This window comes from Xiphophorus hellerii, chromosome 1, assembly GCF_003331165.1.
Source record: "Xiphophorus hellerii strain 12219 chromosome 1, Xiphophorus_hellerii-4.1, whole genome shotgun sequence".
In the NCBI taxonomy this organism is placed as follows: domain Eukaryota; kingdom Metazoa; phylum Chordata; class Actinopteri; order Cyprinodontiformes; family Poeciliidae; genus Xiphophorus; species Xiphophorus hellerii.
Genome location: NC_045672.1, coordinates 18,631,938 through 18,920,295, shown reverse-complemented (window position 1 = coordinate 18,920,295; position 288,358 = coordinate 18,631,938). Strand labels below are relative to the sequence as shown.

The 288,358-nt window shown below is 39.3% G+C and overlaps 8 protein-coding genes, 3 long non-coding RNA genes and 1 other non-coding gene across 16 annotated transcripts; 4 read left to right on the top strand and 8 right to left on the bottom strand.

The window, feature by feature from the left end:
- Window positions 1-128,789: 128,789 nt before the first annotated feature.
- dhx35 (DEAH-box helicase 35) lies at window positions 128,790-140,365 on the bottom strand. Its single transcript, XM_032575956.1, has 21 exons — window positions 140,290-140,365; window positions 139,772-139,899; window positions 139,579-139,671; window positions 139,281-139,358; window positions 139,053-139,157; window positions 138,914-138,975; window positions 138,006-138,075; window positions 136,126-136,185; window positions 135,555-135,667; window positions 135,376-135,472; window positions 135,067-135,225; window positions 133,316-133,526; window positions 133,093-133,217; window positions 132,926-132,980; window positions 132,630-132,820; window positions 132,455-132,532; window positions 132,188-132,317; window positions 131,985-132,066; window positions 131,824-131,895; window positions 130,358-130,469; window positions 128,790-130,263 (listed from the first exon to the last, which is right to left on the bottom strand). Exons 1-21 carry the CDS (start codon window positions 140,327-140,329, stop codon window positions 130,225-130,227), a joined length of 2,100 nt encoding a protein of 699 aa, XP_032431847.1. The 5' UTR covers window positions 140,330-140,365; the 3' UTR covers window positions 128,790-130,224.
- An 878-nt stretch (window positions 140,366-141,243) lies between these two features.
- rab5if (RAB5 interacting factor) lies at window positions 141,244-145,140 on the bottom strand. Its single transcript, XM_032575944.1, has 4 exons — window positions 144,835-145,140; window positions 143,306-143,409; window positions 143,072-143,201; window positions 141,244-142,832 (listed from the first exon to the last, which is right to left on the bottom strand). Exons 1-4 carry the CDS (start codon window positions 144,940-144,942, stop codon window positions 142,791-142,793), a joined length of 384 nt encoding a protein of 127 aa, XP_032431835.1. The 5' UTR covers window positions 144,943-145,140; the 3' UTR covers window positions 141,244-142,790.
- Window positions 145,141-146,257: 1,117 nt separating this feature from the next.
- LOC116719666 (uncharacterized) lies at window positions 146,258-149,045 on the bottom strand. Its single transcript, XR_004339241.1, has 2 exons — window positions 148,463-149,045; window positions 146,258-147,466 (listed from the first exon to the last, which is right to left on the bottom strand). It is a non-coding gene; the product is annotated as an uncharacterized LOC116719666 (long non-coding RNA).
- Window positions 149,046-166,441: 17,396 nt separating this feature from the next.
- Window positions 166,442-182,437, top strand: zhx3b (zinc fingers and homeoboxes 3b). 2 transcript variants are annotated; one of them, XM_032575924.1, is made up of 8 exons: window positions 166,442-166,865; window positions 174,045-174,953; window positions 175,030-175,128; window positions 176,039-177,562; window positions 178,493-178,771; window positions 178,910-179,224; window positions 181,121-181,379; window positions 181,769-182,437. In XM_032575924.1, the coding sequence occupies exons 2-8, from the start codon at window positions 174,207-174,209 to the stop codon at window positions 181,789-181,791; spliced, it is 3,246 nt and encodes a 1,081-aa protein (XP_032431815.1). In that variant the 5' UTR covers window positions 166,442-166,865; window positions 174,045-174,206; the 3' UTR covers window positions 181,792-182,437. The 2 variants fall into 2 exon arrangements, with proteins under 2 accessions (XP_032431815.1, XP_032431806.1); XM_032575915.1 differs by having other exon boundaries at window positions 166,444-166,865; window positions 178,493-179,224.
- Window positions 182,438-183,540: 1,103 nt separating this feature from the next.
- Window positions 183,541-223,722, bottom strand: plcg1 (phospholipase C, gamma 1). The gene is made up of 33 exons (XM_032575901.1): window positions 223,432-223,722; window positions 221,119-221,403; window positions 209,693-209,842; window positions 209,460-209,553; window positions 209,331-209,378; window positions 206,522-206,606; window positions 206,301-206,384; window positions 205,932-205,954; window positions 205,773-205,845; window positions 205,576-205,677; window positions 203,176-203,294; window positions 202,598-202,683; window positions 202,328-202,448; window positions 201,947-202,115; window positions 201,316-201,438; window positions 200,985-201,086; window positions 199,302-199,489; window positions 198,262-198,462; window positions 197,922-198,041; window positions 196,955-197,135; window positions 196,773-196,850; window positions 196,594-196,697; window positions 196,355-196,448; window positions 196,164-196,233; window positions 193,967-194,127; window positions 193,671-193,767; window positions 193,352-193,576; window positions 193,087-193,235; window positions 191,552-191,666; window positions 190,208-190,369; window positions 190,025-190,113; window positions 186,745-187,001; window positions 183,541-186,663 (listed from the first exon to the last, which is right to left on the bottom strand). Exons 2-33 carry the CDS (start codon window positions 221,330-221,332, stop codon window positions 186,627-186,629), a joined length of 3,921 nt encoding a protein of 1,306 aa, XP_032431792.1. The 5' UTR covers window positions 221,333-221,403; window positions 223,432-223,722; the 3' UTR covers window positions 183,541-186,626.
- Window positions 208,530-212,462, top strand: LOC116728118 (uncharacterized). Its single transcript, XR_004340949.1, has 3 exons — window positions 208,530-209,119; window positions 209,311-209,312; window positions 212,449-212,462. It is a non-coding gene; the product is annotated as an uncharacterized LOC116728118 (long non-coding RNA).
- A 1,467-nt stretch (window positions 223,723-225,189) lies between the features above and the next one.
- top1b (DNA topoisomerase Ib) lies at window positions 225,190-236,157 on the bottom strand. Its single transcript, XM_032575888.1, has 21 exons — window positions 236,001-236,157; window positions 235,679-235,703; window positions 234,214-234,310; window positions 233,739-233,865; window positions 232,783-232,838; window positions 232,533-232,643; window positions 232,335-232,425; window positions 232,173-232,258; window positions 231,950-232,065; window positions 231,756-231,877; window positions 231,553-231,675; window positions 231,284-231,471; window positions 229,677-229,821; window positions 229,432-229,575; window positions 229,169-229,354; window positions 228,875-228,943; window positions 228,651-228,765; window positions 228,435-228,562; window positions 228,222-228,316; window positions 227,871-228,020; window positions 225,190-226,283 (listed from the first exon to the last, which is right to left on the bottom strand). Exons 1-21 carry the CDS (start codon window positions 236,031-236,033, stop codon window positions 226,181-226,183), a joined length of 2,310 nt encoding a protein of 769 aa, XP_032431779.1. The 5' UTR covers window positions 236,034-236,157; the 3' UTR covers window positions 225,190-226,180.
- A 1,013-nt stretch (window positions 236,158-237,170) lies between these two features.
- ncoa6 (nuclear receptor coactivator 6) lies at window positions 237,171-258,940 on the bottom strand. Of its 2 annotated transcripts, none has more exons than XM_032575820.1 (17): window positions 258,809-258,940; window positions 248,450-248,787; window positions 247,874-248,029; window positions 247,656-247,778; window positions 247,141-247,269; window positions 246,243-247,052; window positions 245,978-246,100; window positions 243,826-245,095; window positions 243,624-243,742; window positions 242,955-243,460; window positions 242,637-242,867; window positions 239,538-242,514; window positions 238,582-238,632; window positions 238,444-238,474; window positions 238,025-238,066; window positions 237,660-237,793; window positions 237,171-237,556 (listed from the first exon to the last, which is right to left on the bottom strand). In XM_032575820.1, the coding sequence occupies exons 2-17, from the start codon at window positions 248,745-248,747 to the stop codon at window positions 237,510-237,512; spliced, it is 7,047 nt and encodes a 2,348-aa protein (XP_032431711.1). In that variant the 5' UTR covers window positions 248,748-248,787; window positions 258,809-258,940; the 3' UTR covers window positions 237,171-237,509. The 2 variants fall into 2 exon arrangements, with proteins under 2 accessions (XP_032431711.1, XP_032431721.1); XM_032575830.1 differs by having other exon boundaries at window positions 242,637-242,864.
- A 543-nt stretch (window positions 258,941-259,483) lies between these two features.
- Window positions 259,484-269,339, bottom strand: ggt7 (gamma-glutamyltransferase 7). The gene is made up of 18 exons (XM_032575842.1): window positions 269,103-269,339; window positions 268,755-268,919; window positions 268,269-268,432; window positions 267,902-268,161; window positions 267,496-267,722; window positions 267,161-267,312; window positions 266,441-266,558; window positions 266,277-266,344; window positions 265,991-266,064; window positions 265,626-265,819; window positions 264,346-264,433; window positions 263,888-264,015; window positions 263,681-263,769; window positions 263,440-263,592; window positions 263,243-263,357; window positions 263,011-263,148; window positions 262,826-262,925; window positions 259,484-261,572 (listed from the first exon to the last, which is right to left on the bottom strand). Exons 4-18 carry the CDS (start codon window positions 268,119-268,121, stop codon window positions 261,400-261,402), a joined length of 2,037 nt encoding a protein of 678 aa, XP_032431733.1. The 5' UTR covers window positions 268,122-268,161; window positions 268,269-268,432; window positions 268,755-268,919; window positions 269,103-269,339; the 3' UTR covers window positions 259,484-261,399.
- Window positions 268,831-269,473, top strand: LOC116728095 (uncharacterized). Its single transcript, XR_004340943.1, has 2 exons — window positions 268,831-268,940; window positions 269,045-269,473. It is a non-coding gene; the product is annotated as an uncharacterized LOC116728095 (long non-coding RNA).
- Window positions 269,474-270,230: 757 nt separating this feature from the next.
- tp53inp2b (tumor protein p53 inducible nuclear protein 2b) lies at window positions 270,231-281,275 on the bottom strand. 3 transcript variants are annotated; one of them, XM_032575862.1, is made up of 5 exons: window positions 280,974-281,274; window positions 276,980-277,351; window positions 274,761-275,075; window positions 274,505-274,661; window positions 270,231-274,414 (listed from the first exon to the last, which is right to left on the bottom strand). In XM_032575862.1, the coding sequence occupies exons 2-5, from the start codon at window positions 277,101-277,103 to the stop codon at window positions 274,138-274,140; spliced, it is 873 nt and encodes a 290-aa protein (XP_032431753.1). In that variant the 5' UTR covers window positions 277,104-277,351; window positions 280,974-281,274; the 3' UTR covers window positions 270,231-274,137. The 3 variants fall into 3 exon arrangements, with proteins under 3 accessions (XP_032431753.1, XP_032431743.1, XP_032431760.1); XM_032575852.1 differs by having other exon boundaries at window positions 274,505-275,075; window positions 280,974-281,275; XM_032575869.1 differs by lacking the exon at window positions 274,761-275,075 and having other exon boundaries at window positions 280,974-281,271.
- A 5,350-nt stretch (window positions 281,276-286,625) lies between these two features.
- On the top strand, window positions 286,626-286,697 carry trnaa-ugc (transfer RNA alanine (anticodon UGC)). Its single transcript has one exon. It is a non-coding gene; the product is annotated as a tRNA-Ala (tRNA).
- The last annotated feature ends 1,661 nt before the right edge of the window (window positions 286,698-288,358 follow it).

Here is a 288,358-nt window from a genome sequence, read left to right as displayed (position 1 = left end):
AGACCGATGCAATTGTCTTTGGTTCTCATAACACAATTCATGCTCAGACACACACCCTCGTCCATCTACGAGAAGCAGAGACAAAGACACACTGTGGGACCAGCAAAAACTCTATGAACATGCACAATATACATATAATCTACAAATGAAAAGCATTGATAAACATCGAGAAACAGAACTGACAAGTCTCTGAGTAATGGTAACATGTTTTCCTCTGAGACTTGTCCCATCAAACAGGTAGTGCCAAAACTAGAAGACGCATTTGAGCTTATTTTATAATGACTTCTGATATTTTCTTGGCGGTCACCAGGTATCGTTTTGTCATCACAATCATAGGTTACTGGACTGGATCAGAATCAAGAACATTAAGTGATTGCCTGGGTATTGTGAAATGTATTCCTCGAGAGGTTTTTGTTGTGAGACTGGCAGACCTTTCCTGTTACATAGGCTGGGGTGAAATAAGGGGCAGATATTATAAGATTATTTTCTTCTTTCTGCTACCTTTCATTTCATTTTTTTAAATTATTTTATTTTCCTTGTATTAAAATTTTTTTTTTATTTGTATTGAATGAAATGAATAAAAAAAAAAAATAAAATAAAATCCCAGTGAATGTCAAGATGCTAATTTTCTGAGGCGATTGTTTTCTAAAATCTTTCCAAGGTTTCTGAGAACAGCACTTCTGGAAAATTTCTCCAAGGTTTCTGAGAAAACCATTCTGTTGTTCGAAAAAAAAATAAATCTTTATTTTATTATGTAAAATGCAAAAGACTGTAAGCATAAAAAATATAAAGACATACAGTATGGCGTTATACTGTGAGGTTGGTCCCTGACTGTCTGGCCAAGATATAGATTTACATATATCCTGTATCGCTCACTATAGAGAAGGATAGAGAAACAATATGTTATTACCCATAATACATTTTTTATTATATGGAAGGGAAAATATGACACAACAGCAATTTTCTGTTTGTTATCCTTGAATTTCACCCATCAGCAGCCACCAACAGGTGGTACTTCCAATATCCCAACACAAATGCTGAGTGTGACACACATCCACATATCACACATGCATCATTTTTTCAAAGAAAAACAGCAAAAAGAGGACATGTGTATTTAAGAGCCAGGCTGGGTTTTTGAGATGATTGTCTGAACTGTATAATACCTTGCAAAAGTATATATGCCATAAACTAAAATTTATTTTACCAGTATTTTTATGTGGTATACCAATACAAAGCAGAGCATAATTGTAATCAAAAAGAAAAAGGTGAAATGGTTGTAGAATCTAACAGATGAAAATCTGAAAAATGTGGCACAGATTTAAATTCAGGCTCTCGGAATCAATGCCTTGTAGAACCATGTTTCTCTGCAAGTGCAGCTGCAGTTTTTTTAGTCATTTCTCTACCAGCTTTACACATCTATAGAGGAAAGTTTTTACCCACTCTTCGCAAAATCGCTTAAGTCTAACTGAGAGTGGATTGTCTGTATACCATCAGTTCTGACGAACTTCACTGTTCCTGCATGGTGTGCTGCCATCTTTCAAGGAATGGATGGTGTGTTCAGAGTCGGCATTGGATTTGCCTTTTTGCACATGTACTAAAAGGTTCCAATTTTTCTGTGGCTCCTACTTGGCTTGTGGCAAACTGAAAATTAGATTACTTTCAACAATGGTTTAATTCTCACCATTCATGGAGTTCACCCTGCAGCTCCTCCAGACCATGGGCCTCTTAGCTGCTTCTCTTATCAATAATCTTCCCTGGTCTGTCTGTGTGGTTAGGTTGACAAACTTGCCTTGGTAATTTTACAGTTGTGCCATTCATTTTTTTTTCCATTTTACGGAGATATATTGAGATCAATGAGATGTTCAAAGCTTAAGATACCTTCAAACATCTGCTCAAATTTATCCTTGACTGCTGAGTTGAGGCTTGGTTGCACTGAATTTTATTTAGGGGTATCATAACAAACAGGAAGCTGAATGGAAATGCATAACGCATGTTTCAGATTTTGTTTTTGTAGAAAATGGTTTAAACTTACATCATTGAATGAATTAATTCAATTCAGTTAAAAGTTTTCAGCAGGTGTAACATCTAAAACATACAGTGCAGCAATTCCAGAGGATTAGGACAGAGTTGATTTGAGGTCCATTTGTCTTAATGTATGAAGTTGAGAGAAAGTTCTGCTATCTAGACAACATAATGATGAGTAGAGAATTTGGCTGCAACACTATATTATCCGAACAAGGGGCGAGATTTAAGAAGACTGCTTCCTGAGAAAATGCTGGTGGTGGCCAGAACTCTCTTTTTAGCTTTGATGTTTGTGTTTTTATTATGTCAACTACCCCAAAGCAAATTCTAGAAATCTGTCAGTCTTTTTATTTAAGTCTTTTAATCATGTCATCACTGGGAAAAAAGGGATGTAATAGTGGCAGTAAAACAAAAGAAAAACACCTGAGCAAAGATGAGCCACAGATTGTCATAAGAGGGCAAAGTCTTTGAGAAAACTAAGGCAGTACACAAGGGGCATCAGTGGCCAAGAGGAATGAAAAGGGGGAATAAGGTAGACGGATAGGAGGAGAAGGTAGACGAAGGAAGGCTGGGAGTGCCACGTCGTTCTTAATCTAGTTTGTCTGTCGTAATCGTGTCAATGTCACTCTCAATCAGGCAACCACAACTAGGGCTATACAACTTCAGCTTGATTGGCCCAAACCTTGTCTTTAAAATGACCTCTAAGGGAAGGATGTGCATGCATCGCAAGAGGCACAAAGAGACTGGGGGGAGAGGAAAGGAAGAGAGACGGGTGTGTGTTATTAAAGGGAGGACAGTCTTCTAGAGACAATATGAGAAAGAGGGAGAGAGAGGGAGCTCAAATTAACTTTAAACCTGTTACTCCCCCACCAGTCTGTCAATTTCACTTTGGTCACTTTCTTTGTTCTGAGTTTTCAGTGTGACAGTATTGATTGCCCTCTCTTATTACACAAGAGAATACAGATATATCTGTGTGACTGACTGCTGTACAGGTGCTTTTATAAAGTTCAGCCATATTCCTGCCAACATTCAAGGCAGGCTTTGTCCTCAAGGCACTATGATAGAGACTATTATTTTACAAAGTTATGAATGTGCTTGGTTGTTTTCAGTGTTATGTTAACTTCTACTATGGTTACACGGACGCAAATACTGTGGTCATAAACAGGATGCAGTAAGCAAAATTTCAATGTGTCATCAAATGAAGTTCCCTAAAAACATGTGACTGTGCAAACAAACCTCAGAAATCACTGGTTATGAAATAACCAGGCTGAAATACAGCCGTTTACCTAATATTCTCTTATTCATGTTGCAAATATTGAAGAACACTGATATATTTTTTTATTTGTAGTGCAAAAAAACTTTTGTTTTAAATAAGATTTTCATTATAAAACCATTACTGAGTAACTAATGTGTCTTTCATTATGTAGGTGCATGTCAATGAATTAGGATATAATTGAAATGGTCATTTATTTCAGTAATTTAACTTGAAATTTTGAACTCATTGTGTGGATTCATAACACAGAAAGGGCTGCATTTCAAGCCTTTCTTTCTGTTAGTTTAGACTATTATGACTGAGGGCTAATTAAAACCAATATTCTCTTTTAGATTATTTTTTTCCAAATACGTACATTCTCTAAATTTTGGACGATGTTCTGCATAACTAAGATACACAAGTCTTTTTTCTGAATTTGAACAAAACGTTCTTTGAAAAAGGTAAATCAGTTAAAAGCATAATATTTGGTCCATTCTTCTTTATAGGTTTACGGATTATACGTCTAACATAAGGAATGGAAATAGCAGTTCTGGTCTGGAGTATGTTTGTTTTATAGTGCTGAAATCAGTATTAAAGCACTTCAGCTCGTTTTATGGCTGTGGAGTGACTTTCAAAGAATCTTTAAAATTAAAGGCTGCATTCATGTTTTTTATTGTTTGTGGAGAAACTGGGTTATAATTTGCATTGGTCTGTGAGTGGAAAGATTTAGTATCAGTGCTTGTATACCCTATTATCAGTATGATTCATCCTTATAAAGTTGATCTGCAACTGATGCACCAGAAAATGAAACTCAGAAAGGTAGTTTAAATTCTCAGCTAGACATTCAATTGTATTTTACTACATTTGTGCATGTGGCTTTGTTTTTTGTCACACAGTGACAAAGGAAGAGGACTTGTTTGAAGCCATCATTGGTTTAGCACATTGGCAGTCAAACATTACTACACTGTCATAAAGGCTAGAAGCTATTTGCTGCGCAATAAATAGAAACAACTCACTTGGAAACAAATAAATTTTGACTCCTTGTTTTCTGCCGACATTTTTTTCTACAAATACTTAACTTACAATCATCTTAGAGTAAATCTAATCTATCTAGATCAAAATAGTTTATTTCCTTTGTAACATCCACTGGACACATACCTATGAAAGCAAATTAAAGACAAGTGCTTTAAGTGCTAGAATTAAATTGATTACAGCATATAGAACTTTTTACAAAAAAGGCCAAAAATTCCATGACTGAATGACTTTTGCACAAATGTTGATTACAGTGGATAAATTTATTAGCAAAGACCAGAAGAAAACTGGAGATCCAATTTGTCAAATGAGTTTTTCCGCCATGCCCAAGAAGTAATTGAGCCTGCTAAGAGATTGTCAAATTCTCTACTCTAATTACAAGACGAGCACCTCCAGTGTTTATGTTTTTTAATATTTGTGAAGAAATTTTGTTTTTCTTATATGTTATTTGCCATCAATAAGGAGTGGGATTTGCTCTCTACTCTGCTTGTCTTAAAAAAATTGAAACTGGAAAAGATGAAAACAAAAGAAATGGGTCGAATTAATGCTAGATTATAAGGAATTCAAGCCAATTTATTGCAATACAGACATGCATTTAAAGTTTGAGTCAATCAAATATCAATATGTGAATAACAAAGCATTTGACTAACAAGACTAACACTTTGTCATTTTAAGGCACATTTATCTAAATTTATTTGTTTCTCAGAAGTAAACTTATGTATTACATTGAACTCTTACTAGCAGAAGAATCATTCTGGGTGCAGAGGAATAAAAAAAAAACCTAAACAATAAAACAGATGGGAACCAAACACTTGTTCTCATGGTAATTGGCAAATTAATACATTTATTGGACTCTCTGACAGAGAAGTATCATGTGATGCTATAGAGATACCACCTCTGCCCTGGAGTCCAGTGGAGATATTTAGACCACTGCATTCCATGCAAGTTGCATCACACATTGTAATGTCAGTTTTGTATGCAGAGGTAGCCATAAAAATCATTTCATTAAGTTCTCTACTGTTCTTTAGCTAATCTGAAGGCTACAGAAATTTAGGAGGCCTCTGGCTACTCACTCTCTAGTCAGCTACTAACTTGCACATCTCATGTACTGTCCTCCTATTATTTTTATGGTTTATCGCTGCATGACTGAGTTCCAGTTGCTCCAAGCTTTCACTTTGTTTTAATACCATTTACAAATGTTTAATATATTAATAAGGATTTTTTAACTGGTGGTCAAATGACATTGTGAAATGTTTTGATTGTTGTTTTTTTTCTGGGAGTTTAAAAACAGAACATTTAATAAATGGAATGCCTGTTTCATAGCATTCTGGAAAACCAATAACTGTGATATAGTAAACTCAAGGGTACACACTGTGAACATCCCTGTCTTCAAAGAAAAGCTCTTGATTGATTTAAGCAGATCTCAGGACTGTGTAGGCAAACATATCTTCCTTAGATACTACATAGGCAAAAATAAAAGCTTAAGGCTTGTGAGAATCAGAAAGGCAAAAAACTTTTTTTAGGCATGCAGCCAGGTTGGCAAATCACTGATCAGGCAACTGGTCCAAGTAAACCTCCAACTGGCCCTCAGCCACCAGGCAATCCTTATTGTTGAACTCTGCAACTGCGCTCTCTGTTGTGGCCTACTGCTGCATAACATATGGTCCTTGGCTTTTCATCTCTCCAGGGAGGAAACACCCACACAAACACATGCAAAAAATCGTTTGCACACTACACAGAGAGAGAGGGACATGAAAATGCAGAAAGAGACACCAAAATAGTAACTAAATACACAAAACTCACATGCTAGTGAAAGAAACATTACAGAATGACCAAAACAAGTAAACCCCAAGTGACAGGCCAAATGAATAAAACATGGAAACAGGGCAACCCCTCTTTGTTGAGCACCATCACTCAGAGAAATTATGCACCAGGATATAATCCCAGGAGGCAGCTGCAGAAAGGTGGGGTTGAACGATGACCAGCTTCAGATTTGGTCGAGTTTTGTGTCTGATGTGAGGCTGTACTGTTTTGACCAGGGTTGAAGGACAAAGAACAAGAGTTGTAATCTTTCATTCGCCTCTGCTGGTTAAGTTCATATTCAAATATTTCATGCACTGAATTATCAGAATGAACATATTTATATATGGATGCACATTTTAAATATCCCGACAACAAAACTGCATAAAACTTTAAAACAGATCACCAGGACACATGCAGAGAAGCACTAACACGAACAAAACCTTGCATACGGGCACAGGCAGAGTCATAGCCACGCTCAATTCCACTTTGCCTTAAATCAAGGCTCAGCCAGGCCAATGCACCAATCTATACTGCTCTGGGTGAATTAACGTTAGTAATAAGATATCATGGCTCTGATTGATCCTCTATTTCCATGTCCACACTATAAAATGACCCAAGCACAGCCACAGCACACCATCACTCTAATGCTGCATTGATTCCACTCTGAAGTTGGGCCGCAGATGAGGGTATGTATGAAAGTGGGCATGCAGGTACAGAGGAGTGCAGAAAAGGTTCAGATATGGAGCTGTGCTGTTGTCATATAGGCATACTTTAGATGGATGTTAATATTAAAAAGACAATTTCTACATTTTGTTGGCTTCACTGTGTCTAAATCAGAGCCAGAAAGCAATTTAATTATCAAATTGAAGAACTTTAGTTGTGTTTCATTGAATTCAGTTTATGATAAGATATTGCATAGCAGCATTAATGAATGCTGCTATGCAATATGTATAGCTTTTTCCTGCCACAAAGAGGCAAAAAAGAAAAAAAAGAAAAATAATAATAATAATGATTACTTGGAAAAGTATCCATAATCCTTGAAGGTCTTCGTGGTAATTTATGACATTACTATAAACCTCAGTATTTTGGATTGGGATTTTATGTGAAACAAACACACATGTGAAACTGAATAAAAATAATAGATGGTGTTCACTCTTAAGAATGCTCTTGTTCCGTGCATTTGTTTTCACAGTCTTTCAATTCAAAATGCAGCGCAACCAAGTACTTTCAGAAATTAAATAAATAGTAAACAGTCGAGGAGTATGTCATTTAATTTAAGCTCATTATAAATGTAATTGTTCTGTGAAGGCCTCAGAAGATTCCTCGAGAACAATATGGAACAAATAGCATTGAACATACCAAATAACACCATAGATGTCAGAGGCCAGGTTGTGTAAAGAGCATGGCACAAAATAGCCTGGTAAAAATCAGCCCCTTGTCCTATGCTATTTGCTTCGTAAAAAGGTTATGGGCTCTCGGTTGTTGTTTCTCTCTGATCACAACCTCATTTCTATTTATTCAAAGAGTCCATGAACGCAGCAAGGCAGCAAGAGCAAATTGCTCTCACTCTCTGTTTAGTGTGCATTCTTACCAGTTGGAGGCGGTAACTCTTCTGATTGATCCAATTTCAGCCGAAATCTGGTGACAGCGTCCTCCTCTTCTGCTTTTTGAATCTACATCATGTTTTTCTTCTATTAGACCGAATCCAATGCTGACTGTCACTGGAATTTTGTATATCTTTATTATCACAACTTTCTGATTGAGAAAACATGCATAAACAACCAAGTGGAATAATTTAATGTTTTATTTTTCACACTGACCATTAATGGGACTTATAATCTTATTGGAAAACAAAGCAAGTAGCTCAAAGGAAAAATGAAGACCCCCAAATGACCCATTTTATTTTATTCAAGCTTTATTGTGCTGGCAGATTCACCGGATACAGTCACACGCCATCTTCGATGACAAACAAGAATTCATTGAAAACATGTGGGGTTCCTGCAGGGAATCTTATTATTCCAGGAAACTAGAAGTCATAGTCAGAACTTTGGTTAAAATTTTAAATTTAAGTTGATTACCTAACCCACCAGAGGGACAGTCAGAGTCACATCAGCCTCCATGGAACAACAACGCTGTCAAGCTTGTCTGGATACAGCGAAGCTTTAATAAAAAAAAAACCCTCTCACACACAGATGTACATGGGGACTCATCCAAACTCAAGCTTGCCTGTCTGAATTAAAAGCTGGACAACATCCCACGGTCATTAAAACCAGATTGCTTTGAAGACACAGACACCACGCAAACACATGGGATCTAACACGCACACGCACACACACACCCCGACAGACACGTGCAAAACGCACCTACTGCATCAGGGCAAACAGTTTGTTTCCACTGTATAGTCTCGCTGTCTGTTCACAAAGGAACACAGATTATCATATGCTGAACTGGCTGCAGTAAGCGTTCAGGAAAAAACAAACCAATTGGCAGATGTGACAGACAGAGATACATAAAGACAGACACAAACACAGACACAAACACTCGCATGGCAGCAAACATGAAGTGAGTAATGTGATATAATATCAAACAGGTGAAAAACTGAATCATGAGTGGTGGGAACAGTGCTGTATAAGCAACTCCATTGGCCAGACAAAGCCTAAGAGAAACTCACCAAAAAATTCTGCCTATAGCTACAGACAATAGCAGACAGAACAAAAGCCATCACCATGTTCACATTAGTGAGCCAACAGGACTATTTTTACATTTTACTGAGTCACAAAGAGTCTTCTCACAGCAGCGTGTCACTTTTCTCATATCAAAGCTGCATTTATAGCAGACAAAGCTTTGAAAGTGGGCCATGGCTCATAAAATGCCTTTATGTTCCTCCCCGGTACACTAAAAAAAACCCAGAAACAATGCATTTTAAGTCTGCAAATGGGCAAGTGTGTGTTTGGGTGTGCATATATGTGAGTGTGTTGGCGATCAAATTATAATTGTGTAGCGAGTGTGAGCATCATGTGTATTTGTTTACTCTGCGTCTGTGCACCCGTGCATGTGTGGATACACCCCACTTCCCCCACAGTGTTTAGATTTGAGTAGGTGTTGTTGATTTAATTCTCTCGACTGACATTGTTCTTTTCCGATCTTTTTAATGGCTGACAGAATGTGCAGCTTTAACACTCGGCTAACAACCCTGGCTTCCTGAATCGCGTGTAACCTAATCACCAACACCATCTGTTAATTATGTTAATACAAAAATGCTTTGGCTGTTGTTCACATCCATTCTCTGAATTAGCACCCCACCTCCCCAATGAGCACCCTTCTATTTCTCATGTCCAATTCTTTCCATCATTTTTTGGGCTTCTGTTTTCTTTTATTTCAAATCTTGTTGTCATTATCCTTTCTAATTCTATCTCCCCACTTTCCCGATTTGCGGTTTGTGTTTTTTTTTTTCCATTCCTGCTAATCCTTAACATCCTAGCTTTGTTCCTTATTCTAGTTACCAACCTCTTTCTGAATGGTTTTGTCTTTTTTCCAACTCTCACATGTACAGAAAGTGTCAAAAATCTCAAACTCTTTATTCCTCCTCCTCACAATCCCTTTGCTTATACCCCTCAGCTTGCTATCCCCTGTGGAACTGAGTCAGAGGCTAAGCTGCTTGGAAATCCCTTGAGGGATTGTCTGAATTCAACTTATTTTGAGTGATATCGATCCACTCTTCTTCTTAATTGTTATTCGCAATGCTAATCTGTATTTATAAATCTAAGTTTCTATTGATCTGTTGCAAACATAATAAACTTTGTCTTGCATTCATGCATAAAATAAGCATTATTGTAATGCAGAGAAAACATCATTTAATAGTCATATATAGCACTGGTCATTATATTAACCCAATCGAACAGCAATCCCAGCAAAGCACATTCCCCAGGGAGGACATGTTCGAGCCGAGGGATGAAGTGGGCACTATGCCCAGAAGAAACAATGCTCACAGAGGCAAAAAGATCAGAGTTAAGAAGAAATGGAAACTACGGAATACAAAGTCAAATAAAGTGGTAAAGGAATGTTTATCACATCCTTATGAGTGGCATGGCTCAAAGGATTTGAAGTGATAGAAATATATGTGGGTGTAAAAGTTTTTATGCGATTTTTATATGAAAAAGACAAAAGTTTACAGAATTATAAGTTTGTCTGCAGTGCATTGCCTTAAACTCTGAAAGACATACAATTTTTTTTCCTAAATTAACCTTTTATCAAATACACTGGACAATATGTCAATAATATATTGATATTGTTGCATTATTAAATTCATAAATTATTTCACAATTTCCAAAGTAAAACATCAAACTTGTCACTCCATCTATTCTCTTCAGATTACCCCAGATCATATCAGGAGGCAATGCAATTTTATTTTGTCCTTTTTTGGCTCCGTCTGAGGGATCCCAACACTTGTTGAGGACAAAATGCATATACAGCCCCTGTCCTATAAAAAGGCCTCTTCAGTTGCTTTCTTAGGATCATCATGTACTTGATGACAAAGAATCTACACCAGAATACTTGAGGACAAAATACCATAAATGCTGGAATGTCTTTGCTTGAAGCAAAGACTGATCCTCAAATCAAAAGAAGCCATTCATCTTCTTTTCACAGTTGACAACCACGGCCTCAGCCAACTCTCATCCGGTCTGCTTCTGGAAATCGCTGCAGTCATGGTCTGAAGGTGCCAACATCTTCAGCAAAAAGCAAAGATTAGGTCTAAATGTTCCCAAATCCAACACCATTCTCCGCAAATGAGGAGATCCAGTTAATGAACACGATAAGCAGCATTGGTGACAAGGAACAGGCATAGCAGACTCTGTTCATACAAGGAGCAGCAATGACCAAGTCTCCAAAACACACAAAGATAATTCTTTTGAATTCCCATGAGACCCTGAGCAATTCTGCAAGGGTGAAGATTTGATAAACAGTTCCACAGCCAAGATGAAATCCACATAACTCCTGAATCTCAGAACTGGTAAGAACCTCTCTTCTATCTTCCCTTTGTAATTTTCCTCAGGGAAGGGGAGAATGATTACAAGGCCTTCATTGGATTATTTTCATCCATTTTTAGTGCCCCGCATTTGGGAGCTCTGCCTCCTCCAAGACGAGAAGGTGGAAGATAAAGTCCTTCCTACTCCCATCGCCTAACAACATCCTCAGTCCAAGTCTGCATTCTCTTCCTGCAAACCAACAATAGTCTGAGATGATCCTTGATTCAATTTCCTAAGTTAGCCAGTGCTTTTCCATGGCTTGCTTCAAATTCCTCCCTTACCAGATTTTTCACTTACGAAACCATATAGTCAGAAAACTAATACAAATATTTCATTCAGCATATTCAAAGACTGAAATAAGTTAGAAAATGCATTGCCAATGTATTTTTAATTGAAGGACAACGTGAAGTAGCAAATCAAAGAAATATATCTGAGTCTGTAAGGTATGATAAATGATACATGTTCAATACAGTTTTTCCATAAAACATTTAATGATATTTAAGTTATAAGTTACTGTATGACTCTGACAAAGACTTTAATTTTCTTTACTTGGTCTAATCATTCCAAAAAGGACTTTCTACTCTATGAAAAGTTTTATAAAAGTTTGTACAACAATCTTGGTGTTTTGAATAAACCTGTTCCTCATTTAACTTTGGTGTCACATGCCCGGTGTATAGTAGTTAAACATAAATATATAAAACTTTAGATGGAAAGGAAAGATAAAATAAACAGAATGTATACATATGTCTATCCAATGTTTCTTTCTAAAAGGACAGATTAGAATAGTGCAAACATGCCTACATCAGGTGTGTATTGTGTACATCAGAGACACAGCCCAGATGAAGAAAATGCCTCTGTGGCAGCTAGTTTTTGCAAAGTGCTCTGTAACAGTGACCTGAAAAAATGTCAAAGAAGTTTGTGTCCAGGATATGTGGTGTCTGCAGAATTTTTAACTACCCTTTTCCTGACCTTTGGTCTGTACAAGTTCTGGATGGCTGGGAAGGTCAGCCCTGATAATCCTCTCTGTAGACCTAATTCATCATTGCAGTTTGGACCCGTCCTGTTTTGTAGATAAGCCAAACTCCACAGTGATGGACCAACAAAGGAACAATTGTAGTGGTTATGGATGTGTGCAAGTGGTGGAGAGTGGTTCTCATCTGTCTTGAGCGAGAAAGCTCCAGGTGGCTCTGACTACACTAGTGGTCCACATTCTTTCTGTATCCATACTCATTACTGTCCTGGATCAATCCCATGACTGTGGTGTCATCTACAATCCTCGGATGTTTCACAGATGGGTCTGCTGAGATGCAGTCATTTGTATAGAGAGAGAAATTAAGTGAGGAGAGAACATCTCCCTGAGGGACACTAATACTGATTCTTGTGCAGTAGTCTGGATTATTGGTGTTCAAGGCCGAGCAGAAGTCTCCAAACAGGATCCTGTAGGTCTGTAAATAGTCTAGATGGTGCAGGATGAAGCGTAGCCCCAACCAAACTGCAGCATCTCTTGACCTGTTCAGGAGTGGGACTGTGATGTCCCTCAACTGTTTCAACACCAGTCGCTTAAAGGATTTTTTTACTACAGAGGTCAGGGCAACAGGACCAATCCTTTAATCCCACAATTGGGGAATGGGTTGCCTGTGAAGTACTGGAAGCAGGGGAACCTTACACAGTTCCAAAGATTTGAAAATCTCAGTGAAGATGGGGGACAACTGGCCAACACAACTTCTAATGAAGAAGGAAGAAACGCTATCAGTGTGATGGTGTTTCCGTTGATGGCGTCAGGTCCCAAGAGCTTCCCTGATCTTCTGTCGCTCAAAGAGCCTATTTAGATCTCCGTCTGAGAGCTTTAGTGCAGGCAAGGAGTCAGAAAGGAGAGAGTATAGAGTTCTGTTGGTTGGGGTTCTAGGTAGTACATTAGTGTAAGAGGGAAGTATGAATGACTATTTTTCAAACCTGCAAAAGCAGCTGTTGAGACCATCAGTCATTCATGGGTCAGCACAGTGTGAGGGGATATTGGCACCTGGCTAAACAAGGGGAGGGAGTATATAATCCCTACGCTTCTCAGGTCTGGAACCAAAGCCTAAAATGCCTGAAATCTGCTGAAACTGGTGACCATTTTAAATCAGTATTGAAAATATTCCAGTTTACTGCAGTTTATTCATAAATGCTTAAGATCATATCCATTGTTCTACAATTTGTTAGTTTATTTGCTTAAACCTTGACAGTTATTTTATGTAATTATGTCTCATGTTATTATGTGATTGTTCATCCTGATTTAAAATGATTCAGAGAACGGCTGTAGTCACTTGAGACCAAACTTGAGTTATTTGGCAAATTATCAAGTCATGCTTGGATCATGTTGACCCATGCTTGGAGGATTGCTAGGTATCTTTTGTCAAAAATCCAGTATTTTTTTGTGTGTGTTTTAATGTAGAACTAATTTGCCAAGGGACATACGTCATTTGTTAAATTGCTCAATTCAGATCAGCTAACACTAGAAAAAAAAGGAAGTAACAGTCACAACAATCCAGTAAAAAAAATCTCACACCGGTATTCCAGCTGTAATGAAACATTGATACCCCTACTGTCAATATTTGGTTTGCAGTCGCAGATCCAGTCTTGCTAAAAAAAATTTTAAAAAACACACACACCATGAATCATTTCTATTGTTTTCACACACCCACATATACAATCAGTCACCACTCAAATGCACTTGCAAACCACATATGCAAACACTTACCATCACACACCATGCTGCCCTGTCCTCCTTTAGCTGGAAAGAGAGGCCACAGTTTGGGTGCAGCCCAGAGTTTGTGACACTGAAAAGTGAATGGTATTTATTTAGAGTGCCGTGCAGCGAGAGATTCATAGTGGGGGGTCAGACTATTGATACTGACATGGGAGAAAGTTAAATCTGCATCTTGACTGTGCTTTTGCACCTCCAGCATTCTCTATGTCCTTTATTATTAACACTAAAGTGCTTCCTTTGCACAGCACAAGCATGACCTTGTTGCATCACTGTTTAATATATCCTGGAGGCAATGAAAAGCAGCTCAACACAGGAGTTTGATCCTTGTGCTCCTCTCTCGGGAGCGAGGTGAGAAAGGGTTGGGTTAAGAAAGGGACGGCTCCCAAAAACAGCTGCTGGCCTGCTGGATGCCGCAGTTGGTCCTCTGGGCGTCAAAAAGCAGGTAGGAGATTGGCTGAGAGGGGACTGAGGTTGTGCCCAGACGAAGAGACTCTCGAGGAGGCAGAGTCACCTTCACAACTGGTTCTCCATCTGTCTTCGACTCTTGTCCTGACTGTCTTTACTTACAGGTGAATTTATATAAAACAGTGGTGCCCAAAGTCGGTCCTCGAGGGCCGGCATCCTGCATGTTTTAGTCCTCTCCCTGGTTTAATGCACCTGGATCCAATGATGGCTCGTTAGAAGGCCTAAGAAGTACACTGGCATGCTGAAAAGGTTGTTACGACCACCAAAGGAGGAAGGATATCCAAAGTCTCGAGGACCGACTTTGGATAGACTGTGCATAGTAATTATAAGTTCTAACTAGTAGTACTTGACATAAAAATGTACATTTTAGAGATGATTCCAGTAGCGGTAGAATCTTCATGGCATGGTCTTGAAGCCATGGTGTAAAAGTGACCTCTGGCAAGTACAAACAACACAGTAGGGTAATGGCTGTTTTCAAAGTGAAGGAAAATTGTCCAAGTTATGAAGGTCCAAGCCCCATAGAGAAGGTCCTTTGTAAAAAAAAATATATATATATATCTAAACACTAAGTTATTCTCATGTATGTATTGTTTTCTTTTGTTTTTGATTCTCCAAATCCATATGACAGACACAACTGACAACATTAGGAGATTAGAGACCAACTCATCATATCTCTTATTGGTGTAGTGTCTGATTTCATACCTCCATTGTGTCTGACTGGTTTTTTTTTAAGCTCCCTTATTTTTGTCTGTACAGTTTACTTAAACATGGGTCTTAAGTAAAGATGTCACAAAGGTTAGATTCAAAATCATACAATTCCTTTAGTGTTGGACAAGTTGTTGATGTACAAGAAGATGTTGATGAAACACTTCGTTTTTTCACTGAGCGGAAATACTATAGACAGCATGGAGACTTTTAAAACAGAAGGATATATGATAACTTGTGGCTCATGCGGCTTTGGAAACAGTAGTTACCCTTGTTAGAGGTGAACATATGTTACAGGTAGTCTGGAAAGCTGAAGAGAGTTGGCAGAAATAGTGTGTGAAATCTGCTGCCAGGGTGAGAGCACTAGTGCCAAGGTGAAACCTGAGTGGGCCATACAGCTGAGCTTTGCAGCTCAACATGTTCAATGTTAGCAAAATTATTATAAAGTGGTGGAAAACATCTGCAAATAAATTGGAAAAAAATCCCTAAGTATGAATGAGACTGACCTGAGTAATTCACTACAGCAGTGTTGCTGGAAAAAAGATTAAATAAATAAAAAGCAGATTCACTTAGAGTTTCACAGTAATTCTCCGTTGTGTAACAAAATATCTATTAAGCTATAAATATCCATCAAGCTGTGTTCACAGAGGGGGCTAATGTGGACCATGATGAGTGTGAGTATGTGTGATGTGGCTAGATGGCAGCTGTAGTTCCTATTTGGGTGTGGGTGGTTGCATGTGGATGTGTGTAGGTTTTCATGTCTGTATGATAAATGGCGGCTAGATATTGGGTTAAGAGGCAGGGCAGCCCAGATGGACTTGTGTTCTGTGCCCATTTAGAAACACATTGCCTTACAGATAAACAGGCCATCTTACTTGGGATTACACCAAGAGCACATTCTAAACGTCACAGTATTCAGTCTCATTTTCACTCACAGTATACCCAGTAAATCCAAAAAAGTTCAGTTTTTTTTTTGAAAAACAAACTAACCAATGGAAATTACCTGTCACTGCCTACTTTTCAAATACTTTCTATGTCCTCACCTGCTTTTCCCACCCTTAATTTCATCCCATTTCCCCTTTGCGTGTTGCCCTGAATGAGTGGCTTTACTGGAAGGGTAATTTTCTCCATCTTTTTACCTCTTTTGGCTGATTGTGGGGTGAGGTAGTGCGTGGATGTGGGTGGTTGGGGGTGATGGAGATTTTTTTAAAAGGCAGAGCTGAGGGGTGTCTTCTGACTACCACATCCTCCTTCCTGATCCAGGAAAACATGCACAATTCCAGGACTCCAACACCCCCACATCCCACCCCATCCCCCAAACTCCCCACACCCACCCAGCCTGCCAGCCTCATCCTCAGCCAGGGACTTTCCAGAACTGCCCAGCCCATCAACAGAGAGCAATAGTCAGCCCTGGTCAGACCTCTGAGTTGTGTGGCTCAAAGCATCATACTGTGAAACAGTGGGGCTAAGTCAGGTGGCCATATGATCAAATAATTTTACTCTTTAATCATGTTTATCAAAGAAATTCAACTTCACCCACAACTGTATGTGAGTCAACAAATAATCACACAATGCACCACCTAGACAGATCAAAAGTGCTTTTTGAATCTGTTCTCTCATAAAACTCCTTCAAACATTGGATGCAGTTCAGCAGGTATAATCACAGATTTCCAGCGCAGCATGTGAAACCTATTATTCTTGATCATCTTATTAATAAACATTGTAAATCAAAATAACACATATGACTTTCTTCATCCTGTATTTTGGGAGGTCTGCTCACACAGCTGAAAAAAAGCATCTTTAGTGGCAAAATACAGAAAGGAACAAAAGAGGTGTGCATTTTTTCAGCATGCAGTGCGACCGGTCAAGTTGAATCAAATTGATGTAGTTCTATTAACTGCAGGAAGGCGAGGATTCTAGATGTGTTTGCTGGCAAAAACAACTTTGATAAGTACACATTTCTAACTTGTAATTTCAAGAGACTGAAACAGGAAAATATGTAAAAAAGATCAAGATTTCAGAGAAGTAGGTCCAATTTAAAGTACTGTCCACGCCTTTCTCCTGCTGCTAATTCATGCTACGCTAAACACATGACCTTTATTTAAAGGTCATGTGTTTGTAAAATGTTCAACAACTGAACTTGCATATCAAAAGTTGCTAATTAAAAAAAGAAATTGCAATTTCATATCTTTGATATATTTTAAGAGTGAACTCACTGATACAATAAGAAAAAAAATCTATGTCAAAAATTTTACAAAATAGAAAAAAGAAATAAATAAGTAAAAAAAATGGAAAGAACAAGTAGCGTGGAGATTTCTTTAAAAGGAATAAACTACACTAAAAAAAATCAACAAAAACATCACATTTAGGACTAGCAGTAACTTTTTTAACCTTTAAATTATAACACTTTATTGGACCCACCACACATAAACCGCCCTGTTATATATCATCAGATGCTGAAAAAAGCTTCATGGGAAAGTACCTATTTCTTAAGAGAGCTGTGACTAAAATGAAGTTGGCCACAATGTAAACAATTGTCAAAACGATGACTGACCATTTCCTTTTATAACTCTTTGTCCACTCATCCTGGTAGTGCTAATTCTCATTCCTTACATCTTCCTAAAATAAGCGAAATCAGTTCGTCTGAAAATAGCAACGCTTAGCCCAAACAAAACTCCTCTGACCATGGGCTTTCCGCTCAGGAGCAGGTGAAGGGGGTTGGCCTGCATTTCCCAGCCCTGAAAAGGGGGCCTGAGGCTTGGGGAGGATGTGGAGGCAGCCTCCCTTGCAATGCTTCAACCGAACAAGGACATTAGGGAGAATTTGTTTAGAGTTAAAAGTTTAGAACACTCAGCCTCCAAGGAGCAAAAACACATCAAACTTATCTATGAAGTTCCCAAAACAGACAGAAAAACACCTGACAATCAGACAAACTAGATGAACATCCAAAACCTGTTGGAGCACAGCAAGAACACTGAGTATTTATTAAAGACCAGAGCGATTTCACCACTGTGTGAGGAGATAATGTAGGGGAAAACTGCACACACTGTGTGATCCCAGCAGTTCCAGTAGTGTGTGGCAGGACGGAGAGGAGGTCAGCATGATAGCAGCATCCAGGAAGAACTCGACCAGAGAAACCACAAAGAAGGACATGATCTGCAAACAACACACACCCAATACTGAATATGAGCTTCGAGTGAGTCAGTAATCTGCACACACAGACACCTTGCTTCTTTCCCCCACTGTCTCACACACATACACACAAGCTACATTATACAATTGACTATGAAAGGACATCAGGCTCATAACTCTGTTCCCTTGGGGCAGAAGAGACCCAGTCACTGTCAGCCGAAAAACAAAACAAAGAGATGGAAAAACAGAGCAAAATAAAGGCAGAAAAGGAGACAGGCTCTGTGTGATTAGAATAAACGGCAGAGAGATGAAGGGAAGCTGGGACAGAGGCTGCTGCCTCTGCTTTAATATAGTGGGGAAATCTTCCCCTTTTCTTGCATGACTGAGAGGTCAACAGGTTTGGGTGATTTTCTAATATTCAGCAGCCTGCGGTTATTGTGTTGTGGCGGCTTGTGTATGTGCTTATATGTGCTTTATGTGAGTATGAGCCTTTGTGCTGTCTGGACATGAAGTCTACAGTGCAGGGTGATGGCAAGAGGGTATTGTAACAGGGAAACAGAAGAAGATACAGACTAGGAGGCACTCGTTTGTGTTGAAAAGATAGAAAGAGAAGACAGATAACAGAGAAAGAGAACAAGACTTTGTCTGCTCATGCAACTACAACAACTGCCCCTCTAGAGATCAAGCTCGCCAGCCAAATACTTTCTATGACAAGCCTACATAAATCACTACTAATTTTAGGATTCAATACATAGTCCAATGACTGGTTTCCTCCATGGTTTACCTATAATATATTGAATTAACATATTCAGACATGCTGGGCTTTCAGAGGAGACAATCCGAAGTTGGAACTGGAACTAAAACTACAAAAAAGGAATTTGTCTTACAGCCATTGTTATGATCGCCACATAAAATATTAAACCCAGTCAAATGAGCATAACAGCCAATAATATTGACCTCTGTCACGTTTTACAGCCACTACCATTCAACTTATGCAGCAGTAAGACAAAGATTTAAAGCCTCCAACTAGATATTATCCAATTTTAAATCAATGTAACAGGTTATGGACAAGGGTCCTCTATGGTGACCTCTGGTTGTTTGAAAGTTACTGATTGACTCTCTCTGCATTGTGTGGTCACACAGAAAAGAATGGCTTCTACTTACTGGAGATTTTACACCATCACTTGGAGAAAAATTAGACAGGGCAAAAACCTTAACCAAAGCACTGGTATATTTCATATTTAAGGATTTTATGACGCTATGTGTCATTATGAAGGCTGTAGGATTTTTAAATGTTTAAAATAAACCACCTCAGCATAAAATATGTTTCTTCCCAACAACACTTCAGCAACTCAGTCATTTACAGAACCTTACAAATAGACACAAACTGCCTTTGTGCTAAACTACGAATAAATAATACTAATTATTTATATTGTGAGCTAGTTTTAAAAAAAGACAGGTTTGAGGGTGTGGGGAGGGGGGTTATTATTTTGCTAAGTGAATACAAATATTTTATCATCAACAATTATTCCCTACATCACTACATTATACTCTGATATGCTAAAGAACAGTAAATATGGATTATCTAATGCTCACTGTGGTCTTTATGGATTGGTGAACATTTTTGAAAAGCCAAACTGAAAACCAAGACCTCAAAACTGTAGACCACACCTAGGTTATGGATCTTGGGTACTGTTTCACCTCCAGTGCTAATATCAATTAAACTAAACTATAAAACTAAAGAGTCCCAAGGGCTCATTCTTAATTTACAACAGCTCTGATTAAACATTTCAAGTAGATTCTGAAATAGTAGTATTGATTTCTTTCTGCCATAAAAGGATTGGATATAAAGGTGCTATTAAAAGAGTTTATAGTAATTAATATTACTTTCAGAACCAACAAAAGATCCTACTTTGGTTAAGCTATATATTAAGTACTTTGGCTAATTTATAGCTGGAGTTATTCTTAATGTCACATCTCAGACTTGGCTGGAGGCATCAGGTGTGTCAGAACCAGGTCTGGATTGCTTACGTTTGTAGATGTTTACACAAACATTCCGGTTTCTGGTTCTAAGAAAGCTCCGAGTGTTGAGGTCAAGTCAGTCCATTTAAATTTTAAACACATACACATGAAACACAATGTATGTGTGTACTTGTGGGCTGATGAAGGCACCACAACAAAAAGAGCAAAGCCTTAGATCTCAGTAACTGAAATGGCTTAACTAGAGTGTGTGATTCAGCGACTTGTGTCTGCATGTGTGCATCTGTGTGCCCTTAATGTACTTTTAGGACAGATACACAAACAGTGGGCAGCCATATGTTCCCATTATGAGGATAATGAGGAACATGTCTAAGGGGTTGAGATGGTGAGATCAACAAACCAGAGAGGGAGCATATTACCAAGTTATGTGTAAGTACTGGGGGGGAGTTGTCATTACTCAAACACCAAACCAGAACAAACTGAACATATATCTCATAACCCCAGAGAGCATCCAGTTTCACTTACTTCAGCTTGGATTCACATAAAAAAAAGACCTAGAGCTTTTTGTCAGCCTGTGACTTATCTCAGTGTTAGAGACCAAAAAATGATATCAGGATTTACCATTATTGAACAAAAGACTCATCACAGAATAGTATTTTAAGGAAAAAAAATGAAATAAAGTGGTTATAGATCATCTATGAAATAAATCAAATCTCGCATTGCATTACGTCATCTTTCCTCTGAATAACTTTAGAGTAAGTTATTCAGATGTTCTGCCAAGATGATTAACAAGCTGCAAGAACTCCAAAACCAACAGTGCAACATCAGATTGAAGTCAATGTTCTTGAAGTTCTGAGACAAAGGACAGACAACTCTGTTCTTGAGGAAAATGTTTAGACTAGACATTGACTGACAGTCTGTAACAACTTTTTTCTTCAGGATTGTCCTGTATTCACCTCCAAAAAACTTCTCATCAACTCTGATGCTGCTTCACTGCCCCTCAACAAGAAAAGCATCAATACAGCTTTATGTTGTACTCACCATGCTTCACAATAGATATGGGGCATTCAGAAGGATGTGCAGAGTTAGTTTTCTACTATACGTAGTATTTTGCGTATATGCCTAAAATTTAAAGTTGAATGTCGGATTGTTTAACTAATGGCTATCCCATCAGGGGAAATATGGAATGCTCTATAAATCATGGTAGATGTTTTGTCTACACACTGAAAAATAAAGTTTGTTTATGGAAACGGCCACAGAAAAGGAAAAATTTGGAGTGATGTAATGTGTCCCTACCCACATATAGTGGTAAATAAAACAAAAACCCATCAATACACACACTCCTCCCCATTTCTCCACCTTTACCAGCTTTGTCCCTGTTTCTTGTCTCTCAATATGTGTCAACACAAGCACTCTAACAGCAGTGTTTATGAGAGAGGATTACAACATTACTACCACAGCTCTTGCACTTGTTTACTGGTATGTGCACTCGGAAAGACCCCACAAAAGAGAATAACAAAAGCAACATTTATCTTAGGTTACGTCACTTGAATATAATTAGTTATACAAAAGCAGCATGCAAAGCTACAAATGTCTTTTAGGGACAGTGAAAGTAAAATTAAGATGTACTCATTGAGAGCAGCAAGTGCAGATGTGAAGGTTTCAGCTGTGGTCACATGAAACGGCTCCAGAACTGGTCATGAACCAGGAACGCCAGCTCAGCTACTCACTGCAACACTCACCTGTTGACTCACGCCAATGATATCATTGTGTCTTTTTTAGTAACATTGAATGGGACACTGGTGTTCAAAAGAGTAAAAACAGGGAACAGAGGGACAGGGAGTCAGATGAACATTAGGTCATCGCCTGTAGGTCCATGGGGACACGGCACGTAGCTGGGTCGGCAGATCTCACACCTGCATGAGGCATAGTGCTGAGTAGGACTGATGATTCCATCATGGTCCCTGAGAAAGAAACTCATTGGCATGGAGAGCCCAGGCTTTGTGGAGTAGGAGCAACATCAAAGACCAGAGAAAAGAGAGGAGAAGAGCGGTGGAGAGTGTGTAACTGTGCACATGAACAGAGAATACATCTGCATATGAGTAAGCCAATACAGTACGCTGTGCAACCAAGACAGAATGGGGTGTACGCATGTGTGCAAAGATCATAAGCAGAACTAAGTGCTGCTGAGTCAGATATATCTGTTCATTTCCTCAGCAAGCCCTGTGAGCAGCACTGATGTGGTCACACCAAGCTGGTATGGCCCAAACCAAGCCAAACCATACAAAATGAGAGGAGAAAAAAAACAACATGCAGCTCACCAGCTGCCTCCCGCCAACTCACACGAGCTTGCATGAGTCTGTCGCTCCAATCAAAGCTCCCACTTAGGGGAAGGCGGCCGTTTTCCAGGCAGAGCCACAGCCCAGTCCAGGAAGCCGCTCTCTGCACCTGGATTAAAATACAAGGGTCAACAAGAATTTATGGTTACAATTACAACTAAATACTGGCAAGCAGACAGTGAGTCTGTATCTACCTTCCCCATCGTGTGCATTGAAATTAAAAAAACACTGCTTTTCAAAAGACAAGGATGAGTCCAAGATGGATACTGTAAACACAACATGAGTAAATGCTTAGTGGTCCCACAAGTGCATGTGACTGTTCTTAATGAATCACCTTTTTTAGGGTTGAAACCTTGTCTTAAACTGATGATTCACATTTGTTTTTGAATCGGGAAGGAGCTGCAAGTGTTGCATTTTAAAGCAAAAACAACCACATGTTTCTAATTTCAACCAAAGAGTTTTATCCAGCTGCTGTCTTTAAACTACACCCCCACATTCTCATTTTGCCCAAATAATTAACTCCCACACTTACACCCACACAGGACTTATAAAACACTGAACACTGCTTTATCTAGCATTCTGCACAAAATGTTTACATTTGTTGTGTTTTCCTATTGCTTTAAAGCAGTGGTTCCCAAACATTTTCTTCTGGGCCCCCCTATGGATTACAATAAAATTCCCCCCCAAAAAAGAAAAAAAAAATTCAAATGGGCACACACATCGTTCAACCAGACATAAACCTATACACATATTTTGTTTTCAAACTCCACTGAAGTTTATTTCACACTTCAGGTTGCAACAAAACACACTACAAACCACCCCTACAGTGAAACACTGTTGTGTAACTTTTTTTTTATTCTATACTGTAGAATAGTATTCTTTGCTGTCAGTGTTATTTCAAACATATTTCTTTTTTTTATTATTTGTAACAATATTCAACTTTGCTATCATCCATACATTTTAAAACGGCCTCTGTGCAAAATGGGGTTAAAACATAAATAGCTCCCTGAGAGTTTTGTTTTTTTTCTCAATTCATCGCGCCCCCCCAGGGAGCGCGCCCCACACTTTGGGAACCACTGCTTTAAAGCATCAGGAGTTTGTCACTGCGTTATGCATGTATAGCCAGATATATTCTCATACACGTGTGCTTGACTTTACATAACTTTGCTTCCAGTCAAAAAGTCACAATATAATACAAATATCTTGCTACCTGTTAGTTTCCCTGGCAAGCCACAGAACCTCCATAGCAACCAAACTCAACAAATGGAAAAAGAAGTGGTTCTGCGAGCTAGTTTGTGTTAAAGTGTGTTTACCTGGATATGTCTTTCCATGAAAATACACTAAACTAAAAAAAAATAAATAAAAAACACACATTACATCGCCAAAAGTTTTTGAAATGCCTGCCTTTGCACACATGGACACACTTTAATGACATCTCATTCCTAATACAAAGACTCTAATATGGAGTTGGCACATCCATTGCTGCTATAACAGCTTCAGCTGCACAGGGAAAGCTGCTCACTGGGTTTAGGAGTGTGTTTATGGGGATATTTTACAGATTTTACAGGACTGGTCCAATATTTTTTGTTGGTACTCTAGCAAATAATGTTTGGACAGTGACACTGGTATTCCAACAGGTTCTAGTAGCACAATAGGCGTGTACACTGAAGTGCCAAAGTTGTTTCTACATATTCTGACCAATTCCCTTTTGTCCATGATGACCATTTGAGTCAAATGTGTGAAACATGGGCATGACTGGGTCTTTAAGTAGTACAATTAACCCAAACTCATTTTAAAATTAGTTTTCTCTCCTCACAGTGGAAGATGGTTGTTTACAGTGCAGGCAATTTTGGGTAAGTGCCACCGCTTCAAACTGGCACATTACATACATCAAACATTAAAGATTGGGTAATATTTAAAACTTCTATAGAGTCCGCGCCTCCAGCAAGCAATCGATTCCAAATAGCCAGGAGCCCAGAGCTTCTGTGTGAAGCAAAGTGTAGAACAAGGGCCAGGATTTTACCAGGCTATCTCCTTTTGAAGCGTCCCCAAATTCTTGAACTGATTTTGCTTAGCAATCCTTTCAAGGTTGTGGCTATTCCCATTGTTGATGCAGCTTTTACCTTCCACTTAACTTTCTATGAATTTGCTTATAGACAGCAATTTGAACAAGCATCTTCTTACTAATGGCCTTTTATGAATTTCCCTCTTTGGGTGGAGAGTCAATTACTGCCTTCTTGACATCTGACAGGTCAACAGTCTTCCCCAAGATTATGTCTTATTTATCCAGGCTAAGAGACCATGTAGAGGCCCAGGAAACATTTGTCAGTGTTTTGAGTTAATAAGCTAATTAGCAGGTGAGATGTAAATAAGCACAGATTCTCCATACTGTCCTCAATTATATCTCACCATATTTTCTTTTTCCATCTACTTGTTCATGATTAAAGACTAAATCCTGACAATTCTCACTGTTGTCCCACTCTTTCTCCCCTTCTGTCTCGCTTTCTCTAATTGCCTCTTTTACCCTCAAGGTTGCCCCTGTCCTACATCATTCTGGATTCCACAGCTCTGTACAGATCACTGAAAATTTACGGGCAGAGGATAAGTATCAGATTCTACACCCATCCACTACGCTTTAAAGCCAGGGGGCCACTTTTCCTTGATGGCAGATTCCCTGTGGAACAACAGAAACCTCTGAATTGAGTATATTAATCCTAGTGGAAAAGAAAGCTTGAACTAAGACACTCACAGATTTTTATGAAATTCTTTAGGGACCAATGTGTATTACACTGCGACCAATTTTCAGTTGTGAGCTAAAAACAGTGTAGAAGACTACCAGAAATAATTATCCTAGTATGGCTTGTAATATTTAAGACACAAAAGGCTAAAAAATGGTGCTGTTTGCCCATTAGTGTGAAAAAAAAAATTAAAAAATAAAAAGACCTTTGTAGGACACCTACATTTACACCAAGATGAAATGACGAAGTTTTTTGCACTATTTACTAATTTGATGATTTCTGAAAAGTCCGTTGGTTGGATCAACAGGCACACTGGACTTTTCAGATGTTTCACTTTGTAAAAATTAAAAATTCCCCAGCACAAACAAAATATTTGAGGATGTGTTTATGCACACAAAAAATTAGGCCATGCATCCCCAACTAGAGGGTCTTTAAATGTGTACAGCCACTGACACACCCTCTTTCCATACCTTTCATTTTAGAGGCAGGTCTTTCCAGCATCAAGCAAAACATCATCATTAATTACATATGTGCCACGGATGTGAGTACCTGGGTTTTTATTTTGTCTTTGTGCTCGTGGTAGAGCGATGGAGCACACCTCAGTGTGATCCTTAATAAGTGCCCTCAGTGTACGATACAAATTTCTACAAGGTGGAGATAAATACACAGCGGTCCCCGCCTTCCCTCCACATACCACGTTGGTTCTTTCTTTCTCCTGTCCTCCTACACATACTGGCTCTTTCATGTGCAAAGCAGATGGAGTCAATTGACATGCTAATGAGACAACGGCTGCTTCACAGCAGTTCTGCAGCCACAACACCGTACATTCAGATGCATACAGTGGCTTGAATATCCTATGCTCTTTTGACTAGGTCCTCCTCACAAATACACATGCACACACCCTTACATGGCCTTTATTAAACAAAAAGCGTGTTTCTTCAAAGCCATTTACAGGACTTTAAAAAATTATGCAATAATGTTTGATTGTATGCTTATTGTACAGATTCCACTGAGAAAAGCGTCCATATATATAGAAAAGTACACATTGATAAGAGTTCCCCTATGTGCATGATTACAGTATGAATGCCATTTCTGAATTTCACCTTTCATATTTTCATAAGATATAGCCATACTGATTTCTAAAATGTGGATAGCTGAATTTGATTATTAATGAAGGAATATTTTGAAATGGGTTTTATTGTTTGGTTTCCTCCATTTATATGGGTCACGTTCAAAAGCAACAGTCCAAGATCTTAACATCTCATGGAGAACTGTTCAATCCTTCGTTTAGCCTAAGGTGCTTGGTGGCTTTTATTTTACTGAGGTAAAAATTTAAGAAATATCTTAGGCTTCCAGAAATTATTAAAATTTCTCCAAAATTATTTCTAAAAGTAACTCTTGGTCTTAGGATTTTTTTGAAAATAGGAGTCATGTCTTTAACAGAAATGTCCTGTGGGGATGCATTTCTTCAACAGGGATAGAGAAGCTGGTCAGGGTTGAAGGAGGGGGAATGAATACTGGGAAACCCTTATATTTCTGTTTATTGACACTTAGCATACAATCTGAATGAGCTTCAGTCAGGACTGGGCCTAGCTTTACAAAACCGGACAACAATGTTCAGATTTCTATAAACCTTTGGAAACCAATAACCCCAAAAATAAATGCAAGTTTATAGATGTAATGTGACAAACTAAAGTAAGTTCAAGGTATGTGAATACTATTGAGAAGATCTGTGAGTGTTTTGGACAGTGGTGTTTTAATTTCATTTATTCATTCATAAAAATAAATCTGAGATAAACTCATTCCTAACTGTCTACCTATTTGCTAATGTGACTGCAGCAGATCAGCGTTTTCTGCATCTCAGTTTGTTCAGGCCAACATGTTCAGTTCCCATCAAATTAATGGAAAGAAGTGAACATCTGAAAGAGGCTTTACAGTTATAGAGCAAGCTGCATCGGTTTGGCATAAGCCAGAGATGCAGCCCTCTGTGATTCTATGTGGCCCTCATATACTGTATTTCATCTGTCCTCTCCCACTGCTGCATTCAGTTTAGTCTCACTGTTCCATGTTGGTTCTTTTCCTTTATTATTGTTCAGAGCTTTCAGGGAATTATCTTTTCAGAACAAGTTCAAATGTTTAAACTCATAACCATGTCAAAGTTTGCTTTTTTTTCATAGTAATGGGTCTGTTATACTAGATCCTTCTGGGAAATGCTTATCACATCAGTGGTGTTCCCTTCATTTTCTGTGGACAGAACTGTGTTATCAGCCTAAAGATGAAGGGAGGATTCCTGATAGTTGAGCTAACTGTGGCTAAGAGCATATGGAATACATATAACTCTTTACCTTCACATAGCGTTTTGGACTTGTTACTGATAAAAGTCTGGATGGTTCTTTTTATCTTTGCTCTGGAGAAAGAACACATTGTTCCTTTCTTTGAAAAGTGTTGTGGGAATGTCCATTCCAAATATCTTTGAACTAATCCATTTAATGCCTCCTTAAACCATGTTTACAAAACACTTCCATTTAAAAAAAAATGGCATCACTTTAAGAGCCATTTGTGAATAAAACTAAATATTATAGGGCTTGACACACATTTTAAAACTAATCCTTTGTCAATGTGGTTGTGTCTCCGTGGATGTTTGATAGCTAATGACAGTGTGTGTGGACATTTCTGTTTTGTTATATGCATATTCTTCTTCCAAACATCTTGATAAACTCTAGATCCCTTGTTTGCTAATATCTGCCTCTATTCCACACGTTTTATCGAAACAAGATTCTCAAGTAAATACCTCATTCAAAACCCCAGATATGGGTTTGAACATAAGAGTGGTACCATTATGAAGTTTTTGTAGATTATGTCATATTTTTTCTAGAATGTTGCAAACATATTGCAAATATACATTTGGAATTCAAAACCTGTTTGCTAATATATTCACATGTGTCATGAGTTCACATTTTGCCTTTTATAAACTTTTTGAACAACTTTTTTCTGAAGTGGATATCTTTGCAGAAATGTAGCCCAACATGCAAATGGTCTCATAAAAACGTAGAAATGAGGATTGATTAAAATTTGGATTTCTTCTAAATGACTTCTCCTTGCCAATGTAGACATCGTATGATTTTTGCAATATTTAGACCTACCATAGCCATTCTTAATCCTTGAGCCTTATGCCAATATTTATGATAGGCCTATATGACAATTTACACCACCCTGCCTAACAGGAGTTGTTTCATAGTTTCTTCTGCACCATATAGATCATGAGGCCTACAACATTGTAAAATAATTGCCCCATGAGATTTTTTGTTCTGTTTTTTTACTGAAATTACTATTTCAATCAAGTGTTCATACTGAAATTACTATTTCAATCAAGTGTTCAAGACTTTATAATACATATATTCCTTTTGCAAACGGACAACATACATTTAAGCACTAAATTATTTATACTGTTGGAATATTTAGTATAATAGTTTTTTCATTCCATCAAGAAGGTTTTTCTGATAAAAATGAGTGTGACTGCTATTAAAAGGTAAAAAAAAATATTCAAAATTAAGTTCATGGAAAAAAATAATTTACTTGTTTTTAGACAAAATATTTAAAAAATGATATGCTGAAAATTATTTTTAAAAAATTTATAATTAGGGGAAATGCCTCATGACAGCAATCATTGCAGCTGGCAGGATTTTTTAATGTTTCATTGATATTTTGACAATTTATGTTAAGTTATGGGCTTCTTTTAAGTTGGAAGGCTTTCTTCTCATTACTCTAATAATTAGCTCCTTCCATAAATTCTCGAATAAATTCAATTCGGGACTTTTATCTCCAGTTGGAAGAAATATTATGGTAAAATTAATGATTACAGTAAACCTAAATCTGCCAGGAGAATGGATAATTTTGGGATCAACTGTTTTTGAGAAAACTAAATGCAGAGGACGATCAGCATGTTTATATCTTTGTGAGGATGACACAGACTTGAGTAAGGATTTCAGAAAAGAGACCCACAGCGGAGTCTGTGTCTTGAACAGGACATGTTATGGCTACGTTACCGAGTGAGTGAACTGAGGAGCACTTGGGGCCAGATTAACAGGTGACATTTACGAGGGTCTGAGTGTGTGTGTGATGCTGGCAGGGTGGGGACCTGAGTGATTTAGAGTTCCTATCAGCAGACAGGAGTCAACTACTCCCACTACTCCCCACACGAAAAGGGCAGGCTTTATGGCCTGATCCTGATATATGCCCTTCCACGTAGCAACTTTTATTTAGGAGGCCCCTGTTGAACTGCCATCTTCTCTGGCTCACTATTTATGAACTTATTAAAAGACTGATTTGGTGTTATTCACTGGTTGGGTAAATTTTACTGACAATGTAATGAACAGACTAAACCTGACTTGTTTCCATAGCTCTTTCTTAGGTTTTTAGTTTAATTTGTTTTGTTGATTTGAAATTTTAACTGCATAACAGAAAATCAAATTATAGGTTTTAATGACTATTATACAAACTACATGATAGTATATAGAAAACTATCTACAGTTTCTGCTCTGATCCAAATCAGATAATATAGTAAGGGTTATTTGAATAGTTGCTCAAAAGTTCTACCGACCATGGGATTGGTAGAACTTTTTAGGAAGTGTAGCTGGTAGCAAGGTTTGAAGCCTGCCTGGGTTCTTTCTGCATAAAGTTTGCATGTTCTTCTCATGTAATCTAAAGGTACTCCAGCTTCCACACACAGTCCAAAAAATTGTTGTTTTTTTTGGACTATGCAAAAGAATTGTTAGGGGTAATTCTAAATTATCCTTCAGTATGAATATATGGTTGGTTGTCCTACTGGCGACCTGACCAGAGTGTGTACCCTGTCTCCTGCCTAATGATCACTGAAGATGTTCACCCTCACAAGGATAGGATGGCATGGACAATGAACAGATCTTTATTTATATTTAAAAGCTATTTAATATTAAAGTTTCTGTTTCTCCCACAAAAATTAGCCAATCATGGAAACAGTGTGTGAATGTAATCTAAAGTGCCTTGGGGTCATCTGGACCTAAATACGCAGTTCTTTGGTGATTGTTATTATATGTAACACACAAGAATAATAGTTATATATTCTTGTCTCCTCATACCCTTTGGCATATAGATATTTACCTTAGGCTGAATATTGTTTTTATATGCTGCACCCAACCCAAAGCAGCTGTAAAACTTGATCACAGGACTGTTGTTTTTGTTGAATTTTAAAGTTAGAATGATCTTCCCCAGCCTTAGTCTGATTTTTTGCTTGTTTGTTTGTTTTTGATGCATAGAAATTATATGATGGCCACCAGAGATGAGTAGTAACTTATTGCCTTCATTCAGTTATATATACTTGAGCAACTTTTTTGGAAAAAATTAACTTTTAGTAGTTTTACAGCACTGTACTTTTAATATTGCTTGAGTAATATTATGATGAACTATTGTTACTCTTATTTGAGTAACATTTCTGGATTAATTATAGTTTTTTAACATTACAAAATAGTACTTTTTCTGCACTTATAGGTTTTTTTTTTTTCATTTTAGTCTTTAAAATGCTAGAATTTGCTAATAGCATCTGGTTGATGGTGTCATTTTAAAATATTGCATCAGATGGTGACCAGTTACTCAATACCTTAGAAGCCTTTTTACTAAATACTTTTTATTCTTACTGGAAGGATTTCTTGGAAAGTTTCTTTTTACTTTTACTTGAGTAAAATATTTTGAAGTAGTACTCTTCTTATTTGAGTAAAATTTTTCACGCCACAACCCCAAAGCTGTGGCTTTGTTTAGCTGCTCTCTCAACGTCATAATCATGACTACCAGCGTTATCAGTCAGCAAAGTTTTACTGCCAATGCAACAACATCACAGATTAACTACAGGTCATAAACTTTGTGAGAGTACAGCTGAGTGACTAGATGAGTCCAATGATTCAAACAAGTGTATTTCTGACTAACACAGGATCAATCGCATGTAAATGTCTGAGTTCAGAGTGGAGAATATTTCAGTACAGGGAAAACGTCAGGCAGAAATGTGCTGAGATTCTTTAAAACTACCTCATCCTATGCATTAAATAAAGGCTACTATGGAAAAATATAAACAAATTGTGCAAACTACTAACACTCTTTAAAGCAGACGTGGTTTTAACAAGACAAGTAGAAATTTGGTTTTCCAATCCTTTATACTGGCGATAAACAATGTGTGTACACATGGTGAGCTCAACATATTGTGTGGGTCAAAAGTAAACAAAGAGCACTTTGAAACTTTCAAGTCCAAATTGATCTTATAATAAATTTAATTCATGCCTGTAGCACTTTTTATTAGTATCTGGAGTACAAATGAACACAAATACATATCGAGTGGATAGACAATAAAATGTGCCTGTTGTGTTTTAGCATGCTGTGTCCCTTAACTAACTCGTCATGTCTAAAGACATACACCCCTAGTAAAAAAGTTAATTCCACCTCTCTGTCTGTTACACACAGAAGAGCACTACAACATATACACAAAAGTACTTGATTATGGTACTTTCAGAAATTGCAGCAGTTTACAGCAATCGCATTACAGGTACTCAGAGTTATGGAATATGGTGATAATATTCTAATAGTCCCAGTAAGAATAGGCCTGGGGCTGACAAAGTGGTTCAGATCATATAAATTTCAGTGTACAGATGTATGTTTGTTTATTTTTTCAATTCCATTTATGTGTATAGTATCGTTTCACAGCCAAAGTTCTTGGAGAATGGCACAAAAGAAATCCCACATCTAGGCAATCCAATTCAGTTCAGGTTTAATATATTACATCTAAAAATCTATATAATTCAATAAAGTAAATTTCTATTAAGTGATTTTATTTCAATGCTACATTATTTTATGAAATAATATTTCTCTATAATTCAAACTACCTAGTCTCAGTTTCAGGTGCATGGGAGATGAGTGGGGAGATAAGTTCTTTCTGCATTGCTGACTTCCAGAATATCTAGGTGTCAACTTCAGGGCATGTGACTATAGCTGACGGTGCCCATTACATCACTGAAGGATGGCATCCAATGATTCCTAACTGGGCTAAACCACAATTAGTTCATCTGGAAGTAGAATGCTTTTATTTGGGAGCATAATTTCAGATCCCTAAGGTAACTTTGCTTAACCAATCACTTTGCATCTAATCTTCAGCTCGTCTTACCTTTAATAAAAAAAAACTCTCACCAAAAAAGTGCCCTTTTGGTGACAGGTACAGAGTACAATAGTTTAAACATAGAAATAAAACAAGCATACAGCAACACTCCAAGTCACATCTCTACGCTCCCTTTCACAAAACCTTTTCAAAACGTGCATTGTACACTTTTTGCCACCTAGATGTGATTTATGTAACGACCAAGGAAGCGTGGGGGAGGTTAATGTTGACACACCGCTGTTAGACCTCTAAGCTGCCAACCAAGGGGGTCGTAGAGCCAAAATGGTTCCAGTGTCTAAAAGTAAGCTGGCATGGTGAGACCAGTGAGCCATAAGACTTAAAATTGTAAAAAAAAAAATAAAATAAAAAAAACAGCAAAAAGTACAGTTTCTAACAGGTAAAGAAGTACATGTAGATTGTTTTCCAAACTGCAAAAAACAACCTGTATTTGAATCAATCAATGTTTTTGAATGACTAACAAGAATATTGTGACACTAAGTCCTTCCTTTACCAAGGAGGATAAGGGGTAAAGGTCAGATAAGCATTTTTGTTTAGTGTTGCAGATTAACAGAATAAAGTTACATACCAGGACTCCTAAGGTGAACAAAATACTGAAAAACAGAGGGTTCATCTCATGTCATAAAATAGAACAACAAATTCAATAAGCGAATTAGACTTAATATGAATCCATTTTAAAGTTAGTGCAAATTATTATAATTGCTTTTGTCTGTAATAGCTTTGGATTCTGTATAACCAAAGCAAAGTTGCATCCGCATGATCATCACCAAGTCAAACTTGGTCCTGGTTTGGGTTGGACTCTGTCAGCATGGTTTCATCACCAGTCCTGTTCTAAAGGTGCAGTTCTGCAGAAGATGGTGTCTGGTTTGGGAATCTTAAGTGAATCAGCTTTGCTTTTTGGAGATGTTGTAGTTCTGATTGCATTTTCTCACAATGCAAAAGTGAGTACCTTTAATCCTGAGGCCAAGGATTTTTAAAAAGAAAAAGTTGATGGAGGTCAATGTCTTGGGTAACAGGTAATGGTACAGGTACAATGGAGCAGAGGATAGCCAAAAACCAAATCTTTCCATTTGTCAGAGACATTCACCTATGGTCGAGAAATGGACACTGTGGATGAGATGCAAGACACAAGCTACTTCAATTAGCTTCCTCCATAGGATGGCTGAGCTCAGCCTTAGATATAGGACAAGGAGCTTGAAGGATAGCTGCTGCTCATCCATATCAAAAGGAGGCAGGTGAGATGTTTGGGGCATCTGCTCAAGATGCCTCTTGGGCAGCTCCTTTTAGAATACTTCTGAACACCTCATTATGAAGAGACACCAGGTCAGACCCAGCACATAATTGAGTGACTGACTTGCATTAGGATTCTCCAGGGACATAGATGTCAATGGATGGAGGCAGAAGCACAGCTCTTTTCTCTAGTGATAAATATATATTACTGTGATATCACAGTGATACTATAAATATACTGAAGAAGTCAATAAAAAATTGTTTTGTACGTGTAAAAAAAGTCTCTTCCTAGACAACAGCAGCAAAACTTCTCCAGTCTGAGCTGATAAGTTTAGCATTTGCCTGGGAAAATGCCATTTTCATCTCCCTGGGGCGCTGTGAGAACTCAGAGCCACTCCAAACCATACAAACTGGATATTGTAAACGCTGGCAGTCATGATCATGGGTGTGTGTACGGCGGTATTTCTGAATGTTCACGTGATTCTCTGAGGGGCGGAGGTCAGTGTTTTTACAGTATTAGGTGTGCAGACTTTAATCTTGCCTCACTTAAACTCTCAGACTTTTGCCTTCAAATGAAAACAGAAAATAAGAAAGGTAACCTGTGAATTCAATTGAGGCCCATTCCTTAAATCTATCTCTAGTATGTTATTTCATAATGTAAACATCAATGTGTACAATTGTACAGTGAGCAGCACGAGACTCAAGGGACTTACAGTAGAGTACTGGGCAGTAGGGCCACAGGAGAGTAAATCAAGCCAGAACAAACAGAAAATCTTCTTTGCTGGTGAGAAATGTAAGATTTTGAGATTTGTGTTCACAGCCATGGTGCACAGGTTGTGCAGGCTGTGTGTCTGGTACTGTAAGGCTTGATAAAGATTAGGCTGAGAGGGCCAACAGTATCTAGCCACCCCCACACGGGAAATGGAGTTTTTTGCAGACTGAGAATCAAAACATAAAAATGGTAAAATCCCAAATTGTCATGTAAAAATGTTGTTGGAGACCTAAATGCAGAGATGAGGTAGGGAACCTCATGATGAACTCCACTTTAATGATGACCACAACTAAAGAATTGTGAATATGACACCAGTGAATAAATGAAAAGATGAAGAACAGATATGGGATGGTATCAAACAAAAACACTGAGGAAAAGTGCAGAGTAAGCCTAGGAACGCAGAAAACCGGAACTCTAGAATATCAAAGAATGGAACAAATTCACAAAATAACAATCAGTAAAATAAACTCAAAATCCAAAAGACTGACAAAAGTGTACCTTGACTATCAGAGTTCATAGAATGTATAGTGAAAGTATCATTATACCACAAAATACTTACAAAACTAGATGAATTCATTTACTAATTAGGCAACATCTGAAATCAGTTCATTGCACTAAAATTTATGGGTCCAACAGTAAGGGGACTAAATACGGCAGTCCCATTTTGATAACCATCCATTACTTTCCATCTACTTAAAAATTAGGTGCAACTTTGTGTTGGTTTATTACACAGATTTAGAGTAAAATACATGAATGTTTGTGAAGTAAAATCACTAAACTTTCTCATCTGTCAGAAAAATTTAAGTGAGTGATGAACATTTATAACTTTGCCAGCTGTATACACATCTTATTACCATTGAGTTCATTCTCAGACATGTTTGCATTAGTACGACTCTCCTAAGTGGAAAAAATAACATCCATCTTAAATCATTAACTTGTGTAACTAGAGTATGATTTCAGGAGTCACCAGTGGAGGTAAGGGGAAAAACATTTTGACATTTTAAAAAGGAAACAGACTCTGAATCAAACTGGGGGAAAAAAATTACAAAAAAACAAGCTCAAAAAACAATCTCTTTATACTTTTTCTCGGAGTACATTTGCATTATTTAAAATTTTAAAACATTGAATTAAAAAAAATATAAAATATTTATGGCAGATTAGAATTAAGCAGTCTTGCCCAGTGGCCACCTCTGACCTGGGGTCAATAATCTCAGTAGATACTTCTACCTTTCTGCAGAATTTTGACTTGTTCTTCCCTTCCAGGCTACCATTCTCAAGCCCCACCTCCCTTTCTCCTTCCACTACGCAGCCCACCAATAATCCTCGCCAATCAATAGTAACTGTTCTCTCGATAATTCATAACATTAACATACACTCAATGGCCTAGCGGATGGATGGGCAAGACATAGGAGGGCCATCATTCCAGTATCGATCCCCCTTGGAGGGAGTCAATAGGCGGGAAGGTGATGGAGTTATAGCCCCCTGCCTCTGGGAGGCAGAGCCACAACTGAAGCACAGGCCTCAAATAAACAGACAGCACACATCAAGTGTTACTCTCTCATGCCCACAGACATACATAACAACACAAGCTTCCAGGGGGTTGGATATATGGCCTTTATACATGGAGTGCTGTGCCAGTACGTCACTAGCAGAGATAAGAAGCAACCCGTTTAATTACCCCCCTGAGCCCGGACCTGCTTTTATCACCACCACGGCTCTGTTGGTGCATTTATCTGACTCCCTTCTTCAGCAGTCTGAACATGTTTCCATCTTTTTTGCCCGTATTCCCTTTACTCCTGTTTGCTGCTCCTCTGGGGTCCTTATCCCCTCAGATTATGTGTCCCCATTGGGTCGTCAGCTCTCACATGCCACATATGGTCCTGTTTTTAGCTTTGCTACACACCAATCTACAGCTGGCAGCGAGTCTTAAAATCATTTTCTTCAAGATGCAACAAAGTCATTTTAAATTAATTAAAAATACCACTATCGGATCAACTTTCCCTGGATTTTTTCCCCTCCGCCCTCCTCTTTGAATCAGTGAACATCACAGATATTGATGTTCACTGTCTGTCTTGGTTTCTGGGTCATAATTTGGCATGGGTACAGTATGACACCAAAAAAAATAACAACAATAATACAAATACCAACTGGTGGACGCCTTCAATAGAAAATGTCCAAATAGAAACAGAAAATTAGCCACCCTGCTAGTTCGGCCTCTTAGGCACCAGGCCTTGTATGGTGAGACAGTATTGGTCTACTGGTAAATAAAAGACTTAAAGTTAAGCATCAACTGCCGCATCAGGTGCCAAACTCTCAGATTTTGATCAATTGTTTAGTTGATGACCTGTTTGATGGAGTTTAGCAAACTATCAGGTGTTGTAAAACTATGGCTAATAAGAAGGCTATAAATAAACTTTCCATTACAAATGTTTGCAAATCTTTCTCTGTATTCTGCTAATGTAAAAAAAAAAAAAAATGCAATTGTGCTGTTTCCATTAAAAAGGAAATAAAATTAAAATAAAGTGTGAATAAGCCAATAAGCTGTGCTGCATATGAAAGGTTTGTGTAAATACAGACATTCCGAAACCATTTGACCCTGCAATGTCTGGCTTCAGATGAAGAATATGGCAGCTTCTACACACAAGAGCTAATTAGTCATTTTCTGAAATGGTCAACAAGAAACAGAAAGTTGCACAAATAGGTCCTTTTTTGATGTAGAATTTGACTTGACTTATTCTTCATCTTACTGCACATGTGGCAGTACGGCCGGCACAAACGCACGTATCTTTATACCGCTTTTAATTATACAGACACCTATTAAAAGCATATTTTCATCTGTTTATTGGTTTCATTAGTCACCACCAGGACATGGAGAAAACCCCATCTGAATGCTGAGCAGTTGAAGCGGACGAGATAAAACACCAGAAAACTACATCAGGATCCACTCCCGTCAGCTCTGAACAAAATTGAGGTTTAAGTTCACACAGGCTCAACAGAATGGGACAACAACAGATTGGAAGAATGGATGTGCTATTCAGCTGACATATTCAGATGGAATGGAGAGAATTTTGCAAAAACTACTTGAACGGAGCAAACTTGAATGTTTGTGGATGGTGACAGGTAAATTTTCATTGCACACTTTTAGCCTCTTTGTACAAAATTAACTTTATGTAAATGCCACAATGAATTCCTAATTTTACAACATGCATTTAGGTGTTTCACAGTTTGCCCTGAAAATATTTTTCTTCTTCTGCAAGCTGAGTTCTGCAGACAGGAACATAGTTCACAGTCTCCTACCACACTGACAACGACTACCATAAAGGTTAGAAAAATGATGCACCTTAAAATCCATTATTATAAATATTTTTAAAAATCCACATAATTATTTTAGGGGTGGCCACACCTCCCTCCAGTGACGCTATTGAACAAGTGATATAATTTATATTTTTATAGATTAAATATGTCCCACAATGCCTATTTTTAGTTATTGATTTGAAAATCCCTACAAGTGAAAGAAAACTGTCAACAATACTCTTTGTCTGGCTGAACGTTTAGCTCAAAGGTGTCATACAACCTTGCTCAGAAGACCTGCCACATCAATCTTTTACTCTTTCCGCTATAAAGGACTCTTCACCCATTTCCTCCGACTCTTCATCCTCACCTACACAGCTTCAAAAAAGTCCCACAAGGGTTTTTCACACAGCACCCTGAAATATAGACCAGAGTAATGGCGCACTAAATTAACTCCTTGTAAGCATAGTTTAAGAATGGCTGTAATTAGCATATAATAGGTGTCGGAGCGGAGGTAAAGGGCCCAACCTGCCCTGGGGGCCCAAAGGTTGAGCTGAGGCCCTCGCTTCTCTTTTTCTCTAATGGCAGCGGAAAGTTCAGCCTTATAAACATGTCAGTGAGCCACATGATTAAACGGCATTAGATAATAGATACTAGCACTGTAGGCTACCTGTCACTCTTCTGCCAGTCCTGCTCATTGCTACCTTGGTGTAGTCTGTCGCACACACACACACACACACCCCCACACACACACACATCATTTCAAGCTACTCTGTTTTATTGTGCCATCAACTCGCCAAAATACCACTTGCAGGATAGAATAAGTAAGAGTGAGATGAAGGGGGAGAGATAGAGAAAGAGAGCGGCCCCAGTGCAGAGCAGCCTGACTGATGTAGTTCCAATAATTGCAAGGCCCTGCTTCCTCGTCCAAGTGCCTTTTACTTATTTAAACTGTTTGCTTTAAGCGCCACTGAAGCCAATTAGGAAAGGCATAATTCAATAAGGCAGGGAATGAGGTGAGTAGGAGGGCTGGGAGAAAGAGAAGGGGGAGAAGTAGGAGGACACAACACGGCTTTTCAGCAGACCCTTCATCATTTTCCTCCCCTTTTACATCTCCTACTTTTTCACAATGACAACAAGGTTAATAAGAAGGTTTGAATCTCAGCCCTGATCATTCTCTAGATAATTCTGCGCTTCTTTTTTTTTTTTTTTTACAAGGTGGAAACCTCAAGTTTGGTGTAGAAGTCTTTTATGTAAGTAATATGGGATATCACTCAGTTAATTCAAGAACAGATGTAATGTATGTACACATGAAATACAGAGAAAAGTGTTAAATGTTAGATCTTATCTGTTTTACGTGAACTTAGCAAAATCTTTGAGGCTTGTAAGTCAATTAGAGTTGGCATGGGGCATAAAAATCTAACTACAAAGGTATTTTTATTACAAGATATTTGCTATCAGGCCAGGGCGACTCCCTCCTTCCGCTGCCCAGCAAACAGTTAAAATGAGTAAGAGAGAGATTCTAGGGCTGGATAAAATGCAGCAAACTTGTAGACTAGTTTCAATAGTTGCCAGCAGCCAGAAGAGGAATGCCTCCTCAACAAGTGGAGAATGCGTTTTACCACTGACATAACTAACAAAAACCAAAACTGTTACTATTAGAAACAGGTTCGGGTCATTTCACAGTTTCATACATATTTGTTTGCTTGTATCCAGATGTTTCAGGCACAAAGGGTAAATTACAACCCTAAGTAAATTCATACCAGACTTGGGAACAATTCTTTACCTAGTATAATAGAGATTTCAAGTAGTTTTCTATTTTAACTTATAGTTTGCTGTAAGAGGAAGAGAAGATAAATGGCTCCAATAAGTATTATCTGTCAGCAAGAGGGCACTCATTTATTTTTGGCTTGATCAGGAATCAGTTTGAATAACTTCCAATTAAATTATGCCAGAGATTTGAGCACATATATTATTATATCCTGATTTGTTCAAATAATAAATAGATAAACATCCCAATCGGCAATGATTAAATGAACAAAATGTAAGCAGAGGTTTTGTTTACGGGTACAAAATGTAAGTAGCAGGGGAGGAAGTAGCACAGTATGAAAAAGGTGTACAAAACTGGCCAAGGGGTGAGTTAACCCATAGCCAAAAAAATAGATGGGCTTTAACCTATTTAGTAAAAAACTGGTCTTCAATACTGCAGGTATTGAAAGAGAGCAGAAAGAGAGACTGAGAAATAACAAATCATTCCACCCCATACATCTTTATGCCTATGCACTTGAGAAATTCACTTATTTTCAAGAGGTTTTAAGCTTAATAACTACTGAAACTGGTAGTGGGACATGTGCTGGCCCAGACCTTTACTCATTTTAACAGCTGTTTAATAAATGTGATTGCAAATGGAACTTGTCACTTGCACTGGGGAGAGCTGGCCAGTCGATACCTTAGCTGGCAGGTGCCTGGGGTCACATATAAGTCAGGGAGTGATGGATATGTATCCAATAATTGATGTAGGGCAGCAGTTATTGTCAGTTTGGCTCCTGCCTCTATTGCTTATTAAAAGCTGTTGGCCTTAAGTACCAGCCAGCCAATTACTGAGGAAGCACAGTGGCTGTTTAGGAGCCTGAACCCTCAGGCTTTCTGCAGGAAAAAAAAAAAGACCAGACTTATCCTATTGTTTTAGTGCATGAATGCCTCTTTTTTACGTTAACATGTATGTGTGTGCCTGAAATCCTCGTGTTTATTTTTTTTTTTCGGTGGATTTCCGCTCTGGCTCATTGTTCTTCTCAAGTGTTTTCCTCAAATGTGAAGTTACTGTAATACAGTGAGCATTAATCTGATGTATGAACTACTGCCTCGTATCAGGTCAGAGTAGAGCCAATGTTCCTCTTCTATTGTTGTTGTTGACCTTGCAGGTTATGAGAGAACCTGAGAAAAGTAGAATGAAGCAAACAGATCTGCTCCGTGCCGACCCGCTGGCCTTGCCTTGCACTGTTTAGTTATTAATGAACTGGCAAAATTCGCCACTTCCTCCACCTTAGTTCAAGGTTAGCTCATCCAAAGAATTTTTTTGTGCTGTTGGCAATATCTCAAAGCGGGGCAGGAATTTCCACTATTATGCGCTGTGGGAGACATGAATAGGGAACTACGTCCTGACTACAGCAGCATCAGTGATTCTGCAGCCATTTTACCACAGCAGCCCAATCTCCTTAACAGAATCTCCCCCGTTAAATGCACAGAAGGGAGAAAGCTGAATGAGCTGTAATAACGCTCCCTGCCGAAGGCTATAACCCTAAGACTGTGGGGAGAGAGGAGAGGAGGAAACTTTGGATGTGACCATGGTGTGTAGTAATTGTAAAACTCAGAAAGAGCTGCTGAAGCAGAATTCTGACATGTAGCGCAGCTTTTCAGTTCTGATCAAAGGGTCCACCAGAGCAGCGGCTGATAACCCAATCAATTCACTTCTTTTGTTTTTCGCTGAATGATGCACGTTTAGCGCTAACCTCCAGGCAAAGAATGAAAAAAAAAAAGAGAGAAAGGTTTGGGGGGAGGGAATGAGAAAAGCACAAGAAAAAAGGGGGGAGAAGTAAAATCTGAGTTTTAAACCCAGAAGAAATATCTAAAATTCAAAGACGAAGAGGTTAAGATTAAATAATTTTAGTTTGTTGGTGAATTTGATGGCTCTGTGGGACAATATTATGCAGTGCTACAGGGGACGTGACGTATACATAAGCTGATTTGAATATGAAATGTTTTTGAAAAGAATAGAGAAAAAAACGAAGCTGGAGATGGATTAAAAGATTACCTGTCTGCTGTTCCTTTCGCTTAGCACAGTGAATGAGAGCCCAGTCTCTTTAGAGGACAATTAGAGAGAAGAGAGCAAAAGTATGTGCTGTGTAGGAAATAAGATGTGTTCTTGATTAATGTTTTACAAAATTAAAGGTTTTTTTTATGATGATTGACTAAAGTAGTAAAAAAAAAGAAAGAAAAAGATCAGCAAAGTTTCACAATTAAGAGAGGCTTTTACACACCAATCAGTGAACTGGTTAACGAGTCCCTTGTTAGTACTCACCATGACAGAGGGGAGAGTTATACATGTGGTCATTTATGTATAAGTGTATAACCAGCTTCTGAGAAACTGATTTACTAAGTGGTGGCGGAAAAAGAGCACAACACCTCAAATATAAGCCTGAATGCATGGAGGTGTTAAAAACTGAATCAGGAATACAAACTAAAACTATTATAGAAGTATCTTAATCTGGACAAGCTGATTATCAATCAATCAAATTTTATTTGTATAGCACATTTCAGCAGCAAGGCATTTCAAAGTGCTTTACATCATATCAAACACAGAAACACAATGCAACATAGAATCAACAATCAAAACACGACATTAAGTCAAGTTCCATCAATAAAGTTGTAATTGATTACATTTCAAATACAATCCTAAACAGGTGGATTTTTAGTTGAGTTTGCATCCATAAAAGATTTACCTGTTACACTCCTACTGTGTTATATGGAACAAAATACCTATTGCTATTTTTATTCCCACTCATGCTCACAATCATGCAGTTTAAAACGATGTAATCAGCCTTTCAATGGGCTTCTGGCACAAGGCTCTGTACACCTCGTTCACGGAATTTCGAGCTGAGACTCCGCCGTCCCTGATTAGTTTCTAAAAATCATTTTTCAGAACTTCCCCATAGAAAGGAATTTTGGGAGGTAGTAAATATTATCAATTACAGTATTTAAATAATAAAGCATAGTTTATAATTGTCATTTTTAATATTGGTTAAATTCTAACTAGTTTATTTTGGTGATAAATCTTTCCAAAAACATGTTGTTAGAATTTAACTGAAGGCTTTTCAACTATTATTAATCTATTTCAGTGGTAAAGGTGTAGAGCAGCAAACAGTAAAATAGATAAAAGTTGTAAAAGTCTTTATGCTTTACGACAAAGATGTGCAGCCTTTGTTTATTAATTTATACTGCATCCCACAATGCATAAAGGTCATTAGAAGAATAGAATAATCTTCCAAAATCTAAAAATTAAACACATTTGGAACTGCTAAACAGATTGCTGTGATCTATTGGCTGCCCAGAAATATTGAGTAATTAGAGACAGGAGGTTTTTGTTAATCAAGGAACCATGAAAAAAGTGGTCGTTATGACTGAGGTTTTAAGTTCATTTGAGGAGAGAGGAAAAGCTTAGAGAAACAGAACTTATCTGAACAGTCCTCCAGCAATCAGTCCTTCAGGGGAGCAGACAGAACATTCCTCGCTTTGAGACTCATGACAGGATGCTGGAAATTTTCCAAAAGGCATCTGAGGCAATACTCAGACTACAGAGCGCAAATTCTACTGATCTGATTACACTGTTTTATATAAAAACATATCAGCTTCTTGTCATTGACATAGTCTGCGCCATCAAACATGACCATACTCATATTGTTTTATGCCATTTGTGGGGGAGAAACTGGAAAAGACAGATACCATCATATTGAAAAAAAAAAACTATTGTTGTAAAGTAGGCTGCTTATTAGAGAAACCTACTTTACAACAACATTAGAGAAAAGTTCATTTTAGATTTGCTCAAATATATAATATATGTAAAATTGTAGAAAGCAAGAAATTAATTAAATCACCTCCTTACGTGCAACAGGATACTTTGTAATATCTGCAAAATGTACACAAAAGTAAAAAGATTCTATTTATTACAAATTGCAGAAGTATTTGTTCAACCTTCTTTCGTCTGATGTCCCAATAATTGTCCTCTATAATCACTTAGAGGGAGTGGTATAATGTATTTGACAGGAACATAGTGATATTTTATTGCACAATCAAGTAACATCGTCACTCTCAGCTGTTTAAAAAATACAGTATATGTCAAACATGACTTTTTGGCTTCACAGTTTGGAGCCTTGAAATTGGACTTCTGTCTTTTTAAGAAGCTCCTGCTCCTTTTGACAGGCTGCCTTAGAGGGGGTGGTATGATGTATTTAACAGGAACATGTGATCAGATGTCATCACAGCATGTCATCACAACAATGTTCCTATATTATGCCATTTATAACCGTTTTTAGGAGCAGAAGCTCAACTGGAGACTGCAGCTCCAAGAAGGAGGAACACTAAAGGCAGCCTTTAGGCTGCCATGAAAAATTCAAGGATTTCTCAAACATGCATGAAGGAATCAAAGTAACACTCTAAGTATGTTTTTGATGAGGGAATAACATTTTAACATGTTATAAAGCTCAAAAAGTCAATATTAGTACATCCCTTTCCCCCTATTTTAACAAAGAACAAGAGGCCACCTGTGTGTGATTTATTGCAAGTATACACAAAGCTGTTCTATAAAGTCCTCAGATGTTTGTTATGAGCAAACAGCATCATGAAGATCAAGGAACACAGCAGAAAAGTCAATAATTAATTGTGGAGAAATCTGAAACAGAGTAATATTCTACAACTTATAAGTAGTTCCTTTCCAGTTTCTACAAGTCATGTAGGGGTAAAAGCAAACAAATGGAAGCTGATACTGATATCCAACTTTTTGGCTTGTGAAATTGTGAATAATAAATATGGATTTTAATGACCACTACAGATTTGTAATGTAATGGTCCATCCCAGATGCTTCTGAACGCAAACAAGTCATCACTATCTTGCAAAAGGTTAACATAAAATTTTTTAAATGACAGGATGACATGTACCGTCACCCACGATGATTTCCGCCATGCGTTTGTTCAGACCGGGATGATATGAAATTTATTGTGCGGTTCGTCCGTAAAGTAACACTTACACTGTAGCCATCAGCTACTCAGCTGCCCGCCGTGTTCAGTCTATCCAGTCAAATACTCCTGCAGCGCTCTTCCCGTCGTTCGCTCTGAACCAGCAGCTCCCGGAGGAGAAAGGCTGCCGTATTTCAGGCATCGCGCCAGTCATTTTAAGGATGCCTACTGGTCCCCCAAAAACGGTGAAAAACTGGGCATTATCATCAATCAATAAAATCCCCGTGGGCCGAATTTGAAAATTGGACGTTATGCTGCTAATACTTAGCTCTCGTCAACAACTCAGAGGCGGGAGTCAGAGCTACGCGCAACGCAAGTAGTGTCCCAGCCGGTGCGCTAAATAATAAAACATAAATTAATAAAGCTTCGAGGCAGGTAAATTTTCCTCGAGGAATTGTAATAATTGAGGTACTTGAATCATTCGAGGAATCGTTTCAGCCCTAACTTATATATATATATATTTTTTTTTTCTGTGTGACTACTTCATCACTTCTAATATTTGGGACTCTTAAATTGCAACACAGCAACACTAAGCATGAGTCCAACAGTGACTTCATAAATACTCTGCAATACCTCCAGCAGCCCATCCTGGAATAAAAAATAATAAAAGGATAGTATTTACAATCTCAGAATGGGAAGTCCTTCCCCATGACCCACAATTCAGGTTTGAATTTCAAAGGGTCGGATTTCTCCAGTGTCTTCTGAGTCAAAACAGTGTCCAGTTGTAAAAGAGAGAAAAATATATTTTCATTTACTAAAAAGTAACAATTTCTCAAATTACTTTAAATTCATCTTGTGGCTTTTGAACAAGATGTTTGTGTGAATAACTGTACAGCTGCTGATCAACACTGGAGGTGACATAAACAAGTAAACAAAGTGTTTTTTTACCCACGTCACTTTTCTTGGCAGAACAATGTCACCCATGAACTCCAGTTGCAGCCTATGTGGGGCTGGCCTGCCCTGACGGATGGGGATCAAAAGACGCTAATGTGGGTGTGGGGATGAGTGACCTTCTATGCAGATTGACTTTACACCAGTGGAAATAGAAGCCGGTAAATCAGCAGACTGCCGTGAAGCTCATCGGAAAGCATCACTCCCTCCGACACCGTCGGCCCAGAACATTAATCACAGGTACGGATACTACGCTTTAGGTATAGAAGTGTCCCATCCATTTAACTATTTAGCAACAACTTTAGCACAGAGCAAATAAATGAGCTGGACCACAACTTCACATGTGGAAGTAAAACAAGAAAACACAATTAACTACATTTTTCTGCAATTAAAAGCTTTATTAGATCCTAATTGTATTCCTGAAATTGAGCTTTTCTTTGCAAATTTGTAAGGATCAGCTTGTTTTTTGGGGGGTTTTTGGATCTTGGCTCTTGCTCTAACATTTGTTCAGAGACAAGTCTTTTGTTAGCTGTCTCTGGCAGCCAGACCTGTTTAGGGAAGGGGGAACATCTGTGATAAATTTCACCTCAAATCAAATGAGCTCTGGCACAGCAGTGGGTCCATGACAAACTTCCTGCATGTGCTAATATGAGGATGGATATTGGAGCCAGTCAGTCGCACGCTGCCACACATCTATGCACATGTAGACACCTGACAGACATGAAGCAAAACACCAACATTCTCACTGTTATAGTGAGAGAAGTGCAGAGCATTTAATGAAGGTTGTGGAGGAAATTATAATTAATATAATTTCAGTGATGTTTATAGAGATTTGCAACAGTATTCATATTCTTCCTAATATGCTACAACCATAATTTCAACAAATTTTGTTGGAATTTTACAAAGTAAAAAAAACAAGGCACTGTGACATTAAACAAAAAGGTATACAGGGCTTCAAAATAATCTTATAAGAGCCATTGTATTCCTCCAATCTACTAATCAACTTGTCCACCTCACTGTTTCACCCTGGGGATGGTGAGTTCAGAGCACAGTGTTTGTTTTCTGTCACAAATACTGTTTGGCATGAAGGCCAAAACGTTAAATTAAGATCTCACCTGAACAGGGCATGTCTTGTGGTGAACTTTAAATTGGACTTCTTAAAACTTTCTTTCTTCAATAAAGCTTTTTTTCTCACCACACTTCCATAAGACCAGATTTGAGGAGTGTAATAATAATTTTCATGTTGCCATATTGTCCTACCTAAGTTGCGGATGTCCACAGCTCATTTAGAGTAACCAGGGGTCTCTTGGGTTAGATTTGAAGTTGCACCATAATTTAAATTGGATAGACAGGATGACCTCTGAGCTCTGATGTGCTGAAACCCACTGATTATTGTTTTGACTACAAAGCTAAATGTGGCTTAAACGAGATAAATCACAGTTAGAATGATCAAAGTTTGGGATACTAACTCCTTTAACAAATTTATGGCCTTTCTGGCATGCACCTTGATGTTCATGAGGTCCCACAGCAAAGAAAGGCTAATAATAGGATTAAATAACTTGGAAGTCGACTGGTTATGATAGCTGCAATGTTTTCTGAAAATCGTGAATCGGTTATTTTTGCTAAATAGTTATGCACTACTTTGTGTTGGTCTTTCATAAGATCCCAATAAAATGCATTGAAGTTTGTGGTTGTCCAAGTCCGAGAGGTATGAATATTTTTAAGGTACTTTAAAAAGACAGGGAGAGAAAGGCTATGAAAGCAGTATTTATCTTTAAAATAAAAATGTCTCATATAAATACCTACAGGAGAAGTAAAATATATTTTTTATGATTCTTCAGAGCATAGTAGAGTAATATCAGCACTGAAGCGGTTTCAGTGGGGTACCTGATAGAGGTCACTCAGTCTTATTGACCAGTAAATGGCCCCAAAGAGACCCCTTTATAAAGTGGCCCCCAACGTTTCAGGATACACTGACCAGGGGCTAGAGAGGGCCAGGGGGCATTAACCCTCTCATAGGTCAGGGCTTTAACCCACTGTCGTTCCAAGCCCAAGTGTGGCCCACTCCACTAAATACCCTTTTAATTGCACTAGGATGGTTTGCAACCCATCGATTAATACGTGTATTTATGTCATCCAAAGTCTGGAGGCTACGTTGTATTTCTGTGTGGCATATTCATTTATTTACCTATCTGTCCCGCCCCTCATGCATCATCCATATATCTGTCCATCTCTCCTCGGAGAGCACTTCAATTCAAGGGCTCCCATAATTACTGCAGCCCTATAATTGAGTGCTTTGATTTAGGATTTTTCTGTCCCCCCCTCTACCCTCCCCCAAACGACCGCAGCCATCATTCGCTCCACGCCTCTTCCAATGAAAAAGACAGAAGGATGAGATATGGAAATAGAAAAATGGGTGATAGAGAGTAGAATATACACCCGCCCTTACAGACACACGCATTCTCTTACTGTCTTATCAGAATCTACTGTTTCAGTCATCCGGGAGGGGGGGAGGGGGCGAGTTGATAATTACTGAGGGAGATTCATGCAAATCGATGCCAAATTAAAGCATTATAAAAGCTTTTATCAGCTTTTCTTTTCCAAATTGAAGGCGATAAAACCCCATTTGAGAGACGGGAGAAATGGCCCTAGTTTCTTAGTTTAAAAAAGAGAGAGAGAAAGAGAGAGAGAATGGTAATTATGTTAACACCAATAGAATCCAGAATCCCCTTTTCTTAACTCGCTTACTCATTCATAATTAATTAATTTTTCCAAAAAGTGGGCAAGAAGAACAATGTAGTTCTGTGTCTCCTCTCCCCTTTTGGGGCTTTCAGAAGAATAAGATGGAGCGCAGGAGATATTGTTGGGTTTTGTGACAGAGGGCTCATTTACATACCTACCCCTTGCACTAGGATTCAGTTACCGCAGCTTATCTCTGTGTGCCTCGGGGTGGCAATAAAAGTGGCTCTGCTTTTGAAACAAAGGTGGGCGGACCAAAATAGGACAGCAACTCTGAGGCCAAAAATGATCAAGCCTGAAAGAAAGATGGCAAAGCACAGGCCCTTAAACACAGATATTTCTATTAAAGTAGATTTAATTTACCACTTGATGGCAACAGACCTAAACTTTAACTCACAGCTAAAGTAAGGAGTTCCTTGTATGTATGTCATGGTTGGTTTACTCTTATAGCTCAAGGCTTCAGAGGAACAACAAGCAACAGAAAAAGAAATGCAACAGAGAGCATGACGTCCACCCTGGGGTCACTGACGGACAGTGACCCCAGGGTTTTCTTGTCTGATCTATTAGAAACCGAACGTTTCAGTTATAGTACGCTTTACAGCAAATCCTTGACTCACCCGCGGTGGATCTGAACGCGGAAACAGGAAAGACCAAACACATGTCTGAAGGTGTTAAAGGGGAGAGAGGTGGAGTGTTTCACAGAGAGATAACCTGTCACTCTAAGATAACACATGGCTGGCACATTCTCCGAAATCAGCCTAATGCCCGTAGTTTGAGACTTTTAATTGTCAAACCCTGTAACACATACTAAACAGAAAATTTTAATCCTACTGAGATAACATTGTTATATTTTAACAATAATCATATATCAATGTCTAGTGTCTCCTGCAGGGGCAAGTAAGAAAAGTAAAGGGGACTGAATACTTTTGCATGGCGCTGTATTTGATGTATATTTGGTGAGGTCAGCACCAGCAGCCAGAAGTCACTTTGCCGCTAATCCAGGCTAATGTGCTGTTGACAACAGCCCAATTACACAGAGCTCCAGCTGAATGGAGAGAAGTGGAAAAAGGAGGGGTTCACTGCAAGAAGTGAGCAGAAATAGTACACTGAAAAAAGAAACGCAGCAGATGCCTGCTGAGCACGTGAGACCAGAGGTGGACATGAGAAACAAAAAATAAACAACATCTAAGAAGATTGTTACCAAAGATCACATATGTGCGTGTGTCTGTGTTTCGGCAGCAGAGCACAGTGCTGTGCAAACACAGGCGTGCTGAGTGGAAAGGCCAAGGAAGCCGGGGTGAGACAGTGTGGAGAAGCTGTGGGGAGCCTCATTACACCCAGCAGGAGCCTTACACTGCCTCATCACTTCCGGCTGAATTGGGAACAACCACTGCTTACTACCATACCCTTGCACACCACGGCACCAGATGCTGCAAGCACAGGCAGGCTGACCTTCCCACGGTTCAGTATCAGTCATCCAAACTGCTTAAGTGACAGAAGATGCTATCTGCAGGAATTATCTTCATTGATTCATTTATTAAATGAAAGTTTTTCATTCATGTCCAGTCCTCGAGGGTTACTAACCTTCAACTTTCAGATGCAAGAATGAATGCGTTTAGCTACAACATACTGTTAATTTACTCTGTCAAACATAAAAGTACAACTTTCTGTACTTGCATGAACACAAAAAATGGCTAATTCGCTTCTCTCTAATTGTGACACCATAAACCCACCATCATCATCATTTCTTTCGATAACTGATGCATTGTTAATAATACTTAACAGCTTTAATTATGAACACCATTGAGGAATCAAGTTGTGCAAGGCTGGACTGATTTTTCATTTTAAATCAGTTTTACCTGCTCAAAAATGAGAAAGAGATTAAATGCTTCTTCAGATTTGGGTTTGAACCTTGGTACAGAGGAGGATTTGTCTCTATTTTCTTTTTTACAAAGTCACAATGGGTTGGAGCGAAACATGGTTGACCATTAAGGAGCTGCACCAATATGTTGTGTTTGAGAAAGGAGGAGAGCCATAAAGGAGAAGCTGCAGGTTCTCTGGTCCATCTGTGTTCAAGCCCTCACACGACCATGACAAATAGATTATGACTGGAAGAGTGAGACCATAAAACAAGCAGCTAGAATGATTTTTAATGAGAAGGTAAATGGACCCAATTCTCTAAGGAGAAAGGGTAAGGAGTTCAGCCTTATAAATGGCCGCAAAAAAAAAAGAGTTGCTGATCATCTGCCATGAAAGGAATCAGCAGAGGAGGTTTTTCTTCGTCTTTGGAGGTTTTTTGTGCAAGACCTGCTATGATTAGACTGGTGTAGAAATTAGTGGGGTTACTGCAAGTTAGCTATTTATTTCCTTCTTTGACCTCACAATTCCTTTAAAACCACCTAATTAGTTTAGGTTATGTTTGCAGTGCAGCCTTTATTTACATCTGGCACAGAAAAGTCGAAATGAACAGATGCGTATAAAATCCAAATCACATAGAGTCTCTTGACCTAAAAGTCTTGGAAAACAATCTTCTGAACATTTTTTTCCAAGACAATTGTACAAGTAATTCCAAGTAATTGTACCCATTACTGAAATTTGAAGAAATTCCACTGCCATATTCAGGCAGCTGAGGGAAATAATGTCTCAGTCAAACACTTATTTGCCTTACCTTGCACCTGTGTTGGTAAAATACAAGAGTTTTTAAGTCACACATGATCTAAAATTCACTGAAACACAAAGTTCAACCCAAAACGACTCTTCCTAAAACCACAGACTCAGAAGGTTAGATCCAAATAGGTTTTGAAAGCTTTTGCAAAATTGACCGGATAAAAGGGAGAGCAGAGAGAATAGGAAGACAATACAAAGGAGAGGTAACACACAGGAACTCCAAAGAGGAAATAGGAAAAACATCAGGAAGGAAAAAAGAAGTGAAAGAATGGAGCAGTGAAACCAGAGTAAGGGCAAGGAGGAGCAAGTGAGCGTCTGAATGAGAGAAAGAATTAAATAAAAATGCAATAAAGCAGCCGGTGTGAAATCAATCTGCTTAGAGTTTTGTTTAATAAAAATTCATGAAGGGCTGGTGGCCGAGAGCTCATGAGAAATATTGGTGGCAATGCTGGGGGACGCCGTTCTTCCGAGGGGAGGGGAGGAGAGGGCGGTGCATGTCTCTGTTGATAGTGTGTGTGAGTGTGTTTGCTTTTGGCTGTTTATCAGTGTGTTTGTTTTGACATCAGTGTGAGTTACAGGGCTGCAGTAAGTCCATGAGAGAAGGGACAAAGAAGAAAATATTGAAGGTCTTCATAACAACTGCATTCCTACAGTGCAGAGAAAGAATGGAATCAAGCTGTAAGTCATGGCGTCTGCCTCCATGTTTGTGTGCGTTTGTTTATCTGCACACATCTTAGTCTTGCTGGCTGTCATAGTCACCCCTCTTCTGTTTTCTCATCAAGGCCTCGGAGTTTGAGCTATAGCAGGGCTTTACCAACTTTGTGTAAATCTCTTTCTTTAACAGCAAATGGGACGGATGGGGTGGAGGGATCAGTAGTTTCTGTTCTGTCCTGAAGGCTGAGGATGAGACTCAAGCAGCATGCATTTGGCTGCAGATTTAAAAGACTACTACAGCTTCAGTTTCAATGGCCCGAACTTTAAGTTAAAAATAACATTTTTATAATTTAACTCCTAATTTGGCCAATAAATGACAAAATATAACTAGTCATCCCAAATGGCCAGCTTTGATCTACAAAGCAAATACTGTTAATTTGTTTAAGCAATATCTCCATTAAATTCAACATTTTAGCTAACAGATATTCCAATTAATCTTTCAAATGCCTTTTTATGATTTATTTTTGTTTTATTTGTAAAACACTTACTATAGTTTTACATGAGTTCATTTAAAAACTACTAGAGTGTATTATACAATTAGTATTTTTTAAATTAGTTTTGACTCAATGCAATGAGACAGTTATGTCATTGTTCTGACAGTGATATAACCACTAATGGTCTGCTGAGCTTTAGCCAAATATTACTTAGTCAAAAGTTTTGAAATTTAATCCTAAACTTCTTAATGTGCTTATAAATATTTCCTTTACTTGCCATACATGTTAGCAAAAATAAATATGATTTATGTTGGTAATGTGAAAAACCTTTTATTTGGGTCCAAATGTGGAGCAAGGAAGCCAAAGTTGTAAAACATTCAGTCCTGCTGATATATGGAGTATGTGTATGAATCGCCATTTAACTATTGTGTTTATATTGGGATGAATGACGTAAAATGGAACCATATCATGCTTTCACCACAGAATGTTACTTTCTGCCATTATGGTATTATGTTGGATTTTGGGGGACGACTCCAAGTTTTGACCATCTTGCGTTGAAAGTTCAATGCTGTATGTACACAGGCTATAGGTGCACCAGGTCTGCCAGTCATTCATTGTGCTGATGTTTATGTAAAATGATTTCCAACCACAGCTTTTCTAAGCATCTTCCTAAAGTTCCAGAAACTTGTGCAAATGAAACCATGTTAAAAAAAAACTGCAAAGTAAATACGTTGATAAAACTACTACACTAAAAAGTTACAAGATGATTCACATAATAGGCATTATTATCAAAGTCAATAAATCTCCATAACATGCCCTTTAAAATGTTGAGCAAGTTCATTGTTCAGCTATCAAATGGGCAACGTATAGAAAATAATTTAGAAGGAGGACAGAATACTATTTCTGTAAAACTCTTCTGAGATATTGCTGTCACTTTTATCCTTCCATAAAGAGATTTGGGTTTTAATTATGGCTCAAAGGGTGCTTAAATCAGTGCAGAGCAAACTGCAACACTACAGAACACCCACCCAGCATGACGATATGTTAGATAAGCTCAGCAATTTCAGGATTGCTAACGTCGACATCAGCCAGAAATAATGCATAACTACAAAAAAATTAACTCACTCATATAAATATGTCCTGATGCGATATATGTGACCGCCCACCAGTCAAGTCTTCTTTTTTTTTACCTCTCTTTTATGGTGGCCCTATTCTGCAACTTAGAGGACCCATGCATCAAGTGTTACCTCCGAATGATCAGTTTTTAATTGTACAGACTTGATCAAATGAAAAAATTATTATAATGAAAACTCGCACTTCAATTAAGATCCATAAAAAAAATAATTCATCTTTGTCTGTTCTTTTCATTCTGAGTATATCTGAACTTTGCAGTTGTATTATGAAATACCTCAACAGCCCAGTTATCTGTGCCAAAGGTCAGAAGAGAGGATTCTTCTGCAAAGTTAGACAGGATCCAGCTGCAGGGAAGCCCTTGATGGCCTCATCCTTTAAAGGTCTAAAATACAACCACACAAATATGCAGAGGTTAGGCAATGCTGCACATTCACTCAAATCATTTTTTTAAAACTAGATGCAACTTTAATGACACCATTTTGAGTAATCGCTTAAAAAATAAGCTCCATACCTGTCAAAGTTTAGACTAATGTGCTCATTTGTCAGAATGCCCCGCTTTTTATAAGCAGAGGTTCAGGAGCTTCCAGGTCAGAGGTCATGACATTGTTTTTGATTTATCATCTGAAGTCGTAGGACATGTAGGTCAGGGCCAAGACAATTTAGATAAGAACTCTATCTGGAGTCCCCTCCTTCCTTTCTTTTCTTTTGCTTTCTCTTTTCAAAGCCAAGGGTTACAGAGTGAAATCTGTTTCCTGAACTTTCTGTTTATAACTATTCCTTCTGGGGCAGGACTTTCAAGAACAGAGCCTTGAAGAACAGCAATAAAATAAACATGTTGGTAAATTGTGATTTTCTTTTAATTTATATGAACATAGAGATGGTGCTCTGTTGCCTTCGGAAGCACAAGCTGTTTGTCCTCAAGGCCAGAACGTGCTGTTGACGCCACCTCTGTGCAGTGAGTCATATTACGGTAAGACATGATGGATCTCAGACACTCAAGATAGCGTCCGACAGCCTCCAACTTAAGAAAGTAAAAGCATTCGAGTTCATAATGACATCAAGCTGAAGGCTAAAGGAGCTGACTATCCAGAGTCTCCTCTGGAAAACTGTGCATTCCCGTAGCAGTCTAAAGCAGGAAAACAGATCAACTGAAAATGAAGAAAAACAGCAAAGCACACGTCGTCTTTTTTCAGCATGCCAAATTTAAAAATAGTTTTTGGCCGAAAAAAAAGAAAAAAAGAAAAAGAATAACTTTATGGTAACTTAAAGGGACAGTATCATACAAAATAGATTTTTTTGAGTTTTACAATGTCATTCACTCATTAAAACCATACCTGGAATATTGCTCTGATTGTTTCATGCATGCTATCCTTTAATCTCCCCTCTCAACCATCTACATTCAGAAACGTTTGGTTTCACCAGGCGCCACCTTTTCCAAGCAGTTCCTCCTTAGAGCTGTAGTCTCACAAAGCACCTGCCCTTAGCTTTTCCCCACTCAGTTCCTTCAGACTAGCAGCGGCACCAATTAGCAAACAACTGATGGAAAGGCGCACCTACCTAGTTTATAATACAGGCTACTTCTCAGCCGAACACACCTAAGAAAAGTTGTAAACACCATAATGATGAGCATTGTTGTGATGACGTACTGAAGGTGGAGTATCGAAAAGAGCAGGAGCTTCTTAAAGAGACAGAGGCTCAATTTTAAATTGCAAAGTCAATTTCCTTTTAAGTCAGGTTTGATATATACAAAATTGTTGTAAAAACTGAAGATAACATTTGAGGGGTAAATTTAACTTTACCAGCACGTACAACAAGTTGAACCTTTTGTGTCTCCAGATGTGAAGTTCCCCTGTGAAATAGTTTAAAGGCTGCATTGAAGCAGTGTGCAAACTTAAAACAGTTTTTGATGGTTTTGATGGGATGGTTTTTGATCAATATAGGAATGAGGACAATAACTGAATCTTCAATAGAAATATTGTATACAGTTATTTAATTTGAAATATAATTTGTTGGTTGTTTGTTTTAACTCAAATTTTGTATCAATAAAGAAGTTCAAAGGGATATACAAGTGTTTACTTCTATCCACTCCCTTTCAGACAAGAAAATGATGAATAACGGGTAGAGGAGATGTCTTGAAGATTTCTTAATTCACGTTATTTATTTTGCTGATTCTGCTTCGTTGTCTTTCCATCTGATTGTTTTGTTCTTGCGAAGGTCTGAAATAAACTTAGGCCTACTTATTAGATTTTATAGGTACATAGTGCTATAAAATGGCACTGTGTGCCTGGAAAATACATAATAGTACCCCTTTAAGAATAACTGGTATATTTTGGTATTATCTGCTTTCCAGGAATAATCAAGCTTTTCCGCAGCTCCATCAGAAAGTTTTTCTTTGAAGTGCAGTGAAGTGTCTGTTTTCCTGCCTTTACTTGAACTGTGAAGATAGCAAAATTTGCCCCAAAGAACATTTTAAAGTCTGATGATGTTCCTTTCTTCATTTACATCGCCACACTCTTAAAAAATGTCCCACACGTAGCTCTGTCCTGTCTTTTTCTACCACCTGGTACATTCATGCAGCCAGCACGCTCTTTCCTTCCTCTCCTATTGTCAAAGACGAGGGGAATTCCCTGCACTCGGATGCGAGTGCTTTCAAATCCCTGTGATCTCAATTGTACTCATCCCTGCTCCTCGCTCTGCCTAACATTTATGTGGTTAAAGAGAAACAGGTCTGGGATAGGACATGTTTTCTGCACTTTGTGCATGCAACAAATAAAAACAAAATTAAGAATTCATAACCTTGAGCTTTTAGAGATTATTTCTAAAAACATATTGTATTTTATTGGGATTATTTGTGATATAATACAAAGAGTTGTGTAATTATGGGGGGAGCGACTCATGGTTTTAAAATTTTTGCAAATGTGCATTTGTACTCATCCCCTACAATTTCTTTTTTGTAGTTTGTTCTGATACACCTCCAAAGTCAAATCCAGGAAAAGCAACTGCTTTAAGGAAGCATTTTAATACCTACAGTAAAACATAATGGTGGCAGCATCATGCTGTGGGAACGCTTTAGCAAGTTCAGTGAAGACAGTCAGAGCTGATAGGAAGATAGATATAACTGCCCCTGTAGGATGATGCAAAAGACTTTGTAGAATTTGGCTTGCAATCACAACGATGACCTTTGACATGCAGCCAGAGGATAAAGAACTCTGATCAAAAGACATTCATGTGACACAATGTAATATAGTGGCCCAACCAAAGTCAAAATCTAAAACCATCCAATCTGGTGATGAATGTATCAAAAAAATAAAGGGTTTATCAGGTGTTAAAAAAACTAAAGCCACAAAGAGAGTAAAATGTGGAAATTGAGATACATGGAGGTCCCTTCACAGCTCTAATAAAAAAAACAGTCAATACTATCAATTTATACAATTGCTGTTCACTTAAGAACACCACTTTTAGGGCAACATAAGGTCAGAGCTCAGATTTTTACATTTAACTGTGTGCTTTGCTGCACTTTATTGTCCCTCTTTTACCCTTCCTTCCACAGCGTTCCCTAATTTCCCCTCCCTCACCCACTCTAATTCCTGTAAATACGCTTTCTCTCCATTTCCCTCTTGTTTCAACCAACCCAAAACTCACACTTTCCCTATCATTAACCAACTTACTGTCCCATCCCCATCTACATTTTTGAATCCCCACCAGCTGTTCAGGACAAAGTGTCAGCTATTGGCAGCAATATACCAATAACAGGAGGGTAATTGTCTCCAACCGTAACATGTGGTGGTTTTACTCTGAGCTAGACTGCTGCTCTCCCAGCTCCACCTGACACACTAGCTCTGGTTGTTTTTAAAATCATTCCAGAAAAACACAACTTGCTCCCTGCCGGAAATCCATTTTGGCAGGCCCAACTTTAAAAGTGAAGGGGAAATAAGAAATAACCCCCTCCTTCCACCTGTGCAATTAAAAGAGGAGGCAATTAAAATTAATGTAATAGTCCCTGCCGGGTGAGTTGTTAAACAAGATGGGGGTTATTGTCCTTGGAGGAAATGGCCCAGAACTCAAGACATCTTCTTTTCTTGGTTCAATGCACCTGCCCCTCCCAGTTGGTACACCCTCTGTGCAAACTTGCTGCTGTATTAAGGTAGAGTTCCTTAAAGAAAAGTCAAGTGCAAATTAACCTGAGGTGGACACAGAACCATAAAAAGTTCCCGTTCAGAGAGTTATTTAAACACATCAAAGCAGCCTGGATCTGTACAGTTCCAAGGATGAAATAACCTGCAAGTACAGACACCCATCTGCAGATTCACATCCTGCCCAGCTACAGTCCTCCACCAGGATTCTTCTTAATGAACCTTATGTAAGCAGGAATTGAGTGAAACACATGTGCACCGTGACTGCAGAGTGATGAAAGTGACAGAACAGAAGGAGGACATCACGGAGACAAGCAACCAAATGACACTAACCGCTTTATCTTATGAAGTCAGTGTGTTCTGGCATTCCTGTGGCAGATGACTCTTCCCTTGGTTCAGTGCGACACTGTGCCAATACGTGTGAGTACATCACTCCCAAGCTTTAATGTCTCAATCTCAGGAGATTAAGGGCCTAATCAAGCCAGCGTCTGCAATAATGGGGGAAATGGGAAGACAGATATGGTACTTTACACAGATGATTAACCAGCAGATTGTGTGTATGCGTACATCATTGCAAGAATCTCACACTCTGAGCTCATTAGGTTAAGCAGGTTTGTTCGGCTGTCATACACAAAGCAAAATAACATTGTATTTGTTTGTGCACATTAATCCAGAGATTTACACTTATTTGACTTGCAAGCTCATGTGTAGACTTTGAATGTAGCACTTTTAAAGGCAGATTTCCTAATATTTTTAAACCTGGAGCCAACTCACTTTCCTGTTAAACATTTACTATTAGTAATTTCAATGCTAATTAATTGCCTTCATGTTCAACATAGAGTTCATCTTTTGTGACAAGACTAACACAAAGTAGTGAATAATAGTGAAGTGGAAGGAAAATGATGCATGTGTGCATTTGTAGTCAGTCTTTAAGAGTCCATACTTTGGGGAATCACATTTCACTGAAATTACAAGTAGTTTTTACCAACTTAAACATGATTAAAATCTGAAATATTTCCGCATTCTTTGCAAACTTCATACCTCAGATCCCAATTGTACTCAGGTCGAAACCTACCCATTTAAACACATGACTATGCTCCGACCTAAATTATTCAGTTTTAACACCGGTTGTATGCTTAGGGTCATTGTCCTGCTAGAACCTCCACTTTGCAGCCTATAACAACCTTTCTTTTTTTTTTCAGGTTTACTCTGAAGTTGGCTCCGGTCATTTTTCCGTTATTCACAGCGCTTTACTTTATTCATGTTTTATGTTGTTACAGCCTTAATTGTAATAATCTCTTTCCACCAATACACACAAATACTGCATTATGACAATGCAGATGAAAGTTTTAGAGAGCTTTGATTAACTGTTTGCTTTTACTTTGTTGGTCTACCTTTGGCAGTGATGATAGCCTGAAGTCTTTTTGAATATGATGCCACAAGCATTAGTCACCTATCTTTAAGCAGTTTAGCCCATTCCGCTTCACAGTACTTCTCAAGCTCCATCAGGTTGGATGGGAGATGCCTGTGCAGCTATTTTCTGATCTCTGCAGCGATGTTCAGTCAGATTGAAGTCTGGACTCCAGTTTGGCAACACCAGAACATTCCAGACGGGTTTTGAAGCCAATCCATTGAGATCTTGACCATGTGTTTTGGGTCACTGTCCTGATGAAAAATGAACCTTCGCCCCAGTCTGAAGTGAAAGAGATTGATACAATTTGAAATAAGACTGTAACTTAATGAAATGTGTAAAAGGTGAAGTTCTGCGAATGCCTTCCAGATGCACTGTACAATTTTTTTTAACTCTCCTTCCATAATTGGCCTGTCAAAGTCTTCCAAAAATTGGTTGCCTTGGTTTTTACTTGCGGTTGTCAGAGTGAAGAGAGCTGAATACAAATGCATGCCTTAGATTTTTTATTTCTCTTTACCATCATGGGCAACTTCATGTCTGTTGCATAAATTTCCAATGAAATATGCAGATATTTATAGCAGTAAAGTGGGGAAATATAAAAAGATTAAAGTGGTATGAGTTGGAAGGCACTGCGTGTGCCTTCTTGTGAAATTGTTAATTTCCACTTCAAAAAACAAAATTCAGGGAGGACTAAATTTAGCCGTCACACCCTTCAAAGCCATTGTCCTATTTTGTTGAACTTTTTAGTTTTTGTGTAAAACCAACACTGAGAGGTTTGGATGAACATAACACTAATTAATAGGTTCACAGGGATAACAGCTAAAGATAGTATCTACACTAATTTACGCTTCTTGCTAAACTATTGTGGTCTGCAACGAGACAATTGCTACGATTTATGCCCGCCGTACTGAAAAGTTTCTAAAATGAGTGTCTTTATTAATCTGTTTCACATCCTTTGCTTATACTGCTACTTTAGGATCTCACAACATATCAGCATCTACAGTTTGACAATTAGTGTCATCCTGCTTAACGCATTTCTTCGAATAAAGCCTCCTTCACTGTGTGTTTCTTTAACTGTGTGAAAATTCTTCAGAGACCAGTTTAGCCTGGGAGATGTCTGAACTTCTACTATAAGCCAATGTCCTCTCCGTGCCATAAACCTCATATTTACTAAAAGAGTCCTAAATGTCTGCCAGGTTCTATTGGTGCATTTTGTTCCTAAAGCGACAAAAAAAAGACATTAAATCTTAAATATTTACAGCTCTAATTTATGCACTCAGTGTTTGATTGATGGAAGTGTGTGCTAAGATTATATCTTAACTGATGCAGTAATTGCTGTGTCAATAACAAGTGTTTAATAAATTGCTAATAAGTGCTACTGAGCCTCTAACAAGTGCGTCAGCTGTGTATGCGAGCGTTTCTCTCTGAGGGGCCCTGTCAACCCATCAACCTTATCAGCTGGGTGAGAGGTCTACACACCGAATATCTCTTCACCTTGCACGGAAACAGTGTTGTCACCGTATATCTCCTCACCGCAGAGCTGTGGAGGGTCTCCAGAGGGGGATGCGTACCTCATGAGGCAAAAGAAAAGGAACATATGGGAAGAGGACAGGCGAGAAAAGCGTGCAAGTGCGTGTGTGTGATGATGTTAGTAGGGGTAATGAGTGCCAGAGTTGCAGATTGTGCTTATAGGTGTAAGAGGGTGCAAAAAGCAAGTATGTCAATAGGTGTTGAAAAGGTGGTAAACGCAGCGGGACAGCAAGAGGACAAGTGAAAGAAATAAAAAGCAGCTGCGTGTGTGTATGGCGTGTGTTTGCATGTGGAACAGAGAGAGCGGGCAGTGGCCTATGCAGTGTGGTGGAACTTCTCTCATCTCAGCGCATTTGGTTTGCTCCCATTCTTCATTAACTCCATTAACAGATGAGCCGCGGCGATTAGCGGAGCTACCCGCTGATTCAGCTCTCACACCCCCACCCCCAGCTCCCCCCAAACTCCTCTATTCTCTCCCCCCGCTGTCGTTCCGTTGCATCCAAGACTGCTCTTCCTCATCTCAAAACTGTTTCCCTACTAAACAAATTTTGGAACAATTGGGTTAAAATACTGATCACGTTTGATAATTTGCCGCAATAAGTTAAACAACCTGCTGTGCATGGAGGACCATAAAGTCAATCTACCTCTCCGCAGTGGCTCTTTTATTCAGCTAACAATTTTTACTGCTCTGTGCCATCTTAAAGCCCTCTGCTCCTCCAGCAGGCATTGCCAAGGGGGCAGTCTGCCTGCCGCACACTGTGCCATTAGCCACAATTGGCTCTTTAGCTAAGAAAGAGGAGGGAAAACACAGATCGACTGCCAAAAGTTCCTTTGCACAAGCAAGAAAGGGACATTAGAAATAAAGAAACAAGCGAAGGAGGTTTTCCTTTAATTCTCCAGCATCTGTTCCATAATAGGCGCGATTAACAGATTAATTAGACTTGCATTCCTTCCTGCCTCATTCGCTTTCTTATTGTTCATTTACTCAAAAACAGATACTGAAGTTTCCAGCATGCAGAATCGTAAGGCTTCCCTTACTTACCTTTCCTGGCTCTCAGGTAGAATGAATCTTCTTAATGACTCTTTCACGTGTCTTGACATACCGAAGCATCACAGTTCAGATCACAAACCCATATGACAGCAAAAGGACAAAATTTGTCCGTCTGTCAAGACCTCAGTTTTGACTTCTGGTAGGTGATGAATCATACAACAAAGCAGCCACCACTCAGAAACTCTTTTCCAACAACATCTAAGATCTAAGAGGTTGTTATAATGGCTTTGACACTTTGGGACAACCACAACAACAAAAAGACTTTCAAATGCATAAACACAGGTTTCTTCAGGGGCTTGGTGTATGATTGTTAGGTGCCCATTTTTGTGTTTTGTTTTGTGTGTGTGTGTGACTCCGTCTTCTCCAGCTTTCTGGTTTCGCATCGTGAAATTAATGACCTGCCAGGTGAGTGAAGAGGGGCTCCTTTTTTTCCTGCATATGTGTGTCAGTTGTGCACAATGGTGAGTATTGCGTGCGTGTGTGGGTGTGTGTGTGTGTGTGTCTGCAAATGCTCATTTACATATGTCTTCAGTTGTTTACATGCATTCATATCTTGAATGTGCAAAGGCTGTGCTCCGAAGATGGCGGAAGCCTCGGGAACCATGTCTAGCGCTCTTTTTGCCCTTCTGACACAAGGCACTACCTATAAATTATTGACACTTCCCTATCGTCTCCTTTCCCTCCCATCTATCTCTCTCTCTGCCTCCGACACTCATCTCGACACTTAAAAAGGGGATTTCAACCTGTGTTTTCTTTCACAGTCACATACGCAACTTATAAACAGCAGGGAAGAGGCCTTCTGATTGAAGCTTTGCACATTGCTCCAATTTGACTGAGCATCCCAGCACAGAAATCTTACGACATATATGCCACCTGCAAATGAGCCTACTTCCCTCTACGATTTCATCTTCATCAACTTATCCCCTTTTCAATCACTTCTTCCATCTTTCCTCATACTGAAGACAGAAACAGCTTTGCCATCTGGCTGCAAGTCAAAATAATATCATTAGACTTCTTTTTATAATTAAACGACTTACAGCACCTTGGGAAAAGTATTGATGTTTATTGAAATTTTTCTAGTTTTGTCACATTGGAAACATAAGCTTTAGTGTAATTCGGTGGGATTCTACAAAATAGTGGAAAGAAATGAAAATTATTACTGAATAGCACTTTTATATTATGTTGCCAAATATCCTCAATGGGGTTTCGGGGTGGATGTTGATTGTGTCATTCTAACATATAAAAATGCTTCAATCTAAATTATTCTATTGTAGCTCTAGATGTATTTTTAGGGCAGATTGTATCTCGTCTTTTACAGATTTTCTTCCAGGATCTCTCTGTGTTTAGTTTCATTCTTCTTCCCTGCACTGCTGGCAAAATTCCCTATCCCTACTAAAGAAAGAGCATGGTGCTACCACCATTAAATTTCACAGTGAGGACGGTGTGTTCAACATAATGTGCAAGTTTTCAACCAATTAGTGTTTTTTATGCAGGCTAAAATGTCCAATTTTGGTTTTATCCGCCCAGAGCTGCTCCTTCCACATTTTTACTGTGTTCTTTGCATGGCATGTACAAACTGCAAAGAGGACTTGTAGTGGCTTTCTTCTAACAATAGCTTTCCTCTCCTAACTCTTCAACTAGCATTGACTTGATCGACAACTAATAGTTGTCTTGTTACAGCATTCTCCAACCTGATCTGTGGATATATGCAGCTCTTCCAATGTTACTACGGGTTTCCTGGCTGCTTCTATAAATTATGCAGTCAGTGAAAACGGACAGCCCATGCCTTGGTAGATTTGTGTTTCAATTTTCAGATCAAATAGTGCTCAGTGAGAAGTTTGAAGCTCGAGATGTTTGGTTTTGTGCTGGTTCTGGCAGCACAGCATCTCACACAGCTTGAGGTTAACCAGCAAACTTCAGACCTCAGCTGAGCAGAACCAAACAAACTGCAGCTGGAAACCATTTAGTAATCAATTACTAAATTGATTACTAAATCAATTTAGTAATCAATAGTATTTAGCTTAATATTATTATTGCCTAAACAACTTCACGTGTCTTATCTGTTGAAATGAAATGGAGTTGCTGCTGCCCAAACTGGACAGGGGACACACAGACGAACATCTCCACTGAGACAGTGTGTACAAGGCACACTGCGATCTGTAGCGCTACATCTCTGTCTTTCCGCAAAAAACAACACAAACGCAGCAAACTGGCGAGGAAATCTCAACAGTTCCAGTCGGACGTTTGCATAAACCCATCGCGGGCTTTGAATATCAGAGCACTTTTTTGGGCGTTTAATGATTTATTGTAGCCACTCTGTGGAATATTTATGCAACATACAGGTTCAATATTTTTTTTAAAAATAAGAAAATAAGCTGCATAAGTTCTATGCTGTCTTTGTTTGGCAGCACTCAACGGAAAACCAATACTAAGAACAATGGAAACGTCCAAGGGAACAACCAAGAATTGGAAAGTTTTTTCGGAGTCATTTCTACACAACTAGGACTGCTGTGGTGGTGCAGGGGTTTAGCACAACCCACATATGGAGGTCTTAGTCTTTGTTGTGGCTGTTGCAGGTTCGATGACCTTTGCAGCTGACCCTGCTTTAAAACTCTACACAACTTTACCTGTCTGCCGTGTTTCTCAGTTTTCATGAGGCTGTTAGTTCACTATTGTTCTTTATCAAATCTCATAATTTCAAAGAACAATTGGATTTATATTAAAGCTACACAGAGGACTTCTGAACGTGTGGGGTTATTATTTAGAAGTATCAAAGGAAGGGGGGTGAATAAATGCTGATCACACATTCAGGATTTTAATTTGTGAAAAATAAAAAGTTCCTTTTACTTTCTCACTATGCAACACATTGTCTTTGAATCACTCAAAATCCAGATAAGATACAATAAAAGCTGTAATTGTAGCCTGGAAAAATGTGAAAAGGTTTAAGAGCCATGAATAATTTCATAATGCACTGTATTATCACAGAGAGCTCTACTAAAATGTGCTCTGTATCATCTACGTGTTTAACATTTAGGCCCATCTGTCTTATTTTTTTTACACTGTGCTATGGGTTCCTTTTGTCCTGAAGTGCATGACAATGCAATAGCGCCGTCTCATCCTCGTCTTCATCTCATTCAGGCCATCTTGTCTCAGGCCAATTCCAGACGCAGGCAGGCTAACCTATTTTAAAACAACTTCATGCTATTAGGATCCTAAATACAACAAAAGGTTCCAACAATAGAGGAAGAGATGCTCTGGATTGAGGAAGAGAATGGAGCAGGCTTCCATTCTTCCAGCGACTCTTGCCTGTCTCCGACATGAATAAGAGGCATGGCTAAACGTGCTGCATAATTTGTACTTTTAATGGCAGAGCCTTCCATTCCTGTGACATGACTTAATCAATAACCATGGCCTGTCGGAGTCTCAGCCCAGACTCGGCTGGCGTTTTATTAATTTTGAACAGGCACACTAACTAGGCGTCTGCTAGCAAGAGGCATTTCACACAGGATAATAGGCACGCTGGATTGATAGGTTCATTCCATGTATGCTCAAACTCTCATCCCTCTATTTTTCCCCTCCCTATCCCTGTACCCCTTTTATCTCTCTCACTTTATCTCCCCTTTCTTTGCCTCCGTCTGTCAAAGAGTGATTTAGGAAGGACTGCTTTTGTGTCATCTGAGGAAGAAGCAGAAGATGAATAAAAAGAATGAAAAGTAGAAATAAATAAAGTGGAATAAAAGAAAGAACAGGAAGAGGTTGTGACAGGTGGAAAAAAGTCAGGTAAAAGAGTGCCATGACCTATGGTTGTCCAATATAAAGCTGCATCTGTCTTTTCCCTTTAAGAAAAGATAGTCATGCAGACATTGTTGTGTTCAAACCTTCTTGTAATGACAAAAATGTTTTAAGAAGTGAAGAGGCAGAATACAAAACAAAAAAATGCATCTGATCAAAAAACAGATGAACTACCTAGTCAGTTTCATAACTTAGTCTTTATATTAGCAAGGCTCCAACTACAGGTATATGTTCTCATTAGATTTCCCCCATGTATATATATGATGAATATACAGAAATATACTTACATGGGTGGAAACAAAAAATCTCTACATCAAAGTGATTTCAATTAAATTAAATTCCCTTTCAATGTCACTGGGTGGAATAATTGCCTATTTTGTAAACACATTGATAAAAAGGAAAAACATTTTAAGAACAACTTCTTATTTGGACAGGAATTACTATAACACCTTCAAATATTCAACATCGTGGTGACAGGAAACTTCTCGAGATATAAAAAATAATTCTAATTGTGCCTTTTTCTGGTTTCTACTATGCATACAGTGGCAATTATTGGATATGTGGTCCCCCTTTACAAAAGTCTCAGCTTTTCCCACAAACATTGCAGATACAAAAGATGTGGAAATAAAAATATTTCTGACATAACCATGTTGGAGTGATGAGAACATTAAATTTTTGGAGCATTCTTACCCCTATTTTGTACCTACAAAGTTGGTTATGAAATGATAAAAACTGCAAAAAGACCAACATCTGGACCAGACTTATGAGTTTGAAGAATAAAGTTGAATGCCGTTTTGGTCTTTGGATGATCTCGTAGGTGCAGATATGTCCAGAAATCATAAAAATCAGAGACAAATATCCTCACGACTCAATCACAAAAATGTGATGATAAAAGTCTGAAAAGATTTGCCAGGTTTTTTGTCAGCCTTTTTACTGACTGGTCTTACATCTGTGACAGCTGATTTTAAAACTAGACAGCAATTATTTACTCAGATAGCAGAGAGATTATTTCTTATAGCAGACTGTTCAGCAACCACTTTATTTGGCCATGTTTTCCCCAAGAAGGCGGTGTAACACTTAAGCTGTTGTCCACCATATTTACTGGCTTGTCAAATTCTTAATCTGAAATTTGATACCAGGCAGGAATTGTCAGGTAGGCCAGAAGTAGCTGCATTTGGACAAGTGTTAGGTCAGGTGACTCTTCTGTTTCCGGTTTCTGTTAAAAATAATCTGGTAACAGCAGCTTAAGGCCACTTGTGTATTATAACTGCATGTATTTTCTCTCGGACGGGAGAGAGAGGGGAGTATGACCTGCACGGAAAACAGAAATTTGATCTTTTAAATCATCACGTCGATGGTTACCAGATATCTCCACTCCTCTTTTCTGCAAAACACCACTTAATTTCTCTTATCTCTTTGTGCGACCTTGAAGATCACCACATTCACAGCAAGCACAAAATGTCTCAGCTGTGTTGTTGACATTATGTTTATCTCTGACCAAATACAGCACGAGCTTGCTCGCAATGAGGGTGGAAAGTTTCAGCATCATCACATTTGGCCAGTTTGAGTCCAATACGGTTGTTTAGTTGTGCTTCGAGGGCTAAAAGGAGAGGACCAAACATTTACCCCCTGACACAGGCAGTTCTGTGACTCATCTTGTTGATAGGACAAGGGACAGAGGGGGAGGCAGATGGATGGAAAACAACACAGCAGTGGGGGAGTGAGGGAGGCGCAACAGATACAGTAGGTTTTGGTGGGTGAGAGTGGGAGAAAACAAGGATTGTGTGTTTACCAGAGACAACCAAGGAGAAAAGGAATGCATCTCTAAAGATGAGTCACTATTGTCAACAACCTACTCATTCCTTTTTCAGTCATGACCAAACATGAGGACAAAGAAAGGCGTATTATGATGGCACTTTTCAATGATCACATATAACCCAAACAGTCAATAATTCTGCATTCAGTCGTATGCCTCTTGCCTTGAAACAAGCACAATGGCACACAATGTTCCTAAGGTTTCTGCATAAGACAGGTTGTACTCCAACACTATGTTTGGGTACTTTAGATTTGAGGAGAAGTTGTTCAAAGCACATTACAAAAGAGGATTGGTTCGCTTTCCAAGAATTCCTATCATTCCTTAGTTCATGTTAGATGTTTCTGACCTTTGTATCTTAGTATGTACTACTCAAACACCCAAAGGTTTGCAAAAGCATAAAAGTGCATACACAATGATCATTCTGATGAATGTTTTGAGCAGGTTTGCATCATGCTTAGTTTGTTCTTAACAGTCTGAACCCTGTTTGAAATAAAATGTCTTGGTTCTGACCACCCCTACTTGATTTTGGCACTTTTAATAAGGATAAAGTTACAAAATATGCTGCTCATACAGAACATATTCATCTGACACAAGTTGTGTTATACAGCACAATTAAAGTGTTGATTCACCTCAAGTAAAAATAATTCTATCTGTAGATCTAAACACTTTCAGACAACAGAATACAGTTTTACAATGGCAAAATTAAAAACAAAAGCTTCCTTTTTTTCCAAAGTATGTTTACATTGGGACATACAGATTTAATAAAGTCAGATATGCATAAAGTAGATAAGGTAAAAACAAAAATGCGTCAGGTTTTAAGCAAGATCCCCATTTCAACTCAATCTTAAGGTGTAAGAGTTCTTTTGGTGACCTACACTTTGGCCGTCTTATCCTGAAGCACAGCAAATGTTATGGAGTCTTTAGGTCTTGCTGATATAACTTGACAGTTTTCTCTCTTTCCTAATATGCTGAGTTTGTGTCTTTAATAAATTCATACTTTAACTTGTGCTCGTACTTGGCGATTCCTACCTTTATTAACTCAATCTTTTGATCTTTCCTGAGCCCAAAGTTTCCTTCTACCCTCTGCGTCCATCAATTTTTCATGAACATGCAGCGACAAATTTATTTGAATGTGATCCCCGGCAGTAACTTAGAGCTGGATGGACAGATTGGGGTGGCGGTAGGCTTGTGAGCGGCAAGGTAGCGAGAAGCTTTAGCGCATACATTAGTCACACGTGCGCCGACTGCCAGTGGCAGAGAGTTGGGCCTATGAGAGGTAGTATATTGGGTTTTGTTGGGGATGGGAAGTATTGTGTGTGAAATGCATGCATGTCTATCACAATGTGTTAGTGAGGGAGAAGAAAGAGAGGAGGGGGCGCTCTGAGAATTGAAGGAGTAAATTTATCATAGTTATGGCTTTCTCAGGAATCCATTTTCTTACGGTCTGCTGACAGCAAGTCGTATCTGCATACATCCCCCCTCTTCATCCACACCAAGGGTGATTGACAGCACCGAGCTTCAGCCTAATAGGCCTGGTTACTCACTTCAGCACTGGATGCACAATCAAATACACCACATTCTTCTCATACTCCTAATATTCTTTCATCAAATCAGCGATGATGGTTCTTACTCAAATTGTCTTCTGACAAATATTCATAGTAACTCATAGTAAAACCATAACTTTCCAGAAAATGTCTCTCTCAATTTAGTGGGCTTGTAATTAAACTCAAATTTGTTTTCTAAAATAATTTAGAAAACAAAACCACAAAACCTGGTGCTACCAGCATAAGGCGAAGTTATTGTGTTTCTTAATACGTTTCTAAGTAAACAGTGTTTACTCTTAAATTCCACTGTGAGTCATTGTATGTTGACAACATTTCACATCAATACCAGATATATTTAAATAACCAACACCAACTCATGAGTATGACATTAACATTGTTGGTGAGGGCTCGTGGGAATGTTTTTTAAGTTGTTTCAAAGTAGACATGCACAGAGCAATTGTCTGGTCATTGTTGTTTATCTGTTCTTTTAGCTTGATTGGCCCTGGGTGGGGACTAATCAGCCAGAAATTTAAAACATAAATATTTTCTGATCATCAAATGCACCATGGTGCTACAAGGTGTCACACACAGAGACACTCTTTGGTGAAAAAATTGTTACTTCCAACATAAATGGGACTCAAGAATTGGTCATTTCCAGTAGGCCTATGAACGTTTAAGTGTATTTCCTATGACACGTCGAGATATGTCTGCTTTGATTTAGGTTGTGAGAGAGATTACGATTTTCAGCAGATAATATGAAGGCTAAAGAGAGTACAGTGATGTTTCTCTGTGTTACCTTTTTTAAGCTTTTAAACTGTGTCATAGAACATGTTGAATTTGGAAATCTTGGCACAATTTAGGAAATCTAGCTTAAGATAGCCCACATTTTGTTAGCACACAGAGAGACTGCTGTTTAATAAAGATCTCTGCAAATATTTTGAAGTTACAGTAGAACGTGTATTGGAACGACAGGAAAGAGCCTGTCAGATATTAGTTTTCTCTTTTTTGAGCTGCTTGTAACTAAGTACACCTTGTGCTTAGTGGTAGAAGATTAAAAACACTGTACCATCTTGTTACACAGATGTACTGATTAGAATTTTGGCAGCCGATTTTCATTATCCATTAAGGTGCAGTTGTGTATTGCAAGCCAATTCAATTCAAATTCAAAAATACTTTATTGATCCCTAAGGGACATTAAATGTTGTTGTAATTCATATTATCCAAGCTTCCTCAGTGTTGTTGTAGATGCTGATGGGTGTGGACAGAAAGGGTCTCCTGTACAGAGTCTGAAGAAACCTTCAACAGCAGACATTGAAGACGAAATTATTTTGAGTCAAACACTTCAAAACATCTTGATCATTATGTTTTCTATTAGTGCAGTTCGCCTTGTTTAAAACTCTTTAACTCTCACCCTCAAAACACTTACATGTAGGTAAAATAGTCCATGAGGACACTGGTCTCACCATTATAGTTAAGGGGTTAAAATCTCTGTAAAATCCTAACAATTCCTCAGACTTCTTCAACTAAGTTCAACAGTATGTTAAAAACTGCAGGGGTATGTTTACGAAGAACAATTTGCTAAATACATTTTAATAAAGTCATTACATGAAGTTTAGTGGATTGTATGCATTACTAACCTAAAGTCAGTATTCCACTTCTTTTCAATCACTTCATATTCTCCCACCTATACTTTCTCAAAAGCTCTAATAAAGTTAACATTGTACATAGATATCTAGATATTTAACATTGCAAAGTTAATAACGCAATGACTTTATGAAACTTTTCTCTTTTAAATACATGTTATTGTTCTGAAGGGTGGAAATATTTTGTTTTTACCTTGTTTTTGTTTTCCTAATTATCACCTTATTTCTAAAGTGTAAACAGCTTGACTTGTTATAAAAAAGAGAGAAAATGTAGGTTTGTAAGAAGCTCTATGTCAAGCAACTCTGTGTGAATCATGCAATGAGGGAGAGAAACACCTGGCTGAGAGGATGGATGGGACCTGCACTAGGCAGACACGGTGTAGTACAGGTTTCCGTGGGACACTTCATCGCACCAGACAGAAAATGAAAGCTAATTGTTATAATAATTATCATGACTGCAGGGAGAAGAGAGGAAAGAAACTGATTATACCCACAGAGAGAAGGAAAGAGAAAGAGGGAGACGGATTACCTGCCTGTGAGTAGCCCGTCATTAACCTCACTTTCTCCCACACACTCTCTCTCACCCCTACACACACGCACACAATCACACACACTCCATCTTGTGCAGTCTCCAGTCCAGTGGAGTCCCAATCTATATACCATTGTTCCCCTTGTCTCTGCTGGACTGCACTAATTGAAGGCAATCTGAGCACGCTCCTGCCAGACTCTTATCTCACCTCTCTCTCATCCTGAACACGTGACCACGCAGACACACCGGTGCAGGGGTGCACACGCATACACACACGCAGCTTCCTCTAACGCAGCAAATAATCCAAAAAGATAAGAATTTAACATTTAAATACGTGATTGTTAAAACATAATCCAGATGCCCATTCAGAAATTCACAAATTAAACATTTAAAAGTATTTACTCATCTTGTATCAGTACTGAGTCAACTTATCAGTTTGCTGTATATAATATACAAACACTGATGTCTTGGTTCTCATAAGGGTAGGTTAATACATTACAATAAAGGCATAATAAAGGTCCAGCATGGTCAAAATATGGGTTGTTTTTTATGAAAGAAACGCTGCTTTGCATGCACAATTAAATTCCCAGCGGTGGATAAAGCAGAAATGAAGGAAGGCTGGATAAACCGTCAGAGAGAACGACTACTGCAATGTCACACAAACTGTAGACTGTCGCAACACAACATCATGTTGCAGTTCTGGCAACATAAACTCTATAAATATAGCATGTGACAGAAATATCCACAAAAAAAACTTCCGTTTATGATCAAAGTAAATTTTTCCACTGTCTGCTACATGCAAGAATGTTTCCAACTTTTGATGCAGGAAAGTAAAAAATACATAATAACTTTGCAGGTACGTGATTATAACTCCAAATGATTTTTTTTAAAAAGCAACTACACAATAGAGGTTTTTATTAGGTTATAGGAGTACCAAGTACTGTACTTCTGGTACTTTTTGGTTGAATAGGGAAGCATTTAAAGCCTGTAAAATATCCTTTAAGTTAGTTATTTCAGTTGAAGATAACAGATGTAACTATTAAAATAATTCTAAAGTGGTTGCACCCTCAACAATTTCTAATATATAGAAGACAGCATTTCTATCTATACTTGATAGAAAGTATATCATCTGAGCAAAGTGTCAACAAACTTGAGTAACCCTGCAGTAGAACTGTGTCAAACAAGGCTGGTGGTGGACCCACGTTTATCTTGTCAACTCCCACATTAAAGCATTTCCTTTTTTTTTATAATGTATATTTTGATCATCATAAGTTAGTATGGATAAAAGAATATGACTGGCGTGCCGTGGTGGCGGAGGGGTTGGCGCGACCCACATTCAGGCAAAACGTAGCCTCAACGCGGCGGTGGCGGGTTCGACTCCCGGACCCGACGACGTTTACCGCATGTCTTCCCCCCTCTCCTTCCCCCTTTCCTGTCAGCCTACTTTGAAAAAGGGACACTATAGCCCACAAAAAGAGACCCCTTGCGGGGCGATAAAAAAAAAAAAAAAAAAAAAAAAAAAAGAGAATATGACCACTAGCTTAAATATTTGCATATTTATTGTCAGACCAATAAATTCAAATCTAACAGGATTGTAAGGGAGCTCAAAAAGGTTTTGAAGACTCGCTGTTATTGAAGAGTGGTGTAAAATTCTAAATCTTCTTTCTAATCAAACTGTAATCTTAATGAGTCATTTAACCTCGATATAAAAAGGGAAAACAACAATAAAGTAATAGAAAATAACACCATTTAACATGAAAGTTAAATGTGACTTTCTAAATTTGAAAGTCTTGTTTGAAGCAGCAGCAAGATATTTCATTGTAAAAAGCCTCTGAAAACTACTTTTGGTTTTGCAATAATAAAGTGTCCTATAGATTCATCTTCCATGCATCTCATACATTCCCAGAGCAAATCAAAAGAAGCAGTTAAATCTAAATGAAAACTACAGCAGATCCAATATGTGTTTATTGTAAGCAAACCAATAGTGATGTTATAACTAAAGACTGGTATATTTATGAAATATTGTAATTTTATCACCAGTTCAGAAACTAAATCAATTTGAACCATGCACTTCCCCTACGTGTTCCTGGTACAGAACACTATAGGCCAAATACTCCTTTTTAATCTTCAGTACAGATGCAAGCTCAGGCAAATTCTTTTAAATTAGTTTTATTGTGACTGAGTAAATTTCAGAGAAGTGGAAAAAGGAGATACAAATTATACAAACGCTATAATCAAGTCATCATTCTGGGCTTTTCAGTAAATGTTTTTTTAAAAGATACTCAAAGATATGGGATACTCAGAAGAGAAGGAAGGAATAAATAGGCTGTGCTTTTAATGTAATTAGAGCACATGAAAACCACCACTGTGCTGAGAAATTAAGTAAACACACTGGGAAAATGAACACACACACACATACACCCCCACACACAATGCACTGCTGAGTATAGATCGCCCTCTACTGACAAACCCGAAAAACTCAACGGTATTAACTGCAAAACCAAGTGAAGCACATTAAATACAGGTATTATTTAGAGCATATGAAAAAATATTGGATGCTTCTTTCAAATATAATCAAGGTTTTTTTCGATAGTAAAGTAGGCATAATTTCAAAAGCTGAGCCCTTTTTGCTCAAAACACTTTACACAATTATCTCAACTTAACACCCAATTAGCAGAACACCCAAGAGCTTTTGCCAAGTAAAACAAGTTTGTAAAAATTTACACCAATTTCAAAACAAATTTGCTTTAACATTCAATAAAGTCGCATAACAGACATATCTATGAGCATTTGATTGTGTGTACCTGTTTACAAAATGGGCTTAAATGTTTGTTCTATTAGCCAAAATCGTGTTAGAACTTGCTTTGTCCTGTTCCTAAATAAGATCTCTTTCAGCTTCCTGGACTCTGAAACCTATGAAGATACAAGTGTGTACAAGTGTTGACATAATAAGCTCCTGATTAGGAAACATTGAAAGGTTTTGTACAAAGTGGATCCAATCAAGTTGTTCATCTACTTGTTTGTGATCTTTAAATAATATTTCTTCCTAATGACACCACCTACAGTATTTTGCAAAATGCTTCTGTCCCTCTTAAAGCAAAACAACATAACATGATGCTGCCACCAACATACAATTGAGATGGTTTTCACACTTGCAAGCTTTTGTATGCAATGATAGTAATCTTGTCTGAAAATGTCAGCTTTAGCTCCATCAGATCATAGAACATGTCTCCAAACATGAAGGTCTTTGTCCTGAGTGCACATGCAATCTGTAATCTCTCTTTTAATGTTTTTTCATAGCAATGGCTTCTTCCTATCAGAGTGGCTTTCATGCCTATATTGACACAAGACTCATTTCTCTGTAGAGGAAACTGTCTTACCAGCTTCGGTCAACAGCTCTAAAAGATCTTTAGCTTTTTTCTAAACAGGTGAATGTGGCACCTTCAGACATCTGGAAATATTACTAAGGTAATAAGTATGTGGAGGTCCACAATTTTCCTTATCTTTCTTGATTTCTTTCAATTTTCCCATGATGCCACACAAGGTTTGAGGTGCACCTTAAAATTGATCCACAGGTGGATCTCCATTTAACTCTGAGGAAATAAAAACTTTCCCCTGAAAAATTCTCCCATCATTCTGTCTATTAGCAAGCAGAAATAATTTAGGCATTATAACTGACCTGAAAAAGGAAAGATGCAGTCTGATTCATTGCCAGACAGTGAGAGGAGAAGTAGGCGGAGGGGAAGGGGGAAAGGTTGCATCCGTTTATACATAGCTTGTAAATTTTTGGTTTCAGATGTAGCGTGGCATCTTCTCAGACTTGTAACTGTAATGTGCAGGAACTGTTTAACAGCTGGAGGACCAGAAGATTCAGAAATTACCAGGACTCTAATGTGGCGTAAGACCACTTTGCTTTAAAGTCAGTTTTGTAAAACCTCACATAAAGCACTGAAAGAGAAACATCTGTCTTTAGTGTTGGGCTCTATGCAAGTGTGTCGAGCAAAGAAAACTGCATTTTTTTATATATATACTTTCCGGCCAAATGGGTATGATACAATGACAGGTAAAGTCAGATACAATGAGGGTCCCTATGATCAGCTTGGAAAATGTGTGCGTGAGGACATGCGTGTCGTGCGTTTTGCGTACACACATCGATAAGAGGCGTCATCGCGGGTTCTCTGCTCGTCTGAGAAAGTCACACTTCGTGCTCGTTTCCAACCCCCTGCCAGGGACAAGACCCGCTGACAGCACCCGCATTGTTATTTTTTTCATGTTTGTCAAACGCGGCGTCTCAATGCACATGCTCAAGACACAGATGTTGTCAGCATGTTACCATCTTTTCAGACACCTCTCACTCCCGAGTGAGACGGAGTTTGTCAACTCGTTGCCGACAACATCCATGGAAACTGCACACTTAGCTTCACAGTCCCATCTCGAACCCATCGACTTGCTTTCCAATTAAATTCCTAAAACAACTCTTTCTTCTGTCTGCTGCAGAGCAAGGCATTGGATCAGCAGCAGCACAAGAGCTATTTTATCACCATATGAGATCATGACGCATATGAAAGTTTTATCAGTCCACCTGCTTTCAGGAGGAGCACCTCCTGCTTCTTCCGCCCGCAGCAGACTGGCCTGCTGCTTATGTCTCCGTCTGCAAGCAGACCCCCTTTTCCAGCTCAGCAGCTGAGAAAGTGCCAATCCTACAGTTTAAAGGCCCCACTGGCCCTGCCAGCATGATAGATAGTTTAGAAATGAGGACGCGTGTTTAAAAGAGAGGAGGAGAGGGGGAAGAAGTGGGAGGGAAGGAGAAAAGAGGCACGCAGCAGCAGCTGTCAGACAACACACAATCCAAGCTTCACTGACCATGCTCCTGACCGACAAGAAAAGAGACAAAAAAAAAGCAAAAAAAGCTTTTCTTTGAAAGAAAGATATGGGGAAAAAACTGAAAGGACTGAGACAGAAGATAAAAACATCAAAAATATGACATGCTTCATAAATGACCAGTTCTGATAGAAGGAAGTTTTTGTGGTATAAAGTGGGAACTAAATGTTTGCATGAATCCAGCGCAAAGACGCCTGAATGCAACAGTTTGAAACAAACTGCGATTCAGTTGAAGTTCTAAAAAAAAAAAATGCCTTCAGGGAACTACAAAACATGACTTCAAAAACAACAACTGACATTTTTCTTGAAGAGCCCAATGTATCCACTCGCATACACAAGAAACCCCGATTTTAAACTGCGTTTTGTTCCAGCAGCAGCATTTGTAAAGCTACTCCTAGATGAACATGTTGAGTCACAATTATTGTATTTAAGTTGAATCTGTTGCATCATTTTATCCATTTAATTGATTAGTTTTATAATTAAGTCGATACTTTTTTCTTTTTTTACTTTGTATTGCCATTAGTGTATTAGTGTGAACCAAACAAACTGATTTCTTAGGTTTTGTTCAGGAAATCTGAAATCAGAAGTCACATTAATCTGGTCTGAATGAAACCCAAGTGCTGTGAGGAAGGTGTAATTTTCATGTGTGCAGTATGAGAAAATTAGCAGGTTTTCTGAAATGTCACCCCCCGGTTGAGTTATCTAAATTGGCTGTCGAGTTGACTCTTAGTGTTTGCAGCTCCGACACCTTCCGCTCTTTTCAGCTCCACCATCCAAACAACACGTGCATTAATTCAACAGGTGGGACCTCGCTTAAGTCTCCAAACATTACAGTTGATGGTGCTGCAGACACTTTTTCCTTGATTACCAATTTATAATTTAGATCGGTTTTAGTGTATGGAATAACTAATGCAATAATCTAATGGATTTTATTTTAACGTTCCATCACTCAGAGATTAAACAATTAAAAACTGTAAATAAAGGAGCATAAATTACATCACAAAGAAAATGCTTGTATTTCAGTGTTTAAGCTTTTACACTTTAACCATTTTTATTACTTTAATTTGGACCCTATTCACTCAAAGTCAATCTTTTTTCTTGTAAGTATAGAATGTATATTTATATGTGTATGTTTAAACATTGTTAAAGGTTTTCATACATATCTGTTTGCTCTGAATGTTTGCTGAAAATACTGTGTCGGTCTAACAATTACATAAATTAGATTAGATGAACTATTTGATGTTTTTCCAGTTCAGTTGTTTTTATCCCAGAGCTCTTCCAAACCTTTTGCATTTTTTCCACATGTTCTGACAATACAACCAAAAACTATTAATTTTACTGGCATTTTATGTGATAAAAAGTAGTGCATAACTGTGAAATGGAGGAAAAACAAGAAAATATTTTATATTTTTTCACAAATGGTCTAAATACTATGGGGTGCATTTAGATTCAGCTCCCTTTATCCTGATAATTCTGAATAAAATACAGTGTAAGTGGAATCATAGATTGTTCAATTGGAAAATGGAGAAACTGGTAGGAAAACATGACAAGCCAAACAAGCCTGAACAGATTATATCCACCATTAAAAGAGGTGGTGGCAGCATTATACTATGGGAATGTTTCCTATTAGCGGGCTGGAAACAGGGAAGCTAGATGGAGATCCTCACACTGCACTTCCTGAAGAAAACCTGTTAGTTGCTGCAAAAGATCATGTGGGTTGGCAGTAAGACAACAATTCTAAATATTCAGCCAGATCATTAATGAAATAGTTTAGATCAAGGGATATTCATGAGTTATAACAGCCCAGTCAAACTAAATACCAAAATCTAAGTAAGAATTTGAGATAAGACTCTGAATTTTAATGTTCAGGACACTCTCCACAAACAGGAAAAAAGTTACTCTAGAAGTGCAAGAATGGTAGAAACATATCCCAACTTTTTTTAAGTTCGCTATCATGCAGAACTTTGAGTTGGTTTCTCCACACACTCAAAAAGAAACACACGCGCACACACAAAAGAAATAATTAAATGCATACAACCTTGTGGTTTCAATATGCCAAAATATAAAATAGCGAACGGTTGTCAAAACTTTTGGAAAGTCCTGTGCTTAATTTTTTAATCAATTCTTTTTGTGTATTCTTTGGATTCTCTTTACGGTGTCAATGCAGTCAAACAGGAAAACCCCACAGAGTTTGCAGATGTATTCCCTCCGTCTCCTTTCCCATTGCTCTCACAGGGACCCTGCCTAAAACTTATTAAACAGATCTTAAGAGCATCTTCATTCATCATTGCCACCTCTCTTATGCATCAGTGCCTCTGTGTGTGTGTGTGTGTGGGTGTGTTTTTATGTGTTGCGGTGCTGTGAATCTATGTGTGTGTTGCCCCAAGAGGCTCACTGTCGGTTCAGAGAAGGGATGATGTAGGAAGATTAATACTGGTGTGACGGCAGAACCATGCCAGGGAGAAAGGGTCACTCATTACCCATCTGACCAGCCATTTTCAACCCCAAAGACGAGGAATAAAAAACGCTCACACAAACACAAGCACAGATGGCAGCTGTAGAGAGAAGCTTCTCTAAACTGTCTTCATCTGCCGTCCCGTTTCCGTGCATTTAACACTTTCCACACTCGCCTGTCCCATTTTTTTTCTTCCCAGTTTTGTCTTTCTTTCATCTGCCTCTCAAATTTGTATCAGTCCTGCTGAAATACATCACATTAGTCTCACTCACTTCAACAGGGGGGAAAAAACCCTGACGTATAAAATGAATCGACTGCCTCAGACTCATCTTTATGGCTGGACCAGGGAGGATGTATGGACGGAGAGGAGATGGGATGTGCTGCAGACAGGAGAGGGGTCAAAGACTGCAATTACCACCCAATTGATTTCCATTGGTGTGATGGAGAAAATAAGTGTTACTCCGTCAATGTTCACTCAACCTGGCAGTGAATCCTCCTCTGAGAAACAGAGAGAAAGACAGAATTCTCTCAGTCCATTCATTCAGCCTGTCATTAATTAGTGTGCTCATTTAATTTCTTGCAAATGTTTATTTGTTCACTGAAGGAGCTGATGATCTGCAGCAGTACACTTCCAGACAGACATAAATTTAATTACATAGTGTTTAGAAGTGCTTATTGTCAAAGGGTTTCTGGAAGTTTCAACAAGTTAAATTTAAGACTTTTTGGGGGGGGTTTTAAATTTAAAATAATATAAAATTAAAATTAAAAATTATATTTAACTTTATGACATAAGCACGTTAAATATAACCGTCAGCCTATAGGCCATATAACTCTGGCCTACAGTGTAGTGGGCAATGTAACAGGATGTTTTCATTGTAATTGCCAAAATATGTAACAAACCAGTTTTAGCAGAAAAAGTCAAGACAAGGCCCAATGTAATCCAAGACCAACTCTGAAAACTACTTTTGGTTTTGCAATAATAAAGTGTCCTATAGATTCATCTTCCATGCATCTCATACATTTCCAGAGCAAATCAAAAGAAGCAGTTAAATCTAAATGCAAACTACAGCAGATGCAATATATGTTTATTGTAAGCAAACCAATACTGATGTTATAACTAAAGACTGGTATATTTATGAAATAAACATGTATATTCATATATTTCATGTTTTATGAAACAGTTTAAACTATTTTCTCCATCACACAAACCTGGAATCAAGTGGTATTTTTCAGAGACCCTGGAGATGGATCACAAATAAATGTACTTAATAGCATCATAGATTGCGTTGTACTTACATAAATAATAAGGTGAAGGGTAACTTGACTTGAAAACCCAGATTTTTAAGTCAAAACTTAATAAGTGTATGCCTTCTTAAATTAATAGTGGATGACTTAACATGAAGGTTCTCAATGTAATACTCAAATGTCTGATAAACCAATAAATGTGCACATTTCAGATTTATATAGTTTGGAAATCTGGGCACGTTTAAGACTTTTTAAGCCCTGAATTTGCGATTAATAAATTTAAGGCTTTTTAAAACTGAGCAAAAATCCTGGTCAAACCACCCAGGATATGATCACTAAAAGAAATTTTGGAGTGGAATTCTGTCTCACTAGGGTTTCCTTAAAACATTTTTTATAAGTTGTAAATATAAAGATCTGATAAAATCATATGCTGGAAATTTAGCAACATGAGCCAATCAAAGAGACAATTAGAGGATTATATGGAACCTGGTGTGATTTTATAGAAAGTATTTAGATGCTTTAACGTAAACAAAGTTGGTATCAGTAGGTTTAATGAACTCTGCTATTGCCAGGCTGTAGAAAAAGAAGACAAGAATAACCACAAACTCTTTGGGCTCCGATATTTTCTCTCTTTTTTTATTTGTTTCCCATTTTGTCTTCTTCTTTATTCCCCTCTTATTCTCTCTGTCCTTCCCACAGTTTCCCCTCCCCTCTCTGAGCCTCCAGGCTTTAGGGCCAGACTGTGGTCTGTCGATAGAATCAGTGGAAAACAGTTTGGAAACCCAAACCTCAGTGAAATTATTTGATTACAACCTCCCATTACTTCTTGGTTTGGAGGCATTAAAAACTCGCTGAAAAGTAATGATTTCCATTTTGTGTTTGAGTTGTTATACAATATTTGCTGTGGGGTTTCTGCTTTTTCATCTAAGGATAGTTTGTAAGAGAGGATTTGCTTATTTTTTTCTGTTTAAATGAGATAATTGATTCTGTGTTTAAGGGGGGAAAAAAGACAAGAAGAGGCACTATTAAACAAAAATGGAAAACTTGTGCAATTTACCACACTCCATAAACTCTCCCACTTACCAAGCCAAGCCTTTTTCTCATCCTGTGGGGAAGGCTTGAGTTAGTCTGCAGTAGTTGACTAATTAGCCAAAAGTCACAGAACAATGACCTTGCAGTACAACAGAAGATAGACAAGGACTAATTAAGGCTACTTTGTCTCTCACCGGCAATTAAAAAACAACAAAGCTCTGCAAATTTTCACCCCAAACCTCTTTGTCTCTTCTTCTTAGACTCTCGACCCATTTATCCTTTCCATTTATCTCCTTAAAAACAACAATGTTCCTTTAAAATGACAGCACCATGACAGAAGAGTCTGGGACATGAAAGAGTCGTACTAAAGGGACGACAGAGAGGGAGGTTAAAGAGGAGAGGAAGAGGAGTTTGATGACGTAGTTTATCTGTTAGGTGTTTTTATTACACACACACACACATTACAGTAGCTTTTGTGTAGTTGTATAAATGCAACTGTGTGAGCGAGCATGCGAGCGCACATATAAGTGTGTGTGATTGGGCTGTTTGGCAGGTAGAAGGCTGTGAGTGCAGCCTGTCACAGCCCAGCCCTGATTACTCTGCACCATTCATCAAAGTGTCACCTCTCTGACAGCTGCTAATAAATATACTGCCACAGACCCCCACTCGCACCTGGCAGCGCACCACATTTACACACAGGCATACACACCCCGGCCCCCTCGAACACACACACAGACACGCAAACGCGTTCCCTCTGCCACCCCCAGCACCTCAACGCAGCACCAAGCAGCTCAAACAGCAACACATCCTGGAGCTCATTTGCTAATTGCTGCATTTCCCATCAATTCTGCTTCCGTCTTGTTCAAATGTCAACAGGAGAAAGAACACTGGAATAGATTAATAATATATAGAAGATGTTCCATTAACTCTTCCATATTAACAAGCTGTGCCATGATCTGTCCAACTGCTAGCTGCGAAGGCATAACCCAAACTTTATCAAGTTACAGAACCTTGAAAATGCATCTTTGTGACAACAAACCTCAAGGTATTAAGGGACCTTGTGTGTTTATGGTCAATTTCTTGCTTGAAGGAGAACCTCAGTCCCAGTCTTTGATGAGTCGCCTATAAAGTTTTGTTGCAAACTAAACAGAAGGTCTTATTGCTTTCTTTGAAGAAAGGCATTTTTTTCCTGTCACTTTTCCATAAGTATCAGATTTGTGAAAAGTTAGAATAATAGATATACTGATATAATAGATATCCCTAGAGTTACAATGGGTCACCTGGCTGCTTCTCTGATTAATGATCTACTAATCTACAAGTCACTTTAGAGAAATGGCTGTATTTTGCTATGTCTGAAGAAGATTAACTAAGTTTTTTAGTCTTTAAGATATTGTTTTTAACTCTTCTACCACGTTCTCCATAACGGCCTGCTGTCATGATGCTGTTTATTTACTAATATTTTCTGACAAACCTAAAGTCTTGGTGAGTTGGATTTTGTTTCAGATATTTTTTCTGTGAAAAAAAAAATGTTTGAAAACCATTCTCCAATTCTCTAACTTTGTGTTGGTCTACCACGCAGGTTTTTTTTTTTTTATTCAATGCATCTGAACGCTTCATACATTTATCCTAGAATGAACACACATTAGTTTCTATTTACAGTAAAACTTGTGTAGGCAACTGAAACAACCCTGCAGCATGTGGTCATGTACTGCTGCACTGGGCCACAAAAATACCAAACAGTGCTGCCTCAAAAATGTGCATTTGCATGTAATTGCTGGTTTGCTTTACTTTATTTCAATTCATTTGTAGTCAGTGTGGAACACACACCCATGTGGTGATCTTCCTGTCCGTCTACGATCGGGAACTGTAGGATTGCTGTAGGAATTTGCTCTCTAACTGTAAATGGAGCCTGCAGGACTCCTGTCTCAGTTATGGCAGATGCTCCCCGGCTCCCCCTGTTGGGAGACAGATGAAGCGTGTGACTCAACAGGGCTGTGTAAGTGGCTGTGCCTTGTGTAACACAATGAGTGGGACTTGGGTGATCTAGTGGCGGAAGCGTGGATATCGGTGTATCCTGCGCTGGACGGTGTCCTTGCCAAACTGAGCGTGTGTTCAAGAGAGTCTGTGGGCGAGTGTGTGTGGACACAAGGCTGTGGGCATGCTGCGCTGGCAGATGGTATTGCTGCATTGCCGGGGCCACCCTGGCTAACAGGGGGGAGGACAGGGAGAAGGTGGAAATGGGGGAGGCAATAGGATGTGAGTCAAAGGCGGCAGGGTGAGGATAGTAGTAAAAATGAAAACAAAGTGGGAGTAAGCACATGGGAGTAAAGTTTGCATTATTACAAGAAATATGCGGTTGATGAAGGGATGAAATAATGCATCAAAAGGAACGAGGAAAGTAATTAGAACATGGACACTTCCAAAGAAGACAAAGTTTGTAAGCAGGGAATTTTCCAGTCCAAGACCAATTTCTTTTCGTGGTCAGTTGCCAGCTGCAACTCAAGTTCTAACTGTAAGAGTGTACACGTGTGTTGCCATGCATTGCATGCCTGCTGGACAGCAAGGCTGGGCCAGGTGTAGAGTGGGAGTGCTGGGAAGTCTGGGAACAGTGGGCCTGTTAATTAGAGAGGGGTGATTAATGGGACAGCAGAGGAGGAGCACTGAGTTAGGGAGATGAGATGAGCGATGGTGGAAAGAGTTGAGGGGAGGAGATAATAGGCTTGGGAAAAGGAAATAATTAAAAATAATAATTTTTAATAACCAAAATTAAGTTTCAGCCCGTGTTCAAACTGGGTCCAAGATGTCATTCCTGCACATGATGTGATCGGTGATGACGTCTGAATTGATAGTATGTGTGTTATTAAGATGTAAGAAGTGGCATTGTGACAAACGCTCCTCGGGGGATGTGCCGTGTAAACACCAATCATTTGGCAGATGCGCCGTGAGCAAATTGGCAGCCTATTCCCAACGGACAAGACACACACCATTATCAAGAACGAGAATAATCGAGTGCCGTCTCCCATATGAGGAGCAATTAATCCACACCGAATCAAACTTCCAGAGAACAGAGAGTGGGGTCAGAAAAGTGGAGAAAATAAAGGATTGTGAAGAAAAGAGTGGAGGGGAGTGAAGAAGGAAAGAAGAGAAGTTATTAGGCAGTTTGGCACGTGTCTGTTAGGATCAATTTCTGCTTTTTGTTTTATATGCTAAAAAGCATCAAGGAATTTAAACCCTTTTTTTGCAAAAACTTTGAGGAGAATATGTGACAAATGAAGGTTCTGTGGGAGGAGAGCTAGATCTGTTAGGCAGCTCAAAATTTAAAAGTGTTTCGTGCCTTGCTATATTCAAACTCTTCATTTTTCCACTTTTACATCACCAGAAACTTCAGTGTATTTTGTGGGGATTTTATAAGACAAACACAAAGTTTCACATAATCTTGAAGTGATAGGAAAATGATACGAGGTTGTTTTTGGGGGGTTTTTTATAAGTAAAAATCTGAAAAGAGCAGCATGCATTTGTATTTAGTCTTCTTTGTTAGGTTTTTCTCATATCCCTAATAAAATGCAATGAAACAAATTCCCTTCAAAACTTACCGCATTCCTAAATAAACTACATTCCTATCCATATATTAGTCTTCGTTTTGGGGGGAATGGGTGGAGGGCGCCTTCGAATGGAGTGCTCATGCTGCCCCCGATAAGTTGCCCGGATCACACATATCAGAAACTGCCACTGGACCCAGGCCCATTTTTAGCCCTTTGAATGTTTGTGTGTGGCCCCCCAATAAAGTGACAAAATTTGAGAATTTTATCTCCAACCAACCTTACTGAGACTGAACTAGTTTGCAAAAGAGAATGGAGAATATTTTCAGTTTCCAAATGTGTAAAGCCAGTAGAGTCATAAAACCCAAATGACTTGCAAGCTATAAATGAAGTGAATGTTGCTATGGAGTAATAAAACTTTGGTTTTATCCAGATGTCCACAATGCTTATTCCATATATGTATTTTTAGGAAGTTTACACAAGTAACCCTTAATGGCTCCATGCTTCAGGTGTCCCACCTCAGTCCAGTCTTAAGTTCCCAAATTACAGAACCTTCACAAGTAGAAGCCAAGTCAATTTTTTTCTGTCTGATTGCTCTGTGCCAACACAATTAAGGAGAAGACTAAAAGGAAATGTTTCACTAGGAAGAAAAGTAGAGCTGCTCATGTTTTAATCTTCTGCAGATGAGGGATTCAGAGAAAAAAAACAAAAAGAGGCGGGAGGACAATGTTTTTTGGAATATAGCACATAATTTACTCATTCAGTCTGATGGACATTTTGCAAAAAGCTGTTTTAACAATACATTGGAAACATTTTACTCCATTACAGACCGGTTGGCAAAAAGTCTTCCTGTCGCGAGATCGACAGCAGAGCCAGAGAAAAAGAGATGTTTTCTGAGCCTCTGTAATTCATCACTCTGTCATAGGAAAGCCCAGTTTTACACATAATTTTAAGATGTAATCACAGCTTTCAGAGGAGGTGCAAAAGGAGGTAACACTTCGAACTCCCCGAGAATTGGGAGTTTGTTGAATTCACAAAACAATTTGTAGTAATTTCATATGTAAGAAGGAATGGATTTTTTTTTTTTTCAAACAAAAACAAAATCCAACTGAAGTTGTAAATTAAACATCAAAATGGCAGGAACAGAAAACCCTGCTGCAGTATAAAATTAAGACAGTCATTTTAATTTAGACTGTAATATGGCTTTAAATATGGAACTGAAAAAACTACAGATGGATGGATGAACGTAGGGACAAATTGTCGGATGGACAGATGGATGAGTTTTGGGACAGATGGAAGGACAGACGGATGGATACAACTTTATCCTCTTGGTACTGAAAATAAAGTCTGGAGTACACGTTTTTCCGTACTCTGTTTTCTTTTTCCACCATACAGACCAAGAAGGTACTTTCCTACTTTCCCATCATCGTTCCCATAATCAAAACCTGCAAATTAAAAAAGCAAAACACCTTATGTAATAAAAGGCTTGACAATGGTCCCCTATAAATGAGTAAAGACCAATCAGTTGAGCTTTTACAGAAAGATAATGTGACTGAGGACAAGGCTTAGCATCGGGATGTGCTCTGCTCAGCATTCTCATTACTAAATGTGCTTGATATCAAGTCTGTTTTGCTAGTACATTAATATTTTCCATCACTAACACCTTTCCTCTCAGTGCTGTCCTGGCAAATTAACTGGAGAAAGCGGTTTATCAGCTTGTTATGTCAATCTCTCAACCCCCTACCTTGACATTTTTTACCCTCCATGTGTTCGTGTGTATGCGTGCGTTAGATCAGCAGACTCTTGAATAGAGAGTGTCGGCTCGCCGGCAGCCCCTGCTTCGCTCCCACAGAGCAACTGTGAGCGCGTGTTTCCTGCAGAGCAAACATGTTAGTTCATCTGCTTTCACAGTGGGCAAACAGTGAAGGGGGCTCATGAGCGGTGCTAATGGAGAGAAGAGAGAGGAGCGGCAAAAAAGCGGGCGGATTGTGGAAGCAGAGCAGGAAGTAAAAGAGCGGACAGGTTTGTAATTTAATGTGTAGCAAGACTTACGTCAGTGCTTTACGTAAGTGGCAACTGATTTTTATGTGCCTCATATAGAGTAAGTAGAGTGCATGTGCGTGCGTGTGCGGGCGGGCATGCGTGTGTGTGTTAGGGGCTGCAGGGGAAACTCAGAAACTCCACTAATTGCAACTTTTGGGTTTTGCATGAGGGTCTTCTCAGGCTAATATCATTAGCTAATCTGCTGTGTGTTGTCCTCCTCACCCTCACCGTCAGCATGCCCATTTCTGGTAGCACAACAAGCACGTCCCCGCCCCCACCCCATCTCCAAACACCCCCACTTACACTCACACCCGGTGCCTTGCTTCCCAGAGACCAGATTGCTGAGTCCAGGCTTGTACTTCTGGAAAGGCCCTACATCTGGGCTACACTGACAAAGAAGATTAATACCTCAGGCACACAAGCATGGGCATACTCGCACACATCTCTCGCCCACGCACCAAGGTACCATTGTGGATCATCCTCAAAATGCTCATAAACATGCACGATTCAGCCTCAATCAAAACTAGAAAACAGAGGGCATTCCACCTTCCCACCACTCCCTTTCATCCTGTCTGTGTTTCTTTGGGCTGTGGACCAACCTACCTCCCAGTTTTCCCCCTTCTCACCCCCAAACCACCTAAGTCCCCCACCCACACATTCCACTTTACACAGAATCTGCAGGCCACAGAAAAAACAACTTTCTGCTGATGCGACTACTCCTTCATCCTTCCGTCTTCCTCTCGATCGCATCACACACACACACAAACGCGCACACACAAACCAGTTTTTGGGGCTGAATGTGAGCCCTGAGCTCTGTTTCAAACGTTACATCCAAGTGGGTTACAGCATGCTCCAGGTGGCCCCCCTCCTAGAGAGCAGAAGTCCACAAGGCAAACATCCTTTTAAAAGTCTGTTTTCAATTAAGACCAGCAGAACTCTCAATGCAGTGCCTTGCAGAATTATCAATACCACTTGCGCTTGTTATAATTTGGCACATTACAACCACAAACTATGATGTGTTTTATTGAGATTGTATGTACAAGAGCAGCAAAGTAACGTCAGTAAAATATGTGGCTTTAAAACTTTTTTTACAGATACAAATCTGAAAAGTTGAACATGTGCATGCTATTGGCCTCTTCATGTGCTAACCCTAAATAAGATCCAAGGCCCATGACTGGTTTATGGCTTATCACAATCCATGCTGACAATACAGTCATGTGGAAAACGGTGCTCTGTTCGGATGAGACATGCATATAAAATACGTAGAAAAACTAAACCTTCTCATTTGTTCCTCAATGAAACACAGTAGTGGCACCATGATGCTATGGGTTGCTTTTTTTTTTTAGCTGGAACAGTAAAGGTGGTTAGATTTGACTAATGGAGCTAAATGCAGGGTAATAGGGGAAGAAAGCCTTAGAGAGGCTGCAGAAAACCTGAGACCCTCCAGCATCACAACAACCAGGGACTTACGCAGCTCTACAAATTGTTTTGCTCAAGGCATGTTTCTCCGTTATAATGACCTAGTCAAAGTTCAGATGAAAATCCAAATATAAACTTGTGGCATAACAAGACATTAATGTTCACAGATGTTTTGCATCCAATCATGCTTGAGTTTAACCTTTTTTGTAGAGAAAAACAGCTAAATTTTCAGTCTAGGAGTATAAAGCTTGCTCCTGGACTGACAATACTAGACACAAGGTGATGACTTTGTTAAAAAAAAAATTAAAAAAAAAGCTTTGCATTGTGTCTCATAAAAAAAATCTCTAGTAAGATGCAATAAAATCTCTGGTTGTGATGTGATTTTTGCATGGCACTGTATTTATCAACAATAGAACAAAAGAATAATTTTCTGAAGTTTACAGATGGTTTTACACGTCGCTAAAATTAGTTGAAGGTGAAAACTTAGTAAAAGGAGCCAAAGGAGATGAGCACTGCACAAAAAACAGGATTCAAAGGGTTATTTCCAGATTGAGGATTTCTATCCTCAATCTATGTGAGTTCAGAGTGGAAACTCCCCGGCATTCCCCCTGCGGGCTGCCAAATGTGTAGCTTGGCCCACAAGAGAGTGGAGAGAGTGGTGTCAAAGGAGCGAGAGGTGCTGACATAACCTTCTTCCCCCACATTCACCTGCAACGGCCCACATGACTCAAGCACCACACCTGTCACTGGAGGCGGAATATGTACAGCTGAGCTGAACAGAAACAGCATAGAGCAGAATGGAGAGGTGGCTGAAAGAAAAAAAAAACATTTAACTGCAGTGCCAAAGCACGGGATCAGATAAAGGAGTAATTACTTAGACAGGGACGACTCTTACACATTTCCCCTCATGTCAGCACATTGCTCATCGGAGAATAGAAAGACAGTGACAGAGGGAACGAGACAAAAAGGCTGATCGACAGAGGAGTCCATGTCAGGATGGAAACCAAAAGGAGAGGATGCAAAGGAGGTTCTGCAAGCTGCTGACTTGGTTAGGTTACAACTCAACCAGAGATTACTGCTATGTGCAAAACATACTGAAAATAGGTCATTATAAAACACAGATGATCAATGACAAGCAGCAACACTATTAGATTTTTAGTTTAATCAACTAAAAATTTAAACTGTACATAAGCTTTAAGATCAAGCAGAAGAAAAACTGTTTGATGGACAAGTAACAAAAAAATGGTGATGAATACCTAAACACTGAAAATACTAGAAATTTTACGTAGCCTATTTTTATGTTGTTTTGATTTTTCAGAAGACTTTTTTTCTGCATAAAAAAACTTTTTTCTTTGTCTTTTCACATCCTTTCATGTTTCAACAGGAACAGCTAATATCCCCTAATTTGGCTAAAAAGTTAATTATGACAATAAGAGTTGGCAATATGAACCTTGATTTTTATCATTATCAATATGCTTTACCATTTATTTAGAAAACAAGTCACACTAAAATCTATTTTAAAATTTTATTAAACACTTTCTAAAAAAAAAAAAGTAGCTAAAAATGTATTTAAAAAATCATAAAACAAAGGAGATACTCCATGTCAATTGCATTTAACCATTTTTTGACAAACAAAAAACAGCTCAAACAAGCACTTTTTTTCCCAATTAAAGTTTATCATTATCAAAATAAATGATAATTTCTTTCCACAATAATGATAAATTTTACAATAATTGCTCATCTCTACATGATATTTAAAAAGTTAAAGTTCGATACCTGAAATTAAATCTTTATTGAGTTCCATTATCTTTTCTCTAACATATAATTGATGACTCCAAATTGAGGAAAAAGAGAAACAGGTTTGTTGCTGGCTTTTACAGCTTCTGTGAAAATAAATCAAACCGTCTTTTCAACACTGTGTGTGAGGTGAGGAAAGAGCAGAGAAAATATAAGTTATTTAAACAAAAATAATAAAACACTTTTACCATGCAATTTTGCCAAGAGTCATATTTCAATATCAGAATATAAAGGGGAGCGTCCGTGAAGATGATAAAAATGAATAACTACGGTGGAAAGTGTCATGATCCAAGTTGTAATGTTGTTTGGGGTATATTGTAGGTGTATTCTTCCACTCTCTGCACCCTATCGGACCAGCCTTCCGTGTCCTTATAAATAATTCATTTTTTAATCTGATTTCCCAGAGCGGCTCTCAATGCGTTAGTCACATATTCAATAACGGTGCGCCGTGAATAATCTGGTTCTGTGTTTCTGTGATTCCCCTCCCACCCCCGGTTTCCACGGAGGAGGTGGGGAGGTCTGTCAGAGTCACCGTGACAGTAAGAGCGGAGGAGAGGAGGAAAGAAAAGAGACGAAGAGAGAGGAAAGTGGAGTAGGAAAGCCAGGTGCATCATCTGTCAACTTCCCTACGAGATGACAATGAACAGATGCGTGCAGTTCTGCTGCATATCCATGTTTTTGGATTACTTGTCTTTCTCATTTGGAGCCAGCGCGTCAGCGCTGCCTCTCCTGGCTTGTTCTCGTAGCCACGCATCTGGAGAGCTGGGGATGACTTGTTCAATGATTAAACAATTTCTCAACTGACAGGAACAAATAGGAAACTATAAAGATGTAGGGGGAGAGAGGTACAACACAGAGTATTCTTTAAGCACTTCTAATTTAAGTATCATGTAGAACAGAATACATGGCAAGATTGTGTTTTTGTATTTTGTCTTTTCTGTCCAAGATCGGTGGAACCACAAGAATATGTGAAAAAAACACTGACATAAAAGGTCTAAATTAGAAACACACATCACATCTTATTTTCTATAGTTCATTTTTTCTGGTTCTGGGATCAGTTCCAGTATTTTCATACAAAAACCCAAAATGTGAAAAACAAGACAAATGATTTATAGTGGAATACGGCTTGTGGAAGAATTTGTTTTTAATAACAATAAGTAAATCTATTTAGCAAAAATAAGTAAATATTGCATTTTTTTCCCCAAAAGCACAAAAAATATGAAAATGTGGCAATACTTCTTTGCTGTATAATGACAATGTCCTTTATGCTATTTTGCCTTGGGTGCTGGTTTTTTTTCCCCAGCCACACTGTCTGGCCGCAAACAACTGAATGCACTGATTTTATTATGCTGCTTTTTTGCGGCTCACTTAAAAAATTGTTTCCTTACACAAGAACCAGTTAGATTTTTTTTTTCTTACTTTTGCCAGTTACAAGTACACTCCAGGATAAAAAGCCATGGGTCAGTGTAAGGATTCATACCATATCAGTATGAAAGACGATGTACTGTATCTAACTCCACAGTAAACACTTTAGATACAGAGTAATGCTAAAGAGAAATCCATGTATCAAAAATATTTCAGAGGAATAAAATTGTGAATTTCTGCATGATCTGCATGATTTGACAACGTATAAAATGAGCTCCACAATCATATCGGCAAACAAGGCTTGTTGTGTCCTACGTATCCCTTCTTGAATTTTGCGAATGATGTATTTGTGTAAAAGTGTCAGTTCAGAAAGAGCCTGCAAAAGGCAAAATTAGATGTCGCAAACATCCAATTAGTTCACTCTATTTTGTCCTCTCAGCAGGTCTGTTCATATTCAACCACATTAAGTTACTAAATATGAAGCAATGGACCAAACTCTATAAAAACCTTCATCTATTAACTATTATCCTGAAATACTTTGTTACTAGAAAACTTAACCTCTGACCATTCTGCTAGATAAGCAAGCAGAGAGTTAATCATAAAGATATTTTGTGGAAAGAAAGAAGAAATGCCAACTCCTAGCTCGAACACTAGACAGCAAGTGGAGATGATGTGCATATCTAGATGTACAGAAATCCACACGGAGACCTGGAGAAGAATAAGATTCAGTCCTTGGCTGAACAAACCTGGAGCACCCCCTAGTGTTGCTTTTCTATAATCCACCAACTTGTACTTCTGTGAGAAGAACTCACATCTACTGTAAGTAAAGAGAGCAAAAACAGTGCATTAGTTCCCGACCACATTTATCAAAGGGCATGTTTTTCTGGGGGAAAAAAAGGTCTAGAAAGTTACATTTTTTTACAAGATGACTTAAGGAAAGATTTAAAAATAATAAGAGTAATTATAATGATAATAATAAAAAGTAAAGGTTATCTCATCCAACCTCAATAATTTTAGCTCTATTTAATGCGCTGATTATTTTCTGTCCACTTTAGCACTACAAGAGTTTAAGCAATTACTGGTCTGTAGATTGGAAAGTCTAAAACTGCCCAGAAGTCTTTCACTAAGGCCCAAATCTCCCTTCTGAAACTGATCCAAGGTCCTGCCCTGCATCCAAATCCTCAGTGAAATCCTAATGCACGTTTCCATCCAGGTTCGTGTAAACGTTTGTGTGTTTGTGATTAAAATAAAAGAAAAAAAAAGAAAAGGGGAGAGATATGAGAGCCGAGGCGTTTCTGCAATCTTTGCACATCCTAATTTGGTACTCGGGGAGTTAACACACCTGCCAGCTTCCTGCTGACGAGGGTGATTTCTTAACTGTTGTTGTTTGTGCGTCAGTTTAAGGAGAGGTGAGGACAGTGAGAAAAGGGAGCGAAGTCTGCAGCGGGCAAGACAGAGCATGCATGTACGCACACACTCAGATCCCCGGCTGCTGCCAATAAGAGGCAATTTGAACATGTAAAAATGTTGACTGCTTGATGATTGATGGTAGTTATTTGTGGCTTTCTAACCCCCTTCTGTTACCACCACTTCCCCTTCTTCCACTTATTTTCTTACAGCTAATTTCATTCCCATTTTTTGATGCCCCCCCTGCACCTTATCCTAGAATGATTAACATTGTGTAATGTTGTGTAAGGGGTTCAATTTCCATCAGTTCCACTTTGTGTGATGTGCAGACCCTGAATTCAGACTACATAGCCATGACCCTTTCTATACTGGAGTTAAGTAAAAAATAATAATAAAACAAACTTTTCTTCTAAATTTAATAAGATTTTACCAAATTTTTAGAGGGGAAATTAAACCTCTGACACAATTTCAGTTTGAAAAATAACCAAGATTTCTTGTAACAATTTTTTGCTCTTATTTAATGGTATGATTAGGTGTTAGAAATTAAAATCTCTAAGTGTTGAGATCTGGGTGACTGCCATCACTGCCACCTCGCCATCCATCACCTCCAAACTCTGTTCATCAAAGTCTGTAAAGAAGGAAGAGAAAGATAAAGAGATAGGAAGAGGAGAGGACACAGGAGGCCTTAGAGCAACTTTACCATCCATCATTTCTTCAGCCCAAACTTTAGAGGAGCAGGAAAAGGAGAAGCCAAAGGCACACACGAACTGTTTTCACAGAATGATCCTTTGCTTCCTCCCACGTTTCCTCAAGCAATCAACGGAGCACAAGCGTATCCTTAACTGTACGGCCGCACGGCCAGGAATTCCTCCAATTCTCTTTCTGACCCTTTATGGCCAGAAATCATTTTCCTTTCTGCCAGTTTCCCCGTTTTTTCCTCTGGCCTGGTCCGCAGACAGACGTGGGGGAGGGTCAGAGAGAAAGCGGGAGGCAGGAGGAGGGGGTACAAGACAGGACAGGGCCTTTAGTCTAGAGATCATTACCTTTACATTATTAATGTATGGCCAAACCACAAAGGACATTCACAGACAATGAGAAAGAGAGTGACTCTGTGTTCTAAACAGGAACTTCTAGAGAGAAGGTAGATTCCTAGACTAAACTATGTTGAATGTTTCCAACCACTAGGCAGGAAATTCAAGAAAAATGATTAAAGGCAATTTAATACATAGATCTTATATGCATACAATTTAAAATTCATATCCGCAACTGATCTTTTTCAGACTTTTAAGCATTACAACCTCCAGTCCATTTTACATGACAGATTAAGAAGAATTTTTGTGAATGGAAAAGAAAATCATATGTGACTTTCATTCCTTTTTACTATTTGAAATCTAATGGCCATGGTAAACACTAAACACCCACTTTTATTTCAAGATCACTAAACAGAATGCAGTGCCACCTATTGGCTTCAGATATCAACTAATTAAAACCCAACAACTCCGTAGTCAATATTTTGTTTAAGAGTTTTTGGCTCTTTGTCCATGTTTTCATCTAAAACAGCTCTTCCTGAGTCAGACCATAGAGAATATGTTTATCTCACAGATTGTTAAAGGAATTTAGGTCATCCTCATATCTGAGGACCCTCCATGGACACAACACAAACTACAGTATCTTCACAACAATGCAGCAAAAGATTGCACTTGTTGAGAGCTCTGATGAAGATCAGCCTGCCACCACATGAGCTTCATTCCATCACGCCGTTTCTGCTTCATCGAAAGCATCCTGACCTTGGGTTGGTACAGCAGGGCTTCTACAGGTGACACAAAGACTTTGCAGACAGTAAACAAAATGGCAGAAAGGTTAACACTCCTTTGTGCCTAGGAAGATGCCTGTACCCCCTGCCCTGTCTCCGGAAAGGCTCAACCACCTTGAATGACTCATTCCACACTTGATGCAATCTCTTCAACGTGAATTACATCTAGTAAACAGCTTTTACACAAAGGTTATTACTATGCTGAATGCTGCCATGAGTTCTCGGAAACAGTAATTGTGAATGACAGTTTTAGATACTTCACAACAAACGTGATTGCACTTCAAAATTATTTTGTCTTGTCAAAATTCTATCCATTTCAGAATCTGGTTTATTGGAAATTTTCACACTGTCAAGGAGTTTACTTATTTTATCTACTAATAAAAGCTGCTTTGAACCTGCTGCGATACACTTTTGTTCTAAATGTCAATTCCAATTCCAATTACAGTATCCCCAGTTCTCAAAACAGCATGCATCTTCCCTCACATGATTAACACTGCAAACCAACAATGTCGCTTAGGAGTGCAACACGTTTTTTTTTTTCAGCTTTCGTTCTGCAAAGTAGCACCAACTTTAATAAAAAAACTGTCTAAACGTTGATATCATACACTTACAATGTTTTGTTTACTGTTTTGTTTGTTAAAAAATAAAAACTGCAGCACTGCAGTTTACTCAGAAATGTAATATTTCTTTTATAAAAAATGTTTTCTCCAAGCAAAAGTGCAAAATAAAATTTGGATTTTGCTTTATGGATGTATCTTGACGTAATGAATAGCACAGAGGTTCTTTTTCTTTTCACATTAGAGATTTAGCGATGTGCCAAGCATATGCATGGCTTTGATTTTAATAGAGTGTATTTTGCAACCGTGTCCTGTATAAAAATGCAATTAGATTAAGTGTCTGTATCAGCAAATATTAAACCTTTAGTATGTCTGAACTATCAAAAACAAAATGTCTTGATTGGGACATACTAATATTATACCTTTATCTAAATTGAAAACCTCTAAACATAAAGATTCTTTTGTGAGCATATGTGTGTACAGCATATTTAAAGCATAAAGAAGATTTAACACACACTTTGGGGAAGCCATAAGCATAATTAAAAAGTGTGCTGTGTGTTTCATTAAATGCTCAATATATCTTGTGTTTTCTGGATCATTTAAGCCCCATTACAGAACAGTAGCACCGCTTTAATTTCTAAAGTGCCTTTCAAAGGCATCACCTCAGGCACTTGTTTCTGCTTCCGTATTCACACCTATGCATGTGAATACATTTGAATGTGAGCATCGTATGCGTCAAGCACACCGTCACACACATTTCTGCACAAAAACAAAAGTGGCTCCTACACCTGCTTTTTCTTACCATGAAATAAAATGTTATACATATATAAAAATAAAAACAGGAAGGTCAATTTTTATTAGATTTCAAAGCTTTTATTTTCTTTGTTTTTGGTGTTTTATCTCCTTTTGTTCATATGTAATTTTCTGTGTAATAGATGAGAGCAGCCTTGCTGTAGCTGCAGCCGCTGTCTTGGCTCCCTGAACCATTTGACTTGCCAGGTTGGCCGGAAGATAAACCCCAGCACTAAGTGGTGCCAAGGTCAGATTCCCTCTTCGGGTGTGTTTGCGTACACACATTCTTGGACTTGTTCGTTTAGTTTAAGGTGTTTGCACGGATGGTGTGTGTTTGTTAACCATTGTACAAAATCTAACGGGAACTGTCTCATTTAAAAAAAAAAGTTTTTTACATTTCTAAGTTTGAACTTGAAAGCTCGCATGAGAAAGTATGAGCTGTGGGTCTGCTGAGCCAGCTGCAGGCTGAGGGGAGGTGAAAGTAAACGGAGTGTTGTTCAGAGCAATTGATACATCGCGAAAAGTCTGGGCTTCCTGTCAGGGTTTTGTGGCCAAGATGCTAAACGCTTCAGGAAACCAGATACACTTGCACATGCTCTAAAGAGATGGAGAGACAAGGAAAGATGGGGGAACATGAGGGACGAGAGAACAAGTCACTTTGAGGTTCTAGTAACACCTCTAAATAATCTGAAGTAATTCAAGCTGTTTAGAGTCAAATCAGTATTCATTTTTTTCAGAGAACGCCTTCATCATTTGTTCTCCTCCTCCTCTGTAATGAGGTGGAATGTGGCTAAATTAGCAGCTGAGAGGCATTTACAAGACAATCAAATGATCCTTTACAAAACACACTCAATATGCATTAGATGTAGGCTTTGTGTATACAGGCTGGACTCCCTATGCACTCAAATGAGGAGGCTGGGTGGAAGGGGCTGGGTTGCGCAGTGGCAAAAACAAAAAATGCCAAACTGAAATCATCCATCACCGGCGATACAAAAGGCCTGCAGCAGTCCGAGCGGATGAGAGGAGTGAGATGTTTGCGGTGGCCCACTGGGTTCCCTCCCTCCCCCTCCGAACAATCTCCACGAAAGACGAAACGTGTAAATGAATGCGTAAATGTTAAGAAATGTTCTCTTCTATTAGACGAGTTGCATCATTAAATCACATTATAAAAACAAAAAATGCACCATTAATTTTCTTCCCCAAACAGCCGTAAGTACGCGGTGCTCCTCTGTCCGTGCGCCCATCTCCACCAAGCCCCACGGGGCGTCTATCTCAGAGCCATTTCATTCCATTATGCACAGATCATGAGATTGATCTCAGGGGAGAAAAGAGTCAGTCGCTAAATAAATAAAATAAATAAATAAAACTAAATAAATTTTCTCTGCTCGTCTCAGACATGCCAGCAAACAGGTAGTGTCTCCTTTCCCCCTCTTGCCCTCCCTCCATTAGGGCATGAAAGGTAACATGAATAATAGATAAGGGAGGTGATGAGATCAATCAGAGGCTATCAGTCTGGAAGATAGGAGTGGACAGCATAGGGTGTACATCTGCAGTGGACTGGACTAGAACAGCAGGCCGGCTGTCAGAGATAGCAGGAAGAAGTGGAGATAAGCTGTGATCTATGGAACATGGGGACGGCTCAACTAGAGCGTCGCCGTACGAATGCAGTGCTTTGCAAAGGTATTTGTACTCTCGAACTATTTCCACATTTTGTCTCATCACTTTAAAATGATCAGCTCAATGTCAAAAACACAATGAAAAGTAATGCATAATTGTGCATTATTTTTGTTCTAAAGGAAAAAAAGATAATCAGAAACAAATCTAATAAAATTCACTTTTTTTCTTGTTTGGTGCGATTTCCTTTGAAGTTGTGTTTTTTGATTGGTTTTTTTCACAAGAGGACAATTTATAAACAGCTCTTCAAATCCAATTGGACTAATCTATTTTATAAAGCTGGAAGAGAGATCCACTAAAAGACCTGCACCTGTAATGGCAGCAAAATAGTCCACAAAACTCAGAAATACTCATGGGGTCTAAATAGAAATGTAATGTGAAAAAATGTAGGAAAGTTCAGGTAGCATGCATACTTTAGCAAGGCACTTTAAAGCGACGGGCTGAGAGGAACTTCACAGCGACTTGCATACATGTCCACGCCTACATGTAACCTCCAGCACTCCTGTGTTCTCACATCTGTGACAATGCCACTGCAGTATGACAAATGCAAACAAAAGGTTCCTCTATTCATCACTGTGCACACACACGGGTGAGGGCTAATTATACAACTGAGAAAATCATGACATTTTGTTGTTTTGTTTGTCCTCTAAGAGATTACAATGCTGAGCGTGAGGAAGGGGAAAAAATAGCCTTACAGCCTCTCACTGAAGAGACGCATAAAGGTGGAGAAAAGACCAGAAACACAAAATAAACAACAAACATAAATGTGTGTACACCACCTATTCCTTGTCTCTGCTTGTGGGCATTATTAATCCAGTGCACAGTGAGAAGATTTTGACCCTAAACAGAAAAGTACTGTTGAGGCTACAGGAGGCATTGATTTATGTGAGTGCAACTCCATCCACATTAATTATCCCCATGCAGGTGCAGGCCCAAATTCCTCTTCCACCAGCTGTAGCCGCATGCTGTATACACCCCTACACACGCATATACACGCGCCCACACCCCCCCACGCAAAGGCTTGAAATAAATAAATATATAAATAAATAAAACACATGCAGCTTGCCCCCATTGTCTTGCCAGGCTGTACCTCTGGTATCTGGGTGGCACAGAGAACAGTGGCCATCAGAGCAGTGAAGGATTGCGCACCCAGATTTAGCAGACACACAAATAACACACAAACAGAAGACGCATGAAAGCTGAACTGATTCTGGGACGTCCTCTTGCAGCCCAGATTTTAAATGCACCCAAGTGCTGTTTTTTTTTTTTGTTGTTGTTCTTCTTCTTCTAGAAAACACATAGTTTTATTGTAGAAAAAAGGAAAAATGCTGTTCATTGTGTACATTACCTTTTCCATATTTTGTCATCATACAAGCTTCAATGTATTTTATACACATATTGTGTGATACATCAACACAAAGTTGAAGTGTTGTGAAGTAAAAGGAAAAATTGGGAGACATGAGCTTATTATATTTTCAAGCACAAAATTCCTTGATCATATTGAAATATATTCGGGAATAAAAAACAGAACAAATTGAACTTCGTCTGTTAAACATAAAAAGCAAACGCAGTAGTGTGTTCTCACTGTGTCTTCTGAGCGCCCAGAATGAATCCACTCCAGGTTCCAATAACGGCAGAGGCGTTACTGCACTCACTAATTGAGCTACAGGCTAAGCAGAACACACTGTTTGTCTTTCTACATTACAGGGTGAGAGACCAGGACAAAATAAATATCCTTCAGAGTTTTGACCGTAACCAAGCAGCGTTAGACCAGTTTATGCTTCATTGCAAAACCGTCTAGCCACTGAATGCAGACATACAGTATATCTTGCTTACTTGGCATAGGGCACACATATGCAGTCAGTTTGCCACAATCAAAATAATATGAACTTATGGCGAGAGATTGTGTATGGTAGAGATCAGAATTAATGCTTCCGTCACTATATGAAGTCATCCAGAGCCAAAAAAGCAAAGAAGCCCAAGACCATCACACTACCACCACAATGTTAAACTGTTTTCTAAAATTGCTGTTAGTTTTACGTTGAATATAATGGGATGCAAACCTCCAAAAAGTTCCACTTTCGTCTCATCAGTCTGTAGATTATTCTAAAGGATTTGCAGATCATGAAGTTGCTTTTTGATGTGAAGTAAGCCATTGTGTTAACTTAGATCAGCAGTGGTTTTGGACTTTGACCTTTCATTGATGCTATTTAACCTTCTTCAATCAAACATTGACCACAATTGATGCAAAGTGTTTAGCTGTTCTGGATTGTTGTGTGACCTCCTGGGTGACTCATCAATGTGCTCTTGGAGTAATTTAGGTAGACTGGCCACTCTGGGCTACAGTGCTCATTCTCTAATCTTTTTCAGACTTAAAAATTTAACTTTGCCTTATGTTCTTTAATTTATTTAGATTATGGACTGATGTGTAGCTTTTTCTTAATTCTACAGATCTGGGAGTAATCAAGCATTGGAGATGAAAATGAAAAAATATGGTTAAACATTGTTGATTCATGATTTAACAATGGAGTAAATGTATATTTTACATACAGTCAGAACTAGAAAACCTGTAGGCTTACAGTAGGATCCCTCAGTGGGCAAGAGTCAGGATTTGGTGTTACGCCAGCAATCAGTTATGTCTTATTTAAACTCCCAAATTAAAAGGTGAGCCACAATTACAGCGATAACCAGACCTGGAGGCCACACTGGAAACTTGGCATATTCTAAGTCATATTTTTAATCATGATCTCCTTCATTTCCTTCCTCTCTTTTGGTATCTTCACATTGATATTGTTCCCAGACGCCACCAGGCTGGGACTTACACCTGTGTTCGTGTGTCTGTTTGGTACCAGCGGCTCTACCATTGCACTTTCCCTAGCAGACCAAGCGGTATGTGATATGTCACTGAGGGCTGCTCTCATTATGGCCTACATTAGCACCCTACCTCGTCCTGATTACTCCCCTGCTGAGCCGAAGTCTACAGCGCGAGTGAGTTTCTTCGCGTGTTTGTGTGAAATGGAGAGAAAGACAGAGACAGAAAGAGAGGCCTTTTCCACCCTAGGACGAACACCATCTTCATTCCAGTGACAGCTTCCTCATTTCTATGAAACAAATGGCTGCTAGTATCGGTCAGCATGCATCAGAAGCCTCAGAGTGGGCCCCATCACTGCTCCTCTGTCGCTCTCATTTATTACCCAGTTTGTTTGCACTCTTATCCTCGGCCTTGCCCTGCCAGCCCATCTATCAACAGACACACACAGATCCACACACACGCATACACGCCCGCATACACACACGTCAGTCTGCCGACTGTCAGCACCTTGCAGTCCTGGATATAAGACACAAATATACTGTTTTGAAATTTGCATCAGTCCTCAATATACTTATCGTGACACAGTTATACTATATGTCATAAAAACACAAATTTACACATGCGGATCAAATGATGAGTTTTCTTTTCCCTCCATTTTCTGCAACATCAATTCATCACTGTCACCTGTTCTCTGCCTAATGCTGCCTCTAGTTTCAGTTTCTTGTCATTGCAACAAATCACATCATTACAAATCCACAAGAGTTTATAACTGGTCAAACACTCACTCATCAGCTTTATCCAATGTGCACAATCCTTTATTAAGCAACACAAAGACAAACAACATACTCTTAATGTAACCTTAGAACTATTAAAGAACAAGTAGCTGATTTTACGGCAAGTTGGAAAAGTGAAACATCATGTAAAGAGGAAGACATGCTTAAAAATATACAAAGCCTAAAAATCAATCATTCAAAATCTGTATGCAAATAAATTAACAGATTCAGCAACAAGCATGTGAAAAGCTGTTGTGATCTGTTGGACTCATCATGCAGAATATTGCTATAAACATATTATGCATCAACATATTTTATCAAAATGTCTTATTTATTGATACAATTACTACAGTCACATTGCGTAGCTAATGTATTTGCTCAGTTTTTAACCCTGAAATGATCGTTTATTTTTTGTAACAGAAATCCAAATGCTTTCAGGGGTGCATGGGAATGTTAACGATTGGCAGCAGCACCGATTGTGATCAAGGTCCATAGATTTTTTTATCATCCTTAAAGAGTTGTCAAAGTTTTCTTCTACTTAATCCCGTACTGCATACTGCCAACTGATACATTTGGAGCATGCAATAAAATATCCTCACCTAATGAACAACAGCAAAATATGAAATTATATTTATGTGACTGATGATAACTGTGGCAGCATATGGAGCTGAAGTTTTCATACTGTTTATATTACAATGACAAGACAAACTGATTTGATTGATCAACTGTATTGGCATAGTCAATAAGGTCACTGTGTGTTGGGTTAAGCCGATAACTTGGCTTAGGAGTGAAATGTAGTGATGATGTACAGTCTGTGGACGCCAAAAAAGGACTTGGCCTTAATTTCAATTGAAAAAATAAGTAAACCTTTACATTTGTTCACAATGCAATTAATAATAGTAATTGCAGTAGTAGTAATCTCACGCCAACTCCTGTTAAAGCACACTTAATGAAAACTGTCAAGTTATGGGTATGTATGGGGAGGAGCTGTAATGCTGTGGTCCTCTTTCTGTTCCAAATGTTCAGTGAACTTTGTTAGAGTGCATGATGTCATGCATCATGAACTCAGATGAAGCATAATGCTTAAAGATAAGGACCTCTGTGGCCGCTTGGATATTCGTCCTAGAACTAAATGTGAAATCCCTTCTCCTCTTCCTCCTCCTCCTCCTTTCCTCCTCTCCCATAGAGAACTTTGGGACAGCTTCTAATGGATCTGACTGAGGGACTCAGTCAGAACAATGAAAACCCAGTTCTGTTTGATGTCTCTGCAAAATAACATATTCCTAAATAAACATTGAAAATGTTCAACAGATACAAAATCAGCCATCTTCCCCATATCTAATTCATATAAAAGCTGTGAGATAAAGTGAGGACAACAGAGCATAAGAGAGGACCCAGGACTCTGGATGATCCAGAGAGATTAAAATTAAAGAATTAAACTCTCATCTTTAGGAGAAAACCAAGTGCAATTCTGTGGGCAAAAAACTACTCAAGTTTTATTTTTGTATATCTTTTATGATGAAATATGTAAGACTTTTTAAAATATTTTTTTAAGTACCTTTACCAGATATGCTCATAATTGTGAAGGTATCTGCCTGGTAGCTCCAGATAAATATTTGTTTAATTTTAGAATATAACAAATCTCTTGATAAACTCTTGGTACATAAATTATTGTTAATTTCTACAAATCAAAGACCAATCAGGATTTTGTACCTGGGTAATTAAACTGAAACCTTCTCAAACAAAATGTACTCCAAAGTCAACATAACTATTTTTAAGAGTAGGCCCACTGATTACAGCATGTTATTGACAGGTGTTCAGTGCCGACCAGGCACCATGAAGACTGTAATATAGATTTCTCTCCATGTCTTAAGGACACCTTATAGAACAAAACCCTTCACTTTCGGTTAAATGTTCCCTCATGGAAGATATGGCTTTTTCCAGGAACAGGTCAGACTGCGATAATCAATAATGTTAATTATGTTTACCGGAGCTTTGACTTTAACTACTAGATCAAGTGGGAAATACTTTAAAAATAAACAATAAGGTGTTGAGAGAAACAATTCCCCGAGTCAAAACTGATGGAAGACAGCAGTACACGTCCCCCAAGTATGATAATGTTAGATCAGATGCATCAACATGAATTGAAAATTACTGGCATTGTGCAATTTGATCATTTTAAGCCCACACACACCAGTGTGGCCACACACATACACAGGCACACACAATGCATATTTTGGGGGCCAGCTGCCAGCAAATGAAGGATCTCCTTCCCAATTCACTTGTTATTGTGCTGTCTGGGTGACAAGTATACCTATAGAGTGAGTATTTATTTCCGGAATGTTTTGTTCCGTTTTCCTGCAATGATGAATGTTTCTTTTATAAATCCATCGCCGAGCCTTTTAAACCATAAACAATATTTCTCAAGCCCAGATTCCTTGTGCAGCAGTCTTGGGGAACCTTGAGATTTCCAGGCTCTGATTTAATGGCTCGTAATTCTTGAAAGGCAATCCTTCTTCACCCTCCAACGCTCAGATGCACCCTCGTTCAGGGCAGCCCAACCCACGCTCGGCCCCTGCGCCCCCTCCAGATCCCCAGGCCGGTCCAGCGCCAGTTAAAACCGCTCAGCTGGAAACGGCACTGTGGCCCCCTGTGTCAGTAGATTACCGACTGTAAACTGACAGAATAGGGCTTCCTGGAAAAGTTTTTTTTTTTTTTCCCCCATTTTTATAGGTTATCCTTTTATTCTAGAAGATGCCCTTAAAGACTCATAATATGTTGTGATCTGTTGTAGACTAGGACAATTCAAGTTTAGGCTGCCTAATCCAAACTAAGAAACTAACCAGAGCCCTTACTGACTGAAAAAAATAATCTGACCAAAACTGACACAACTTAAAAAAAAAATTATTTGTCTGTATAGTCTATACCTATACAGACACTTGCACACTATATGCCGTTATTTCAATAAAGTTATTAAGATGTACTATAAAGGCTAATGGTATTGGTCTACAAAGCCATCAGCCTCTACAACAACTCCACAATTATAGAAATATTGTTCCACAACCTATTTTTTTTTTTACTTTCAAGATTCCACACCATGTCACAAAGCGGTCTCTGTACTCATCTGCTTCCACATTTCTGATGAACCAAGTGACTGCAGTGTCATCTAAGGTGACAGAGTCCAGTCATTTTCTGCATATGATACAATTCTGTTTTGTGCTTAAAGTCTAAGGTGTACAAAGTGAAAAGGAATGGTAACAGTGCGGTGCCTAGAGGTGCTCCTATGTTGCTGAGACAACATAGACATTATAGTGGCTGACTGAACTTAACTCCTGATCTGTCATTTTAAAATGCCTTCAATGGGAGCTCCTAGTCAATTCTGGGTCATTCCCAAGGTCCTAAAAGACTAAATCTGTCAGGTTGTTGTAATTTCAAATATGAAGTTCTGCTTCAACTTAATTTTAACTTTGTTCTCCATTTGTCTTTCATTGTGGTGGCACACAGAAGAGGTGGAGGTAGTTTCAAGAACCTCCAATAAATGCACATCGGCAAGTCAACAAAGCACAAGGGAAAAACAACAGCAAGTTTAAAAAGCAATCATTAAGCTGGTATCTCTAATTGTGTTCTTTCCTCTCCTCATGTATAATCCCTGGTTCCTCGCTTTGCCTTCATTAACAATGGATGAATTAATTAGAAACCTTTATAGGATTTCTGCACAGTGAACCCCGGAGATAAAACACATCCTATTCCTCAGACCTGTTCCTTTCCTTCTGTTCTTTTTTTCCCCCTCACACTCTCTCCTGCCTCTGCTCTTAATTGTATTGTTTGCTTGTAGTGTCGATAGCAGGATTAATTTCACTATAGATCAGGATTATTGAGCTTCTCATCAATGTTATTTCATTTCTATAAAGTGCTAATTATTGGGAACAGGGGAAAGCAAATTGCACTGTAACTTGCCTCACTTGATTCCCAATTAAAACAGAAAGAAAACAACATGAATTTCTTCTTGGTTGTCTTCTATGTAAAGTATTTCATAGGCCAGTTAGAAAAATTGACATCTAGTCAGTACGTCGTAAGTGACTGCTGCACTGGTCTGGTCAGGTTTAAAGCTATACTCTGACCCACCAAATACCTTTCCTGTCCAGTGGTGGAGAAAGTACTCAAAGTACTTAAGTAAAAGTACAAATAAACAGACAAAAATGTACTCTAATAAAAGTGAAAGTACCACACTAACATTTTTACTTAAGTAAAAGTAAAAAAGTACTGGCTTTTAAAAATACTTAAGTATTAAAAGTAAAAGTACTTGCTGAATGTAATACCTAATCGCTAATACAATGTCATTATGTGTACCTATTGTATTTAATTTTAATACGTCAGAAATGTCTTATCTTTCTTTAAGCTTCTTTTCAAAGTGACGATAAAAGTTGGACATAGTCCCCACCATCTGTGAAAGCGAAGCGCTGCTGATTTTACATCTCGCCAAATCTTATGATTAATGTAGTGGTATTCTATTATTGACGATTAGACAGACATCTTCTCCCACTCAGAGAAAACCACTGTGCATGTCTTGGAGCTCCGCGTGCGAGTGAAAGGAGGAGGCGATGGGTAACAACAGACACACATAATTAGTAAGTCACGTTATTGCTTGGATTTTACAGAACCATGTTAAGTCCCTGAACTTCACATTTGGATGGAAAAAAAAAAACAACTGCGACTGATGTAAGGAGTAACGCGACGGTTTTGTAGAAATGTAGTGAAGTAGAAAGTACAGATACTGTAAAATGTAGTGGAGTAAAAGTCGAAAGTATCTAAGATAAAATCTACTTAAGTAAAGTACAGGTATATGAAAATTGTACTTTAGTACAGTAACAAAGTACTTGTACTTCGTTACTTCCCACCACTGTCCCTGTCACACTTGCTGCACTCACCGCTCCTTTCTCGGGTGTCTCGTTACGTTTCAAGGAAGGAGTTGGGCACAGTTCATAAACAATTAACCACATACACTCAAGCTCTAACAGACCTGAAAAACATCATGTTATAAATTCTGTTAATTGACTGCAGGGAGGTGAAAATCAGGCCACTGAGACCTTCTCTGTAGCGCTTGGCCCTTTTTGCATCATTATCATCTCATGTGAGTTGACAAGAGGTGTGTAGATAATTGCATGACAATGTTTAAGGAAGCAGTTACAACATGTGAATCAAACAATGATTTGAGATCCCTCCAAAGGTCTACCCATGAAAGTAAGCCCCGAAGACACTTTTCGCCACCTTTTCTCCGCTTCCTCCCCTCTCCAGCAGTTCTCTAATGAAATGAAAGGTCAGAGCACTAATAAAACTATTAGCAAAAACGAATCTCTCAGATGTGTTAATGCACTTTTAATTCCTGTTAGCAAATTTCATCCCCCAGCAGTTTGTGGCCCGCTAATGAGAAATAAAACGCCCCGCTCCAGGGATGGGGGTAGGGGGGTGGAGCGGGAATGGGTCGATGCTCTGGCTACTCCATAGCGTTCTCCGTACACACACACACACACACACAAGTAATGTACACCAATGTTAAGAGTTACACACACACACACCCACACGCCCACACACCCCCACAGCATGAATGTGCTGGGTGTTATTCACGGGCCGAGGCCTGTTTTCAGCCCTGTGATTCTGCAGGGTTAATTAAAGAGCACATCTCCATCTGTTCTCATTCAGCCTGAGCTCAGTCTCTTCCCATCGAGCACATCGTACTGTCGTTACACACACACACACACGCGCACACCCAATCACGTTCACTTTTCCCCACTCTGTCTGCTCTTTTTCATCGGGTGCCATACTTGACATGACGGCCTTCGCAGGGACACGGATAAACACGCCTGGACTTAAAGACGCGATCTGGCCTCTAGCCGGCTTGTCTGCTGACCTGACTAATGAAGTACACCCCGAGCTTGACCTTGATGTCTTCAAACCACCGGAGGATATTCAAGCCACTGCAGCCAAGGCGGTCATGGTTTGTGTGTAAGAGCGCCGGTCAGCCTGCTGTCACGTGTACTTTCAAGGAAATCAGGGTTCAAAGTCTTTTTATGGACAAACTTTCTCTGCTTAAAAGGAGCAACAGGCTCTCATAACAAATCATTATTCCATTAGAAAGTTCTTTTAATAGCAAGAAGTGCAGCCATCTAAAAATTTATATATATTTTTAATAACATCCAAAACAACAGGAGTTTTGTTTCTCACGAAGAAAAATCACACTACTCCTTTATCCATGAGATACAACTAATGAGCTCCTAAAGTTTTCTTTTGGGTTATTAAAATTTGCAGTCTCACAGTTTTTTGGTATAAAATCAGATTCCAGGTGACTAAAATATGTCTGCACCTTTTTTCTAATACATCTTTGACTAATCCCTTAAAAAAAACCTACTAAAAGATTTCAAAACTCCCTTTTACTTTTCTATATTATCACTTTATACACAACAACATTTTGTGTATGTGGTGGATTTTTATGCGATAAAATGCATTATACAACCAAAGTGAAGTAAATCACCATCCACCTGAACAGAGTGGGGGGGGATTTTATGTTTAATTTAGTTTGTTAAACAAGAAGAGCATTAATCAAAGAATCAGCCAAGTGACACATGGTAGCTCTGGAGGAGCTACAGAGACCTACAGATCAGGTGAGAAAATCTGACAAGGCAATTATTTGTGCAATTAATACCTCTGGCCCTCATGCAAACTGTCGAGAAGGAAGAAAAAATAAGTCCTATTTGGCATTTGACACAAGTCATGAAGTACAAATAACTTATGGAGGAAAATGCTTGTGTTAGAGAGTAGGATGTACATATTAAGAATCTGTGAGATTTGAAAACAGATGTTGACAGATGATCTCCGTAAAAAATTGACTGAGCTTGAGGAAGAATGTGCAAAACCGATCGAAACAAACCCCAAAAGACTTGCAGCTTAACTGGGGCAATAGGTGCTTCAGCATAGCTTCAACTCAAGATGTCCGAATACAAATTTTCAGATTTTTTTTTAATTAAAAAAAAGGGGTCCCTTCCTCCCAGCTCCACAATGTTACACAAGTTCAGTTTATATTATAGAAAGGCACTTCACATAATAAACCATCCAACAAAAGCAGGGCCGTACAGAGACCTTTGGAGGGGCAGGGGCTCAAATTTAAAAAAGGGCCACATTGAACAAAAACACCGTACAACATAGCAACAACCCATATTAATCAAGAATCTAATTGGATCCTACTATATCACTGCCATCATGTGGGGACAATGCAAAGCAAATGTATATTTTCCCCAACAGGTATAAAGTTGCTGTTTCTGCTGCTGACAGTCCTGGAGGTCTGAGTTGATCTGAGACTGTAGCTGTTAAACAGACCAGAGGAGAGAAGGTCTCTGGTTATAAAGCTATGAAATAAGCTAATTTGCTGCCATTTTACGAATTAAGCCCTAATAATATCTATTTAACCTCTACACAATGCTAATCAGAGTTTAATGCTGGAAAAAAGAGACAACTAAAGATGCAAATCAGGATGTTAGAAAATCCAAGCAATGAAACCAAAATAAACCACTAGCTTTGACAGACAACTCAGTCTACCAGATAAGTTCTGATACGAAGCTCTTTAAAATGATCGTAATTCTGTAGATGCAGTAATATTTACTCGGATTGCGTGCAGGCGGATACGTAAATGTTGCAGATAACAACATGGTGCACTGCTTTAGTGGTTTAGGTTTGAGCTGTTTTTGTGCGACGCGCACATGATGAGCGTTGGAGAGGTGGTTGTGCTCTTGCAGGTCAGGTGTAGTGACAGTTTTGTACACACCTTCCGATCTGTGGGACATGTTTTTTTCAACATCTGCTGGTGGCCAGCGGGTGACCCATCAGCTTTTAAGTTCGTGAAACCACAAAAAAAGCTAATGAACCGGCAGAACCGCGCAATGGAGAAAGTTCAGGAGGGATCTTAGAACAACAGCAGGTTCACACTCCACTCATCATTTTTAGCTCACAGAAAAACGCCAACCCGTGAAATAAACAAAAGCAAACTGACCAATCAGATTTTGGCTTTGGCATGCCCTTTGACCCCCACAGACTCACACTGATGTACGCTACATACAAGATGTTTTAATGGAAGCGAAGCCTACCCGTGAGATCCACAGAAAGAGGAGGATGTTGATTCCCAGGTTCAGGTGGTGTCAGACGTCCAAAGTTTGCTTTGGTTCTAATTATTGCTACAATATTTTTCTCTGATGTTTATTTTGTGAACTCTAAATGCTCTGGGCCGAATCTTTCTTTAAGACTTGAGGTTCTGCAATAACTTCTATTTAAAGCCACGAACCTCCAGCCCAGATCCCGTCAGCAGCGGCTTTAACCCACCTGGTAGAAACGTTAAGGAGAAGCAGAGTGAACAGTCAGCAGGTGGTACCAGGTGGTACCAGGGCTTTGAGCTGCGTCGCGACTCGCAGTGACAGTATCGTGTCTTATACCAGTATGTCTGATATAAAGACAGATATTCTTTCTATCTGTCGGTGGGACCAACTCAGACTGCCTGTAGTGAACCGGGCATTTAGCAGAATGATGAAGTTAAAGTCAGAAGTTTTCTCTGGAGCTGAAGCATTTCTGTGTTTAGGGGTGAGGTGGGTTTTTTCCCACTATTGCAAGGACGATTATGAAAATATAAATAGAAACAGTTTTTCTAACGTTAACATCAGACCTACGTTTTTATTCACAAACCAGTGTATGAAAAAATATTTTCTTTCCCATAATTTGATAGTTAGAGGACACAGATCCGCCCCCTCCTCACCATGGACCCGGTGTCTGAACAACATGGAGGCTCTGAGAGTCATTGTTAGACTGAGGGCAGCCAGACTAGTTTATTTTTACTGAATTATTATATTTAGCTAAATATTATTGCTGAGGGGCACAAACAGGCCTTCTGACATACAGATTAAAAAGAAAAAAGAAAAAAAACTCAAAAAGGGCACTAGGGGCATCAAGGATAAAAGGGGCAGGGGCTCAAGCCCGCTTTGCACCCCCCTGCACGTGCCTGAACAAAAGGAAAATTACTACAACTACCATTTACTTACTTTTTCTCTATAAATAGAAGAAGGAGTTGTGACACAATATAGATTGAATTAATGGTAAAAATAAGACAGTATTAAGATGAGGGGTAACCACATTTGTGGAAATATTTCATGCGAGAATAAACTTCTTTAATTGAATACAACTCTATTAATCTCAAATACACAGCAACAGAGATGAGACAAAAAAACAAAAAGCATGAGAAGAAAAAAAATGCTCTAAGCAAGGGAGGCAGAGACTTTCTATTACCAAACTACGCCTTTTAATCAATAAAGAGATAAAAGATATTTTAATCAAAGACATATTTCCTTGTTTGTCTAATGCTTTTGCCGCCACTGTGCACATAATCTTTAAACGGTAAAAACAATGCATAATGCTCTCCCAGAGAGCCACTCATCCATATAAACAGAAAACAGGAGCAGTCAGCAGAAACGCACACCAGCCCAACCCAGCTCACAGACACTCCATAGACGCCAAATTACATTAGGATGGGCATATTAAGGGGAAATGCATCCTGTAAAATAGGATATTATTCCCACATACAAAGACATTGCTGGTGCACACTCACATTTTTTAACATCATATTTTCTGGCCCTGTGCACAGTATTCCATAGCAACGCTACATTGCTTGTGTATGTACACATATCGTGCACGCCCCCACACGCACGCACGCACGCCCCCGTGCAAACCATAAACGCAAAGCATGTTGCTATTAGTGTGAGGGCTTTTTGTCGGACAAGCAGGCATCCGCTGGCCGTGGGTAAAGCGTTTCAATGAGATTAGAGAGGTAACTGGAACCTTTGTAGATCTGCTGGACTGAGAAAACAAGTCCAGCAGTAGTGTTCAAACTGGATCAGGTTCCAGGAGATAATGAGTCCAAGACTAACTGACACTTAATTGAGCAATAAAGGGTGCACGTTTATGTCTAGGGAGCAGGTAGGGGAGTAAGTAAAAAGCTTCACTCGACTGTATATTTTTTGTTAACCCTGTAAAAACAGAGGACCCCCACCACATGAAGCTGCACTACGTTCTACGTGTTAAAAACAGCTTTGGCGCGCATGTGTGTGTGTTTGCGCATCAGCTAGTGTGAGGTTTGGACTGTCAACAGAGCATCGTAGTTTGCACTTCTGCCGAGCACCGGGGAGCAAACAGCAGGTCCGGTAATAATGATTCATGCTTTCCGTCAGGCCCCCTGACAGGCAGAGTTCGATCCCCTGTTCAGAGCGCTGTATCGGCGGCAGCCGAGGCCGGCGCAGTATCACGGACATCATCATAACAGCCAAGGGAGAACTGGGCTGCTGACATATTGATCGCCCCCTCAGTTAGGAGATTTGATGGATTGACCCCAGACTCTTGACTTTAAACAGTGAAACGCAGAGAGCAAATCAAAAAGTCATGGGGGGAAAAAAAACTGAGATCAGCGGGGAAAGGGTGAAAGCAAAACAAGTGACTGAAACAAAAACTCAATAAAGTCATTCATGACAGCTGCTAAAGATTATGTTTGGATTCAGATTAACACAAGAATTAGTTTTAGACATTTTAACCAATTATATCAGTTTCTGGGAGCAAAACGTTATACAATCAGCATAACTATTGATTTCAGGTGCAGTAACACACCAGAAAATGTTCACTTTTTCTAAAATTTGCTAAACAAAATATAAAAAAATTAAATAAAGCCACCATGATGTGATGTTTAAGTTTTTAGTTTTACCACATGCTTATTTTTTATATTGCAACTAGTATAATTAATTTGTGTAGCTAATTACAATTAATAGTTGTGCCATATTTAAAATATTTTTAATAAAACATTTTTATATGTAAAATCTATTTAATTAAAAGCTGTAAGATGGAGGTATTGAGGAAGTTGTGATTAGAAGAATAAAAGCACCTCATGTACGCCACAAAACTAAGGATATATAAATTATCTACAATCCCATAAACTAACCAAAATGAGCTAATAAATCTTCCATTTGACCAAGTTTCTAAATGACATGGTTTTTTTCCCCCATGTTCAGATGTATTTCAGAAGAGGGAAATAAACATTAGTCACTGATCCCAGCCATCAACTCATTACCTGTGAGTAGATGACCTCACTGTAGTTTGAAGATGAGGTTCGGGGAAGGATTACAGTCCAGGTGAACAATTCTTCATGTTTAGGACCTGGAACTCTAAGGGGGATTTTCTCGAGGTCGCAGTAATTTTTAACAACACTAATCCGTCTCACGCCACGGTGACCTCAGTCTTAAAGTTACTTTAGTGCAATGCTTTAGTCTGTAAATGCTCTAAAAGCAAACTCGTCTTCAACTGCACTTAAATTCAAATCCAAGCTCTAATTATACATTTAGTTACTCATGTTTTCTCTAGAGACTTATTATGTTCATGCTTTTAAAATGTCTACTCATCTGGAACATTTTCACTTACTGGTTCCAGTTTTAAATACTGAATTATGCAAACAAGCAGTTGGACACAGTCTCATTATATCAACGAGGTTTTCTCTATAATATTTGAACTTCCATCTCTTGTATTTTCAACAGGCCAACAGACCACTTACTAAAATAATGTGTATCATTATTCTTGCATACAAACCTCTTTATCCTTAAAAACTTTATCGTTATTCTTAAAACGAGCCTCTTTCAACCTCCGTATTTTGTCACACAAATACCACAAACTTCAGTGGTCACGGATTTAACGTCATAAAATAAAAAATTTACATAATTTATCATTTTAAATTGGGTGGAAAATACATAGAAATCTGAAAAGTGTGGTGTGCATTTGCAGTTTTCATTATATTTCTTAAATAAAAGGTACTGCAATTTCTCAATTAAAGTAAACAGAGTCCATCTAAGTGTAATTTATTAAATACAGTGATTCTGTGAAAACCTTAGAGGTTTGTTAGAGAACATTAGTGAATAAAGTGTATCATGACAATAGAGGAACACATCAAAAAGGTCAGTAGAAAAGTTAAAAACAACTGTAAACTTTGAACAGCTAAACTGACAAAACCAGGCAATGAGGGCATTATTCAGAGAAGCAACTAGGAGGATCAGGGTTACTCTGGAGGAGCTGCAAAGACTCACTGAGGTGGGACAATTTGTCAGCATTTATGAAAGTGCTGGAAAAAGAAAGCCAAAAAACCCCCACCAGTTTCTCAAGCCACATATAAAATATGGCAAAAAATTGTCTGTTTAAAAACACCACCACAGTGGACCCTCACATATTTGCAGATTTTTCTATGGAACATAACTCTAAATTTTTATTATAACTCGCATTTATGGGGATTTCTTCAGAGAGGATAAATAAAATATTAGAAAGAAAATGCAGCTTGGGAAACAAATGCCCTGGCACAGCGTTACTTGATGCACTAATGGTCGGTGCCATTCTAGGAGCCCCATTCAATTTGGCATCGACTGGCTGTACCCTCTAGAGTGGAGATAAGGAAGACTGTAGATGTTAGCTCCTGTGATAGTGCTAAAACAGTTTCCACTGTGCGCATCAATGCACATTAAGGTATATGTGGTGTTTCAAACGATTAAAATAGGCATTTAATAGCTTTTTTAGAGGGGGTTTCATGTATTCATGGATTTTAGGTATTCATGAATACTCATGGTCCCTAACTGATGCGAATCTTAGGGGTCCACCATAGTTGACCTTTCGGGAAAATTTGGCAAAAAATTCAATCTCTGGCTGGGCAAAGCTGGAAGTGACATACAGTAAAAGACCTGTAGCTGTAGACACAACAAACAATGCCACAACAAAACAATACAATATACATTACAATATATATTGTAATATACTGTATATTGAAATACACTTAACACAAACCTTAACCCATTTATCACTAATCTTTATAAATGCAACTTGTATTTCTCTAACTGGTGCTTACCAGCAGCACTTTATGGGAAGCATTGGATACTTTATGAATACACCTAAAAAAATTTGTTTATGAGTACAGCCCCATGCAGAGAGCATTGACCAGCATTCAGTAAGTGACAGCCATTATTGAACAAGCAAATGAGCTATGAACCCATGCTACTCCATTGCTAATCAAACTTATTATTTTTGTTAAAGCTCCTTTTTTATTGTTTATTTCCTAAATCAAGCAGAAGAACCAATTTGTCAGGTTTACAAGATTTCCATTTGTGAAAGCGTACTCTTCCTCCAGTCCAGGGAAAGAATTGGTTAAAAGAAGCAGTTCCACTATCCCACAGTCAGTGCTCTGCGGATGCAGAAAGAGCTGTGAAACAAATATTGAAATCTTTTGACAACTGTAGAAATTGTTATTTATCAGATCAGTTTGAATTTCTGCCAGGACCTTCTTCATCTTCAATAACTGCCTTTAAATACAACTTTGACTACAAATTTGTAAAATATAAAAAGAAAACAGAGAAAGGGATTGTGTGTGAACAAATTCATCCCTTCCTCCCTCCTCTCAAAGCAACTGTCCACAGCAACTCAGCCAGACGTGCTAAGTTGCCTAGTCCCTTGCTTCGTCAGGCCCTGTGGGCTTCAGAGGCCAGGCAGGACCAGAGAGGGTACAAGCTTACACTAACGATAGAGGAAGCCATGTCCAGTGGGCTGGAGCCTGAGAAGACCCTGCACCATTGTTCTGCCAACCCACTGACAGCGTGTGATTTAGGACCAGAGCTGCCCAGGAGCGTTAGGGGAGGAACAAGAGCAAGGGAGGTCACAGAGTGGCTCCACAGGCGCCCTTCAACAATCCTACCCGAATCCCTCCATCCATGAGATGGCAAAATGAATCATGGCTGACCCAGCGCTAGGCCTGAGCTTGGGCCTGGCCTCTCTCTACCGCCCCATACCACTTCCATCGACCCCTCCTCTCCCTGGAAAAACATGACAAATCTGGTGTTTATTTACTTAAAAAGACCAGGAAAAAGAGCAAAGGGGGGCAGGTAAAAAACTGCTTAAAATCAATACAGAGTTAGCAGTTCCTGCCCTGCTGCTGCTCTTTTTTTGTTTGAACGGCAGAAGAAATATAACCTGGAGCCTAATAAGAATCCCAGGTGGAGACGGGATGCAGGTGTCCACTGCAACCTGCACATAACCAAAGGGAAACTCTAGAAAAGGGAAAGCCAGCAGAGGAGATGAGATCCAAAAATGCTCTTTTTGTATGGAATTAACCAGCTGACTGTTAATGATGTTGGTCAGACAGACCTTAGGGTCAGACAGTATGCTGGGCCCTAAACAGTTAAAAGAAACACAAAACATAATAGTCAAAGTCCAAACTATAGATGATGTATGTCCTTAGCCAGAGACATGAGAGACAAAATTTGTCTTCAAAGTTTGACTCCAGACAATGAAGCATTGAATCCACAAAGCCTCCACTCTCATCACATGACAGGGAGAAAACAGATAAGGCTCACTTTCATGGGAGAGGGAGGGTGGCCGTCACGCTGGCCCCCTAAAAAGAAATAGCAGCGGTGAGCTGTCAAGGTTTCTGTCATATCCTACATCACCTCAGCCGCCCATTCCATCCCATCTCTGGCAAGCCATGCAGACGACTATGGCCAAGGATGAAAGTGCTGGAAAATGGAAGTCATTGTAAACCATTTTCTGCCCTGGAGCCCCCACCTCAGCCGTCCTCTCCATCTCCACCCCTCTTCTTCCCAACTGCTCTTGAAGACAAATGGGCGCAGGGCAATGACAGAGTGCCTGGTCCACAAATCACCAGCGGCTGAGCTGCTCGTCCACTGCTTCCTCTTCCCCCGCTGCCCCCTCCCTGCACGTAACCTCACAACCCTCCACCCCCCAATTCCCGGCCGCTCCATTAGTCATGTGCACACGGGCAGCAGCCAGCAGCCGTAATTAGACAAGGACAAATCGCCGGCCGCGGACACAGACGAGTCCGGCCGCTAAATAAGGCGCTTCCATCCTGTAGGGTGGGCGGCAGAAAAGGGCCAAGAAGGAGACTGGGGTGTCAGACAGAGAAGGGGGAAGAGGATGGTACTGTCCAAAGAACGATATCATGTTGGTTTGGCCTGGAATGGTAACTCATTATTATACTGCAGGACAGATCTAACCCATTGACCAATAAAGTAAACAGTAAATCCAGCAAGGATTAACCTCTGCTGTGCTCCAGAATGATCAAAGCCTGAGGTTATAAAATACTACTAGAGCACCTGGTGGTGCCTTTGGTAATACTTAGAAGTAGTTTTGGTATCAAATTTTCAAAACATGAAAGTTAATTTTATGTACAGCTTACTTAAAAAACAAACATTAAAAAGTGCAGTGGATGGCCCCAGTTTGAGTCAATGTTTGTATTGAGCTTGATCAATGATCCACCCAACAAATCGCCAGCCAAGTGTTTTGTTGCTGCAGGTAATATTTTGACTGGCATCCTGGAAGAGTAAGACATCTGTCGTGAAAAATGTTGCATACATAAATGATATTCACATGGTAATTTAATAAAATGCTCAAATGTATCAAAAATATTTTTTGGATTGGCAGAGATTTGCTGTCAATAAACAGTGCAACTGGTGCAAAGTGTTCACCTTGCTGCTCAGCTTCACCTCCTGCAGAAAATGTGTTAAAAATCAGGAAAAACAAAATAAGTGCTTAGAGGAGTGGACATTACAGTGAACAGTTGACCATGGCAGTTTTTTAAAAATACTGATAGACTGTATCAGTATTTTTAAGTCCATTTGCACCCTCTACTTGTTTAATACACGTTTAAAACAACTGAAGGGACGAACACAACTTCCAGCAGTATAGTTGACATTCAATGAAATCTATGCTGTTCAGGACCAAAAAAAATATCAGCATCAGCAGATATTTCAATAAAGACACAAAAATCAGACCAAAACTAAAAACATATTTAGATTTCATGTATATCAACACAAAAAGAATATCCACAGTATGAATTTGTGCAAAAGATGTCATAACCTACACACCATCAGAAGTGCAAGTACATTTTCTGAGAGTCATATTAGATTTTGAGGTAAAGGTTTGTGAAACATTCTCCGTCTATCCCACTTCGGAGCACTTTTGCTCGAAGAGGACTTTATCAAACTCAATTTCAGAGTAATAAAGAAAATGTAAAGTTACATCCCTTGGCCAAACAATAGCAAAGGGATGGGAGTTTTGTTTGTTTTTTTATTGTTTTTGTTACTTTTCAAAACACATATCTGAAATGTTTAGTTCCTGTTTTGTTTTAAAATATCAGTAAAGTAGAATTGATTTATATTAATCTGATACAGCAAATTGACTTTAAAAAGACAATCTTAAGTATTCTGAAGTACTGAACTGTGGTTAAATTATTAAGTTTAACTAGATTTCTAAATGTAGTCTCACTTTTATTAGAAGGAGGAACCAAACCAAGATAACATTACATTCCTTTGAGTGCAACACTACTACGTCACTTTTATTTTTGATGGCCCAATCAGTTTTAAATATATAAATGAAGTAAATAATGCAAAGCTGAAGCAATAAAGTGCAATAAAGAGGTTTCAGGGTACGTTAAGTGCAACATTAGAAGGATAAAATTACCCAAACTGAGAACTTACTGAATCAGATTACACATAGACGAAGAAACCAGGAGTCAACAAAATATAAATTAGAGCCATATGAGGGTAGAGCAGCCTGAATCCACAGAGGAGTATCAGTAACAATTGCTTTGGCCAGGTCAGAGCTGCAACACATTCCCTGGGCAACATGAAACTGACCAACACACACACGCACACACACAGCATGCTCCACTGGAGCAAACTTTATTGATCTGCCACCTAATTTCCTAATTAGTTTTTATTGGATTTCATAATCGTCATCAGGGCACATCAAAAGAAACTCAAAACCCCAGCAACATTTTCTGCCCTCCTCAACATAATTTTTTTAACAGTTAAAATGAAGCCATGTATTCCATTGCAAGTCCCCAGCTGTGAGAGCAACTCTTTTTTTTTCATTACCCCTCCAGAACTCCTTGGACAGCAAACACTGCACAAACACACCATTTCTCCCATGTGCAGTAACTGATGTTTAGCATTGCACATTTTCTGCATGATCTGCTGCTATTTGTCACAGTGCTCTCTCCGCAGTCGCCTCTTACTTGTAGCACTTGTTAAACACACTGCGGTACGGGGCCTGGAAAAATGTGGAGACGGCGGAAAAAAACACAGTACCCTTCAGACAACAATTTAGTTGTTTAGCCTTTCTACTTCCTTATGTTTCTACATAACTAAGCAATAAAACTCTCCTGACCAAAAACTTTTAGTCATGCTCCTTTCTCTTCAACGTCACTGCTTATGGGCCACACCAGCCTGTCAATGTTTATGCTCAATACACAAAAAGATTTATTTTTTTTTAAATCTGTGATTAGCACAGTTGCCAGGATGTCAGCTTAATGAAAAACTGAATGTCAATCAGCAATCAGAACTATTTAAAAACACAACCACTGGTCAGTGCTTTACATGTTTTCCAGTGAGTAAAGGGTAAACGACTACAAATGTTTTAATTCACATTTGGAAACAGTCAAGATATCAACACAAACATCAAAAACAACAGAGTATAATTTTTTTTCTTAAAGACTGCAGGACTGACATCTGCTATCGAATAACATTTTCTATGTTGTGCCATAGCTTGTAGTAAATGAAAGGAGAAGATAGAGGAATGAAATGGTAGTCTGTAAAGAAAGTGTGTATTTGCACCACTGATCTAATCTTAATACCATAACAACCTAAAAAAAATAAATCTGGAACCTTCTGTTTCACTGCCAGATATTCATCAATTGATCCATCTTTCTATCATTTTGTCTACAGTATGGACCTTTAGAATGAGGGGCAGCTTTTATACATCATATGTTTTAAAAAAGCAGGAAGGAAAAATATGGAGAAATGTTGCAAGAGTCCCATTATTGTTGGTGGACCATAAATCCAAAATGATGAGTAAAACAAAGTGCAGTGGGGGTAAAGGATCACAGCCTCTCGCAAAGATGAATACTTGAGACTCCCCCCTTTACTCTTATAACAGTCTATTTTAATAATGTGAAACACCAAATACACCTTAATGTACATTAGCACACAGTAGAAATTGCCTCAGCACTACCCCAGAAGCTGATGTCTTCAATCTGCCAATCAGAACCAAGGAAAATGATTAGCGCTCTTGGATATGCCCTTTTTCTGCCTAGGAACTTCAACTTCTATAGCTTAATTTTCTGTCAAATATTTTAGATGTGCTCCTCGCAAATCTGAATAGGCGGGTTTTACCCAAATAATTTGGAGTCACTGTCCACAAAAAATATGCAAATACTGAAGCAAGAATAGGCTGTGGTCCACTGTAGATCCATCCATCCACAAGCACTGAGGAAGGACTGGACCATCTCTTCTTCTAGATTTTATTTTTTATAAAGGCTGGTTCAAAGTTTATTTTCAGCCACAACTGTTTCCAAACCAGAAGAAGGGGATTTCGTTTAATTCATTCATTGTCCTCTGCTCAGAGATTAGGTTGCAGAGGTAACAAGTTCAGATGGGAAATGCAGACATCCCTCTGCCCATTCACACCATCCAGCTCTTTCTTAGAAATTCCAATGCATTCCCAGTAGAGCGGGTATAAAATTCCTCCAGCAGGTTTTGGGAAACCCAAAAGGAGCTTCTGAGGTATATGAAGCATCTGAAATGACATCCTTTTTAATGTGAAGAAGCAGCAGCTCTACATAGTCCAGGTCTTTACCTTATCTCTTTGGGTGAGCACAGGCATCCTGCAGAGGAAGTTCCTTCTCTTTTAATCATAGGTGAGGGTCAGAACATTGACGGATCTATAAATTGAGAGAGTCACATTATGGCTTATCTATAATAAATGTTTAGACTGTGTGTAGTTGTGCAGCAGCAATATAACACTAAACATCCACTGTCTGAAATACTATAAAATATTGCTCTTTAGTCCTTTCTTCCCTTTTCTCCTGATGTACATAGTTCCACTTAACAGCAAGTCAGTAGCATTTAAGAAAGATCATTTCTACTGATTTACTATTTATTTTAATCCAGATTTTTTTGATTGAGTCCAATGTTTTACAATACAAAAATTTAGACTCAAATACAAATAAAATTCTACCAAAGTATAATTAAATTCATTATTTTGAATACAAAAACAAAATACACAAGGAGTTTAAAATTATAAATTTCCCAAATAATTTTGTCAACAAACCACCCATCCAATCAGATAATGTGGAAAAATTCTGCAGAAGTCAGAAAAATCTTGTAATGCAAAAATAGCACAACTACACACTGTGAAGACCCACAAGTGCATTAGTCAACCAATTAGATATTTTTTGGTCATGGACAAGAAAAGTATTTAAATAAAATATTTTTACAAAACATTTGAATAGAATAGAAAATAAAGCAGAAATATTTAAAACAGCATTAAAGTCTTATTCAATTTGATCAAATTTCATTCCCATTTTTCACACAGAGAGGACACGACTCCAGCTGTTGAAATCCCTCTAAATGACCCAACCTGTGCTCACACTGGGGTGCCTAACAGAGTCCCAGGAAAGCAGGACAAACTTAAAATCCCAGTGAAGATGTTTTTGGCCTTGATCACCACACCCATCGATCCCTGGCTGATTCCCACTCAGATACGTCTTATTTTATTAGTGGCTTCGGCCTTCTGCCGCCCCATTCGGCTGTGATCAATACTAGCATGAGGATGGCCCTTATTTTTCACTTTTAGTGCCTTAACGCTGTTTAACCGTGTCACCTGATAAACGACAGGCCCTCCCCAAACACTGATTTCCTATTGATTTCTCCCTCATTCGGCCATCCCTTCCTTCGTCACTGTTCCATTGTTTTTTATCTCCAGTTATCGCTTCTCTCCTATCTCTATACCTTGACCCCCACATCCACAAGAGACCTTGGTCGTCTCTCACAGGGGATTGTGAAATACAAGTATATTCACCTCTTTACATGTACTAAGGAAGGGAGAGATACTTTAGTGTTACGGGAAGGATTCTGTTTTCTACTTTCCATTGACATCATCTACCAACTCGCCTGCACACGTGAGCTGGAGTAGGGATCAGTGTGCATGAGCGCATCCACTAAGCTGGATGCAGTGAGCACAATGCAACAGATGTTATGACAACCTGGAGGGAGACAGCTCCATCCATCATCCCCTGAAGTCCTGATGATCGAAGCAGGGTTCGGAAGGAGCAGGGTTTGTGGAGAAAAAGGCTCTGGGATAACTTACAATCCACTTACATGACTTCTATCGGGGCTATAATTATATAAACATCTAATGTGTGCGCAATATGGTGGAAACAGATGAACTGTAGAAAAAGACGACGGCAATCTGAAATAAAACTCAATTTAAAAAAGGAATTAGAAAGGGAAGGATTGACATGCTTTTTGACTGAACCAGTTTGAGTTCATCTCTTTTCTGAGACAGTACATTATTTATGCAAAATTAAACCTGCTCCTATTCCTGCTTAGCCTTGCTCATCCACTCAGTTACCACTTTATTGATCTCTCATCTAAAGCACTTCTGTAAATCCAGTCTGCTACCTTCCAGCCATAGAGCCAGGAGAGATGGGTTCCTTATCACCAAATAGGTTATGATGCCAACTTCAACTTCTAATTCACTAGATGATAACATTATCTTATCGTTGTGAAGTGCTTGTTTTTATTTTCCCCCTGGTAAGTGCATAAACTTTGTAGTTGGAAAGTTTTTTATGAGCTTAAACTTCGCACGATTTTTGTGATTGTGGTTTGTGTCTGCAAACAAAGAGGTGTGGAAATATTCTTAACCAAATCTTGCAAGAAAACTGTTTATTTTTATTGGAAATACACATATATGTAATATGCTGCAGTGTGTATAAAAATATACATAAAAGTTGTGTGTATGTGCAACGTTTTACACTTTAATTTGGCCACACTGCAATCAACTATGGAAACGTAACATTAAAATTTAGATGAAATAAACATCACTTAAAGAAGAGTTTATGCAATTTTAACTGTTTTGGAAAACAAAAATTTAAAAAAGAATTATTCCAAGTGTTCTCTATAATACTGTAGGCCACACTATAACTTATCCAGAATGTCCTCTATTAGTTCTTCCTTGTTTGTTTGTTCATGTACAGTTTCTTTCAATTGCATCAAGGGGCTGAGCTCAAAATCAAATCAAAATCCCTTTATCTCCAAACATTACTCTTACACAATGCAATTTGGCAAGGTATGGGATCCACCAAACCTAGATTCATTCTTTAGATGCATTAAAATATTCATGAAAAAGTTGAGTTTATTCGAATGCGCATTGCACAATTAATAATAATGAACACTTTTTTGCCTGCAGATGTAATAATAATAATAATAATAATAAATGATTTTTAGTATTAAAATAAACAATTTTAATGGCATACTTTTCTGTATTTGTTGGTTTGTTTAAGCTTTCTAAAGTACACTGAACATCAGAACAGCAGTTCAGTGTACAAGAAAAGAAATATGCAACAGAATAATTCACTCTTCAAAATACAATTCAGCTATTAGATAGAGTCTGGCAAAATGTTACCTCTTTGCATGTCATTTAAATAATTAAACATCGCCTTATATGGACACATGGCCTAGCATCTGTTATTAGCCTCCGCCGTCCACTCTTTAACGGTGGGTTAAGTGATAAATTGACATTTACAGTCTGCCCTGCCAAGTTACACTGGGTACAGAGCACACTGAGAAACTGGGCGTGAAGCAATAACTGGGAAACAGGCAAGAGATTTTCTATTAACACAATGGGAGAGGAGTAAAAGAGGTTGGGGGAGAGGAGAGGGTACGTGAAGTCCATTTTCTTGAGCAAAACTGCCCCGCTCTTACAGCCGCTCAAGCCTGTCTGAAGAGTTCAAGGTATAGGCTTGGAGGAGCTCTAGCCCCAGCTAGTGGTATTAGAGTCCCACTACCAAGACAGACCACAGCAAACACATTAATCATGACCAGGGGAGTGTAAAATTCAATCGGCTCCTTCCATCCATTTCATGTGAAGCAGACTGAAGGCCGGCCTTGTAGTGCCGGAAAAAGGGAGGATGGAAAAAAAAGGGGAGAAAAAAGGAAAAAAAAGAGGAGCTCCCTACACTTCATCAGAACCCCCTACTTCATAACAAATGGAGTGTCTCTCCGGCAGAGGAGTGCCATCAGAAATGCGCGGTCTCTCTATCCATTTAATCCCGGCAGCGGAGGAAGGGTCAGGGAAGGAGCAGTGGGCGCGTGTTCTGCTCTCCGCTTGCCGCTTCTCCAGTCACACAGTAAACTACCTTTTAGGAATTGTTTCTCAATAAGAAATGATCAGTCCATTTATCTGCGCCAGGCGGGCCTGTCTCCTCACCCAGACCTCCAATATTTTTCGTTTGACCTGATCAGGGCTATAAACTAGACCGAGACACTTTCAATTTGTCACCCGAGGAGGCCTCTGCAAGTCCCAGGCTACTGATTGCATCCAGCCTCCCAAATATAAAAATTCCTATGGAGCTTGAAACCTCCTAAGTGTTTTTTTCTTCTCTTTCAAGTATACAGCAGCTCAGAGAAAGGGTCTAAGCAGTGGAAATTGTTATTGACAATAGAAGTCTCTTATAATGTTGTCTTTACAATACACATTTATGCATCAGATACACACAGAGCCTTCAAGTATTCATATTGTTTTTACATTGTGGCTTATTGCAACCTAAAACTTCATTGTGTTTCAGCTGGATTTTATATCCGAGCAACACTGCAGTTGAACCAAAATGTGACATGAAAAGAATATATTATTTCATTTATTTTTTTACAAATGGAAATCTGAAAAATGTGGCATGCATATGTATTCAGTGCCACCTGATTCAATGGGAGAAGCATCAATTAACTTAACATGCTGAAACAAAAATATTTGCCTTCTTCACAAAATAGTTCAAACTTTTACTGGATGGTTAGCATTTGTGAACAATTTTCAAGTCTCGCCATAGGTTCTAAGTGGGAGTTACGTCTAGTACTTTGACTGGGCCACTCTAAGAAAAGAATATGTTTTGATTAAATCCGAGCAATTTGTAGCCCTCGGAATAACTTTGTGCATAACGGTCAAATTTGACAGCAAATGAGGTTGATGTAAATTTACAATTTAAAAAAAAAATTTTGTTGTTGTTGTTCTCATTAACAAAGTAAAACCTTAAAATAGACAATGCTAGGACAACACAAAATCTTTTGTCTTCATCGACCATAATTTTTGCTTTTGTTTTATTTCATAATGAAAAAGTACTACAAATATCCAGTCACTTTTATTCAGATTTGGGCACACCAATTTATTAAGCTCGGCTAATTATAGCAGACAGTTTAACAGAAAGACAGACCCAAATCTTTGTTGTTGAAATTTGACAAAGACAAAATTTTGGACCAAAACAGAATTTGGGACATTGCATGAATTTTTTTAATGATGCAAACAATTAAAACTGTTTTGGTTTTTGGATCAACGATAATTTGAAGATCCCTCAGACTACTTTGCACTTTTCATTAAAATATCTAATTCTTAGTATATTGTCAAGATGATTAGAAAAGTGCAAGTACTTTGAACTCAATGATGGCACGTGGCAAAATAGTTTGAACATCCCTGATCTAAACCCCTTCTAGTGTCACTCTTACTGTATGTTACCAGTTATTGTAACATACACCAAGTCTTTTGCAACCTTAACAGATTTTCTTCCAGGATAAGCCTGTATTTACCGCCTTCAAACTTCTCATCAGCACTAAACAGCATGATGTCTCTTCAGAAGAAAAGAATGATGCCACCACCATCAGGTTTCAATGTGAGGATGGTATGTTCAGGGTAATGCAGAATTTTTGTTTCCAGAACACAGGAATTTGCATGTATGCCAAAACGTAAAATTGTGATCTCATCCGTCACCTTTTTGCACTTTTGCTGTGTTCCTTATGTGTCTTGTGGCATATAAATTAAACATGTTATTGCTGTTTTCTGGATAATCCTTCATAGAGGCCATCTTAATGAAGCATTTGACAAATGGAGTGACAGAATCTCCCATTTGACCTGGAATTTATTCAGAAGTATTGTAAAAAGGGCTGAATACATATAGTCATCAGTGATTTTTTTTATTAAAAAAATATGTTGGGGAAAAAAAAAACTTCATCCCTTCCTCTTTACAATTATGAACTACACTGTGGTGGTCTGTCACATAAAATCCAAATAAAGAAAATTAAAGTCTGTCAATATAAAATATGAAAAAGGTAAAGGAACACCTTTAACTAAAAAGCTACAGATATCTCCGTATGGCTCAACAAGTACAAGAAAATAATCCAAAAACAGGTAAAAATCATTCATTACTAATTATTCAGGGTGGAAACATATTAACCAACTTGTTTTCTTTCAAAACATGAACAAACTTTGAACTGGGGATAATTACACTTCACACATGACTTCATCTCCCATCAAGCCCTTTTAAAACAGTTAAACATTCCTTGAATTGGATGGAACATGTCAATGATTTTTTGACAGCACTGAAATATGACGAGAAAACGCTGAAGCACACACTCACAACCTGTTCAAACTGCCGCCTCGTTCCGGTCACATGCATGCTATTAATCACTGATGCCTCCGGCTGTCACCTCACATGTACAAGCTTATAGAACACTAATGGGCAACTGAGCGAAGCAGGAAAACATATATACTAATGTGGCCTTTCTACACTTACTTGTTTTTGTCCTCCGTGCAGATATCAGGTGGATGGAGTCAGGCTTCCCATTGAATAATACTGAGACACATGCAGATCCAGTTCACCCTCAAAAGTTCCCTGAAAAAAAAAAAGAGGAAAAGGTGTTCTTAAAGATTTTTAGAACAAGAAACATTTTTGTTGCACTGTATGTCAGCAGACAATGTCATAATTGCATAACCTTAATTGAACTTTTAATAGCCTAACTAATAAGCCTTACTACTAATCAGTCAATAAAAGTCTAAAGACACAGTAGTTTGGAATAGTCTCAGGATTTTTCCTTTATTGTCAAGTTTTATAACTCTACTGTGCTTTGGAAAAGTTTTTATAGCCTTTTTACATTTTGTCACATTAGACCCACAAACTTTGATGGATTTTTATTGGGATGTATTGCAATAGAACACAGATCCTGAAAACCATGCCTTCAAGGCTGGTGTCCTCCAACGTTTAGATGTCTCCCTGGGCCAACACACCTGAAATAAATCGTTAAATCACCTCCGCAGTGCAGTTAGGTTCTTTCATTAGCAGGACTCTGGAAGTGTGTTGAAGCAGAAACGCATCTAAAAGTTGCAGGACACTAGACCTTAAGGACTAGATGTGAGGAGCCCTGTGATAGATCAACACCAAGTAGTGCATTATTCTACCTACTCCTAGTGTTTTTTGGCATCTAATAGTTTCTGGGTGCATAAAGACTTGGATAGATTGTCCCGAAACCTATGCCATCTCTTTTGCTTTCTTCTTTGCACCACCCTTCAGGTGAGCTCTTTTAGTATTTGTCATTGTTGTCCTGACACACACAACCACGTTTTGTTTTCTGTCACACTCCACCAGATTTTCTGCATTTTTTTTTTTTAAATGTTGCTTAGAAACAATTAATCTTGGTCAAGTTTGATCACAGCAACCAGAACCAGCTACATTTTAAGTAGCATTTTGCAAATTAGACTAAATATGTACGTTGGAACGATAGGACGGAAAAGTTAATTTTCTGCTATGCTTTCCAAAATTTGGCTCGTCATGTAGACACTGTCAAACACTGGCTGTGAAGACTTTGTGATTTAAATAGGACATCAGAGTTCAGGAGACATTTCAACATCCTTTAACATCCTCCTCACCGTCACTGTGGTGGCAAAATCAATATGATCCCATTTCCAACCATGGTTGGCACAGTTCCACTTGTTTTAATCTTTTTAATTGCCTAAATGTTCATGCATAAGAACATTTAAGCAAGGAGCTATCTTAGCAATTTCTAAACATCTTAAGATCAAAACATACATAATCAAAAAAATACTTTTGTTTTATTAGGACTTTTTAGGGGTACTAACAATTCCACTTCTTTAGTGTAAACACTTTCACTGATGTACTCAAGTTACAGGGGTTTTCTTTCAAAGACATTTCTTCATTGTGACTGACATGTTCAGCCTTCTCTTTGTCTAACAAGGGTGCAAATAGTTGTGCAGGGTGTCGTATGAAGGCCTTTGTCACATAATCTTAGCTCCTATGAGATTGACATCTACAGACAAGTCTTACTTTTCTTATTTGTAGTGTAAATAGTCACAGATTAATAAGTTTAACAGCAAAACTAATTTTAAAGATTAGCCTAATCTACTATTAATACTACTAGTTCTATTACCAACTATCAAACCACGCAGACCTTTTAGCAAGAATGAGGCTTAAAACACAGTAGGTAGATATTTTTTTGTTTGTTTGTTTTTGCAGATACACCAACTCTCATATTAAGCACACTGTCTTGGAGAAGGTATGATAAAACTGTTATGGATAAACAACGACGTTTGGGACTCACTCAAACAAAAAACATAAGTGATTAACCTAATCATGTGCCTTTCAAAGCAGTTAATCAGTACAAGACTTCCATTAAAAATATATCGTAAAACATATAAAGTGCCTCGTTAACACAACGCTATATTTTGTTTTCTCGGTCAAAACAAACTAAGAGTTCAGCAACAAGCTGTGGGAAATTAGCTAAATGAAAATGCACACCATTACTCACCTGAAAACAAAGTGTTTCAGCTGTCCTTCATTATTTTACCCTACAATGTGGTATAAATAAAACATATCTCTTTGCAATATGCAAAATATGCATGAAATTAATTAATACAATGTGCTCCAATTTTGGAAGTGAAGGTTTAGGGACGACTTCTTTTAGGACCCTGCCACTTTTGTTGTATGAGGCATATTTAACTACCTGGCTGAAGGACCTTAAAGCTCCGTTTTCCTCTCTAACAGGTTTAGTCTTGTTTATTTCTCCAAGATCCGCGATTTTTGGTCGAATCTCATTATTTAAGTCCATCAGGTTTCTTTGAAAATGCGCGACTATTAAACAACAGGCAGTATTTAGGCCACACCTAACCACATCTGACGGTGATTACTGTGTTACACACAACGTTACATCTAAAGACACAAACACATGACGATATCTTTAAAATACCCATCAGGGATATAATACAAAAAAATTTATTAAACGTTATCAAAACCCTGTTTTACACTAGAAGGTGAATAAGATGATGTTCTTTATTAGAAAATAAAATATCAAGATCACCGTGTAGCAGAAAGGAATTTCTAGGACTTGATGTTTTTTTATGACTTGCTGTTTGGGACTTATTTGCTCATGTTTTCTGTTTCTTATGTTTATTTTTTTTGTTGTTGTTGTTTGAAAGGAAAAATAATTAAGGTAATCTTGCTTACAGTAATTAATGTGGGTCCATTTTTTTCCCCCTGAGTTTTACATTCGTGGTTTCAATACCTTCTTGAACCCCTTTAACTGAACTAGTTCAGGTAATCTATTCTGTATGAGTCCACTAGTCTGTTTTGTTCTTTATACGGCTGTGGCTAATTTTATTGATGTTTGCTGGCATTTGTTCAAGCACAGCTTCCGTAAGGTCCACGGGTCATTTCAGACCTTTGATTTTGTTTGTTTTTTTTGGGGGGGGGATTTTTTTTTTTAACGCTTGGATCATTGTTCTGGTCCAATCTTCAACTTTCTTACAGATAGCCTCACATTTGTTTCTAGAATACTTTGGAGTTCATGGTCCATTCAATGACCATGAACAATGACTTCTATGTGAACCACAATCTATTCACAAGGCAAGTCAAAGTGCTTCACATTAAAATAAAGGAGTTGGGATAAAGAGATTGACATTAAAATCAAGAGGTATTGCAATGTTATCAAATAAATAAACCAGTAAGAATAGAAATGAACAGATAAAGCAATACTTTACCTTCATTGTTTTCAGTTTAATAAGTCCAAATAATCACATTTGGACTTATGGACAATGCACATCATTGTTTGATAATTAACACAAGGTATTTGTGCAGTCATCAAAGTAGCAGATTTAAATTTCCCTTAAAATCTGTATCTTAATATGTTTTTCTTTTAATGTAATGCTTTTATGCAAGTAAACTTGCCTTGCCTAACTGGAGAGCAGTGCAAACATATTTTGTACATACATATATATTTAATAACTAAACATGATGTTGACAGGAGCTCAACTTGTTGCAACAAGGATCTTCTCAGTTAAATGGACTAAAACTGTTTTAACACATTTCCTTTTTTCCCCCCCTCTAAATGTCTGTATCCATGCAGTGTTTTTAAATATAGACCAACAGATAACTGCAGCTACAGTCCCACATACTCTCCACACCACATCATTAAACTGACACGTGTTAACAGTAAAAAGCTGAAACAAAACACACTTTAATCAAAGACATTAAATGCACACAGACAGTGATCAAATGCTCTGGCATTCGCTGATTTTACGTAGAGCTGAAGTTCTAGTAATATTTGTAGAGCAACAGTGACACCTCCTGGTGAAAAAACTGCATGACAAGTAAAGCAGAACCAGCTAAATGCAAAAAGGCAACCGTAAGCAATCAGTTATTGTATGACAATAAGGCTTTATTTAAGGATGTCACGAGAAAATGACAGATGATAGTTTTAATCTCAGAGGTAAGCTGCTACACATGTTTACAGATTGCTCCTTCACAGACCGTCTCCACAGAGAAGGGTGCTCAGTCACGTTGGAACGGTTTTCTCCTGAAATACATCTACAAAGTGTATAGGTCTTGGTTAGAATACCATTTAACATGCAAATGTACTTCATTTTATAATCTAACAGGTTTGAGTGCATCCTACCAGCTGTAATGTGCTGTTTTGGGGTGATTTTTACAGTTTCACTAAACTACTCTGACAGTTTCTACTATAGAAATAAACAAAAGTAGACATGTCAAATTTTGCCATTCCAGCAGTGGACCAAGTGAAGTAAAGCTTTTAGGGTCCGAGGACAGATATGGGCAAAAACACAAGAAGTTGTTCATGCAGATGACATGGAATCTGATGCATATTAGGAATTACAACCTAGAACAAATTAAGACAATGTAGAAAATAAACCGTTTATTGTGGCTTGGAATGGTTGAAATTATAAAAAGAGAGGTGTGTAAATGCTTTTTGTTCTTACAGCAACAAATGGCACTTCTGTTCTCGTTTTAATTTCACAGCGATACATGTACAATATTTGGGACTATTTACACATTTCAGCCGAAAGTGAAATGTGAAACAGGCTGTTTTAAACAAAAGAAAAAGATTGGCACAGTGCGGTGACAAGGCCACTAAATCTGAGCTATACTGGAGCTAAGAGGGAATTCAGTGTAAAAGAAATGCAGCTTCTTCACAGTATCAATCAGAGAACCAGGTGCTGAATAAAAAATATAATGAAAAATCCTGAAATAAAATCTGTAGGTAAATATGACACAATTTAACTTGGCTGAAAATAAACTGAGTGGAAGGTAAGTGATTAAAATATAAAGGCACCTAGGACATGAATGGACCAAATACAGTTAAAAAATAAATCCCTTATTGGGAAATAACATCACAGTCTATTGTCGTTCAATATTTTTCTGAAACAGAAAAAAACAAGTTTTAAAGAAAATAATAATAATGAAGCCAGGTGTGGATGGGCCTGTGGCACAGGACCTGAAACCTGGACCTGAGCCTACTTTGAGTACGGTTTTATTTTTATATATATATATATTTCTAGTTGTATGAGTGAACCAAATGACCATGCTCAAATGGATGCCCGTCAGGCCCAGCCTGGCCTCCTCAAGCATTCATTTCTATGTATACAAACACACAGCCAAGAAAATGACATTACCTCTAAAAATCTACAATTGAGATCTATTGTAACACGGCCACTCAATGTGGAGAAACTTTTCTAGGTGGACATGGACAATAAATATACATCTTCATATATACAATGAAAAACGATGGGAGCACAGTGACAACTTTGTGTTGCTTTCCCTTTGGGATGGTTTATTCAGAGGACTCTGGATCTCTTGCTGGCCAGTGACCCATGCTACAAAACAAAAAGGAACACAATGAGCACAAACTACGTAGTCAAAATATGGAGTAATTATTTAAAGGATGTGGTGTGATTGCTCAAGCCATACCTTAGCTTGTTTGTAAAAATGAGGGGCCAGCTCGACCAGCCAGGACGACTCCACAGCCGTCACATCACGCATGTAGTATTTTGATGTCTGCACCACTTCATTAAAGACAACCCTGAAAAGAGGGGAAGAAAATATTAGCAGTAGGAGTTGGACAAAAGCTTTTTTTTTTTTCAAATGACCATGCTCAAAGTACTGTAAAATGTTAGGTGGAAGGAAGGACAGAATGCATGGTTTTAAAATTCCTCTCCATAATAAGGATTGCATTAAGAACCAGCTTCTATCAGCTTTGCACATCTAGAGGATGAAATGTTGTCCATTCTTTAAAAACTAGTCCAACTAAGACTGGAATTTTTTTAATTTTCAGGCTAACAATCCAAAGTTCTTCATTGGATTCAGATTTGGGCTTTGACCATGTAATTGTGACAGTATTTTAAAATCTAAACTATCCCCTTGTTGCTCTGGCTGCATGTTTAAGGTCGATCTCCATCCTAGCTTCAAGTCTTTTGGCACATCTAAGATTTTCCTCCAGCGTCACCCTGTATTTTTCTCCATCAATTCTCCCATCAATGTTGACCATCTTCCTAATTCCTGTTGAAGAAAAGCATCCCCACACCATGATGCTGCCATCTCCATTTTGTACAGCAGATGGTGGTTTCTGGATAGTTTTGCACCATCTCCATCAAAAGGGTGAGATTTAGTTTTATTTACCCACATCACTTTCACAATCTATTTGCTGTGTCCCCTACATGTGGTTCATGGAGAACTCTAAATGGGACGGGTTTTCTTGTCGCCATGCTTCTGTCAAAGTCAGATTTGAGGAATTGAGAGCGATAAATGTCCTGTCGACAGATTTGTCCCCAAGAGCTGTGGATCCCTGCAGCTTCTCCAGCGTTTGATTAAATCTGTCCTTGTCCAGCCTGTCAGCTGAAGGGGACAGCCAGCCCTTTCCATAGACTACACTGAGATTAAATCAAACTGAGGTGGTCTCTTATTTACCAATTAGGTAACTTTTGAAGGCTATTGTATGCTCTATATCATGGCTGCTTAATATGAAGACATATACAGTTGAATATTTTAATGACAACATGGATTATAATTAACACACATTTCCTGACTCCCTTCTTTCTTGTTAAATATAGCATCCTAGTAATCCTTGGTGACTGATACTGCAAACATTGATTCTGAAGTGAAAAACGGATTTTATTTAGAGGTACATTACATTTTAATAATTTTTTTGGTAAAAATTTGCATCCTTTTATTTGATTCAAAATTTCTCCCTACATTCTGTGGTTCTATCACATAAAATTCTAATATAATATGTTAAGGGTTGTAGTTCCAACATCTACAGGTTTGAATACTTTTACAGGGAACTGTATCTTAAAATATTTTACCAAAAATGTTCACTAATTCATACATTAATGCAAAGTAATGTATGAGAAACATTGTACCAAAGATCACATACTGACCACTTTGGAGGTTTCTCTCCATACAGCACAGAGTTGGGGTGGATGTGAAGCTCGAGATCATCTCGTAAAGTCCTGGCAAGACGACAGAAAAACCGAATCTTCAAAAAATCTAATTAATAGCTGAAAGTCATAAACAACCCCTGACTGAATTGCACTCTCACCGATAGGAACCAGAATGATGAATGCGGGCAGCATTAGCAAAGAATCCAGACACGATACACTTCAGGATCACATCTGGGTCGCCTGTGTAAAACATGCAGCAGTAGGAGTTAGTCAAACATCTGCAGACAAGTAAGGTCACAATGTTTTATGTCTGTGGAAGCCTTGGCTGATTCAACATAACATTATCGTGACAAACACTTACCCTCACTGGAATTTCGTGGCACTTTGAACTTGTTCATGAGACGCCGAAGCTGCTCTCTCACTGTGACGGCGCGCAGCAGACCTTTGTAATTGAGAAAATGCTCCTGACACCATTGGGAACTTTTCTGATGCTGCAGGAAATAAAAAAAAATAAAAAAACAGTCCCATTGCCATGATTAGAGGCACATTCATCAAGTTCTGGGAGTTCACAGCACCCTGAAGAGTTTTCCACCACAGAACTGAACTGAATGCGTCCATATTCTTTTACCTTAATAAATGCCTCGTATACATTCAGCATGGTGAGGTGGTCTCCCTCGGCAACTGCAAATTTTCTGTGTTCGCGAGCCTGCAGGGGGGCAGATTGCCAAAAAAAAACAGGATAACTGTTAAGCTGATGAAGCAGAAAGTACAAAAAGCTCAGAAAACAAAAGAAAATCCCTTACGGCGTCTTTCTTCTGATTGGGCGGCACAACAAATATATTCTGAATCTGCATCATCGATGCTATGGTAACTATCTCTTTGGAGCAGCCAAAGTTGCCAGACTCTAGGAGCATCTTGGCGAACATGGGGCTGAGAGGAAACTCAGCCATCCGCATACCCAGGGGGTCAGTGAGGCGGCCGTAGTGGTCCAGACCTGCCATCAAACACGCAGATTGTAAACACTTTCTGTGGCTGCACAGCTTGGCTAGTGTGAAAACAGCAGCTGTTTTCCCCAGCTAATGATCAAAATGTCTCTTACCTCCAAGAGCATAAAGAAGCTCCAGAGCCTGAACCATAGTTTGAGCTGGAGGAGGCTGAAACGATAAACCACAAGACAGAATTAATTCACAATCTGCTGTTCTAAAAAAGTTCTTATTAAAGTGGGTGATCACACTCCACTGAGTGGGTACAATGTGAGCGACCTACAGAAAGGAAGCTGAAACGCAGCACATTGTCTATGCCTAGCGCTTTGAGCTGAAGGATCACAGGCGCCAAATTGGAGCGCTGCATCTCTGGAACAGTAGCGGCAGGCAGCTTCTCATAGTCCTCCTCTGATGAAGCACAGAAAGACATGGTGGTGATTATTAAAAACGCCCCGGCTTTCCTCAAGTACTTTCTTGTAATTCCGTTACAGTGATCTGACACAAACCTGTGTACAGCCTGAAGCACTTCCCGGGTCGGTTTCGTCCGGCCCTCCCGGTCCGCTGGCTGGCTGAAGCCTTGGAGATGGGAGTGACCACCAGCGATTCGATGGCGGTGCGAGGATTGTAGGCCCGGAGCTTCACAAACGCACAGTCGATGACGAACATGATCCCATTTATAGTAATGGAGGTTTCAGCTATGTTTGTGGCCACCACAATCTGGGAATAGAAAGGAAACAGGAAAAGATAGACACGGGCAGAAATCAGTTCATCATATCCAAAATGGCTTTTTGTAGAAGTCTTTCTAAAGGATAAAAATTTATAACCATCTGGTGTTTCCTGTTTAAGATCAACTGCCTGATTAAGTGTGGGCATCACTGTGTAAGCGACTTCTCAGTTAATAGATGTGTTTTGGTTGCAGTTTGTGTTTCACTTTTTAATAAAAACAGAAAACAAAATGGGAACTAAAAGGGAACAACCTGAGATATTAGAACAGATGTTTTCTATAGTAACACACTTCTGCCTAAAATAACATATGTAAACTTCAAGAATTAAGGTTTTCAAAGCACATTTATGATTTTCCAATAAAAGATTATTGTTAAATTACTGTAGTTGATCATAGTCAGGTTTTATTGCCAAGTGACAATAAAAAAGTTGTAATGACCTGGTTGCAAACGTGTGCACACCCTTAAGCTAATTATTTGTTGGATCTTCTGATTTAAATCTAGAACCCAGTCTTCTTGAGGTCACATCTGCTACCAGCCATAGAAAATCTAATTAACCATAAATGAACTTCAGGTAGCATAGTTGAATTATTTCTTGCTTAAATCTGTGTGTTTTCCACCTTCTAACAGCAGCAGAATCAGGGCTGAATTCCATTTCCTCAGTTAAAAATAGAAAAGAATTAGTTCAGTGATGTGATCAGAATTAAATCTGAAAAGGTTTAGAATCTCATCTAATCAGGAGCAACAGAATTTTTCATAATCCAAGTTCAGCTGAGCTTTATGAGCTTTAGATGCAGATAAAACGCTAAAGTAAATAACTCAACATGCCGATCTAAGAAAGGTTCAAAGTTCACTTCAGCTCAATAAAAATGGATCAGAAGAGATCAAAAGACTAGGTAAAAGATCCACAACATTAGTGTTAGCTTTCGATTAAACTCTCGTCTCAACCTTAACAAAGTGGCACAATTTTGTAAAAGAAATGTATAAAGATGTAAATATATTTATATATGTAAAAACATGTAATAAAAATATCAATATTTCGACTCACTGAAATCTGTCTGCTATTCCCTTAAATTCATTTTTATGAGACTAGTAGAGGGACCAGCATACTTATCAGGGTGGTCATTGCCACACAAGGACCTCTATTTGAGGATGCAGCTGAATATTTGTAACAACATTTGTGAGATACATTTGACAAAGCTGGCCTAATAGCTTTGTTTAGCTTTGGCTTAACTTATTTATCAAGTTAAGCCAAAATATGGAAAACACTGAGTTGGCATTTAGACAGGAGGCTTCCTGGGTGCCTCCTAAAACCTGATAATTCAGGAGCATCAACTCAGTAGATGGATGGACAGGTAGCAGGGAGGAAACCACAATATTCTTATATCTTCAGTTTGTTCAAGTTGTTCAAGTAGAATTTTAAGAAAGTTACTTTGTTTGGCATAGATTTAGTCAAATAAATCGAGAAACAGCATTGGAAAATACCCAAACAATCACACTTCTCTATAGAAATCCACAGAAAGATAAATATTCACCTTCCGAACAGTAGAGGGAGCCCGTTCAAAGACTTTCATCTGGTCTGCATAGGGTAGGCCAGAGTACATGGGCAAAATCCTCAGGTGCTTCTTCATCCCATATCGAGAAAGAGCTCTGGCCTGTTCCTGCAGGAGGGACACAACCTTCTCCACTTCCTCCTAAGATGGATTTTAATATAAAAAAGAAAAATCAATATGTATGCATCAGTGTTAAAAAGCTCAATGACTTTGGGGATGATCACCATATAAATCTAAAAAACAAACAAAAAAATAAATAAAAAATAGCAATACATAAATATAACCACTGACCTGCCCTGTGAGGAAAGCAAGAACGTCCCCATCATCCTCCATCTCATGGATCTTCATCACAGTCTCCACTGTGGCTTTTACGTAATCTGGGACGGGGCTAAGGATAAACCAGAGATCAAAGTCACAAAGGACGCGTTAAGTGACCACTTCCTCCAGTATGAAGCTCCGTTCTGGACTACCTGACAGTGTAGAAGATGTCCACCGGAAAAGTGCGTCCCTCTACTGTCAGGATTCCACACGTGTCCTTGTTCGGATCCCCAGTTTCATTCAGGTTAAAGAACTCGTGAAATTTCTTTAGGTAGTGAGAATATTACAGTGTGTGGAGAACATTTTTTTTTAGTTTTTAAAATTGCAATTATATTTACAATTATTTTCCTCAATTAAATATGCTAAGAAAGAGGTAAAACGGGGAAAAAAATAATATATATTTATATATATTTGCAACAAAACAATTAAAGCACAAACGTTTTAAATTTAACAACTGCCAAGGTCTGTAATTATTATATTGTTTGCAGCATTAGATTAAAGCCTCATTACACAAAAAGCACAGCAGTTGTCAGGCATATTTTAGCTGACTGGCTTGATGCTCAGAGTGTTTTTGACCCGATCCTGGTTATCTATCCATCATCAGGTTATCTCAGATGTGAGTGCATTGTTATTCCCCCTGACGGCTACGCTCCCCTGGTGCCTGCCTTTGTTGCTCTTTTCAAGTTAGTCTAGCATATCTGTTCATCTTAATGATGCAGTCACCTTGGCATCAAGAGTGGCAGAGGCCACAATCACCCTCAGGTCTCGCCTCTTCTTCTGAATCTGTCGAGGAAGCAGAGAGGGGAAACGGAGGAAAGCGATTAAAAATAATTGTTTTTAAAAAAGCTAAAAGAAGTTTATTGAATTAAGTTTGATATGACTACAGACAAGTATATAAGCATTGACTGATTATGAGAACTTGTCCATTTAACAAGGAATGAACAATCTCTGTTTATGAAAATTGTAGTTTTAATCTTTTAGAAAAGCTTCAACAGGTTGATTATGTATTTGTGAGGTTTCTGCATGAATATCTCACAGTGCGAGTCCCTCCTTCTGCCAACATTCAAGCTGAATTAAATCAGATCCTGGCTTGGAATAAAATTACTCCAAGCTTGGTTTGTAGCTTAAATAAAGTAAGCTAGTGTTGCTATTCTCAGCAGACAGTGGGGGATGCCAACGCCCCTTACCAATGTCACCTTAATGTGGCAGTCCATATTAAGCCCTGTCACTGTGTGTTTGTGGTGCATAGATCCAAAATCAATCAATTAATTACAAATACTATGATATCAGTTGATTATGTTTTATGTTTCATTTTCATTTATTCCAACCACCACCATGTACAAGACCAAAAGGCTGTCAGAGACAACAGCTCTACACAAGGCTACAAGACCATCAGCATTAAGCTTAATGAGAGGGTGACAAATGTTTGGGAAGTTATTTAAAAATTACGTGATGATAAAATGACAATTAGTTAATTAATTAGTTGAGAGGATCAGCCAACAGCAACACAGGAGAAGCTATTTAAGGACCGAAGGCAGATCCAAGTTCGACCACAATCAACACTATTGGTAACTCGGTCTGCCTTAATGGATTGAGTCTTGCAGCCAGCTGTTGCAGCAACAGGGCTATTTTATGATGCCAATAAACATTTAAATGACTCGGAGACGGCATGAGACAAAGAGTTTTGGTCAGACAAAACCAAATCTTGGTCTCCAGAGTCTTGTTAATCAGGTAATTATTTGATTCAGGTGTGTTGGAGCAGGGACACAAATAAAAGCCAACAAGCGTAAATGAAGACTTCACCAAGGCAAGTCGGCAAAAATCTATCCAGAGACAGAATAGGTGACCTATTGCTCTACAATCTACTATTTTTATCATACCATTTCTACTGGTTAAAATCCTTTTAATAAAATAACAGATAAAGTGTAGAGGACTCACCGCATCACTACCCTTCACCCCACCTGTTGCCATGTTTCATGTTTCTCTTTTACAAGAAAAACGACTGAAAATAAGTTGTTGTACATGAACTCTCTCATTGAGGTAATATAGTTTTGAAACTACGGTTAGCAAGTTGAGAGCAGCAGTCCTTTTGAGAAGTTGTCAATAGACAGGCTGAGCATAGATCAAATTAATTAACCAGATATCATTTAATTATACTTGTCTTATTGTATAAAGAGTAGAACAGCAAAAGGATTTACTGTTCTGCTTAATTAGAAAGTACTGCTAAAATAAGTAGGTGTGTATCTGTTTTTGCACAGCAAAAAAAGTTAAACAGATGTCATGGAAATTATTAAAACATCAAAAATCAATGTGATGTTATTATATAAAACAAAAGCAGAGAGATAATTTGATAGTATTTTTACTCGCACTAAGAGAATCTAAAACCTACGTATGTCTAGTTCAAACTGGTGATCAACGACAAGAAAAGTCGTGTGTTGCTTGGGAGTCAATTTTTACTTAATCATATACAAATTAACTTTAAATGTTACTTAAAGTTTTTTTGGAACCTAAACTTTTCTCTTCACATGAAATCTAAACTATTAAAGTCAGAGATTATTCATTTTTTTCCCTAAGTCAACAAACACGGTATCAGTTGGCATTACCTTCTTCAGTAGACCAATGGCTATGTCTGTGTACAGAGTTCTCTCATGTGCTTCATCCAACATCAACACACTGAATAGAACGGGGGGAAAGCATAGACTTAGAATAATCCCATCCAATTCATGCTAATACAAAATGGACAAAAAAAAATCCTGACTTAAAACAAAAAACAATATACATTCTCTGGCCATTTTATTAGGTACACATGTTCAAACGCTTATTTAAACAAATAGCAAACTAGTAAACCGTAATCCAGGAACATGACATGGTGTAAATTAAACAACTGAGCATCAGAATGGGAAAGAGAAAATAATCAACTGTATGGTTGTTGTATACTGCTGATCTGCTGGGATTCCCATATTTAGCCATCCCGCTGGTTTCCACAGAATGTTCCAAAAAAAGAAAAAAAAAAAAAGAGAGAAATGAAAACGTCTTGCTAGCATTGATAGACGGGTTTAACCTTTTATAAAGGTAAGAGTAGTTCACTTAACCTCTTGCTGGCATCCAGGCAATGGAAATACCATTTCTGAATGAACGAAGCATTGAATCAGACGAGCTAAAGCAGCACCAGGTAACACTCCACTTTACTACGAACAGGAAATGAAGAGAACAATTCGCACACTGTAGTAGAAATCGGACCATAATGAACGGGAAACATTGCCTTGTCTGAACAGTCTTGATTCAGCACCAACATTCAGATGGGAGGGTCAAATTTGTCCTGAACAACAGAAAGCATGGATGGATCATGGCTTGTATTTAAGGTTTAAGTCAGTAACAACTGAATAATGCCGTCAGGTCAATATTGACCCATCAACGACATGAAAAATAAAGAGTTCTGCCCCTCTTATAATAGAAAAGGTGTGCCTAACAAAATGGCCTGTGAGTGCACCTTTTACTTCCAAACATGTACCTGTATTTTTTTAAAAGCGGGTCGGCCATCATTTCTCGCACAAGCATGCCATCTGTCAAAAACTACAACCACAGAGGCATTAGTAAAGACCGACTGACGCCACGCACAGGACGGACTGAAGCCACCTTCCTCTAACTACCTTAATCCTCGTGGCGTGGGGATCAGAGCAGTCATCAAACCGGATGGTGTACCCCACCTCGTGTCCCAGCAGGGCCCCTCGCTCCTCCGCCACACGGTTAGCCACCTATCAGCAAATGAGAACAAAGCCTGAAATTTGAAGCAGGCAAGTGTCCTACATTGTGAACCAAATTCGCCTGCAGCCGGATGACATTGGCAAAAAGTGAGAGGACATAAGCTGAGCTCTTACAGAGATAGCGGCCACACGTCGAGGCTGCGTCACTCCAACCACTTTCCCCTCTGCTGCCCAGCCAGCCTCCAGCAGGTACTGATTGAAGGCAGATGAAAAAGAGAGAACAAAGCATGAATAACAGATTCTGCATAAATTAAGCTTTAGCTGAGGTGGCTCAAACTCTGTTCTATAAAGGAAAATAGGTTTGTAAGCATTCACTCAAGGTCATATTGAACCACTGTGGAGGAAACTGCTGAATTTGTGCATCTCTGGGCAAAACACTTCAAATTCTTTTGATGGTTTTACAGACACTAACCTGGGGTATCTGTGTGGTCTTCCCGCATCCCGTCTCCCCAACTATTATGACAGTCTGGAAGCTTTCAGCCAGGTATAAGATGTTGTTTCTGTGCTGCATTGGGAATAAATAAGAACATGCACAAACTGACAGGCAGGTGGCCAAATACTAATAGTATACATTTAGCTATAAGTGTGTGGAAGCAGTGTGAAACCTTAAAAACTGGGAGTTTTTGCCGTTGTTTCTCTATAGAGAGGGCCGTGTTTGGGTTGAAGACAAAGGGGGAGCCGGTGGTCTCTGAGCTCAGATCCCGTTCCTCTGAGATCCCCGGAGCCTCGGCGCCTGGAGGAGAGCAGATGGCGAAGAAAAGGAGGAGGAGGAGATGTTTTATTAAAATATTTTACCGCAAACTGCGGGTTTTCAAAGATGACATCCCTGAATGACAGCCAGGATTTGGTGCACCGCCCTGCAATGGGGGCCTTTTCACTTGCGACCAATCTATAAATTGTTATTATTATTCCAAACTGGTTTCATCTTGGCAGGTAAACACTTGAATTCAGCGCAGTTGATCCGGAATTGAAGCGCTCAGGCTCCAGAAAGCACGCAGCAGCAATAGATTCCTCTAGAGACTCACACATTTATCACCGATTCACGACAGTAACTGCACATGTACAATTATCAACCTGAAAAACCAACATTACAAGCCCTCTGCCTTGTTTTCTTTGCACTTACCCGGCTTCCAAAATTTCATCGTGGAGTGGGGAGCCGCCATCTTGGCTTCTACGTCACATCATTTTTTTTTTTCTGCACACGAGAATGACGAGCTGGGTTTTCTTCAGAGATTTCTGAATGATGTCAGAGTATGGCATGCCGATTTACCAGTTAATCGGTAAACGCGCTACAAGCAAGAACTCATGGTTTAATTATTCATTGTAAAATATTATAATCGTATTATTGTATCATATAACGGTAATTACCGTCCTGGCTTTTATGCCATATAATGATTATCAATATAGCTTATATGGATAGCCATTTACATTGAGACAATTTTATACAAGTTTCAGATTTTCAGAAGTCGGTTCAAATTCAATTAAAAATACTTTATTAATCCCAAAGGGAAATTAATTGTTGCTGTAATTCATATTATCCAAATTTTTTCCAAAGAGTTCATTTCATGAAAAATCTTTGTTTGCGTAACAATCTCCAGAGGTTCCAAAGCAGTGCCCAGAAAAAAGCCTGTATCATTATCAAAATATAGTGGAGGCCAAAAAATGTGCATATTGCTGTTACTTCAAATATTCAAAATTGAACCAATTTTATGCATATATATATATATATATATATATATATATATACACACACTATTTAGTAGTTGTTGTTTTGATTCAAACAACCCATCCAAACACAGTGTCTTGTATTTATCAGTTTATATCCTCTCCAATATATCAATTTTCTTCAAAACACTAATACTTAAAAAACTCAAAGGATTTAAAACTGTTCACTATAAAAGCATCTAAAATTATATTGGAATGTTAGGTCCTGGAACCAGAAGTTCTGTTTCTAATATTTCACAACTGCGTGAAATTTGATGTTGTACATGAAAATGCTCCATTGCCGATAAAGAAATAGCTCTTTATAGAATAAATACATGAAAAAATTAAAAGTTTTGCAATGAGAATACTCGGGTCTTTGAAAATGGAGGCCAAATGAAGCCCATGTTTAATGAGTCCCAAAAGATTTGATCAGAAAATACAATCCTTTCAAACACCAGCTGCATATTGAATAACAGTATCATAACATCTTAGCAAGAACTGCTCTCAAAAGTTCTTCACTATAAAATACTGAGAAATATGTTACATCAAAAGAGATATAACAAATACAAATAAATCTGTGTAATACAAGATGGGATTTGACAAAAAAAGAATTACAGACTATACAAAGTTTAAATTAATTTTCAAACATGATTTATCTAAATGAGTGGTCTCCAATCCAGACCTACTGCCCTGCAACTTCTAGATGGATTCCTCCTCCAACACATCTGCATCAAATGATTACAATGCCTATTCAGATTGCCATCAGCAGGCCTGGTAACAAGTCATTCATTTGATTCAGATGTGTTGGAGCAGGATGCATCTAAAACCTGAAGTGCAGTACCTCTTGAAGACTAGGATTGGAGACCCCTGACTATTAAAGAAAACATTAGAATTTTTGCATTTCTTTCTTTTTTTTTTTTTTTTTACCTCAAGTGTATGAATAATGGCAGACAAAAACCAACAGCAAATCATGGCAGTGCACAGATCAGGTTCAGCTTAAAAACAAGTTTGCATCTGAACATAAACTCCTTTACTCCTCTTTGTAGTTCAAGACTGAACTTGAGCAAACAAGAGTCTCTTTCCAAACAGCATCTGCGTTAATGTTAGAAGATATTTATCAGCTGTTTTTGGATGCAACGTTCCCCTTTTGTTAGACTCAAACATTCGACAAGCAAAACCAAATAACAGTTTCTGGAAGAAAAAATCTCATTAAATAACAATTCCAGCTTTTGTTAAGACAAACAACATAAACTCCAGAGAGACACTATAACTGTTAAGCGTGACTCCTCATTTCTCACAAATAATTTAGTTGTAAAATTTCAAGGCAGGTATTAAAAAACTAAAGAATCAGAATTAATTAATGTAGAGCGGCTTTGTTCATCTGAAATGTATTATTAAAAAAATGAAGCTTTCCACACACTCATGTTGAAATGTCTCTTTGCTTGAGACCTCACTGAGTCGCATTGAACCGATAAGTAGATTGGTAGGCGTAACTTGTGATCTTTGCAGTATAAAGTCTGGATTCACGTCAGTTATTTAAATTTGAAGAAAGTAGATTGATTGAGCTCTGTTTCATATCAACAACGTATTGTGCTACAACCAAACAGCCTAAAACATTTTTACTTTCTGCAACTTTAGTGTTTGTTATTGTTATTTTTTAAACGGCACAAAAAGAAAGAAAAAAAAATTGGGAAGCATGAGGAAAGGTGTCCTTAAAAAAAACAGAAGTCTCAAATGAAAGAGATGTGCAGCTTCTGAACGTGTTCATCTTGGCCGGATCTTGCTAAGCAAACTTGCATTCCCATAATGCTGTGCACACAAAGACGTCTTCGCGTAGAGCACTGACAAACCATGAAGTTCTTCAGTCTTGTCAACTTACTTCAACAAAAGTGTTCATATTTATTTCTTCGTGCATTCCTCTCAATCAAAATGTAGAGCTGTGTAAAAGATTATCCACACCACCTGGTAAAGAAAAAAATTTTTCACTTAGATTGTTTTGGTGATTGATTCGGGTCAAATTTAAATCTAAATACATGTTTACTTGCATAGCCTTAACTCAGCTTGTTCATTTCAAAGTGGGACAATACAAATAAGAAAAAAAAAAAACATCATCCAGCACAGAATCAAGATAAACTCAAACTATTTAAGATCTTTTGATTAAAAAAATGTTTTTTGTTTTTTTTTTATATTAGTATACTTACCAGGAAAAGGGCAAAAGATGTCATGAAGCCTTCTTTGGTGAGTTCCCACGTGCCTCCATACTCTTCTTCGTCAATCTGCTGAAAGCTGCTGAAGTATACGTACAGGAGACCTGCATTGATGACGCAGAAACTAAAGAGGCATACAAGGGAAGATGAGAAATTTTCATATATTTTCATCTGTACAAACTAATATTAAAACAGGAAAATATTATATACCGAGCTCAGAATACATACATGGCTATTCCTAGAAATCCTTTCAACGGTGCAATGCCCCATATCACACCAAGGATAATTGCAATAATTTGTCGAAGCCAGTAAATCACATCCAAAAACTCATCCTGTGGAAAAAGCACAATGACAGGCAACAAATGTCATGGGCCAGATTTAAGCATTTAAATTACAACACATCCACAGCTGTTAACACTGATCACTTCGTTTATCCCAGTTGACACCAAGTGCATTAAAAGTCTCACCCTAGAACTTTCCATGCTGGGAATTTGTGTATTTTTCAAGGTGGTAGAGTTAGATTTATATTCAACTGAGATTAAAATTCAACTTCCCACTTAAATATCTTGAGGTCTCTGGGCTTTTATATCTTTTCTTTTGTTAATAATCATAATAAAAATAAAAACAATTCAAACATTTGACATCGAGCACAGGATTTACTTGATTTAGGGTATATAATGTGCAAATTTCTCTAAAGTTGTCACCGTAGCTCTCTCAATGGAGTCAACTAAACTTTCTTTGACAGACAATAGCTTACTAGTGGGCATCATATGACCAACTGATTTTGATTTTACTCTAGTATAATTAGCATTAAATTGCTACACATGTAGATAGACCTATATGCAACTATATGAATACAATGTAATGCAAAAAACAAAAACAAAGATTTAAATTTGGACAGAACTAGACTCTATGACAGCATATGAGTTGGAACCATTTAGGTGACCTTTGTGTGTTGGTGCAATATATATAACACTGAATTTTATTCCTCATTTCCGTTTGGGGTAAAACCATCCATTTATTGTGGTAAACAGGGTTGAAAAAAAAGTCCCATTCTAATTCAATGACATACCCTGATTATGGTCATATTTTCTTTCTTATTTTTCCTAATGATGTAGAATAAAACTGATTTACTTGAAGAAGAGCATTTTTTTCATTCAACAGAAAAAGACTAAAAGTAATATTACCAATACACAATACAATTGTGATATGATATGAATTCATATCACAACTGATTCATATCAGTTGTGATATGATTCATATAATGAATCACATAATGTGCTTGTGTTCATGATTCATGAACACAAGCACATTCAGATAACAAAAAACATTGAAGAAATTAGATTACTGGACATAATCTTAACTTCAGAATATTACTTTTATGTTTAATTTGGGGAAAAAAATAAAGAGTATGATGCCTTTTTGTTTTTAAGGTGTAATGCCGTTTTTGTGGTAAAAAAAATAAAAAGAGTAATTGTTAATTAAATGCCAATTATTCAACAAAAATTGTTTACCAAAAGTGTCCTAATATCTAATACCCCAAAATGTCAGCTTTAACGATAGACAGATACAGGGGAGAATATCTTTCATTATGCCAGTCAGCTAAACTAACCAGATTAATCCTTAGCATAAGGGTTAGCTACGGCTACCTGTCTTTATCCATGCCGGTTATTAAAGTCCGGAAGCTCACAACTTTTAGTAGAAAATAGAAAGGAATTGTTACAAAAATACAACTAAAAAGTGGTTAAATGACTCACCTTCTCTTCCCAAACGGCATTACCGCAGAAGGCTTTGCTCCATGTGGATGGCTTCACAGCCCCATTCAGCAGGTGACTTTCCTCTTTCCGTTTAGAACTGCTCGCCATTCTTCTGCTTTTTTCAATCAAGACGCGTTGAAAAGTTGCAAGCCGGATCTAAAAACGCCTTGAGTAAGAGTTAACTCCCCGGCGCTGACCAAAACAAGGCGATACGCGGAAATATCTGAGGATATTAGACGGACCTTAGCTCCGCTGAGCTGACAGATTTCTGTCGTTAACAGTTAAAGGGAGTTGGAGCATGCGCAACACTGTTTAACCCCAGTGTGAGCCAGCCAATCAGATAGTGCGACGTTTCGGCAGTGTTTTGGCAAAGTGACTGAATGAAAACCACAGCGACCTCTGTTGGACCAGACTCATGACAGCAACTGAAGTACTGCAGTGATTCTGAAGCTCTGAAGTAGTACCACAAAAGCAACTGCACTACTGGCCTCTCTGCAGATGAAATTGTACAATATGCAATTTTCACTTTTTGAGCTGAGTCACTTAAGTTTTTTCAAATAATGTCAAAGGTATGAATATTCGGCTTTTAGGTTTTCTTTTGGGATTCATGTCTGGAGAAAGTGCAAACCACTCAATTCAAGGTACCCCAATCTCCAGCAGCAACTCACTAACAGCGACTCAGCTAGAGAAACTACTCATTACCTTAGATCAACATTATCAGAACAAGAATCCAGAGAAACCTCCACTAGTTTATAAATCATAGACTACTTATTCTTAAAGTGTTTTTGTACTTTTTTCCTTTCCTTTGGTTTTTGTTGTTTTGTTGCATTTCTTTCTAATTCATGTAAAGCACTTTGAATTGTCTTGTTGCTGAAAATGTGCTATACAAATAAAACTACCTTACCTTACAATCCATCCCAATAAGCTGCATTGACTAGACACACCTGCCCACACTGTAACACTGTTACCAAAGGTTCCTCTGGTGACAACAGGGGCTGATGAATAGTTCTCTGACATTTCCAACGTTATTGACTGCAATGCTTTCTGATCATGTTCTGACTATCTGTGCTACCTCGTCAGATTTTCCTACCGTAGCATGGATAGATGGCTATGTCTATCTGTTGGTGCCACACATCTAAAACTTCTTAAGTGACATTTACAAACTGAAAACTACAGCAGGCTGTGTTAATGTCAAAATATTATCATTGGATAACATTTTTGAGTGACGAGCCTGAAGTGGAAGCTTAGGGGTTATGCTTAGCATAGCATTGGAACAATTTATATACACGACAAAAACACAAAAGTATCACTTCCTTCATCAGAATATCTTTTCCGTTTAAAATGTTTGCACTAATCCTTTTATGAGAATATTCTACCTTTTAAAAAATATTTTAAATACAGAGGTATTTGTAAGAATCAAACAGTATCAGACGGGTGAAACAGGTTTTTATTGAAATTAAATAAAACACAGACATCTACAAATACAGATCACCGCAAGCTCTTTTTGCACATTAATACATTGTATGGTAGTCTGTTATCAAATACAGCGTGGCCACAATGTGTCCACCGGATTGCGCAGGTCACTGTACACCTAATATACACTATTACACCGCTATTACACACACAAGTAGTTAAACTGTTGTTTTATGGGTTCCTTTATTAAGGACGACTGTTGACAGACAAGATATGAGAGCAACAATGAGCATCTCCATTAATTCACAGCCGTTACAGCACTGGATTCTCTTTGACCTGCTTCAAAATCAATATTTACAACCTGGCACAAAAAATTATTCCACCTTAGCTCACTTCTAGCACACAAACAATTATAGCAGCACTATTCTGTAAGTGCTTCTAACTTACTCAAACCAACAAATATTCGATTTATTTCAAACAGGTCTTCAAAAACAAGCAATTTGTAGGACAGAAAAAAAATCCTGCATACATAACCAACAAAATAATTGGCTTACCACTCCTTTGCTGTTTGAAAAGGAATAGGAAGAACACTTATTTAATCCTATCTTTATCTCAATTTAATGCATTTCTGTATAAATACCCTAATTATCAAAAGTTTGTAATTAAAACAATGTTATAATATTCATCTTCCTGTTCGATATACTGTGCTTAAGAGCCAACAAACAAAATATATTTCATAGTCAAAATGGTTACAAACTAACTCATAAGACAAGAAAAATCTATGGAAACATAATAGTAATAATGACAATTTAAATAACAATCAGACATACAGCCATAGAATAATTACCAACACAGACAAATTCTTCTTAATTTGTGTTTAACATGTTTAATGGATGGATTAATGGAGTTCATCTGGGTCAGAAAGCGGCTTCTCATTAGGACGGTATAGTTAAATCCTAATTTTCTTCTCTCAGATCTGCCCAGCAGGAAAAGTTCGTTGTGTCTCCTCTCTTCCAGTCTCCATCGACTCAGTGTGACATAGCGACTCAAACTCAACAGGTCAGGCCACTTTCAGGCGGTTTGATCTCAAATCTCCCCCACCAATGGCGCCTCAGATGAGAGAGTCGTAGAGATACACTGGCGACCCGGTCGGCTCATTACTGACGGTACTGGAGTCTGATTCCATCAAGCTGCTGTGGCACACCTGATGAAACTCTCCCTCCTCAGACACAAATAAAAGGGAAAAACAGGAAATCAGAGATAAATTATTTTCATCAACATTTATTATGTTGCTGTGATGGAAAATAAAAACCCAACTGGGAAGAAAGAAGCTGCTGAGTGGAGGACCCAAAGGAAGAAGTCTTTGACTTCTGATCCAAACAGGAAGAAGACATTTAAATTTATTTTGGACATTTAAAATGTCTTCCAGTTCTAGTATTAAATGTTAATTAGAATTTAAAGTTTATTGATATTTGAGAATGGGTTTTTGCATCATTATGCCATAGCCACTATATTAGTTGACAATGGTATTAAAACAATATAATCGTTTAAGGCAATAACTTCTGAGACAATTTGTTGTCTGGCAAAATTTAAGTTGACGACTGTCGCAATAAGTTTTGCTGGATGGTAAGTTGTCTGTGAAGTTATTGCCATAAACACTAATTAGACCATTTTCAACTATTACAATGGCTATAGCATAATAATGCAAGAACACATTCTCTAAGATCAATAAATGTAAAAACTCAACTGGGAAGAAAAAAGCTCCTGAGTGGAGGACTGAAGGGAAGAAGTCCTCTTCATTCTCAAACTTTAAATTCTAATGAATATTTAATACTGGAACTGGAAAACATTTACAATATCCTAAATACATAAACAAACTACAAAATAAAAGAAATTATAAAGTCTCTGGTCTCAACTAAACTGTTTTTTTTAAGAACAATTTTGTTTATAAAGCACCAGACTGAAGACTTTATTCATCCCGTTTTTGGTAGAAACACAGAAACAAATCATGCAAATGGAAATTGAGGACAGGAAGGCAACAACAGGACAGCTGCAGGTTCCAAGTCAAACCCTTTAACGACTCAAGAACGAAATCACTTTCAGAAACTCGCTTTTTAATATTACCTAAATAAACAGCAAAATACCTGCAGTATTCCTTAAGAAAGATTGCTAACAATGTTTCAAGTCAATATGGAGAACTATCAGAAAGCGTCACCTGGGAAAGCTTCCAGGGTTTCCTCCAGAAAACTTGCTGGACCTGGTGGAAGAGCTGCTAAGGTCGTCCATCAGCGGTCTGCTACGTGTTTGAGTTAACAAATGTCAAGTTACAGAAAGTCTGAGGTGCAGGATCAGGCATCAAAACTCAGAAGTAACAGCACGTGAAGCCAATAGGCAACTGATGGGACGGCATAATTGGTTCACAACTCCGCAGTCAGTTCAACATTTCAACTTTAAACCTTTACTTTAATCTGTCTTTACTGTCACTAGTGTAGAAAAATTCCCATCTAAAATAACAACCCAAAGCCTGTTGGGGAGGGGTGGGGGGGTCGGGGAATAAAGCCTGTTGGCCCAACAGGGTGATAAAACACTGGGAGAAACTGACTTCTGTCCATAGCTCTGGTTGTAAGCGGGAACCCTGTCTATATCACCATCTCCAAATATGAACATTCTGTGTTTATATTTCTAAGCAATCTTTGGGCTGCTCTTAGTCCTATCCCTCACCTAGGCCCGTTTGTCCCGGCAGACCTGACCCAAAGAGAGGCATGAAGCCTCTGACGGCTCCTAGGATCACTGGGACACTCAAACCCCTCCACCACGATAAGGTGGCAGCCCACGGAGGGGAAAAAACAAAGCCAGAAACAGTTCCATTCTCTGACCTGAACTGATCTGGAGAGAGGCCAGAAGGTGGCGCTCTGGTGTTTCTAACTAAACAGTTAGTTTAGTTAGAAACAATACCTTTTCTAACTAAAAAGTTTAGTTAGAAACTAAGCTTTTTGTTTGCTCAGTTATTTTTCTCTCCACAGAAGCTACACCTGGTCTGGCGTTGACTAGCTGTGGTTGCTTCCTGGAACAGGGCATTGGCTGACATGATGCTGCCATCGCCTCACCATGCTCCCTCTCCTTTTCATTTCCACGAACATGGAAAGTTCTCTGGATCAGCGGACCTGGTGTTGTGTCTCTGCTCTCTTCTCTCAGCTCCAGTCGGTCATGGCAGATGGCTGCTGGTACTGAGCCCAGTTCTGGTTCTGCTGGAGGTTTCTTCCTGGTTGAGGGGAGTTCTTCTTCTCCACTGTCGCTACATGCATGCTCTGTATGAGGGACTGCTGTAAAGTCAACGACTCAACACAAGCCATTTGCAGTCGCCCCCTGCTGGTCAGATGGAGTGAAAGCTGTAAGTAATGACTACATGCAATCTGTTGGGTTTCGTTTGATACAAACTTTTTAAACTACTTTATAATTTAGTAAACCTAATGAATTGATAACTTGGATCAATAGTAATATGACTAAATTGAAATGACTTTTCATAAATGCCTTGACAACGACATTGTTGTGAATCACACATTATAATTATTAGCTTTTAACCTTTTGATATCTACTTAGGGTTTTGAAATCTACTTTTGGGGTTTTGAATGTTTTGGTATCTACTTTTGGGATTTTTAAATCTACTTTTGGGAGTTTGAACTTTCTTGTATTGGTTGTGGGAGTTTTTGTTTGTTTTTTTATATTGTGTATTGGTGGGGCTCATTTGTTAGTTTGAAAGTTCAATTTTATATATTGCCAATTCACAACAAATGTCATCTCAATGCACTTTGAAGTAATTTTAGTTCAATCACATGTACTCCAATTACTAGCACAATAAGCTCAGTTGATTATTAAAGTAGTTTTAAAAGTTTGTACCAAACGAAACCCAGCAGATTGTATGGAGTCATTACTTACAGCATTCACTCCATCTGACCAGCAGGGGGCGACAGCAAATTGCTTGTGTTGAGTCATTGACTTTACAGCAGTCCCTCATACAGAGCATGCATGTAGCGACAGTGGAGAAGAAGAACTCCCCTCAACCAGGAAGAAACCTCCAGCAGAACCAGAACCGGGCTTAGTACCAGCAGCCATCTGCCATGACCGACTGGAGCTGAGAGAAGAGAGCAAAGACACAACACCAGGTCAACTGATCAGGAGAACTTTCCAGGTTCGTGGAAATGAAGACGAGAGGAAGAATGGTTAGGTGATGGCAGCATCATGTCAGCCAATGACCTTTTCCAGGAAGCAACCACAGCTAGTCAACGCCAGACCAGGTGTAGATTCTGTGGAGAGAAAAATAACTGAGAAAACAAAAGCAGTTTAAATAATGTAGTAAAAACAGAAAATGACAAACAGCAGTATAAATACAGACAGATCACAATAAACCAGTCTAAGCCTTCTCATAATAAATGCCATACCCATGGTAACACTAAAATTATGCAAGAACACATTCTCAAAAATCATAGACATTAAATTCTAACATATAACACTGAAATTAGAAGACATGTTACATACATATATGTATATATATATACATGTATATAAATAAACAAACAAAACAAAATTAATTATAAAGTCTCTAAACAAAATTAATTATAAAGTCTCTAAACAAAATTGTCCATTAAAAAAAAAAAACAATGGCTAGATGAGGCCAAGTACCAGACTGAAAACTTTTCCAGTTTTTGGTAGAAAGAAAAAAAGAGAGAGATAAATTCAAATCGTTTTTTATAAATGTTTTAATGACCTCACCTAGGACCGTTTGTCCCGGCAGACCTGACCCAAATAGAGGCATGAAGCCTCCGACGGATCCTAGTATCACTGGGACACTCAAACACCTCCACCATGATAAGGTGGCAGCCCACGGAGGGGAAAAAACAAAGCCAGAAACAGTTCCCTTCTCTGTACTGAACTAATCTGGAGAGACGCCAGAAGGTGGCGCTCTGGTGTTTCTAACTAAACTAACTGTTTAGTTAGAAACAACTAATTGTTTAGTTGTTTCTAACTAAACAATTAGTTTAGTTAGAAACAAAACCTTTTCTAACTAAAAATTTTAGTTAGAAACTAAGCTTTTTGTTTGCTCAGTTATTTTTCTCTCCACAGAAGCTACATCTGGTCTGGCGTTGACTATCTGTGGTTGCTTCCTGGAACAGGGCAATGGCTGACATGATGCTGCCATCGCCTCACCATGCTCCCTCTCCTTTTCATTTCCACGAACATGGAAAGTTCTCTGGATCATCTGACCTGGTGGTGTGTCTCTGCTCTCTTCTCTCAGCTCCAGTCGGTCATGGTAGATGGCTGCTGGTACTGAGCCCGGTTCTGGTTCTGCTGGAGGTTTCTTCCTGATTGAGGGGAGTTCTTCTTCTCCACTGTCGCTACATGCATGCTCTGTATGAGGGACTGCTGCAAAGTCAATGACTCAACACAAGCGGCGTGCTGTTGCCCCCTGCTGGTCAGATGGAGTGAATGCTGTAAGCAATGACTACATGCAATCTGTTGGGTTTCGTTTGGTACAAACTTTTTAAACTACTTTATAATTTAGTAAACCTAATGAATTGATAACTTGGATCAATAGTAATCTGACTAAATTGAAATGACTTTTCATAAATGCCTCGACAACGACATTGTTGTGAATCAACATTATAATTATTAGCTTTTAACCTTTTGGTATCTACTTTTGGGATTTTTAAATCTACTTTTGGGGTTTTGAATGTTTTGGTATCTACTTTTGGGATTTTTAAATCTACTTTTGGGAGTTTGAATGTTTTGATATCTACTTTTGGGGTTTTGAACTTTCTTGTATTGGTTGTTGGGGTTTTTGTTTGTTTTTTTTTATATTGTGTATTGGTGGGGCTCATTTGTTAGTTTGAAAGTTCAATTTTATATATTGCCAATTCACAACAAATGTCATGTCAATGCACTTTGAAGTAATTTTAGTTCAATCACATGTACTCCAATTGCTAGTACAATAAGCTCATATGATTATTAAAGTAGTTTTAAAAGTTTGTACCAAACGAAACCCAGCAGATTGTATGGAGTCATTACTTACAGCATTCACTCCATCTGACCAGCAGGGGGCGACAGCAAATCGCTTGTGTTGAGTCGTTGACTTTGCAGCAGTCCCTCATACAGAGCATGCATGTAGCGACAGTGGAGAAGAAGAACTCCCCTCAACCAGGAAGAAACCTCCAGCAGAACCAGAACCGGGCTCAGTACCAGCAGCCATCTGCCATGACCGACTGGAGCTGAGAGAAGAGAGCAAAGACACAACACCAGGTCAACTGATCAGGAGAACTTTCCATGTTTGTGGAAATGAAGAGGAGAGGGAGAACGGTTACGTGATGGCAGCATCATGTCAGCCAATGACCTTTTCCAGGTAGCAACCACAGCTAGTCAACGCCAGACCAGGTGTAGATTCTGTGGAGAGAAAAATAACTGAGAAAACAAAAGCAGTTTAAATAATGCAGTAAAAACAGAAAATGACAAACAGCAGTATAAACACAGACAGATCACAATAAACCATTCTAAGCCTTCTCGTAATAAGTGCCATAAACACTTAGTGTAACCATGGTAACACTAAAATTATGCAAGAACACATTCTCAAAAATCATAGACATTAAATTCTAACATATAACACTGAAATTGGAAGACACGTTACATATATAAAATAAACAAACAAAACAAAATTAATTATAAAGTCTCTAAACAAAATTAATTATGAAGTCTCTAAACAAAATTGTCCATTAAAAAAAAAAAAAAATGGCTAGATGAGGCCAAATACCAGACTGAAAACTTATCCAGTTTTTGGTAGAAAGAAAAAGAGAGAGATAAATTCAAGTGGTTTTGATAAATGTTTTAATGACCTCACCTAGGACTGTTTGTCCCGGCAGACCTGACCCAAATAGAGGCATGAAGCCTCTGACGGCTCCTAGGATCACTGGGACACTCAAACCCCTCCACCACGATAAGGTGGCAGCCCACGGAGGGGAAAAAACAAAGCCAGAAACAGTTCCCTTCTCTGTACTGAACTGATCTGGAGAGAGGCCAGAAGGTGGCGCTCTGGTGTTTCTAACTAAACAGTTCAGTTAGAAACTAAGCTTTTTGTTTGCTCAGTTATTTTTCTCTCCACAGAAGCTACACCTGGTCTGGCGTTGACTAGCTGTGGTTGCTTCCTGGAACAGGGCATTGGCTGACATGATGCTGCCATCGCCTCACCATGCTCCCTCTCCTTTTCATTTGCACGAACATGGAAAGTTCTCTGGATCAGCGGACCTGGTGTTGTGTCTTTGCTCTCTTCTCTCAGCTCCAGTCGGTCATGGTAGATGGCTGCTGGTACTGAGCCCGGTTCTGGTTCTGCTGGAGGTTTCTTCCTGATTGAGGGGAGTTCTTCTTCTCCACTGTCGCTACATGCATTCTCTGAATGCGAGACTGCTGCAAAGTCAACGACTCAACACAAGCGATTCGATGTTGCCCCTTGCTGGTCAGATGGAGTGAATGCTGTAAGCAATGACTACATGCAATCTGTTGGGTTTCGTTTGGTACAAACTTTTTAACTACTTTATAATTTAGTAAACCTAATGAATTGATAACTTGGATCAATAGTAATCTGACTAAATTGAAATGACTTTTCATAAATGCCTCGACAACGACATTGTTGTGAATCAACATTATAATTATTAGCTTTTAACCTTTTGATATCTACTTAGGGTTTTGAAATCTACTTTTGGGGTTTTGAATGTTTTGGTATCTACATTTGGGATTTTTAAATCTACTTTTGGGAGTTTGAATGTTTTGATATCTACTTTTGGGGTTTTGAACTTTCTTGTATTGGTTGTTGGGGTTTTTGTTTGTGTTTTTTATATTGTGTATTGGTGGGGCTCATTTGTTAGTTTGAAAGTTCAATTTTATATATTGCCAATTCACAACAAATGTCATCTCAATGCACTTTGAAGTAATTTTAGTTCAATCACATGTACTCCAATTGCTAGTACAATAAGCTCATTTGATTACTAAAGTAGTTTTAAAAAGTTTGTACCAAACGAAAATCAGCAGATTGTATGGAGTCATTACTTACAGCATTCACTCCATCTGACCAGCAGGGGGCGACGGCAAATCGCTTGTGTTGAGTCATTGACTTTGCAGCAGTCCCTCATACAGAGCATGCATGTAGCGACAGTGGAGAAGAAGAACTCCCCTCAACCAGGAAGAAACCTCCAGCAGAACCAGAACCGGGCTCAGTACCAGCAGCCATCTGCCATGACCGACTGGAGCTGAGAGAAGAGAGCAAAGACACAACACCAGGTCAACTGATCAGGAGAACTTTCCATGTTTGTGGAAATGAAGAGGAGAGGGAGAATGGTTAGGTGATGGCAGCATCATGTCAGCCAATGACCTTTTCCAGGAAGCAACCACAGCTAGTCAACGCCAGACCAGGTGTAGATTCTGTGGAGAGAAAAATAACTGAGAAAACAAAAAACCGTTGAAATAACTAATGTAGAATAAACAGAAAATGACAAACAGCAGTATAAATACAGACAGATCACAATAAACCATTCTAAGCCTTCTCGTAATAAGTGCCATAACCACTTAGTGTAACCATGGTAACACTAAAATTATGCAAGAACACATTCTCAAAAATCAAGATACATTAAATTCTAACATTCAACACTGAAATTGGAAGACATTTTACCCATCTAAAATAAATAAAACAAAATTAATTATGAAGTCTCTGAACAAAAGTTTCTATTAAAAAAATAAAACGGAAAAAAAAGCAATGGCTTGATGAGGCCAAAGTACCAGACTGAAGACTTAGCCAGTTTTTGGTCGAAAGAAAAAACAAAACAAAGATAAACTGAAGTCGTTTTGATAAATGTTTTAAGTTCAGCCATTTTCCTCTGTCAGCCGATGAAGGGCAAAATCCGAGACAAAAAAAGATGATCCAGCAGGATGTTCTTCCATCCTGTGAAGAACAGGATGGAACAGGATGGAAAGACGAGACGGGGTGTAGGTTTAAGGTTAAACCCTTTAACTCTGAAATCATCACTTTTCAAAAACTCAAAGATACCTCGTAAATTACCTTCTTAGTAATCTTTGTAATGGATTCCATACACATATTTGACTGAAAAATCCAAGTTTGGTTGGTTAGTTTTCACACCTTTACCCATCAGTAGGGTTCGTTTTTGCATAAACTTGACTGAAGGGCAACTAACCTCTTACCCGTTTGTAGGGTTCATTTTCACACAAACACAACCAAAGGGTAACCCTAACCCTTTGGTAGCCTACCGTGTTTTTCTTGCGTGCAGAATTGTGCATGGAATGGATTGACCCCTTCGTTGTACTCGTTTGTTACTAAATTCCTTGAACTCATCCGATGACTGAATCATAGCCTTGAAGAGTGGCTACCGGAAGTACCAAACCACATTTCCTGGCATTGTATTCACACTGCTACCTTTCACAGTCCGAAGCCATCTGGTGTCTTCAGAGTCGTCGTTCCATCTCAACAAAAACTGTTGGTCAGCTTCCATATCTTCCCAGTCCATATACCATGTCCATATACCATGACTTCCCGATTCATATACCATATCTTCCCGGTCCATATACCATGTGGTGTTGAGAAGGCCTTAAATTCTCAACCATGAGCTCAAAACTATTATTCACCACCATAGACATTGAGGATGCATGTGGTGACAGGGGAGAAAAAACTTCCCTTTAATAGGAAGATTAACCAAAAAAAACTGCAGTTCTCAAACATTGATTAAAAGTTATGTAAGCTGAAGAGACTCATACTGAAGATGTATGCTGTGACAGTGGAAAGAAAAAGCTTCCCTTTAACAGGAAGACTTTCCAAAAAGACTTCCCTTTAACAGAAAGACTTTCCAAAAAAATAAAAAAAGTGAACAATTCACCAAGTAAGTAAGCTTAAGCAGTGCCTCCTACTAAGGATCTTGCTGATAAGACTTTCCAAAAAGATTTCCCTTTAACAGGAAGACTGTCCAAAATAAGATTCATACTGCACCAATTATTTAAATTGGTTAAAAGTTAAGCTAAAGCAATGAGTCGTACTGAGGATCCCATCTGGTGATAGTGGAGGAAAAACATCCCTTTAACAGGAATACTTTCCAAAACGAAAAACTTCCCTTTAACAGGAAAACTTTCCAAAAGAAGTCAACCCTCCACCAATTTAAATTTGCTAAATTATACAAGTAAGCTTAGGCAATGCCTCATAATGAACATGCATGTTGTGAAAGTAGAAAGGAAAAGCTTCCCTTTAACAGGAAATAAAAAATAAAAACCGGTTATCAAATATTGACTAAAAGTTATGAAAACTTAAGCAATGCCTCACGTTGAGGATACAGGTGGTGACAGTGGAGAGGAAAAACTGCCCTTTAACAGGAAGATTTCCAAAAATAAAACCTTCACTTTAACAGGAAGACTTCCAGAAAAATTAACACTGCACCAATTACGTGAATTCATTATAAATAAGCTTAAGCAATGCCTCCTACTGAGGATCCACGTGGCAGCAAGAATGGTAAAACTTCCCTTTAACAGGAAGACTTTCCAAAAAAAAAAAAAACAATGAAACACTGCATTAAATTATTTAAATTCATTAAAAGTAAAGTAAGATTAAGCAAGTCCTCCTACTGAGGATGCAAGTTGGGACTGTGGAGAGGAAAAGCTTCCCTTTAACAGGAAGACTTTCTAAAAAGAATAACTTCCCTTTAACAGGAAGACTTTCCAAAATGAGGCTAACACTGCACCAATTATTTTAATTGGTTAACAGTTAAGTAAGCTAAATCAATGCCTCATATTTAGGATGCATGTAGCGACAGCGGAGAGGATAAACTTCCTTTTAACAGGAAGAACCCTCCAGCAGAACCAGAAGTTGGCTCTGTATGAAAGGCCATCTGTCACTACCCCCGGGGAATTTGAAAGGACAGAATAAATAGAGACAGAAAAAGAAAAAGAGCTGCTCCAGGAGTGCTTCTATAGGAGAAAAGAGCATAAGTTGTAGTAGAAACTCCTTTGGTGGCTTCATCTATAAGAAAAAAAAAGTTATTTGCAACAAAAGGCCCGCCAGTTGCTTAGTCTAGGAGAGAAAATGGGTTAAAACAAATGTAAACACTGAAGGACAGGTCCCAGTTGATCCTCTCCAGAAGGAAAACATGGAGCTCAGCTGAAAACCTGGAAATAAGAGATGGTGGATTACAGTGGGAACATACCTCTGTAACCTCCGGCCTGCAGCTCCAGGAGATCTCTCCGTTGAACGTCATCGTCGTCGTCCAGAAGAAATTAAGTCAAATGACGAAATTGCACGAGGCCACGCGTTGTTTCGGCGCAAAAACTAATCGGTTTTCATGTTTTAAATTGAACGTAAATTAAATTTGTTTGAGTTATTGAATTATTAAAGTATGGACCCTAAATTTCAAACTAAATATTAAATAGGTACAAAAAATTTAAAAAAATGTATGTATGTTGAAATATAAAGACCTCATCTTCACCCAAAAACATATTTGATATTCTTTGGAAAGATAAATATTATCCTAATGCATTAATGTCAACATTGACACATTACATTAGTACTAATAAAAGGTACGTTATCAATGTTTAGTGATATTTAGAAAGCCTTCAGATTGTAGATGTCAGATTCTAGTAACACCTAAACCTCCACAGGTCACAAGACCACAGCAACTGCTTCAAACAACACTAAAAATCCAAAGACAGAAGGATTTACAACAGCAGAATCCTTCTCAGCTCATCGACTCTCAGCAGAGAATCAAACCAAAACCAGCACACCAAGAGGCCTAGCGTTGGCCTTCAAAAACAACGTTAGCATCAGCAGCGTAGCAAAACCCGCAACAGCTCCTACCAAGAGATGTCTTCTGGACCCGCCATTGGAACAGTTGCTTGACCTAACCAACCTTTGACGGGTCGGGCGGATCCGCCAGGCACCTTGTAGGGATTCCTCAGCTTGACGGAAGCGATCCTCAACTTCATTGAAGGGAATCCTCAGCTTGATTGTAGTATATCCATAATCGATCAACTGCTAGCCATCCTCAGCTTGATTGTAGTATATCCATAATCGATCAACTGCTGGCCATCCTCAGCTTGATTGTAGTATATTCATAATCGATCAACTGCTAGCTCCAGATGCCATTATATCCCATCAGATGTTTCAGGGACGCCAGCAACCAAACAAACCGCCGCCGAGAGGCCATGGTCGGGTCTCTCCTTGTGTGCTGCTCTGTTTAGGCACAAAAAATGGCTTCACTAACGTCATCGGTGGAAAAAGACAAACAACTCAGAATAAGGTATCCGAAAAATAACTTACCGAATAGCCAACGCAGCGATTTCAAACATGGCGCTCCCGCGGCCTACTAGCCATCACTGCGGCCTACTCATAGGTCAAGTAAGTCGCCAAGTAAGTCGATAAACACCCACAAAAGGTTCAGTCATAAGGCTGTGCGTCCACTCGAATTTCACGTCTTGGAGGTTAGAAAATATCATTTTAATCCAGGTCCCAAAGTTCATGAGTATCAGACGCTCACGTAGAAGCTGCGTCATATTTTTTATCCAGCATGGGCATGCGCGTCACGCTCATTAATATAAAAAAAATGGCGCCATACTTTCCTGTCCAAACACAGGGTAAAACTAAACTTGTAAAACCTGCCCAACTGCAAAGAAACTGTATGAACCTAAACCTCTAATGAAACTCATGTTAATAGCACTATATGTTTTATTCACAATCTATCCCTAATATATTTGTACAATAATTTAGAGAAACAGCAAAATGTTATATATATATTTTTTTTAACTGCTTATGGAAAGTAAGAGACTCTTGTGGAGAGTGAAGAGTGTCAAATGACAATAAATAACTTATGTGATAATTATTTAAGTGTGCCAATAATTTATTAAAACTCTTCACTGTCCATAGATCGGTGTCTTTTGATTGGTCTTTAAATAATATAAGTTTATTCATAAATAGCTTATATTATGAATATTATTAAAAATGTACAATAAAGTTTTGTAAAACACATTTTTCTTTATCTTTGATTTTTTTTTTTGCAAAAAGAAGTCAACCGACCTTAATTAAATGTTTAGCTTGGATTTAATTTCAATGTAAATCATGAACTTCTTGTCATTTTGATGTTTCTGAACTAAATAAACTTTATTTACTGGTCAGAACCCATTACCAACTTTAACTGTGATCTCTAAAGAAACAGAGATAATCGGCCTTCAGCGAAACCACCAGTCAGATCCACTTTTCTATCAATAAATCATCTAGTTACAACCATATTTATTATCTTTCAAGTCCCTTACATTACTATGAACCATTTACTTAAAAAAAAAGGTAAAATTACAAAATAAAAACAGAATTTTCCTCCACTTTTCAATTTTCTCTAATGTGTTTTGAAAAAATATCAACTTAAAATAGCAGTAAAGCTGAACTGATAATGTGCAGTGGTTGCATAAAACAACATAGTGATCAAATTGTGTGTTAAAATGCTAGTCAACAGCTCAGTGGGATACATCCCCTACAACAGCTTTCAGCTGTTATCCTGAATTATGTCACAGCGTCATGGCAGCACAGTACTTCCCATACATGGAGGGGGGAAATCATAGCAGTCTCTCAGTCTATTGAACAAAACAGAATATAAGCAAGCAAAGAACTTATTTATTATATTTTTATACCATCAAAAGCCACAAATAGTGTTAAAATGTACATTTTCTGTGTGTAACTAATGTCACATATTTTCTACATTATACTAAAACAATAATTATGGTTGGGTTTAATTCTCTTTCATGCTCAGTCTTTAGTGTAAGACAGTTCAGGACGCCCCCTTGTGGATTTAAATAACCCCTTCACTCCTTTTAGAGCCTGAGATTTATTGCTGGTGTGTTTTTCAGAGAAGAAAACATTTAAAACCCATTACTTGAGAGCAGTAAACTGTCATGTAACAGAAGCATGTTTTCTGATTGCTGGTTCAATACAAACACAAGTTTCAGACAAAATGGGAAGATTTCTGAATTAAAAGCTTCCGTTCCATCAATTTTCTGCAGATAAATCTGTTAATGTAACTGTCAAATGCAAAATAACTCATAAAAACTCATATTAAAACTCAAAATGCACATTTTGTCGCTGACCCAGAAGAAGAGCTGTTAAATATAGTCTATTCTGACTATGAGCTCTCATTCATTTTGCAACATTTTTCTGTTGGATAATAAATTAAGGGACAAAAACAAAAATCTGAAGAGCCGCTTTGGAGCCGAAAGAGCCGACTCTTTTTAGTGATCCAAGCCAAAGGAGCCGGTTCTCTAAAAAGAGCCAGAATTCCCACACTACCGTGAGCCCCTCCCACTTCCCCGAGCTCAGACAGGTGGTCAGTTTCCACAGTGACCTGATTCAGAAAACCTCACCTGCACACAGAGACCCCACCTTCAGGAATACAAATGGAAACTGATCTTAGAGTTTTCTATTCCCAGACGAAACATTGGCTAAAACAAAAACAAGTACGTGAAGACTGATTTATACTGACCTACATTGTTATGGAGAATTGGCTTTCTCTGATATGCATTCTGATATGTTTTTCTTGTTTATAGTCGCAGAAATTCAAGGTAGGTGTCTGTGTATATGACAGGAATTTTTGACTTTTGATATTACTGTCTTTAAATAAAGATACAACCAAGAAATTAATTTTGTGCAGGTTAGAAAACCTATGCACAAAACAACATTTTCTCTGTTTTTTCCCACATGTAGCATAGCTTAATGTGCTGTCCTTGATTAAATAAATTTGAATTGAACTGAACTGAACCTCATTATGTGTCCACATTGGAAATGAATCATGCATGCGCAAAACTGCTTCTCATCAGATTTTCCTACCGTAGCACGGATAGATAGGTATTGGTATTCTAGTATACCAAGACATACTAATATAACTTGGTATACTAAGTTATATTGGAAATAAATCAAAATCTGGGTCAAATTAAAAAATATATATATCAAAATTTTGGAGCTCCATCAAGGCAGCATACTTAATAAAATATACTCATATAAACTTCTGTTCTGGCTGAGGGTTTTATTGTGCCACTCAAGATTATAGGGGGCCCTTATTTAGATACACTTTATAAAATAAAATATCAAAAATAGTTCTGTACTTCATCTGATTGGAAGAGTGACTGGGAACACTACTTTTCTAGCCTTGTCAAAATTCCCTATAATATTAAGTGTCCTATCCAAACAAAATCTTAATCCTTCCACTTCTGGCTGTAAGATAGGGGGGTAATGTCCTGCTGGAAGATAAATGTCAAGCTCTCAAGTCTTCTGCAGCTTGTAACAAAATTTCCTCCAAAACCTTCATTAGATTTAGCTGCATCTATCTTCCCGTCAACTCTGACTAGCTTCTCTGTCTCTGTTGAAGAAAAGCATTCCAGCAGCGTGATGCAGCCAGCAACATGTGGGGATGGTATGATTAGGGTGATATGCAGCGTATTCAAACGTAGAGGTTTGCATATAGGCCATAAGGGCCATTGCTGCTCTCATCTGGTTAAAACATCTTCTTTCATTTCCTGTATCCCTGTCCTTTTTGAAGGTTGTCTTTGAACAATAGCTTTCTTCCTGCCACCCCATAAATGTTTGGGATTTTATGCCGTAACCCTTTAAGTTTCTCCAAAACTTTTTGTCTGATCTGTCTGTTGTGTTCCTTGTTCTTCATGATACTGTATGTTCACCAATTTTCTCTAACAAACCACTGGAGCTTTCACTGCACAACTGAGATTAAAATACATTTGTTTCTTTAGGTGATCTCTAAATGCAGTTAGTTGCACTGGATGTTATTTAGAGGTGTAGAATAAAGAAGCATAAATACAGAAGAACACCACACTTTTCAATTTTTTTATTTGTAAGGATTCATCTTTGTCTCAACCTCACAAAAGGGTCAGCATCATCTCAAGTATTTTACAACATATGTTTGGTTCAGATGTTGCTCAACAATTCAGAGGATGTAAAATTATCCGATAAAATGGGACATGTTTGGAAGGCCTCCAAAGCTGTTGGATACAGAAAAAGCTGTTTTCTGTATCCAAGAATTTTGTCTGTTTTTTTAGGTAATATAACATGAAATCTGATTTTAGTGATCTGTGCATTTTGTATATCAATGCTATCTTGCATGGATTTTAGTTGACAAAACAAAACATCAGGATTTATCACTTTTGTTTAAGTGAATACTCATGGACCAACATTGCATTTCTTCTAATTTCTGTCATTTCCGTTTCCAGTCCAACAGTTTCAGAAGAAAGCACATCCCAGCAATGTTTGGTGTTGACCTAAAGAACCTTTTCACTTCCCATCAACAGCAGAGATTCTTTATATCTTTCCCTGATATTGCTCATTTTTGATTAACGTCATTATTTTCTTTATAAAAATTTGTCTTAAGCTTTTGTTGTGACACTTAGTAAGAGAATTTCAGTTTCTCTTTTGAATAACTGACTCATTCAGGAAGTGGTGGGCGATGTGTCAGCATTTTCAGTTTGGGCACAATGGAACAAATTCATAACAAAAGTTGCTTAAGGATTTTTTAAACAAAGCAGGATAGTAGTTATGCTGCTTATTGTTGGTCACTTCAGATTAGTCCATGTGGAGCACCACTGACCTGGGTCAGTTTTTGGGGTTTTTTGCAAGGGATGAGAGAGTTGTAAGTCTATGCTAACATCTGAGAACCAAGTTGGAGTCTGAAACTACAAAGTCATGAGAAGTTTTTTTTTCTTTTTATCACTTACTATAACACCAGCAATGTTTTAATAAGTACAACTTGGTGCCAGAAAAATTTAACTGTTCTGTTGAACCTTTGGCTGCTAAGGAATCATTAATGCTGTTTTATAGTAAAAATGACAATCATTCAACACATTACATCCTCCTGGCACTTTTTAAATAGCTTGAGCCAGGAAAATGTTGATTTCTTCTGGTGCATTAACTATTTTATTTTTGATCCACTGTACGTGTCTGTGAATATTATTGTTGCTATTTCCCCCCTCAGTTCCCATTAAATCTCCATTATTTTTACATCTGTGGATTTTTTTATGCCACAAACGCTGTTCCTGAGATCTTCAAACTGTTCAGAATCTATAACCATGAAGGTGATATGTTTATTTCAATGGCTCTCTAGACATTGCAAAGACTTTCACAAAGTAACCTAGCCTTTTCTTTTGGCTTCCAATAATAAAGTCCTATACCTGTATATAGAGATTACACTTTGAACAATTTTGGGGCTGTTTTCTTATGACAATTTTACAGCATATGTGCGTTGGTTTGTTGCTGGATGAAAACGAGCAGCCATGAAGTGGACCACATGATGAAATATTTTGCTATCTGGTGTTTTCACAGTGTCCCTCTCTCAAAACGTAAAGCTATTTCACATTGTCTAATGCAACGTGACAATTGCTTTTCAATTTGAAGGGGATTGCTGCTGACAATTGCTGCGGGGATAATTCCTTCCTGGTGATGTCACAGGGGGCAACACCTGTCTGATTCTGACCAGTCTGATCTTTAGTTGCTAGTTACTGAAGGATTAAATGTGATTCCCATTGTGCTCATTAATCATGTTTCCTTTTATTTACTCCCTTTTATGTAATGCATTTAACCTGATAATTAAGGTGTTTTAAAAAAAGCTCTGTGTTTCTATTTCAGGAGGACAGTCTGACATTGATAGAACTTGATACAGTTGGGCCTTAAATTAGCTTATGGTAATTCACATTTCTTTTTAAGTAGGTACTAATTTCATATTTGTTTACATTCAACTGTGCTTGTTTCCCTAGTCTTTTATAACCAGAGTTTTACACATTTTATAACCAGTGTACCATGTCTCTGCACCTTTTTCTGAGACAGCTTCAACTTTGAGTATTAGCCAGTTGTTCAGTATTACTGTGTGGTTTTGAAAATGAAGTAAAAGTTTAAAGTTCAAAACAAACAAGCAAAAACGCATGCCAAATCCTGTCTGTACTGATGGCTTGGTAATAGGAACATTGATTAATCAATCAAATAAATTAGTGTGACTACAAACGGGTGATTCTAGAGTCTATTAACAAATGAGTCCAAAGCAATCATTGAATTTCTTATTGGAGTGATCACTCTTTGAAGAAATGAAAGTGAAAATTCCAATTAATTTCTCTCCGAGATTAATAAAGTATTTTGAATTGCTTTAAATTAAATTAAAATGAATTGAATCAAACTGACTTCAACTGAAATGAGCACTGTTATTCTCAAAATGGATATGTAAATTGTAAATAAATGTAATTAATTTCCATAAGTTATGCAGACATACCTTCATATAATGACAAAAAGTCAACAACTAACAAAACAAATTACCCTTCAGAAATGATTACTGATATTTGTGTCACTATAACTATTTTATTCATGGGGTTGATAATAAATTATCTCTAATTACATCAAAACATATTTTCAGATTTAAAAAAGTAATGCTATATTTTAAAGTGTAATAACTTTTTAATATCCATCCCATAATCACACAAATTAAAGAAAACCTACAGAATGGTGACGCTGCCACCATGATTCACAACACATTTACTGTCCATTTATGGCCTATCACGAATCAATGTAACGTTGTTCTGAGAGGTCATTGGTGAATCGTTTTGATTGATAGGAGGATGCTCTTCCCTAACCGTAATGGGGAATGAAAATGATGTGGAACATGTGGCAATCTCTTAACACAAAGAGGGAATCTGATACACAACTTTAGCGACTCTCTACATCTCCATCATTGCCAATAAGCATGAAAATAATAATATTTTATATATTGCTTAGCTCTGATCAAGAGTCACTTGAAGTTAATGTAAACAGAAGCACTTCATAGAACACTTTTAGTTTGTCTAATTTTAACTTGAATTCATGATTAAAACTGTTGATTATTTTTACACATCTTATTTGGGTAGATTTACTTAAATCACTTTGTAAAAAGCACTCAGGTACAAGAACAAACTTTCTATGGAAAATATTAATTGAGTAAAACTATGTAGCATGCATCTAAGGTATTGGATATAAAAACACTCTGTAACAAATACTTTAGCTTAATACTCTCATATAATTATATAAATGAGGGTTGGCTTAGTTATCAGTTATAAATGCTTGATACATTTGGTTGGGATTTTCAAAGTAATGCTTATGTAACTGAAATAACACATTTATGCATTAATCACTTTATAACCTTTCTTCTTTTGCATGGAATTGGTTGTTTAAATATTGTGAAAATATTGAGAACAGAATGATCACTCTTTCTTAGGTCAAAATATTGAGTTAGGTTATAAAATATTATTAAAGTATCATATCATGATTAAGTCATGAAAAAACTATAAGTTTTGGTAGAGTATGCTTTTCAGTCCTAAGAAGGACTGTGGGGATGCATTTTTTCAGCAGAGGCAAAGAAATTAGTTATGATAGATGGGTGAATGCAGCTAAATACAGGATAATCCTGGAAGAAAGTCTGTACAGTAAACCAAACATACTGCCAGAACTACATTGGAATAGTTAAGATCAAAGAGTAGTCATGTATCTGAATGGCCTAGTCAAAGTCCAGACATAAATTAAAATGAGAAGTTGTGGAAAAACTTGTAAACTGGTGTTCACAGATAATCTCTGCCAATACTGAGAGGAGAGGCATTTTTAAACTAAAAAAAGGCAAAAATTCAAGCTGTATATGTGCAAAGCTAACAGGAAAAAAACAAAAACAAAAGACTTTTATGTGCACCAAAATGTTATTCTCATCATTACTATCACAAAAGATCCCAATAACTGACATGAGTTGTTATGATGTGGGGTTAATAAAATATTTTGAGCACAATGAAAAAAGGTTCATGGGTGCAAATACTTTTGAGACCATTCTGTCAGATATAATTTAAATATTACTGGCATATTTTTGCCATGTCAAAAGAATATGAAGCGTATAGGGTTTTTTTAAAAGCTAAATCTGTTGTTGAACTGGTTTATTAGTTGTACTTGTAGAATTTACCGCAGTCAGACATAATCAGGGTTTTATGGTTCGGGGTGTCTTTTGGGGACTATCCCTTTAAGAGAAGTTACCTGAGAGGAGGGGGACAGGTGTGAGCTGCTTGAACATCACGCTAATCCGCAACTCTGTTAGTTTCTGCCCCTCTTAGAGACACTTCACGAGGAGTTCAGAGCAGCGGTACCGCAGGGTCAGGGTCGAGACGGTGAATCTGACTCACTTTCACTCCGCATCTCCGAGCTCGAGCCCTCACGCCAACTCAACCGTCAGTGACGTCTGCGTCACGTGTGCGTCTCTTCCCTCGGTACGTCCGTCGTATTTTCCTCCCCTCCGCTGTCTGCTCCAACACCGAGACAGAGCAGAGCCGAGCCGAGCCTGGCGAATTAAACGCGAACCCAAGACAGAGCGTCGCTGTCCGGACGCCGGGTGTCGCGTTTGTCTGCAGCCGATGGACGGAGGGGTCTTACACCTATAAGTTGACATCAGTGAAGTCCGTTAGTGGCTCCTGTGTGAGCCCGTATCAATGTAAACTTTTTTCTTTTAAAAAAAAGAACGTTCATTGCGCACAGTGAGATCCAACAAAGCGAGGTGAGTGTGGTTTGTTGATACCCATATATTTCAGTGTTTCATCTCAACTAAAACTTATCCGAGCTGAGGGAAAGCCTCACCTTTGTGGGCTTTGGCTCAGCAGCGCTGGCCAGCTGCATGTCGCCTGCTTAAAATGGCGACAGCCGACGGGGGTGGGAAAAAGAGAGAGACGGTGTAGTTTTTTGGGGGGGTACTGAGAGGGCTCGCCTCTTTTCTCCGACCTGAATTGGCTATACTGCTTGCAACCCTTAATAATGCACATGAGCGAATTAAGTTGGGGATTACTCCGCCTTAAGTTGAGCGGAAGATGCATCATTTTCGGGTACGTTTAAAGCTGCTCCGCTCAGTGACTCGTCGAGACACTTTTTCACACTAACACTGCATTTCTAGAAAATACTATTTCAAAGAAGTAGTAAACATGCGCTTTCTGTTTATGTTAAATCTCAACCTGTTAGAAAAATATTCCCAAATTTTCACCAAAATCAGTATTTCATCACGATAGAAATTAGAAATCACAGCCGTCCCAAGCACCCCTCTCTCTGTTTTCTTCTGTGAACCATAAAAGGATTTTACAGTTTATAAAAAGTTATATTTTGGCTCAGACCGACTTTAATTTTAATCAAGACTGACCGAGAGTTTACAAACAATGAGTAGCAATGTTTATTTTTGTTATTGTTTCATGAAGCGTTCAAGTGATTGTTTATCTTCAGAGATGCAATCGCCAATTTCTCCCTAATTGGCTCTCATTAATTGTTTCTGAAATAAACATTGCAGTCCAGCTTTATTTCTAGCTACTACACAGGACTAAATTGAGGAACAGAAAAATAAATTTACGTTTTCTTTCATATTGATTAAATTCATCCCAACTTAGAACTCAAATCCTTTTCAGAGTATGACGTCAACAAACATTTATTTTTATGCACTTATTGGGTGGAGGCTATGATGCATAAGCAGAGATAAACATGCATACATTTACTTTCTGATAGTAAAAACTTCTATTTCTGTGCACACCTTTTCCTCTACTGTGTTTTAGACCTTTAGAAATAAAAATGACAAGAATCAGCAGGTCAGATCTCAAAGGAAACCGGATATTGCTGTCGACCGAGAAAAGCTGGGTCTGTGCATTTCTGTTTATCTTGATAGTGTTGTCATTAGTGTGTGTCACTCCTAGGATTAGACCAAAGCTTTCCCAGGAAGCTAATTTGTGTCTGACGTCCACGTGAGTCTCAGGTTCGACGCACAGCTTAATCCAGCTTTCTGTTTATCACCAACCGCCCACTCTCACTAGTGGCCGCTTGCCTCGTCGTTGCTGATGATCACATGTAGAATAAAAATAAGAACTCATGAAAAGCGTGAGGTGATCAACTTATTAATCATGCGAGAAAATATGTTGAACTTGTAATGACTGTCCGGTGGTGTGCTTTTTTTTCTTTCTTTTAAATTAAATTGACATTAGAAACACAGCTGGTAATGATTACCACTTTAAAATATGTTGTTTTTTTTTAAATGGATAAAAACAAATCAACCGCTTTATTCTGTTAAACATTCTTGCTATCTTCTGAAAGTTTTGATCTCTCTTGCGGCTTGAATGAATAGCAGACATGTCTCAATAATAGAAAATACAGTCTCATTCTTAAACAGCTCACGTCACTTATGAAAAAGAGCGCACTTGGAGTTATTTTCACTCAGTAGTAACTTCCATACTGGGAAGTGTTGATGTTCTCAGGAAAACGTAACATTTTTGAGTTTTCATCTGACCTCCAGTGGTCGGAGCTGATGAAGCTAAAAGTTGGGCGACTTCGGTCACCACCTGATTTCTTGCTGGCTCTTTAAAAAGAAACGCGCTGATCATCTGGCGTTAGGAAACACTGTCAGAGACAAATGACTTTTGACAGAAGTTAGCATATAATGTGAAGCATCCTATTCCAATGTGCCCCCCTTCTCTTTACAAACTGCTTACATTTGTTTTATTGTTGCCAAATCTTTCTTTAAAAGGCAGTGTTGTCAAATAGAGTTCAAGCTCTTTGCTGCAGCTGCACAGAATACAAATAAACACATTTAAATGAGGAATTGGATTGAAAATAAAGTGACAAATTAACAACAAAAACCCCACAATCGGTTACCTTATATGACGTCACGAGAGGCATGTGCATTTTGAAGCTGGATTGTGGGAGGTTAGATTTTATCTAAGTTATGTAACAATTTACAACAACATGGAGCAAAACAAATGGAGTTGTTGTGGAAGTGACAAACTGTATCTAAACTGAGTTTGATTCTCACAAAAAGTCTCTGCCTCGTAGCTTTGGTGCTGTGTCTCATCTTTGTGTATAACTAGAATTATGTTTCATGTTATTTCTGTAGAAAATAAAAATCTGAAGGCATTTCACTTAAGCCTTTTTCATACATTAGAAATACATTAAAAGATGCAAATTGATGCAAAAAAACCAAACCTTTTCTTGCCTAAAATTCAATACGAAAGAATTTCCTTACTGCATGCTTGATCATTTGTAGGAAAGGGTGCATTTGCAGTTGAAAATACTTTTAACATCAACATGTGAAAAGCTCAGCCCTTTCTGCTTGACTCAACCTCAACACAGCATAGGGCTGATCTGTTGACTGTTGTTTTGGATTAACTAATTAAAAATTTAGTAGTAAAAGGTGCTTAGCAAATTTTCTTTCTTTTCCTTGTCTTGACTGCGAAATGAAGGTATTCTTTGGATAATTTTGGCTATTGCTCTAAGTGTGTTGTTTTTGTCAGCAAATAGCCTTTTTTATGTATACCCCAAGGAACGATTAATCGATTATTGAAATAATAATTTATTGATAAATTTATCCGATTAATTGCTTCCGCCCTCGCTATGACCACTTCGCTCTACAGGCTGCTTTATTTTTACCTGAGTAGCTCCAGATTTATTTAGCTAATAACTCTTCTAATGAAGCAGTTAACATGAGAAATGTTCTGACTGCATTAGGCGAGTTGAGTCGCTTTATCTTTCCTGTATCCAATCGTGTGATTTATAATTAACTTCTTACCAGTTATGACCAAGAAAAACCCGACCGGGCCTGTAGCGGACTGGTTTGGATCATCGCAATCTCTTCAGTCTGCTTGACTGGTGAACAGCCTGTGATGTCGGCCATTTTAGGTTGGACTACAAAGAGCAACCGCCATGTTTCTCTCCCTCCCCTCACAGCAGTCCAGTTTAAATCCATGTAGCGGCAGCAGCCACAGCAGTGCAGCCCACGCAGCCCATCCTCTCCCTGACCCGAGGAGCAGCCCACATTGACACTCAGGGATCCGAGGGAAGGAAGGAAGGACGATGTAGGAACGCTGTAATTGAGGTTTCCCGATTGTTGTGGAAGACACAAGTCGAGATGCACACAAGATGTGCGTGTGATTGACAGCTGGAGGTTAGCTGGAAGGTGCTGGTTTATGGTGGGAGAAAGTAGCTGAAACAAGCACTTTTATCTTGTACTAAGACAAAGAAAAACATGGCAGAAGATGTAGAGACAGACACTGGAAGGTGGAACCGGGTGTGTGCCGCCGCGTAGGTGCAGTCTTGATAATTGGTTGGAACACACTTGGGGTTTGAGGCTGTTTTTAGGGCCCTCTTCCCTGAGTGAGCTAGCATCTGGCGTAGCTCTTGCAGCATAGAACATAGCAACCCTGTGTGACCGAGGCCCCTGCAGGACCACAGAGTGCCGTGGGGAAGCGGGGGGAACAGGGGCAGGATGGCAGATGTCTGGACACAACCCTGACAGGAAGAGACGCTGTCGGCTCCGGCCAATGGAGACGGCAGCCACACCTATTGGAGAGACGGGAACACTCGGTGCGGGAAGCTGCACTGAAATAGGAGCAGGGCAGGGACTCTCCAAATACCACTCTGAGGGGTGTGTGGAACAAACAAGCCCCACTCTGGCCTGGGACTGCATGGCACAGGAGATCTCTGTGTGTGTGCGTGTGTGTGTGTGTGTGTTTACCCACATGCGTGTGCTTTAGAGAAGTGAGCTGGTGAGAGAAGGCGGGGGGCTAGGAGGTGGTTGCCATGGGGACAGTAACACACCAGTGCCGCTGCCGACCTGTCTCCGAGTGCCAAACTTGTTCGGAGAGGGAGGCGGGGTGAGGGAACAGCAGGAGGGGGAAGAGGGAGGAATAAAACGGGAGCAGCCGAGGAAAGGCCTGTGCAGAACACTCATTAGGGTAAGGTTTGTTTCCCTGCGCAGATCCTAGAGCAGCATCCGTAGTCTCAGGTGATCAGCTGCAGGATTCTCAGGTGAGCTGATTATTTGGCGTCATACTCTACTAAAGCGAAGATGCCTTTGGTTTTAAAAAATCAGACTTTTTCTGGACCATACCAATTTCTGGTTTTAAGGTGGAACCTGGTGACACACAAAGATAAAATATCTGTTATTTTCTCTTTTGTTTTTGTTAGTGGTAGCGGTTCGCAACCCAATAGGCAACAAAGGAAATAATACTTAAACTACTACAGCTTTAAAGTTTAAGTAGTACTTAAACACTACTACTTAAACTGGATCTTTTAATAACATTGAAAAAATGTGCATAAAAGTACATTCTCTTGATGCATTCACAGACATAAAATGGTGGCAGTTTTCAGCTTTGTTGCATTTATTGAGCAAAGGAAAGTACTTCACTTATCAAAGATCAGAGCCGATTGAGGGGAAATTTGTGTTTATTCTGCTCTCTTGTTGACTTATTGCATTGGCAGTTTTTGAACTTAGAGTATGGAGGTATTTATCAGTTTTAATGTGTTTTTATTATAGAGAATTAAAAAAAATGTTTTTTTTTCTTCTCTATTTCACTTATTGATTTTCAATCTGAGCCGATCAAGGAAAAAATAGACCCAGTCTCATCCTCTGGCTGATTGATCAATGCATCTCTAGTTTCAAACTCAGACATTTAAGACCTTGTTTTTATGTGTGTGTGTGTGTGTGTGTGTGTGTGTGTGAGGGACTGGGAGACGTGTGATCTCTCGCACAGTAAAAAATGGCAGCCTCACCACCTTCGTAAACAGGCTTCACACAGGCATGCAGATACCCACCCCCGCACGTTACATGCACATGCACACACACCCACCTCCCTGCACTTTACTCTCAACCTCACAGGAAATTCACACATACAAACATTGACAGTGTCACATAAAACACATCCACATTGCTATCATGGCTAGGGTGGTCAGTTGGTGAATGTCAACGCACAGAATTGGTGTTCAAGTCGACCGAAGTTGCCTAAGCAAAAGCTGATGTGAGGACTTTGTTTCAGCAGTCACCTGAGTTAAGTGACGCCTCTCGATCAGTTTTAAACCCGTTGGTTTGGTGTTGCAAGACACTGTAAGCTAGTTTTCATGAGCTCCAGGTTGTGTCCATTGGCAGAACATTCCAGTCTTCACAGCGCGGTGGGGAGGGAGGGAAACAGTGTGTGACTGAACCTCGGAGCACGACGGGGGCTCGGAAGTGCGGGGGTAGGCTGGTTGCAGTGGTGGAGATGGTGGGGTGTGGGGGTTACCATGAAGGAAAATTCCTCACAGAAACACCTCAGTGGTTCCTTCACGATAGTTAACACCACCATCAACCCCCCACACCTCACCCCGAACGGCCTGCCCATCCCCCCACCATCATCATCATCTACCGTTTGCTCTCCCTCTCTCTACTCTCGCCTGCCACCCACACCCAGCACAACCACGTGATGGATGACTGCGACTGCCCACCCATAAGCCATTGTGTTGGTCATGTGACCAGCCTGGCTTGGCAGAGCGGTGCCCCCTGATGCAGAACTGAATGGCAGTGGTGGTTGAGGTGGGGGCCTAGGTAGGAGGGGCAGACGGCGGCTCAAACCGAGGGCAGTTGCTGCTCTCAGTGGGGTGAAAGAAGGGGGGAGAGGGGCATCACGTTCCCTCAGAGACGAATCTAAATCGCCTGTTAACCCCTCACACACATGCAAGCACACACACACACACACACACTGCCCCCTTATTTACCTTTAAAAAGGGCCAAAGAGTCCTCCTTTAATGCAGATTTATTTCTTATAAGTTAAATCTAGAGGCTGACTTTGTTCTGGTGCCTCAAAGTGAACTCTTTGTACGTTGTGTCACACCCCAGTCCTGTGGGGGTTAACTGAGCGCTGAGCTAATGTACCATGACCCATGTGTGGGGCAAACCAAGCATTTACTCTTGCCGTTGTAGGTGCAAAGAAAAGCAGCAGGTTTGCAATTAGAGAAAGAGATACACAACCAGAAAAGGAGGGATTTATTTAATGACCACATGCAATCTGGGTTTCTTTCACACCTTAGCACAAATACGTTGCAGGAAGAGGTTTGCATCTTGTTTCAGTTTGGATCCTCTTCTATTAGGTGAATTTTGTGTTCAGTGTTTAACATTTAAGGAACATTTTTGCAAGAAGAAACGCTGTTCTGCGTTTCAACTGTGGAGGCTCGGTGAGCTTCTCGTGCTTTGCATGAGATGTCATGTCGGGGCAGAATAGCTGGGAGAGTAATTGCCCTAGAGCCGTCCTTCAATCCTGCATCGTTGCCTCCATGTTAGGTGGAGAGAAAGGGAGGAGTGAATCCCTCCACTCCACAGGAAGCTTTGCCATCTCCCCGTAAAGACCCAGACTCTGGATGTGGGACAATTTTTTTTTTTTTTTTGAGATCCAGGTGTGTTGCTGTTGGTCCTGATTGCTCAGGAATGTGTCTTTCCAGGAAATATGTGATGAAATGCAGCGTTGCTTCATTATCAAGTTCCCAGCTGTATTGAGCAGCAAATTTAAAAGAAAAATATATTCACAGAGTGCTTGGAAATGTGTTTAGTGCCACTTCAGAGGCACACAGCCCGCAGTCTCTGTGGGGGTGTGTCTGAAAGAGAGGAAGTGAGTCGCAGTGGCATGGGGGAGGGGAGTAAGGGGGGGAGGACAGGGGCTCTCCCAAAAACCTTGTAGTGAGGAGGCAGACTGAGACTGAATGGCATCATAAATGAGATTGAGTTTCAGGGGACGGGAAAGTTTAGCCTTACTTTTGGCTTTAATACTTTAAAGATGTTTTTTTTACCCTGAAGATCCTGATATTACTTGAAACTTCTGTAAGAAATCCTTTTATTTTTGTTCACCTATCTTCTTGTCTAAATTCCAGGTGATCTAGATATTTTCATTTTCTCTCCTTTCTTTTTCAGGATTCTACTAAAACCTCTGCAGAGAATCACTCGGGGACTTATGGAAGAGCTCGTCCACTCTCCTTCCCCCATGTCTGGTCGATAGTGAAGGAGGAATCCATCTTCTCTCTCTCAGCCCCTCAGCCATTTGACCCCCCCACCTCCTTTCCCTCTGGTCTCACCATGGCCAGCAAAAGGAAGTCCACTACACCCTGCATGATCCCCAGTAAGGTCATCCGCTCTGTGGAGGAGGCGGAGCGGGACTCTCCGGTTCCGGTCCGTCACGCCAGGGTTTCTGGAGGTGACAGGCGCAGCCCTCTGGACGCCAGCGGTGACCCAAAACAGGAGGCGGGGGATGCAGATAAGGACGGTGGCGGCGGCACTTACACTTGCAAGCTGTGCAATTTTGAAACTCACGACCTCAACCTGTTCCTAGATCACGTCTACACGGGGCACCCGGACTTTAGGGCGGACCCTGGCTTCGTCTGCATGAGTTGCGGCGTTTCGGCGCCAAAGTTTGAGGGGCTAGCTCTGCACAACGCCAGAGTCCACCCTAGCACTTTGAATACGACCCTGCAGCTGAGGAGGAGGGAGAGGAGGGCGGTGGTGGAGCAGAACCTGGTGATAGGGGCAGAGCTGTGCAGGGACAGCGAAATCTCCATCACTAAGACGCCAATCATGAGGATGCTGAAGGGAAAATCTGAACCCAAAAGGATTGTGGTGTCTCACTCGGTGTCAGACGAGCCCGCCTCGGACATGCATTCTGCCTCCATATCCAGGGAATCTGAAAGAAAAGAATCTTCTGCTGTTACAGTCACCCACGTCTCCACAATCGTCCACAACGGAACGAGCAAGACCACCCTGCCCTCGGCGATCCAGATTGTCAACGGCTCTACGGGGTTACCCCTACTGAAGACACCCATCACACAGGTGGCGCGGATACTGATGTTTTTTTATTTGTTTTAAGTGAATTTACTTTATTAATCATGTTTTCAATTCCCTTCAGGTTGTTTCTGTAGCTCAGAACCGAAGTCTTCACCATTCAGCATCTATCACAGCTTCCTCTACTGCTTCTTCATCCTCATCCTCGCAAAATCTTCCCAAGGTACGAATTGGCTTTTGTGTCAGTGTTACGCAATTTACCATTCAAGTAAACGGGTTATATGCAATCATCAGTGAAAGGAAACGTACATTTTATTCCTTTTTTAATGATGGGTTTTATAATCAACATTCCAGGATGGTTTGAAAACACAAAAGCTCAACGAATTAAAAACAACAATTTATTTCGGAAAATTTGAAATCTGACTTTTTTGTGGGATGCTTTGCGCTACTTGTCTTAAGTTATTTTAAAATTGTTGTCTTCCTGCTGTGGATCTGGTTTTGAAGAATAATCCACACAATTTTAAAGTGGCCATACAGGGAGCCCTTTAACATTCATGAGGACAGCGGTGTCCTCATGGACCCATTGACTTGCATGTAAGTGCTTTTGGGGTGACCGTTAAGGGGTTAATGGAAAACCAGTGTTGATGTGTGTTTTGGGTCATCAGAGTTTCTGTGGGTTCTTAAAAAAATCCAACAAAAATAAGTTGGACAGGTAAGTGTATGTTCCAATCAGGTCCAGCTTGAAAAACGTGGATTAAACCATTTGCGAGTAAACATGATCATATTCACATTCAATACAAATTATTATTATGTAAATATTTTTAGGGCAACTTATTTTCCACAATCATTGTATTGTTGGAACAGCCAACTGAGCCTTTAACAATATCAATATGGAACTTGCAGGAACATCAAGATGAGTAATTTCATCCTGTTGTGGATGAAATAGGAACGATTATGCCACTAGTTTTAGCAATATTTCAGATATTTAAAATAATATCAATAATTATTGCTATCAACTGATATGAAACCCTTATATTTTGATACGTTTTTCACCCATGTCGTCCAGCCCTAAGTACGATTAAACTTGTACGGTTCAATCCGACTCCACACTGATTTTCCGTCTCTCCCTGCAGGTAATGATCCCTCTGAGCAGCATCCCCACCTACAGTGCCTCCATGGACTCCTCCTCCTTCCTGAAGACTTCTTTCAGCAAGTTCCCGTACCCCACCAAGGCTGAGCTGTGCTACCTGACCGTCGTCACCAAATTCCCCGAGGAGCAGATCAAGATCTGGTTCACCGCTCAGCGGCTGAAGCAAGGCATCAGCTGGTCCCCGGAGGAGATCGAGGAGGCAAGGAGAAAAATGTTCAACACCATCATCCAGACGGCACCGGTCGGCTCCCAGAACCAAACCCAGAGTCACCACAGCCAGGCGCCACACACCATCACAGTGCTGCCCGCCTCCCTGGGGCCCACCGGGATCCCTCAGTTCCTGCAGGGGTCTCTTGTCAGCCCAGGTGGCGTAATCGTCACGCAGCCTGTTGTGGCAAACGGAATCCAGGTCAGCAGTGCCCCTGTGGCCCTGGCGGTCACTCCGAAGCCCCAGGCGGCGGCTCGGCCCACAATGCAGGCCCGACCCGCCGCTGCTCTGGTGGCGGATAAAAGCCCCAGCATGCTGGTTGGAACGGTGGGCAGCAGTAAAGCTGTGGGAGGGGGCACGAACAGTACCAGCAACACTGAGGGCGGTGTCATCAACCTTAGTCTTGGAAGCAGTAGTCATAGCAACGCTAAGGGGAGCAGTGTCAATGGTAAACATGGCAGTGCTAATGCTAACTCCAGCGAGAAAAACAGCAGTGATGTTAGCAGCCGTGCTAGCGCCAAAAACACAGACAGTAAACCTGACGGGGGCGGGGGCGGTTCGGGGCAGATGGACAATAAGACCCCCACAGAAAACAAAGCTGTCATCAGCAGCTGTGAAAACCTGAAGAGCAAAGATGCTAATGGGAGCAGCAATCATAACAATCTGGCCAATGCAGGAACTGAGGAAGCAGATCCTTCTGGTTGTGACTCTCCAAACATCAAAATGGAGGATGCTTCATCCCCCACCTCTAAATCCTCCTCCCCCACTCCTGCAGGTCCGGGCAGCAGCTCCGGCTCCCGGACCCCCTCCAGCACCTTCCTGGACCCCAGCTTTTACAAAGGCAAGAAGTCCCAGGAGCAGCTCAGTATCCTGAAGGACAGCTTCCTGCTGAGCCAGTGGCCCGACCAGGAGGAGGTCGACCGCCTCATCGGCCTCACCAGCCTCACGGTGCGCGAGGTCCGCAAATGGTTCAGCGACAGACGCTATCATTTCCGCAACTGCAAGAGCTCCCGCTCCAGCACGGGTGGGCAGAGTAAGCCCAGTGCTGGAGCGGGGAACGGCGGAGGTACGCCTGGTAGCAGCGCCGCCGCCGCCGGCTGTAACACCCCCGTTGATCTGTCGGAAAGTAGCAGCAGCAACTCTGGTGCCAAAACTCCCCAGCACAGCTCCAGCACCGCCACCCAGAGCCCTCCGCCTACACAGACCCCCACATCGCCCACCGCTCCTTCCAAGAGGCTCTTCAGGTTACACTCACCTGATTTCACAGCCGTCCGCTACAAGGAGAGAGACCCCCACCAGGTGAGACCCGAACTCTCTCTCACTGCAACTTTGCTGAATTTTGACCAATCCTCTTAGCCCTCTGCTAATTGAACTTCCTGTTTCACAATGTTTCTTGAAAGCCGAATCTGCAAGAAGAAAACATATGTGACGCTAAATGGTAACACTTGCCTTTTTTTCTTTCCAAAATCCATTTTGACAAATTCTCAGGACATGACTTTATATGGATTAAAGGTGCTATTTCAAGAAAATACTTCAAATAGTTAAAATTCTGTCATTTGGGAAGATGTGCAGCCATCTAAACTTTTTTGCAAGACCATGTCGGGCCAAAAATAAGGCAAAATAAAAATGTGAAAATTGGACCACAAGCTTTTGAAAAAGGTGTCAAAAATCAGTCATTTTGGGCTGCAACAATCACACAAAAAACATTTCATCATCCTGGAGAGACTGAAGAGTTGTGGACTGTGTCTGGAGCAGAGAGCCAGGATTTGGTCTTCAACTCCTGCTTTTCTTGTGTCCAGCCATCCTGACCCCGAGACGAGGTCAGAAGATAACGTGGGAGAAAAAGGCCTTAACTGTTTTTTTCAGATAAAAGTAAATTTTTCTCTTTATTTGAAATTTGAAATCCAGAGTGAACCTTCCCCAGCCAGTGATGATTTGGGTAGCCGTGTCATCTGTAGGAGTTCCCTTTGCTGCTGATAAGCTTTATGGAGAGGCTGATTTCATTTCCTGTTAGACTTTGTACCAAAACCTGCTTTAGTACGACTGCATTGCATTTGATTGACTGGCTAATCCCTCTAACATCGTGGATGCAGTAAATCATGCAAAATGAGCTCCGACTACTTATTCGGTGCTTGAGTACAGTACACAGAAACACTAAATAACTAAAATAAATCAACCTTTACATGGTTTTGACAGTAATATTCATCTCTTTACGTGTCCTTCATTCAGGTGATAGCCCTTGAGGCCAGCTTTGCCCAGAACACCGACCCGTCAGGAGAAGAAGTGGACAGGCTGCGCTCTGAGACCAAGATGACTCGGCGGGAGATACACGGCTGGTTTGCTGAGAAGAGGAAGCGAGTGGCTGCTGAGAAGAAGAAGGAGGAGGCGGAGCGGAAGCCGAAGGAGGACGAGGAGGAGATGGAGGTGGATGGAGAAGAGAGGCAGAGGGATGACGGTTCAGGGGAACCGAAAGTGAACCCCATCAAAATAAATCTGAAGATGCTGAAGGTGACCGAGGCTAGCAGTAAAGCAGAGGGGGAGGGATCTGGTAGTACGAGCTCTCAGCCTGGCAGCACGCCTGCCTCCACCCAGGGCCCCACCTCTTCCACCACCACTAAACCTTCCCAACCTTCCACCCCAACACAGAAAACCTCCCACTCCCCCAAACCCACAACTGTCCGAGGGAAGAAGACGGCGGAGCAGCTCCACCTGCTAAAGCAAGTCTACGCCCGAACCCAGTGGCCCAGCGCCACTCAGTACGATGAGCTCATCTCAGGAACAGGGCTGCCCAGACCTGAGGTGGTGCGCTGGTTCGGGGACTCCCGGTACGTCCAGAAGAACGGACTGCTGAAGTGGCTGGAGGAGTACCAGAACCTGGCCCTGGAGGAGGAGCTGCAGAGGGACGGCTCCAAGGTCCTGCAGGACCATCTGGACGCCCACGGCAGGCTGGACGACTCCCAGGTACAGGTCATGTCTTCCCCCTCTCTCATTACCCACTTTCCTGTCTGACCACTTCCAAAAAAGGACACTAGAGCCAACAAAACAAAACAAAAAAAATTAATGAAGTTAATTGCAGGATCTGCAAGAATTATTCAAAATTCATTGTACTTCAGTCAAAAAACATATATCAATAAAATAATAATTTTAAATTCATAGCCCCTTTTTGCATACATTTTTATTCTATTTTGAATAAATAGACACATATAAGCTCAACAACCAAACATTTATTGCTTTTAATTATTCAGGCCATTAAACAGTCAGATTGGTGCAAATATACATATTCAGCTTTCAGCAACCTCTGAACCTTCATGTTGCTTCTATGAAAAAATCAAATCAAATCACTTTTTGAAGCACAAATGAGGAAAAGCCACTTTGTCGTCCGTAGTGGGATCTAATCGGATCTAATTTGTGCGTCAGATTCATGAGCGTACCAGAAACACATTTATAAAAAGCTTCTGACTCAGGACTTTTGTATGTGTAATGTGATTAGCTGCATTAAAACATTTTAACATGTTAAAAATGAATGCAAATAATTCATCAAAATGAACATGTTACAGTCCCAGCTCTATTTGATCCATAAAAACCAAATGGTGTAACAAAAGGATGGCATAGTGTTTAATAATAATATTACAATATTTATTTAGAGTTTGAATAATATTGATTGATTTCAATTGGAAGTTCAAAGGTTAACTCTCCAAGTGATCAACATTCCTGTGATTTATTTGCATATGTTATGCTGATTTTTAAGCTGTTGAGCACCTCAGCTAATCAACCAGCGAGCAGAACAACAAGGAGGTGAAACATTTTGTGCAATAAGTACGTGAAAGCATTTTCTAAACTTACAGATGTTAATCCTGTACTTTTGTTTTTGTCTCTATATAAATAAATATCCAATAATATGAGTCTAATAATAATGTAGGCTGTGTAATTTTTGCAGCAGCAGGTGTAGCTGATGCTTTTCTGTTTTTGAATAACAGCAGTTGGATCACATTAGGCCACCATGATGTTGTAAAACTGTCGTCACACCATGAAACTCTCACAACACAGTCAGAGATATTTTAGATAGTTTTAAAAATAATATATATATATATATATATATATAAATATTTCCTTCAGATACGAGCCGTGCTGCTCTGTTTGCTGTGGGAATTCTCAGGAAGCTCCTTGGATGCTGAGATCTTTGAAGTTAATTCGCACCTCAGGTCTTGATTCCTCCTAAATTCATCTGTCGTCTTTTATCTCAAAAGAGATGAGAGTCTTTTGTTCACTGAACTACATGAAAAAGAAATCTCCTTATGAAACGGCAAAGTTTTAGATGTTTTCATTGTGAGTGAAATCATCTCTTTGCTGTTTTTATCCTCCCACTCCAGAGACGCAAACTTCATGTAGTAGTTTTGTTTATTTGTATGAAAAAATGTTTCTCCTTTTGGTATTTTATTTTGGTTTAATAAACATTCTTTTTCTTCCTCATCTATTATCCATGTCCCCACTGCATGACAGGAATTATTTGATTAAAGCAAAGTAGGAAAACAAAACACCTGGTATAAACAGTTATAGTAAATATTTAATATAATATTTTGATCAATAATAACAGACATTTCCTTGCTATTTCTAAGAATTCCTAATTTTTTTAGGTTTCATTTAATTATTTTATTACAAAATAAAACTTTTAAATGTAAAAGCAGAAATGGTTAGATCATTGAGGTAAATGACATTTTGCATGAAACCTGGAAAGAACATTTCAAAGCTTTCAAATGAGCTGAATTTAAATCCTAATAGTTTCTTTGCAGTCTCAAGGTGTTCAGCTTTAACATGTCCCTGCATCTAATTAATAAAACCTTTACGATTCCGTCCTAGATAAAGGAGCTGGCTGAGAAAACTGGTCTGACAGGCGACTTGGTGCGGCATTGGTTCTCTACCAGGGGAGCGATCCCCGACGCTAAGCAAAGCGCTGCACAGCAGGCGGGAACGGAAGCCGTCGCCGCAGAGGAAGCAGCGGCGCCGCCGACAGGATCCTCGGCTCTGGAGCCACAGCCGGGCGGCGGGACGGAGGAGAAGATGGAGCCGTCGGTGTGTGGGGCGGAGGCTGACGCCGACAGCTCTGCTGCTGCTACAGGTAATTCTGGATTCCATGGTTTGTTTGTTTGTTTTTTGTTTTAACCACAAGAAAAATGTGTGTGTGTAAAGCAAAATTTGACTTTTTCAAGAAGCTACCACTCGGACAACCTCTTAATAATTAAATGCAACAAAGAAAAACAGGAAGTCATCTGTAAGACTGACGTCATTTGTGGGAGAAATTGAGTGCTGCGTCAACAGCTGTGTGTGTGAAATGATCAGGTGGCACAGAAATGCAAGGGTGGAACCTACAAACACACCGATGTTATGATGAGTAATGAGGCGTGCTGTGGCAGACATTCACTTCCTGCCTGTCTGGCCCAACTAAACAGCTCAACTATAGATTTACGTCTTTTCTGAATCATTTGTTGCTTTTTTCCCCCTCTACAGGAAGTGAAGAGGCCTCAGTATGAGGACAGAGTTCACAAAGCAGGAGGTCTTTGTTCCGGCAGGACAGCAGATGGTTTGTGACTGGATCAGTGGTTTGAAACTGACCCCAGATCCGTCATCTCCCTCTACTAGAGACGGACACTACAGCCAGCCCTCGGTCCCTCCGTGTGCCATGTGACGCCATCATCCCGGTTTTACTTGATGACCACATGTTTGGTGGACGGAGGTCTGACCATGAGTGATGGGAAGTTTGTCATCAAGTCGTCGCCGCTGGGCGTTTGCCAAGGCCTTAGATGAACTTTTTTTCCCCCCAGTCTTGTTCTTTCTGCTCAGCTAAACGTCCAAACTCGGCTGCTCTCGGTGCGTCTTTGCCGCTCCTTGAATGCGTTTTCTCTGCTTGGATCGGACGGACTTTGGTCTGGGAGACGTTTGGGGTGAAGGCGGGCATCCTGTGACGCCCAAAGGAATGGGACGATGTGCTAAAACCACGTGGAGTTCAGATCTTCTGGTAGCATCAAGTGCTTCTCTATGTCTCGTTTGTTTTTATGAAACTGTCTTAGGAATAAATGCAAAAGATCAGAACTTTTACCACAGTTCCATACTTATGCTCGATGTACAATTTTTACAGATGCATTTGGAGAATAAACAACAGAATGTAATGAATTCAAACCTGTTTCTCCTTCACTGGTCCAAGATGAGTAAACCAAACAAAACAGTCTGAAACATTTTACTGTTTGAAGGATGATTTCTTTAGAAGACAAAATACAGAAACTTTAAACTGAATTTTACTCAGATTTAATGTGATATAGTGCTCACTGTAAACTGTTCAGAGGAGTGGCGTTATTGTGATGGGCTTAAAAAGACACGGGCCAATTGCAGTCAGGCTTGATAAATACAACAGTTGAGTAAAGGTGATCATTTATTGTGGTATAAAATGGCTGGAAAATACATAGCTTCCTATGTATTTGTAATGAGTAATGAGTTTTCTTAATCTGCTTCTAAGAGTTGCTCAATGTATGTGGTCCTACTTACATTAAAAAGAATGCAAAGCAACCTAAATGTTTTAGGTTGTACCTAGCATTTTCAATTTTAACATTTTGCATTTTTCAAAGGCTTCCTGCGCCCTAAAGATTCACTTATTTCTTAAATCAGGGATTCAGAGCTGCACAAAATCATTCTGATGGCTGCAAAAAGCTCAACCTTTGGTCAACCCAGGGCTAGTTTAAAGCAAATATGTGGGAGAGAATGGCTCAGTCAAAGTCCAGACTCAAAGATACATGCTCTTAGTTGCTGTTCTGCAAAGAATAGCTGAAAATGTTTAGTATTTAAGTGTGCAAAGATTATTGACATGCCTCAAAACATCTGCAGCTGCAAAAGTTTGGCTTTACAAAGTTACATTTATATACATGCAACAAATTTCACATTTTACTTTGGAACCATTTTTGAAAACCGTATTTCCTTCCATCTAATAGTTGTGCATCATTTTATGTTGGTTCTTCACATAAAATTCCAACAAAATTCACTTTTTGCTATGGAAAAAAGCTCATCTTCTATAAATACCAAATTATTTCAGACAAGTTTTAAAAGTTCATGCCCTTTGCTTCCACGTGGCTCATTTTCGGTTCTGTTAGATTATTAGTCATGTTTGTCAGCTGTTCACACGTCTTATAGTGAAACGCCGTTCATTTCCTGTGATGCGGCGTCGGAAGTTTAAAAAATAAGTATCTGCACCTCTATGAACAGTTTGATAAGAAAAATAAGGACCAGAAAGCTTGTATAAAGCAGTGAGTATTTTATTTACTTTTCAGGCTTGAATATGTTCCATATGAAAGGCAAAAAAAAATAATTAAAATTAATACTTCTCGTCATTGAGGTTTAGGCACATTACAGGAAGGCAAATGTAAAATGAGGCCGACGCTAGCAGAAAGAAAAATCGATAAAATTACAACAATAAAAGCGAAACAAATTACAGTTAAAGGCCCCACACAGGCGTCCTTTGTTGTTCAGCTTGATTTGACGTCAATATGGAAAATGCTCCTACATCAAACAGTTGAGTCGTTTTGCACGCGCTCACACGGTGCCGAGCAGCAAACCATCAAAATACGTGACCATGGCTGTGGGAAATGTGGCTTTAATGTGGTGTGTGTGGAGGTAGGCCAGAAATGAGGGCAATGCATTGCTCCACACACACGCACACACACATTTAAAAAGAACTAAACATACTGGAGGAAGAGTACATGTAAGACAAAGGAGCTTTGGGATTAATAGTTGAGTGCAAATGCAACAAACTGCCCCAGCCGTCCAGCATGATGACCCCGCCTTCACCTTACATCGTCCTTTATGGCTTAAAATGCGTCTCAAAACACTGAGCAAGAATCTGAATATCATCGACCGTTCAGTCAAATCAGGAAAACACTGTTTGTCCAGCAAACCTGGACCTCGAGTCCAGCTAAAGGCTAATCGGTTTCCAGGCATGTAACAACGAGACGCAGCGGTGAGCTGAACTCTGGACCTTTCATTCATTATCATTTGGTCACTGCCGGTCTTCAATACTCGTTTATCTTAATACTGTGACTCCACCTGCACCAAAACACACGGGGGAAAAGCAGAAATCCGTGTGAGCAGAGCTAATACTTTTTCAGTGACGCTTCAGAATCGACCAACATCTGAGTTCATCAGCAGAAAGCGATCCGGACTGGGCTGCAAAGCTGGGTCACTGTTACAAACTCCCATCTTTTTTTTTTTTAACCCATAATTCCAGCATGAATATCCTGCATTAGGAATGAGCAGAATAAACAGCATCAATGCAGACTCTTGTGAGTCTCTAGTTTACACACCGCTGTTAAAATTCATGTTATTGTGATTAAAAAAAAAGATTAACCATGATTATTTTTTGTTTAAAGACCTTTACACTTTTAATGTGACGCAGCCTGTATAATTGAACTTAAACGTAAACAAATCTGCTTGAACCTCATTGCATAAGTTACACCCTATAAATGACCGGAGGAGGCATTTCCTGACGACTGCAGGCGTTAAACTGGAGAAACTAGATAGAAACTCACAGTTTCTGGGAGTCTGTAAGTGTCTTATATTTAAGAATCTCAATTTTGGGCATTAAAAAGTTTTAGAGAAATGTATTTTATGAGCGAATACAAATAATCTGCAGATATTTATGCCCTATAATCCGTTTACTGATTCTTAAATACACAAGACTTCATTTTCCAAAAGAAAACTGCACTGGTGCCTTTATATTATGTTTCATTTCTGGCTGACTGATTTTTTTTTTTTTCCTAATTGGTTTCAGAAGTTAAGTTTAAAACCTAAGTTTCATCTTAGTTATTGACTAAACATATTTAAGACCAGTCAGTGAGGCTGCCAAGTCGCTGTCAGGACCTCTGAGAAAGCTGAATATTCTGGTTCTGTTCCAAACATTTCTTGTATTTCTCCAAGTGTCCAGACAAAAAAAAAAAGAACATTTGCTAGACTAAAAATATCCAGGCTTGGATAAAATCTCTCAAAACATCACAAGAGAATCTGCTATGAACTTAAACATTACTACCATAAGTTAGAATTTGAACAGGAAAAACACAAAGCACCTCTGGCAGAACACAGTGAAACATGGTAGTGGCAGCATTATGATCTGGGGTTGTTAAAATTTAGATGTCTGCTGGAAATCAGTCGATTTAAGATTTCATTAAATCAGGCAAGAGACAAAAGAATCTCTTCACCGGAAACAAAGTTTTGGCTCAACCCAAGGGATGATACGTTTGGAGGCCATTTTGAAAAGTAGAGGCCAAATATGCGACATGCACGCTCAAAACTAAAAAGCTGAATGGTGCGGACGCTTATGAAACCCGGTTATTTCTGTTCTCTGGCATTTCTCAGATGAATTTAGAACATCGTAAACATGTATTGTTTAACAAGGGCGTGTTTTAAGACACTGATGTGGATAAGAACATGATGGTAGTGGGTGCAAACAGAAACCCCCAAAAAGAACCAACAATCAGTCACCATCAGAGTCCAGGCCTGACCTCCAGGACCACACGGCCAAGGTGCCATAAGGGTCAGTGGAGCTGGTTCGCAAAGCAAGACGATGGAATGATGTGCAGCTTTTGTTTTGTTGGAATGTAAGTGAGAAACGCGATGCTCCTTGGAACGCAAAAACAGGCCACGACCTCTTCCTCCCGCCTTTAATAATCATAATAATAACAATAAAAACAGAAACGCCTCTGAGATTTCAGTCCAGGTTGTAAGTCAGAGTCAGAGCGGAGGCACGTAATGTCTGTCACGAAGCAGAGCGAGGTTAAACGTAGCCGTAAAAAGCCCTCATGGTTCACGCCGACATGAAGTCACATTATGAATGTTTAAAGGTTTAAATAACTGGAATATTTAAAAACATGGAGACAGGAGCTCTTTGAGAGCAGGCCGGCTGCCGCTGCTGCTGCTGCTGCTCTCCGGCCGACGGCGCAGCAGGAATAAATATCTGTCCAAACAGCAGAGAGAGGAGGAACCGGAACCAGAACCGGAACCAGGTCTATCCCTTTTCTTCCACTTGGTCTCCAAACTAAGCAGCTGTTGTCACGACGACGACAACAGCAACAACACTGGAAATCACAGTCCAGGACTTCTCCAGCCTTCCAGTTTCTTCTTCCTGTCTGCCGCCGTCTGCTTCCTGTCAGCGCCCTCCCACCCCGCAGCGTCCTTTCCCTCCTCCTCAGTTGGACACAGAGGCGGCGATGTGGGGAGTGGAGGAGGGGTTTGTAGGAGGAATCGAAGGAGGGAGAGCTGCCTGAAATGTAGGCCAAAGCGGTGGTGGGCGTTTCCATGGAAACAGCAATCACAGCAGTCAGTGACATCATCAGTACGGGGAGAGGCGACTGGTCCTCCGCAGCATCCTGGAGAGAAAACGGAGATAGGGTGAGGTCCACGTCCTCTTACACCACCAACAGCAGCTGTCCAGCCGTCCACACGCTCACCTTCGGTTCTGAGGGTCCATCTGGTCCAGCAGGGCCTCCTGGGACACCCTGAAGTCGTCGATGGGTGACTGGTAGCGGGATTCGAACGAGCCCTCCCTCCCTCTGTAGGACATGGCCTGAGACGGCGACTGGGGCAGTGGGGACATGGTGGACGACGTCGAGGACACGGAGCCCAGCTCTCGTCCCACCTGCGCCGACGCCGGCGCCGACACACTCCCCGCTGCGGAGAATGGGCTCAGGACTTCCCCGTTCTCATCCTGGAAACCACGAAGCAAAACAGGAGAGATGATCCGGGATCAGCACAGCTGCTGGTCCAACAGAAAAAGCTTTTATTTCACCGGGTTTGGGCCTAAAAAAGGAAGACGAGAAATTTACTCAACAACTAAAGAAGAAGCGATGAAGCTGAGCGATCATCACGTCTTCTAAGTTAGAGGAGTTAATAATTTGCTTAAACAGGATGCAGCTTGTTACAAAGTAAAGACGACTTAGAGCTATTTTCATCTTCGGGGAGGTGAGAATGAAGGGACAGGAAGCCTGAAGCTATTTAAAGAGAAACTGTTGGTCGAGACTGGAGTGAGAGAGAGCAAGACGCTCAGCAGGCATCTGAAGCAACTTCTAGCTCGAAACTTTAGAATACGAAGAAAAAGTTCAAGAATTTTGTCATTAATTTAAGAAAGTGAAACTTTCAAACTGTTACAAGCCAACATTTCTTGTAGTTTTAGAGATTGTCGCTCACAGATAACGAAAACTCAAAATTCATTGCCTCAGGAAAGTAGAATATTGTGAAAAGAGCTAAAGCATATTCGCAGAAAGCTGGGTGAAAGGAAAAGCAAAATCCATTCGGTGAACTGAGGCTGGAGTCATCAAGATCCAGCACACACATCGATCAATGTCCAATTCCTGATCAAGAGACGTCAGAAGCATCTTACCTGGGTTAAGGAGAAAATTAACTGCGCTGTCGTTTAGAAGTTCAAAGTCATCCTTTCAGATGAAAGTAAACTTCACATTTCATTTGGAAATGAAGGTTGTAGGATTTGGAGGAAAAGTGAAGAGGCACAGAAGCCTCGTTGCTTAAAGTCCAGTGTGAAGTTTCCAACACCAAGCGCATCCGTCTACCTGGACGTTTTACAGCAGCTCAGACTTCCTTCTGTCGACAAGCTGCATGGAGATGCCGGTTCTTTTTCCAGCAGGACTTTCCTATTGGATATTTACACTGGCGACCGTCTTTCAGCTGGAAAGTGTTTCCACTCCAGCTGATGCAAAGAGTAGCTTCTCATTTCTTAAACAAGGATAATAATCTGTTTAAGAAGAGTCAAATCATTGGCATCAAGCAGACAAATCATCAAAGGAGACATGAGAAACTAATATCAATAAATTATTAAAAACCAGAAGGGGGAACCATCATCGTCTTTGAGGAAGAAATGGGGTTGGATAAAAGAAATGTGTGATCGTGATCAACTAAACGTTTGGTGACACCAATTTAAGAAAAACAGCAGCAGAAATCAGAGCGATAGAGAAAGTGAGAGCATTTCGTCATGGGAAACTCAATGAACTGGGACTGAACAGCTGTGTGACCATAAAACCAGTAATCAGTGAGGCTTTAATTTGGAAAGAGGCATAAAGATGTAATCTGATGAGTCCAGATTTACCCTCTTCAGGGTAAGAAGAGAGGCAGATGAAGTGAAGCACCCATCATGCCTGTGGGGGCAGCACTATGGTCTGGGGGGGGGGGGGGGGGGGGGGGGGGGGGGGGGGGGGGCAGGTCAAAGTTCAGCAACATTATGAGGTCAGCTGACCTGAAGAACCAGATTATTCTATCAATGAACTGGTTCTTCCCTGATGACGTGGAGGAATTTTACAAGATGACAACGCCAGGACTCATTGGGCTGAAACGATGCCACAGACAATGCCATAATAAAAGCTAAACGCGTTCTTACAAAATATTAAAAGGATTCTTTCTTTTTTGTATATTTTGGAGTCTGGCCAAAAGAACGTATATAAGGGTTCACCTTTTGCAAATGAGAAACAGAAAGTATTGAACTTTCACAGTATTCACATGTTTTGATCTATATTTGTAACTCTTTGAACCAAACAGCTTGAATGCGTCTCCAGTTCAAAGTCTGATTGACTGACCGGCTGATGACAGGAGGAGGAAATCCTGCTGTTCATCAGTCGCTACTCTCACCCTTCTACTCTATTTGGGTTTTTTTTTTCTACTTGGTGTGAATTTCCAGTCAGCTCCTCCGTCTAGTCTTACTCTGAAGTGAGATTCAAATTACCAGGACAGAACTGGGAGAAAGAGCGCTTTAAATATTCTGCTCCTCATTACTGGAAGGGATTATGGCAGGCATATTTTTAAATTGTCTTGTTTTGCTGTTGTGTAGCCCAAGTCACTGGTAAACGACATTTTTAATCTCCACGAGTTTTTCCTCTTCCTCGTTAAATAAAGGTTACAAACAAACATCGGTGAAGGCGGTGAGTTGAAACTATCAAACCCCCAGAAACCCGATCCAATGTGAAAACTGAAGGCTTAAAAGAAAAAACTAAACTGGAACATTTCTCAACAGATTTTATTCAGTTTGTACAATTCTGCCATTTGGTGTCAAATACAATTGACTTAAAAATAGTATTTACATCTTAAATAGTAAACACCACCACCAACACCGAAATAAAATTCCCCATTTACAACATAAAGTTTAGGTTTTTGGTGCAAAGCTACAGAAGTAGCAGAATCTGTCTTGTGGAGATACCATAATCTCTTCCGGGTTCAACATCAATGAAGATTTTGACTAAAATAATCAAATAAAGCAGTTTAAAACCTAGAATATAACGCTTACATACAAAATATCAATGTAAATCTAGTAGGTTGGGATTATATTTAACAATTTGTAAAATATATACACGTGTTTTTTTTCCCTCATCTCACACTGGTCAGCGACATGTTCTCACATTTAGAACAGGTGTGAACATGCAGCTCCAGATATGAGTCTGTTATAGAGGAGTGAAATAGATGAGTATCACTTCTTCATAGGTGAGAGAATTTCATAGATTCTCTCAGAGTTGTGAGTGTTTAGACACTTTTAACCGTCTTTGCATAAAGCCAAGAAAATAAAATACTCTTGCGGCTTTACTCGACTAAAAACAGCAAACCTCCTGGTTTAGCATTAAAATAATTTCTTAATCATAAAACAATGACATCTATAGTAAGCAAGTGCATGCTGCGTTATGGCTTTTATAACCGGCAGGTTTAGAAGAAGCTCGGTTAAAGAGACTAACCCACCCTTCCTCTGGTGATTTCCATGTGGACCAACAGAGAAGCCAACTCCAGATCTTCACTGTAGCTGTTCTTCAGCGGTACCGACCTGTAGCCTGAAAAACAAAAGCACACACATTTACAGCTGCTTACAGCCGTGCGGCATCAAGATTTTCCTCTCAAAGACAAAGATCTGGGGAATAGACACACCTGTCTTGAGGCTCTGAATGGGGAATGTCGCCTGAGCCAGAAAGTTTTGGTCGTTGAACATGTCGATTTCATAAACCCCGAAGCGCAGGAAAGCAAAGGCAGAGTTGCAGACAGTGAAGGAGAAGGACTTCCTGGGAAAGGTCGGGTTCAGGCCGTTGTCAGCTGGAAGAGACCGCAGACATTGGAGCAACATGAGACACTCAGAAATCCAGAAATACTGAGCTGAAATAGCTATTTATCCTGCAGACGATGAGCCTGAGGTTGTGACAGCGTCCGTCCTTTATGATTAGAGGCTGTTTATTCAGGATCCTGTCAATAAATACATGTAGGAAAGTATTTCTTGAAGCAAACAATCTTATTCTGCTAATTTAGAGCTCAATAAGCTTCTAAAATGATCCATATTTATTTACAGATCAGTTGCAATTTTGAAAAAGTTTCAGACAATGTCTGTTCCCCACAAAACAGACATAAATCACATGAACACAAAATCTAACTTTTGATGAATTTGGATTAGTACAACACATTTTGAGCCGGATGTTGAAAACGCTGAAGACACCGGAGGACCCAAAGTGTTTTCCTCCCTGGGATTAGTCCTCCCTCTTTCTCTCTTATAAAACATTTTCTTAAAATAATTCAGGTAAATCACCACGTTACACCTCAATATAAAGAACTCTATTAAAGAATGGCTGGATGGCCTTTTGTTTTGTTTCTTTACTTAATCATTACATTAGGTTAATCTGATTTATAATGGATTAATTGATTGTATGAGGGAATAATTTCCAATATTCATTCTATTACTAATCTTCAGAGAACCATTGTTGTATACCAAGGATATGTGTGAATGAAGCTTACTTTGGAGACACCATCGTGACTCTGCCACCAGGGGGCAGTGTGGCGCTCCTTTCTCACATCCCACCAACTACAACAACATTGCCAACCGGCTTTTATTGACATGAAGGAGCCACATACTATTAGGCAGGTGGTCTGATCAGAGCATCACTGCACTAATAGAAGCTCTGATGACACTCATTGATTCCTTTGAAAAACTAAAATCTACAACATGTTTAGAAAAACCCCTCACAAGTTTCAATGCAAACCATTCCACCTGACAAACTACAATTATGTCAACGCTGCACAATGTTTTGCTTTTGTATTCCCAGACAAGGCCAAATTGTTTGCACAACTTCCTGTTTTTCTAGGACCACAAAGGAAATTTTACACAAAAGGTAATTGATCCATTAAACAATGAAAAAATAAATTTAAAAATAACTCCTTCCTACGGTTTTGGCACATAGGCCCATTCCTGGAAGAGAGATCTGCGGCTACAGTTGAAGCGGCGCTCACCTGCGGATTCTGTTTTCTGCTTGTCGTTGTCGTAGTCCGCCCCACACACCTCAATCTCGATGAGAGGAGAGACGATGCCTCTGCCGTGCTTCGGGAGGTGCCGAGCGCCCAAAACCTTGGAAGAAAAAGCAGCGAAATTCACATTCATACCTCAAACTACAAATACACATGCAATCATTCATTAGACATTTTTTTTTTCTAGATTTGTTCTGGACTTATACAACTCATTTCTAGTTTTTGCTTATAATTTCAGTCAGCTTTAAGTTTATGATTTCTCACACTGCTTGATTACAATTATTGCGAAACTGCTTTTGACTTGTTTTGAGGTGTTTAGACTTCAATTAAAAAAAGAGAAAATTCACATCTCTGAGACGCAGATGCAGTCTGGGAGTTTGCAAGCATACGTGCAGCGTGGTGAAGAGTGTGAGAGAGTGCAAGCAAAAGAAAAGAGAAACAGGTCGCTGTGAGCAAAGTTGTTCTGTGGCAAATTACCACATGTGAAAGACAGCCCTGGTTAGACTGAGCCGAGGGGGAACAACAGTCTCACAGCTCCTCCTTGGAGGTGGTTTCCCATCTTTGCAGCCTACTTGCTGAGTTGTGCTCCCTACAACAACCGACTGAAGTATACAAACATCGCTGAAAGACGTCTTAATATTTCAATGCAACTCTTGCCATGTCGAAGTCAAACAACATGAAGACAGCAACATTAAATTTAAAACAGTCTTTTCATTTTACCAACATGTTTCTTCTGATTGAAAGTAACTGAAGAATTGATGGAAGCAGCAAAAGATGGAAAATAGGATTTCCGACTGTAAAGAATTGCTTCTATTGCGCTCCTTTGAGAAAGGTAGTAATAATTTTATCTTTAATTTCAATAGTGTAAATTAAAATAAAACACAACAGCAATCCCCGATGCACTTGTAATAACAAATTTATGGTAAAAAAAAAAAAAAAGTTTCTGTTTTTATAGTTGAAGTGTATAAAACCACACATGATCAACTCCATCAAGTCCTGACCTCCTGAACCAGAGTATATCAAATTAGAAACCTCTGTGGAAAATGTACAGAAATGATTAAAAGCCTAGAATTTAAAGTGGGTTTAATTGATTTTAATTACTTTAAGAATGAATGCACAGTTCAAGAATCTGTGCACAACACATCTAAAAAATTTTTTATCTAATAATAAAAAACATCATTCATTAGAACAATTTATATGAATGTAAAATGTCAAGGTTACATTTTAAATAAAGACTTTTTCTATTTTTTCCTTTTGGTTCATTTCAGTTCATTTCCAGCTCTTTCTAATTATATTTCACCTTCAGGCTTTTTTTACATTTGAATTCAAAAATAATAACGTCACTACATTTATTTTTGTCATGCAAAACTACAATTAATGCGGTTGTACCTAAACACGTCTTAAGTCTTTTAATTTTATTTTGTAAGTAATAAAGCTAAACCACAATTAATCAACTTTTCCAAGCCGTCTTGATAAACTCTCCTTATCGTCTTTTACTAGAATTAAACCTTGGATTTTACCTCTATTTTCATTGAGACTTGGTCTACGCCACGTAGTGTGTTTTTGTCGAAGGGATCAAAGGTGTCGTCTCTCATGATGGGAGGCTGGAGGACGTAGCCGCTCTTTCCATTCAGCATGAACAGCGCCTGGTTCATCTGCATCGGCTTGTCTGTGGGCAGGCGGAGAGGAAATGGACAAAGAAGGTGAAATGAGTGGGAAAAAACAGAAACAACAACAAAAAAAGAAACCCCAAAGATGAATTCTCCTGTCTGCACTTCGACTTACCAGCAGTCTGAAAGTTGAGCGCGACCAGCTGGGAGCCGCAGAGCCACATGGGGAACGGGTCGTAGTTGGAGGAGTCGAGCCGCTGGCCTCTGGGGTAGATTCTGGACAGCTGCAGCCGGTTGTACTGCAGGAACTTCTTCCCCTTGGTTTTGTTGACGTACTTCTCCGCTTTGGTCTCGGGAAAGGACGACATGTCCTGGAAACAGGCCCGCTCTGTGCCGATCTCTGAGTGACGCAGAGAGGGAGGGACCGCGGCTAATCTCAGAACAGGTTTAACTTCATCATAGATCACTATCTGGAAGTTGTGTGTAATCCTCACTTTCTTCATCAAATGGGACCGGCCTGCAGTAGATGACCAGGTCTGATAGTTCCAACGCAATCTTCTTCCTCCTCTCCATTATCTTGCCTTCTTCCAGCTGAGCACAGAAACACAAAAACGTAAACATGGCAGCAGTAAGGCTAGCATACAGCTAAGTGTGTGTGAAAATAGCATTAGCATTCATGTGCACTGCACCGCACTGTTGGCGCTTGTTGAATATTTACAGCTATTATAAAGGAGACAGACTTCATATTTCTGTGCATTTCCTGACACGCATCCCATATCTGCGTCTTCACCTTGGCCTCAGAAGTCGCAGCGACTTCCTGGATTTTCGTCTTCCAGTCTTGAAGTTCCTCTGCGCTGTTAGCAGCCACGTCCAGCAAAGTGCCCTGCACTGTGTTATTCTGAACCAGAGAGAAGACGAACGGTCTGCTGCCCTTCCCTTCAGTGCGCGTGACTGAAGAGGAGTAAAGAAAAAGAAGAAAGAGGGAAAATAACACATTACCATATCATGTAGGGCTACTATTAAGCCATGGTTAATAAATAAATAAAAACAACACAAATTACATAAGTTCCCAAATAACAGATGCAGTTAAATCTAGATTATGTGTTAAACACTAAGAATTGCACTGAAGATGTTTTGCTTCAATTTTTTTAAAATAAAAATTATTTATTCTAAAGCCACTAGATGGAGATGTTGAGCCGCAGAAAAAAAACACAAGAGAATCTGCTGGATCAATATTTAACTTCATTTGTTCATACTTATATTTTTTTTGGCTGAGACATTGGATTGGATGACATTTGATAACTATTTCCTCTTGTTTTGGATGAGGTGCAGCTGAACAGATTTTTACCCGTTTTTTCTTTCTCTTTTTTTAACTTTTGTCCAGTTGTGATGTGTAACCTTGACAACAAGGTATAGTTTTTACAATTGGGAGCAGCTGATAAGCATCTCAATGGCTCAAATAATACGCAAACTACAATTCCAAATCCTAGAGTAGTTGAAAAGGAGACTTCATGGATTCAGAGCAGAACCAAAGAGCAGAGAGAGAAGGAGGAAGTTCAAACCATCTGTTAAATCAGTAATAAAGGGCAAAGATTGACTCCAACGTTTCTCTGCCCAGCTTTCTAACCACGTGGTCAGATAAAGAGGAGTGGCAAAAACAAAAACACGGTAACTGATGACGATGTCATCCAGAAAGTGTTACTGTGGAACTTGAAATTGAACTGGAAGCATGTTCTGATAGTCATGACAGGCTCATACAGCAACAGTCTTCAGTCAGAAGCAAAACTGACTGCTAGTGGAGATCCTTCCTGCTCATCAGCATCACCGAGCACAGTCACACTTTGAAGATACTTGGACACCTGATTTAAGTTCTGACATTTAATTTCCCATTTGGAATAAATTTGGAAAAAGAAAAAGAAAAAAAAAAAGCCATTCAAACAACCTTGATTCTATGTAAAACATAATTTCCAACTCAATCTAATAAATGGTTTAGGCTTCCTTAGGGAGCAACAGCTTCCATAAAACATTTGTCATAACAGGCAATTAAATTCCTCTGGATGAATCTGGGTCCATTGTTCTTTGCAGAATTGCAAACGTTTACGGCTTGTTTAAATTCCCACACTGCGACTCCATCGGATTTAGGTCCAGACTTTGACTAGGCTACCACAAATGCCCCAGATCATTACACTATTGCTGCATGTTTGACTTTCATGGTATTCCTCACTTGTGAGGCAAGTGAGGATCTTCTAGCCAGATTCATGCTGCCAGATTTCATGTCTCTATACGTCAGGCTATAATCAAGCCAAGGTGTGACGAGATAAATGACACTTGATTTAAAGAGGTTATTCAAATCTCTGAGATCCAGATGCAGTCTGGGTGTTAGCAGGGAAAGCAAACATCAAGCGCAGTGATTAGGTTTACACCTGACCCCTGTTTCACACAGGATCTGATTAGTTTGGATAAACGTTTCCATAGTAAGTAACTCAGCTTATCTCTGTCTGATATTTAAAAAAATTTTGACCCTTTGACACTTAAACACAAATGTTATTCTCCTCACAATGAGAGAATAAAATGAAAACCAGCACAGTAAACGTTATCGTTTTCTTCATGAAACTGTCAAAACTCAGGAGCCTGGTGGTTCAAAGGCAAACTGATAAAATAGGTATATACACAAGCTTTACGATGGTTTCCAAATGCATGCTCAGTCGGTAAAATTTGAACAACCTTATCTTTTAATTCACTGTGGTTTTCCTAGTCTGAACATGATCAAACTATGAGATAAAAGCGTGTGAAAAGCTATATAAAAAATAATCAAGCCCTATGAGCAATGAATTAAGAAAGAGGTTGATAAAACAGCAGTCAGGAAAGAAATAACACAGAAAGCAGGCGCCTCCACTTTTCAGCCTGAAATGTGGCCTGCTGTCAAGGTAACAGGTTGCTCTGCAGCCCTGCAGCAGAGTCTGACAGGAAGTGAAGGGGATACTCACTAATCTGGCAGGAAGTTACGTCCACACTTCCTCTCAGCAGATCTCCGAGAGGGCTGTTTTCTGTAATCTCCTGCATGACAGAGGAGAAGACAAATAAAAGAAACAGATTACAAAGTGTTCCACATTATACAGGGATCCAATGAGAGATTAATGATTATCAGCAGAATAAACAACAAGGTGATGATCCTCACAGTTCTGTCTGGCTCCGCTGCCGCTTGGCTGATCTCCTCAACGTAGTTTGCAGGGAACCACATCTGCTTCTTCCCTCCACAGTCACCTTTCCACCTGCACCAAACACAAAAAGTTAAAGTGCATTTCTAACCAACGTCACAGCGGCACTATATTATAATTCACTCACTCCTCTTGTTCTCTTCCTAGAAAAATGCGATCTCTGCGAATAGAAGAACAATTTCCTGCACTTCTCACTCACCATCCACCTTCCTGTTTGTCTACGTTGGTGATGATGGCGTTCTTGGAGAAGGAGAGCTCGTCGTCTCTCTGAGCTTTGTACTCGTACATGGCTTTGACTGTACACTGGAACAACCAGAGAGAGTTATTAGAAAACCACCGGTGAGGAAGCGCGAGTGTTCAGAGACGCTGGAAATTCACCTTCAAAGTTGGCATTTGATTGGCCTCCACGTAAAAGCCTGGATTCCTGCCCTCATACAGCGACCCGTAGTCTGGCTCCTGTTGGTCAACATGCAGTGTTTACAGACTGTGGAGCGTTCTGACTGGTGGAGTTTATTTATTTTTAATTGATGTCTAGTAAATATGCAGTGGATAGCACTCACAGCAGTGCCTATCTTCTCCAGTGTGTCGTCGTTGATGGGATAGCGTAGCTTCATTTTCCGATACAGAGGGTGCTTTTCATGATAACTGATGAGATCGACGAGGCTGTCGAACTCTGAGGTGCCCAGCAACACAACCTGACCTTCCTGCAGCACTCGGCAGTGCTTGATCTTACCCTCGGCCCTGAAACCAAACACAAATTCACACAGTCATAATGACAACATGCGGTATGCAGTTCAGAAGCATGCAATGCCCAACAAAGGTTTGACATTTTGCAGACACATTTAAATGTAGTTTTGGATTAGATGGACAAACAGTGACAAAAAATTAGTCTTTTAATTTCACTATTTTTTTTTAGAAATTAAAAATAAAAACATGGAGTTTACACTTGAATCCAGTTACTATTACTCATTGCTTTGTAGAATCGTTTCTGCATTATGTGAAGTTTTTAAACCCAAGGATTTCTGCCAGATTAAATCACAATATCTTAATATCAAAATATATGATATTGCTGTAACATCTTACAATATCTTAGTCTATGTTCAAAACACCTTCTTTTACATGTTCACTGTATCCTGTGATATTCACACCAAGATCAACCACACAGGTGGACTCTGGATATTAGGTGACTGCTGTAGGAAATTAGTTGCACAGAAATGTATTGGGGGTATCAGAGTAAAGAGAGCTGAATGCAAATAGACTGCTCATTTTAGTTTAGATTAACAACATGTCATTTCCCTTCCACTTTATTAATAGTAGATTCTGTTTGCCTATCACATAAAACCCCGATAAAACACTGCAGTTACGGGTGATAAAACAAAACATAGAGAGGTTCCAGGGGCATCAATACTGGAGAGCTGCACTAACAGCTAATGGCTAAACCAGGTCTAGTGAATTAAAATAAAAGCTCTATATAGATCAAAAAGGATAATATAGGCATCAGTCAACAGGGCATCAGGATGGAGTTACCTGAATGAAATGGCAAAAGAGTTGGGCTCTGTCCTTTTCCTGACTAGGAAAGCCCCATCACGAGGAACTCTCATCAGCATGTTCTCTGCCTGGCTCCTGGAAAGGTTGGCATGGTACCATCTACAACAAAGAACAAAAGACACACCATGAATAACTTCATTCTGATTCTATGGCTCTAAGTCCATGAATAACTTCATTCTGATTCTATGGCTCTAAGTTATCAATTTATCAGAGAAAACAAAGCTAGGTTAATCCTGAGTTTAAATAAGAACACAGTAAATACATCCGTGAACAGAATCATCAAACTCCCTAGGAATTTAAAAGATTCCTGCAAACTCACTCCTTGCTCTCATGAGCGTTGGTCTGTGGCACTGGCTCGGTCAGCTTCATCTCAAACTCATTGCAGCGTAGCGCCACATGCTGGTAGTGGGTGATCAGAGCGAAGAGCGAGTCGAACACCAGGTTATCTGTCAGGTAGAACTTGGGGCTGCCAGCTTCCTGGCGAGAGTGGATCCGGCAGTGCTGCACGCGCCCCAACCGCCTAGCGTACCGCAGGGGAGGACAGGAGAGGAAGTCAGAACAACCGTGTGCTGCTTCGTATTTTCACTGTTCATGCATTGGCAGAAAGTTACCTAGGTTAATCTCAATATGGTAAAATGTTTCCCTGACACTGGACATTGTAAAAATGACACCTAGCCTGATTGACCTCTAAGACGAGACTAAATAAAATCTCACACAATGCATGCTGTTACTAACACACTTATTTTACATACTTATCATAATTTGGCGCATAACTTGTTCAAAATGAAAAGCAATGCATGCCTGAGCAGCATGCAGGGCCACATTTATTTATAAAATTATTGAAGCGCTTCTGTATGACCTTATCAGCCTCTAATATCTCTGAGGAGAAATGGTGGCTGCTATTTTAGAAGTTGCTTCCTTTCATTGATTGTTTTAGACGTTTATTTCTGCACCGGCCTCCTGAGCTCATCAAAGTCCATTTTAATCCATGGCTGAACTTTGACTGGTCGATGCAAAATCTTTATTTTTTAGTTTGTTTTATGCTTAACTGCTTCGCAGATTCAAGAGAAAAACACCAGTGGGAACCAGAAGCCCTCCACCAGTGTATACAACAGGTGTTATAAATACTGCTGTACATTTTGTTTCTGACCAACGAGTCGCCGTGCATCATGAACCAAACACGTTTTCATTGCTTCTATTCAAAGGTAATCACAAGAAGAAACCTTGTAGATCAACACTATTATAATTTGTCAAATTTGCTTGTTACTTCCTAATAAATAGATCAATCTCAGTTTATTCTCTCAGTTTTTTTTCTAGTCTCATAGAAAAGTCTTAAAGCATTGTGACTGCTGTATTTACCAGAACGACAGTGTGTAGTCTCCTACAAAGGTTTCGCTCTCCCGGACCAGGAAGGAGCCGTCAGGAGCTCCGGTCTCTTGGCAGTAATCCGACAGGAGCCTCTCAGCGATCTGCCGTCCGTCCCGCCCAGCGCCAAGCTTTCCATGAAACCATTTCTCCGTCACATGCTGGTCCATAGTGTTGAGCACCTTAACAGAAACAAAGACATCAGTCAAACTGCAGCTACAGTGTTTCCATACTCTGCAGGATACATCAGCTTTAATACCATTTCCTTATTGGCCACCTTTATCTTCTAGACTAGCAGGTGTAGTTCTGCAAGTTTCATTAACTTCAATTAAATGCTTTTTAAGACCATCATTATTTCAATTTAAGACCAAACATACACTTAGAAATATTTAAGTAAGTTCTGTGCCTAATTATTAGTGTACTTAAATTTGCATCAAAAAGTTAAAAATAGCTCAAATGTTTTGCAATTAAGTCCTTTCTAATGCGCCGTTTACTTTGAGCCTTGTAGTTTTGTATCAGCCAGAATTATAAAACTAGTATGTAATAATGGATTTGAGCACAGAAAAAGTTAATGAAGCGCAGACAACAGATAAATATATCTAAATGTAACAAATATGGAAAATCTGGGCCCAACTTTTGAATGTCTTACATTGAAATGATTAAATTTAAGACATTTTCTCACCCAGCAGTAACCATGCATTCAGCATTAAAATAACCTTCATAGAACTGGTCAACTGTGTTGGTGAGCTCAAAAGTACTCGTAGGGCAAAAAAATATAATTTTTACAACTAAAATTACCAAAAATATTCAGATTTTTTTATTTCACCAACGCAACAATAAACAAAGAATGATCTATAAACAAATACAGTAATGCAATTTTTGTTTCTAGGAAAGGGATCATAAATCCAAAACGCTTTTTCCACGTTTTCCTTGTTTAATGAAAAGCAGCCAGCTTGCTTATTATTTTGGGCTCAAGAAAACTGAAAAAATATTGTCTCTTCTCAGCAATAAAAACAGGATGTAAGCCAAATCAGATTTGGGGGCACCAAGCTGTACTTTATTGTACAAGTCAATGAGAAGATGTGGACTTATTTACTATGAAAATAGTAAGAAATCAGAAAGCTAGACAAAGATACACACTTTGAGTTGCATCTAATATTTTTGTAAGTAGATTTTAAAGCAAAAGTTGTATGTTTGTCCCGATTTATTTAATTTATTCTCGAATCAAATTGAATTGTGGTAGTGGGGTTGGGGGACACACGTAAAATCAATTCTGGGCCACAAATAGTTTCTGGGCCCCACTTTGAACAGTGGGGCCCGTTTTTGATGGAGTTTTTTAAAGAGGAGTTGCTCATTAAAGCATTTGTATTTAGAACCTTTAATTTTTGTAAAGGTGTAGCAAAGATTAGATCAGTCAGACTGAACAAAACTCATCTAAGCAACATTTGAATTTTAGTGTTACTTCTCTGCTTACTGAAAATAAAACATGTTTGCTGTGCATTACTAGTCATTTTTGGTCCTGCAGCTTGAATGTGGTTTAAAAACTTTTTAAACCACATTTTACGTTACATTTCAATGGAACCTCGCCAACCCCGCCAAAATTGCTCTTATGAAATTTCCCTGTTTATTGTCCCCCTCCAATAATGAGATGGGATTTACACCCTTGCTTGTACTAACCTCTTTAAGCTCCTCATCCTCATCATTACCCACGTTATTAGTGGTCTCCTCTGAATAGTAGATCTTATTGTGAGTCAGGACAAAGAAATGAGGGTACCAATCCTGTAAAAAAAAGGAGATAAAAGATGCAATAAAATGAAAAATGTATAAAACTTTCAAAACCAACACATAAGAAAAACTGCAGCACTTTGTGTCATTTTTACAGCTACAACATTTAGAACGACTGGAAGACTTGGGGATATGAGCTGCAACTTTCCAATCCCCCATCTGTCTCTGAACAGCCTTTCATGTGGCATCAGCTCTGCAGTTTCCAGGCAGTGAGAATGCTTACATGGTTAATGGGATCTTCCAGGTAAAGGATGCCGTTTTTGATGGAGTTGCTGATATCATTCTCAGAATAAGGCGTGGCTGTCGGCACCTCCTCGTAGGCGCTGCCCTCTGCCAGCTTCTTATGCTGAGGCACAAAGAAAGAGAAGGACAGTCAGGAGCAGCAACATTTTAACCTGTGTAGAAATGTTATTCCTAAAAGACTAAGAGTGTTAAAGGACAAATATATGTTAGAGCAACACAATATCTGAATATAGAAAAGATTTGACATAAATAAATGGTCAGATAAGTAACTAAAAAAAAAACTGACACACTAACTCTCTGAGCCACAGCACTTGAAGAACCAGGAAGAACCATATTATATGGATATTAGTGTAACACCTGGATCCACCCTGTCTGATAAACTATGATTATAAATAGGATAAGGTTTATTTCCTTGATTAAAAAAATAACTAATTTTCTTGTTAAATGTTAAATTTATTTGGATGGAATGAGCGTGTTTGCTAAAAAAAAAGATCCTTTCCCGCCCTTCAAACCTGAGGGAGGACGAAGCTAAGATCCAGAATTCTTGCAAAAAGATATAAAAAAAGAATAATATTAAAAACCCTTAATTGATTTTTTTTTTAAGGCCCAACCTTAATGAGAATCTTCTTTTTGAGCTGGTTGGGTGAAGGCAGGCCGTCTGCAGCCATATCTACTGCTTTGGTCAGCAGCATGTCTCCAAACACTTTCTTGAACTGGGTGGCCATATTCCTTTGCTGAACAATGCTACAGTGATCCTCAATGGACAGGATGATAGGATACCTGAGGGAGATGTACAGATTAAACCAAGATAGGTTGAACATTTCCTAAAATATCTGTTTCTGCAGACAGACATATTGATAAAGGATGACACATCTACATTCTTTCCACTTGTGCAATCTTCTGATCTCAGTCCTTTCTTAGTGTTTTGTTTTCTTATCGAGAACAAAAGTCATAAAGGAGAAACACAAGCTGGTGAAGACAGGAAGACTCACTCGGATGTGACAAAAGCGTGATCTTTGATGGTGTTCAGAACATCGTTGAACTTGATTTTCGTCGTGAGGGTGTGTCCGTGATAAATAACCGGCATCGAGTCAGGACCATCCCAGCAATCCACTGAAAGCAAACAGACGACTTTATTCTTAGTAAGGAAAACATGACGCATTTGCATGCACCCAAGAAACTGTCACTGTCACGGTTCAGCTAAAAGGTTGAAAGTAATCTTAAAGTTATGACGACAGAGCAGATCATGTGTGCTTACGTACATTCGATGCAGCGACATCCCATTCTCAGACACCGAGCGTACGCCTCCAAGGACGACTCGCTGGCAAACTGGTCTCCCGTCAGGTAGCTAAAAATAACCAAGCAAGAAAAACGTATGTACATAAAGCAAGTTCATACATTAACAGCCAACCAGAAAGAACAGACACACAGTGTCTTTGTTTATGTATTAAACAAACAAAAACAGCACAGCAAAATTATAAGTCCTGTTTCTCTTTTGTCAACAGAAGTTCTTGTTTCATATCCATTCAAACAGACTCAAAGGAACATGGGAAATTTTCACTTCACCCCTTCAGAAAGTATTGTTTCACTTCCAGGACAAAAGGTTATCATCAGAAGTGCCTTTCTCACACTTTTCAATGCCTGGAAAAATACTTCTTCTTACTGAATACCAGCATGAATATTATTCTGGGACATAACGAGGAAATAATACGCTTTTATCTGATACAAGAAGTCAGTGTAAAAGGCTTGTTTGGGGAAGAGGATGCCAGGCTTCAGCATTCCCAGGACCCGACTACAATTGACAGAAGAAAACTTTCTTCATCGGGGCAGCTTTTCTTACGTGTTGTGTGAAGAGGAGATCCAGTAGTGGGACAAGGGGTTGTTCATGTTTTCAGCACACACCATGTCCAGGGAGGAATCCCAGATGGTGTTCTCTTTGGAGAAAAGGTATGTGAGGAACTGCAGAGAGGAGAAAAGAGCAAAAGTTTGTGAATGAAATTATTTCAGAAATCTTGGCTTGGTTTATCCACAGTTAGCCCAGTTCAAAAAGTGAAAATTCTGTATTGAACATGGAGATAAATCTTAAACAAAATTACACTGCAAAACCAATAACAGATTATATTTAATTTTTAAATGTCAGGTGACTGAAGAGTATGTGCATGTACATAACAGTAGATTATGTAATGCTGTAAGGTATGATTGTGCATAAATTACTGCATTAATGCAGATGTTAAGGTAGCTCAGGATGCTTAAATAGTCACCATTAGAAATTAGCCACACCCAACAATGTTTACATTGTTGGGTGTGGTGTCTCTCCTTTTCATTTTGACAAGAACATCAGACAATAGATGACCTTAAGATCAGGCAGGTTTTTCCTGTCTGAACTACATGGTGATTAAACCAGGTATTGGTACCTTTGACAGTATGAGAAGGCATCAAGTTCCAATGGAAAATTAAACCAGCATCTCCATAAAGCTCGTCAGGAGAGACATAAAGTGGTCTAAAATGTCCTGATAGATGCACTGACATCCAACTTCATAAAATACAGTGGAGCAACATCAACAGATGACGTGTCCCCAAAATTACCACCAGCTGTGTAAACGTCACACTGGACGTCATGAACCAGATTGTAAGCTGCAGTCTACGCCCTTTTTTTAAAGATTTACTTCAGTTCTCTCCAGGATGCAGTTATTCCTTCTGCTGTGACACCTTTTCCACCACATTTATTTCCATCTGCCCAACTTCCTAATAAGAAGCTTGCATTCAGCACTAAGACACATAAATAAAATAATCAGAAACAAAGGGATAGACAAGAATGTTTTGCAGTGACTTAAAATGAACAAACAAAAAAAAATGCTAACAACACTAACGTTCATCTTGTTCATTATGTCCAGGGTGCTTTAAGAATAATTACAGATTGTTTAAAATGCAACTACGGTAATGCTATTTCAACTTTTAGTCATTATGTGAAAACGCAACAAGAAGTTGTTGGATTTTGTTTTTGCCGTAAAGAAAAGACAGTTAAGGCCTGTTTCACTGTTATACATATCCCTGATAATCTCCGGCTTAAAATCTAAAATCCTTTGGGTGGTCCACCCTGGAATGAACAGGATCACCTCCTGTGTCAGCGGATTGGTTTAAGATCTTTGAATGTCTGTGGCTCCAATCATCTGCTATTAGTGACAACGCGCCGTCCCATGTGGATGTTTGTCACTGTGGTTTCTCGGTTCTGTTTTTTTGGTCTCTCTTTCTGAAGGTGTAGTAGCAGACGTCTAGGGTATTTTCTTGTTTTCTCTTTAGCCTTCTTTTTCTCTGGTCTTGTCTCATTTTCTCTTAAACTCTTTATCTCACCTCTCTCCCTTTTTTCCCTTATTTACAGTCTCTGTCTACTACATTTGAAGTGTTTTATAAAAATCAAGTGGCAACGCTCCACTGACAACTATCCTAGAACTAGAACCACATTGTTCAACAGGAAACACTAAAAATATTTTAAAAACAGGAACAGAAAAAACAGGGTGATTATACCACTAATTTAGCACTGGTACTGTTTCGGATGGGGTCCTGGTTGAAACTGCAATACTGGACAAAGTCAATCCTGGAAACAATTATTCTACAGACTGTAAATGCTTTAAAAACATATTCAGACGGTAGTGCAGGTTCAACTGTTTCTGTACAGGAAGAAGTTTCTTGAGTCAAACCCAAGTTGAGACCTTTCTGTGTGGAATGTGCGGTTTCAGTGCTACTTTGTTTCTGCAGTGGTTTTTAGATGATTTACCCCAACTTTCATTACAAGTCAGTGGTGACACGTGAGATATAATGCAGCATCTTGCAAACTGCTAACAAAGTAAAATTACTTTACTGAACTCAAGTGAGTTTCTGGTCCAGCTGAAGACTGTATTTCTGCTTGTTAGGTGAAGGTATTGTCTAACTTTTGCCAGCATCTCCTGCAGACTGGTTCTCACCAGCTTCCTTTCCTTTTAAGTCATTACATTATTGGTGACCACAAAAGCATCCTTCGCATTCTGCAGAACTGTCATGAAGCCTTTTGGTAAATAGCCTTTTCTGACTGCGTAGGAGATGGTATTTTAGGCCAAGATCATTGGTATCCATACATATCAGTGTCTGAATAATCTCCCACCCACAGCTGTAGCACAGAGAGGGGCATTGGAAAACTTTACACATCTGACATGTTTCCATTAACGAGTGAAACCCTTAGAACAGAAGAGGGTAATTTATTTACCTCCTCTGGATGGAAATATGGATCCTCCACTTCCCTTAGGGGGTCTTTCAGGTAGCTAAACATAAACTCCTGAACCTTGTTGTTGTCCGAGGCCCACAGTTCCTTAAATGCCCAAACAATACATAAAAAAATAGAGTCAAATTAGAGAGCACAAACCAAAACAAATTCAGTGACATGTTAAATAGCTGAGGGATTACCTTCTGGCATTCTACGAGGAAGCTCTGGAAATCCTCCAGGGTGATCCTTTCATCAACTACGTTACCCATGAACCTGTTTGAGAAGAAAGCAGGAAATTAACAACTGACATTCAAAAAAAGACAGACTGTTCACATCGGAGTCTCGTTTTTAGGACCTACCTTTGCATAAAAGGGATCTCCACCTGAAAAGAGGTTTAAAAAAAAAAGAAAAAGAAAACAAAATATTTTAGTTAATTTCTATCACAGTGCTGTACTAATGCTGTGTGCAGTCCTGCTTATGTAGACAGACACAGACTTCCAGCAGGTTGGGTGAGGCCACTGGGGTCATCCATTTAATGTGACCAGAGTCTGTCTGCTTGCTCATCTGTGTGTCATAATGGCCTCCACTAGAGGGGTTTGGTGGGTTTCAGCCGGTGCATATTGATCTTGCAGCCATTTGAGAACACACAGATGGGGGATGAAGTGGGCCTCAGCAGGGGATCGCAGGAGGGGAAGAGTGATGGGAGCACATAAAATGCCTGCACTTACATTTTTCTGTGCATCGAACATGAGGTTTCGATAAAGCTGGGCAAACTGGCTGAAGGTCACGTCTCCATTCCTGGTTTCAGAGTCCTTACAAAGCAAGAGGAGATGGATGAATGTGTAAGGAAGAACCTTCACGATAAAAATCATAAATCTTATGGTGGAACAGGAAGTGGGCAGGGAGAGAGAATGGAAAGGTGGTCTGTGATAAGACGGAGAGAGGTTACCGGAAGTTTGTCTTTGATGAACCTCATGTTTGGCACCTTGTAGTTGACCTGGCTCAGCATGTTCTTCAGATCCTTATAGGATATCCTACGCACACACACAGGCACGTTTTGTGAAAACAAAAATCATTAAACACTAAAATGCATGAGCACGTAAAATCCATCCAGCCTGGACACCGTCCTATCAGATTTATTTTTCTACTGCTTCATTTCTACTACAGAGCCTGGAATTGTTGGCAGGCGATGAGAATAGCCTTAAAAAATAACAAAGACAGGGATGTTACAGACAAACATCTCTGCACATCTCCTTCGTGCTCTGCAGTCTGTTTCCTGCTGCAGGAAGAGGGGCTAGTGTTTGGCTCTTAGGTCAGTTCCTTCACTACACCTCAACTGAGCGCTGACAAAACACCCAGCATCCAGATGGAACCAGTTCACTTTACTCTTGATTATTAAACAGCCACTGGAAGAAGGAAAGTTACTTGCTGCTGATCTAAAAAAGGGCATTTCACAAAGCAAACTAAAAGAAAATATCTTGTTCTCTATAGCAGTGGCGACCAAACTGTTTTTTTTATTTATTTACCAAAACCATAAAGTTGAAAGTGCTGAGCGATATAAAAATTAAAAAAGAATTTTTTAACTAATTATGATGAACCTGTTGAATGTTTGCAGTCAGACTTAAACAGTGAAAGTGAAAAGTACAGCATACAAATTCACTATACAGAGATAAACACTTTAAGGCTTTATTCCTTATAATTTTGACTATAGAAATTTAGAACATTGTGTAAAAGTTGCCCATTGAGTGACTCTAATCAGTTTATCAACTACAAGCACCTGTAAAGGTTTTCTGAGCCTGTCTCTGTCTGGGTCAGTAGGACACAGTCTTGGGGAAAACTGCTGACTGGCCAAAAAAAATACTGGACTGTTGCTCAGTGGCCAAAAGTCCTCATTTCAAAAGAAAGTACGTTTTTCGTTTTCAAATCAACATTAGAGTCCTTTTGTAAAAAGTGCAACTGACAATTTTTGAGAAATACCTACAGCATGTGTTGTCATACATTGTAAAACTTTGCAAAAAGAGGATAGTCACATTTTCTTTGATGGGATGTTAATATTTGTGAAAACATTAAAAAAGCACCCAGTTTTCAATTTAATGGTAACAAAAAGAGATCTAAATATAATTTGTACTCTTAGTGTAATTCTGTTGTGGAACTCCGAAGCAATAATTCCATAAAAAAAATTTCAAACTGCTAAAACTTTCATTTATTATTATATCTTTTTTTGAAAACACTTGATTCTTTATCATTTTTAGAAAAAGTATTTGAGAGCCATTTTGGAATGAGCCTGTGCCACAGAGAATTCTGGTGCTGTTGTCAAGAGGAAGATAAGGGACACCAGATCCACTGCTTCCATACCACAGACTTTGTGATCTGTGAGCCATAATCATCAAAATTACAACACACACAGGCTTGAAATATCCCACTCTATGTGCATATGGAATATATGCGCAGTATAAATGAAAAATATTTAGTTGTGCTTAGGCCTGTCGCGATAAACAATAAATCAATTAATCGCACGATAATTGAAAATTATCCACCTCATTTTAATTTATCGGCTTTATTGTTTCTTCCTGCCTTTTTATCTTTCTATTGATGACACTGGATGAAAAGAGGCTCAACTCCGGTGCTCTCCACTGACCCCTCCCTTCCTCATTTCCTTAGCGTAATGCCGAGCTCACACTACGCAATTTTGGAATTGTCGACCAACCGTTGGCCCATTTTCAAAACCTGAGAGACCACACACTAGCCGACAGCAATCATAGGTATAACGGGTTCAATCATGCCGTGTGGTGTCCAACAATGGGCATAAAACAATGGCTACAAGTCCAGTTAACTAATTTTAAAACCAGGCATTAATCAATATTTTACTACAATCTACTTGCAATGCATGTGGCTAGTGTCAGTGTAAAGTCCTGACTGAATGAAAATCATTATAACCTATTTATGTCACGTTAACGATGAACAGCTGAAAAGTTACCGGGTTTATCAACAGCGGTAGCAATTTCGCTCCAACCCCTCTCCTTGCCATTTCTGTGGATATTCTTTGCACAAAATGTTGAATAAACATTAATGTTGTTTCCACATATCATCTCCAATGTCCGCTGGATTTTGGGTTGTGCAGTGTCAGCTCGCACGGAGGGGAATCCGTGCTTTCTGATTGGCTACCTGTCCCATTCAATAAGCGGAGTTCTCGCTCCCAGTAAATCCCACACGCTGCAGTGATAAAGTGGCCAAGACAATCCAACATGTTGAATAAGCCTGATTTAGATTGGAGCGGCCACGACGTTCTACCGACTGAACCCAACCAGTCGGAACACACTACGAGATAATCGGTTGCGATTATAGCAAATCCAATCTTAAACGTTGGACGTTGTAAGATTGTCGTAAGGAAAAAAAATATGTAGTGTGAACTATTGCATCAGGTAGTCGGATGTGCCCATCTTCTCTATCTAAATCTAATGATTATTGAAGGGCAATATAGTATACAAACTTCATAATCTGTACTCTTGGTTGAATGTAGTTTTTATTTCCACTTTGGTTTTACGATGTTTATCAGTTCCAGTGTTAAATGTTCTTTTGAAAATAAAGTGTATTTATTTTTGGCAGGATATTTCCTGCATTATTATGTCATTACCATTGCATCAGTTTAAAATGGTCTTCAAACAATATTATCGTTTATCGCAATAATTTTCGAGACAATTAATCGCTCAGCAAAATTTGTTATCGTGACAGGCCTAGTTGTGCTGTCTAGAACTTACCTGTCCTCTCTGTTGCGATCAGCAGCATAGAACTGCTTGCGTAACCACCTAGAAGATGAGAATGAATGGACTTAACATTTTTAATAAAAAACAAACTTGGATGATAAGGACATGTTTGCTTTAGTGTACCTTTCTATTTGTAATGGTGTTGGTGATTTCAACGTGTCGTCCCTGAGCCACTTTAACCCCTTCACCCACATGGACATCTCCTCATCAGATGTTGCTGAGCGGTTAGTAAGAAACAAGAGTCATAAATATGAAGGCACTACATATAAAAAGCAGTCATAATTGAAAGAAAATGTCCCTTTTTCCACCAACTGAGGTTTGCTACAATGACAGATGAAGAATGTTTGTGCGCATACCTGCCAAGCTGAGGGATTTAAGGCGAAACTCCGTGCCATAGAGAATAACGAAGCAGAAGTTGTCAAGCCGTACTGCTGAGTCCTCGACATAGCGCTCAAAGTCCCGGGACTTCTGACCAGGACGGATCTCTTTGATCTCTCGAATGTCAACTGTAGGACCAGACACACAGAAAACAGTGAGCAAAACAAAAAAAGTCGCCATTTCTTTTCAGGACCATTTCCAAAGACGATGGGAAACTAGGCACAGGGCCATTCACTGGAATCCAGATACACCCAAGCTTTTAAAAACTGATAAAAACACTTTTTGCCATACCATTTCCTTAATTACATGCACTTAGTACTCTACTTACTGCTGGGCTATTAAGTAAACATCCCCTTCATGAACTGTGCATTCCTTCATCACATGCCCACATGATTTCTGCCACTGAACCTGCACTTTGAAGCCCAGAACACAAGACTAAAGAACGCACAGATGAGCCTGTGAACTTCATGAAGTCAGCTTTGATGACATTATATGGTAAATATATTTTATAAATGGTACTGTTTGAGAATACTGCAAGAATGCATATGAATTAAAAAAATATCTATATTTATTTTCTCATGGAAAGTTTACAATTTGTAATATTTCCACAAATTCCCAACCAAAATTCCCATGAAAAGTTTCTGGGAATTTTCCACCCCTTGATGTCCTTTCAGGGAATAATGCAGCATCGCCTCTGCTAATCTGATGTAATGTACTGCCAGACGGCTGCCTGTAGGAACATCATTACACTTTGACTTTCTTAAGAAAATCTATATTTGTGTTTGGGAACATTTCCAAATAGGAAAAAACACAGTCAGTCAGGGTGGAAAGTAAAAGGGTGAGTCCCATCCACTGTTTAGCAGCTGACTGCAGGGTAGCTGCTGGAGCAGACAGCCCGACTAGTTAATCAGTTAATAGCTTTTTATGCTTGAGGTGTCCCTTAAAGAGCAAAATGTCAACAACTAGAGATGCACCAATATAATTTTTTTTGCCTATATCAATATCCAATATTAATATTGCTGTTATGGCCAACATTTAACAATGTCTTTTATATTACATCTAAATTTCATAAAAGTAAAAAAACAACCACACCGCTGCTATTGCTTCTCTGCTTCAGTTAAAAATCCCACAACCCTGCACTGCATCACTGTCATAATGAGCAAACAAACACCACATAGTGACTACACTTCCTTCTCCCTCCCGAAACAGAAACGGTAACAAGTTGGAAATAAACACTTGATATTGATTTCAGTACGGTTTTAGTTATGGTACCAACATAGATATAAAAAACAAAACAAAACAAAAAAAAAGACTGACATTGTGTTAATGTTGATATTTTTGACATCCTTGTCAAAAACTTCTCATATTTTGTGCAATAAGCAGCTGAAAACTACTACTAATATTAGCAAGTCTGCATCATATTTATTATCTTATTATCATTCTAAGTTACAGTATAAAAAAAACATTGTATGGTTAAGAAGAGCATCATAATATAACCATTGTTAAATTATTTTAGGGACAGATGTTTTTGCAACCAGGAAGTATTGGTCATTTTTGGTTTAAATAAAATAATTTGGATTATTTTGACTGGATGTAAATCTTGTGTTGTAAAAATACAATTTCTACTCCAGGTTATTATAGTCAGAAACTCATAGTCAGACATTTGCCTAACAGGGAGAAAAAAAAAAAAACATTAGTAAAGCTTAATAAGAAACAACCTTTTCCATTCTGGGCCTGTAAATGACAACATTTTCTAAGACATATGGTAATTCTGTGGTAATGTTAAATACCTACTGAAATAGCTTCAAGCCTCCTAAGAAATTTTTTCTTTTTTTCGTTTAAATCTTATGTATAATAATTTTAAAAATAACAGTTGAGCTAACAGAGTAACACGTTTTATGCGGCCCCTAATCACATGAAGCAGAGGTTGAGAACATCAGCCAAAACCACAATTGATTCACTTTACGTGCCATACAGTACAAAGATAACCATCAACACGAATGAGACAAATATGAAGCTTACAACCAATAAATTCACTTCAAATTGCATATTGCATCATAGACACTTCTATATACAATCCGTATTCTAACAGGAAACTGAGCCAACTATGCCGCAAAGAGACGCAGCAAATAGATTCTGTCCTCTTTAAGGTGTGTCTTGGTGTGATTATCAAGTAGTCTGGAACTTTCCAAGAGTAAAGGCTTGAAGAAACTCGTTGGGTCCCTGTCGGTACTACTTTAGTAGCTTTTGAAAACCCAAAACTCTCCTTCTAAAAACACACATTTCTTTCAGCTCCTGCTCCTCTTCCTGCCCCCGTACCACACATCCTGTGCTTTTGTCGCCTACACACCACATCTGTGCTTGTGCATAGGTGACAGTGTGCATGCTCTTTTGTCGGGTAGTTTAAACTAGGTCTTCTTGTAGCTTGCCAGTCATACCTCACATCTCAGTTTACTTCACCCTCTACACAGCCAGCAGACATCCGTTGACTGCAGGGGAGCTGGAGTTGCTGTTAGTCATTTTGAGTCAAAATATTTGGAGGCTTGTGTCAGGAAGTAAAGGAGATAGCCAGAGGTGTGACCTAACCCGGGGAGTTGAGAGAAGGTATTCCTGCAACACACCTTCTTCAAGTTCCTTCTCCCATATCGGCCAAATTCCAGTTCCACAACAAAGTTCTCGTATTTGTTTCTTTTAACTAAAAATGCTCATGAACGAGTAACTAATATGGCTTCAGGTTTTTATTTAAGTATTTAATCGTAAGACTACTGCCATATTATTTGTTTAAGTGGATCCTTCAAGAAACACTGTAGCTCACAATATGACACTACGCAATCCACATTAGTTAGTTTATTGGCTTAAGTTAAACTGGAGACTCCTCTTTTCTCAACAGCTGCCCACAACAACATAACTCAACCTTCTCCAAAACACTTAAACTGGATCGATTCAGCGCCAGAGCTGAGCTCGTTTTCCAATGGGGAAAAAGACGAAATTGGCAGCATTTTTATTGGAGCTCATTCAGAAGTCCTTTAAGCTTGCGTGCTTATGTTCCACTAATTTGTTGATACAGATCTCATAAAAAACACTGAAATGAGTGTCAAGAGTGTAAAAAAACCCAAAAAAGTGCGTCACTTACAAAAGAAACGAGGTCTGAACTGAGTGCATTTGCCCTTCTTTTGCAGGAGGGCTGGAAAAAGCAGGTCACAGCGACAATAAACTTTCCACACATGAATGCAGGTTACTCACTGCATTTCTACAGATCAGCTACACAGAACCTAATGAATGACTTACTACTTAAAAAGAAAATAGGACATATTTTATGATTTTTTAACTGTTTGCTCTTACTTTCATTTACATGTTTAAAGTCTTGAAATAGTTAAGGGAATAACAAGAGGCAGAAACTTGCGACAGAATGGCACTGTAACTCTGCTATTCTCAGCAAAGTAAAACAAGAGTTTTTTTAAAAGGCAAATTTGAGCTAAATGCAGCAGAAAATCCTGATAAATAAACTTTAGGGTAGTAAACACCTGTTGCTATGGTGTCAGACTGTCAGGTTATTGAAAATATGATCGCTGTGAGAAAACACAAATAAGGTGTGAGTAAACGGCTGCAATTGAAATAACACTACACATTCACCTGGCTTCACTGAAACCACTTTCTGGTCTCTGAGCGGATCGTAACGGTGCAGTGCAATAGGACATGACACACAGGTTCATCACATATTTCTGTTAGAATAAAGTGCAAAAGTACTCTGAACGCACTACCATACTGTACGCCATCACTCCGTATATTGTTGCACACATAGCTGCATAATATGAGAAATGACGCTGGAATGATCAGACTAATCATTATTAATTAATTATTGAAATAATTGCTAACTAATTTTGTAACTGATTAATTGTTAAGTAGAGCATACAGACTCAAAAAAGGCCAGAGCAGCAATTATGATAAAACTGTAAAAAAAAAAAAAAAAGTAAAAAAACTATACATTTTGCATTAAAGATACAAAAACATTTTGTCTGTTAATGTGTCCAAATCGGATTTCCTCAAGTGGTGTTTAAAGTTTCAGTTTAAACTGGTTCAAATACTGTATTTTATCCCATATTAAGCACCTTTTGCCATCCAATTAATAATCGATTAATCCAAAAAAGTATGAACAGATTATCTCTGTTTATGATATCACTGTTTATGATAAGTCGAGGAGAAGTTTTTTTTTTGGCTGCAGATGTGTCCTTTGCTACAAATGATGAAGTGTATACTAAGGGAATACCACATTTCTGGCAATAACATGTTTATGGGAATACTTTTTTTTTTTCTTCATTTTGCAAGTTCCACGTGTTCGAACTGAAAAGGGGAAGCAAGCATTCAGTGTGATGGTTCCTACAGCCTGGAATCAGCTCCAGTCTGAATTCAAGATGTCAGAACTGATTTCATTGGATTTATTTCGAGCGGTTCTTAAAAACAGGCAACGAGAGTCTATTAAACAGTGTCACTGCTTTTAAATTGTTTTCTATTGTTTTACACTTGTGCATATGTATTAATTTGTTTTATTTCGTAACCAGGTTGCTGTGTATCGCAGACTTCTGCCCAGATCCCTCTTGAAAATGAGATCTAGATCTCAATGGGGTTTACCTGGTTAAATAAAAAAAAATAAAAAAAGTATTTGTATACATTCATGTATTTCTAATTTTGTATATGCCATTTTTAAAATCTGATTAATTGTCAGAATACTTGATAGAATAATCGGTTACGAAAATAACTTTTGGTAGAAGTCCTAAATAGAAATCCATGCAATGGCAAACATTGCTGGAAAATATTGTGATAAATACTTTTTTTTTTTTTTTTTGCTCAACTCGAGTCCTCTCAGCACTCAGTGTAACAATCGGGACCTTGGACAATAATCTCTGACGTGCAGATGAGAGTGCATCCAACAGGTTGAATATCGTACTGCAATGCAAAATATGTATTCATTGGCATCATTAGCCAGTGATTATTGCATTCCAAATAGGTTTTTGCAATATCAAGAATATAACAATAAAACGCTAGCAGTAGCAACTGTTACTTTTAAAATCATTCACTTTAGAAATGACACGTAGGAAGAAATCTATTCTTTTAAGCCCTTTGCAAAGAACAGAAAGATAACAGCTGGTGAGCTCGTCTGCACTCAATAGAAATGCACCTAAAATTGAGCTGCTGACCAAAAAAGCACAATTTTCAGCCTTGATTAGTAATGGCTGAATAATAATAAACTCAAATGTTTATTTTTTCAATTGGTGAACACACAATACACAAGACGTTTTGCTGCAGACAATGTTACTAAGAGAAAAGTTGACGTTAGCCATTTTTAGTTTCATAATGAAAATAAAGTCAAAGAAACATGAACAGACGCAAGAAGTTATTTAAAATGAAACTCTACTTGCTGCAGCATGCCAAGTCATGTCAGTAGGTTATTCAGGCTGTGAGACAGTGAGAGAGAGCAATACTTGCACAAAACTGTAGTTGCTAATGAAGACAGCCTTTATAGAAGTCTCAGGGAATACTTTTGGAGAAAGCTGTTTTAGTAATGCCCACCCTGCTAACTGTGCTAATTGCAAAGATGCTATAATTTTAAAATTAAACTGCAATTATTTCACTTCTACAGCAAAACAATACTTAGCATTAACTGCTCTCTTAGACACACTGATGTTGATTCTGCTCACAATATAACTATTTCTTGAAAGAAAAAAAGTCAACTGTAAAAAAAAAAAAAAAAATGAAACAGTGAAAAGGCTGTGATTGAAAGTGAGTCCATAGAATAATTTAACAAATGATTAGTTTCTATGGCTCACATGTGAGTAATAGAAACTTGACTTTGCTAGTCAAGCCCAAAAAAGTGAAACTTTTCTATAATCGTCTTTTTGTTTCATCATGTTCTGTAACTTACAGAGACACAATCTTTAATCATTATGTTTCACTTGTGAATTAAGTGTTACAATATTTGGTTGTCTCTTTTCTGCAGTTGACAGACTTTTGTAACCTCATTATTTGGGTAAATATGTACATAAAACATATCACCACCTGTGTTTGAGATCGTTTGTGCTTTAAGAATCCAATCAGCACTCGTATTTTGGAGTACTTTGTAATCATATTGTGAATATTTGGGACTATTATGAGACTCTTTTGAACCTTGTTATGCAGCTCTGACCCCACTGACCTACGTCCAGAGACAAAGACCACTGCTGACACAGCAAAGTCAAATTAATCTCAAGAGGTGTCTGTCCCAGTGGTAAAAATGTACAGAAATTCAAGAAAAGTGCAGCTTTTACTATTAAAAGTCACCCTGATAGGTGACCCAATGGTTTAGAGTCGATCCTTTTCCCCAACATATCATTAAGTCTGTCACGATTACAAAAATTTACTGGATGATAAATTGTCCCAGAAATTATTGCGATAAACAATAATATTTTTGATTTGAGATGAATTTTAAATAATATAATGATATTGGCATAATAATCCACGAATTGCATTATTTATTGATCTCTCAAACATCAATAAGATTTAATGTCTAAGAACAATTAAAATACCATTTAAACATTTTAAATACCCAAAATAAAAATAAAAAAACTCTAAACAAAAATAAAATGGAAATAAAATCAAAACACAACCAAAACCGTAAACATAATGGATTATAAAGCCTCTGTAAACTATTAATAATTAGGCTCAGACAGGTAAACAGACAAAACTACCAGTTTTAATTTATTATGCTATTAATTGATTTATTGCGACAGGGTTACATATCATACTAAGCACCAACAAGTCATACTGAAAAACCTTTATGTTGAAGTCGCCTCTCAGGTAAGAGGACTAAGTTAACCATGTTCGGAATCGGTGAGGAGCTTAAAAATAAGGAAACTACGAAAGGTGTAAAAAGTTTCTTTAAAGAAAATCATTTTCTACTGAGGCATGTTGGCTGCTCCATCAGGTTACTGGAGGTCAGATTTTAGATGACAGTAAGGAGCTGAACGCATTACAGCAAAGGTTTTCAGTTCAAATATATTTCACCGCCTGTAGACATAAGACACTTCTGTTGATGTTGCTCAGTCAGCTGCATGCCTTAACATGAATGAAAGTAATTATGCAAGTTTAATATTATTTTACAAAGTTAGCAACAAGTCAGGAAAATGTTCAAGTGTGCGCACTAAAGTTTACTATAGGAGACTGAGCAAAATCGTTGCTTTTAGCTTTAAAAATAAAGACAGTGCGACTTTCGCTGTATATCTCAGAAGTTAAAAGTGGCAGATGGCTTTGATGCATGCTCATGTCACTTGTTATCAGGACCATGCTCAAGCAGAATGTCAACAGATCATCTGTGAGATATACAGTAGATCTGCTGAGCATGATGTTGCAACAAATCTATTTTTGACTTTTAAGAGTGAGACCCTCACCTCTTAAAAAGACTGAGATCCAACACTTTTTCATTTGAAATTCAGTGCATATTTAACAACCCCCAATTTTCTGTAAATTAATCCTCATAACCACATCCTGCTTTACCAAGCCACACGCAAATCTTAAAGCATCATATCATGTGTAAATCACATGTTATTAGGTTTGAAAAATATGCTAGAAGAAAAAAAATAGATGAAGGCTAATTCACAGAATTTTCACGCAGAAAATATGAAAAATAGTCTTCAGCTATTATAGCCGTTTCCTTCTACAATTGGTGTGCATCATTCCTTAACACCACTGATATGATAAGCGGTAAATACTCCAGGCCAGACTGATCCTGATTGATGACATACTTCCAGCAAATCCCAAAGACTCTATTTCTGTACATTAATGAACAGCCTAAGCTAATTTCACCTCTCCATGAGTATCGAATAACAGCTATGAGCTCATAGCACATGGCTGTATGAAACCCTTCGCTGCTTAAAACGACAACTAAGCTCCCCATCATTTCATTTCTTCTTCTTCTTCTTTTTTTTTTTGCATGCTCTCTCTCTCGTTGCATCCGGAGCAGATCGCAGCTGTGCTCGAGCCGACAGACAGGAGACTTAACGACTCACCGAAGGCCTGCGTGTTTTCAGGTTGACACCCATTAATGTAAAATTCTTACTAATGGAGTAGATCAGATAGGGAAAATGAAATACTAGGTCTTCTCGTCAATGACCCAGGATTTATTTCTTTATGTACGTCATAAACGTCATTTCGTCAAATACTCACGTCTACACTTGGGGGGGAAAAAAAGCAAAAAGTTGAAGTGGACTGGAGAGGTTGTGTGAAATTGTATTGATCCAGTAAAAGACAACATGTTCATGTAGTTCATTTCAGAAAAACTGTCTTCATTGTAAATACGATTTTGCTGGAAATACTAAAGCACAAATCTCTAAATCAAGGGACTTGAGTTAAAAAACAAACAAACAAAAAAATTATAAGCAAAGGGAAGTGATGGGAAACAGTCCAGCTCTCCAGAACCTTGGCTGCATAAAAACAATCATTTCTGCAGAAAAAAAAAATCTGTGCACTGGCTGGGCAACATTTAAGACACCTGCTTCTTAGAAAAAAGGATCTAAATTAATAACTAAGTAAAAAATGGATCGACATGCTCAAGCTGTACAACACATCAACTCATTTGGCACTAATAGAATTTTTTTTGCAACATCCCAATTACAAAAAACTGCTTGGATGGAATATTTGATTGCATAGTATGTTTCAATCCCCATTCATTGACACTCAATATGGTTAAGTGGGGCTCCAACTATTTGTGGTTCAGTATTCGCCTATAAGTGCACATAACTCCAAATTATGCATGGAAGATTGGCACATATCGGAAATTTTTTTATAAATATCTTAAATATTTGGGAAAAAAATGCAGTTTCGAAAGCTGAAATACATAGGTTCAATGCTACTTGCCACGTGATTGGCTGGCACTTGCAAAGGAGCGATAGCGCCAAGGAAGCATCCACTTGGTACTGAGGTGTTTTAAGCAGGTTTTTCAAAGTTAGCTTGTTAATCATAATGCATAAAAGTAATTACTTTTAGCGCTGTAATTTTCTTTAACATAGGATTAACAGACAGGCTTTATTACTTGAAGGAGCTCTATTTTTTCACAGATTGTCTTGTATTGTACCGCCCGTTATAGTAGTCAAACAAAAATGTAAAAAAAACATACTTTTTTTAAAACAGAAATCATCTACTGCCGTTTTAACGTTATTTCCTTCTTTGTTTCAGCTCTTTCTCAGTGGGACTAATCCCCTGTTTCCTAAAAAGTTGTTGTAACTCTCTGTCCCACCCTCATGTTCTACTACGAATTGTGCGCTACACTCAGAACAGCTGTGAGTGCTGCTCAGTAGAAACAGAATAAACCTCTGGAATTATTTTACTGTTGTAGACCAAAAAAAAAAAAAAAAACGCAGCAAAGCATCATTTTACATTCCATTATTCATTACTGAAGCAACACTAGACATCTTGAAACAAATGAAAAACATAAAAAAGGATAAATACAAAAGCAACAGCATGAGAAAGAATCCCATGTTACATCTGTCCTGCTTCAAAAATGAATTACTTTGAACAGCACTATTAAAAGTCTCTTTTAATAAGCTATTCCTTTGAACCTTCCTCAGAAAAACACTTGTCATGATTATATTAGTCAGTTTCCTAGAAGTCAGACCTCAAACAAATACAACATGTGACAACTTCCCAAAAATAAATCTTATTCTAACAGCGCTTTTTATAAAGAGTCCTAGTTCTGTACTTCACTCCCCACTGTTACATTTCATTCATTGTACTTTCTTTGTTTCCTTGTTATAATCCCACTTAAAATCTGTTGTCTTGGTTAATATTCCTAAATGAAGGAAAAACGCAGTTATCTGTGGGAGGATATGCATAAGAGCATTTCTGGCTATTTTTTTGTTTTTAAAGAGAATGTGTTACCTTTATGAATTTTCTTTTGCAGAATATTCTTGATATTGTTTGTCATGTTTGGTATTGATGAAATTATAACATACATTTGCATAAAATAAGTATATTTTTACCAAATTTTACAAACATAAAAAATACTAAGTTAAAGTATAGGAAAAACGTCTATAAAAACTTGATTAATTTGTGATTAGTCAAGAGTTAATAACGGACAATGTACAGTTAATTATGATTAAGTATTTTAATTAATTGACAGCCCTAATAGTAAGGTATATTTGGTGTTTTAACTATTAAAAATTGAGTTATAAGCATTTTTTAGTAGGGGGTCTAAAGTATTCACAGGTGATTGAGGTCCCTAAAACCCACAAATACTTGGGATCCACTGGAACAGGCACGTTCACTGCCTCATTATGCCCACTTTGTAATATTTTATATTGTAATGTATCTAAAAGTTTACATTTTCGATATAAATGCTACAAAAAGTTGAGTAGACCTGAAATTAATTTGGAATAATACAGTGCTGCTCACTGCCCAACAGCTTGTAAATAGAAGGCTCCCAATTTATTCCGTCGTTTCCAAATAATTTTAAGCAGTTGCTTGGAAATATTTCTAGTTGTGAAAAACACGGTCATGTTGTGGTAACAAAGGGAGAAACACCTTCCACTAGCAAGCAATCCCTGAGCACCATACCCATAAATCCCCACAATCCCACTGTATGGCCACAATAATGTGCACTCCTACAATATGCACAAAAGCATAGAGAATCCCATCATCGCTTAAAAGATGTCAATTTGGAAATCTGTCTTAAAAATACTTGCACCTCTTTCTTAAAATATAGCAGTTTCACACCCACAGAACCACCAGCCAGCACCCTAAATAAAATGGTGAAGCCGTTAGCACATATCGTTACATGTGTATGTGCAAAGGAACTTATTCTGAGCTTCATCTGCTCAAGTTGCTGGCTGCAGACCAAGTGATGCGATTCTAAAATAAATTTGTAAATTAGATCATTTATAGAGTAGTGGGGATATTTCAAAATATTCGTGACTGAGAAATTCCTAAAAATGATGTCATGTGTTGCGTCACTGTTTCTGTTTTGTTTTCTAGGGACGTGGTTGATTGCTTAAAAACATGTTGGAGAAAAATAAATAAAAGTAACGTAATCATGCTCCTTTCAAGAAAACTCCTGCTGATTTTGTTGAGGTAATGCCAAACCACATTAAGCACGTACTGCTAAAGCACAATTTGTTGATAATGACGGCTGAATGCAAAAGCCGGAAGAAATGCTGGTCAGACCTGTCAACCCAGAAAATAGTCTGATGCATTAAGAAAACAAATTAGGAGGCTTCAGGAACCACTATTGTATTTTCAGATTAACACGGTGCGTTTTCCATCGTGCCTACCTTCATTCATACAAACCAGTTCTGGCACAAATGGCATTCTATCCTAACATTGTTCAAAAGGTAAATCACTAACATCTCAGTGTGTGAGCGTGTCTCTGCAAGCTACTCACTCTCTCCTTCAATCTTGTCAGTGCTTCGCGTCCAGATAATAGTCCGCGTCTCCAGTTTTACTTGAAAAGTCCGTCTCTCCGGCCTCTGGGACTTCTTAGAGTAAAACAGAGTCATTACTGTGCCCAGTTCCAGGTCCCGGTACAGGTTGTTCATCTCCGTGTCGTCCATCCACGGAACAGGTCCGTTGGACAAGAAGCCAGAGGTCCCAGCCATGTTCACTTCCCCCGTTTGTTATCCGTTTCCTCTCAGAACAATCTGCTCGGTCCAGGCCTAGACAGGGTTACCTACAGCAGGAGGAGGGGAGGGGGAACGCATGAAACAACAGTTCCCCAGAGTATTGCAATCCTGTATGTACGGTAAACTAGGGCAAAGACTTGGAAGTTAAAACCTGGAAAAAATAATACAGGAACCAGGGCTGCACAAAATACTGGATCCCAATGAGCAACGCAGCTTCAATTTGTCCAACATTGTCATCGTCTGTCTGGTCGAAATATTCGATTAGCTACAATATTTCAGCTGTTAAGCATTGGAGGAACTTAACCTGTTTGTCTACATCTGATTTAGATCTTAGAGACTAAAATGCTAAAGGAAGATTACTCTGATATTGTGCAGCACTGTTTTAAAGTAGTTGAACTTAGGCTATCGTTTGTGCTCTACTAACTCTCTTATGCTGATGGTTGAACTCATCTCCTAAAAACAAACCAAAAAAAAGAAGAAAAAGCTTTTTGTTTACATTATGAGGTGCTAATTTTCAATGATAATGTAAAGCAGACATGCCCAGGTTATTATATATCCATTTTCTCCTCATTCATTCATTCATTCTTGTTGATTGCATTGCTTATTATTGACGTTTCAGCATGGCAAAATCATATGTATCATCTAAAAATATATAACATGATTAGCTTGCCCAATATCCAGCAGAAAAAAAATAACCTACAATCTAATTTCAGGATTTAACTGTATTGGTTTCATTGGAAACAAAATACAAGCTGAACAGCTTTTGTTCAAGTCACAATAATCGCTGCTGCTGCTGATTTTTATAGTGTTATTTTCTATAGTGATAAATGTGATGTTTAGGTTGAATTAAAGGATTCTAACATGCTTATAATTGTTCTAACTATAAAATCTGGGCATTCATACAATGCCCTTTGTAGAGTCTTTTATTGAATGATCTAAAGAGTCTTCATTGCAAATCACCCATGAATGAAGTTTTAATTGTCTTCAATTTTAAACCTACACATGATCTAGGGATCACTTAAATGTTCATTTAGTACACCTATTGAATAAATCGTCTTTTCCGGCATGCAACCCCTGTAAAAATGCTTACATACATATTTAAAATCAGAAATGCTCTCAAACATTGAGCATCCAAAGCCTAAAAATAGACATCTTAAGATGAAGCAAAAAAAGTTAATACCTCTATTTATATTAAACAGACTTTTTAAAGAAAATCCTTCCAGACAGTAAATTAATGCAATATAAACATCATTTCTGCTGACTATTTTGACACATAGGCTAAAAAAAAGAAAAATAAAGAAAAACTGAATTAAATTGGGATTTCTGACTCTTGATGAATATCTTGATGAATTATGCACTTTTGACTTCTTATGTCTTTTTTCAGATTTCCCAGCACAAATATCTTCAATAAGTCAGTACAGGGTATTCAAATGTATTACATTAGAATGTAGATTAGAAAAGAAAAATATTGATTTATAAGGAAAAACATACATTTTAGTCATTTCATATATGCTGCTGACTTTTTTTTTTTTACACAACTCCACATACAGACAGGATAATAATTCTTTAATAATCATTAGCAGTGCTGTAGACAAATGACAGCTCATTACCTCCACAAAAACTGTTTTCCTATGATTAGACATTTAAAACCAATGACACTACATAACTTTTAAATAAGCATATTTTTTCAATTTAACCCGGAGGCTGTCAGGTTTATTTTAATCTAGAATGATGTAAAAGGCCCGTGCCCTGCAGGAAAACAAAGCCCCCCTCTGAATACAGAAAGTTTAAGAAACGACAGTGTTAAAGCAGCAAAGGGGGACAGCGGTCTAACAAGGAGCTTTTCACTATTTTACCAGCGTGGAAATGGGGCCGGTGGCTGCTAGCATTTTGCCTGGGCCGACAGGAGAATATGGCTGGATTTTCCCGTCAAAAACAGATAGCAGCAGCTACCCTGCCTTTTTCCTCATCCTTGTTTATTACTCTTAACACCCAGGGAGAAATTAACAAGGAGAGTGGGGTGGGGGGGGGGGAACAACACGTAGCAGGAGCTGGGGAGCTCCGTAACTACCTACCGCAGCAATCTCGGCCCGACCGCACATCTCTAACGGCTGCTCCTCCTTTCTCCTCTAGCCCGACTCCCCTCGTCCTTCTTTCTCCTGCTCCTTTTCCACTCCGCGAGCCCGCGTTTCCCGTGAATTAAATCATCACCAGGCCCTCTGAAGGCACCACGAAGCCGACGACAACAGCTACAATCCCAGCAAAACCCCCCTCTCCCCTCCAGCGGTCCATAGAGAGAGGCAGGCAGCGGTGAGCCAAGACTACGTAAGTTTGTCTGTTCTCAGATCCAACCAGCGGAGGCCCTTCCCCCCTCTCAGTCCACGGGCAGCAGCATCATCCCAAGCAGAGTCAAAAAGCAAGCTTCCGCTGCGGATTTTCAAAATAAAACATAAACAATGTCCGTTTGTTTTAACAAGCTGATGTTTCACCTAGAATGCAATTAACAAAATTGATCAGATATTAGCAAGAAACTAATTGTGCAAGAACATCTCAGGGATTAATATTCAAACCCTAAATTCCACTTTCAAGGACTTAAAACGATCTACTTTAGCACAGTTAAACAAGTGTGGGTTGAGAGTACTTGCTCATGACTGATTGCATAGTTATTTAAACAAGTTTTTAGTCAGTTTTAGTTGCTGATAGGCCATTACAAAACTTTAAATTTCCTCCCAGATTTAGCTGTATGGTTGGACTCACAGTGATGCTGAAAAAAATAAATCACTCTTTATCTTCAGCTTTATAGCTCACATCTTCTACTTTTTGGATCAAAATTAGACATTGGAGTTGTTTAAAAAAAGGCCTAGAGTATGATGCTTCCATCCATCCATTTCACTGAGGGCATGATATTTGTTTGATTATGCTTAGTGTTGATTTTGTGTCAAACAATTATTTGGACATTTTTATCCTAAACTTAAAGATAAGCATCATCAATGTTGGTGTCAGCCCCTTTGCAAACTGACTGACCAGATTTCGTATTGCTTTTTTTTTTTTTTAAACTAACTTAAGTAAAATATCCAGCTTTTGTAATATCACTGCTGTCCTACATTTTCTCAAATTATCAATTGCCACATTGTGTTTTAGCAACTGTGAAACTTTTTGTACTCTTCCTGTGATTTAGTAACCTCTCAGCAAGCGGTAGTTTTAACCGAAGGATTACAAATGGACAAATCCAACTAGGACAATTTTTTTTTCTCGGTTTCATTCAGTGAAATATAACTGATAGCAGATGTGAACTCTAAAAGAATGAATGCTGAAACAGAATCAAGTAGTGGTTAAGCAAGGCATGTGTGGAAAAAGACGACATGCTTTTTTATTTTTGTAATCTTTTTTTTTTTTTAAACAGTCTATCATAATTGGGGTGTATAGACTTCTGACAACCATTTTAAGCTTTGATTTTTCTCAAAACTTACCGAGTTTGAAACGGGCTACGAATGTCAATGTCTTTTACTTTGAAAGTATTAACCTTACTTCCGGAAGCTCTTTTGAAGTTTCAGTGTAATCTTCAGGTAACTTTTTCTCAGCAGAAGCGCCTATTTCAGTCTCTTTCTCCTAAAACCTTTCGTGACGGTTACAGTAAGAACCGGCCACTGTTTATTGTTTTCATTCAGCTGTTCCACAGCATGTCATTGAAAACAAAAGACAGCAGAGATGAATTCCAATGGAAGAAAGTGATATTAATATTGAGGATTATTTGCTTGAATGAATCTGATGAGCTCGAAACAGCTTGTTTTTAATTCTACTGTGTAAAAGATTAGGATAGCAGACAAATAGAACAAGGTTGATGTTTTATTCTGAAAACTACAAAGCTCTAAACAACAAGCTTTCAAATCAGCGTGGGATTGTGTGATAAGTGATCAAATAACAAGAAATATTCATGACAAAAGCTATTCATTCACATTAGAAGATTTCTCAAAGACATGTCCTGCTCTATTATGGCATTACAAAAACAGCACACCTACAAGGATAAATGATGTGATCATTTTTGGCAAAAATCCAGACCCTTCTGTCAGAGGGAACAGTCTCTTTGAGCTCTGGCACACAAAAACATAATGCTTCAGGCATTTTAAGTAACCGAAATCACCGTTAGGCCTTGTTCACTGTAAGACTGAGGAAACACACACGCACTAAAGATTTGCAATAAGGGCTTTTTGTTGAGGATGCATACAGCACACGCTTCAAAACAAAACAATGACAATATGTACATCCCTGAAATAAACAGCATGGATAAAACTTGACATTCTGTGTGCTAATGTGTGTTAGCATAGTGCTAGAGTTTAGTTCCTCGCCGTCGCTGCTTTGTCCAGCTTAATTTAAACACCACCTACACATTCGTCAAAACCATCATAATCTCTTATGTTAGTGAAAAAACATAATAATTTATTATTCTATCAGAATTATTATTCCATAGATCAGATGACTTAGCATCTCAGAACATTTAATCGGACACAACTTAATACTTAACGTGATCATGGTTGCGGGAATACGGTCAAAGAGCTGCAGCTACATACACAATATCATAATGTTTCTAAGGAGAGATGACGTATGGGGCAACATGGTGAAATCTTTCAAGAGTTGATTTTCGCCTGTACACAACCGGTCGATATTTACAGCATGATTATTAAACCTGTCTGTGATCACAGCTTGGGTGCCGTCCTGGCTTCGTCCCACAGCCATCGCACAGTGGAATCGTTTGACATCGGCGACAAACCATCTGTACAATCAAAGGCTTGAGTAGAAATGTTCAAATAAAAATACTAAGTGCAGTTAAAATTCATAATCCTTTTCGGCCATGTCGATCGCCCAGGCAAACTTTTCCCTCTGGGTCTTGTTGTAGATCTTCTCAATTGGAATGCTCCACTTCTTGCACCTGGAGAGAAGGGAAGACGAACCAATTAGGGACAAAAATATGAGCAGCAGTTTGTGCTTCTAATTCTAACTCTTCTTCACTGAAGCAAGACTGGACAAAAGTTATTGTATTTCCAAGCGGGTGCTGGTTTTGTAACAATTTGTGGAAATTTCTGGAGTTCTTTTAGCTGAATAAAAGATATGATCTCTCTCTAAGAACTTTCAAACTTTTCGGTCAGTTTTGATGAAGAGGAAATAACATTATCATGTTAATGGTGCCAATGACGGAATGGGATAAACAACATTTCTGCAAATCATATTCAAGAGCTTTAGATGTATTCTTATTTCTTAGGAAATAATGGTTGCCTTTAAAGTTTAAAGGCCTCTCAAGGCCTTTAGATGGTGTCTTCCACAGTTTAAAGTTTTTCAATTGTAAAAAAAAAAAGAAAAAGAGGTTGCCAAAAACTGAGTTGGAACCATGTGCAGAAAGATGGCAGTATCATATTGAAGTTGACTTATTGAAAAGAGGAGAACATGTACAGGTACTAAAAATAAATATATGAGAATAAAAAAGGTGACAGGCAGGCAATTGGAATTAGAAGTGAGAGAAACTGGCAAGCTGATAAATGTGGGGTCGGGGTGATTAGTGGAAACAGGACCGGGTGAGTCTAATCAACTGCATAAATGGCACCTGTGAGGGAAATTGAATTATGGTAAATATGTATGAATTAATCCAAGAGGACTTAACTGATACAAAGCGAATAACCAGAACTAAAACAAAACACAAAAGAACACCATGAAAACAGAGCTGGGTATCAACAACACAACAGAACTCTATCAAAACCAAACTCAACCAGTCCATGACACATGTATCATTTCCACTTTGTATTGGCCTATCAGAAAAGAACTTCATAATAAAATATTACTTGCGTAACTTATGTATTTTAATTTTATTATTATTAAAACTATTATCAAATTCCACAAATCCTCAATACAGTAATTTAGCAGGATGAAGTGAACAGGCAGGATCCTGTAGAAACACAGACTGTTCAACCAACTAACCTTTTCCCCCTTATTGTCACAGGTCCTACACTGTAAACCAGGTTTCCAGGCACCACCCCGTTACTGGGACCCCCCATCCCTTACACTAAAGCAGGGAGCATTCCTTCATCCATTGTGCCTGAGGACAAGTTTCTCCATAAATAGCTGTGGAGCATCGTTTAGGGAGGGCGGGCCACTGTTCACCCCTTTCTCTGAGGCATTCTGCCACAGACAGTTCCTCATGGACTTCCCACATGGAGGAAGGAGAGCTGTTTGGGGACGCTCCCTAGCTTTCAGAAACAAACCCCATTGTTCCTGGCACTCACACGCTTTTTCTTCCTCTTATTTTCATTCTGCAGCCACTAGCTTTTTTACCTCTGCTGCTTCTTTTCCTACAATGCAAGGCCATTTCCTGCCTTTTTGTCACCGAGGTAGATGTGAGGCCCACACGGCCAGCCACACACAAACAAATGGCTGGCCTGTGCATCAGTCGGTTTTCTACCCTAACGTTCCATAGACCATCGACCATAGAATTCCCAGCGTCGGAAGAAAGAAAGTGCGTAAATACCAGGCAACAGAGATGCGTGGATCCAGGTAGTTGAGCTTGGAGGTGCCCAGAGCAATCTGCTTGTTCTCCTCTCTGTCCGTGGCTTGTACCTGGAGTTTCATGAGCTGCTCCTCTATCCTCTGCACGGCTTTACGCTTCACCTCTACAGTCCTGAGAATGAGAGAATACAGAAACAAGGACGTTAAAATAAGCCAGAGATTTTGATGAAGAAATAAAAACACACATCATGTGCACATTCAGCGGTGGAGGTTAAAAACGTATTTCCTTTCTACCCCAAAATGGACAGAGAGTGTTAGGGAAGCGATTGATTAAACACTTTGCTGACAACTAATAGCGCTCAGGCGTCCTTACTTTCTACTCTTTTCATCATGTGACGCCTTGTGATCGGCCTTGGCGGCCTTCAGCTGCTTCCTGGCTGCAGACAGCTGCTTTTGTTTCTCGTCAATCTGCATCACAAACACACGGTGGATGAGGAAATTAGTGTAGATGATGCATCTCTTTTTGTTAGGTTTTTTTTTTTTTTTTTTTGCTTTCTAAAAAAAACTTTTACTAAGGCATGGTTACCTTGGTCTGAAGATTCTGCATGGACTTCTCAAATGTTTTGGGCGGAGCTCTCTGGTGGTTACACAGAATGGCTACAGCTCTGTTAGCTCGGTTGTATGACAGGATCTTAGCTGGGATACTGTCCTCAGCTGTGAAACCAACAACAACAGAAACGGATAAAGGAGAACGTTTCAAAGAAACACAGATGGTTTAGTGAATAGAAGTAAAGCTGCTCACGGCAGGTAAGTTCTTTGAGCTGCTGCTGTAGGGTGATTGAGGCATTGTAGGTACGGAAAACTTTGGCTGTCAGTCCATCCATCAGCTCCTGTAAGTGCTTGTTGAGGATGGAAGTCTATAGGAAATGCAGAAAAAAGACGGATAGCGTGTAGGTGAGGAAAAGTACCGCAGACCTAAATGTAGCCCGATCACATCCTGAAGGCAGATTGTGGCGCTTTTCTTACATTCAATCTGTCAAAGAGGTCGTCCTCTGGCTGCTTGTTCTCCAGAAACAACTGAAGGTTTTTAAAGACCTGAAGAGACATAAACAGAGGATCAATGTGGATGAGAAAAACTGTACAAGTTGCAACCCTCATTCTTTAATTGCATTCACTGTTGCACCATAACATTTCTAATGAAAAGGGGAAAATGACATCTGAACATTAGACCACTATACAACACAGCAGCAGCATGTGAGGGTCTGTTTTGCTCTACTGTGATTCTATGGTGTTGTTGTTTGTTGTAATTTTGCAGCTCACCCGCTTCTCCACCGGGATCTTATTATAGTAGCGGATGGAGTCTTTTCCCAAAAAGTCGAACTCCACCACATACTCCTGCTCGTCCAACTTGGGATACAGCTTGATGTGCTCCACCCTCAGCGAGCAGCAGCCGACCGTGTCTGCCGTCTCACCTTCCTCCTTCTCATTCCCTGCCCTCAGAGCCAGCTACGCAGGGGGAAACTCAATGTCTAAGTTTATTGTTTCAACTTAATTTAAGACAGCAATTACGGAGGTTTACTCACCTTGTCAATAAAATACAGTGCAACGGCCCTCTGCCGGATCCTCATCTCTTTTGACTTCCAGTCGTCTCTGTACTGAGTACGAATCCGATCCACGCACTTTTTTAAACGCCTGGCAGTCTCATACTTCTGCCAGTCCTTCTCCCCCTGCACAAACACACACACACAAATACTTTCTTTAACTGAGGTAAAAATGTTTTTAAAAAAAGGCTAATGAATGCATGGAAGGTTTGAGAAAGAACAGACACCTTGATTCTGGAGCTCGGGTTCAACATGATGTACTTGATGGAGCCCTGGATGTTCTCTGTCCAGGATACTAACCAGGTCACCTTGTTGTCATGGCGAACCTCCTTCCACTTTGTCCCTGGTGGAGGTTTGGGTTGCTTGGAGTCCCTGTGGGAACAAACAGCTGGTTTAATATGAATGTTGGTGTATGGTGGACTAATTCCACCAAAACTACTATTTTACATCCCATCAGTAGCAGCAAAGTCTCACCCGATACAGAAAGACTGAGGTATTTTTCATGATAAACACTGTCTGTAAGATATTGTAGTGTAGAGATTATAACCAGCATGTGAGGATCAACACATCCTCTCTGGGTTATGCAACTGTTGGCTTTCTTTTACAGGAAGAATACCTTTGACACACTGCCAGTGGTGTATCTGAGTGTGTGCTCTCATACTGTTGCCACTTGAATAATAATATTCTTGCCACTGAATAATATTCATTTCCCCGTCTTTTTGATGGTAACTCATTGCTGCAAATTAATTATAAAAAGAAACACTAAGGCAAGGTTTCACGACAATAAATTTAACAAAAGTCTATAAGAAGCTGCCACAACAAGATGGTAAGGAGAGAAAGGTAAAGAAAGACGAGTGTGAACACAGAGTTGAGCATGACAAACAAATGCGAGTTATAATCCTAAGGAGGAACTCCTGCAAACTGACTCAATCTCATCTGACCCTGCAAGATTCCCATGATGTGAGTTAACCTAACTGGATTCAGGTTGGTTTGATGGGGCCACCTTGTGGTATACTGCAGAACTAGGTACTATTTTCACTGACCTCCTAGGCTTAAAAATAAATAAAATATGATGGCCATACCAACAAAATCTAGACGAAAATCAAACACAGAAGAGATGACTCTGTCTTCATTTTAAACAATTAGAAAAAGTCCACTAATTTTTGAAATTTATTTTGTACCAAAACATTGATATGCACTCAGCCAAAAACCCAATCATTCATAGGATAATGCTGTCCCAGGAAGGTCTCCTCTGAGGATTCATAAATGAAAACAAGAACCAATGTTAAGGTCTACAATGATGGCTGCAGCAGCAATTAGGTGGTTTGGTTTTAGCCTGAAACGGAGCGGAGTTAATAAAGCAAAAGATGGTCCTATTTTCATAAAAGTGCACTTTTATTGAAGACAATCTTTTAAATGTTATTAAAAGTACAAACCTTACCTGAGCCTAAAAGTGAGCCTTGGTGGACTCCTTTTAAAATGTTAACATAATGTAAATATGTGGTTAAAAAAGAAAAGCAAAATAGATCTCTAAATAAAGATAATGTCTAAATATTAATGAAAAAAAAAGATAGCTTCAACGGGCTAACAACGCCTGTCTTTTAATGTCTTTTTTGACACATGTAAGTGCCTCTTCCTTTTCTTTGGCTCCCCAGGTAGAGCTCTCTGGTTTCAGCAACATTAGGATCGAAGAAACTGTTGTTGAACCAGGACACAAGAGTCATAACATACTGGCAGGAGGAGGGCCATATCCTCAGGATATGCATTCATGCATAAATCACTGAATTTGCATTGTTATTTGTATATATATGTAAAAAGTCATTTGCATCCTTACTTGCTACAGTTGATGATGATGTCTTCGGGTCTAATGCGTCGTTTCAGCATTCCCATCTTTGGATGGTCGCCTCGTCCTCGGAACAAACCCGGCGGCTCGATGCGAAAGTTTCCAATCCTTTCCTTGTGATTGTCCATGATGCAGAAACCATACTCCTGAAGGATCCGCTCATTTTCCTCTTTGATTTTCTGAAAAACAGTTTTGAAAACACATTAACTCGTTCCACCGTATTCTAAACACTGATAGCATCCACATAAATGAGCACCAACCTGTTTCTCCTCCTTGGACATCTGTTTGCGAGCCTCTGATTGGGCTTTGAAGTACTCACTCATTTCTCTGAAGTCACACTTGTTCAGATCTGTGATTATTGACTTCTCTTCTGATGTCATTTCCTAAAACACAAGGAAAATCAATGAAGTATTCTCTGCTTCTTTTTCTGAACTCATACATATTTCATGGGGATTCTCCCCACCTTCCTCCAGTCTTTATAGAAGTTCTTCCTAAAGATGTCTTTAGTGGTGTACTCATGATCTAACATCTTGGCAAAGAAGGTGGCCACTTCCTCAGCGGGAGCACTAAGCTTCATTTGCTTACCTAAAAAACCATTGCAATCTTGAACAATTAAATCTCTGTGACTTGGACCCTGATTTTCAAGGTGATACTCACCATCATAGTAGAATTTGACTTTGTTGGGCAAAGGCTCATAAGGTGGAGCGAAGACTGGGCCCTTGTGTTCAAGAAAGCGCCATTTAGAGCCATCAGTATACCTCTCCTCCTCCCACCTAAAAACACAATCAGGGAAGAAAAAGATCAGCCACCCAGTAGCCTATCGGTACTTTGATTGTCATTTCCTGAGGAAAAGAACAATTTGAGCTGAACTTTATCTTACCATTTCCATTTCTCCTCTTCCTCTTTTTTGCCTTTCTTTCCTTCTGTTGCTTTCTTGTCTTTCGTCTTCTTTTTGTGCATAGTATCCTAAAAGACGCAATTTACATGATTTAATATGAGGTTTCGTCAACGCAACTCAACAAGGCACGTTAAACTGGTATACCTCCTCCTCTTCGTCATATTCATACTCATGTTTCCTCTTCTTGGCCTTCTTATCGTGTTCTACCTTGACTTTCTTAGGCTTGTATTCAAACCTGTAAACAACTCCTGCTTTAATAAAGGTTCAATTACAAAATAGCTTAAAATACATTTTCAATTGCAGCTAATTGCAGAAATTTCAATATATTTGAATGATACATACTCCTCATCATCATCATCCTTCTCACGTTTGGGGGCCTTGTTGTGTTTTGGAGACGGATAGAAGCCATTGTCATCTTCCGGCTCGCTTTTAATGGCAGCGGGACTTCTCTCTCTGAATCGCACATTAAATATCATTTAAGTAAACCAAACAAACACATACATTTAGTGATACAATGGCAGGCTAAGCTGCTGTTTTATTGTACTTGATCATTTATATATTATATATATAATAATAAAGAAATACTGCGAACCTCACATATCCATTTTCCTTCTCCTTTTTAGGTTTGTCAGGATGGGATGATAAACTCTGTAATAAAAAATAAAAACTCCTTTAGTCAAAGTTAATGAACAGCTGGTCAGCTGGTCATAATTTAGTCAGCTTGACAAGGAATTCTAGAATAGGGCTGCACACTGTTGCAGCTTGTTGAAGTAGCTAAATAGTAAATAAAGCCCTCTTTTACTCTGGTATTTTGGCCATAAGTATAACAGTGACAGAAGGGTTAAAAAACTGTATCTTTTGATGAGATAAAGGCATATTATGGAGTAGGAGCAAAGTGGAGGGAGAGAAAGAGGAAGTTTAAACATTCTTTGTCCTAAGTCTTAAAAGGGCAACATAATCTCTTGCAAATAAGATGGATGAGCTGCTGAGGACCCAACCAGAGCATCGGGTATGAAGCATTACATGTTTCACTAAGACCTGGCTGAAGGGTCAAATCCTGGACTCCAAACGATACTCCTCCCCAGATGATATGAGATGGGGCAGAGACAGTGTAATCCACGACATTCTGCAGTGAAATATTGTGCCGGCAGACTCGATGTTGAGATGCTACCTCTAAGATTTGGGGATGTTCACCAGCGATAGCTGAAAACCTAATTTATCTTTTAAATTAATAAATTATTTTCAAATTAAGCTGAAATAAATAAGTAAGCAATTGTTTTAAGAACAAAATAAAATCATTATGTAAAACTAAAACAATAGTCTGAAAACACTTTTCAAGCCAATTCCTAAAGTAGAAAAGCAAGGAAGAAAACATGGATGGTTCAATAAATAATGGCTAGAATAACAAACAGATGGTTGAATGCAGCCCTGCTCTATTTTGTTTTACCATACTTGTCCAGACCTGTAAAATGCTTAGATCATAAGCACCCAGTAAGCACAAAAGTCATCCAGCTCACAGTGATAGACACTAAGAAGGAATCAACATACCTTATCCTCTTTCCTCTTCTCTTTGTCCTTGTCTTTGTGTTTTTCTCTGTGCCTGTCTGTGCTACCGTCACTGTGCCTCGGCTTCTCTTTGTCTTTGTGTTTTTTCTCAGAGTACTCCTTATGTTCGCTGAAAACCACAGAGGTCACAGAGTTCAAATCCAAGAGGTCAGACAGAGCATGTCAGTGACATAAACTTCTTTAACACATCATCTTTGCTCTTATACCTCAGGCCACCACTATTTCACCAAGAACAAACCACAACACATGTTCTGCAGATGTCATTACTGTGGCTGGCTTACATCAACTTTACTGATTTAATATTTCAGAGTTTTCTTAACAGTAATCCAAGTAATATTTGTGAGCATATTCCTTACATAACATTCTAAAGCAAGCTATATAGAAAATCAATCTTGAGGCAAATGGAAAATAGATTCATGTTCTGTTCTTAACTTGAGAGAGAAAAAAAAATGTGTACCTGTTGCTGTGCTTTATTTTCTCTCTTTCCTTGTCTTTCTTGTGATCTTTGTGTTTGTGCTCCTTTTCTTTGTGCTTGTCTTTATGTTTGTGAGAGTCTGCGACACAATGAAAAGATCCAGCTGTAGTCACTCATAAAATGACAACTTTAACTTAGTTTGGTGAAAAAAAAAACTTTAAGGATAATCTTGGGAAGTATAAACGCTTCCCAGGGCGCCATAATTCACATAGAGCCTGGATATTTATTGCCACGTCTGATACGGATGTGTAAAGCAAACTACAAGACCAACAAAGAAAGAAATTTAATGGGCGGATTAATTGTGTGGGCCAACACAAATCAGAGCTAAAGTTGTGATGACTGAGGGAAAAATTATCCATGTCATTTAAAATGTCTTTTTTTGAAATATGAAGAGTGTGGTCTGCATTTGTATTCAGTCTCTTTTACTCTAATAACCCTACATAAATGCAACCATTGCTTCTGATGTCACATAATTTGTCAAATATAAATGATCATTTCAGTTTCCACTTTACATTGTTGTAAAGTTTGTACAATTGCAAATAAAAAAAATAGGTCTCTATTCATAATGTGACCAAATGTGACGTCTCAAAGATATAAATACTTTTAGCCACTTAGAAAAAGCACCACTAATAAATAAGTACCACTTGAGCACCAACAAGTACTTTTTGTTGAATTTGAAACCCCCCCCCCAAATAAACTATTACTGATATATAAAGGTTTTTATGCAAAGGGAAGAATCTTCATGTATTTTGACATCAAATAATCCCAGTTGGGAGTTAAATATGTTCCCACTTTTTTCTCTAAGTTCAGTACAAATGTAACCTAACAGAGAGATAAGAAACTCTCAACTTTTAAAGTGTCACATAAGGGGTTTATAATTAGATTAAAATAGCATATGCTTTGAGTAAATGTGTGCAAATTCCTCTAGTTTGGATCAAAGTTTCTGAACCTATATCTATTTTCTGTTGGCGGTGCAGTTAAACGGCTCTCTGACAGGGATGGAGGCAGAGAGCAGCCGGTGCTGAGATGCGATAAGCGCCCCGCTCTCGCCTCCATATCACGGCGGACAGCTGGCTCGCTCAGCGGCGCCCTGGATGCTACACACAGAAAAGAAAATGGCGCAGAGACTAAGTCCTCAACCCCAATTCCATCACTTTCGGCTCCAAAATTCATCCCAATTGCATCCATATATCATCACACTAAGGCATGCAAAATTTACCAGAGATCAGCCTCTTTCAGAATATTCTTTTACTTTTGAAATCCGGGGGTGGTAAATGCACATTTTAGACCCTCTTTTTGAACAATAGCCGCAAGAGAGTGGAGGAGAAGGGACTTAGTCTCTGGGACGCCATTTCTGTCCTTTAAAAACTAACAGTAGACAGGTACCAGCGGCTACGGTTAGAAACTAGTCAGGATGAATAAAGAAAATCGTCAGAAAAGGACCTACCACTTCCTTTAGATCCAGAGTTGACCTGAAAATTGTGAGGAAAATATTTTTATTATTTCAATTTTAAAAACGCCGGTAGGTTGGCTGTTCAAGTTACAACTGCAACCTAGAAATACGTTCCTGTATCAAAATACAAAACAAAAAGGGCACAAACAACCTGGACACCTGGAGGGCTCCCTCTGCGAATAGTTGCTTCAGTTTTCAGAGTTAATTAACATTTATTTCATAACGTGACGGTTATTACTCATATTATGTCAGTTGTGGTCGGAAATCTTGATTTAAAACTACCGAGAAAAAACCTCGACTATGAAGCGAGAGCTACCTGAGAGTCTCCGCGTCCATGATCCCCACTCATGGTCAAGTTGTTTTTGTTTGGAGAGCAGATAAAGTTATCACTGAGAGGACGACAGTCCAGGATGCGAGGTTCAGGGAACCCTCACTGACAGCCTGGAATGGAGTCCCAATGTTTGTCAACTGCGCATGCTCACTCTATCAGAGAACTCTCTCCTTGTATAAACATCTATGAAGGCTGGCATTTATTACTACTCTACACCAGTCATATAAGTTATAAACACGTCGGGGTCAGTCTTGGCATTATTGAAATTCCCCCAAACTCTTCATCAGGTTTGCCCTCACCTACTCCCGTGGCATCCAAAGCTGGAACCCCGCTATGGATTTTTACATTCACAAATTAAGAGTCAAACTAATGGAAGTTATATTGATCAAAACAAGAGAAAAAGCAAAGGTTAAAACGGATAAAATAATTTGTAAGTCCATTAAAAAAATACTATTTTAAATTCTTTTTAATTTCCTTTATGTGTGTGTGTGTATATATATATATTCAAATACATTTATTCAGTTTTTTTCAGCTACAGATTTTGTTTTCAGATTGAGATATTTTTCCAAGATTTTTTTTCTCCCTCCATATGAGTTTTTTTTTTTTCTGTTTCTAGTATTTTAGCAAAACTATTGATGGAAGGAAAAGGGCTTGAAGCCAATTGCATACCTTATAATTTACAGGTCTATGCACAACCTATGGTTATGACACACATAACCATAGGTTACATTCTGGTCACATTCTTACCAAACGTAAGAATGTGATCCTGTGTATAAGGATAAGGAAATAATTTCCGTAGTGTGGCCTGTCAAAGCCTTAAAGTGGGTAAGGAGCTCCAATATTCTTGGAAAGTTTGGAGTAGAATTGCTTCTTTTTCACATCGACAGGTTTTCTATGCAAATAATACAGGCAAACGCAGAACTCACCAAAAAGACTCCTTCTGGCCTAAAAGCATCTTGGAATGAGCTGAAGAATGTCACTGGGGAGAGACCCCTCTTAGTTGCCTTCTTGAACTCGTTACCTTAGCGACCCTATCTCGGACAGCCATTAAACCGTTAAATGGGCGGACAGGACACAGATGTAAGCACAATCAATTCTGGTAACATAAAAAATCTGAAATCAAATTCAACATAATTGACAAAAAGAACAAGCATGTCATTTCACAGAACAAAAGCAGTAGAAAATTTAATTTGATTTTACAACTTAATCATACAGTAAATGGTGAGTTTCATTATCAATCTTCATGATTAATCCAGCATTTTATAGAAAAAAAAATAGCACATTCACACAAACTGTATACACACATTCTAGCTACAATCACACATAAGCGTCAACAAAACAATAGCTTTATTTTTTTTCAGAAAACAATCTGTACATAGTATCTTCCTCTAGTTTAAGTTTTAAACTGAGCCAGAGAAACTAAGGTCAACTGATTCACAGCAGAAAAAAAAAACATTTACAGTACAGTTCACAGGTAAACGACCACCGTTGTGCCTATTTAGACTTCCTTCGTTTGGCTTGGGTGGGACTTGCTGCGGTTTCTGTAAAACCAAATACGTCGGTTAGAGAAAACTTTATAATGTCTTACGTCACACTTATGTGAAAGGTACTGACTTTGAAACGTCACTTCGGTGATTATTGTACCTTTGACTGCAGCACTGGTTCCAGGCCTGGCTGACCTCTTCCGGATGCCGCTGTCTACCGCCGGCTCCTCCTCTGCCTCCTTCTCAGCTCGGGAGCTCCGTCTGCTTGGCCCCTTGGGCTTCTCCACAGCAGCTCTGGGAGAACCACAAAGACAAACAACAAACAAGGAGAGAAAAACAGGACGTGGATCTGTTACTAACGAGCAACCATTTCTGCTTTACTCAACATTGTAATACCAAAGAGGACTCTGCTGTTTTTCCTCATCTACCACAGATACTGTCCATCTTCATCCCAACAGCATCCACGACTATGTCGACATGATCACTGCTTCTGCCTTTGCAGCACAACCATGTCAAAATACATACCTTGGGACTATGTTGATGGGCGTCTTTCTTTTCTTTGCCCATCTGTGATAGAAGTGGAAAAACAGCGGTAAACTATCAACTGTGCTGAACAAACAGTTTTACCACCTCACCATATCATGACAATCCCAATGTGGAGATACAGCCATGTGGTAATGATCTGCCTTTGATTTGACATGCTTTAAATATCATATAATCTCATGCTAATCATACATACCAAGTCCGTAGGCCTTTGCTCATCACGTACCCCCATGGCCAACCAAACAAACCTCCAAATTGTTTCAATGGAGACAGAAATCCCCAAGAATATCCCAAGATTGGTTTTGCTCTCCGTGAAATTAATGTTAAAAAAGAGGACAGCTTAGAAGCCCCGCCACCCAAAACAAGCAGAGAGGACAGCAACGATAATTTTGGAGCCTTACCCCTGCTCTGAACCTGTTGAGATGTCTTCACCTGAGAAAGACAGGAGCAAATGGTCTATTAGGACTCTAAAGTTTCCAAAAATGTTAATGCTTGTTTTTTTATTCTGAAAAAAATAAAATAAAATAAAGATAAGTTACCCGTCTTCTCAGTTGAGGCAGGCTCCTGTGAGGCTTCTGGCTGCAGCGGTGCTGAAACATAAGGAGAAACATCTACAGTGGTGGAAAACATCTAGATGCACAACAGTTTAAAAAGCTACAAGAAGCAGCTGTGTGTGTGTGAAAGTAAAGCAACATCATCTGCATAGTAGCAGATAAATTTGTTGGCACCCTGATAAAATGTTTAAATAGTTCTCAAATAAATTTGCGAAAAATCTCATTTTTAATTAAACATACTGAAGATATCAAAAATGTGCAAAAAATCCCAATAACAACCCAGAGCACAATTGTTCCTCATCAATTTCTTTAAAATAAAAGTAGCTGAATAATTTTTCAAACTGTATGTTAATCAGCTTTTCTAGAAACATAATTAAATCTTAAGTAATCTGTGACAATTTTTATTCATCCCCCAATTATTTACTGTTATGTGATTTAAAAAAAAATTCTGCAGTTATCTATCTTTATGTCAATTAGTAGCTTGGAGGGCACACAAACAATAAGCCTTCTGGTCAGGTTTGAAACAAAGGATGAAGATGTGGAAATGTCCTATTTCTCACTACTAAGTGTGATGGAGGTCTCGTGATGCTATGGGCCAGTTCTTTTTCCAAATGCACCAGGTCTGTTATGACCCATTTACAATAACAGGACATTTTAAATGAACATCAGGTAAACTCTACTAGTAATCTTGGTGAATGTTACACATGTACTCAAATTAACTGATAATTATTAGAATTTATTAATATTGGCAGATAATGGTGCTGCAACATGCTTTCTTTTTATAAATCTTTGCTATGGGTGGCAATAAATTTGTATGCATATGCAGACAATAGCCCTAAAATTTCCCATTTAGGGCCAAAATGCAAAAATCAGTTAACACAGGAGTGACAATACGTATAATAACAAGACGAATATTTTTTTTTGGCTTGCTATGAATGTACCTGGGGTGGCCTGGGTGGATTCAGCTGCTGCTGCTGCTTCTGCTGGCGGCGGCACAGAAGGCTCTGCAGCTGGGACATCTGTCTGGCTTGCTGGAACTGCACTGGGAATACCAGTAGGGGAGGAGGTGATGTGGGAAGCCTCATCGGGTCCGCTTGCAGCAACAATCGGAAGAACAGATGTTACAGAAGATTGTATGGGAGGGACTGTAGAAAGCAAAGCACTGGAAGAAACCCCGGAGCCAACTACAGTCGCAACGGGAGCTTGAGAATTTACAGGTGGTGGCTGATTTGGGACTGAGACTGGTGCAGGAGCCTGTCCAACAATCTGAGTAGGAACTGTAACTTGACTGGGGATTTCTTTAGAAATCACAGGTGGATTATTATTTGAACCAACAACAGTAGTATGAGGAGCTTGTGTTTCAGTCTGATTAGCAGGATGTAGAAAGACCTGCTGTGGGACACCCCCTGTATGACTCTGCAGAGGCCTTTCTACAGTAGTTTGTTGGGAGTCGCCTTTGCCAGAAACGGATACAGTGACCGATGTGGGCATTGGTTTCATTTGGGAAGCAGGGGATGGAGGCACAGGACTCTTTCGAACAGCCATGGGGCTGGAGCAAGGAGGCGGAGAAGCCAGAGGTGGCTGAAAGGAAGCTGATACAGACGGGCCTGGGTGGGGAGAAGGCTGATGCACCGGGACAGCAGATTTCTGAGAGGAACTCGCCTCACTTGGAGTTTCTGGTTTGATGCTTCCTTGGTTAAACTGCTGAGGAGCTACAAGAGTACTAACTGGCCCTGATGGCGACATACTAGTGGTTATGTGGACCTGTCCAAGACCACTCCTGTTAGACTGAGCGCTTGTCATGGTAGCCCCTGTTGTTTGAGAGGAGCTAGGGGCATGAGAAAGATGGATGTTTGCAGCTGAGACCTGTAAAGACCCCACCATGGTAACAGACTGTGATACAACTCCTGAATTAGGTGCCACAGAGGAAGCTGGGACCTGGAAAATTGGGTTAATAAATACAGGTGTAGTGGTAATAAATTGTGCAGGTCGAGGGCCAGAACTCTGATGCCGGATGTCTTGAGGCCTTATATTCTTGTTAGGGACGGCCACCATGGTGGACACCATTGATGTTGGCACCTGTGAAGTGGGTGCAGATGTAATGGGGTTTGATGTAACAAACACTGTTATCTGGTTGGGGGAAATGTTACTAGATGACGCGGGGATCTGTATGACTGATTGAACACTGGTCACAGGTTTTGGACTGGGGCTTGGTTTGACAGCTGAACTGGCAGCGTTTACTGCAGAACTGGCACTAACAGAGGAGGCAAAAGTGTTCTGACCGGAAGCAGGCATACTGGTGCTTAGACCTGGATTGGCATTGGTGTTAGTGCAGACTGAGCTGGTAAGAGTAGCTGCTGGATTTACATTTGAATTTACAAAGTTAGGTAATGGGTTGTGTTTAAGACTAAGGGTACTACTAGAGTTTGCAGCAGTGGATGGGTGCGAGCTTGGAATTGAAGTAGGTGGCAAGGCAGAACCACTGGTAGGAATTAGAGCAGATCTAGGTATAGCTGGAGTTTCATTTGCGGCAGTAGCAGGAGCAGCGGCTGTAGTAACGACAGATGTTGACTTATCTGCGTTCTGAGAACTGCTGGATACAGGTCTATCTGGATCCAAAGTAGACTTGTTGTCATTCCCTGTTTGCGAGGGCCGAAGTGACATGTTTGGAATATTTGCGTTATCCAGTAACTGGTTAAGGGATGTTGGAGCTGCTTTAAGAGCAGGTGAGACCTCTGAGTCCTGTCCAGTAGCTAGATGTGTTGGGGGTCTGTCAACTGTGTTGGCCTGCGTCTCAACATCAGGTTTGAGAACCTGATGTGCTGGCATACGAGGGCTTATTCTTGGCGATGACAAATCTCTAAATTGCTGTGTCTGGGCTGGAGGTTGAGCAATTGGTCGCTGCTCTGGTGGCATTATTCCCTGATTTTCCCTAAATCCATCAACAGGGTTACCATGAATACCATGGAGGGAGCTCTGGCTCTGCTGTGTCTCTATGGCTCCGCCAGCTTGTGAAGGCATTGATACTGGACTCTGTGGTACAGAGGAAGGACTTAGCATCATGGTTTGTCCTTGAGGGTTAACCATCTGCTGCTGGTGAGGAGGGCAATTCATGGTATTTTTTGTCGCCTTCTGCCTTCCTGGACTTGGAGTGGCAGACTTTCGACTGGAAGCCGGACTCGACCTACGACTGTTGCTAGGACTTGCCCTTTTATTCTGACCCCCAGACTGTTTATCTTGCTTGGCACCTAAAACCCCTACACCGGCTCCAGCAGACTGTTGATTGTTAGAGTTATTTCCTCCTAAATTGCCGTTATTGTTGTTGCCTGGCAGAGTAAGGCTAGGGGGAGCCTGGCCTATGGCTTTCAGAGTTGTTGGGTTCAAACCTTGTTGGTCAAATCCCCTGTTAAGGTTTGGCTGTCTTGGAGGAAGAGGAATGTTAATTTTGGGAGGAAACAAGCCTGCAATGGAGGCGTTTAGTCTCTCAGGCGAAAGGTTAATTTCTGAGGGCTCAGTGCTTGGTGGTCGATTAGTCGGAGTGAGGGGATGGTGGTACGGCCTAGGGCTTGCTCTGTTTGGGGTTTTGGGTCTTGAGCTCTGTGAGGACGTTGGGACACTGGGAAAATGAAGGCCAGGCATATGGCCTCCTTGCTGGGGCTGAGTGGTTAACTGCTGCTGAGGACTGGCCCCAGTATGTTGAGGCATTGTTGTTTGCCCAGGACCTTGCTTCATCATTTGAGGGTTGGACGTCTGGCTGGAAACCATCTGCTGTGTCCCATTTCCAGGTTGAACTCCAATTTCTGAGCCAGCAGGTCTGTCTTGCTTTGTGTGGGGACCAGTGGAGACCTCTTCAGACCCACTGCCTTGAGGTCCTTGTCCTACATCTGGATGAGACATTCTTCGTGCAGCACCTGAGAGCTGGAAAAGATTTTAGAAAGTATTTTAAAAAATTCTGATTACCTCTGCACTTTTAATCAAAAGTTATCTTTTGATTATCAGATATAAATGTTTATATTAAATTCATTAACATTAAGCCTTACTTGTGGGTTCACCATTAGGGGCATCCCCCTGGCTTTGTCAGGTGAGGGTGGGACACCACCATGCCCTTGAAGGTTAATCATTACAGGCATGTTTCCCTGCTGCGAAACAGGGTGCCTCTGCACGTCTGTTGGATTGCCTAAACTTCTAGGAGGAAGCTGCCCTCCTGGGGGCATGGGCATGCGATTCTTGGATTCCTGTTGCATCTTTATCATCATCATCATCTGCTGCTGCTAGAATGTAGAGACAAACTTTAGGAACGAGATACAGCTTCTGATGTTGACAAGAAACAATACCATTAAGTCACACAATACGTGTACCTGTTGTTGTAGGGTGGGCTGTTGCAGCTGTTGCTGTTGTGATTGCTGTTGCTGCTGCTGTTGTTGTTGTTGTTGTTGTTGCTGTTGCTGCTGCAGCTGATGCATCTGTGGTTGACTTTGTCCTGGTGGTTGTGACCCTGGCATCCCTTGCTGTGCTTGAGCATTCTGAAGATTCTGCATTTGTATCATCTGCTGTTGCTGCTGCATTTGTTGCAATTGTTGTTGTTGCTGCTGCTGTTGTTGTTGCATTTGCTGCTGTTGCATTTGATGTTGCATTTGCTGCTGCATTTGCTGTTGCTGTATATGCTGCTGTTGCATTTGCTGCATTTGATGATGTTGCTGCTGCTGCTGCTGTTGATGCTGCTGCTGCTGCTGTTGATGTTGTTGTTGCTGCTGCTGCTGCTGCTGTTGTTGTTGATGTTGTTGCTGCTGCTGTTGTTGTTGCTGTATGTATTGCATCGGTACCTGTTGCAGAACTCTCTGTTCTCCAGTCTGATTTTGAAAGCCTATTCAAAACAAAGAGGGTCATAGTCATAACTTAATAACAAATACAATACAATTTTATAAATTAAAAGAGTATGCAACTGTAATAATTGTTTGACTAATTACTGACAATTTGTACTGAATAACTTAGGTTTTTTGGGGGGATTTTTTTTTCATAAAATGTACCTGAAGGCCTATTAGGAAAATCGGGGAGTTTTTGCCCGGAGCTTTCCAAACCCAAACCCTGCTCCCCACTTAGATTTGGCAAATCTGTATCTTCCATGCCAACAGTCCCATCAAGGCCACTGTAAGGAGAAACAAAATGAGCCATCTGACAAAATAACCAGTTTAAGCATTCAACATAACTGTAACAAATAATTGTTATTACCCAAGTCCCTCGACTTCCTGCTGTCCATCACTCTCCTTGGGCTTCTTCTTTCGGGGTGGTTTCTTCTTTTTGGGTTTAGCTGGATTATCCCCACCAGCTCCCTGCTTCCCCCCTGGTCCAAACTGGCTTGCTGAGATATCACTCTGCAGTAGGTTGACCAGCAGTGGGCTGGTCAGTGTAACATCTTTGCTAACAGGAAAGCCACCGGGCTGTCCACATGGTCCTCCAACTGGCATCTGACCAGCAAACTGTGGGTTGAAGTTCATGCCATGACCTGGAAAGTGACCATTACCCATCTGCATATGCTGGGGGCCTCCCATCATGCCTTGCTGCTGCTGAGCTTGCATATCAGGGACCATCTGCTGCACACCTAACTCCCCTGTCCCACTATTTGGATCTCCAATGACATGTGGATGCTGCTGAGCGGCCTGTTGTTGCTGCTGCTGCAACATAACTTGTTTTTGTTGCTGAAACTGTTGTTGCAACTGTTGTTGCTGGTGTTGGATGAGATGATGGCCAGTAGGGAGTCTCAACTGTGGCCCATGCATTCCCATAGTTTGATTAGGATTACCAGCGATTGGGATCTGCTGAGGCTGTTGTTGGTTCATCTGTTGGTGCTGCTGCTGCAGCTGTTGCAGCTGATGCTGTTGCTGTAACTGCTGCTGCTGAATCTGAGCCATTTGCTGCTGCTGCTGTGGAGTCATCTGTTGTGGGCCAACCTGGCCCTGGAACTGAGGCATGTTACCAGGAACATTGGGCGAAGGGCCACGCATCATCTGGCCAGGCATAACCCCAGGTGGAATCTTCCCTCCAAATGCCTGTTTGTTTCCTTGCATCTGGTTGGCAACCATCTGCTCCATTATTGAGTTTTGTTGTTGTTGCTGCTGCTGCTGTTGCAGGAGCATGGCCTGATGCCCTTGGCCTCCAACCATCTGACCCTGCCCATGCATCACCCCCTGGCCTTGCTGTGGCATCATTTGCTTGGGTGGGGTCATCCCTCCTCTCTGCCCTTGACCAATGGGCCTTGAAAGGACAGTCTGACCTCCACCCTGGCCTTGAACCATCTGGCTGGGGGAGGAGGACACAGGCTGGGCCTGATGCTGGAGGCCCATCATTTGGGTCTGGAGGCCAGGCTGCTGCTGGCCCATACTAGCCCCAGCTGTGGTGCCAGGGGGTGGTCCCGGCATACTACTCTGACCAGCCATTATATTGGGTTGAGCGTGGGGTGGTCCCTGCATCGAGTTGGGAGTAGATGCTGCTGGCTGGGCTCCTGAATTGAAACAGAAAAAATATATATGTAAGATTGTAGAAATTACTTTAATATCTTTTTTATGACACAAACATATTCATATTTTACATCTCAAACTAGACCAGTGGTTCCCAAAATGTGGGGCGCGCTCCCTAGGGGGGGGGCGCGGGAAGCGGTTTGGATGAATAAAAAAAAAAAAAAAACTGTTACACAAAAGTGTTTCACTGTAAAGATGGTTTGTAGTGTGTTTTGTTGAAACCTGAAGTGTGAAATAAACTTCAGTGGAGTTTGAAAACAAAATATGACCAACAAGTGTATAGGTTTCCATCTGGTTGAACGATGTGTGTGCCCAGTTGATTTTTTTTTTTTCTTTTTTGGGGGGCAATTTTATGGTAATCCATAGGGGGGCCCAGAAAATCTTTGGGAACCACTGAATTAGACAATCTAAACTTTTGTGCAAATTTGGTCTAATTTGGCAAATCATTTTGTAACATTCCACAAATTATAAATAAATGACAAAAAATGTCCAATATTACTCTGATATTTAGGAAATTTGGGTAATGCCAATAACCTAAAACAAAAAATTTGGTCTGACATAATAATGGTGAATGAGGTTATGTCTCTTTATGCAGTGCATGCAAATAAATAGCTTGAATTTATGTACACTGTGGTAGCAATGCATATTTTTAAAAATGTCGGTGTCCGTTTTTCTCTGATTATTTTCTTCTAAAACACAAACCTAATAAAATTTGAGAAAAATGTCAAATCTTCAAGAAATTGTGAACATTGAGTGAAGAACAATGAAATATAGTTTACATTAGACCAATATGATCAATTTCCCCCAATCATACAGCCGTCCTTCTGCAGTGTCATTTGAATTTCTCTTATATTATTAGTTTTTACCTGTGTGAGACATTTGTTGGTTCTGCAGCTGCTGAGTTGCTACAGGGGCTCCTGGAGTGCTGCCAGTCACCTGACCTTGAACAAAGTTCATGTTTGGAAAGCCCATGGGACGCTTTGCCATGCCTGCAATCAGTAGTAATTCAAGAAACCATCATTACATTAGAAATAACTTTATAGTGATTGTTCTATAAAGACAAAATTGCATCATGCTTTAACATGCATGGAAACCAAAAAGAAAAAGAAGCCGTTACCAACAATTACTCACCAGGGTGGACTTGGGCTCCCGGCTGCCCATGTTGGGGCATTCCCATGAATCCTTGCTGCATGTTGCCCTGCTGGCTGAGAGCCGCTCTGCCTGGTGAGCCGACACCCTGGGGGAACCCCTGAGGAGTCGTAGGTCTCTGAGCCATCATAGGAGGCGTCCCAGGAGAACCTTGCTGAAACGGAGATGAGGACGATCCAGGTGACTTGGCAGTGATGTTGCTCTGTGGTCCAGATGTTGACGGTAGGGGCAGCGGGGGTCTGGGTGGTCCGCTGACACCACCTGGACCAGCCTGTTGGCTTTTAGGTTGCGGCGTAGCAAACTGACCCATTCCTGCAGGCTGTTGCTGCTGTAACTGCCCCTGTCCCATTGCATTAAATAACTGCCCAGCCTGCTGGCTACCAAACGGATATGGGGGTGGGGGATGGTTGGGGGTCTGAACTGTAGCCAGTGACGGTGGGCGTTGAACCATTTGGTTTTGAGGGGGGAGTTTTCTCCAGGCAGGGCCTCCTTGGGCTGCTGGTGGCTGTAGTACGCCAGAGGGCAACTGATTCCAGCCAGGAGGCACACCCATCGGGCCCGTGGGGTTGAATGGAGGTCGAGGTCCGAGCTGGGAGAGCTGAGCCTGCTGCTGAGCTTGTTGCTGGGCCTGCTGCTGTTGCAGTGCGGCAGGGTTGATTGGTCTGCCTGCCTGCAGAGCCTGCATGTGATGAGCAGCCTGAGCAGACATGGGGGCTGAAGCATGTGCAGCACCCTGTTGGTGCTGAAGCTGCTGCTGCTGCTGAACTGAAATCATCATTGGATCCATCACATCTGTGACAACAGAGGAATTTTGTTATGCAAGTGCTGTAATGTATTTGCAATTCCAACATCAATCATTAGGTGAAGCAAAAATAAAGACCTAAACCTGTCTGCAAAGGTGGTCTCTGTGCACGAGCGTGCATCTGTCCGCTGCTGCCTGGCAACATAGGCTGACCCACCATGCCAGGCCCACGTGGAACCATCGCCGGATTGGGCATCCTTACCCCGCCTTGGAGAAAAAAAAAACATGCCACCAACTGTGAAAACATGCATATTTTCCCTCCCCACTTTATACACTACTTTGTGCAAGTTCATGACATAAAACCCAAATAAAGCACCTTGAGGTTTGTGGCTGTAATGTGACATAATGTAAGTAAGTTCAAGGGGTATGAAGACTTTGCAAAGAATTGTAAGCAAATCAATCAAAATCAATATTCTAAAGTAAGCAAGAACAATACCTAAAAAGAAAAAATGAATGCTGAATAAAACAAAAGAAAAAAACTCATTTATATTGTTTTCATAACTTGTTCAGACTCAGATGTCTTCTGCAATATAGTTTCTCATTCACTGGATCATCTGTTGCTATAAATTGAGAAAAATTAAGTAAACCCATACCTGGGCCAGGCTGACCTGGAAAGCCACCATCCATTCTCATCTGACCAGGTGCACCAATTGGTCCATTCACTCTTACTTCTTGTCCTCTGTTTGGTCCAACAGCCACATTGATTGCTCCCTCGCCTGAACATTAAAACATAAAAGAAAAGCAGTAAATATGGATTTGCATGTTCATTAAATTTCCAAAGAAATCAATTTATGAATTATGCTTCTATCACCTTCTATTTGCACAGAGAGAATACCCAGGTCTCTGAGCTGCTGCTGGTTGTTCTGGGCCAACAGTCTGAGACGCTCTGCTGCATCTCGGGGAATGTTGAAGGTTACCCGGACGCTGTTCCAAGGCTCTACACACTGTGGCTGCAGCTTATCAGAGCCTAAAAGATGATAATTAGATATATATACAAAGTGATGCAAGAATATATATTTCATATAATCGTAGTGTAGTTTTTGTTTCTCATGAGTGTTACAGAAAGATAAGATGGAGATGGAAAGATAAAAATGTCTAGAACACACAAGAGCTCACAGAAACAAATTTTGTGACTTGTCAAAGTTTTTAGGGCTTGTATATCTTATGCAACGAACTGCAAATTCTTTGAATATAAAATCTCATACATGTTATATTTTCACACTTATCAAAGCCTTTAAAATTTAAGAAAGTTAAAACCAACTAATTAGAAGGAAACATAATAAAAACTGTGGGAAAATAAAGCCATTTTTCCATTATAAACTATTATAAACAGAGGAACATTTTATCTGATTAATACATTTACTATGTAACAAAAAACAAAACTAACCCATATTAAGCACATTGGGTATCCCGCTGAGAACCGAGTCAAGTTTCTGAGCGAAGTCCTCATCGTTCATGTTGCCTTGAAAGGCAACAAATACTGTGGAGTCCTCGTCCTTCACACCGTGCTCTTCCATCCTGTCTGCCTTCTTAACCTCGTCTACTTCAGTTGTGTTGCATTTATGGCAACTATCAGCTTCTTCGACTGCATCGTCCCCAACACCTGAGTCTCTGTCTGAATCGTTATCAGACTCCAGGTGCTCAGCCTTGTGGGACACATCAGGCGGGGTCTGTTGGTGAGCCATCCTCCGCCTGTACTAGGAGTGGCGTCTGAACCGTTTTAATCTGCAGTCACATGTAATAAAGACTCAGGTTAAAACATCTTCCAAAAAAACAACAGAAATGTCAAAAAACTAACTAACTAACTAACTAGGTTGTAGTACACAAAATTTAAGCAATACAAAGTCAAACATATTATTCCTTCCTAATAAAAAAACAAGCCAAGCACTCAGAGGAACTGGATTTGCTCACTGCTCAGCTTTTAATTAACTTAACTCATTTCTTTAATCAAAATGAGTTGATGGCAATCAGGAATGACTTGTTGACATAAACAATTGTTAAAGCAGTACTGATATTTACAAAACCACAATCGCAAAGAAAATACATAAAAACACTTACACTGCACTTTGGAAAGGTAAAAACCACAAAATGCTTCACAAAAACTAAAAATACATCAAACGACCTAATTTAGGGGAGGTGGGCTAAAAACAAAGAGTTTATAACAAAGTAAGGGACTGAATGAATGACATACTTGGTAGGCTACAATTTCTCAGTGGCCAGAGATTCCGATATTATATTTGACCAGAAGGACGGACTCTGGACCCTAGACCCTTGGAGCAGATGTCGATTTTATTGGCCAAAAATAAAGAATTGACGAATGAGCATTTTCATGACAGAAGGAAAAAAACACCAGTGGAATTGTGCCTTAACTGCAATTAGTATCAATATGCAACAATCGTCCCACTCACTTTTTTCCACTATCGAACTGCTCAACAGCTCAGACGAAAAACCTTCTGAACAGTTCTGAGTACTCAACATTTCTCAAGTAGTTGGAATACAATTAGCACATACTTGTAAAAGGTTATACATACATCCCTCATTTTTCCTGCACGGCTTACAGCATTAACACTGGTTTAATCCTAAACCTGAACTCAATATGTGCTGTACTCAACGTCCTCTAAAGTCAGAACATGGCCGCCACATCAGAGCAGCAAAATAGACTTAGATGCTTATAACAATATGGAAGGAAATGTTTTCTTTTTGTGCTTAAATGCATACAAAAGGAAAGATGAATTTCTATTGTTATTGGACTATATTTCTTTAAGTAATTAGCAATCTAAAAAGATACAATTTTTATCTTTTGTCTGTTTGTCTGATATCCTACTAGGGAATCCTCGACATGGTTGGGTTATTATCTTAGGTTTCACAGAATTTGCACATTTCCTTTAATTGCTTTCAATCACCCAAAAATCTAAAAGTAAGAAATCAATTGACCAGTTTTTATTTCTGTGCCCGAAGCCAATGGGTATTTTTTATCACCTGATTTTAAAAAAAATCTTATTTAGTAAATATATCTTTCTTTGTCAATTTTTTGGATATCAAACAAATGTGTACTGGTAGACTTAAGTGTGACGGCTGAAGCCGTAGATCTGCTCATTTTCTGTTCCTCAAGAGATTTGCTGATGAAGTTTCAGATGACCCACATGCACTGTGTTAACAGATCTGCTCTGCCTTACACACAGCCTCTGAAGGGAAGCAGTTTCCTGGCGTACGGTCACGCCAGAACCATTTGTTCTGAAACCCTCTGCAGATCAGAACTCAGCTATATCTGAAATATTGCTGATTGAAAGGGCTGTTATTAATCAAGCAACATCCTCTTCACCATTCACTGGAGTCTGTCTATCTAAACCAAGTATTATCAGGTATTTTACATTTAATGTCCACACAGTAATAACATGAAAGGAGGTATGAACAGGCAACAGATTCTCAGGATATGACAATGAGTAAAAATACCAGCATTTCACTACAAATAAGGTACTTACTCATATAAAACAAAATAAATAACATAATCTATTGTTCTAAGCTCTAAAACAAAATTATCCCAGTTGTTGCAAAAGTAAAATAAATAAAGACAATTTATGCATAAAGTTTGATCGTCATTATTTCGATTTTAAAACAAAGACTTCAAATTTAAGTCACAGCAAACGGGGCTACATTACCCGTTTGCTGTGTTGCTCTTTTTAGAGTAACACAAGCACAACATGTTGATATTAGCAGGTCGATTGGTTGGGTTGCTACCTGCTGCCTGGCCCAGGTAGCCAGGCAGCATTAAAGGAGGCACAATGCTTTAAAAAAGAATGCAACACTCCTGGATTAGTAACTAAAGCTCTCCAGTTTTTCTGTAGTAAAATTGAGGGTGTTGCTACTTTAATTTCCACATTATTCTCTTTAGCAACAAAAAAAGTGTCGAATCCCTCTTCTGCCACCTCACAGACAGTCATGGGTGCACATTACATCGCAAATATATTGTAATAGTGATACCAGTGTGTGTGGTACTGATGTGGCAAAGGACTGAGAAGCAATAAGAACCACCTGTTATATTCCAGGTGTCAGGAATTTTCATGTTTAATGCCAAAATATATTGACTTTTTGGACTATGGATGATACAAGTAAAAATTACAAATATTGGACTAAATTATGGGCCAAAATCTACACTGAATGTGTGTGTAAACTTAAACATAATTGTGCATTTAAACGAGCATTGTTGACACTCAAAGGTTGGAAATATTTGACTAAATTACCTCTAAACTTAGATAAATCTGTCACATATAAAGTTTCAAACAGCGTATAGAACTGTATCTACAGTAAGTACGGAGCTGTGCTTTGTTGTTTTTTTTTTAAATGTTCCCAATTCCCAAAGAGGGGCCACATGAGGAAATTAAGAGTCAGTGAAAAATTTTGCACATTTAAAACGAATAGACATGTGTTCATTAATGTACATAGTCCGTTCTCAATAATGAAAGCAAGAAGAATTAAAGCTGCAAGCAGCCTCGGGCGGCCCTCGCAGCAAGCGCCGCTCCGGCCTATTGGCCACCGCGGGGGTTCCGGCCACCGCAGAAGCTCTCGCGCGTTTTCCAGAGCCGCAGCCCGCTCCCCACCGCAGAAGCTCTGCCGCAGTTTCCAGCACTGCCGCCCGCTAGCCGCTGCAGAAGCTGTCGCGCATTTTCCCCAAATTACATCTCAAACCCGTTGGGCTCTTTAGAGCAGAACAAAGGTCATACATATCCAGTTTGGCGCCAATCGGATGATCCATGTGTGAATTAGAGCCAAACGTATGTATATGGCGAGGGACTGATATTCGCCATTTGGCCACGCCCACACGGTTCAGCCAGCAGTGAGCATTGACAGAGTTTATCATCCGAATCATCTTGATTAGGTCAAGAGAGCCATAAACAGAGCTTTCCAAGGAAAAAAACGGCACTTCCTGTTCCGAGGGGGCGGGGCTTAGATGACGTCATAATATGATGACGTAGGATCGACGGGCAAGCCTCCAGGATCACTCAGGCCAAGTTTGATGCAGCTCGGTCAAAATATGTGGAATGTAGAGGCAAACGTATACGAACGGCGTTGCCGCCATTGAAAACTCTTGGCACTTTAAAGCAAGCGAGACCAACTTCCTATCTGTCATCCAACACAGAATCACCTTGATTAGGTCAAGAGAGCCATAAACAGAGCTTTCCAAGGAAAAAAAGGCACTTCCGGTTCCGAGGGGGCGGGGCTTAGATGACGTCACAATGTGATGACGTAGGATCGACGGGCAAGCCTCCAGGATCACTCAGGCCAAGTTTGATGCAGCTCGGTCAAAATATGTGGAATGTAGAGGCAAACGTATACGAACGGCGTTGCCGCCATTGAAAACTCTTGGCACTTTAAAGCAAGCGAGACCAACTTCCTATCTGTCATCCAACACAGAATCACCTTGATTAGGTCAAGAGAGCCATAGATGAAAGTTTCCAAGGAAAAAAATAGCACTTCCTGTTCTGAGGGGGCGGGGCTTAGATGACGTCATAATCTGATGACATAGAATTTTCAGACATCACACCAGCATCACTCAAGCCAAGTTTGGTGCAGCTCGATCGAAACATGTGGAATCTAGAAGCAAAAGTATGGCATCGGCGTTACAGGTCACTTCGCCACGCCGCCACGCCCAGCTGCTATGTCAAAGCCGGTCAGGGTTGGAAACCTCAACACACCAACATGTCTTCTGTCTCTGGACACAGGTTCATGTTGATTAGGTCAAAGGGCTAAGAGAGCGACCGTTCACAGTAAAACATGACACTTCCTGTTCTCAGGGGGCGTGGCCTACGTGATGTCATCATTTGACCATATGGTATTGTAGGCCACCTGATGACGATCAATCACTGAAAGTTTGGAGTCTCTGTGAGTTTTTGTGTTAGAAATACCAATTTTTCATTTTTTCCTGTGTATTACAAAATCGAAGAATTTCATCTGCAGGGCAATGCTGCCCTCTGGTGTCGAATTACTGAAATAATGAAACTATTTCAGTGGCCAGCAGAGGGCAGCATTGCCCTACAAACGACGAACATGTACTGTTTATTATGTAATTACACAGAAGATCTCTCTAATTCATTCTGAGGGGGCGGGGCTTAGATGACGTCATAATATGATGACATAGCATTGTCAGGCATCACAACAGCATCACTGAGGCCAAGTTTGGTGCAGCTCGGTCGAAACATGTGGAATCTAGAAGCAAACGTATGGCATCGGCGTTACAGGTCACTTCGCCACGCCGCCACACCCAGCTGCTTCATCGCAGCCGGTCAGGGCTTGAATCCACAACACACCAACATGTCTTCTGTCTCTGGACACAGTTTCATGTTGATTAGGTCAAAGGGCTAAGATAGCGACCGTTCACAGTAAAACATGACACTTCCTGTTCTCAGGGGGCGTGGCCTAAGCGATGTCATAATTTCACCACAGGGTATTTTAGGACACCTATTGTTGATCAATAACTGAAAATTTGGTGTCTCTGTGAGTTTCTGTGCAGGATATATAAGAGTTTCGTGTTTCATGGCGAGTAGGTGAACTTTGACCCCTGGTAACCCCCCTTCAGCAATCTCAGACAGTCACCAATTTGATAACTTTAAATCAGACATGCCTTATGATCAGACTGACCGAGTTTGAAGCCAATCAATCGAAATCCCTAGGAGGAGTTCGATCAAATACGAATGCTGTGAACGTCAAAATCGAGGTCAAATGAAATTCAATCTAAAATGGCCGACTTCCTGTTGGGTTTAGAGCATGGCTCTAAGAGACTTTTTTGTACGTCCCGACAAGATACACATGTGTACCAAGTTTCGTAATTCTAGGTTTAAGCATGGCTTGGGGCTGTTCATTTAAAATACTCTAGGGGTCGCTATAGAGAAATTAGGCCACGCCCACCAAATTTTGTTATGAATTCTTGTCGGGGGGTGGATAAGGATCCATCCTAGTGAGTTTGGAGCAGCTGGGCCCGAAATTGTGGAATTCAGAGCCAAACGTATGGCAACGGCGTTACAGGTCACTTCGCCACGCCGCCACGCCCACCTGCTATGTCAAAGCCAGTCAGGGTTGGAATCCTCAACACACCAACATGTCTTCTGTCTCTGGACACAGTTTCATGTTGATTAGGTCAAAGGGCTAAGAGAGCGACCGCTCACAGTAAAACATGACACTTCCTGTTCTCAGGGGGCGTGGCTTAAGTGATGTCATCATTTCACCACAGGGTATTTTAGGACATCCGATGCCGATCAATCACTGAAAGTTTGGTCCCTCTATGTGTTTTTTTATAGGAAATATAAGAGTTTCGTGTTTCATGGCGAGTAGGTGAACTTTGACCCCTGCTAACCCCCCTTCAACATACTCCAAAACTCACCAATTTGATAACTTTAAATCAAACATGCCTTATGATCAGACTGACCGAGTTTGAAGTCGATCAATCGAAATCCCTAGGAGGAGTTCGATCAAATACGAAGGCTGTAAACGTCAAAATCGAGGAAAAAAATGGACGTTCAATACAAAATGGCCGACTTCCTGTGATAGTTGGCTAATAACATTAAATGTAAGTTCTGAGTCTTTTGGTGAGCTCTACAAGTGTACCAAATTTCATGTCTCTACGATGAAGTACGTTCATACCATTGTGTCAACAGAAAATTGCTAGTTGCCGCCGTTGAGCAATTTTTTTTGCGATTTTTGCGACAACCTTAAAATTCAAAATTTTGAATTTTTCTAGTCGCGACCGCCAAGTTTGGTGAGTTTTTGAATATGATAAAGCCCCCAAAAAGGCAATTCATTTGGGTGGAAGAATAATAAGAATAATAATTAAAGCTGCGAGCAGCCTCGGGCGGCCCTCGCAGCAAGCGCCGCTCCGGCCTATTGGCCACCGCGGGGGTTCCAGCCACCGCAGAAGCTCTCGCACGATTTCCAGAGCCGCAGCCAACTCCCCACCACAGAAGCTCTGCCGCAGTTTCCAGCACCGCCGCCCACTAGCCACCGCAGAGGCTGTCGCGCATTTTCCACGCCCGTCCACCAGGCGACATGCGTGAATGCGTTCGGCAGCGCTCCCCGACCACTGTCAAAAAATCTGGTGCAGATCGGTCGATGCCTCGAGGAGACACAGCCGATGTATTAACTTAGGGGGCGCAGTGGAGCCAAATTACATCTCAAACTCGTTGGGCTCTTTAGAGGTGAACAAAGATCATACATATCCAGTTTGGCGCCAATCGGATGATCCGTGTGTGATTTAGAGCCAAACGTATGCATATGGCGAGGGACTGATGTTCGCCATTTGGCCACGCCCACACGGTTCAGCCAGCAGCGAGCATTGACAGAGTTTATCATCCGAATCATCTTGATTAGGTCAAGAGAGCCATAAACAGAGCTTTCCAAGGAAAAAAATGGCACTTCCTGTTCCGAGGGGGCGGGGCTTAGATGACGTCATAATGTGATGACGTAGGATTGACGGGCAAGCCTCCAGGATCACTCAGGCCAAGTTTGATGCAGCTCGGTCAAAATATGTGGAATGTAGAGGCAAACGTATACGAATGGCGTTGCCGCCATTGAAAACTCTTGGCACTTTAAAGCAAGCGAGATCAACTTCCTATCTGTCATCCAACACAGAATCACCTTGGTTAGGTCAAGAGAGCCATAGATGAAAGTTTCCAAGGAAAAATATAGCACTTCCTGTTCTGAGGGGGCGGGGCTTAGATGACGTCATAATCTGATGACATAGAATTTTCAGACATCACACCAGCATCACTCAAGCCAAGTTTGGTGCAGCTCGGTCGAAACATGTGGAATCTAGAAGCAAAAGTATGGCATCGGCGTTACAGGTCACTTCGCCACGCCGCCACGCCCAGCTGCTATCTCAAAGCCGGTCAGGGTTGGAAACCTCAACACACCAACATGTCTTCTGTCTCTGGACACAGGTTCATGTTGATTAGGTCAAAGGGCTAAGAGAGCGACCGTTCACAGTAAAACATGACACTTCCTGTTCTCAGGGGGCGTGGCCTACGTGATGTCATCATTTGACCATATGGTATTGTAGGCCACCTGATGACGATCAATCACTGAAAGTTTGGAGTCTCTGTGAGTTTTTGTGTTAGAAATACCAATTTTTCATTTTTTCCTGTGTATTACAAAATCGAAGAATTTCATCTGCAGGGCAATGCTGCCCTCTGGTGTCGAATTACTGAAATAATGAAACTATTTCAGTGGCCAGCAGAGGGCAGCATTGCCCTACAAACGACGAACATGTACTGTTTATTATGTAATTACACAGAAGATCTCTCTAATTCATTCTGAGGGGGCGGGGCTTAGATGACGTCATAATATGATGACATAGCATTGTCAGGCATCACAACAGCATCACTGAGGCCAAGTTTGGTGCAGCTCGGTCGAAACATGTGGAATCTAGAAGCAAACGTATGGCATCGGCGTTACAGGTCACTTCGCCACGCCGCCACACCCAGCTGCTTCATCGCAGCCGGTCAGGGCTTGAATCCACAACACACCAACATGTCTTCTGTCTCTGGACACAGTTTCATGTTGATTAGGTCAAAGGGCTAAGATAGCGACCGTTCACAGTAAAACATGACACTTCCTGTTCTCAGGGGGCGTGGCCTAAGCGATGTCATAATTTCACCACAGGGTATTTTAGGACACCTATTGTTGATCAATAACTGAAAATTTGGTGTCTCTGTGAGTTTCTGTGCAGGATATATAAGAGTTTCGTGTTTCATGGCGAGTAGGTGAACTTTGACCCCTGGTAACCCCCCTTCAGCAATCTCAGACAGTCACCAATTTGATAACTTTAAATCAGACATGCCTTATGATCAGACTGACCGAGTTTGAAGCCGATCAATCGAAATCCCTAGGAGGAGTTCGATCAAATGCAAAGGCTGTAAACGTCAAAATCGAGGTCAAATGAACTTCAATCTAAAATGGCCGACTTCCTGTTGGGTTTCGACCATGGCTGTAATAGACTTTTTTGTACGTCCTGACAAGATACACATGTGTACCAAGTTTCGTAATTCTAGGTTAAAGCATGGCTTAGGGCTGTTCATTTAAAATACTCTAGGGGTCGCTATAGAGAAATTAGGCCACGCCCACCAAATTTTGTTATGAATTCCTGTCGGTGGGTGGATAAGGATCCATCCTAGTGAGTTTGGAGCAGCTGGGCCCGAAATTGTGGAATTCAGAGCCAAACGTATGGCAACGGCGTTACAGGTCACTTCGCCACGCCTCCACGCCCACCTGCTATGTCAAAGCCGGTCAGGGTTGGAATCCTCAACACACCAAGATGTCTTCTGTCTCTGGACACAGTTTCATGTTGATTAGGTCAAAGGGCTAAGATAGCGACCGTTCACAGTAAAACATGACACTTCCTGTTCTCAGGGGGCGTGGCCTAAGTGATGTCATCATTTGACCATAGGGTAGTGTAGGGCACCCGATGACGATCAATCACTGAAAGTTTGGTCCCTCTATGTGTTTTTGTATAGGAAATATAAGAGTTTCGTGTTTCATGGCGAGTAGGTGAACTTTGACCCCTGCTAACCCCCCTTCAACATGCTCCAAAACTCACCAATTTGATAACTTTAAATCAAACATGCCTTATGATCAGACTGACCGAGTTTGAAGCCGATCAATCGAAATCCCTAGGAGGAGTTCGATCAAATACGAAGGCTGTAAACGTCAAAATCGAGGAAAAAAATGGACGTTCAATACAAAATGGCCGACTTTCTGTGATAGTTGGCTTATAACATTAAATGTAAGTTCTGAGTCTTTTGGTGAGCTCTACAAGTGTACCAAATTTCATGTCTCTACGATGAAGTACGTTCATACCATTGTGTCAACAGAAAATTGCTAGTTGCTGCCGTTCAGCAATTTTTTTTGCGATTTTTGCGACAACCTTAAAATTCAAAATTTTTAAATTTTCTAGTCGCGACCGCCAAGTTTGGTGAGTTTTTGAATATGATAAAGCCCCCAAAAAGGCACACGAAGAGGTGGGAAGAATCGTAATAATAATAATAATAAACAGTACAGATACAATAGGCCTTCGCAGCGCTTTGCTGCTCGGGCCTAAGCCTTCGCAGCGCTTTGCTGCTCGGGCCTAATAATAAACAGCACAGATACAATAGGCCTTCGCAGCGCTTTGCTGCTCGGGCCTAAAAACTTAATATCACATTATGACTGAAGCAGCACACACTAAACACACCTGTAGGTCACATCAATTTGACCGGTGATGTTCAGTCTATCAAAGCAGATATATCCCAATTTTAGAGGCGTCTTTTATCGATGTCAAGTGTAGTGTGGTTTCTACCCCCAGCCAGTTAATATCACACGGTTTAAATGGAGCACTTTAAACGAGGTCCAGCGTAATTGAATGATGATGATGGGGCCCAGCAGTAGTATGGGCCTTAACGCAAATATAAGGTAACGAAATTCCCGACGCAAACGCTCATATACAGTTTCATTTGTCCTTGTGCACATTCAACCAAGGGCAGACAATGTCTACACCCCACATCTTTACGTTTTAGGCGATGCATCTTAAAAATATACAAACTGGAAGTCAAAACTGTTCATCCTACCGTCTCCGTCAACTACAGCTAATTCCAGCTAGCAACCGCTAGCCAGCTAACAGAAAAGGTAACTCATGACGAATCCATTGAAGCGCCTACGCTTAGCTAAAAAATTCACTTATTTTAAATTTCTACACCTTGCAATTAGTAAGAGCGAAACACCTTACCACACATAATCGTGAGGAAATATGGTTAACCAGTTGAAATCTGCTTGCTAGGAAGGCTAACAAAACATGATTCTCGTTAGCAGGTTAACAGAACGACTTCCGATGATGCTTTCCAAAATAAAACTACAGTTGTGATAAAAGATTGAACAACGCCGTTAAAAAAAAAACTCACTACAATTTGCTTTATTTAACCCTCGTGTGTGTCTGGATATTTTATGTTTTTAAATATTATTTTCGCCATCTTGATGTCTTGTACGTGTGTTAAATACGCCTTTCCTTCCCTGCAGTTGCAATCCCTTCAAATGTTTATTCATAAACTGTGAATCCAATTTTCATGGGGTTAAGCAAAACCTTTTTGATGGCTTTTTAATGACAAAAAATAAAAATGGATCAGAATTAATGTTGATGGCAATTCTTGACAATCCCTTTTTCAGAAAGTCTCCCCCCTTCCCCCCCAAAATATGAAATATGAGCATACAATGGGACAGGGGAACAAATAACATGAGATTAGCAGAGGTTAAAATGTTGAAAAATCGAAATTATTAAATCAAAACTTAGTCATTATTGTTGCTGCCCCGTTTTCACAGTCACAGGTTTCTCTGTTTATGCGGCCATCCATATGAAACCCTAGCCCATTTAAAAATCTTATTTAAATAAAAAACAGAAAGATAGAACTAGTTAAACATTTTTTATTGTTTGGTCGGATGACTGCTAACTGTTTGCCCAGACATCAGTTGTGCAAATGTATCCGCACCGCATCGCACCCAAAAAAGATGAAAGACCAAAACTGATCTAACTAGTTGAGATTGGCATTTATATTTCAGTGATAAAGTATGCAAAAACATTTTGCTCATACCTTAAATACAATCTAATACAATTGCACCGGTACACAAATAAGATGCACTGATTGGTATGTGTTATTAAAACTATATAAATGATAATAATGTATACAGTCAAATAAACATTAACTTAAAAACAGAAATCACATTAAATTATTTAGAAATAATCCAGCCACATAACCTTCAAATTAAGAAAATTCAAATATTCAGTGTCTACAGGATTAGTTTAATTGCACTCATCAAACACTTACTGATATCTAAGACCTGTGGAACTTAATAAAAATATCTTGATAAGGAGAAGAGAAAAGAACAGAAGTTAGTCTAAAATTGTATGTAACAACTTATCAGTGTCAGTGCATCCGTACAGTATTCACAGCACTTCACTTTTTCCACATCTTATTGTGTTACAGCCTTATTCCAAATTGTTTTAAATGTATGTCTTTCCTCAAAATTCTACATACAAATACTCCATTATGACAATGTAGAAAAACGTTTTTGAGAGTTTTGCATTAAAAAAAACAAAAGAAAACCAAAAAATAAGAATTGTCTGAGTCCAGACTTGAATCAGACTGAACATTTCTGCAGAGATCTGAAAATGGCTGCACAGACGTCTCCCATCCAACATGATGGAGCTTGAGAAGAACTGCAAAGAAGGAGCTGAATTGCCTAAAGATAGGCAGATACTGATTTTAGGCTGTAATCACTGCCAAAAGGGAATCAACAAAGTATTAAGCAAATGCTGTGAATACTTTTGGAAATGTGATTTCTTGGTTTTCTATTTTTGTTTAAAAATTAGAAAACCAAGAATTTGCTGGTCATAAATTTGGAAACACGCTACCATAATAGGGTATGTGTAGGTTTTTGAGCAAAGAGATTAAATTGACACAATTTTGGAATAAGGATGTAACATAAGAAATAGTAGAGGAAGTGAAGTTATCTGAATACTTTCCGGATGCACTCTAGTCTGTAGCATGGTCCCAAAAAATCAACGCAACAGTTCCAGTTCCAGCAGCTTCACCAAGTAACATCGAATCACAGTTACATGCCACAGAAAGAGGAGGAGGTTGTTAGTTTAGTCTGAGACACTCCTTCTCAGGTGAGATGTAGTAAGGATTTGTAACAGGTGTAAACGTTTCCACTAAGCTCTAGGTGGTTATGTGCAATCACAAAGTAAGCGAAGGTGATTCAAATATGTTATAAATGATGACTTTTTGGTCTGGCATACCCCTTCATTTTTCCAACGAATCCTTGCAAAAGACTGATTATTTTCCAAAGGAATTTCACTCATAATTCCTGAAAGCCATTTCTAGTGCAAAACTCAGGAACTAAAATAGTAAAAAAAAAAAATTTCCCATTTCGCCACCTTCGGACAAATAACTTCACCAACCGCTCATGCTTCTGTTTCACTTTGATTCAATAATAAACTTTACATTACTGTGTATAATACAAGCAGCTGACTTTTAAGCCATTTCTGGGATGGGTGTGCACTTTTACAAGAGGGTACACTGTGCTAGGACGGTCCTTGAGGTTTTGAGAGGAGGTGCACTATTATCAACATTAAAGTGGATTCCAATTTAATATTCTAAAAGAGGGTCAGATTTGTACCATGTTAGTTCAGGGAAACCTGCATGTGTTTCTGCTGTTAGATGATTGCAGATCGGATTAGCTTGTTGTTTTATTTATTAAGCAGCCTCCTTTCTTCGTCATTAAAAACCACTTCTCTTACTGTTGCAGTAAGGAAGAAGTAATGCACTAAGGCATGTTGGACATAGTGAGGGCGGAGGCATCAGCACTGCGGGGATCTTTCACCCCGGTGATGAGATCATTGGTTCTCCGTGTTCCCTCCACCAACGAAAGAACGTCCCTCCATTCGACATTGTGCCCTTTTGCCTCCAGCAGCTCCACATCGTCCTTTAAAAACTCAGCTGTAGCAGGTAAAGTAAAAGAAAAAAGAACACGACAAGAAGGTTAAGATATTTTTTCTTATGTGGCTCAAATATAACACTCACAATGGGTGTAGCAATCACAACTTGTTTGGATAGTGTGTCTCTATGAGGTATTTTACACTGTTGGACACTTTTATGACAACCCTGCCTTCAAATAAGTTAATCTTTTAGTGCGGGAGCATAATCTGAAACACAGCTTTTAAGAAAAGGCACACTTTTTTGTTACATTTCTGAGCTTATATGGCCATGTGTTAAGGATGAAAATTTCACCAGAAAACCATATGATGACCCATTTTCTATTTTCTGGCACAATATCCTACCTTTTCATTTGAAAGTTCCTGGTATTTTAAATAATCCCTGTTGTGCAGTCAAACAAGGTTTCCACAGCTTTTGGAAGAGAAACGGGCCCACACCATAACAGATCCCCCACCATATTTAATGGTCTGTGGTGCTATTCTACATACAAATTCTTTGTTTCAAGCCAGATCAATCTGGAGTGTTTGAGTGCTAAAAAGCTGAAGTTTGTTCTCAGCTGACCACAGTGCATTACTCTTCTAGTCCCAGTAAGGTATAGTTAATCGGTGTGTTTGCATGTGATATGACAGGAAAGACCCGCATATGGAAACCAGTTAATAGCTGTAGACAGGTGCTGCAGTTTTATAACCGTGATGTTTGTTGATATTTTCTTATCTGTGATACATCCTGCTCTCTGTGTGTATGGTGGAAAGATAAATATGGGTTACTGTCCAACTTACAGAACAGATACATGGGTCTCAGTCTCATGTCATGTTTATACTTCAGAAAAACAAACATTTATGAAATTTATAAGATCCCAGAAAGTCTAAACATCTGAAAAAGTTAATAAAAGCATTTAAAATTGCTTCAACATTTTGCTTAGCTCTGGTAACTGCTGGTATAGACACAGACACTTGGTATTTTTGTTTGCCAGAGTCAAGCTTCTACTTTACATAGACTGCATAATAAATTACGCAGATAAAAGTAACAATTTGCAATAGTACATGCTTAGAACAGGAGAGGTTAATGTTTGTGGAGACAAATTATTCATTCTGAACATGTTAAATTGAACATAACACTTGACTGAAAAGACTCAACTTATTCCTAAACATACATTTGAACTTTTCTAGCTTATCCCGATATGATACCTTGACACTGGCTTAAAGAGTAAGTATGACAATGTTTGTGCCCAACCTGACAAAAGAGGAAAAACTCACCGTCCACCAGGAGTATGTTGTCCTCCAGCTGTGGGTGGAGTCTGCCATACGCTAAACTGTCACTCATATTTTTGCGCAAAGAGAGAACATTCATAAGTACCTGTGGAGGAATTACGTGAACTGTAATAAAATATAAATTTTATGAGAGCTGTATGTGTAACAGGACTAAAAGGTGAATATTTAACCTGTGTGATGCCGCTGAGGGCCTTCTCTCCGTTGGAAGATCCAACGGCCACATATGTGCCGCATAATCCCACGGCTGGCCTCACCACTGTGGGCATCAGGAAGGACATGGGTCTTTTTCTAGCCTCAATGAGGTTATGCTGCAACAACAAGGAAAACATAAAGATAAGAGCCGTAAGATGGTGCAACAAATAATTTAATGAAGAAGTAGGTCAAGCCGAAGGTTATACATACAGGGTTAGGTGATGAGCTCAGTGTTTCATTAGGCCACGAAAAGTCCAGGATCTGGCTATTTAGAAGAATACCTGACGAAGTCACTATCCTACTGCCGAATGGTTTATTTAGTGAGCTAAAAGAAAATAAAAATACAACGTGTTGCAACTTTAACAATTTGGGTGTTTTTTTGTTATCAAACTGACAATAAGACGTACCTGACGACTGACACAATGTGGTCATCTGGGCCCATAACCATAACCTGTGCAGCTGCTGCACCGTCCTTCATTGGAAATGATGAAGTGTAATGGTTGACAGAGAAAGCTTGGGAGTCATTGATCATCTTTCGGAGCTGGGAAGCCTCTGGTTTACTGGAAGACCAAAGGGAAGAGGTTCCGTACTGATGATTTACTAAGAGAGAGGCTAATTTGGCTTCTTACAAGGTGGATTCATTTGTACCTCAGCATCTTATCAACAATCTCTGAGACAGAATCGTTAAACATAGGGTCTCCCAGTCCACTAGAAAGGGCCAATGCTATCTTCACAGCCTGGGGAGGTTATTGTCAAATAAAACAGAAGAAAACACAGAAATCAATCCAACATGCAAAGTGGTTATACTCTATAATCAGAATTAAAAAATACGTACATATATGTATAATTATTTACCTCTGCAATCCAGTGGTAGGTGCTACTTCTGGGCACTTGGCTCGTAATATTGTAGCCTTCAAGAATATTGAGTGCAGTGATCAATCCAACACCTGCATGTGGGGCCGGGGCGGCCATGATATGATGTCCTTCAAAAACACCAACAGATCACAATATTAAAGACATGATGATATCAAACACGAACAAATCAAATAATAAAAGGGGCTAAAATATGTAGTTACTAAATAAGATCAGTGTTTGAATTTCATTTGGATTCCTAGACTAAAAACAGGTCACTTTAGGTCCAAAAGAGCATCAATGACACTTCTGCCAAAGTCAAGAATGGGCATTTAGCTCATTCTAGAATCATCCAGGAAACATAGAGGACTGGTAGAAAAAAGTGTTTATACCAGGTCAAATGAATATTGTAGTTGAAGGTGTCTCTCCATCTGCTCAGATGGGTTATAAGGAACATTTACCTTGATAGGTGGTTTCCACTGGCCGTTGTATGACAGTGCTGTAGTCTCCAAAGTCTTTCTCCATCAGCACGCCATCTTTTGCCTTCACCTATTACAAAGCTAGAATTAGGTTAAATATGCTTATATTGCTGGCTTTTACGAAACACATTTCAACAGTTAAAGTTAAATATATTACTTCTATCAAGTTGCGGTAAGAGACAAACCTTTCAAGATGGTGATGAGGAACAAGATTTTCCAGTGTTTGCAACTGAATGCACTATGTTATCTATCATCGAGCTAAAGTCTTTTTCCAGTGTGTTAGTGCCTCGCTAATCAAACACACAGCTTAACACCAGGGAGTGTACTTTTAAAGGTCATGTCAGAGTCACTGAATCAGCTGAGTGACAATATCAACTGATCAGTGGTTTGCTTGTTTCTAATACGCTGATATTTATTCAGCCCCGTGTGGGTCATTTTATTGAAAAGTCAGTTATCAAATCCCACTGTTCAGCGGGGGTTTTATGTGACAGACCAATAGAGCAGAGATCAACAAAGAGAAAGGAAAATGATACATCCTTGTACAACAGCTTTTTTGTATCAAAACTATGTATTCAGCCACCTTTCCATTGATATTGCTTAATTAAGTCGACTGCCATCAGAAGCAATAAGATTACAGAGTTGGGATGCAGAGATCAGTATTTCAAGTGGGACAATCTGTTTACGACACAATTGTGAGTTAAGCACTCCATAAATCTGGAGTTTATGGGGTAAGAAGAAAGTTATTGTCAAAACAAAGCAACAAGAAGTCCTGTTTGGAGTTTGTCATAAGCCATGAAGAGGAGACGGCAAACATGGGAAAAAAGTGCTTTGGTCAGATGAGACAAAATTAAACTTTCTGGAGCATTAATGCAGAAAAGTTGTCCTCAAATCATCTGTACAAGGTTAATCTGCAGCTTATTCATCAAAGCTACAGAATCAGTAGAGTTAACATTGAAAGCTGCCAAAGTCTTTAACTTTCTTTAGAGCATGATGCAACACAACAGTGTATTATAAATGTGTTAAACTACAGGCTATATAGAAAATGTAATATCATTTTTGTCTATGATATTCCTGTGCAACCAGTAATAACCATATTATCAACATTAATTCCATTTTGACATTCAATAAAACCAATAAAATGATACAATAAAATGAAGGTACAACTAGACTTTTGATGTCTGCAGAACAAAACTCATCTTGTATGGACACTATGCAAAATTCTTGACTGCTATTATAATCAGACAGAAATCAGTCTTCCTTACTGCAGCCACCATTTCCTGTGCCAGCTTCCCAGTGTAGAACTCTGATATTCCTTTGTCTGCAACCGCGTCCAAAATGTCTGCTAAATCAAGACGTCGGGTGAACTGTCCGGAAACTGGAGCCTGACCGTTGGGGAGGAACAAATCCCGAAATGCACCCGACACGTTCTTATTCTTCACTTTATTCACAGCTTCCGCTGCAAAACAATAAACAAATGAAAGGGAGAGAGAGGTGAGATTACAGCTAAAGTTTGTGTGCCTTCACTTTATGTTGTTTGAGAGAAACATGGTGCCTTGCTTCTGTCTGCAAAAAGGAGCACTGTAAAGACAATTACCCGGTGTCTGGCATGATAATAATCTGTAATTACCCAGATCGTGAGTAACGTTGAATCCATTTCTGGCTACATCTGCTGCCATGGAAACAACATCCTTCCATGGTATCCTAGCAAAACAAAATATTAAGTCAACAAACAACTTAATAGTCATGCTAACGTGACAGCTTAAAAACATATTGTTACAGTTAACACATAAAAAAGCCCCATAAAATAAAGGCAAAATATTCAGTTTTATTAAAAGAATTTCAACAGAAAAAATGAAATTAATGGAGATATGCAAAATATAATTGCTTGTAACAAATTTAACAAATAATTTTACCTTCCATAGAGCTGGTGAGCCTGATGCATCCCACTGAGCATCCCTGGAACTCCCACTAGCAACCCTGACTGAAAAAAATAAACAACATGTTAGAGGCAGCAGAGAGCAACTGCAGACCTTTATCTCTCACTTCTAGCAGGCTGACATGAAGAAGAAAAACGTACTTTAAGGTCAAGGTTTGAGAGCAGCATGTCCTCCTGAATGGCAGATGGCGCCGTCTCTCTGAAGTCAATCACTCTTGTCTCATTCTTACGAATGTTGTGCACCAACATAACGCCACCACTACACATCAAAAGACCACAACGCAGACATTCAAGCCAGCATAATGATTAAGTTGGCTGACAGAGGCAAATATAAAGCATGTGATGAACCAATAAAAAGTAGTGCTGATTGTATAATTATTGTTTTTAAACATTCAATTTTGGCCTCATACATTCTATGTCCACTACATGCCTTGTGGCGAAGTAGTACAAACAAAGCTTCTTATGTTGTTCTTTCAACAGTGGCTTTATTTTTGCTATTCTTCAATGATGAAGGCCAGATCTGTGGAGTGCTTGACTAACAATTGTCCAATCATCAAATTCTCTCACCTGAGCTATAAATCTCTGCAGCTTAGCTCAGCTTTACCATTGGCCTTTTTGCCGCTTCTCTGATTAATGCTCTCCTTCCCTGACAGTCAATTTAGGCTGGACGGTACGTTTGCAGTCTCTTCCTATACTCAGATGATGGACTGCATGTCACTTAGTTAGATATGAAAAGCTTGTTATAATGTTTTATAGCCTGAATGTTCTTTAAGCCTCACCAAAACTTTGTTATTGGTCTTCCTGTGATGTTCCTTAATCTTTATGTTGCTGTTTTTTCACTGTTAAGTTTAAGTAACTCACCCCCCAATGCCAGAGGTGTGAGGGTGTACAATTCCCAAACAGAGAGCAGCAGCGATGGCAGCATCCACACTGGACCCCTGCTTCCCCAAAACCTCAAACCCCAGAGATGTACACTGAGCTACATCTGTCACCACCGCTCCCTGGTTAAAGACCTGAAAACATAAAAAAGACAACGGAAGGAAGCATATTCATCACACCTTTTTTTTATGAAAAGGCTTATACAAGTGTAGACAAGCAGATACACACTGTAATCTCTTAATTATTAATTTCACAGAAACAGAAGTGATGCAACGCTGTTGGCATTAAATGAGCAGGAAGCAGCAATAGACCAGTACCTGCGGATCGCCAAAGTAGATCTGCATGATGAGGGCAACAGTGACCCCGGTAGCGAAGGTGAGACAGGCCGTGATTATGACCGTCAGCCCGTCCCGCTGACAGGCGCAGTCCTCTGTGAAAGGGTCAATAGTGGTCTCCCGCAGCGAGGCGACATCGTGGCCGGCCAAGTCTGAGGCCGAGGACGGGAGGCGCTGCAGGCGCGCCGACTTCAGAAACAGATCTGGGTCTGGGATGAGTAAAGCGTAAATGAAAAGCAGCCATAAGTGGGAAAGAAGAGGAAGCAGTGTTTCACACACACAAAAAAAATGCAATGGTTCTAACCACAGATTTAAATGAACTGGCAAGATAAGCTCAACTAGGAAGTATTTTGCATAATGATTCCTGACGTGACTTCCTGAGTCCTACCTGTGTCTTGCTCGCTCAGGACGTTGTCATCTTCTTTGCGGGATTTCAGGGTGTTTTCTCCAGAAGTCACATCATCCTCCGGCAGCCGGGGGAAGCTGGTGATGCTCATGTAGTCCACCGGAGAGTAGGCGCTCCCCAAGGTTGTCTCCGGGTTGGCATCCTTGTCCACCCCACTTCCACCCGGATAGGCTGCCACAGCTTCTGGAGCAGGGTTGTGCATGACTTGCAGTGGATCTTGTGCTGACTCTGTTTTCTAAATTCTTGAATTAGGCCAAGAAATACATGTTTGTAAAAAATAATAATAATTAAAAAAAAGATAATGAGAAATTTATGGATTTCCTCTTTTTAGGGACTGCAAATCCGGAACCTGCAGCTTCTTTAAATTCTCATGATATCCCAATCCTGCAGGGATTTGTAGTTTTAAGTGTGATTGTGGCACATCTAGATCACTGCAGCCGGGTCTAATTGGGAAACGTTTCATTAGGCCAAAGCACACGTGTGTAGCTCCAATGATGGTGCTTTTCCTTCCACCTGGACATAAAAACAAACATGCAGATTGACCGACTAGTTTTAGACAAGCAGTTTCCTTTAATACAGCTACGATGAGCTGCGTCTTGTAGGATTTAATAAACTACAAGACGCCTAAAGCAAATGTTTGCAAATAAGACAACATGATTCCTGGAAAAGTCAAGTAACAAAAGAGTTTGTTATTAATAGAAACAACAGCGTTATTGCCTGTTAAAACTCCCGAGGTTAAATTCGTGCGCTGTTTATTTATCGCGCTGCTACAAGCTAACGCATCTTTCCATATATACTGATTCTAAGAGCATTGGTGTGAGGCAATAATACTTACCCTTGTCGAGAAATACATGTTGTTCAATATAAGCATTCCTTGGCGGTGTTTTTTTTTTTAGGTTTTTATGCGGAGCCGGTGAGGTGGAAGGACGGAGTCATCCCAGCGACCGAATCCCTCCCCGCAGACAGACAGCAGCCGCAGCTCGACGCTGAAGTTCACTTCCTATTGAGTGTCGGACAACCGGTAGGACTTGTTAGGGGATAATTATCGGAATTTGAACCCTCTGTTTTAAATATACATTTGAGTGTAACCAAAAGGTAAAATTCGATGCCTTTACTATTTGTCAGGCCAAAAAAAATAGCCAGAGGGTTCTGGTCGTCTTCTATATACCAACGTCAGACTTACTTCAGTGGGAAAGAGCTTGAGGCCTTGAAGGTTCACTGAAATCTCTTTCTGAAAAACATTAATCATCCGCCTCTTCGCCCGTCTGCATCATAACAAGAGGGGAAACTCTCTGCGCGATTCCTGGACTTGCTGCCACGGAGTATTGGTTAACTTGGCTGGAGTGGAAAAGCACGTCATAGCAGGTGCATAAACCTGCTCAACCTTAAACCCTCCCTTTATTTATTGTCTTCTTCTCCCTCACCTGAGAAAAGAATGAAAAAGTCTCAGATGTCGGTCTACTGTTGCTTTTTCTCTCTCTTTTTATTATTTGTTCCCCAAGGGGAAAAAAAGATGAGGGGAAAAATAAATAAATAAAAACAGGGTGGCAGCTATATTAATTTCGAAAATTTCTTGATCTAGCTCTTGGTTTTTCCTCGTAACATTTCCCATTTTAAAAGCACACTTGTGACAGAGCGCCTCTCCCTCCATTTCCGTTCATGTTTTATTTTACATTTACTTTGCCTTATTAGCTTTGTGCAGGGAAAAGAAGGAGGAACTCAACTATGGCGCTGTTAATGCAACTGCTCCTGGCCACATTATAACATTAAACCTGAGACTAACAAAAAATATCACCCTCACTGCCAAAAAGAAATCATGGAGAGTTGTGCGGTTCCTTTTGTGTGTTTATTTTTAGCATAATTGTGTGTGTTTTCATGATTACTGTATTGAGTTTCTTGTGCACACTATTTTAAGTCAGTGTTACACACAAGAACACAACGCCCAGATCTACAGACAATATTTACTTGATTGCCACACCCGTCTGTTCACATAATGTGGATTCATTCCTGAACTGTTTCTTAACTACATTCACCTTATTGTCTCCAACAGCATAAGCAGAACCAGCCCTTTATTGCTAGGGTGTGTAAAATAAAGTTTGATTTTTACCTAATAAGTTAAAACATATAAATGAAGATACCTGTTCTCTTTAACAATATTTTTTATGCCAAACTGTTTATTCATTATTAGGACAACTAATGTATCACTTCCTGCATTTGGTGATGTTTAATTACATTCCTAAATTAATGTCAGACTTAAAATAATGAGACAGAATTCAGGTCTTAACCTGAGTATTTATTCTGGTTGCTACTGTTATTGTTCAGTTTCTTTTTTAAATATATGTATATATATCTTTTTTTTTTATTGGAGGGGTGTCTGAGTGAATGCTGAAAAATTCCCATCCTTTGATTTTCTTTTTTTTTTTGCATAGATCTTGTCTGTCAGTGGATGACTTGTCCAAGAATGGGGAATCAGTACATCACAAAAACCATGCAGAAACAGTGAAAAGGCACAATCACCATAAATATCAGATACACAAAATTTCAAATGTTTATAGGTTTATCTTTTTTTTTTTTAATGAATGAGGGAGGGGTTGTACCAACTCAGGCGTAATATGGACAAATCCTCCCGAGTATTTTTAAGCTGCCATTATTTTCAGGGCACAACATAATACAGGAAATCACCTCCCATACATTCAATGCCTTTTGTTTGAAACACCCATAATGTTAAACAACTTCTAATAGCTATGTGGGAAAATACGAGCATGTCCATCTTTTTTTTTTCTTTAATGCAGTACCTTTCTTTTCATATATAGAAACTATTTGTCTTTTGCCTCTTTTTGTCCACATCCCTCACATCCATCCACAACCAATTTTTGAGAACTTTCACGCAAAGCACAACACCTTAATGACAATCAGACACAACATACAGAAAACATTTTTCATTTTTGAGTGAGGAAGGGGGTGGAGAGGAGAATAAAAAAAGATTCAAAACAGAAAACATTTTCCACCTGCAATCTGTGGTGATTTTGCACACTTACACACACTTGTGATCTTTCACTGTTTTATTTGCAACAGATTAACATTATCTACCTCTCAGGCACAGTATAGTGTTGGAATACTGTGGATGTCATTAAAGACAGCACTATATGTTGTGTGTGTGTGGGGGGGGGGGGGGGGGGGGGGTGATGAGCTCAACACCTTATATGCTCTGCATTATTTTGGATATAAATGATTACATAATGTTTATCTTCAAAGCAAGCAAAAAAAAAAAACAAGGTAGTATTCACTTTTTTATATTTTGAGTGCAAAGACTTTTTCATTCATAGGATCACGGCCACAAGAGGAAACAAAAAAGGTACATCAGAAAAAAAAAAAAAATCATATAATGTCACTCATTCAAGCAAAACATCAAGACAACAATCAGAAATGAATCCACAGACAATCTTTCTGTTGAACTTGAACTCCTTCAGAGATGTATTCAAACTATGTCATCGTTGCTGTGTGACGTTGTTACCATTCATGTAGCAGGTGCTGTGAGACACTGCCCTCTACAGGCCAGGGTTTGCCTATGGCACATTAACTGAGTTTAGTGATGTTTTGGGTGTTATTTTGAGACCATTTGCAGCCTCATCGAACCTCAGTCCCCACTCGACGCTATGTCCAGAGGCTTTGACATCTATAACGGAGAGTTGTAAATTGTTTTCTAATATTTACAAGAAAAATAAATGACCAACACTTTTTTTTGTATATAATTAGTATTTTCCCCCATATAGGAAAGGTTCTAGCATTTAGTATGCCAGTACACCTCCTCACGTTTCAGGATCCAAAACAAAAAAAGTTTCACAAAAGTAAAAACAGAAAGAAAGAAAGAAAAAAACAAGCACACAGCACACTGCTAAAACTTTTACCCACACGATATCTGACAGTGCAAACTTACATCCATGTCTTAAAATAATTTACAAACATTAGTATACACTTCAGCACCATTGTTTAATATTGTTGAATACATATCAGTAAGCGAGACTGTAAAAGTGGATGATGTCAGAACTGGATGTGCAAGCAACAAAAAGGGCTGGACATTTATGGAGTGGTTGGAGCGATGTTGCATGTTGATGAACCGATGCAAGGTTTTTGCTGTACGGCATTAAGAAAGTTGTTGTTTCTCTTTCTCCTAATACAGTGCCTTGCAGGATTATTCAAGCACCTTGAACTTGTTCACATTTTGTCACATGGCCACCACAAACTTCAGCATATTTAATTGGGATTTTTATGGGACCAACCAAATTAGGGTACGATTGTGAAGACTAATCTTTATGGAAACATGGTTACAATGTTGAATTGTTAAAAGAAAATCATAACAGATCTTGTTTGTCTATATTGCCAAAGCCGTATAAAAGACACAGCAAATGTGTGGAAAAGTGTGCTGGTCAGATGAGACTAAAGTGTAAAATTTTTGGCTTACATACAAAATCTTGTGTGTGGCAGAAAATGAACACGAACACTGCATTCCCACCGTGAAACATGGCAGTGGCAACATCATGCTGTGGAGTTGCTTTTCTTTAGCAGAACAAGGAAACCGGACAGAGGTCATTGGTAGAGGGATGCAGCTAAATAGGGCAAGCCTAACCTTTAAGATTCTGCAATGCAGTTGAGATAGAGGCAGGGGTTCACCTTCCAGCAAAACAGCGACCCTAAATATACAGCTACCTGGGATGGTTTAGAGTGAACCCCTTTCATGTGTTGGAATGGCCCAGTTAAAGCTCAGACCTTACTACAACAGAGAAAATGTGACAAAGCTTGAAAACTGATGTTCATAGGCCCTCTGCATCCAGGCTTACTTGGCATAAGATATTTTGCAAAGACAAATGGGCAGAAATGTATGTTTACATGTCCATAGCTGGTAGAAATGACTTGCAGCTGTAACTGCTACAAAAAGTGGTTCTATCATTCGCTCAAAAGGAGCAAGTGCAAGCCACAAATTTCAGGTTTTCTACTTGTACAAGTTTTTTTTTAACTTCAAAATTATTCTCTTCTTGTTTTTGGTCTCTCACATAAGCTTGTAGTGGTAATGTGACAAAGTGTGAAAAAAAATCAAAGGTTATAAGCCTTTTTGCAAGGTACTGTAGACCTCTTTCAATAGGTTATTGTAAAAAAACAAAAAAACAAAACATAATTACATAGTTAATTTAAGTTCACAGCACATATTGTTGTTAAACATGGCTGGGCAAATGACATATCTCCAAGGAGAATTAATTTGTTAACTTTAAAAGCCAAATCTTTCCATCTGACTGCAGGAACAGTTTTATTTTCTCTCTTGGTGGAAATTTGCAAAAGAGACTTCAGATAAAATAAGATTAAATCCATGTTATGAAAACAAAATAAAGAGTTGCCTTCGATACTGCTTTTCACCTATCATGTCTTGCTTATACCTTGTAACCCAAATGTGAGCCCCAAATCTCTAAATTCTCACTGGCTGCTCTGAGGGTTAAACCACTTTCCTTTAAAACCATATACTGAGGGATTCATTTTACTCTTTAGTCTGTTTTGCACATACTCTCACCATCTCCTACATGCTGTGACCTTCTTCACGAGGCAGAGAAGAGAATCAATTGTTTCCTCTGGCAACACTTTTTTTAGTAAAGCAACTTTGCTGAGAAACCAACTTGTGTTGATTTTTCTCTCCTCGCCAGACGGTATTTTCTTCGACCTTTTGTAAGCAAAACTAACCGAATTAAAATCATGATCACGTTTCATAGATTTGCTAGGAAGAGTGTTCCTCCAGTCAGAGTATGAAAGAAGGGGCTATTTCAATCTTATTTTATTTTCTATGATGGTTACACAGTATTATGGTTTTAAATAAAGAAAAATAAAACTCGTATGTCTTTAAAACGTTTCTATAAAAACTCAGCTATTGCCATTTTGAGAAATTATAACTGGATAAAGATTGAAAACGTACTTATTTTTTTGTTTTTTGTTGTTTATTCTGGAGGACAATAAGGGGGTAATCGTATCGTCTACAAAGATCTACATTTAGCAACTGCTTTCTAACTGCAGATTGGATGGAAAATGACCAAGATGAGTCAGTCTGTGACTCATCCTGACGTAATGTATGGAAATGGAAGCTAAAAGTGCTGTGGGAGGACACGTGTTGTCGATGGTGGATTCTGCACTACGAATACCCCCAGACGTAAACGAAGCCCCTCTTTTTGATGGTAACCTTAGTGACAGAAGTTGCGCTTGCTGGGCTGGTGAAGGAAGGTGCTTCTGGTGTGCGAAGCGTGACGAGGGACCTGCTCCCTCACACGGTTTTGGCGTTGGATGTGGCTGCGGCTCAGATGGCGGCGCTCCATGCGAGCCTTGTAACGCTGGACCCTGGCCACTTGGGTGACCTTGGCCAAAGCCCCAGCCTGGCCAGCCGCTCCACGGCTCACCCTGGTGGGCACAGTGCTGCGGGTGGCTGCGGGGCTGCGGGGAGCTGCTGGTTCAGTTACTCTGCTGCAAATAGGGGAAAAAAAAAACAGCAGGACTCTTATTAGTTAAAAAAGAAGGTGAAGATGAGATATAGTGTGAATAAAAATTTCTCACCTCGCACTGCTCGCCAGGCTGACAATGCTCTCTTCCCCCACCACAGACAGGTTGCTGCTGGAGAGCATGGACAGGTTGTTGGGGGAGACATACACAGACATGCTGGGGTGCTCTATGAGCAGGTCCTCCATGGGGCTGGTCTCTGCCGTGGCTCCCTCTGCAGTGAAACAGGGGGGAGGGGTGACAAACCAGCTCTCATCCATGCAGCCTCTCTCTGATCCTGACCTACTGGCACCCCCACTGCCCCCGCACTCACTCCCAGAGCCTGGAGACATTGACGGGGTGGAGGAGGGCGTGGACAGTCTGGCCCGTCTTGGGAGGCTCACGGGTGTGGCGGCACCTAAGTGTGGTGGACTAGCACTGGGACAAGACAGGGGCTCCGAAGGTGCTGCTGGATCCTGTGTCTGACCTTTATGCGGCCTGCGACGCTTATGAGGCAGACGGGGCGTGGAGGCTGGGCATTCAGTCCTTGTTTGCATGTTTTGGTGATCTGCTAGTTTACTGTGGGGTGATGCTTGTGTAGTCAGTGGGGTTCCCACATCATCCTCCACCTGCATCATGCAGTCAGAGTCTTTTAAGGACATGGCACAGATGAGATCAGGAACAGGAAGGCCAATAAAGGCAGGAGGATGATTTTGCAAAAGTTTTTTTTTTTTTGCAAATGTGGCAAAAAAATTTTTTATCAAAAGGCCATGCGGGACGTGGAGGATCATTGTAGAGGGACCACATACGCACGCGCACACATACCGATGTGAGATATATAAGGGTGTTTAAACAAAATTTGGAAGAGGGGAAAAAAGAAGGGGTAAGGAAACACAAAACATAAAGGAGTCACATTGTTAGTTGTGTTGACCCTCTGAGGTTGTAATGATGTCAGTGACATAATGTTTTGATTCTGCTGAGAGGTACTTTTGATGAGCTCTGGGTCAGGTAGCCCCTTTTCCATTTTGTACCCACATATTGCCATTTCATATCTTTAAATAAAATGATTGTTTCCCAAAAATAATTGCATCTAAGTTTATTTTTCTTCCATGTTACGTATGGAAAAAGATCATATGCTCATACCTCGTCTATGCATAATTTAAAACTCAGTACCAGTCCATTTTTGTTGTTTATTAGTCAATTGAAATAATGTGATGAAAACATTACTCCTGATTTCCATGGATGGCGGTCCTAATACTCAGTTTGAGTGAACTGTCTAATAAAATATGTCATATTTGCACTCTAGATCAAATCAAAATAACTGAGTGACCTCATGATGGCTGAAAATATTTATCACAGACACATAATTGCATCTTCTTACAGTAATCTAAGAGCAGAAGACAGAAAATTACTTAAAAGCAGGTATTATGCTTTGCCTAGGTTGGCATGCATTGATGCATGACTGGTATGACATGTCATGTTTCTAATGGTTAATTTTTCAACCCCAAATGTCAGGCAGAAATTGACCAAAACTGCAAAGGCATAAAATGGCAAAGGGACAAAATGATCAGCACGACTTTTTGGCGTGCTGATATGTGCTTGGCTCCATTAAAGGTATCAAAACAAGCTTTTTTTTTGCAGTCGCTGTGTTTGTCAAGATCCCACCATGAACAAAAAGTGGATGAATCTGAATGTTCCTGTGCTTTCATCTGCAGAGAGACAGCACTGTTGTCAGGGCAGCCATGTAGATGTACGCCATGCCCAGACTGATTCTACACCGTACTCCATCGTCCCCATTTACCTTTCAGATTTTAACTGCATTATGCAATGGCAAGGAAGAGGTGAATATTTCTTACTTTATAACACACAAATTAATTGCACCATCAGACATAACAGTGTGACCACCGCCCCAATTGTGAGTTGGATCCCTGAAAGGTTCCTGCGGCATCTGGCACTGGATGTTAGCAGGTCCATAAGCTGTGAGGTAGGGTCTCCAGGGACTGGACTTTAATGTCCAGTACATCCCACGGATTCACCATTGGATGTAGATCAGGGGAATTCTCTTCAAACGATTCCTGTCCTATTTCTGCTTTCTGGCAGGGAGCATTATCTTGCTGAAAGACAACCCCACTGTCAGGAAATATTGTTTCCACCCTAACTAGTCTGCAGCTATGAAGCTCCATAAATACCAGTTTGAGATGAGACTGAAGCTACAGTCTGTGTGAGTTGAGTCTTAGCTCCCCATGTTCATCACCAGCCCTGTTTCTGATTCACCACTACTTCTTTCTTTAACCCTTATGACTGCTCTGCAGACTGGGGGACACCAATTAGGTGCAAGAGATTCTCTGACACAGCTGTCTATTACAAACTGCTCATTGTCAAACTAAAATTCCTACATCCATTAACACGCATTTCTATAAAATGACAATCTGTGTTATTCACTTCACTTTTAGTGGTCATAATTTTATGCCTGACCGGTGTATTTTCTACTGTGATGTTTAAATAAAATGACAGATCCCCCCCACCACTCCATCCCTGAACTCTTGGACTCACCGGCCAGGTTGACGAGCATCCATCCCTCTTCGTCGGCCTCAGTCACACATGGATTGGGTCCCTTCAGATCAGCTGCCACCTCTTCCACCTCCCCGAACAACAGGTTGCTAAGACGTTGAAACATTTCTGCTTGTGTCGTCAAGTTTTGATGCCTGTGATGTGCTATGTGCTCTCCCACAGAGAAAATTTATGCAGTAGCTGCCTTTTCTTTTTTGTATTTATCAATGTAATAGTTGTTGTGTAATGCTATTTGTCTGCCTGATGTTCTTGTTTCCACTTAAAGTCCTGTGCTTGATCTTGAAGTTGACAAATCAAGGCAGGAGAGACTTTTGTAGTGCAAATGTAAGGTTTCACTTGGTTTGGAACAAAGGCCTGGGGAGAAGGAGAGAGATAAATTAAAAAATATTGTTAGTTTGATAAAACCAGTGAGTTTTCAAAACATGGCTGTAGCAAAAAATGGTGCTTAGTGTTTCATTAAGTTCATGAGCTGTAAGCTAATTTTATATCCAGAATCATTACAGGTCGACACAGGCAGAAAGCCCTGTGTGTTTTAAAATAAAACATGCCTTTGAAAGTGCATCAGTAAAGTTAAGCATCATCATTGTAATTGTGATTTAGCAAAATGGCCTTAAAAAAGTTAGCTAAATATAGATTAAAGGCATTTTAAATGTCCTGGGAAATTCTAATCTCCCCCTTTGCCTCCACTACAGAATAAACATTCATCCATCATCCAACTCTGGTCTCATAGAGTATAGTGCCACACACACACACACTCCTTACAACAATTTAGGGAGACCAATTAAACTAACATTTACGAAAAACAGAGAACCTACACTTCCACAGGGAGACCATGGAAACTCCAAGCAGAAAGACCCAGATCTGTTTGAACCCATGAACTTCTTACTTCAAAGCAATAATGCTACCAACTGTGCCACTGTGCAGCCCTCATAATAAACACACTCACAGTATATCAAACCGTTGACACAGTCAATTTAAAAAAATATAGCTTTTCATAACAAAATGCCCCAGGATGATTTACTGGACTCGATTCCCTACAACAGTTATCTGATGTCACAACTGATTCTGTTTGTATGCAACTATTGATTTTGATTGTTGTTTTTGTTTTTTTTAATTAATGTTAAGTTTGATTTAAGATTGAAATGTATTGATTGTTGGATGGCATGTGTTTAAGCTTTAAACTGTCAATTACATTAACATATCTGTGAAGTAAACATGTACAAAAAGTGATTTATGAACATAGTAATGATTCATTAAGCAAAGAGCAGAATGACAATGACAATGCAACAACAAACACAATGACTGTACCCATGCATGCAAATAAAACCAGAAATGCAGCAACAACAGAGGAGGCAAAGGACAAGTGCCCCACCTGCATGTGAACATGATGATGTAATACAGAGCGATGTTAAAACATTTGGCCCTGTCCAACCTTTACAAGTTCAAAGGGCATATTTTATGTACTTAAACCAAGTGACTGTAGGTGAAACAAATACCACACCTGGTCTCTATGCAGAGCACTGACACACTTTAAATAATTTTTAGATTTGGGGTTGCTTGACAACATATACGTTAACTCAGTTTTGACATTCTTTACTGATGTATCGTTGTTAAGAGATATAATTCAATTTTAACTGCTTCTGGTTACATATTCTTAGTAATATTGTCTGTGTCCCAAATAATTAAATAATAAAGTTTGCTGTCAATAGGTACACATGTATGCATGGTTGCCACTTGCTACAAAGCATACACTTCTACAGGTTTGTCCAATTTCTACGAAAACCTCCCCACACATGACTGTCAATAGCTATAGATACACACACAACCTTTCAAAGTGAGAAGACTCTGGTCTGCTTTGCCTGAGATTAAAACACAATCTACATGTTGTACATGATGCACTAATGAAACTTTTTTATTTACTTGTTTTGACAGTGCATCATTTTTCAGTCTTTCAGGAATTTGTAAATGTGAACTTACTGGTTTAAACATAGTTATTGATACTGGATGTGGCAAAAGAGATCACATGTCTGCCTGTATAATTTAAACTATTGGCAAACATTAATTATTACAATCTATGGATTAACAACTGTGCACTTTTACTGATGCACAGTTTAAAGGTTGTGGGCTGGAGCGCTCTTTTCCTTTGCAGTGCCTTTTATGTGCTCGGCTACAGAGCTTTGTACCTCTCTTAACGTTACTAGGTTTTGGGTTGCAGATTATAATTGTATTACAGTATCAGTTACAGGGAATAAAGCTTAGCCATTTTATTACATTGTAGGACATTAATTCAACCAACTTGCCATTTATATTTTAAGCTTAGGTTTTCAAAGTTTTATTTTTTTTTAATGACAATAATCATCTCACTAATTGCTACATTCCCCAAGTTTCACCAAGGTGAGAATGGTAACATGTCTCCAAGCCCAGGGCAGCAAGGTTAATATTATATTACCTTCCACTGCTAATAGCAATTAGCCAACTTCTGCTAGAACATGGTAAAGCTCTGAAAACCTCTGTGTATTCTGGTGAGTGTGTTACAGTGCCACATACAGGCATGGCTGAATATATCTCTAAAAATGAGACTGTGTTTTTATAAGAATCAGAGAGAGAGAAAACAAAATGTAAAGATTGCTTTAGAAAATCTTGATGTTGATGTGTGTCTAATGGCAATTCTGACCATCGCTCATACCCAACTTTCAATGTACTGCAAAATTAATATAACAGATACTTGTGTGAGAAGGGCATCAAAACTAGCTTTAGCTCAGGGACCCACAAGCTCCTAAATGCGGCCCTGGCTTTGCCCTCAGGTCTATAGGGAGAAGCAAAAGCTGGTGATAAAAGCAATATAATTATACAAGACGTTTTCAAACTTAAAATATAGATATCTTATGTATTAAATGCATAAATATCTCCAATTGAGACTTCCTCTAAGAGGGAGGCGAAAAAGGAGCGCGATGGGCGGAGATCTGGAGAATGAAAACAAGAACCCTCTGACGTCACGTTGCGTCACTGACGCCGACACTGAAGCTCCAGCCCATTTTGCTACCAAAGGCGAAAAAAAAAGGTCTTAACAGCAAACATATCGAAATGCAAGATCATGTATTTTGAAACATATTCCGCTGTCCGTGTCTAGTCTGCATTTTGAAACGGCAAAGCCATTTCGTGCCTGTCGATGGATCCCGTGAGAACTGCGCTTATGTAAAGATTATCCTGCCAGCAGCACTAATATTTACACTGAAAATGACAAAGACGCCCGCGATGTTTATAAGGTAAATAAAACAGCTTCAGCTTCGTCGTATGAAGCAGGGAGAAGTCGCGACTCCCTCGGTGTGTGTTGGTGGTATTCAGGTTAAACATGAATTATCCGTATAAGCTCTACAGCTGAAGGGTCACAGCAATGACAGCTGTGCCTCAATGCACTGCTCGCAGGACATCAACTGGATCAGGCTCCGGTAACACAAAAGACCGGTGTTTATACTGAATAACTTAGGATTTTATGCAAAATAAATGAACCCTGGAAAAAAAAAAAAAAAAAAAAAAAAAAAGAGGCTGAAAATACGTCAACATCCGCCATAGACCCACATCAGGATTTTGGTGCAGTTTGCAAAACAGCGGCTGCTGGCTGAGCATATATATTCAGTCAAGCAGGAGTCATTTTTCATAGTAACATATGAGCGCAAATCGGCCTTCTTACGCATCTTATTCTGCACCGCGATACTGTCTTCGCATTTATTCATGTCCTAATAATAGATCATCACAGATAGAATACACTGCGGACAGAAATAACCTACAGTATGGGTCACAAAGACAAATACGTTGTAACATAATGTCACATTATTCAATAACCAGGAAATGGGTTTAATAAATGTCCCCCAAAACCAGGATAACAAGAGGCTGGCCGGCAAATTTGTTGTCTAAGATCCACGGCCAAGACACAAAAGACTAAATTGAAGATAAACAAAAATGAAAACATACATACCTGCCTTTGAGTTCAAGTTGTAAACGAGGTGTCAAAACACAGTAGAAACGACAACTCTTAAAGCATAGCTTTAGATATAGCCTTTACGTGAGGTAGTTGGAACACTAATATACAAAAATAAAAGGCTTTCTTCTTAGAAGAAGGGCTTCGTGTAAAAAAAATTACACTGATGTTTTTGTTTTCAGATCATAACATCTGCAGCTGCTTCCTCCTCTTTTTTTTTTTGTTTCCTTTGCTGCAGATTTTCCTGTTTATTGCTGCCTTCCAGCTGATCCTCGGATCAGAATGTAGAAACGTACAAAACAGCTGATTGTGAGATCACAATGTGTCGGCCACGCCTTTCGCACGCCTCCCAGAAGGCGAGGCAGCCAATCAGAATATTACACCCGATAGGAGCCGAGTCCTCTAAGCAACAGGGATAGGTGGGGGGTTGGGCAGGATGGAGCTGTCAGCCTGAACCCAGATGGAAATGGAGACTGATCCCTGATCAGCTTCTGCTTTCCAGCAGCTCTGTTGTTGGAAAGCAGGGCTGGGGGAGGGTAAACTGATCCAGGGCCTGCTCAGGGAGCAGATGAAGATGTGATGACAGCAAAGTAAAGTTATATGTTAGTCAAAAACTAATTCCCTTGAAGTAATCAAAACAGTCATAGTATATTAAAATAACACTTCACTCCATACTCATGCTATTTTTTTATTTATTTATTTATTTTGCAAATTCATAGCTAACGGTGGATTACCTAATCCTATTTGCATGTCTCATCTGACACCACACTGATCAAGCTGATCATTAACTGGAAGAAATAAGCCTCAAATATTCAAATGAGTAAACAGCCACAGTGCAGACAGCACCAAAGTTATTCTTTTCAGTGATGCTGCTGGAATTTTATTTATGTAAATAGTCATCTCTTTCTCCCCAAAGCATCACTCAGCTCATTGTACCTTAATGGGATGGACCTAAATATGCCTTTCATCACACTGTATACCACCCACTCCTACTGACTTTTTATGAATGCAGCATCTGGGCGTCCAATAGTATTTCTGGACTTTTGGTTTAAACCCCTGGTGGTGTTTTGTTCTTCCTGCAGTCTCCAATTTCCTTCTTCTTTTTTTCCCCCCACTTTATGCAATGGTGTGAAGGCTCACATCATGGCTCACATCTATACACACTGCTGTTGCCCACACTGGTGTAGCTTTATATTTTAAAAATATAACTCCATAAAGAATTGCACACCTGATTGATCGCCAAACAGCTTTGCTTCTCTTCAAATATATTCACTTCCACATATTGGTGTAAACTCACATATTGGTGTAAACTGCACTCAGGTTCTCCTTCTGCATGCATGGATTCTCTAAAGTGTTCTGGTTTCACCACCTATAAACAGCAATTAAGTTTAGTCACTATAAGTTGCCTTTGAGCCCTTTCCACTGTGTATAGGAGAAGGGCATTTGCTCTCTTCTTGTAAAGGATATAAGTATATATATATAAAAGGATGGCTAGTTGGATAATATTTAGTAGAAAAAGTCTTACCAGGCCAACAGAAACTATAATTAACCATTGACATGTCAAAAGCTTAACTGGAATCAAAGTTAGAGGCCAGTCTATGTGGAACAGCGTAGTGTTATTTTTTTAAATAATAAATCTTGTTTTGGCAAATGTAGAGTTTGTATTGCATTTGGTCCTTCCATGTGCTTTTATGGAACTGGACCAAAACATAAACAAGATGCAGGCAGAACCCTTCTCATGAGAGAGTTGATGGTAAAATGAAGATATACTAGGATAGAAAAACAATCACGGAACAGAACATTACTAAACAGTGGAATCTAATAATACAAACCCTGCATGACAAAATTGAATAAAACTTAATCAAGTCACAGAAGTTCATAAATTATCATGGACTTTTCTACTATAAAATAAAGTAAAGTAAAACCACGAAATAATTGATCAATTTTGATGTAACATGTACCGTGAAGTTTTAAGCCCTACTGATATTTCTATGCGTTTTCTATTTAATTCCCAATCGTTTATTCTTTGCTCCTTAAAAAACCCCTTCATTTTTAAAAAGGCCTTCACCTCTACTAGGTCCACTGCTGGAGAGTTGTTTATGCTGTTTATGCTGTTTTTACTCCTACAACTGTTTTGCTTAAGCCACATCACACTGTCCCATGAATCATTCAGGCCTAAAAGGCTCCTGGACTTCAAAGCCTGATCCTGTATTGTGTCTTTGCATAGCAGAAAACAAAACAGGAAACCTGCTTAAAGTGGTTTTTTTTTTGCACTTTCCTGTTAACAACCACTGACATTCAGTGACAGATATGAAATTGTGTATTTAAAAGCTGAAATCATTAATGATTAACTAGATGGAGGGTTTGTGAAGGCCTCACTTTTTTTGACTGCACACTTTACAGGGTTTTCAGTTTTTTGACAACAGTGTAACGTGCAAACTCATGTCAAGTACAAAGAATAGTATAAAAAAATAATGAAGAGGCAGCCTAAGCAGATCTACCCGAAGCTTGTAAATAAAGTCTGACTCCTCGGCTGCAAAGTAGTCAAGTGTTTTGGTGCTGCACTGTAAGGAAGCAACAATAACAGAAACTCAGCTGGACACTATGAACAAAAAAGCACCACACCTGTCTCCAGATTCCTGCTGAATGTGTCACAGATTTCTCATGAGGATGTGATGTTTTAAATAAAAGCACTCCTCAAAGCTGTCTTAAGTCTGGGTGGTGAGGCCAATACAGTTACCAGGTGCTGGGTGACTGGAGCACGCAGGCACACCGAGAGACAGAAACACACTGAACACACTGCAGTGATAATGACATCCAAACTCAATTGACACGCTGAACACAAACATTCACCGAGAACACTGTGTGCATCTGTGTCTAATGTTTGTGCTCCCAAGCTAATCTGGACAAGTCACAGCCCTCTAGCGCTTGTTTTGTCATGCCCAGGGTTCTCAGTGGAAAACATACAAAACATGAAACGGGTACGTGTCGAGATGTTTGTGTTTGCTATTATGCGCTAGAAATGATTATAGTAACAATTTTCACAAATAATTGTAGCTCAAGCTTACTAATTAAATATCCAAAAGGCAGTGGTGATTATTGTTTTTTTCCCTCTTCCTCAATTCATTTGGGTGCTTTCACCTAAGTTCCCTAAGAGACCTGCAGTTTTTTATGCTGGTCAGGAAACCAGGTGAAAGGTCACACATTAGTCGCCCTGATCTCTCTCTGTTTTTAACAGCTGTAATTTATTTATCAAATGGTGGTAAAAGACATTTTGAAAAATCAGACTGAAAAAAATGTCTGGTCCTTCACATTCTCTGATTTTACTTAGCTTATTTTAATTCTTAAGTTTAGATGCTTAACTTCACAATATTTACCTTCATTGTGCATGTAACGTAGGCTTTATTTTTAGTGTCTCTCTTGTCTTAGGCCTCCTACCATCTGGCTGACGATAAGACAGCAGCCCCCTGTGATAAGAAGTGTTACCACCAAACAACTGGCACTAATTTTAAGAGATATGTAAAAGCTCTTCATCTTCAGCACATTAGGATATTTTTTTTTTCTTTTTACAATAATGAACATACAAAATGTAGTCCCTAAATGTGATACAAGGGTCCTTTTATAAAAGAAAATAACAACAACAATGTGTATTAATTTGTATTTAGCTAATATTTTGTATAAATGCCTTTTGTTGCTGTTACAGCTGCACGTTTTTTTGGTGGGATGTCTCTAATGGCTTTGCTTGTCTTAAGATTGATGTTTTTCCCCCTTTCTGCTTTGTAAAATAGCTCAAATTCTGACTTGCAAGACAGCAGCTTTCTACTATAACTCTGGCTATATGTTTGGGGTTGTTTGTCCCTTTAAAAGGTAAAGCTATATCCTAGGTTCAAGTCTTTTGCAACATATTAAAGAATTTCTTTCTCCAAGAACATTTCTGTATTTAGCTCTGTCCATCTCTAACTGTATTCCCTTCAGATTGCTGACAAAAAGCCACCTCAAAGCACGATGCTGATGCCACAATGTTTCATTTTGGTAGTGATGTATTCAGAGTGATGTGCTGTGTTAGATTTCTTGCCAGTGCACCTTCTTCCACTTACTGTGTCCCACATAGAGACTGAATTGTGCCACACTGAAAATTGGACTTCATACACCTGGTTTCCTTTTGCTGCTTTTCTACACAGGCCAAGTTTGTGATGTGCATAACTACTAGTTGTTATAGTGGCTCAGAAAAGTCAACAAAATGCAACAGCCACAACACAAGAGGCAAAGCCACACTAGGTCATGCTTAAACTGAAATTATGCTAATATAATAAAACTCTGAGAGAAAAGGCAGAAAAAGGGTTTCATTGTGAACACAGACAAATATTTCTGGCAAATCCATAGATTTAGCATGACTTCCGTTGTGACTTTTGCTGTGGCTTTTGCGTTTCATTGACCCTGGGCCACCATACCTTGTCATAACATATTGCCCTCCTCTGACTGGGTGCTCATTTGATTTAATAACTTATGTTAAAAAACATCAGTATTGTTTGGCTGTATGACAGTCAGTGGCCTGAATAGACATCCTCTGAGACAGAAAAGGCTATTTTAAAAATAATTTAAGTAAAAAAACCCCCATTAAGCTCCACCTTTAGAAACATGCCAAACCCCAAATCATTTCTTCTAACACCGTCCACTAGTGTTAGCCGGTCTGTGGCCTTAGATGACTAACTCCTCTGCTTGTCTCATATTGCATGCAGCCTGTCTGTACTTGAAACTCTTCACACAGTCCCCAGATAACCTCTCGTCAACAGCACTATGTTAATATCGCTTACTCAGCAGGCATAGCCTGATTGCACTCTTTAATCCAAATTTACACAGCAGGAGGGAGTAGAATTGACAGATCTTCTTTTTCCTGGGAGGTCCCTGGTCTACAAAGAGAGCTCTCCTGCAGAATCTGCATCCAGTGGATCTAGCCCTACAAGGCCAGAGCAAGCAGGGTCTGGAGACAGTGTCCTTGGCAAAGTGTGCATACTCACCGATAAACATGGGTGAGAACAGTCTGTGCTCACCAGACGGAAGGGGGCAACGTTCCCCCCTGGAGGGTATTACGAAACGTAACCAGGAGAGCTATTTTAAATTCTCTAAAGGATTATGCTGTCACGGATGACAAGAAATGAGTTTCAGGCGCCATTCATTTAAGAAAAATATAGACGGCAACCTTGTCTGGCTGTCCTTCAGCACTGTCAGTTAATTATTTGCTTTTCACTCAGTGTGGGATCATCAAGGAACTCCTTGGTCAGATAGACGCAGATGTGTCCTGTCCACCGCCTAAAAGCAAGGTTAAAAATAGCACGAAGCATCAGAAAGGTTAAAAAAATAACTTAAATTAGAGCAAACGTCTTTATTTTTCATCACATGTACTCGCGTCGGTTGGTCGTCACATAAAAAAGCGCCTCTTCAACGAATATGCAAAAATATGCTTAAATAATCATTTCTATTATTTGGAGCAAGGCGGGGAAACTTGGTGAAAAAACGGAAATTTAAACTGCAAAATAAGGAGTGAAAATAGGTTAAAAATAAGGTTTTGTACATAAAGTTCTTATCAGCAGAAGATTCAACTGACAGGTTGTGTTTAAAATGACTTCCTGGTCGCCTGAGATTCCAGCAGGGGATGTAGCTCAGTGGTAGAGCGCATGCTTTGCATGTATGAGGCCCCGGGTTCAATCCCCGGCATCTCCACTCTTTTTCGAGATTTTTGTTGAACGTCTTGAGTCACAACATTTATTCAGTAGAAATCACCGATCATATTTTTAATGAATAAATCTTTTCAGAGTAGTCTCAGTAAGAAAAAAATAAAATTTTAAACGTGGGTGGAAACACAACCTGGTGGAACTAAGAAGGAACTGTATGTAAATCTTCCAGCTCATTTTTATGAAGCAAATTAGGTGTCAGAGTAAATATTTTACTTTAGAAATTTGTTGTTTTGCAAAAATGAAATGGATGTTGTTTCAGCTAAATTAAATTAGTACAATTGTTTTTAAAACTTAGTGTTTCTATCCGATAGATTTTAACTGCAAAAAATTTAAAATGATAAAGTTTATTTGAAACCCTAGGACAAATTTGCTGAAGGTTTTCTGAAGGTTGCCCTTGTAGAGAACCTTTCAAATGAGTTGAGATAAATTCATTTCAGTAATTTATATTTATATTGACTGTTCTTTCAAGGCATTTTATAAACATAAACAGATCCAACTGAAATAGTGAAATAAACCAACTTTTTGATGTATGTCTACAATTTTTTCAGGTGCTTTTGAACACAGACACATGTAAGAGTTGGAGAACCCAGTTGGAGACTGAGGTTTATCGCACCTGAAATTGACTCTTTCATTTAATTAAATACATTCAAATTCAACCCTGGTTTAAGACAGCACAGATACATTTTCATTGCTTTGCCAAACATTAAACTTATCTATTGTTCTAAGCCCAATCATTTTCATCAAAGCATTAAGTTTGTAGTAACTATAAACTCTTCCAATCAAGTAGAACTTGTTTGGAAGAGTTTCCTGGAAAAAGGCTTTACCTCTTGAAAGAATGCAGAGCCTCAGATTTGTAAAGACCTACACAGCTTCTGAAATATTGCACACAATAGAACAAGTGCTTTGGAAGATTTTTATTTATTTTTTGTGCTTTTAACATTAGCAATGTTAAAAGAGGCACAGTTTCCTTAAACAAAACAACAATAAAAAAATAACATTTTTGATGAAATCATTTTAAATAAAACTATTTCAAACGGCTTATCGTTTTGTTTCAGAATGTTTAGAAACTTTTATGTTTAGTAACATATTCCTGACTTCTCATACTTTTTGTAGTTCTGTAGAGGATTTTAAAAAAAAGCAGAATAACGTGATTATAAATAACATTAATAGTCTGAGAACAAATATTAATTATTTGTCGCCACCTTGTGGCAAATTGGAGTATTTTCAAGAACTGGTTCACATCTCTAACAGCAGGTGGCGCCAATTAAGATTGTAGGCCGTCTGAAATTTGAATTTGCTGAGTGAATAGCCTACGATCAACAACAACAGCAATAATAATAATAATAATAATAATAATAATAATAATAATAATAATAATAATAATAATAATAATAATAATAATAATAATAATATCAAAGCCATGATGTAGCACAAAAAAATAAAAAAGTTCTACAGAAATGCAGATTTGTTTGTACAGAACAAATTGAAAAAGCCTGTTGTATGAGGGCTATAAAGGAAAGGAAACAAAAACATTGAAACATTATGACAATATTAGGTAACTGCATGGCTCATAACATTTTTGAAAAAGAAAATTTAATTTGTAGAAAAAAAAATCACATGACAATTTCACATGAAAAAATATCTTAG

Coding starts and splice junctions, on each gene's coding strand:
- dhx35 (XM_032575956.1), bottom strand. CDS start 140,329: ATGGCGGCTCCCCACTCCACGATGAAATTTTGGAAGCCGG. Junction 139,672..139,771: donor AAAAACTCCCAGTTTTTAAG/GTTTCACACTGC, acceptor TTCCCAATGCAG/CACAGAAACAACATCTTATA. Junction 138,976..139,052: donor CCCACGCCACGAGGATTAAG/GTAGTTAGAGGA, acceptor CTGTGGTTGTAG/TTTTTGACAGATGGCATGCT.
- rab5if (XM_032575944.1), bottom strand. CDS start 144,942: ATGGCGAGCAGTTCTAAACGGAAAGAGGAAAGTCACCTGCTGAATGGG. Junction 143,202..143,305: donor GGATTTCTAGGAATAGCCAT/GTATGTATTCTG, acceptor ATGCCTCTTTAG/TTTCTGCGTCATCAATGCAG. Junction 142,833..143,071: donor CATCTTTTGCCCTTTTCCTG/GTAAGTATACTA, acceptor TTTCTTTACCAG/GTGGTGTGGATAATCTTTTA.
- zhx3b (XM_032575915.1), top strand. CDS start 174,207: ATGGCCAGCAAAAGGAAGTCCACTACACCCTGCATGATCCCCAGTAAG. Junction 174,954..175,029: donor TGAAGACACCCATCACACAG/GTGGCGCGGATA, acceptor AATTCCCTTCAG/GTTGTTTCTGTAGCTCAGAA. Junction 181,380..181,768: donor CAGCTCTGCTGCTGCTACAG/GTAATTCTGGAT, acceptor CCCCCTCTACAG/GAAGTGAAGAGGCCTCAGTA.
- plcg1 (XM_032575901.1), bottom strand. CDS start 221,332: ATGGCTGGGACCTCTGGCTTCTTGTCCAACGGACCTGTTCCGTGGATG. Junction 201,439..201,946: donor AAAAGAAGATTCTCATTAAG/GTTGGGCCTTAA, acceptor TTTGTGCCTCAG/CATAAGAAGCTGGCAGAGGG. Junction 197,136..197,921: donor TCTTTTGCCATTTCATTCAG/GTAACTCCATCC, acceptor GTTTGGTTTCAG/GGCCGAGGGTAAGATCAAGC.
- top1b (XM_032575888.1), bottom strand. CDS start 236,033: ATGAGTGGGGATCATGGACGCGGAGACTCTCAG. Junction 228,944..229,168: donor AGATCCCGGTGGAGAAGCGG/GTGAGCTGCAAA, acceptor ATGTCTCTTCAG/GTCTTTAAAAACCTTCAGTT. Junction 228,317..228,434: donor TGCAGAATCTTCAGACCAAG/GTAACCATGCCT, acceptor TTTGTGATGCAG/ATTGACGAGAAACAAAAGCA.
- ncoa6 (XM_032575820.1), bottom strand. CDS start 248,747: ATGGCTCACCAACAGACCCCGCCTGATGTGTCCCACAAGGCTGAGCAC. Junction 247,779..247,873: donor TCTCTCTGTGCAAATAGAAG/GTGATAGAAGCA, acceptor TTTAATGTTCAG/GCGAGGGAGCAATCAATGTG. Junction 246,101..246,242: donor GGGAGCCCAAGTCCACCCTG/GTGAGTAATTGT, acceptor TACTGATTGCAG/GCATGGCAAAGCGTCCCATG.
- ggt7 (XM_032575842.1), bottom strand. CDS start 268,121: ATGCACAACCCTGCTCCAGAAGCTGTGGCAGCCTATCCGGGTGGAAGT. Junction 264,016..264,345: donor AGTGGAAACCACCTATCAAG/GTAAATGTTCCT, acceptor GTGTTTTTGAAG/GACATCATATCATGGCCGCC. Junction 263,358..263,439: donor CACATTGTGTCAGTCGTCAG/GTACGTCTTATT, acceptor ATTTTCTTTTAG/CTCACTAAATAAACCATTCG.
- tp53inp2b (XM_032575852.1), bottom strand. CDS start 277,103: ATGTTTCAACGTCTTAGCAACCTGTTGTTCGGGGAGGTGGAAGAGGTG. Junction 275,076..276,979: donor GATGCTCGTCAACCTGGCCG/GTGAGTCCAAGA, acceptor TGTCCTTAAAAG/ACTCTGACTGCATGATGCAG. Junction 274,415..274,504: donor AGCCTGGCGAGCAGTGCGAG/GTGAGAAATTTT, acceptor CCCTATTTGCAG/CAGAGTAACTGAACCAGCAG.